This window comes from Aulonocara stuartgranti (assembly GCF_965226115.1).
Source record: "Aulonocara stuartgranti genome assembly, chromosome: 13".
Classification (NCBI taxonomy): Eukaryota; Metazoa; Chordata; class Actinopteri; order Cichliformes; family Cichlidae; genus Aulonocara; species Aulonocara stuartgranti.
This window is the reverse complement of record NC_138949.1, coordinates 4,797,980-5,086,337: the sequence shown is the minus strand read 5'-3', so window position 1 is coordinate 5,086,337 and position 288,358 is coordinate 4,797,980. Positions and strand designations below refer to the sequence as shown.

General features: G+C 40.9%; 5 protein-coding genes and 1 long non-coding RNA gene across 10 annotated transcripts in view; 5 read left to right on the top strand and 1 right to left on the bottom strand.

Annotated features, from left to right (window-relative positions):
* The window catches only part of soul2 (heme-binding protein soul2), a 20,454-nt gene extending 17,828 nt beyond the window's left edge, over positions 1-2,626 (top strand). Inside the window, exons 1-4 of one of the 2 annotated variants that reach the window (XM_082558154.1) lie at positions 567-719; positions 806-932; positions 1,352-1,520; positions 1,859-2,626. In XM_082558154.1, coding sequence (XP_082414280.1) covers positions 609-719; positions 806-932; positions 1,352-1,520; positions 1,859-2,030 — 579 coding nt within the window. In that variant the 5' untranslated portion in view covers positions 567-608 and the 3' untranslated portion in view covers positions 2,031-2,626. Of the gene's footprint in view, positions 1-566; positions 720-805; positions 933-1,351; positions 1,521-1,858 lie in introns of those variants that run through there. The other variant, XM_082558155.1, reaches the window with a different exon arrangement.
* Positions 2,627-66,507: 63,881 nt separating this feature from the next.
* slc24a3 (solute carrier family 24 member 3) lies at positions 66,508-191,979 on the top strand. Of its 3 annotated transcripts, none has more exons than XM_082558126.1 (18): positions 66,774-66,863; positions 66,956-67,002; positions 114,947-115,066; positions 170,172-170,248; positions 172,543-172,617; positions 172,725-172,809; positions 175,943-176,046; positions 176,431-176,505; positions 176,691-176,716; positions 176,808-176,861; positions 177,540-177,667; positions 177,819-177,979; positions 180,793-181,033; positions 182,052-182,218; positions 184,354-184,468; positions 185,020-185,132; positions 188,295-188,360; positions 188,444-191,979. In XM_082558126.1, exons 3-18 carry the CDS (start codon positions 114,967-114,969, stop codon positions 188,591-188,593), a joined length of 1,737 nt encoding a protein of 578 aa, XP_082414252.1. In that variant the 5' UTR covers positions 66,774-66,863; positions 66,956-67,002; positions 114,947-114,966; the 3' UTR covers positions 188,594-191,979. The 3 variants fall into 3 exon arrangements, with proteins under 3 accessions (XP_082414251.1, XP_082414252.1, XP_082414253.1); XM_082558127.1 differs by having other exon boundaries at positions 66,778-66,863; positions 66,953-67,002; XM_082558125.1 differs by lacking the exon at positions 66,956-67,002 and having other exon boundaries at positions 66,508-66,863.
* Positions 191,980-194,121: 2,142 nt separating this feature from the next.
* On the bottom strand, positions 194,122-237,993 carry LOC309720330 (ras and Rab interactor 2-like). 2 transcript variants are annotated; one of them, XM_082557159.1, is made up of 12 exons: positions 237,735-237,993; positions 226,696-226,798; positions 220,510-220,610; positions 217,797-218,007; positions 217,037-217,148; positions 214,779-214,851; positions 213,013-213,104; positions 203,499-205,085; positions 197,716-198,024; positions 197,503-197,634; positions 197,242-197,405; positions 194,122-196,966 (listed from the first exon to the last, which is right to left on the bottom strand). In XM_082557159.1, the coding sequence occupies exons 2-12, from the start codon at positions 226,753-226,755 to the stop codon at positions 196,508-196,510; spliced, it is 3,300 nt and encodes a 1,099-aa protein (XP_082413285.1). In that variant the 5' UTR covers positions 226,756-226,798; positions 237,735-237,993; the 3' UTR covers positions 194,122-196,507. The 2 variants fall into 2 exon arrangements, with proteins under 2 accessions (XP_082413285.1, XP_082413286.1); XM_082557160.1 differs by lacking the exons at positions 213,013-213,104; positions 214,779-214,851; positions 217,037-217,148; ... (2 more) ...; positions 226,696-226,798; positions 237,735-237,993 and adding exons at positions 205,952-206,032; positions 206,487-208,610.
* A 4,242-nt stretch (positions 237,994-242,235) lies between these two features.
* Positions 242,236-243,900, top strand: LOC309720868. The gene is made up of 2 exons (XR_014280584.1): positions 242,236-242,532; positions 243,194-243,900. It is a non-coding gene; the product is annotated as an uncharacterized lncRNA (long non-coding RNA).
* Positions 243,901-250,683: 6,783 nt separating this feature from the next.
* Positions 250,684-257,523, top strand: fam98a (family with sequence similarity 98 member A). The gene is made up of 8 exons (XM_082556233.1): positions 250,684-250,875; positions 251,579-251,727; positions 251,969-252,103; positions 253,200-253,381; positions 254,831-254,911; positions 254,997-255,113; positions 255,936-256,103; positions 256,343-257,523. The coding sequence occupies exons 1-8, from the start codon at positions 250,838-250,840 to the stop codon at positions 256,940-256,942; spliced, it is 1,470 nt and encodes a 489-aa protein (XP_082412359.1). The 5' UTR covers positions 250,684-250,837; the 3' UTR covers positions 256,943-257,523.
* Positions 257,524-259,752: 2,229 nt separating this feature from the next.
* LOC309720892 (uncharacterized protein) lies at positions 259,753-281,514 on the top strand. The gene is made up of 8 exons (XM_082558118.1): positions 259,753-260,081; positions 267,968-268,113; positions 268,219-268,801; positions 269,707-270,271; positions 275,017-275,075; positions 275,169-275,265; positions 275,358-275,473; positions 279,964-281,514. The coding sequence occupies exons 1-8, from the start codon at positions 259,878-259,880 to the stop codon at positions 280,516-280,518; spliced, it is 2,325 nt and encodes a 774-aa protein (XP_082414244.1). The 5' UTR covers positions 259,753-259,877; the 3' UTR covers positions 280,519-281,514.
* The last annotated feature ends 6,844 nt before the right edge of the window (positions 281,515-288,358 follow it).

The following is a 288,358-nucleotide window of genomic DNA, read 5'->3' as shown; positions in this document are numbered from 1 at the left end:
TAATAAAATATAAAGCAACATATAACTGAGCATTTGCTTTAACTTGCTGAATGTTTGTCTGCTGGCAACAGAATGCTTACACAAACAAACCCAGGATAGTAAGTGCAGCAATGTTACTTTGACAATAGCAAATCATAGCTAATACATATATAGAGAGAATAATGTGCATAATGTGCATAAAGTCAATACTTCTGGACAAGTGCTCATCCACTTGTCACAGGTGGCCAGTGCCATCCTCTATTCTGTTGCATGTTGCATGCTGGGGCAGCAGGTTGAGGGTCGCAGATCCAACAGATTCAATATACTGATCTGCATGGCCAGTAATGGTGTGGGGATTGAGCTGGACTGGCTTAAGGTGGTGTTAGTGAGACGGATGTTGTCCAAGATAAGGACAATCACTCCCACACACACCATGACATGCTGGGCAGTCAGAGGAGCACTGTAATGCATGTAAAAAGACAAACTGGCCTGCCTTGCAGGTTGAATGTTATGCAGCACACCCACATAGTTCATGTGGGTGTGCTGCATAACATTAGACGTTACACTGTGATTATCTTATTAAACAGGAGGACTTAGTCCAGAGCTCAGTTCATCAGGAGTCTGTGATCATGGCACAGGTAATGTTTGCACTCTTCGCACTTTTTCTGGTTTCAGTCTGCACAGGACAGGACTTTTGTGTGGGAAAGTGTCCCCACTACAAAGTACTCGAGGCCTACCCGGTAAGTTTTTGGAACAATTCAGATACAGAATTTGTGTCATCTTCATTATAATGGTTCTTTAACATTTGTGCTTCTTTTGCATGCAGGACTTTGAGGTGCGCTTATATGACACTTCCACCTGGATTACTACCAAGATTGACAGCTCCCAGTCCAGTGATGTCCTCGCTGCAAATTCACGGCTGAAGGATTATGCCAAGAAGCAAACTGAAGCAGGTATACGAGGAACTGAAAGTGCAAGTGTGTGATGTAGTTTGTTTTGTAATGTTGATGTTTCTTTTCAAACACAGTAATCCAAGAGATTAGTTGTTTCAAACTAGTTCTTCATAAGAAGAGTTGTTTGATTTTTATTCAAAACTGAAAGAAAGAAGAAAAAGGGGAGCTCAAATCTAAAATTTGTAACTTAAACACATTTGTACTGTTTTATTGTCCATATTAAAGAAATACTTGATATAGCATGGAGTCATTTTTCTTATTAAAAAATGTATTGAATTTAAAAAAAATATTTAAAGACTATAAAATTTCATAAATCACTGACTTATTTCAGAGATGTTTTAGCTCTGAATTTCTGCAGCCCCACACATTTTCAGTAAAATGCACCTTCAAGCATGTTTTTCTTTCTTTTTCTCTTTCAGGTTTTGAGATCTCTAGTGACACTTGGCCTGCACTGGTCAAGGTCACAGATGGTAAAGGTGATCCTGAATTTGCCTTGTCCTGGTTTATTCCTCCTGGTACCACAACACCTGAAAATTCTGATCCCTTGGTCCAACTGGAAAGTAAACCTGAAGCCACTGTGTATGTCAGGTGAGAAACAAGTCCATTTATCTAGTTTTTCCCCAGAAAACCAAGAAAGACTTTAATTCAGCAGTTATTTTGTAAATCTGTAAACATGTTACCACCTAACAAATACTGAAAAGGGAGGAACATTAATTTTGGACTAAGCTTCACCAGATTCCAATTTGGGGGTCAGAAAGAGAATTAACTATGAAGTTTCACATACATAATATGCAAAATTACTTACAGAGTAAACTTCAATGATAGCAAGTTTTTAAAAGCATTAAAAGGAGGGCAAAGCCTAAATCTCTTTAGTCTTTGGCCAACCTGAAAGATATCTAGAATTCTGCTTTGTTGTCTGCTCTAAGGGTTTTCGGTGGCGCTCCAAGCATCCAGAGTGGCCAAGAAAATGCAAAGAAGCTTCGTGAGGCCTTGATTACAGCTGGGAAAACCTTTGATCATGACACTTACAATGGAGCTGGATATGAATCATTTTTCTCTCTTACTCACCACAATGAAATTTGGATCTACGCTGCCTGACAACAGCAGACATCGTGAGCTGAACAAAATCTTTTCATCATGTAATCAAAGTGGGTTTTTCCATAGACATCATTTACTGTTTCACTTGCAGTAAAAAATCATGCACTGTATTTTTTGGGGGGCATCCGTAGATTTTTTGTTCTACACATCTCCACAGGGGTTTACTTTTTTAAGTGTGTGTTTTGTGTCTTTTTCTATTTCTTTACTGTTTGCAAAAGCCCTTGTTTTTAATTTCATGCATTGGTAGAATGTTCCTTACATGAGTCAGCCCTGGAGGAACTTTCCTGCAGGTCTCCAATTACACAGAAATGCATTTAGACTTGTTTGTGCAAAAGCTGAACATACCTCCAGGGTTATTGTTTCTGGGCTACGTCCTGACATACTGGTTTATCTGCATGTAAATAAAGATTGCTCGCAAATGATAACACTTGACTACCTTAAGAAACTAAAAGATCCTCCCATTCCAAAAACATTACCCTTTCTGTTTGTTTGGATGCATAATTACATGAAACTGCTACAGTCACAGAAACATGGCTAACTACAACTGAAATAAAAAAGCCATCTACTTTGTAATAAAAAGAATTTGTAGGATCTGAGCCTGTTTGTTTGTCCTTGTTTTATATTTTGAAAAACAAAAATAAATTATATATTTTTTAAAAAGCCATCTACATAGCTACACCTGAAGATTGCTAACATCTACCTTCAAAGAAGAATAGCTAACAACGCATAATCCACAGAAAGACAGCGCAGTAGGCTAGAGCAGATTTTCCAGTGAGCAACATGGGCATATGCCCATGCCCACAGTTCATTACATTTTTAACTAGCTCCCACAGTAATATATTAAATACCAGGCAAAGTAAATCCCACAGATATGGAGACCAACTCTCTCTTCAGGGTGTTTTGTTGCTTTAATTAATTTATTATTAACAACAATATAAAATTATGCACAAAAGGAATTACTAAAAAAAAAAAAAAGTGGCTTTATTTATATATGTTTATATATAAATATATACGGTTGCCCCTAGAGACAAAGCATGTACAAACTCCAAAAAGCACGTACAAATTCCAAAGCATGTACAAACTCCAAAACACATTTCTAGCATTAATTGGACTTCCAAAACAGAGCTACCCTAGATCACTTAAATTACACAATTGAAAGCATATGTGTATTGTTTGTGTATTTACACACAAGCACTCATAGATATATTCAAATAATTAAAAAAAAAAAAAAAGTTCATTTACCCGTCACTACCACACACCAAATCCGGTCGTTGGTACTTCCTGGCTTGTGTAGCCACTAGGTAACAAAAAGCTCAACACTGCCCCTTTTTTGTACGTGTTTTGGAGTTTTTAAGTGCTTCGGGGTTTGTACGTGTTTTGGAGTTCGTGCATGTTTCGTCTCTAGGGGCCACCGTAAGTATACTTTTATTTATTCACTCCACATAAAATGTAATAAATAAATCATATAATACAAAAAAAACCCCAACCATTTACATTTCAACTTTTAACTATTTAAATTTTCAGCTTTTTCCTTCTAAACAAATTTAAAGTGAAACAACACAATTAAATATAAACGTGAAAAAATATGAAAACAAAAAGAAGATGCACATTCTCTGTCATATGGGCCTGCATGAATAAACTTTCTGAATCCTTTATCATCCGCAACTGAAAATAGTTGTGGATCATTGTCAGGGACCAAGCAGTAAAGCATAAAGGACACAGGTGGTTTCAATTTTTAAAAAAGGGGGGGGGTTTTATTGACCCAAAAATATGAAAATATATTTAACAAAGCCAAAACTTAAACAGGCAGACCAATAAAAGAGGTCAACTCAATAGACTAAACTCAAGATAATAATTAACAAAACCTCAAACAAACATATTGTAATGACCTGGCTGGGGTTGTTAGCCAGATGCATTCTGGGTATTGTGTTGTCTGTGTTTTCTATCGTTCTGCTAGTTCCTATGTGTTTGATTCGCATGTTGTGTTAGTGTTATGTTAATGTAAGCCACAGTGAAGTTGATGTGTGTTCTGTGGAGTGGGTTGAATTGGCATGGTTGGCTGACACCGCGACTCTATGTGGTGGGAGCGGGATAGGGGTTCGGTGTCAGCAGCGTTACGTTGTTGTAGAAAAAGATGGTAAATAAATGACTGGTGTGAACCACTACTGCCTCCTGCTGGATCATTTGGGGATTATCAGTCTGCTGCTGAGACGCTTGGGGTCGTGCGGTGTATGAGGCACGAGCGCTCTCCATCCGTTGTGAAGTTTAGCGATAGCCGCTAGCGCCCCGCTAGCCGTTTAGCTAGTGAGCAGTTTAGCCAGTTTAGCTCCACTAACCCACGGTCGTTACAATATGATAAACTGACCTCCTGAAATGACACACAGGGGAACTTAAATACTGGTTTAGCTAAACCAAATGACACACATGGGGGAAACAAGATGGCTGCCATATAACCAACTAATACAAAACAATTAAACAAACATGAAACACCCCCCGGGCAATGAAGCATGTGGTGCAATCCAATTAGGCTGTCAGTGGTACTTCAGGTCTCCCAGCCCTTTGCCACACAGGAGGAGAAGCCAACCCCCAGGTAACTCAAACAAAGATAGATGTATTAATATAACATAAAACAGAACTTTGACCTTGCAAGGTTAATATGTGTGCACGCCATATAAACATTGGAAGGTATGATGGAAAAATAAATACATTTAATAAAGAAACAATATTGAACAATAAGTAGAATATTTAGAAGTAGTGACTGTAAATTAAACTAAAGTGAATCAGCGGGTGGTGAGGTGTGGAGCTTACCATGTTTGGCATGCCATCACAGTGACAATTAAACATTAATGAATCAATGGTATGGAAGTGGAGGAAGCAAGAAGATGATCTGCGATGTTGAGAGTTATTGTGAATGAGTTAAATAAAGTTTGACTTATCTGGCTGTTTTGTTTTGCTTAATGCACCTTATAATCCGATGCGCCTTATGTATGAAAATAGACCTGTTCATTGATATTGCGCCTGATAATCCGGTGCGCCTCATACTCTGAAAAATACAGTAATTGTGTGCAATAGCTACATATATAATCAGATCAAGTTCTGCTGGCTTTTTTGGTGTTATTTTCTCAGTTTCATTTAATAAAGAAACAATATTGAACAATATGTAGAATACTTTAAAGTAGTGACTGTAAATTAAACTAAAGTGAATCAACGGGTGGTGAGGTGTGGAGCTTACCATGTGTGGCATGCCATCACAGTGACAATTAAACATTAATGAATCAATGGTATGGAAGTGGAGGAAGCAAGAAGATGATCTGCGATGTTGAGAGTTATTGTGAATGAGTTAAATAAAGTTTGACTTATCTGGCTGTTTTGTTTTGCTTAATGCACCTTATAATCCGATGCGCCTTATGTATGAAAATAGACCTGTTCATTGATATTGCGCCTGATAATCCGGTGCGCCTCATACTCTGAAAAATACAGTAATTGTGTGCAATAGCTACATATATAATCAGATCAAGTTCTGCTGGCTTTTTTGGTGTTATTTTCTCAGTTTCATTTAATAAAGAAACAATATTGAACAATATGTAGAATACTTTAAAGTAGTGACTGTAAATTAAACTAAAGTGAATCAACGGGTGGTGAGGTGTGGAGCTTACCATGTGTGGCATGCCATCATAATCATTACTATACTTTTCTAATGTGACGTTGTTTCCCTGGCTCTCTTTCTCTCTCTTTCCCTCCTACTCTCTTGCTGTGCTACTGCGAGTGTAACTACCGCCCCTCCGGCCTCTTCCCAGCGCAAGCACAGGGCTCGCGTGCGGAGTGAAGCGGAAAAAAAGTGCAAGAGAGAGAGGGTGAGAGAAAGAAAAAAAAAAAAACCACGGCTCCCAATAAGGAGTCGGCTCGCGTAGTTCACTTCAAAGAGTCGGCTCTAAGAGCCGTTTCGTTCACGACCGACACATCACTACTATGTAGAGCCTGCATAAGCAGAGGTGGCAAAAGCACAGACATTCTGTACTTAAACAGAAGTACAGATACTAGTGTTAAAAAATGCTCCATTAAAAGTTGAAGTACTGATTCAACTTTCTGCAGTGTACTTTCCAGTTTTCATAAATTTCCAGTTTATCAAACACCACTGAACAGTCTAACCTCTCTTCTTCCTCTCCTGTCCTTATCTTCATCTCTGATTGAAGCTGGACCTTTAGCTAGCAACTAACCGTGAAAAACACAGCACATAAACAGTTTGTGTGTTTGCTGATGCTTGTTGAGCTGATTGAAATGTTAGATTTTAAATTGCCACTTATAAAAATATTACTCCCTTTATGCTCGCTCCTCTTCTGTAGGATTAGCTGGATGTTAAAGTTGCAACTTATAGACAGCTGCAGATGACAGATGCAAAAACCTTTGGCACAAAGGTTTTTGCATCTGTCATCTGTTTTTATGTCACATCTCCTGGTGATAAATACACAAACAGGACTTCATGTGTTACTGTTTGGGCCCAAATGAGTTGAAGGCTCGCAGTGGTGCAAATAACTCCCCTCAAATGCATTAAACCAAACGTAATGGGCCCATTTTGAAAATGTAAGGAATAGAAAGTACATGTATTTGTTTAAAAATGTAAAGAATAAAAGTAAAAAGTAGTCAGAAAGAAAACTACTCAAGTAAAGTACAGGTACCTGAAAATCATGCTTAAGTAGAGTAACAAAGTATTTGTACTTTGTTGCTTCCCACTTCTGTGCATAAGTAGCCAAATTTGTTGCCAACATTTATGCTTGTGGGTGGTTAGATATATATATGTTAATTACTGTGTGTGTCCCGATGTGCTGGCCCTTAGGATAAGATTTTTTTCCTTCTGAGTTCACACTCTTTGTTGTGGTAAATTCTGTTTGTTTGTTTGTTTGTTTGTTTGTTTGTTTGTTTTTCAGAGCGAAACATATTTGTCCTGAGACTTTTCTACTTCTTCGTTCATGCCCTAACATCCATTTCATTAGTCTCAACAATCTCATGACATTTGGGGGTTCTTATATTTATGCTGTTATTTTATTTATTTACTTTTTAAACTGAGATAATTATTGCTATTCTTAAAAAAAATGCAGAGATAAAGTAGCAATCAATGCGCTGGAATTGGCCAGTGCAGGCTGTGTCTAACTGACGTGTAGTTACATTTCTTGGATGGTGCATTAAGGTTATGGGGTAGGGGTTTACAGTTACATTGTTAGTTATGTTGTACATTTTTTTCACACGTGTCTAAATCAGGCATAACTTAACAGCTTCTCATCTGACAGGTGCAGCTAATGCCAGTTAATGAGCTGAGCTCATTAACTGGTTTCAATTTTCTCTTTCTCTCTCTGTGATAACAGCAATAGTCAAGTGTCAACACTATGCTAATGCTGCTGCTGTGATTTAGCAGTACATTTTTCCCCAAAAAGAAAACTCTCACTTTTTCAAAAGTATTTCAGGGCTTAAGTTACTGTGGAAAAGTCTTTGGGACACCAAAGCAGGGTTAACTGCTCTGGCTAGGCCTGTTAGCAGCTAATGCTAAATCAAGATGAAGGGTTAATGCTGTCTTGATGCATGCTCGTTTTCAGTAGAAGAAACGTTTTGTCACACAAGTGACTTCTTCAGTGTGCAGACTTCTACTAAAGATGCTAAATCCAGATGAACAGGATCAACTTTTTGAGAAAGGTTAATGCGGTTTCCTTCACTTTTTAGATTGGTGAAGAACTATTGCTAAGTAGGCCATAGATCTTAAACCTCTCTCCCTCAGTGTTAGTAAATAGGTTTTGCGTATAATTAGAATGATAAAATTCTCCTCAGATAAAGCTGCTTTCTGCCATTATTAGTAGTTCTTATCACACTTGATGCTGTTAAACTGGGTTGCAACATCTTGACAACAGCTTCGACTAGCTGCTGCAGACATGAATAAACTTGCATATCACTGTTCAGGAATTGCAAATAGAGTAGAGATGCTGAGAGCAGGTCCAGTGTTTACACTCCAAAACCATGAGTGACTGTTTTCAAACTGACAGCATGAGGTGCTAGACAGCAACTGGACTGACAGGAGGACCTGATGCATCATGGGAATTTTTCATTAAGTTAAATGTGTTTGTAAGCTAATAAGTAAATAACTTCTATAGCTAGCTAGCTAAAATGAGCATTCAGCTCATGTTGATAACACAGCTGATGTCAACAAAAGAGGATTACAGCTATACAAAAAAAAAAAAAAATGTTTAATAGTTATTTGTTAAAACCAAATGGTGACAAATATCCAGGTTACAAAGCAGTCTGAATTATTCTGATTTTACAGGTTTAGGACTCTGCACAGCTAATGTGTTATTCAGTGATACCTCTATCAGTTTTTCGGTTATCCTACAGGTGACCACGATGGAGAACAACCGAACCACAACTGGAAAGCTGCTTCTTAAAACCAGCTTCTAACAGTGTGTCTGCTAATCCAGTTGATGTATTAAGAAGAAATGAACTTGAATGATTGCATGATTAGATGGTGTATAAATTATAGATGTTAAGATGTGTCCCTATTTCTGTATAGCGATGTATATTACACATCTTACTTAAGCAATTCAACCCAGTATCACAGCAAAACAGAACAGACATGCCAGTCCACCAAGGGCAGAGGCAAAGTGTGAAACCAGTTGAACTCTTTTTGATTTAAATGTCACACTTTTTTTTTTTGCCTGTCCCGTTTGGCTCTTTTGCCATCAGAATTGTTTTCTAAAGGCGAAGAAAGATGCCCAACGGATTTACTTTACCAAATTGACCATCCCAGCCTTGCCATAATGGTCCATTTGATTCACCTTTTATTGTTTATTTTATTTTCACTTGCTGAATATGGGACAGACTTGACTGGGGGAAAGAAGGGGAGAAAGAAAAAGGGAAAGAGAAACAGCTGAGAAGAGGGACGGGGGAGAAGGGCAAAAAACAAAAACCAACAGAACGGGCAGAAAAAGAAAAAAAATGCATATATCAATCACCTGGATCACCTGCTGAGAAAGAAAAAAAGAAAACAAGCAGAAGAGAACAAGAGTAATAGAATAAACAACATCACAATGATATATGGGAATATGACATTAAATACTAAATATTAAACATTATTGTGCAGCACATAAGATCAACAGAACACAGTGTGCTTTGAGGTAGGAGCCAAAAAGGGTGTAGTTTGTGGGTGTGATCACCCGTGTGTACACCTGTGAGCATGGACGCATTTGTTTTTTGTTTTTTAAAAGGTTCCTTCATGTAATGATCTGCTAGAGGGTGTGTGGGGGCCACAGCCCCGTCCTCCAGGGCATGAAGCAGGTATGGAGGAGATCAAAACTCCAGACATCCAGAGGCCCCCAGAACACAAGAGACCAAGGAAGACCAACAGAGGGGCAGCTGCGCCACTGTCCCAGAAAGAGCTGAGGAGAGTCCCAGATGAGGGCTCACTCAGCAGCCGCGGAGCAGAAGCCAGGAGGAGTTGCAGTGACGCGCCCATGAGCTCCGCCGGCAGCCAGCTGTGCCTGAGTGACCGAGCCCCAGGCCGAGAGGCCGGGGGCACCCCACCTCCGAAGTGGCCCGAGCGAGCCCCAGGCTGGACGGGCTCCTCGGGCCCTCCAGCTGTCGAGGCATGAGGCTGGACGGGCTCCTCGGGCCCTCCAGCTGTCGAGGCATGACCAGCAGGTGTAGAGACCACCGGCTGGACAGAAGGCTGAGCAGGTGATGGAGCAAATGACTGAGCTGCACAGTGGGTTAAGGGCTGGGCTAACGGAAGCACAGGAATGTAAGCTACGGACCGGGCTGCTAACAGAGCTAATGACTGAGCTAATGACTGAAAGGCATGCAGTAGCGATGGCGGTGTGGATTGCAGACCGAATTCTCCTGAGCCCTCAGTAGAGACAGGGACGGGTGCAGGAGCATGCCGGACACTAGCCACTCCCACCCGAGGAGTAGGTACGGGTGCGGAGACGGGCTGTATCCTGGCTGCCCTCACCCTGGGGACCGGAACAGGTACCGGCAACGGCTGGGCAACTGCCCTTCCCACCCGAGGAGCAGGTACGGGTGCAGAAAGGGTCAGAGCCTCAGCCGGCCTGGAAACCAGAGCGGGAGCCAACTGGGCCTCAGTCTCCCCCACCCGAGGAACAGACACGGGTGCAGAGGTACGCTGGGCCCGAGTTGCCCCGGGAGGAGAAACACGAGCAGGAACGGGAGTAGGCTCAGAAAAAAACAGTCGCAGAAACGGCAGGCTCAGGGTCAACACATACAGGGTCGACAAAAACGGATCTAAACACTTCATGTTTAGCAGTCTTAGCATTTGCAGTCCTAGTTTTAACAGCTTTCGAAATCCGTGGGTTAGTGGTAGCAAAGCGGGTTGACTCAGGGATAACTGAAACGGACCTGACAGAACCTGAACAGACGGAAGCGGAACCGAGTGTGTTTGTCCTGGTAACGTAATTAACAGTCTTTCCCTTAACCGTATGTGCAGGCTTAGGCGAGCGGGAATTGTCTTTCATCCCTCCCTGTGTAGAGGGAGTAAAACAAAACGGATCCTCCCAGTCCACGTCGTCATCCATAAGGGAAATTCCCTCGGCATTGTCCAGTTTATGGCAACGGGCGCGCCGCTTCCTTCGAGCGGAGGAAGCCGGCGGAGCGAGCGACTGAGCCCCCGGTGCACAACACGGCGACAACGAGGCTGGAGCGTGAGCGCCTGTAGCCACCCGAAAAACTCCCTGTTGCGTTCCCCCCGAAAGGGTCTAGGCATGTGAGTGAGGGGACCAGTAACAAATGAGTCCAGAACAGAATGAAAGGAAAACAGACCAGTGTTTTCAGTAAATAAAATAGTCTTTATTATAGATCATCTTAACATAAAGAGCCGGCAACGCCGTTTTACCAATAACACTTGGAAAAAGAGAAAAAGGGTTGCAACAACAAAGAACACAACAACCAAACAAAAACTCCACACCACGAGGAGGTACTTCCAGGGGCCCACAAGCTCACCCTGTCACTAACAGCAGCTGGCTTTACTGCTGCCAAGGCCCACAAGCCCACACTACTCACGCAAAGCAGCTATGCCGTTAACCACACACAACGCAGAGACACCAGAGAACACCCCACCCTGTTCACAGCTCATCCCCAGCTTATATGACCTCCGAGAGGTGATTGCTGACTGGGCCCAGGTGGTAAATGAGTCCAATGAGCAGCAGCTGTGTCCTGGGGAGAGAGAAGAGCAAGAGAGAGACGGGGGGTGGAGCAAAAGAGGAGGAGGCGGAGAAAAACACCACGCCCACACAAGGGCAGTATCAGGAGGCCCAGCTAGGGCCGTAACACCCCCTCCCATAAATACAAACCAGTGGTTTGTCATAGAACGTCCTACCCAGCTTTTAAACATATCACCTACCATCCACCATAATAACGGTTAGGCATACCCTGCCGAATCTGCCAAGACCTTTTTGATGGGTTGAAAACACTGCACGGGGTTGGCTCAAGTCCCTCAACATAGTGTCCCAAATGACAGCCAAATGTTTTTTGAGCCATCACATATGGAGAACCCATCAGGCAGCTAGAAGGCCTTACAGCAACACTTCTCTGACGCTTCTTCGCTAGGTCATGGCAAAAGGCATGCTGGTTAGCCAGAGGTGCAGGTTGAAATGGTTGTGTCACACACAATCTATCACACTGTAGGTCATCTGGACCCGAGAGACCGTCATCAGGTGGCAGATTACAATTAGTTGATCTCTGACAGTGACCAAATGACACCACTGAGCAATTATGCTCCAACTGTTGCCTAGGACTGGCAACTTTGTCGGTTTGTGAACCACAGTTCACTCTTTTGAAAACAGATCGATTTTGCTTTGAGTTTGCTTTCAAACAGTGAGCAACCAGATGGCCAGGTTTGTGGCAGAAGAAACAGAGCTTTGTTTTGGCTCTTGAAACCACGCCTGTATCGGCTTTGTTAGCTGGCACACTCCTAACTCTCAAGACTGACTGTTTCTGTTTGTAGGCTCCACAATTTGCTATTAAATGGCCAGACTTTAAACAAAAAAAACACTTTCGTTTCACACTGGAATGGGACACAAGTACCTCACCCTTTCGGTACTGTGTAGCTGGCACATCACTAACCTTCACTAGGTCATCGCGTCGGTCGTGCTTAATGACACTGGTTTTATGGATGAGGGCAAACTCATCAGCCAGTGTTGCAGCATGCTGTAATGAGGAAACCTTCTGTTCACTGATATATACCGCGATGCGCTCAGCAATGCAGTTCTTAAATTCCTCTATGAGCATTAGTTCCCAGATCGAAGCCAGGTCAGTGGCTTTGCAGGCCGCACACCACCGATCGAAAAGAACACCTTTTTCCCTGGCGAAATCAAGATAGGACTGACCCTGACCTCTTCTCAACCCCCGGAAACGCTGCCTATCAGCTTCTGGGACCAGCTCATAGGCCAGCAGGATAGCCCTTTTCAGCTTGTCATAGTCCAAGCTGTCCTCAGCTGACAACGAGGAACAAACTTCTTGAGCCTTACCCGCCAGCTTACATTGGAGCAAAATGGCCCATGAATCCCGTGGCCAGTGCAAGGCCGTGGCTATTCGTTCAAACGACTCGAAGTAGCTGTCGGCCTCAGTGTCACGGAACATCGGAACCAGACGACTGTTTTTCCCTACGTCAAACGAGGTGTCGGCCTGACGAATGGAGGCAGTCGGAGGAAGGGAAACCTGCCGGAGTTCCAGCTGTCGCAACCTCACAGCTGTCTCTGCCTCCACCTCCACCTTCATCAGCTCAACCTCCCTAGCCCTAGCCAGTTCCGCGTCCAAACGCCTAAGCTCTAGCTCCCTTTTCAGCTGGAACTCTCTCTCACGCTGCTCCTTCTCCAGCTGGAGACGAGCCAGACGGACACGGAGCTTAGCATCCAGCTTCGAGCCTTCACTTGATTCAATGGAGAGGGGTTCGAAGCGAGGCACTGTCATGGGTTTGTCCTCAGGCAGCCCCTGATCAACAGGTGTCGACACCAATGGACCTACAGCTTGAGCTGGCGCCTGCAGAACGGGCTGAGACGCTGCACCACGCTCACCCTTAAACACTGCAATATCAAAGGTAGCCATTGACTCTAAAACAAAAACTACCTGAGGCTAACAATAACAACAAAGAAGCACCACCTCCAATACACAAATGAGAAACAGGCGGGAAAAGTGTGGCCACAGGTTAACCAATAAATAAAAATACCGCCAACCCTCTCCCCAGACCTGCCTACTAAAATCTTAGCCTAGTTAGCTTCTGGAGTGTACCAGGCTCGAGGCAACTTTAAAGGCTAAGCGTCAAGTGCACAAAGCACCGACAAGCCTACCCCCGACAGGGAACTAATCCCCACCCGGGATTACTCCGAAAATAATAAAGGAAAAATAAAAAATGAGTGCCTGAAGGAGGAGCTTACGCTCAGCTAGACACTCCCCTTTGCTAACTGGAGAGAGAGCGCAGCAGATACCATACAACTAAACAAGCCACCGGCAAACAACTCACTAAAACTCAATTGCTGTTCCTTCCAGTCATATCCCGGACGAGCCCCCACTTTGTTACGTTCCCCCCGAAAGGGTCTAGGCATGTGAGTGAGGGGACCAGTAACAAATGAGTCCAGAACAGAATGAAAGGAAAACAGACCAGTGTTTTCAGTAAATAAAATAGTCTTTATTATAGATCATCTTAACATAAAGAGCCGGCAACGCCGTTTTACCAATAACACTTGGAAAAAGAGAAAAAGGGTTGCAACAACAAAGAACACAACAAACAAAAACTCCACACCACGAGGAGGTACTTCCAGGGGCCCACAAGCTCACCCTGTCACTAACAGCAGCTGGCTTTACTGCTGCCAAGGCCCACAAGCCCACACTACTCACGCAAAGCAGCTATGCTGTTTCCACAACTCCACACTGTGAGCAGGTTAACCACACACAACGCAGAGACACCAGAGAACACCCCACCCTGTTCACAGCTCATCCCCAGCTTATATGACCTCCGAGAGGTGATTGCTGACTGGGCCCAGGTGGTAAATGAGTCCAATGAGCAGCAGCTGTGTCCTGGGGAGAGAGAAGAGCAAGAGAGAGACGGGGGGTGGAGCAAAAGAGGAGGAGGCGGAGAAAAACACCACGCCCACACAAGGGCAGTATCAGGAGGCCCAGCTAGGGCCGTAACACTCCCACCTGAAGCGGACGAGGTTTGGAAACAGGCGGGGACTTACGGCAGCTCTTGGGACCTCCGAGAGCCAGCCGAGTCCCGTGAAAAATCCGCTCATAGTCGGGGGCGCGCCACGGCTTCCAGCGGAGCTCCTCCTCCAGCTGGGCGAAGGCTGCCTCCCGACGCTCGTAAAGCTCGCGGTCTGCTGAGTCCATAGTGGTCAGGTTGTACTGTCACGGTCTGGCTGGGGCAGACCGTATGTGTTGCAGAGGAGGACTCAAACGCAGACCAAAACGTAGTGTGGATAAACAAAACAAGCCATTTATTGAGGCTAGCAATGAGGGTAAAAATAATCGGGCATCGGTGAAAACTAAACAATAACCTAAACTGGGTGAACTAATAACAAAACATGAAAAAGCTTAACCATAGTGAACTGACATGGGTACCTGGGGATGAGACATGGATGAGCAGACAACCTGACAACAAATGACTGAAAGCACACGGACTAAATACACACAGGAGGATGATGAGGGAAGTGGGAACACATGGGGAAACAGCTGGCACACATGAACATAATGACGTCACAGTGGGAGAGTAAGTCTGAACACGATGAACACAGAAACACCAGACCTCTTCACAATAAAACAGGAAACATAATGAGACATAGACATGACAACCCGAACTTGACAACGTAAGACACAGACATGAAACGCATGAAGAGCAGGGGAGATTTAACATAGTTGGAAACACGAGGGGGAAATAATAAGAACTAGAAACACCTAGGCATGATAACAAATGAACTTAGGAAACCTGAAGGGCTTACATAAACTAAAACTCAAAACGCTGGGTCAACAGACCCAGGATCATGACACCAGGCCCCGATAAGCGGCCGCCAAGGAGTGAGCCGGTGTGTACCTGGACGCCCACCCCCAGACACAAAGAACCACCAACGCACCGATGTCTGAGGGAGTCCACCACTGGCAGGGGAAGTGGTGGTGGGTGGAGATAGGCCTCCAAACCTTGGAGGGCCTGAGATGTCCCCAGAGAGGTGACGTCTGACACCCAACCTGACATATAGACATACAGGCACACACAGACACAAACATCCATTCCCACCCTCATGCTCTCATATGCACTTACTCCACACTCAATCAACGTGGAGACAGACATAAAGAGACGCTGTACACACGATCACACTCCCCAAGCGTACTCTACGAACCGGGTCTAGGTACCCTTGCCCCTGGAGGGGGGAACTGCACCCAGACCCAGGTGGTGTTACCCTTTTCCTTGCGGTGGGGAGAGGCAGACCACCCCGACTCCGCAGCGGCAGGGAGGCCCCACATTCCTCCTAGCCCCCCCTCTCCAGCAGGCCGCAGAGAACGGGGGTGAGAGAAGACTCCAAACCTCCCTCCACCCGCTCATTGTAGTGTTGATGCATGTGTGTTCTAAGGTGCATTTGAATGTCACACTTCATAATCATTTGGTTTAATTAAATTGAATTGTGAATGATTTTGAATTACTTTAATCTACTGTAAGTATTGCTGTCTTCAACTATTTCTGTATACTTTGAGCTACAGAAAATTCTGGTATCAAAGCTTTCAGGGTTTTTTAACTGTTTTTAAGTTTTCAGACCTTTCTTAAAATTAGAATGATTTCCTGATGTGGACTCCAAGTGGACTTACAAAAAGTATAACTATAGATAGTTTAAAAATGGATGTAGCTAACTATGATGGCTAACTAAAGTAAAAATAATAAATAAAAATATAGCTTGGTACAACAGCTGTACCAGCCTAAGCTAAATCTCACTCACTTGAAATGTAATTCGAGAAGTACACAGAGATGGTTTTGAGTACTTGAGATTCAGGTAGAAATAAAAATATTATATCTTTACATCGACTTGTGTAGGATAATAAAATGAAAGAAATGACTGTTGTATTTCTTAACATTTTAAAATAACATGAGTTATCCCGACTGAAGTAAAAAAAAAAGAGAGAGAAAGATTATTAGAGGGAAATGTGAGTGCGATGCCTAATTTCTAACAGTAGAGGGAGATGTAGGACTGTTTAATAAATTGTTGACGTACACCTGTTAACAGTGTTGAGCAGTGTGTCTTTTATTAAAGAGAAGTGTGTCCTGTTCATCGTTTACTTACCATATTTCTTTACTTAGCCTACTCATTTGCTATTGTATATGTGTGACCCACAGTAAATATTAATGAATTTTATTAATTTTAACAACAACAGAGCTGATTAGAAAATAAAATCACAAAATAAAAGTACTAAAAACACATAAGAATTTAATGTAGTAGCTTTAGTTTTAATATACTGTCAGTTCCCACTACCAGTAACATGACTTGTTTTTAGTTTTTGAGGGTTATGTTGCTTGTAATGTCTCCTTAGAAGCTTGACTGTGAAAACACTTTAACTATGGTGTGCTATGCACTACCAGTCAAAGGTTTGGGCACACCATCTATGAATGAACACATATGGAACTATGTAGTAAACAAAAAAAGTGTAAAACACGTTTTATATTTTCGATTCTTCAAAACAGCCACCCTTTGATTACTGCTTTGCACACTCTCAGCATTCTATCGATGAACTTCATGAGGTTGTCGCCTGAAATGGTTTTCCAACAGTCTTGAAAGAGTTCCCAGAGATGCTGAACCCTTGTTGGTCCTTTTACCTTCACTCTGCAGTCCATCTCATCCCAAACCACTGTGTTTAGGTCAGGTGACTGTGGAGGCCAGGCCATGGTGCAGCACACTATCACTCTACTTCTTGGTCAAATAGCCCTTACACAGCCTAGAGGTGTGTTTTGGGATCATTGAAAAATAAATGATGGTTCAACTAAACGCAAACTGGATGGGATGGCATGTTGCTGCTGGATGCTGTGGTAGCCATGCTGGTTCAGTGTGCCTTCCATTTTGAACAAATCCCCAACAGTAACAGTATCACCAGCAAAGCACTCCCACACCATCACACCTCCTCCTCACGGTGGGAATCATGCATGCAGAGATATGTAAAAATTCACTTTTTCTGTGTTACACATAGATGCAGGCTATGGAACCAAAGATCTCAAATTTGGACTCATCAGACCAAAGCACAGATTTCCACTGCTCTAATGTCCTTTCCTTGTGTTTCTTGGCCCAAACAAATCTTTTCTGCTTGTTGCTTCTCCTTAGTCGTGGTTTCTTAGCAGCTATTTGACCATAAAGGCAGACTCCTCTGAACAGTTGATATAGAGATGTGCTACTGGAACTCTGTGGAATTTATCTGGGCTCTAATCTGAGGTGCTGTTAAACTGCGATTTCTGAGGCTGGTGACTCGGATGAATTTATCCTCAGCACCAGAGGTGACTCATTTTCTGAGGCGGCCCTAATGTGAGCTAATTTTGTTATACCACTTGATGGTTTTTGTGCCTGCACTTGGGGACACATTCAAACATTTAGCAATTTTCCGGACTGACTGACCTTCAGTTCTTAAAGTAATGATGGACTGTCGTTTCTCTTTTGTTAGCTGATTGGTTCTTGCCATAATATGAATTGTAGTAGTTGTCAAATAGGGCTATTAGCTAACTACCTGACTTCTGCACAACGCAAGAGATTCCACAAATAATAATGTACACAATAATAATAATAATAATGTATACTTTTTATTGATCCCCGTGGGGAAATTCTTCTCTGCATTTAACCCATTCACTCAGTGAAGCAGTGGGCAGCCACCAGTGCAGCGCCCGGGGAGCAGCGTGTGGGGATGGTACCTTGCTCGGGGGTACCTCAGGGTAGCCGTTCAGGGGATTCGAACCACCTACCGATCATGGGGCAACCGCTTTACCTACTGAGCTATCCCTGCCCCCCTTTTCTTTTTCTTTTTTTTTTTTAATATGAATTTTTTTAAATAAATGAACCCTGACAAGGAACACCTGTGAAGTGAAAACCATTCTAGGTGACTACATGATGAAGCTCAGTGAAAGAAGGTAAAGGGGTTGCAGCACTGTCAACAAAGCAAAGGTTGGCTACTTTGAGGAATCTAAACTATAAGATATATTTAGAGTTATTTATCTTTTTTTTTCTTTGCTACATAATTCCATGTGTCTTGTTTCATATATTTGATGTGTTCAGTTTGCATCTACAATGTAGAAAGTAGTAAAAATAAAGAAAAATCATTTAATGAGAAGGTATGTCCAAACTTTTGAACGGTACTGTACTTTATAATTCTATTCTATTGCACTGTACCATGTCATCAGAGTCTCTGCTTTTCACCAGTCATGCCTGTCACCACATGGGAGGTGTCATCTACAGTGAAACCCTTGTTCACCACACAACAAGATTTTAGCGGCTGGTTGTTGAGCCACAGAAAAAAACTGGTTGCTAGCAATTACACCAACCACATAGCAAGCAAAAGTTTGCTCGAGGTTGGATTTTGAAAAAAGGGTTGCCAACCACTCTCTAGACCTCCATGCCTGGGGCTTAAACAGTGGCAGTATATTAGCCTCTTAAATGTATCTACATTTTGAAACATTAAGTGCCAAATAGAAGGACATCGCTCTGAAGCTGAGTGACCTGATTAAAGCTTAATAATTTCTAAAGTGCCGCGTCAAGAATTTTTTAAATTTCTTCCAAGCCCATTTTGGAGTAATTTCTCCAGAGCCACAAAAAACATAACTTATTAAAGATGAATATTCACACCAAGCAATAACCTGAATTTCAAGTGCAAAACTAGAGGAGTTCCCCTTCAATCATTTCCACATTGCCGATCACAGTGCATTCAGTAGAGGCCATCTGCTAGTCTCCTTTCTCTTTAGCTGTTCCCATTAGAAGCTGACACAGCAGATCTTCTGTCTCCACCTCACCTTTGTATCCTCCTCTGTCACACAAGTCTTCTGCATGTCCTACTTAAATGCATCCATGAATCTTCTCAGTGTTCTTTGTCTTTTCCTCCTGCCTATTATAATATCCTAGCTGCATATTCACTTCCTTTGTCCTTTGCATATCCACTATCTCTTCTCTGCACATGCCCAAACCATCTCAACTTTGAGTCTGTTACATTGTTGCCAAACTGCTCAACCTGAACTGTCCTTCTGACCAACCACAATCAAACTTTTAACATCTTCAACCTTTCACCTGTGGCTCCCTACCCATCTTTTAGTTAGTGCCACTGTCTCTAAACCATACATCATAGCAGGCCTTACTGTTATATTGTAAACCTTACCTTTAATTGTCGCTGCCATCCTTCAGTCACAAATAACCCGTCACTCTTCAGTCACAAATAACACTCTTCTGCAGCCTGCCTCCAACCTGTCATCTCTTTTGTGTCTGTTGTTTTGGATGGTTGATCCCAGGAATTTAAACCCATCCTATCACTGCTCATTGGAAGTTCACCTTTACACCTTTCTGCCTCTCATTCCCATACGAATCTATAAGGCTGTGCGATATGAACAAAATCTCATATCCCGATATAAGAATTCTATCGTCCGATAATGATATAAATCACAAAAATTTAACATTTCCTCTAAATTCTGTGAATCTCGGGCAGCTTGACTTGCGGGAAGTGTTTCCAGCTGCGCGTCATGTAGCTGGAGTCGAGTGTTTTAACCGATGCATGAAACTATACATTTTTAAACATAAGTTGAAACGCCCGCTGTTTTCTTTGTGAGTATTTATTAGAGGGAAAAGCGGGGAAAAGCCTGTTCTAACGTTTGAGTCTAAGGTTTATTTTTTAGCACCTGACGGCTCTTTTTTACTTCTCATCCGTAAATAATCTGCTCTTTCATGTGATTCAGTTTATTTTGAAAAGTCTCAACAGGATCTTGAGCTTTATTGTGAAAGGTTTATATGGAACATAAACAAGCGGACACGCGATGGTGTTACCGTCGTTGTTGCTAACCACAACAAAAACAGGCGCTTGTAGACACTCCAGTGTGGTTATATTAAATATAAGAGAAAGACAGAACTTTAAGAAATGAATATAGCCACTACAGTGACCATCAAAACGATGAAAAAATATTACCGTAAACAGTTTATTTTGCGACACCACGAAACAAACGATAGCGTAAAATGAGTGATAGACGTTTTTATATCGTCATCCGATATATATCATTATATCGAACAGCCCTACAAACCTACATCAACTTCTTCATTCTCTCTTCTTCCTGCACCCCACTATCACTAAAGATCACAGTTTCGGCTGCTAACGTCATATTTAATGAGACAGATGCAAGCAGATGTAGTTGAGTTTTGCAAGTGTCATACTGCCCTGGGAACACAGAGATGTCCTGTAATAAATAAATAAATCACAAGTGTCCATAAAGCTCAGGATTTTTAGTTTTTCTTGACAATTGCAGAGTTACTGATTTAGTGTTTAATATATTTATTATTTTCCACAATGAAATACAAACATACAAAGCATCAAATAAAAGTAAAAGAGGGGAAAAATAAAAAATAAAAATCCACCCTAACAAACAACACCCCTGTTCGCTGTCAAGTAATCAAAAGTTTAAAAGGAAAAACTTACAATCAGTGCAAAATAACACCAGCCAAGGTATACAGAATAAGAAGAAAGAAAAAATAAGCAAACAAATATAATTAAAAATAGAGTAAATAAGTAAGTAAAGGTCATTCCTGAAACTGTGTAGATGGTTGGTCAAAAAATATCAAAAAGGGTTTCCAGACTTTGTTAAATTTATTTACAGAGTCTCTCAAAAAACCTAATTTTCTCTAATTTAAGATGAAATAATACATCCTTAACCAAATACGAAACTGTGGGCGGGGCTGCGTCCTTCCACTTCAAAAGTATTAGACGTCTTGCCAATAGTGTAGAGAAGGCAATAATTCGTTGACCACCTGCTGGTAGTGCCAGACCATCGGAATTGACCCCAAATAAAAATAAAAGTGGATTGAGTGACACTCTTATCCCAAATATGCATGACAAAGCCCCACAGACATCTGTCCAGAACTTTTGTATTTTGGGACAGGACCAAAACATATGGATCAAGGTCGCCTCTGCCAATTTACATCTTTCGCACGTTGGGTCAATCTGGGGATACATCTTTGCCAGTTTTGATTTGCTAAGATGAACCCTGTGCACTATTTTAAACTGCAGAAGGCAATGTCTTGCACACATGGAGGACGAGTGAATATTACTTAAAACATTGCCCCAGTCTGCTTCAGCAATACAGATTCCAAGATCCTCTTCCCAGGATCACTTGATTGCAGACATAGAACAAGAACCCAGGCGCAAAATCAGAACAAGTATTGATGATATGGCCTTTTTCTTAGCCGGTTTAAAACACATAATGTCATCCATTACATCATTAGGGGGTTTATTTGGGAACCCTGGGATAGAGCCTGAAAGAAAGTGTCGTATTTGTAGGTACCTAAAGAAATTAGAAGGGGGTAAGTTGTATTTATTAGTCAGCTGTTCAAATGAGGCAAACGTGCCATCAATGAATAGTTCTTTTAAAGATCTCAGCCCTCGCCTCTGCTAGCCCTGAAATGTGGCATCAGACATTGAAGGGGAAAAAACATAGTTGGAAGCTACTGGGCTCCCTAAACAGATCTTCAGAAGATCAAAATGTAAACTAAACTGAAAGCAAATCTGGATAGTATTATTATCTACAGGATTCTCAATTGTCAGACTTTTCGGTAACGGGATACATGCACCTACGACAGACGATAGCAAGAAAAAACCAGAAGAGAGCTTCTCCATATGTAGCCATACGGGTCCGCTGCAATCGTGCTGTTAGTGCAGCCAGTAGGTCAGACAGCGTAAATTGGAGACCCAGTAATAATAACGGAAATTCGGTAGAGCCAGGCCTCCGTCTTGCTTTGACTTTTGCAGATGTGTTTTATGCAAACGTGGTTTCTTGTTGTTCCAAAGGTATGATGTAATTACAGAGTCCAATTTCTTAAAATAAGCATTCGGAATGTATATAGGGAGGCTTTGAAACAGATAAAGATATTTGGGTAATACAGACATTTTAACTACATTCACTCTCCCAACTGACGAGAGAGGAAGCGGCGACCATTTTGACAAGTCTTGTTGCATACTGAGGTGTAACTTGCGTTGCAATCTTGAAGGGAACAGTAATGTTTGCTAATGTGGAAAGAGGCATATTTAGAGGCAGTAATTCACTCTTGTGTAGATTCAATTTATAGCCTGACACAAGCCCAAATGTATCAAAAAGTTCAAGCATGTAGGGAATTGTTACCTCAGCTTTGGACACAAACAGCAGGAGATCATCAACATAGAGAGATTTATGCTCAGTTCCATATCGCGAAATGCCTTGAATGGCATGATTACTTCTTATAGCTATTGCCAACGGCTCAATAGCTAATACGAAAAGGATTGGGCTGAGGGGGGCAGCCCTGATGGGTTCCACGATGTAAGCGGAACGGTTTAGAATAATGGTTATTAGTGAGTACCATAGCTGAAGGACAGGCATAGAGTAATTTCACCCAGGATAAAAAGGAACTTCCAAACCCAAATCTTTGTAAGGTCTCAAATAGATATTCCCATTCTACTCTATCGAAAGCCTTCTCCGCATCCATGGAGAGAAGGCATTCGGAAGCAGCTTGACTGGGGGTGTACATTATATTGAGTAGTCTACGAATACTAAAAAAGGAGTGCCTGTTTTTAATAAAACCAGTCTGATCTGAAGAGATTATGTTGGGTAAAACTTTTTCCAATCGGTTGGCCAAAATCTTCGCTAGTATTTTATAATCTAAATTCAGGAGTGAAATCGGCCTGTAGGATCCACATTCCAAAGGGTTTTTATCTTTTTTGGGAAGTAATGTTATACAAGCTTGATTTAGGCTATCAGGTAAAACACCTTTGGCAAGAGAGTCAGTATATAACGTAGCTAACACAGGGGCTAGTTTTCCAGCAAAGGCGGCATAAAACTCGTTCGGTAAGCCATCAGGGCCTGGTGATCGGCGAGACTGTAATGATTTTATTGCCGCTATGATCTCCTATGATGCTGCAGAGGTGCATCCAGGGTGGAAACCTCATCTGGGGACAATGTTGGAATCTTTAGATCTCTAAAAAATCAGAGAGGAGGTTAGAATCATTGGTATTATCGGAACTATACAACTTATAATAATAATGCTGAAAAGCATCATTTATCCCCTGTTGATCTGTAACAGTTCCACCATCTCGGGTTGCGACCCCATTAATAGTTTGCCTGGCTTTTGCACATTTCAACTGTCTTGCTAGGATCTCTCCCGCCTTATCTCCGTACTCATAGGTATCACTGCGGTTCCTTAACAATAAATATTCTATAGAATGTGAGGCAAGCGCATCATATTCTGCACCCAGTTGCAAACGTTCTTTATATAATTTTGGTGAGGGGTTCTGAGAATTCCTATTATCCAAGTCTGATATTTGCTTTTCCAAATCCTTTAGTTTAGAAGTAGAAGTGCGTTTCTTATTAGCTGTAAACGATATAACCTGGCCGTGAAGATAAGCCTTAAGATCCTCCCAGACCGACGAGATGGAAATATCTGGAGTTAAATTAAATTCCAAAAAGTAGGTAATTTGATCCGAAATAAATTCCATAAAGTTTTCATCACTTAACAAAAGAGAGTTAAATCTCCACATCCGTTTAGGAGACTCCATACCGGGTATATGCAGTGTCAATATTAAGGGCGCATGGTCAGATATTACGATAGGCTGATAATCGCATGACTTAACAAGAGAGGTTAGATTGTTATCAGTAAAAAAATAGTCAATTCTACTGTAGGTTTGATGAGCATTTGAAAAAAAAGGAATATTGTCTGTCTTGTGGGTGTAAAAAACACCAAATGTCCGAGATGCTGTAGGTTGAAAAAAAGGACTGTAAATAAGAAGCTGACTTTGTTGTATCCAGTTCTTACAGACGATCTATCCATCCCAGGGTCCAAGCAAAAATTAAAGTCCCCACCCATAATAACTAAATGGGTATTCAAACAAGGCAGGAGGCCGAGGACGAGTGAAAAAAAATTGGGGTCGTCACAGTTTGGGGCATATATATTTACTAATGTAACATTAATATTAAAAATTAATCTGGTCACTATAACTTATCGTCCGTTTGAATCTGCCAGAGTCGAAGAGGGGGTACAAGGAACCCATTTATTTACAATATCGCTACACCTCCTTCCTTCGCTGTAAAATGTGAGTGGAAGAGCTGCCCCACCCAACTACATTTTAAACAAATATTATCTGACATTTTAAGATGGGTTTCTTGAATAAAGGCTGTATCAGCACCCGTTTTTTTCAAGTGAGCGAGAACCTTCTTTCTTTTAATAGGATGGTTCAGGCCTTTAACATTCCAGGTCACTAAGTCAATAGAGGTAACCATTGAAAATATATCAAAAATTTTAGCTGGTTGCTCAGACAAGAAACATAAAGCACTTGGTTTTTAACTTGGACAGTTGAACACAGAGAACCTCCCAGAAACCCCCCGAACCCCCAGGTGACACTAGCTGTCAGAACAAACAGCACACCTACCCAATCTAACTGAAAAACTTCCATAACTATCCTACTGTGGCGGAGGCGTGCGAGCGAGCGAGCGCGTGCGTGCGCGCCGCTGCCGCCGCCTGAGGCTACTGAGCCCTGTCGACCAGGGCGAGGCGTGGCAGCGGCCCCGACCAGCCGCTCCAGAACTTGTGTCTGTCGGTCCGTCTGCTCCCGCAGCGCGGCCAGGTGGGCACGCTGGTCGGCCGCCTGATCCCGGCTCATCGCCGCCATCTCCGCCAGCATCTGCGCCAAGAATTGCAGGGGCTGGGCGGGTGGCGCGGCCTGTGGGTCGGACATTTCCCCACCGGCACTTTCCTGGGTTTCGGCACCACTTGTGGAATACACCAGGCACAAACACACGCACACGCAGGTATGTACTGCCAAATTCCACATTTATTTGTTTGTTTACACAGCTGACTCAGTCGCACAGCCTGACAGCTCACGAGCCCAGCTGATCTCTCGCCGCTCCTCCCCGTCTCACTATAAACACAGCGGAGGGAGACCATCATTAGTACATAAACACCATCAGCTGTTCTTACCGGCCTCGCAGCGCCGCCCTGTTGAGCCTTCTGCTCCACTCCTCCCCGGCAGCTGCGCCCGGGGCCACGCCTCCGCCACACCTACCTAAAGCTCCTTAAGCCCGCATAGTATAAAGGTTGGAATAAGACCCGCCAGGTGTAAACTGGTGAAGTCCACCATTCAAAATATGTGCAAATAATTGCACTGTCACGCCAAAAAATAATAAAGAAAAATAAATAAAGTTAAATGTCTGAAAATCAACATAGGAAGCATGAATATGCCGTAACAGTCGTCCAAAGCAGTCCCGTGTTCCACGGGCGCCTCAAAACAGTTCAGTCTTCCATGGAGTCTTGCACAAACTTTTCGGCCTCAGCCACAGAACCAAATGTGAGGCGTACACCATCCATATTAACAATGCGTAGTCGCGCTGGGTATAGCAGTGATGGTTTCATCTTGTACAAGCATGACATCACCGATCTGTATTCTCTCCGCTGGCTCACCACCTCAGGGCTGTAGTCTTCGTAGATCCGGAATGGTTTATCCATATACTTCAGTTCGTTCCTCCTCCTAGCCTCTCGTATTAGCAGCTCCTTGTTTTGGTAGCAGTGAAAACAGACAATGACGGGCCGCGGTCTGCCTCTGGGGGCCGGTTTGGGGGCCAAAATATGGTGTGCACGATCCAGTTCGGGAGGAGAGGGGAAAATGTCTCTCCCAAAAACGTCTTGCAACAACTGTGAGAAAAACTTAGAGGGATGTGGACCCTCAATCCCTTCCTCCAGACCGATAAGGCGGGCATTGCAGCGTCTGTTTCTCGACTCCATGTCCGATAACTTAGCCTTCAGCTTTTCATTAGCGACCCGTAGTGTCTCACAGGTAGGGTTGCCAACTCCCTGAAAAATAAATAAGGGACACCTCGTGGCCAGGGCCGGGCGACCCAGTTGTCTTCACCCTTCCCAGTGTGGTGAATTTTCTAGCTCTTTTTTTGTGTGTGAAATTATTTTTTTAACCATTTGACTTGAAGTTGATTTAAGTACATGCATATTCTATTCTTTGTGATATGAACACATGTGAAACAAATGATCATTTAGCTATTTATTTTTAGCTCAAAATGACAACATTAACACAGTAAAACAGGTCTCTTTCTTAAACAGAAGCCTGTCATGCTTAACTTTTGAGAATATAAGTAAATCTTTCTTTAAAAGAACTCTGTCCTGCTTAACTTAAAATAATAGAAAACAATAGAAAGAAAAATATCCTTGTAACAGTGCACATTTAGTGCATTTAGTACAATTGGCTTCAGTTGAGGTATTATTTCAGCTTTTCTAAAGCTAATCAGCTGCTCCTGTTTGTAAACCCGCTTGTTCCCATGATTACGCATCATAACTCATCATCATTATTCATCTATGTATTACTTTTATGTATTAGTCATCAATTTGTTGTAATCATCTATCCTTGCAGTTGTTTATTACACAAAATAAATTATATTATCACACTTCTGGCCACATAGCGCTGATATTCACTGCACATGCCCATATTAACGTTTTCCAGCCAGGTGTTTTCCTTTTCCCATTCTTCCCTTTCTCTGAGGGGAACAAACATTGCTGCTCTAATGCTGGGCTCACACTGTGCGATTTTTGGCCCATTTTGAGCCGATTTTTGAGTGATCGGACCGATTTTGGCCTTCATCGTGCATTGTGTAGTATACGTGGGGTAAAGAGAAGTGATTAACACCTCACGACCAGCTCCCGATCATCAATCGCTCGTGAGGGTGTCACCACAGGCGCTCACACTGCTCACGCGCAAACACGTAAACGTTGGTGAAAAAGACGGCGCAGCACGGCTGTGCAGCGTGTGATCTGGACACAAGCGATGGAGGCACAACTTGTAGAACTTTGGAAAGCTCATCCGAGCCTTTTCGATGTGGCATCACAAAATTATCACGACCACAACAACCGTGAAAATAGTTGGATCTACATCGCTGCTCAATCACAGCTGCCTGATCAATGTTTTTCATTAGCAATTTAGCAAAGTTGATGGTGGTGGTGTGTCTGTGTGAGTGAAAGACAGAGAGAGCGAGCGACAGATTTTCTGTTATAACCTTCATGTTATGGAGGCACAGTGTGAGCACTCAGGTCGCATCAGAGCATCGGGCGGTATAGTGTGAGAGTACATCGTGACATACGAACTTCTAACCCCTGCGAGTCAATCGTGCAGTTTGAGCAGGAGCTGAATAACGTGACTGAAAAAAATCGCACAGTGTCTGCCCAGCTTTAGGTGTACTGTCGTCCGAGACGTGCACCGCAGAGTCGGCGTTTGTTTCCCTGTTGGCCATGCTTCTTGTTGTGGTCATCTGTTGTCTTCCGGTATTTTCTCCGCAAGCGACCTTTCCTCGACCAATGAGATGAGCGGTAATCTGAATTGTCATACTCGAATTGTCATAAGTGTGCTGTCAGCTCATTGGTCACAAAGCAGGAGAGGGGCTGGGAATTATGTTTTCAAACAAAGTGTTAATTCCATAAACATTTATAGACTACTTTTGATTCTCACTGTATTACGGGACAAAGTGCGTCCCTTATTAGCTCAATACGGGACGTGTACTTTTGTTTCGAAATACGGGACGATTCCGTATTTTAAGGGACGGTTGGCAACCCTACTCACAGGTATCCTCCACTTTAGCAAGGCACTGGTCGAGCGTTTCGGCACTTTCCTCCAAAGATTCTAGGCGCTCACCATGGTTGTCCGATGCCTTCTGCAGTCCGTCCATCTTTTTATTCACGTCGTCAAAAAAGCTGGCTTTTAGTTCCGCCAGGAAAGCCGAACGATGCTCCGCTAGCAGTGCTGTTATGTTGGCTTTACTAACATTCACAGGAATGCTAGCAGCCACGCATTCTGTCGTTTTGCCAATCGACTTCACAGGTGTAGGCGACATGACAGGGCATCAAATGTTCTGACGGCTTCACCAAACCACCAAGATATTTGCCTCAAAAAAAGATAAGTTAGGCGGGCTTGCCCAAATAACTAAAAGTTGCGGGAGCTAAGGGAAAGTGTGACTAACCCATGCTCGTCAAAACCGGAAGTCCAGAGTTACTGATTTAGATAAAACTGATTAATTACAGTTATCCTATCTTCATAAACAACTAAAACCAATAAAAGATTGTGATCACATACAAACTAAGGTTAATCTAAACACAGGATAAGTCAGAATTTACATGCAGCACTGTAAGGACTTCAGTGACTGCAGCTACTTGTGACTTTTTATTCTAGCACATTTAATGTACGAGACAGGAGAGATTATCAAGTTGTATTCTTCTGCCATGTACTCTATGAGTAACTGATAGAAACTCTCAGAACTCTCTGAAACTGAGAGAAGAGAAAGGAACCTTGAACCAGAGAAGCACATCACTGTGTCTGTGTGGGACGCTCATTTACTCTGTCACCACAGCAACCGATTCTATAGTGGAAGCCGGTCCCTGTGCGTCATGTATGTAATCACACATTTATGGAACACTGAATTAAAGGTAAAAGAGTGTGATCCCCATGACTCATATTTAATAAAGATTTATTCTACTGTCTACCCTTTCACATGACAATCAACTCTCTAAGGATGGAAGGACTTCTTCAGAAATCTGATTTCATTGATTATAAAGACCTTGTAGAGAGAATCTATTTACTTTGCAGAGGTGAGCACAGTTTCATGTCAAAGCTTTCAGAAACTGAGAAAATAACACCAAAAAAGCCAGCAGAACTTGATCTGATTATATATGTAGCTATTGCACACAATTACTGTATTTTTCGGACTATGAGGCGCACCGGATTATCAGGCGCAATATCAATGAACAGGTCTATTTTCATACATAAGGCGCATTGGATTATAAGGTGCATTAAGCAAAACAAAACAGCCAGATAAGTCAAACTTCATTTAACTCATTCACAATAACTCTCAACATCACAGATCATCTTCTTGCTTCCTCCACTTCCATACCATTGATTCATTAATGTTTAATTGTCTCGCAGCTGCTTTATTCCCATGTTTTACTGCGTGACTGACAGCCTTGAGTTTGAAATCCTCTTTGTAAGCATGTCTCTTAACAGGTGCCATTTTGGGGTCCTTATACACACACAATAATTTTATGTTGAAGCACAGTACATATTACTCCGCGAGGCTCCTGACTACGGTAGCCATAATGCTCCAACAATCCATCAAGTGGTACGGCCTCGTAGCCGCACTGCTTGGTGGATTGTACGATCGCACTAAAACATTTTGACAGATTTTTGAGCGCCATGTACCACATAAAATCAGTTCGAGGCCAGTAAACACAACCATAATTAATACATAAGGAGCACCGGATTACAAGCCACACTGTCGATTGTTGAGAAAATAAAAGGATTTTAAGTGTGCCTTATAGTCCTAAAATTACGATAATAAGTTGGGTAATAGCAGCAGTAGCCCCAAAAGCAGCAAGAAGACCTATATTGTGTTCTTATTCACAATAGGAAAAACACTGAATAAATCAGTGTGAATTAGCCCATTTCAGCATCACTCACTATAGCATGAGTCTAAAAATGTTATGCTGATTCATTCACACGAACTCCGTTGTTCCACCACCTGCAACCTCCTCCCTTTCCCTTTGCAAAACTGCATTACGATTTTAAGGTGCAACTGTTTGGTGTTTATGACTGAACTGTAGCTAAGGATCACATTACAGGGTACGTTATGGATTAAAGCTAGGTTAGAGGTATGACGGGTATCTGCAATTGAATTTACATTTCTTCCCTGTCAGTCAAGCACCTCGTCAAATCTGAGCTCAAAAGGCATTATATGAAAACAAGGCACCATCTCACCTATTTAAGATAGAAAGCTCTAAAGATCAAGCTTCCTCTGGCCATGCCACCCTGCTAAGATCACTGCTGACACTTGTTATACTCATGAACAGAGGAAGATTGTAGAAGACAGTATAAGGCCATGTCATGTCTTTCCGAACAGGAGAACACAGGCTTTTGCCAGGTTTGTGGAGTAGGAAGTCAGAGGTCAGGCTCTGACTTGGCAGCATATAAATAAAATTCAGTGAAGTGAATTAAAGTAAACGTGATAAAAAATAGAAAATGAGGACCACTTACAAACTTGTATCCCAACAAAATGTGGATCTTGTTCACTTGCAAACTATTTAAAGCCTTATTTTGTGGTTCAAAGAGAAAGACAAAGATAGTTCACAGACAATATATCTAATATTGAAACGTATCCATTTTGCTGTTTGTAAGTTTTTTTTATTATACACCTATAAATTAGGCAATGGTGAAACAAAATACAGACACCTGATGAAACATCTAATACAGAACAAAGTAAGTTAGTAACATAATTTAGGATAAAATGAAGCATATACATACAGCCTTATCCTAACCCTACAATATACACAAGATTTGGAGCAGAATATGCTGCCTTCCAGACAACGTGTTTTTCAGAGAAGATCTTACTTGTCATAATAAAACAAACCACACTCAGCATCTATTATTGGTTGGCACTGTTGCCTCACACCACTAAGGTCCTGTATTTGAATCAGGGGACTTACTGACCAAGGCTTTTGTGTGTGAGAGAGAAATCTCAAATTTGGAAGCAGAACTCTAACGTTTATCATTAGCTGAGCTGATGAACTTCAAAATATAGCAGAAGACCTTCTCAGACTGTGGGACCAATGGAAAAATGTAATGAGATAAAAAGGATTTCATTTGATTAAAGAAATATGAAAGGCTATACAGGTATACCAGAGAAATAGAAGGCTAGAAATAAACAGGAAGGACGTAAGCCATAACGCCAGTGCTCAGTGGCTGATGGATCTAAGAGCACACCACAGCAACCTCCCTGAACAGAATCCAGTAAAAATCACAGTGGCAGACATCAAAGAAAGGTCTCCAGTATGAAATGTTGGACAATACCATGCCTCAAAATGGTTCACACCTACTGGCTGAAGAAGCTGACTGCACTCCATTAGCGTCTGGCAGTACAAATGAAGCAGCTGCTAGTTGATGAGGGACACCCACAATGGCTAACTGAAAGCCGGACTGTCCTGGTAACTAAGGACCCCCAGAAGGGACCTGTTCCATCCAACTACCAGCCAATAACCTGCCTCACTACCACATGGGAAGCTCCTGTCAGGCATCATAGCAGCTAAGATGAACAGGCACATGGCTCAATACATGACCGGGGCACAGAAAGGAATTGGCAAGAATACCAGAGGAGCAAAACACCAGGTACTGCTAGACAGAGCAGTCACTCCGAGGTTTTCACCCCAAGTCCACCACGTTAGAGCTGTATGCTAGGTGGAAGGAAGGAGGCCGGGGACTGGTGAGTGTTAGTACCAGAGTCCAGGATGAGACAACGAACATCCACAAGTACATCAGGAAGATGGCCCTAACTGACTGCGTGCTCAGTTAATACCTCAGACAGCAGAAACCCAAGAAAGAGGCGGAAGAGGAGAAACTTCATGGAAGGCTAGGTCCCTGCACAGTATGGCTGACATCCAGAAATCCTACCAGTGGCTGGATAAAGCTGGATTAAAAGACAACAATCATGGCAGCACAGGAAGAAGCTCTGAGCACAAGATCTACAGAGGCTGGGGTCTATCACACCAGGCAAGACCCCCAGGTGCAGGCTGTGTAAAGATGCTCCTAAGATAATCCAGTACATAACAGCAGGGTGCACGATGCTAGCAGGGAGGGCATACATGGAACATCTAGGGTGGTCAAGAATGAGTGAGCAGAGATCCTGTGGGCTAACAATCCGGACATAGTAGTGGGAGACAAGCTGAGGAAAACGGCCATAGTGATAGACGTAACGCTACCAAATGACAGCAACATCAGGAAGAAGGAACACGAGAAGTTGGAGAAGAAGAGACGAGCTCAAGAAGATGTGGAGGATGAAGGTAACGGTGGTCCCAGTGGTAACTGAAGCGCTCAGTGCAGTTACTTTCAAGCTAGGCGAGTGGCTCCAGCAGTCCCAGGAACAACATCCAAGAACTCTGTCCAGAAAACCACAGGCCTAGGAAAAGCTGAGATACTGCGCAGGACCTTCAAGCTCCCAGGCCTCTGGTAAAGGACTTGAGCTTGAAGGACAGACCACCCACAGGGGCAAGGAGGGAATGTAAACCTAAATATTTTATTGCTACAACATAGACATAATAATGAATGTGGTGATGTGAAAATGACCTTTCAATAATCTGTACCACTGTAGTCTGTTAACCAGGAAATTGGTATATGCAGGTCAGACAGCTAGCAGTCTTTTCTTTAGCAACTCAAATCAGAGGCTAACGTTAGCAGGAACATCTGGGACTAAAACTGGTATTAGTGCAACTTTTCCTGAAACCCTTTAAAGTCTAAAGTAGAGGCAACTGTAAAACATAAGTCTTATTAGAGTCCTAAAATTATTCCCTCCTGTCTATACCTTAGCAGAAACATGAAGTTTTAACTTTTCTTACTGACTTTAGCTCATTAGCTAGCTAGCAGTCACAGCTGTATGAAACCCAGAGAGAAGATGACAGCTAACTATTGTATGGCCTATATAATAGACCAAAACTGCGGTACCAGAGCAAAAAAATAATTTAGTATTCACTAAAATGGAAAACTTAAGCCATATTAAACCTAAATCATTTGATTTTCAAAATGAGTCAGCAAAATATTCCTGAATTATCTGGTTACAGCAGACACCGGTTAACAAAAAATTAACAAGTGTTTCTAAATAAAAACAATGAGTCTAATGTGTTCAAAATAAACACATTATTTTAATCAAAGCTTTAATAATTACCACAGAAATGTTAAGGCAGTTTCTCCAGCTCCAGAGTCTAAAATCCACATGAAGACTGTCAGAATTACTTTTCCCTCCTTTTGGGATTCTTGGTCCCACAATGCATTGCATTAGAAATATTAGAATAAGGAAAAACAGCTGTAGATAACTTATGGAAAGTTCCATTTGCATTTATACAGTACATGTACTGCATTTTTATTGATTTTTTTTTTTACAGTGCAAAATACATCTGCAGAAGGAATTATGCTGAAGAATATTTGACTTTCTCATTAAGGAATCGCTGTCTTTACTTTCTTTACTGAAATAGCCAATCAACAAATAATTTGAGCTGTTTTAATTACCATAAATAAACAGCATTACTGCTAGGAGAATGCAGTCCTCATACTGCATTGAGAATCATAACCCATCAGACTAGAATTCACTGCTAATCTATGAATTTGTGTTGGACAAAAAGGGGAATTTAATCTTGCAACAAAAAGAGCATCAATGATGACTTATGGAGAATGGGGTCCTAATTTTCAGAAACTGTACCACCATCAGGCATGAATAAATTGGTAAGAATCAACTGGATAACCAAGGCATAAACTCCATTTGGCAGAATTTACGCAATTATAGAAACCTCACTTGGCCGACAGCAAATGTATTCAGGATGGGGGAATTTAATCACAGAGGGCAGGTTGCCGGGGGGGGGGGGGGGGGGGGGGGGGCTTTATGTGTAAAACTGGGCTTTCTTTCTCATTTGCTCACACACACACACACACACACACACACACACACACACAAACAAACAAACAAAACTGCACAAATTGCAGATGATCTTATGTGAACCACGGGAAATTGCAAGTGACATGCTCATTTCAGAGCATCACTGAGACTGGCATCTCAGTCAAAGAGCATGAACTGTCAGAAATGCCTCTACTGACTTCACTAAATGAAATGTATGAGGAAAAAAAATCTGCACTATGGCTTGAAAAGAAGGATCTTCTGACAATCTTCCTCCTTCTTTGTCACTGTTCTTACCTAATAAGTTGTCTTTTTTCCTCTCTTACTGCCTCTGATGCACATGCAGGCCTGTTTCACCACGTGTCCATGTGTGCGGTGTGTGTATGTGTGTCCTCTCGAAAACAGTGGAGTCTGATAGGAGAAGTCAGTGTCACCCCTGAGGGGAGATGCCTGCTAATAGAGTTTGCTCGGTGGAGGAGAGTGCTCTAAGAATGCAATGTTGATGTATTCAGCTTTCTGTGTGGTTTGAGGTGGGGGTGGTAGGGCAGAAATGTGCACAGCTCCTAATGGTCCATCAAACCGGCAATCTCTTATACAGCTCTGTCTGAGGCTCTTTTTTTCCCTATCCACTACGAAACACCCACAGGTCTTTTATGTTTGCATTCTACATAAATGAGAAGGAAATTAACTCCACCACCTGTTTACCTTTTATTGGTTCACTTGATTATTTGCTTCCACTACAACAAACAGTTCAGTATAATTTACATCTTTTTAATTAATATTGTACCACTTCACAATAACAGTCATCTAAAGGTGCTTTTTTGTGAGATAGAGAGGGAGCCAGTGATGACCTATTGAACAAGCACTTAGCAAGTTTGGGGAGAAGGAACTCTATTTTTTAAATCAAGAGACACAACCAAGCTCACAGAGAGCTATCTACCACAATCAGTTGAGAGGTTAACAGAGATTACTTTCAGCTCAAACAACGTGATCAGTGTGGCTTTTCTCCCAGATGTTGTAATAATGTTTAACACACAGGCATCCACAACGAAAATAATTTAAAAGTTTACCAGAATCAAAGGTTAGCTGTAAGCTAGCTAATCATGTTCCAGCTGAAGCATTGCACGGTACTCCTATAACTTCCCCTTGTCTGACAGTCAGATCAAGAAATGTTCTTTATCCACATACACAGTACTTTAACACCACAATGTAACAACCTGTCAAGAAGTTGATTCATTTCCAAAACCTATAAAGCTACTCTGACTTATTATCGTTTGTCATTTGTTTGGAGGGGGAAGAATGCTGAGTTGCATCCTGTATTAAGGATGAATGTGGCCATTTATCGTGGGATTTTGGGCAAAAACCTCCTTCCATCACTGGCCTGATCTTCCAGCATGATAATGATTCCAAACACACCACACGGGCAACGAAGGAGTGGCTACATGAAAAGCATTTCAGCGTTGTGGAGTGGCCTAGCCAGTCTCTCCAGACCTCAATCCAATAGAGAATCTGTGGAAGGGCCACTGAAGGGAAGCCCATATAGGAGAAATATGCCCTTCTTTCTAGTCACTGTCAGTCCTCTTGCCTCATCATTTTGGGTCAAATGAAGGGTTTTCAGAGAGTTTTTAGTACATACTAATAATACCGGATTATAGTATTCCAGTCTAGAAGTAATAAATGCATGAAATACTTTTTCAGTGTCACTCGGAGACAGGATGTTTCTAATTTTAGAGATATTGAGCAAATGAAAGAAAGCAGTCCTACATCTTTGTTAAATATGTGCAATGAAGGACACATCCTGGTCAAAAAGAACTCCAAGGGAATAAGTTGTTTTTTGGGGTTGCTCTTAACATCCTAACAGCCCAAAGCAATCTGGTCATTTTCCATTGACCTCTGCTGCCCACTGCATATATCCTTTTTTGGCCGATCTGAGTAAACTCTAGAAGTGGTTGTACAGGAGAAATCCCAGTCAATCAGCAGATTCTGAAATAGTTTATTGTCTGTTCTCACTCTAATGGCACCATAATTTGCAGAATGAATTTACTTTTGTACCAAATCACAATATAAAGTAAAAAAAAAAAAAAATCCAACAAAGTCAGGAAAACTCCCTGTCTTTACAGAGAAAGGGAGGTGAGGGCTGTTTTCTATAAAACCTAAATCTTTTTGGAACCACAGGAGTCACCCCCTGCTGGTCATTAAAAAGAATGGTGTCTTAAAGCATTGCAACATTGGATCAACATTTGCACTTTAAAGCTACTGGGGAACATTGGAACCAAGGTTGAATGGCATTGCTGTAATTGTCTCCTTTAAATGCCCTGGGGCAGAAATTATTAGAGGAGATAAAACCAAATTTTTTGCAATAGCGGGCATTTTGTTTACTTGGTTTACGTTGCCATATTGAATGATGTCCCACAGTCTGCTCATGAGGAACTTGGAATACATACATTTGGACATGTATACGGTGTACATCCCTGCAATAGACTGGCGACCTGTCCAGGGTGTACCCCGCCTCTCGCCCTATGACAGCTGGGATAGGCTCCAGCATCCCCCGCGACCCTGAAAAGGATAAGCGGAAGCGAATGGATGGATGGATGGATGGATGGATGGATGGATACAGTGTACATTTTAGGACATCCTCAGGTCTCACACCAAACATGTATTAAAGTTCAAATGTCAGGAATATTTAAGTTACAAGCTGCTGATAAGAAATATAGATCTGGGGGCAATGTGATCTAAATATTTAATTCAATTCAATTTTATTTATACAGCGCCAAATCACAACAACAGTTGGCTCAAAGCACTTTATATTGTAAGGTAGACCCAACAATCAAAGGAAAGTACTGTCAGGATTGCACCTTGCCTGACAACAGTTAGACAGTCTTTGCCTAATCTGCTAATTTGTCTGACAATATTGGGTAATGCATACAACCTATTTCAGTTCACTGAGTTAGTGATGGGATTTCCGGCTCGGCTCTTCAGGTTGTTTTGTTGCTTTAATTAATTTATTATTAACAATAATATAAAATTATGCTTAGGCTGCTGCCCCCGCGACCCGGCCCCGGACAAAGCGGATGAAAATGGATGGATGGATAAAATTATGCACATAAGGAATTACTAATGTAAAAACAAAACGTGGTTTTATTTATATATGTTTATATATAAATATATACGGTGGCCCCTAGAGACAAAGCACGTACAAACTCCAAAACACATTTCTAGCGTTAACTGAACTTCCAAAACAGAGCTACCTAGATCACTTAAATTACACAATTGAAAGCATATGTGTATTGTTTGTGTATTTGTACACAAGCACTCATATACATTCAAATAATTTAAAAAAAATGTTCATTTACCTTTTACTACCACACACCAAATCCGGTCGTTGGTACTTCCTGGCTTGTGTATCCACTAGGTAAGAAAAGCTCAACACTGTGCCTAGCATCCTGGAGCACTTCTGTTGTGTTTTGGTGTTTGTACGTGCTTCAGGGTTTGTACGTGCTTTGTCTCTAGCGGCCACCATAAATATACTTTTGTTTATTCACTCCACATAAAATGTAATAAATAAATCATATAATACACAAAAACAACTATTTACATTTCAACTTTTAACTATTTAAATTTTCAGCTTTTTCCTTTTAAACAAATTTAAAGTGAAACAACACAAAACACTGCAAACCACAACACAATTAAATATAAATTAAAATATGAAAACAAAAAGAAGATGCACATTCTCTGTCATATGGGCCTGCATGAATAAACTTTCTGAATCCTTTATCATCCGCAACTGAAAATAGTTGTGGATGTTTACTATACCTTTCTAATGTGACGTTGTTGTCCCTGGCTCTCTTTCCCTCCCGCTCTGTTCCTGTGATACTGAGTGTAACTACTGCCCCTTCCCCCTCTTCCCAGCGCAAAGCACAAGGCTCGCGTGCGGAGTGAAGCGGGAAAAAAGTGCGAGAGAGAGATGGTGAGAGAAAGAAAGAAAAAACCCACGGCTTGTGTCGTTCACTTCAAAGAGTCGGCTCTAAGAGCCGTTTCATTCGCGACCGACACATCACTACACTGAGTCACGCTGTCAATTGATGTGCTTTTGAGGCATTTTTTTTCAATCCAGCTTGTTTATGAGCTGGAGGTGTATCATGGTGTTGCACAATGTGTCTCCTCTAATCTGAGAGCCTACTGTTTGATAATCTGCCGTCAACCCAATCTTCCCAAAATAACAGATTATGATTCTAAAAGTCATGGCCACAGATCAGCTCACATCTCTATTTATAGCCTTTTGCATCATCCCACCATGTCTTCTGTTCTCCAGCTATTTTTAACCACATCTCCTTCACCAGTGGGATAAAGATAATCCATTTCTCAGCGAGTATTTGTTTAAGCTTCAGGTCAACATCTTTTGCGATTTTAAAGGGAAGCAAAAATGAATAAATGAAGTCATATCTAATGCATTTTTATTCAATTAAAACAACGTATATTCAAATTTTACTTTGATGACGTAATTTAAATTCATTTTTAGTGAGAGTAGGATGACCCAAGGACAACATGAAGCCCCAACAAAAATTTGCCTTTGACCAGGCCAGTGTACTTCCAGTGCTGCTGCAAAGTCCAGGAAGGGATGTGTCAGTAAGCTCATGTGGTGTCAAATCTTTGTCAAGTCAAACATGCAGATCATCATGAATGAAATTTCCATAGAGGATCGGTCAAGAACTGGGGTAGGATTGGTGTGACAGAAAAGGAAGCACCTGCATGATGGAATTGTGAATACTGTGCATTAATATTTCTGGATTGGTTTTAGATAATAGATAATTCTCTTCATCAAAGCTTTGAGCTCAGTTTGGGCTTATAATCCTGCTGATTCAATGAGATCCTGAGCAGCAGCTGAAGGAAGAACATTTGAATAATGAATGAAAAGCTCTTATCTGTTGGAAGATGAAGTCACTTAAGACAATGCAAAATGCATCTGATAGGTAGGCTAGTTGCATAGTGTAGTGAATTTAGAAAGGTAAATAACTAGTAAAAGAAAGAATGAATATTGAATATTCATTGATTATTTATTTATTATATATTTAGTTATACAATCCAGTGTATAGATTTTAGACAACAGATAAAATCTAACTTAGCAATTGCCAACTAATATAAACCTGAATGTTGGCAGGTATGCAAAGACACTCACCTCCCAACCAATGATCTGTAATTTTTGAGTAATATGGTAAAACCTCAGCATGCATGTATACCTGTGAATTGAAAATAAAGTCTTTTTTAAATTCAGTTAGTAGCAAAATACTCCACTGATTAATGAACCAGTCTCACAATAGTGAATCAATTGTATATGTGTGTACAGTTGTGCTACAATTACATTTCTATATTGTAGTTCTTCGTATGTCAACTGAAAACATCTAGTTATACACTTGGGGTGCTTCTGCTGAAAATACATAATAGACGGAGAGAAAACTATAGTATGCATCACTGTGTTCATTTTTGATTCACCTCATACCAACTGCAGCACCCTGTCTTGTACTACATCCCAAAAGGCAGCCAAGTATTTGGACTCATTTGAACAAGACCCAATACTAATATACTTTTTCACTACTGTGGAAAAAGTATTTACCCCCTTCATTTTTCTATATATATTTGTCACACTCACAAGTTGTAGATCATCAAAAAATAAATACATTTTAGGCAAAGATAACTGAAATAAATATAAAATGGCATTTTGAAATGATAATTTCATTTATAAAGGACAAAAAGCTGTCCAAACCCACCTGATCTATGTGAAAAAGTAATCTAATCTACGATTTAAGAAAACTCAAGAACAGAAGAAAAATGTCGTGGATTAAAAAGCCATTTCTAAAGCTTTGGGACTCCAACAAACCAAGTGAGAGCTTTCTCAGAATTGCTAATCCAAATTACTGCAAGAACACATGAACGACTCATCCAGGAGGTCACAAAAGAAGCCGGACCATCATCTTAACAACTGCGAGACACAGTGAAGATCTTGATGACAATCAGTTCATGTCTTTTTCAATTCAATTCAGTTTTACTTATACAGCACCAAACCACAACTGCAGTTGCCTCGAGGCGCTTTATATTGTAAGGTAGACCCTACAATAGCACATACAGAGAAAAAAAACCAACAATCATATGACCCCCTATGTCTTGATGCATGCACAATCATCCAGGTAAGTAAATCTCCAAAAGTTGATTCTGTTCATCCGGACGTAGCGTTTTGTGGGAGAAACGTTTCTCACTCATCCAAGCAATGTTCCCTCTAAGCTGCGCACCTGCGCAATTGCGCACTGCTGGCATGGTCTCTGCGCACAGAAAAAAAATCTAACCTGAATTGAAATTAACATTAATACTTTAACAATTCTGTTTTGCAGTGTTAGTCAGTAAGTGGCTGGCTGCTATGGGATTAGAACAATCCCACCTTATCCCATAGCCCAGCCAATAATGCGATTCACATTCGTATAGACGCAGCTAATCAACGTCGTTGACAGGCTATGACAGCATCCTTATGTGCCGACACCGGTGTTTTAGCTAGCAAAGTGGCGTGGCTGATGTGGAATGAAGCCACGTTAATGACAACGTGAACAACCATTGGAGATGTGAGCAGGACAGACGGAACAATCGACGGAAAAAGTGTGGACTTTATACCAGTTTTGATTTTGTGTTGATCGGCCACGTAAAACCAGAGTTATGATAAAAATATCTGCAATGTTTGTTTTTCTTTCTGAATGCTATCGTTGTTTATATTTACTGAGGGAAGAAATGGTAAAAACTGCGTTTTATAAGGAAAACGCTTGAAAGCGCTCTCTGCCTGTGAGCAAAACCAAAACCAAAAAAACCCCACTCTTTCCTATTGCTGGAAAAATGTACCATGTCGAACAAACAAAAAATGATATGGCAACAAGGCATTTACTTGTTTAGGAAGGGGGAAGTTTTAGGAGTGACGGCGATGTTTTGAGATGTGAGAGATTTGCGACATAGCGCAAATCGTGTGTAGTCAGTGTGTAGTGTAGTCAATAGTTTTGTTGTGTGCGTCAGAGCAATGAGGCGACTGCTGAATATTACAGGTGTTACAGCAGTGATACATCTCCTGTTGTCAGGCCTGCAGGTATCAGGCTGTTGTTCTCCTTTATCTCATAGTGGCCAGAAATTACTTTTTGGAGTGGCAGAAATAATTTGTGTGGCATCAGATTTGATGCAGAACAGCTGATTGTTCTGTAAATAGTTTGAAATGTTTATTTAAAAAACCACCTTGGCTGCATTTTTAGGTAAACAGCTGCAAAAAACGTTGTTGTTTGCATAACTCAGTTACTTTTTTGAAGAAGTAACTATATAATTAATTGCCCAACATTGGTCATTATATGCTGTATTTTGCAGACAGAGTGTGACAGGACTCTCTCCCAGACCACAGACTCATAATACAAGTCAGAGCTTTATATTAAAAAAAAGAAAGTTGTGTTTTCAAAATTGGAGTTCAAGTTATTTTTACTTCCAATAGTGTTAACATACTACACAAGGTCATGAACAAGATTTTTTTTAAATTTTCATTGTAAGTGGGCTAAAGCAGTTAATTAAAAGTAGTCTAACATAAATGTAAATGCTGTCATTTGATTATTTTAATAAACCATGTAACTTGGGTGGATTCGATGCTGGCGTGACCACAGTGCACACGTTTAATGTTGCTCACAGTGGTCCAAGGGGCCGCTCAGGGAGTTTGTGTGTTTGCTCAGACACATGAAAAATTAGAGGGAACATTGCATCCAAGAGACATCAGGTCAGTCTAAGGTCAGTCTAAGCTGCAGGACTGCGGGTCCCAAGAAGTCACTTGGATGAGTGACGAAACGTTTCTCCCACAAAACACTATGTGCGGATGAACAGAATCAACTTTTGGAGACCCCCTATGAGCAAGCACTTTGGCGACAGTCGGAAGGAAAAACTTTTAACAGGAAGAAACCTCTGGTAGAACCAGGCTCAGGGAGCATGGGCCATTTCCTGGGGTGAGAGAAGGAAGACAGGATAAAAGCTGTGGAAGAGAGAGAGAGATTAATAATAAGTGTGATTCCCCACAGCACCCTATTGCAGCATAACTAAGGGAGGATTCAGGGTCACCTGGTCCAGCCCTAACTATATGCTTTAGCAAAAAGGAAAGTTTTAAGCCTAATCTTGAAAGTAGAGATAGTGTCTGTCTCCCGAATCCAAACTGGAAGCTGGTTCCACAGAAGAGGGGCCTGAAAACTGAAGGCTCTGCCTCCCATTCTACTTTTAAATATTCGAGGAACAACAACTAAGCCTGCAGCGGAGAGCGAAGTTCTCTAATGGGGTGATATGGTACTATAAGGTCAGTAAGATAAGATGGGGCCTGATTATTTAAGACCTTGTATGTGAGGAGCAGGATTTTGAATTCCATCCATCCATCTTCATCCGCTTTATCCGGGGCCGGGTCGTGGGGGCAGCAGCCTAAGCAGAGAAGCCCAGACCTCCCTCTTCCCAGCCACCTCCTCCAGCTTATCCGGGGGAAGACCAAAGCGTTCCCAGGCCAGCCGAGAGATATAATCTCTCCAGCGTGTCCTGGGTCTGCCCCGGGGCCTCCTCCCAGTGGGACATGCCCGGAACACCAACCCCAGGAGGCGCCCAGGGGGCATCCTTGTCAGAATCAGAATCAGAATCAGAATCGTGTTTATTGGCCAAGTATATGTGCAGACACATACAGGGAATTTGGTTCCGGTAGATGGTGGCTCTCAAGCACAGCAATGTAAATCACACACACACACACACACACACACACACACACACGTGTCTATATATACACATTACACATACATACACAAAGCTGTTTAAACCAACTATAAATAACGAATCTAACTTATATACATAAAATACAGAAATGCCAGATGTCAGATGCCCGAACCACCTCAGCTGGCTCCTTTCGATATGGAGGAGCAGCGGCTCTACTCTGAGCCCCTCCCGGATGGCCAAACTTCTCACCCTATCTCTAAGGGAGAGGCCACCCTTCGGAGGAAGCTCATTTCTGCCGCTTGTCTCGTTCTTTCGGTCACTACCCACAGCTCGTGGCCATAGGTGAGGGTAGGGACGTAGATCGACCCGGTAAATTGAGAGCTTCGCTTTTACACTCAGCTCCCTCTTCACCACGATGGACCGGTGCAGCGTCCGCATCACTGCAGCCGCCGCACGAATCCGTCTGTCGATCTCCGGCTCCCTTCTCCAATCACTCGCAAACAAGACCCCGAGGTACTTGAACTCCTCCACTTGGGGCAGGAACTCATCCCCGACCCGGAGTGGGCTCTCCACCCTTTTCCGGCTGAGAACCATGGCCTCAGATTTGGAGGTGCTGATCCTCATCCCCGCTGCTTCACACTCGGCTGCAAACCGTTCCAGTGCAAGCTGGAGGCCCTCACCCGATGAAGCCAACAGAACCACATCATCCGCGAAAAGCAGAGATGAGATTCTGAGGCCACCGAAGTGAAAGCCCTCCACCACTTGGCTGCGCCTAGAAATCCTGTCCATAAAAATTATTGTCTGGCCCATTGCTACGGGCCATTCGATCCCTATACAACCGTTGCAAGAGCTTGGTTTGCATTGCCAGCAACAAGTCGGACTCGTTCCCGGTGGGTGATGGGCTCCGCCAGGCTGCCCTTTGTCTCCGGTTCTGTTCATAATTTTATGGATTTTGAATTCAATTCTGGATTTAACAGGGAGCCAATGAAGGGAAGCGGCTATAGGAGACATATGTAATATGTGTAAATAAATAAAATTGAATTGAATTGAATTGAAATATGCTCTCAAAAATGTAAAGCAATTTTGGAAAGAGTGAAAGAGAGTGTATTTGAGAAAGTGTTCTACTTATAGCTTGTCCTCCTGCTGCACTTTGGCTTGTTTTGTTGCAATCGATTTTGCATACTGTCAGTGTCACGGTGTGATGTGGAGAAGATGAGGGTCATCCAGACAGATTGGCCTGACAGTAAATAAGCTCCTTTATTCAAACAAGCACCCTCATCCTCCTGCTTTTGTTTGGACTGCATCCTCTCATCCAGGTGTCCCCTCCAGATGAAAGAGCTCAGATTGCTCTCCCAGACACACACACACACACACACACACACACACACACACACACACACACACACACGCACACACACACACACAGCCCCCTCTGGAAAGTGCTCTTGCAAATATATTTTAGGTTTGTTTAATGAACTGGACAGGACAATTAGAATATCTGCATATTTAATTCTGTTTTGCCAATTTAAGAACCCATATTTAGTTACAATTTTACAACAATGATAGGAATTTGGATGTTTTTTCTAATGGCCTGCTTATAGTATGAGCCTTTTCTTTTTCTATTTTAGTTTTACTGTTTTTGCATTTACAGAGTTTATTCTGTATTTTCAGAGTTTATTCTGTTAAGTTTGAGCATGTCTGTACCTCGTTTCAGTTGGTTTTTACTTCTTTTACTTTAGTAGTTCTTTGTCTCTTGTGTTTTACCTTTAGTTTTATTTCCCTCTTGTCTGATTGTCATTACAGTTTTTTACAGATGCTAGGACACATTTCCCAATACTTAGGTCACTTTTGCAAAACTCTTCACACAATCCTCCTAACTGACCTTCAGCTTGGCAACGCAGTTCATTTCACATTCAAAATGCACTACAACTACCAAAACACTTCATTCAGGTCTCAAATAACCTCATTCTTCCAGAACACTAGCAAAGGTTGACAGCCGACAAACACACTTTGTCACCCACAAAACAATGACCTAAAAAACACTACACAGTGTTTTCTTGTGTAAAACAAGGACACATCTCTGTTTAGAATTTCAATATATGTTACTGGAATGAATCAGACATCATGCAGAATTCGTTACAGTTTTTTACAGACGCTAGGACACATTTCTCAATACTTAGGTCACTTTTGCAAAACTCTTCACACATTTCTCCTAACTGACCCTCAGCCTGGCAAAGCAGTTCATTTCACATTCAAAATGCACTACAACTACCAAAACACTTCATTCAGGTCTCAAATGAACACATTCTTCCAGAACACTAGCAAAGGTTGACAGCCGACAAACACACTTTGTCACCCACAAAACAATGACCTAAAAAACACTAACAACATGTAGCATTACACAGTGTTTTCCTGTGTAAAACAAGGACACATCTCTGTTTATAATTTCAATATATGTTACTGGAATGAATCAGACATCATGTATTTATGTTTATGTATTTTTATTTTTTTGCACTAAGTAATCCCAAAATACAAGAATTTGTATACACACCATCCACTGATACACATACAATAGTAATGCTAATCTACTCGGTCTTCTCCATTTGGCCACAGGTTCTCATCCACATCACATCTTATGTCATCTAGGGCAATACACCTAGGAAAGAATCTTCTGGCTGCCAGAATTGAAGGAGTTGAAAAATTGAAGGAGTAACACCTGTGTAGATGTTCATCTACAATGAGAATCAGCTGTGGCTGGTTAAACTGCATTTTTTCGATTTAAAATATGTTTCAATAAAATATTGCTGTTGAATTTTGCTGTCTTTTTAAGTTTTGCATTGTGTTATTGTTTTGGCCATAAGTTTAACAGTTTTGAAAACAGTATGTAAGCACATGCAAAATGTCCTGTACGTACAAAGATTTTTGGCAGTTGTTGTGTCTGAGTGAGAAGATAATTCATGAAATTTGAGAGATGTAGTCATTGAATGCATTTTGTGCCAAAACAATGATAACTGGTCCTCAGTTTAGCCCACATAGACTTCTGTTGTGCTCACTGTGTGAGGAGTTTTGCAAAAGTGACCTAAGTATTGAGAAATGTGTCCTAGCGTCTGTAAAAAAAACTGTAATTGCCATCAACAGTGTGATTAGCCTCATCTGTCTCAATGTCACCACTGATTTCACTCCCACTTCCACTCCAGTAATAAAGAATAATTTTACAAGAGCTACTATCTGTTTCTTAAATTTGAAATGTGTCTCCTTTTTCTGCACTAATATTTGTATTATATTATTATATTTGTATAGTTATACACTAATATATTCTATCTTGCTTCTTGATGCACCAAAGTTGCTTTCAAGATGGCAGCTGACTACACGTGGTCACAGACCAGGTCCCTGGATTCAAAGCGACTATTTCAATGTAATGCCAAACTGAATAAACGATTCTTAATTTTAAAGGTAACATAGTTAAATTGTTGGCTCATAATAATTTCTTGTACATAGACTCACCTGAATATTTGAAACATTTTCATTATTTAAAAAAAGAGAGAGTCGTTTTTAGCAGGTAAGCACTCCAAAAATTGTTTTTGTATTGTTTTGTTTGGTTTTTCAAATGCAATTCTGAGTCATCATATCCTTTTCTCATGAGGAGAAACACTTGTGAAAGTGACTTCTGTTGCATCTGTTTTTCTGTTTGTTCTGTGACATTCAGAATGTGAAGTTATTAATCATTAAATAAGGGGTTACGAAACAGAAAGAAACTATGTCAGCATAAAACAGGCAATATTGTGTCTTCTGGACTTGAATACTCACATTTAATATTCTGCTGTGAACAACAAAGGCTTCAGTGACCTAAAGTAATTACAAAACTACTCTTATGAAAACAAACGGGCTGTTACATAGTTTGGATTGATGACACCAGAAGAGAAAAACAGATATAGGAATATGAGGGAGCTCTCAGGTTACCTGTATTCCCATATAAAAAGAAACAAGAAATATATGAATTACAAACAGTCTGATGGTCCCCATATTCAATTCAAGGTATTCCCTTTAGGGTTTAATATTTAAAGTGTGGAATTACATTTTAATTAAACATGGCTTAACTGAATACAACATAAAAAATAAACTACTGTCTTTTTTTCATTCTGCCCTTCACCTCTCCTTCCCTTTCATCCTACTATACATGCATGCCTCTCGGTTCCTTCAACCCACTATTCTTCCCCACATCGCACACAGATTTGTTCCAAATATAGAGAAAGCAGCCTCCTATCAGTGGTAAAGTAAAAACATAGAGTAGAAACACTAGTCCTGTGGTGAATACCACAGAAGAATCTTAGCTGCAGAGTAGACACAGCAGTGACCAACACTACAACACTATTGATCTGACTGGAAGACCAAACTGCACCTCTTGAGTACACAAGCACACTGGGATGGACAGAGAGACATGAGTGTTCCTTAGCTGCTGCACTTCGAAGAAAACATTTGGGACATTGTCTCACATATACTGTCCAGTTTCTGTAACAGCTGTACAAACTGAATCTGCAAACACACGCATACAGACACAGACCTACTGTGCAAACAGACACACACACAGAGAGAGAGAGAGAGAGAGAATAGACAGAAAGTGGGATTTAGTTACAGGAAAAGTTTAAAAAATGGCAAAAACCCAGTAAACTGGCAGGCAAAAATTTGTCTAAAGAAATGGTTTTTATGCTGCAGGCTCAAAATACTGTCGTTAAAAAAAACCAAATCCAGGAAAAGCATAAAAGCAAAGGGGTTTTTTTCCCATTGTTTCTGTCCCATTCTTGAAAGGGTTGATTTTTACTCAGCCCTTTATTTTTGCCACCAGCTGACAGCATTTCATCACAAACTTTTTGTGTCTTTTCTCACAACTGTAGGAAGAAACAAGAAACTTAGATTATTACATTCAGCAGTTGCATTTTGCCTAAACGCGTTAAAAAACAACAATGCTAGCAAACATATTCTCCAAAGCGCTCTACAGAAGTGGAAAGTTTCTGTAATCTTGATGATATTGCTCCTGTTTTTATTATTTTTATTTGGAATAAAGGTGTGTTGGCCCTGCGACAGACTGGCGACCTGTCCAGGGTGTACCCCACCTCTCGCTCTATGACAACTGGGATAGGCTCCAGCATCCCCCGCAACCCTGAAAAGGATAAGCGGAAGTGGATGGATGGATGGATGGAATAAAGGTATGGGGTAATGTGTCTCTTTGCTGTTGTTTGTGTTTGTTTTGTGTGTCTTTGTGGTTCCACATCGGTCTGATATTGGGCCCCTGTGCTTATTCTTTGTCCCTTTATATCCATTTTGCATCTCTTCTTTTCTTTGCTTTGTTTGCTTTGATTGTATTTATCATGCATACTTTTTGCTGTCCTTTAGGCCTATTTCAGTTCCTAATTTACTTTAGCCGTTCTACAGTCATTTGAAAAAGAAGATTTTCACAGGACTCAATGCCAAAGAAAAAAAGCATATCTATATACCGCTTCTGCTTCTGTGGGAATTAAGAGGTTAAGTAGTAGCCATGTGCTGTTAACCAAATGCATCAACAAGTGTGACCACATGTGTAAAAGCAGGAATTTGGGACTTTGCTTGTCTGGAGGATTCAGATATCTGTGGACACAACGCCACAATCCTACCAGGAGTGGACAACCCAGCAAATTTACCCCAAAGAGAAAATGAAAAGAGCTACATATACTCTACAGATCTCAGTGTGCTAAATGATAAAGTACATGGCAGTACAATTAGAAATAGATTGAATAGGTAAGGCTTGTTTGGTAGAGTTGCCAAGAGAAAGCACAGGTTAGATTTTCATAGATGCCACAGCAGCTTATCAGCACAAACATCTCATACCAACTGTCAAACAGTGGAGAGTTGATGATTGTTTTACAGCCAAGGGACCCGGGCACCTTGCAGTCACTGAATTGACCATGAACTCCTCTGTATACCAAAGTATTCTGGAATTAAATATCAGGTCATTTGTCTGACCATTAAATCTTGACTGAAATTTGGTCATGCAAGAGGACAATGATCTGAAGCACTCAAGCAACAGAACGGCTACTAAAAAGAGGCACTCATGTCTGCCTAGTAACTTGTCCAACATGTATATGAATTTTTTATCTCTGCTTTAACGTATTAGCAAGGAAAGCCTTGATGATGAAGAGTAGACATAAAAATGTCGTGTCCAGTCTAATGAAATAGGCAAGTTGAATAGAAGCAGACAGCATCAGCATTTTCAGATCAGCATCTACAACTTTTAAATATTTTTATTGTTAATCATTTATGTCCATTTTTTTCAGTACTACAGTTCTCTGTGTAGTGAGTTTTTTGATAGCGTGTTACTTTTACTAAAGGAATGGTTCTAAAAAAAATCCTCCAGCATGTCATTGTCAGTTAATTAAACTCTGAAGGCAGATTTATGCCTTTTTGGTGGCGTGTATATCTTTGTGAGGTCCTACTGTTGTTTTTAAGCATGTGTTCTGTGCTCCTACTTCAAGGATTTGTTTTTATGATGTTTACTTTTTTGCTAAGACACATAAAGGCTCATCATTGTCTGCATCCGTCTATGTGTGCTGTGCCACTTGGCTTCTCCTCACACAACTCGGTGACACAAAAAAATCTTCCCCAGATAAGATGTGATCTAAATGTACAGGGTGGGCCATTTATATGGATACACCGTAATAACATGGGAATGGTTGGTGATATTAAAGTCCTGTTTGTGGCACATTAGTATATGTGAGGGGGCAAACTCCTCAAGATGGGTGGTGACCATGGTGGCAATTTAGAAGTTGGCCATCTTGGATACAACTTTTGTTTTTTCAATAGGAAGAGGGCCATGTGACACATCAAACTTATTGGTAATGTCACAAGAAAAACAATGGTGTGCTTGGTTTCAACGTTACTTTATTCTTTCATGAGTTATTTACAAGTTTCTGACCACACAGCAAATCCAGCATGTCCAAATTAACACTGTCGGATTTGATTTCAACACTATTAAAGTGTCTATATGGTAAATGGTAAATGGCCTGTATTTGTATAGCGCTTTTCTAGTCCCTAAGGACCCCAAAGCGCTTTACACAACCTGTCATCCACCCATTCACACACACATTCACACACTGGTGATGGCAGCTACAATGTAGCCACAGCCACCCTGGGGGGCACTGACAGAGGCGATATATGGGTCCACACCAGAGAGTGTTAATTTAACTCTTTTTGGAGAGTTGGTACGTTAACTCTGATTTAGTGTTAAACACCAAATCTGTCTGGAGTTGATAATTTAACACTTGGTGTTAATCAGAATCAGAATCAGAATCAGAATACTTTATTGATCCCTGGGGGAAATTATTTTTTGTTACAGTGCTCCATTTTAAACCAACATTAAGACAAGACAGACAATACGCTAACTAAGAATAGTACAATATATACATATATATACATACATACATACATAAGTCACTTATAAATAAATATTTGGAAAAGAAACATGTGTAGTTGTAGCAGCAAACAGTGTGTTAAGTGGATGCGTTGTACAGGGAGATGGCCACAGGCAGGAATGATTTCCTGTGTCGTTCAGTGGTGCTTTTCGGTAATCTCAGTCTCTCACTGAACGAGCTCCTGTGACTGACCAACATGTCATGGAGTGGGTGGGAGGTGTTATCCAACATTGTCTTTATCTTGGACAGCATCCGCCTCTCCGACACCACCTTGAGGGAGTCCAGCTCCATCCCCACAAGATTGCTGGCCTTACGGATCAGTTTATTAAGTCTGTTGGCATCTGCGACCCTCAGCCTGCTCCCCCAGCATGCAACAGCATAGAGGATCGCACTGGCCACAACAGACTCATAGAAAATCCTCAGCATTTTCTGGCAGATGTTGAAGGACCTCAGTCGCCTCAAAAAATAGAGACGACTCTGGCCCTTCCTGTAAAGTGCTGTGGTGTTTTTAGCCCAGTCCAGTTTATTGTCAATGTGTACTCCAAGGTATTTATAGTCCTCCACAATGTCAACACTGACCCCCTGGATTGAAACAGGGGTCAAGTGTTTCCTGGTCTTCCTGAAGTCCACGATCAGTTCCTTGGTCTTTGCCACGTTGAGCTGCAGATGATTCTGCTCACACCACGTGACAAAGGAGTCGACCACAGCCCGGTACTCTGTCTCATCATCCCTGCTGATGCATCCAACCACCGCAGAGTCATCAGAAAACTTCTGAAGATGGCAGGTCTCTGTGCAGTGGCTGAAGTCTGTGGTGTAGAGGGTGAAGAGGAAGGGGGAGAGGACAGTCCCCTGTGGTGCCCCTGTGTTGCTAATCACCTTGTCAGACACACACTGTGGGAGACGTACATATTGTGGTCTTCCTGTCAGGTAATCAACAATCCAGGACACCAGAGAAGCATCCACCTGCATCGCTGCTAACTTATCACCCAGGAGGGTCGGCCTGATGGTGTTGAAAGCACTGGAAAAGTCAAAAAACATGACCCTCACAGTGCTCGCCGGCTGGTCCAGATGGGTGTAGACACGATTGAGCAGGTAGATGATGGCGTCCTCTGTTCCGAGACGAGGCTGATAAGCGAACTGAAGGGGATCCAGATGTGGTCTTACTATGGGTCGCAGCTGGTCCAGGATGAGCCTTTCCAGGGTCTTCATGATGTGGGAGGTCAGTGCCACGGGCCTGTAATCCTGGGGGCCACTGGGACGAGGCGTCTTTGGTACAGGGACGAGGCATGATGTCTTCCACATCACCGGGACCCTCTGCAGACTCAGACTCAGCATAAACAGTTTATGAAAGACTCCACACAGCTGGGGGGCACAGGTCTTGAGGACAAGGGGACTCACTCCGTCTGGTCCAGCAGACTTGCCTGAGTGAAGTCTCCTCATTTGCATCTCAACCTGGTATTGAGTGAAGGTGATGGGTGGGGGAGGGGTGTCAGGAATCTCACAGGAGGCAACATGTGAAGAGAGAGGCTGGCACAGTGGTGTGGCTCTGGATTCCAGGCTGACTGCAGGTGAGGTTGTGGGGGTGGGAGCAGACACTGTGGTGTCGAATCTATTGAAAAACAGATTCAACTCGTCGGCTCTATTCTCACCTCCCTCAGCTCCCCTGCTGTTGGTTGGCCTGAATCCAGTGATGGTCTTCATGCCCCTCCACACCTCTCTCATGCTGTTCTGCTGGAGTTTCCACTCCAGCTTCCTCCTGTAATTGTCCTTAGCCTCTCTGATCTTGTCCTTTAGTAACACCTGGATCTTCCTCACCTCCTCTTTGTTGCCCCCTCTGAAAGCCCTCTTCTTGTTGTTGAGGAGGGCTTTGATGTCCTTAGTCACCCACGGCTTGTTATTTGGGTAACAATGAACAGTCTGAGCTGGAACAATGGAGTCGGTGCAGAAAGTTATGTAGCCTGTGATACACTCAGTAAGCCCATTGATGTCCTCGGCGTGAGGCTCACAGAGTGTTTCCCAGTCGGTCACCTCGAAACAGCCCTGTAGTTCCGCTATTGCCTCCTCAGACCACCTCCTAACAGTCCTGGTGGTCACAGGTTCCCTCCTCACAATTGGCACATAGCGGGGGGTGAGGTGAATCAGGTTATGATCTGACCTACCAAGTGGGGGGAGGGAGGAGGAGCTGTATGCATCCTTGACGTTAGCATACAGTAAGTCTAAAGTTTTCTCTCCCCTGGTGGGACAGTCCACATATTGTTTGAATGTTGGTAGTGTATTGTCCAGTGATACATGGTTGAAGTCACCCGAGATCACAATAAAGGCACTCGGGTGCTGAGTCTGTAGCCGAGCTATGGCAGAGTGGATAGTGTCACATGCAGCTGTGGGGTTAGCAGAGGGGGGAACATAAACAGCCACCAAGATGACGTGAGAGAATTCCCTGGGTAAATAATACGGCCTGAGTCCAACAGCACACAGTTCAGTGTCCGGGCAACAAATCCTTTCTTTGATTGTTATGTTGGCAGGGTTACACCACCGGTTGTTAACTAAAACAGCAAGCCCACCTCCTTTACGCTTACCGCTAGCGATGCTGTCCCTGTCCGCCCGAACAGTGTGGAAGCCTTCCACGGAAGCATTCTCATCGGGAATGACCTGGTGCAGCCATGATTCGGTGAAACACATCAGGCTACACTCTCGGTATTCCCTCTGACTCCGTACCAGTGCTGAGAGCTCGTCGATTTTAATTGCCAACGATCGCACATTTCCCATCACGATAGACGGCAGACACGGTTTAAACCTCCTCCTCGCTTCGAGCCTCCGCAGTCTCACCGTCACCTTTTTTCTTCTCTTCTGTCCTTGACCTCTGCATCCCCGATGTGTTTTCCTCCAAATTTCAGCTGGTACTTCTGCGGGCCTGGCCAGCGAGCCGGCCGGCATCAGGGCGATCAGCTGATCTCTGGAGTAAACAGTCCGTGCGTGTAGGAGATGTGCCGCGGTCCCGTTCCATGATAAAAGTAACAGTTCCACGGCCACCAGAAGAACAAAAACTCTCTCAATCCACATGATTGAGTAAGAGATAGAAAACGGAGGAAAATACAAGTCAGAAAAAAAAAGAATACATAAGAAAAAAGAGCTAAACTAAGAGAAAAGCAGGAGCGACTGTAACAGGCTGCACGCTGGTTGGCGCATGCGCACTGATAAGAGTTTATATATTAACTCTCAAAGAGTATTTTAGTTTAACTACGTAAGAGTTATCTTCTAATTCATTCTAAAAGGCGGGAATTTTACTGTTCTGAACTTCTAGAAATTTCTTTTGGAAATAAACATTTACTAAAAAGATGCAATGGTTTTTGAAAAACATTTATTCTGAACTGTGCACCACAATTTCAAAACATTTTCTGAAAGATGTAACAGTGTACATGTTCTCACTTTCATTAGAATTTTGTTTATCAAAAGGTCTGACATGGTAAATGCAAATAACAGCATTCTCATCACTTATTTCTTCAATACAATATGCATGTCCTTCATTCATCCCTTTGTGGAACTTCAACGCACTTCTGCTCTCCCCCATATTCCATCTTCACAAGCATATCCTGTGCGGAGATTGAATAAAAATTAGTTGACACTAATTAATGGCACAAATAATCCAGTAAACAATTGCAGCACAGTAAAAAAAAAAGGAATCCTCTTTGAGCCATTACTTGTGTAAAGTATTTTCCCAAAAGACAAGGACACAGGCAACAGGTAATACTGAACTAAATGTAAAACCTCAACCTTTTTAATTTTTACCTAAACCGTGTGCACAAAACTCTGGAGGGATCTAAATGCTAACGTAGAACCCAGTCAGGACGTCAGCTACTGCTGTTTGCTCGTTTTTTTTGTTTTGTTTTTTTTTTATGGGAGATCGGTTTCAGGCTTCAAGTAGCACCGTTATACCAACATTTCACATTCTAGACATTGTTTTAGGTGTATTTGACCAAAGGTTTGACTGAAAATTCACATGCAAGCTTTTTTCAAGGCTGTGGTATTTGCCTGCAAACAATACCTTTCAGCTAGCTAAAACAGAATGTTATGCTATCACCGAGCAACATGGCTAATGCCTTTCACGCAGCTTTGTCTCAACTCCAAAGAGCCACAGAAGTAAAAGCTCATAATAATAATTGAAACAATGTTTGAAAGAATGACTTACCAAGCATGGCAAACAACTCAAATATGTAGAGCAAAATGTTCTGAAACGGCTTCACTTCACTTCGATTGGAGCTGGGGGCGGAGTCTGTGAATTTACTCTGTTGGTGTCATAGCCCCTGTAGGAGTTCAGAGTTAAGAGGTCAAGAGTTAATGTTTCCATTGTAACACCTCCAGATTTGACAGAGAAACACTCATTTTTAACACTCGATTTTAACTACTATCATTTTACACCTCAGAGTTACATTAAAAGAATGTGACTCTGCTTAGAGTAAAATTAACTCTACTTTTGCAAGAAGACTATTAACACCAAAACATTTAACACTTTTGAATTTGCTGTGCACTTATAAAATGTGTTCAATGTGCTGCCCATTGTGTTGGATTGTCAATGCAACCCTCTTCTCCCACTCTTCACACTCTGATAGCAACACCGCAGGAGAAATGCCAGCACAGGCATTCAGTATCCGTAGTTTCAGGTGCTGCACATCTCGTATCTTCACACCATAGACAGTTGCCTTCAGATGACCCCAAAGATAAAAGTCTAAGGGGGTCAGATCGGGAGACCTTGGGGGCCATTCAACTGGCCCACGACGACCAATCCACTTTCCAGGAAACTGTTCATCTGGGAATGCTCGGACCTGGCACCCATAATGTGGTGGTGCACCATCTTGCTGGAAAAACTCAGGGAACGTGCCAGCTTCAGTGCATAAAGAGGGAAACACATCATCATGTAGCAATTTCAAATATCCAGTGGCCTTGAAGTTTCCATTGATGAAGAATGGACCCACTATCGTTGTACCCCATATACCACACCAAACCATCACTTTTGTTGTTCCAACAGTCTTGGAGGGATCCATCCAATGTGGGTTAGTGTCAGACCAATAGCAGTGGTTTTGTTTGTTAACTTCACCATTCACATAAAAGTTTGCCTCATCACTGAACAAAATCTTCTGCGTGAACTGAGGGTCCTGTTCCAATTTTTGTTTTGCCCATTCTGCAAATTCTGTGCGCCGATCTGGGTCATCCTCGTTGAGATGCTGCAGTAGCTGGAGTTTGTAAGGCTGCCATTTGTGAGTAGCTAATATCCGCCGAAGGGATGTTCGACTAATGCCACTCTCCAGTGACATGTGGGGAGTGCTACGCTGTGGGCTCTTGCTGACTGAAGCTAGGACAGCCACTGATGTTTCTTCATTAGATGCCATGCATCGCAAAGACCAAAGTTGCTCATATACTGTTTGATCATATTTGTGGAACTGGCCATTCACGCTGAAGTCCGTTCCTTTTAATTCCCTGCCGCGGCTTTTCACCTGTTCCTTTTGTTTGAAGTGGCCAAATTTGGCTACAATAGGACATGGTCTCCCGGCCGGCGACCTCACGGCCCCCAAGCGATGCACTTTATCGAAGGCGATGTTCTTTACGGTGTCCTCCGGCAGCTTCAGGTGGATTTTAATGAAGCTTTTCACCGTTGCCTCCGCATCCTCTCCGGCAGATTCTGGAATACCAGAAAACACAAGGTTGTCTCGCATGCTACGGGCTTGTAAATCGATAACGGACTCTTTTATTTTTTTATTTTCTATGTTTAGCTGGGTCACGTTATCGGTGAGAGATTTGACCGACTCCCGTAGCGTGGTATTTTCAGCGGCAAGCGTTTCCACCTGCTGCTGGCTGAACTCCAGGGTTTCTCTCAGAGATTTAAATTCCCGGTGTAAAATCTCCACCAGGGACAGCCTCGCATCGAAACTGGACAATCGCTTGTCGATGTCTGCAATGTCTTTGCCGGCAGGCGATGTTGTGCTGGGGGAGTCTGCCGGGCGACATCTCTTCGATGACGGTGTCTCAATTTTGGCCGGGGAAGATGCACTCTGAGCCTTCTTCATGACTAAATCTTGGAAACAGCGGTCAATGTAATCTTGGAGAGCGTCTAAACCAGGGGTGCCCAATCCCGGTCCTCGAGAGCTACCGTCCTGCAGCTTTTAGATGCATCCTTGTTCCCACACACCCGAATCAAATGAATGGCTTGTTATCAGGCCTTTGCCAAACATGATGGCATGCTGAAGAGGTAATCAAACCATTTGATTCAGCTGTGTTGGAGTAGGGATGCATCTAAAAGCTGCAGGATAGTAGCTCTCGAGGACTGGGATTGGGCAGCCCTGGTCTAAACTCTCCCCGTTGTCCTCCAGGGTGTTAGAGATGATAGGACAGATGTTGTTAGTTATATGACAATTGATTAGTATATTTGGTAATACTGAGGCTTAAAGAAACTTTGTTCAATTCTAAATTACCATTCGCTTTAATTTTTCGCCAAAATCTCCGGCATCTGACGTCAGTGACAACATGAGTCACTTCCGTCACTTACCTGTCTGAGGAACTGAGGCTGTGTCCCAGATGCAAGTAAAACACAGTAGAAAATAAATAAAATCAAAGACTCAGCTGCCCTGTTGCTCTACTTTCACCTGTGTAGCAGGAGTGGGGCAGGCGGAGGTTTGCCCTGGTGCAGGTGTGCCACAGCGGTCATGACAGTGGAAGGATCCGGCAGTTTCTCTGTGAATTTCACATTACCGTGGCAGCGTACTCTGTGCTTGCTCGGAAGTTAAGTTTTTTTTCGCTGTAAAAAGAAGTTTTCTTCCGCTAATGTTTTTGTCACTTTTTACAGAATCAAACTCAAAGTAAGGTCAGTACTTCCACGCTTTAAACACTGCACGCTCATACTATCTCTCGCACTTGTTATACCAGGGGTCGGCAACCTTTCTGATGACGAGTGCCATTTAAAATTTCCTCAGAAGTCAGTGTGCCATATGATTGCATTAGCAATAAATTTAATAACACTCTATATTAACAGTTACACACTATATAGAACCACTTTATAGAATTATATTTGTTTGCAGATGTTGGCAGCTATCAGTGAATAGTTATCAGCTATTCTGAAAAAAAAAAAGACACTTTTTATCCATAACAGCAAATGAGCTGTACAACAAAAATGCAAATGCTATTTATGGTCTCCTCACAACAATGATAAGAAAAATAAACTGGGCCAGAGACACAGGTCTCCAAGTGTCCAGCATTCAGACGGCTACCCGAGGACACTCGTGAGAGAAAATCTGCTCACACAGAGCCAAATACTGTCAACAAGGCCTCTGCAATGTTCTGAAGACAGCTAAACTCGTCAGGTAGTGATGTCCAGCATGTGAAAAGGCAGGCTCCATGAACACGAACATCTATGGATTCCAGCTGCTTCAACTGCATTAACTGGCATCAACTCCACCAGTTAATGCAAGACAAATCCAGCTGCTCATTAAAGCTTTCTGGTTTGATCAGAAAAGAAAACATTGGTCCATACACCTGAAAGTCCCAAAAATGCATTGTGAATTCTGTCTCGAGTCTACGGGTGTATCCATGTATTTCTGTGGTGCTGATGCTGCACTGAGTGGACAGCTCCTGAAGCTTTTGAAGTGTCAGAATGTGGAAAGCTAACAACATCCCTCTCATCAGTAGGCGAAGTTATTTTTAGCCAATTACAAGTTGAATCTGGTAGTTGGGGTTGTTAGCTAAGATACCATCATTAAGAAGCGGCACAACTAATGTGTCTATGCGAGCTGATTTGTGATGTGCGGCGCTGGCGTGAACATTTATTTTTTGATGCACCTGCTCAGATTAATTCACTGCGTGTCGTGCCCAGGGCTGGACTGGGACAAAAAATTGGCCCAGGCATTTTGACTAGAGACCGGCCCACCAGGTATTAAAGCCATAAAGCCTTTGAATGAAAACAAACGCTGTGGTGACAGTGATGTACAGTCTTTTTGGTATATGTATGATTTCTATACATTTTACATCAGATAAAAACTTTATGTAAGCTTCAGATAATTATTTAATAACAGCCAGACATTTTAAATGAGAATAAGAAAGTATTTCGTGTGCCCCCCTCTCCCTGTTAATGCCCTACCTGGCCCCCCTGGCAAAACTTTGCTAGACCCGCCCCTGCACAGCTACCAGCTGTCAGCTACATAAAAAAAGGATCCTGGTGTTATTTGTCTCTCAGTAACAGTTCAACTCATTCATGTCAGCTAAAAGGTAAACCTGTTTCTCCATCACCTGTTCAGCTCTGATGATTCAGTAAGGACATCTCCTGGTTTCATCTTCATGTTTCCCTCTCACCACATAACCAAACCGATGTCATGACCAGCAGCTTTACAGCTGTGGCTCCAGCAAACATCAGCTGATAAAGCTTAAACGTGCTGCTGTTGTTTAACGCTACATCCGGCAGTTTCCTCTTTCTGGCGCAAAGTGGGCGATAAACAAACAAGAAAGAAAAGCCGATCAGCTGATCATTGATCAGTTTCATGATTGAAGAAGAAACAGGCGAGAGAGGGGGGAGAATGAGAGAAGAAGAGGCAGCTGTGCAGCGTAACGACAGAATAACTCCAGCTTTGTGTTTTTCCATTCTAGCTGAAGTACGGGGCAAACTGTGTTCCTGTTCAGCTCAATACGAAACGCGTAATATTTTCTCTGAATGCGGGACGATTCCGTTTATACGGGACGGTTGGCAACTCTAATAATTAACCTTATGAACAAAATAAAGTTCAACATCAGTAACATCATAGCACCCACCCAGCTGTATAGAAACTCCGTCATGCTAGCTAGTACAAGTTATTGTAACTGACTGTAAAATGTCAGCACAATGAAAATAAACTCCACCTAAACTTGGTTCATATCTGACCCAGACAGACTGCAGGTCATAACTTCTTACCTGAAGTTCAGTTCACCTGACACTCGGACCGGCGGCCGCCTCGGGTATCTCCTCTTGCCTCCCCTTTCTCTCATCCACCTGCTGGCCTCCACCACTTGCTAATGTTACTGAATCTGTGGAAGCTACGCCATAGCCACCACTGATTTATTTTTACACACCAGCCAGCATCTGGCCAATCCACCACCTTTCATTGTTTATACCGTCACAAAAAAAAATTAAAAATCATCGGGCCACTGAGCAAATTCCCGGTATGCCCGATGGCCAGTCCAGCTATGGTCGTGCCATCAGTTAACCCTTCGCGTGCCAACTGTGGCATGCGTGCCCATGGTTGCCGACCCCTGCGTTATACTATCCATTTTTGCGTTATACTATCCACGTTCCTTGTAACGCGTTACTGCCCATCTCTGTTCACAACAGCCAACTAAGTGAACAAGACTTTCCAGGAGGTAGACGTATTGATGCCCAAGTCTGCATGAGGTGCAAGCCACTCATAAGCCTCAAGAATTAAAGGCTAGATTGGATCTAAAAAAGCCAGCAGAGTTCTGGAGAAACATTCTTTGGACAGATGTAACCAAGATCAACCTCTACCAGAATGATGGAAAGAAAAAAGTATGGAGAAGGTGTGGAACAGCTCATGATCTGAAGCATAACGCATCATCTGTATAACGAGGCAGTGTGATGCTTGGATGTGCATGGCTGCTGCCAGTGGCACTAGGACACAGTAGTGTTTATTGATGATGTGACACAGGACTGAAGCAGCCAAATGAAATCTGAGGTGTTCAGAGACATACTGTCTGCTCAAATCCAACTAAATACAGTCAAACTGATTGGGCAGTGTTTCATAATACAGATGGGCAATGACCCAAAAAACACAGCCAAAGCAACCCAGGAGTTTATTAAAGCAAAGAAGTCGAATATTCATGAATGGCTAAGTCATCCACCTGGTCTTGAATGTATTGAGCTTGCATTTCACTGGTTGAGCACTAAACTTTGGACAGAAAGGCCCGCAAACAAACAGCAACCGAAAGCTGCTGCAGTAAAAGCCTGGCAGAGCATTACAAAGAAGGACACGCAGCATCTGGTGATGTCCATGAGTTCAAGACTTCAGGCTGCCATCGCCAACAAAGGGTTTTCAATCGAATATCAAAAATTAACATTTTATTTTTAGTCATATAATTTGTCCAATTACCTCTGAGCACCTGAAATTAATTCTGTTAAAAATACTTTGGTTACATTTTTATGCAATATTTTTTTTTCTCTTCCGGATATATCACCCAGTGCACTCAGGTGTATCTTTGTATGTTTGTGCCTGTAAGGACTCTGAAGAGCCCATTTGACTTGACTGTGTATTTGTATGTGTGCATGTGAGCACATGTTCACATGTACGTGCACATCTGTGTGAATAACAAAGAAACCTGAACAAAACACTGCATAATCTGCTTACAGAGGACAGGATTATTCATCCAGAGGGTAGCAGGGATTTCTTTAACACAACCTTTCCTACATGGATGAGCCCTAACTACTGCATACACCGAGTTCAAAGACTTGAGTTTTCCTGATGTTTTTAGATTATTAAACAAGGCATTTTTAATTCATGTCCATGTTTAGAAAGTTATGATTTTGCGAGTTTAATGGTCAAAATGGTCCACATATTAGAGTACTGGAGGGGTAGCGGAGGTGGACAGCATATATGCTGCTCTGACTGTGACGAAAACAATGAAACAGCTCATGCACATCAAAGTACTTGGCCAGTTGTCAGCCATTTCTGCTGTACTTTTGCATATACAATATGTGTACTATATGGGGAAATGCATATATTGTTTTTTGAAGTTCTGAAAAGGCTATACTGTGAGTTCACAGCACAAAGTCATCTTGGCAACTTGACAAGCCTGAATATGACACCTACTGGGCTGTTAATGAAACCAAATAACTCCTAATGTAAAAGCAGAATACTAAATCTTTCATTTTCTTCTTGCAGAAATTTCTACAAATCTTACCAACCCTGTTCCACGGGCCTGGACATGACAACTCAGTGGCTGAAGCTTCATTAACAAATCCCCACTGTTCACTCATGTACTTCACTTGGACCTTACAGCCTAACCTACAGCCATGGAACTGACTGGACTTTAAATTACATTTGTTTTTGGAACTTCCTAATGAATGGATGAACATATTGCGCTATAGCGGCGTGTCTCTTTTTCAGTTTAGTGACTTTCTAAAGCCTCTGTTCCTATTCTGTGACTCAATATCTCTGCCGGTACGTGGACTCTAACATCAAAATGATGCAGCAAATGATTTTCTTTGAAAACAGATATCATCTCATGACAAATGGATGAGCAAGTGAGCGAGTTTAATGATGGCCAGACTGTGATGGCTAGTAGACAGGGTCAGAGGATTTCTCAAACTGCTGCACTTGTGGAGCGTTGCTGGTTTGCAGTGGTCAGTATCTATCAAAGGTGGAACAGGGGGGAACCATTGGGAGCAAAGCCTGTATGCTCTGATCCAACAGACGAGCTACTGTAGACAGTCTGTTAAGTTTTTTTGTTTGGGGCTGAATATTCACAGACCTGTCAGGGTGCCCGTGCTGACCCCTGTCCACTGCCAAAAGCACCAACAATGGGCACATGAGCATCATAACTGGACCACAGGGGGAGATCAATCGTGTGTGTGTGTGTGTGTGTGTGTGTGTGTGTGTGTGTGTGTGTGTGTGTGTGTGTGTGCGCATGCACCACTCACCTGGGGAACACCTGGTACCAGGCTGCACTATGGGAAGTGCTTTGGGCAATGTTATGCTGGGAAACCTTGCTACTGGAACACTCTTAGGAACTCCTAAACACTCCCGTGGGTCATTTTGGGAACTGTAATGAACTGTAAAATGGAGAAGATGTTCAACTCTGCTGAAGTAGATGTTCTTTTGAAGTTGAGGAGCTTTATATTTTGCTTTTAGGTTTCAACTAATGATGAAAATTTGTGTGGTATAAAGACTGCAGAAAACAGACTAAACCAGTGGTGTCTCAGTGAGTGAGCGTGGGCTTATAATGAATTTCAAACACATCTAATCAATCTTCTGTGAAAATAAAAATCCTTTTAACTGTTCCAATCAAATCCTCGATGATCAAAAGAGGTGAGGAGACGCTTCAGTGAAATAAACATGGAATCCTGGAATGAATTACAGGACAATACCAGGATTAACAACAAGATCAAAGGCAGGTGCACTATTACACTACAAAGGCAGTGTGTCACCATATGACTGTCAGTGTGCATGGTGTGAACAGAGGAAGAGTGGGTCTGTGTGCGAGGCAGAGTGAATGACTGTAAAATCAAGAGGCAGTTACTTTGACAGACCTTTGTTTAAAAAAATATATCTGCATGTAGGTGATACCAAATATTAAATGTCAAAGAATTTTTTCCATGTTTGTTTGTTCTCAAACAATATCTGAGTCAACCAAAAAATGCAAAAATTACCTTAAAGACTGTGACGAGCATGCTAGAGCAACAGGTGGCAACATGTAGCACTGTAAAAAAGTATTTTCCCTTTCCTGATTTCTTAGTTTATTGCATATTTGTTGCACTTAAATGTTTCACTTCAAAATAAATGAAGTAACTAAAGTAAAAGCTAAAAGTTGTTTTTAAATGATAATTTCATCTATTAAGGGGGAAAAAGCTGGACCAGTGTGAAAAACGAATTGTCCCCTAAACCAAAAAGCCACCCTTGGCATCTGTTCAACACTGCTCTGTGGAAGAATTTAAGCCCACTTGTTTTTGTAGATTTGTTCTAATTTGGCTAGCCTTTTTGAGGTCATGCCAAAGCAGCTCACTCAGATTTGACTTTGTCTAAGCCACAACAAAACCTTCATTTTGTTGTTTTGAGAAATTCAGAGCTGGATTTCCTGATGTTTTCAATCATTGCCCTGCTACATAATCCAAGTGCATTTGCCTTTGTGTTTTGGGTCAGCAGTGGTCTTCTCCTTGGAACTTTCCCATGGATGCCATTTTTCTGCAGTCTCTTTCACACTGTTGAATCATGAACACCGACCTTATCTGAGAAAAGTGAGGCCTGCAGTTCTTTAGATCATTTCGAATTTAAACGATTTTTTGATTCAAAAAGTCTGTCAGTAATCAGACCCATGTGTGGCCAGTGAAATTCAGCTTAGCTTTCTAAAGCTAGGAAAGTTCACAATCTAACAAGTGGAGGCCAATTACTTTTTCACACCAGGTAGCTTTGAAAACCATTTTTCTCTTATTAAATAAAAAAATATTTAAAACTGCATTTTCTATTTACTTGGGTTACATTTCACTAATAATAAAAATTATTTAATGATCTCACACATGTAAGTGTGACAAATATGTAAAAAAACGAGAAATTAGGAAGGGGATAAATACTGGCCAATCAAGAGACTGGAATCAGTAAGAGGTCCCACAACCAAGAAGATAGGTGGACACCTCTGACATTGCAAGAGAAATTGTCTGTTTTCCATATCAACATTTAACTGCAGAAATTGAGTTTCTGAAAATCTTCACCAGGGAAGAGCTCAGTTTTCATTGTTAAGTAAAGGCCCTACAATAAGACAGAGAAAACCCAAAAAACCAAACAACCCCCTATGAGCAAGCACTTGGGGAAGTGGGAAGGTAAAACCTTTTTCAGAGGAAGGAATCTCCAACAGAACAAGAATTCACTGTCTTCCCACAGTCCACAGGCATGCCTGTTAGCTTAACTGGTGATTCTAAATTGGCCGTATGTAGGTGTGAATGTGAGTGTGAATAGCTCTCTCTCGTTCTGTCTCTCTCTGTGCTGACACTGTGAGGGACCGGTGGCCACTGTGCACCCCACCTATCACCAGAAAGCTGAATCAATGTGCTCTGCACCACCCAAAACCCTGAATTATATAATTGTTAAATAAACATATTAAACCTCCACTGCTCTATTTTGTGAACAGCTTGGACAACTTGATTTTGAAGCTTTTTGCTGATATGAGTGAAAAGTGAAAACAGTTTCTACATTCTACATTTTAAAAGAAGGATTAGATTTCAATCTCAGTCCTCTACATGTGACCCACTGATACATAATGTACTCTTTTCTCTTTTGTCATAGTAGGTCAGGTTACAGGGTACAATTTAGTGTCGTTTCAGAAATGTTTTTTCTCACATGCATTTTGTTACTTCAGTCCTCTGTTAAAACATTCCTCCTCTAGAGATGCCAAATGGGTACAAAGTCAATACAAGCGGTTGATGTAGACCTTCAGCCTAACCCAAAAGAGCTCACCTGGTGGATGGCATGAGGTTAAAGAAACCATGTGATAGGCAGTAAAATGACTATAAAGACATAAAAACAAAAACAACATGTAGCTCTGCAGATTTTACCCAAAGGCTGGAAGGTAGAAATGTCACTGCCTCCTAATCTAGCACACTCGATATGTCATTCTCATTGTCTCAACCCAAGGCTGTCAGACGCTATTGCTCCAGATAAGGATTATACCCAATTCATCATGAAGGAAGTGTGTGCGTATGTGTGTGTGTGTGTGTGTGTAAGCATGTACCAAGGGACTCTGGGTGTAATCTGGGAGCTCATTTGCTAATGCCACACTGCCGTCTATCTCTCACACGGCATTATGGGTCTCCAGTTTCCCTTCATGCTGCAGTGACATCATAGCACACCTCAGCGCAAGAGGGGGTGGTGTGTGCCGGGGGGTGGGGGGGCAAACCTAATATTTATGTTTGTTTACTATTAATAATAACACACAATGAATTCATATACTATCCATGATTCACCAATAGTCCTAATTATCATTTAAATATTGGAATGGGTTAGAGTATGCATGCAGTCTTTTTCCTTCAGCTATTTTAATTGTGTGTTGTTGTTTTTAAATTCTCATCTCGGGTTTATATAAGTTCTCTGCCCCCATTGTCTTTTCATATTCTTTGTCCCATGTTTCAAAACACAACATTTTCTTTTTAAAAAAAGAAAAAATATGATTGATTAGTCAGTATAACTCACAAAATCCACGTGAGAGCTGATTTTTCTGTACTTTTTGTTGTCACAGATGTTTTCAAACTCTGCAAAATTTCTGCTTTTTAACATGTAGCTCTGCATAAATGTTTGTAACTACTCTAATATTGCAGTGGACAGAGCTTTCAGCCAGATATACATTTGGCTTGTCCCCCCCAGTGTGATTTCCCCCACAGCAGCAGCAGTCACTCCACTTTCACTTCTCTTCTTTTCACCTAGTGGGAACTCTTATTATGTAATGCTCTTCTCTCTCCTCCTCCTCTTTCTCTCTTTCAGATGCACACATCGACACGCCCCTTCCTCACGTTTCTCCCTGCTAAGAACATCTTCTCTCCTGAGGCAGAGGCAACGCATCCACCAGCCGTGGAACACTAGCGCTTCTCCTCGACCTGCCACGCGGAACAGCCACCACTCCTATTCGTGGTCATTTCTGTCAGGAGGTCCGCTCTCTGACCCCAACCACAGTACGCAAGGAAGCGGTCATAGGAGCAGTTACGAGCAATCTCGTCCAAAATGATGAACTATAACAGAGTTACCCAAGTAACGGAAGTAACATTTTCAAAATAAGAGCAGACAATTTCTACATCTGACGTTACATCGGTACACTGTTTCGTATTTGGCAAAAATCGATTGTGAGAAATGACTACGTGATTTTTATTCTGTTCAGAAATTTCTTTACATTTATTTGTTTATTATTAATAAGATTCAACTTCAATGAAATTATTATCTAAAATAAATAGAATTAAATCACAGTGTTATACTAGTGTTAAACCTTTGAAAATTATTTCAAAGGTATCTTCACTACATGTTGTTTTTACAACAATAAATACTAATACCAACAACAACAGTAACAATAACAAATTTCAGTTTTTATTCAAATTTTTCAACAGCCTAGAAAGACATAGACATATTTTTGCTCCTGGTGTCCTCCGGTCTGTTGTAATCCTGTGAAACTGCAAAACTGAAAATATCCAACAAATATCAGTTTTGACGTCAAAAAAGGTAAATTAGTTTAAATAATGTTAAATCCTTGAAGCTCTCCATGGTTTGGCTCCAGGTTACATCTCAGATCTTCTTAGCCTGCACTTACCCACTCGAACTCTGCGCTTCAGATGCTTTTATTAGTTCCACGCTCCCAGTTCAAATTTGGAGGTGACAAGGCTTTCTCCATTGCTGCCCCAAGAACAGTCTTCCCCCTTTTATAAAATCCTCTTCATCCTTGGAACTCTTCAAATCGAATCTGAAGACCTACCTATTTTCCAGGGCTTTCACATCTCTCTGACACCTCTTTTATTCTGTTTTAGCTATTCTGGTCTTTTATCTCATTGGATGATGTTTGCATGTGTATACTTATACATGTGTGCTTGTGTGTGAATGTGTACATTTTTGTATTTGTATGTGCATATTTGCATGTACACATATTTTTATTTTACAAAAATATATGGATGTCTCACAATGTTTTCTATAATGTTTTCATATTATCTATTTTAATTCTTTTTATTATATTATCCCTCTGTTCAGCACTTTGGCCGACACTTGATGTCTTTTAAATGTGCTATATAAATAAAGATGACTTGACTTGATCCTATCTAGGGAAATATTTTGCTACCTAACTAAAATAGAACCATAAGTTTTATTTTGAAGCTTGAAACCGGATGTGTAATTCCTTCACAGTCTGGTGAACTTTACGAAGCCATCCAAAAGCCAGTCGTATCTCCTCCCGTCGAGTAACTTCAGTACCCGTACAGTAAGCTTGTGTGCCTCTGCCTCCTCGCCTCAGGTTCTCGTACCTCTGCACCACCACCGGGGGTACCGCCGGAACGCTCGTGAGAGAAGAGCGCCATGGCCCGTGTGGTGGTTGAAGCGATGCCGGAGACAGTCGGAGGAGGAGGAATGATGCTGAACCGGCGGAGGAGCAAAGCCAGGCGAAGAAAGCGAAAGGAGTTGTTCGTCGTCCAGATGTGCTTTGCGGGGGTACTTCTGGGGGTTGTCGTTGGGCTCAAGACTGTGGCACAGAAAGCAGGTGAGGGGCACTTTAAAGCTCTGTTTCCTTCTAGTTTGAGTGCTTGTTTTTTGAGAAAAGACAACGTTCATGCGGAGTTTTTCCACAAGCAGGAACAACAGGCTGCTCGGAGGAAGAGAAACATAGAAACAGAACATTGGTACGTATTGTTTCCTTAAATGTGACAATAACCTTTAAGGACGCTACAGTGAAGCCAGTTTTGGGAACATTTAGAGTAAAAAACCCGCAAACAGGACAGTTAGAGTATATTAACATGAGATCTAATATAGCAAAATATTAAATGTCAAATCTTAAAGTAAGCACTGTAAACGTTTAGGCTGATATAATGCCTCGCGTGTGTGCGCTCAACACCAAAAATACACCGCAGAAAGCGTGAGGATGTCTGCAGACAGATCAGGCTGGATTGGGGCACTGTATCAGCTCACATGTACAGTCACGTAAATAACGAAATAACAACAGCATGCCTTCATGTTCAGCATCTGTAACTAATAATGCCCTGGAAATGGAAGCTGTGACTGTGTTGCCTGAATTGCTTTACAGAAATCCACTTTCCTCCTCCTACAGCCCTGTGGCTGCAGCTGATAGGCCGAGGTGCTGATGTACCCGGCACTCTGAACTCTGATGATACTGATGAATGATCGTTGCTGACGAGCTTGAGGCTGACGTTCTCTAATATAAATTAAACGGTACACTTCACAAGCTTATGGCAGCTGAGTGGGATGCTCATTAGACCGGCCTCTGAGGGATCTGCTGTCATAATCAGTCCTACCTTTTGAAGAGTGTCTGTATTTAGTTCTGCGCTGCCCCAGTGTCTTTTTCCCATAAGGTCTTGTTTATGTCCATGTCACCTGCCTGGCAAGTGCTGGGAGTGAGGCAGACCGGTTGGTGACATCCTGAGGATTTAAACTTAACACATCGCTCCTTGTATCTTCTTGTATAGCTCTTCAAGCGCTCCAGACTTGTTGCTTTTTAATCTTACAATGCATTGCCTTTGAGCAAAGGCTTACCAGTGGTAATTTTTCAGTAAATTGGCAACTGAAAAGTCTGATCTTTTGTGTGTGTGTCTGTGTGTGTGTGTGAGCCGAAGCTTCTATGGGGAGAATGTGAAATCATTACAGAAGCATTAGCAAAATGCCAGATGTCCAAAGTATGTAATTATGGACCGCAAGAATTCATCATCAGTGGGGATATTTTTTAAGTTATAACATTTTTTTAGTCTTGATTGTCAGTCTTAAAGTCTTAATTGATGAAGGAGTGGCTGTGTTCTTAGGTATGGTTATTTTACATCCACTGCTGAAGCCACAGAACAGTAAGCATCAGCATAAACACATATCATGAAAGTAAGTAAAATGTTGTTCTGAAAGGATCAGTCGAGAAACTGAGGAGTTCATTCAAAAGCAGTCAGTAATATGGAATTTTTAAAAAATGGTTACTGATGCTTTTCACGGGCTGTGAACTTCAAAGAGAGCATTTTTCATACTCAGCTCGCTAATTGAATAAAAGAAATCAGCATGCAGTTTACTGATCGGTGACGTTGCGGGATTCTTTCTAGTGTGGGGCTATGGATGCAGTCGTCGGACATTTGGATCAGATGTAGATCTGCACAGTTAACATCGCACAGAGGAAAATGTTCAGCTTGGAGGCATTTCAAGCTCTACAGCAAGTTTATGTGACTTAAATGTGGTGAAAGGGAAAAAACACGTATGACACTTTGACCCTCATTAGGTCAGAGAGACGGTATCTACAATAGAAGGTAGGAGAACGGTTTGGTGTGACATGCTGAGAAGCTTCTGTCATACTCATGGTAACCTCAATTCTTTGAGCTCCACATATTACACTTGGGAAGGGAGAAACAAGCAAAAAGACTATGAATGATAGTAGTTTGCAGAATTTCCGTTGTATTTATTATGGGGCCACTGACATTTAATCTTTCACTCATAAATACCAACAGTTCTGGGCTTTTATATTCTTGGATTTACTTGTTTGTTTAATTTTGTTATACAAAGGTATAAAACCTGATGTTTCCTCACGTATGGAGAACAATTTACAGTCTCTTCCTTACAGTGACGATTGCAGCTTATTAATTTAACACCAGTATTGGATCAACACTCAAGAATGGCTATGAGAAGGAGCCAGAATATGTGGAGAATACCCAGTCGGGCTGCTCCAGCCCAAAGACATGCAGTTTGTGGCATTAGGTTAACTGGCGATTCTAAATTGGCTCTAGGCGTGCATGTGAGTGTGAATACAGGGTGGGCCATTTATATGGATACGCCAAATAAAATGGGAATGGTTGGTGATATTAAAGTCCTGTTTGTGGCACATTAGTATATGTGAGGGGGCAAACTCCTCAAGATGGGTGGTGACCATGGTGGCCATTTAGAAGTCGGCCATCTTGGATGCAACTTTTGTTTTTTCAATAGGAAGAGGGCCATGTGACACATCAAACTTATTGGTAATGTCACAAGAAAAACAATGGTGTGCTTGGTTTCAACGTAACTTTATTCTTTCATGAGTTATTTACAAGTTTACCGTGTTAGCTCTGGGGCAGACTGACGACCTGTCCAGGGTGTACTCTACCTCTTGCGCTGTGGCAGCTTGGATAGGCTCCAGCGCCCCTCCAGTCCATGATAAGTGGAAGACAATGGATGGATGGATGGATGGATGGAGTCAGCATTGTCACACACCTACAGCCTAGGCAATGCTTCGGAAAAAGATGTATCATTGCTGGATCAACTTTGAGCATGGCTGGTTGAAGTACAGTAAATAGACTGGATCTTATCCACAAGTGGTACTAGAAATGTACTGTGTACACTGGCTTCCTCTGCAGACACTGTTATTTGACTTTCTTTGGTTGAAACATCTGTTTTGCTTTCTCAGTTTCGGCTTCTCTAACAGAACAAACTCACATCTTCTTCGTGACCTTAAGTTCATACGTGCTTTGTCACATGTAGAAATGATGTGTGTCCGTATGCAGATTGCAGATAGCAAGACTGATACATTGAAGTAAAATATCAGAGAGACATATCACATTATTTAGAGTTTAAAGAGCAAATAATTGCATCAATAACTTCTTGTTAACCTCCCACTCACCCAAATATAATACATTTAAAATCATTGAAGCTCCCAGTCCCAACTTTAGACTGATCAATTTTAATCATCACTTTACCTCATCAAAGAGTTTCTAACCATTTCATTTCAGTGGAACAATCATTTACTTGCTATGAACACGTGTTTGTTCATGGAAACGTTTTGGGCCTCATTGATGCATTTGGGCTCATTTTTGCCCAAAAATTCAGACTTCTGTCTTGGTGTTGGAACTAAAAGGATTGGACGAGTGCATCCATATTCATGAGTCAAACAACAGAACAGGATCTCTTGAGAAACCTGCTAGTGCTCAAAAGAATGTTCTTAGTAGGAGAAAATAGTCGAGCCCCACAGATTCTCTTAAATTGATTGAAAACTGGCATTTCAAGCATACTTGGACGGATATGCAGAGTGATTAGGTCAGCCCTGCAACTTCCTAGGACAGCTTCAGAAAAATGATGTGGTCAATGTCTGAGTTTACTTTCAGTCAGACCGATAAGTGTTTAAATGACTTGTAAAAAATAAGCTTTTATCAATGTGCAGGGAGCTTGGCAAGTCTCTCAAATGCAGGGATCCAACTTTGAATTTCAGCTTTTTGAGTCAGAGCTGCCGCAACATTGTTGAGCTGGGTGAACTTCTCCATGGTCCAATTGTCCGATTATCCTGTTGGACAACAGGATACCCTCACTGTGCCCTCATTAAGGTTTCCACCCTCCATAATGCATGCAATGTAGCTGTACACACAACAGAGCTCTCTCGCCAGTGCTGTTGCTCATGGAGAGAGACACACTGGGAGTTTCCATCGTGATGAGAAGGACGGGAGCCTGTGATAGTGGGAGAACCTCGTGTACATGCAGTGATGAATGATTGAGGCAGCTGTAATTAGAGGCCACAGATGGACAGATACGAGCTGAAAAGGCTGAAGTGGTATTAAGTCAAAACATTCACCTGGTTCTTTCATGCACACACACACAAAGATCAAAGTCAAACTTCTCTGTTAAATGCAGAGATGTTGTTATAATAAGGTAATATTGATTTAATGCAGTAATACAAGAATACAAGTTAAAAATGCATTGATTGGCAAACTGTTGACGATCACGCTGACTCCCGCCAGTCCCCATGACTATGGCTGCATGACTGCGTCCAAAATGAATGTTGCAGTTATTTTAATTCAATTCAATTTTATTCATATAGCGCCAAATCAAAACAAAAGTTGCCTCAAGGCGCTTTATATTGTACAGTATTAATATTGAGATAAAAGTTATTTGTCATGCTTCTTCATTTATTTGTGTGACAAGTAGTTTTTATTGCACTGCCATATAAACATCACACTGACACTGGTATCCAGGGGGTGGCTGTAGCTCAGGAGGCAGAGCGTGTCCCCTACTAATCGGAAGGTTGGTGGTTCCCTGGCTCCCCCAATCTGCATGCCAAATATCCTTGGGCCAGATACTAAACCCCGATGGGTTCATCTGTGAATTCTAGATAGAATCTGTGTGTGGATGGGTGAATGAGGCATGTTCGCTTTGAGTGCTTGAGTAGAAAAGTGCTATGGAGGAACCAGAACCAGCCCATTTCAGTTGCAACACTGACCTGCGTTACAGGCTGATTCCACGTCAGATGCTTCCCGTTAGCAACCACTGCTTTATTTTTCTTGGCATTCATGCAGTTGTTACACTGGTTTTCTGGCAGTTGAGTAAGTTCTGCAGCACTCTGCATATTATTGGTTGGTTAACGTCATTCGTATTTTCCAAAACCTAAGTTGATTCCCTTCAAGTGACAAGCCCTTTACATTCTGCTGTGCCAGACGTTTAGTTTCAGCGTTGTTTATTTTGTATTTATCTATTAATATAGTGTAGTCAGACTCAGTCAGACGTTTCCACTGTGTGCTAAAATGTGCTTTTGATCGTGTTTATTTAATTGTGGGATGCCAAAAGTGACTGAGATTAAAATTCAATTAATTGTGCTGCACAGTTAATTGAGATCATCATTAAATTTACGTTGTTTTGCACCTCCTCGTCTCTGCAGTGTTGGCAGAGGAGAGTGCTTCGTAAACAGACAGACACATGGTGGGCACATTAGTAGGAAAAATGGCGTGTTGAAATAAATCAAGATTAGAGTAAATCCTTTTACAGGAGTTGGTCTTACGAGGCCCAGTATCAGCTGACGACCTCTAATTCCAACATCTTTGTTTACTTGCTTCAGCATTAATGTGTCGTTACTGAGCCGAACTCTCTGTTTCACTTCCTCTCATGGAGCTATGTGCTCATTGTTCCTACATGGATTCCCACCTGGGAGACCAGGACTTGCTCTTACGTTTGTGATCATACCCCATTGGGTTTATGCACACAAACATGTGGTTAAGGTGCGTGTGTGTGTGTTCCACTGGGACATGGATGTGCACGCACCTCATCTCTGCTCGTTCTCTGCCTGTCCTTTATTTCTTTTAACCTCATCCATCCATCTGTCTGCATCGGACCCCTGAAATCACAAGGTATAGAAGCCATGCTTATCCAGGATAAAAGCACTATGGGATAACATTTACAAGTGCACACATAATGAAGCATTCATTATCTACAGGTTTAAATATATTACTTTATATCACTACCATCTCCTCATAATGTGTGACAAAGCTAAAAGATGTATCAGCCAGACAAGTGCTCATGCTATAGAGAAGCCTCTAATGGCTGCTTGCCGTATCTGGTATCCAGCATTAGTGTCTAGATGATCTCACTACATAACGTAAAGCTCGGGTTGGCGGGTCCCCTTCTTTCTGCACGATAGCTGAGGAACAGAGACGGAGCACTTTGTGCTGACATATAATGTCGGGTCTTTATCTTACAATATAAAGTGCCTTGAAGCAACTGTTGTTGTGAATTGGCGCTATATAAATAAAACTGAATTGAATTGAATTGACAAAGCCTCAGGACTCTGAGCAAAATTAGACAAAAAGGAAAAGAGACAGAAGTGGAGCGAACAGGGACGGAAGGGGGTGCGTGATTTGAACAGCGAGAGCAAGTGAGGACAGCAGTGGCATTGATGGAAGGAGGAGGAGGAGAAAGTGAGATGAAGAAGGTTGGGGGAATGGAGGCGGAAGGAGAGAAAAGATGAGGTGAGGTGACAGGAGAGAGAGGTGGGAGTAGGCTGGGGTTGTCCATGTTGAGGCGGGTGAAGTGAGGATGGGAGTAAATGTGGTCATGAGGCAGAGAGCAAGTGTGAGGATATGAAGGGAGGGGATGGAGCGAGGTCAGGATTGAAGGCAAAGCAGGCTCTCTTATTTTTCATTGTTATGTGACCACTCTTTCTCTTTGCACTCAATACGAGCAGTGTGGGGCTTTTTCTTAAAAAGTAATAATGCATTCAGCTTTTACGCATTTTAGTCAAAGCAGATTTGAGTGCAGCAGCCCAGAGAGCTTTAGCAGCGGGTCAGAGGAAGAATAATTCTGCTTTATTCTTACGTCAAGTTAACTGTTGATATCTGAAAGGACAACGATGTCGTGACAAGTCAGAAATAACAGCATGTGTTTTTACGCATGTGTGAACTGCAGTGCGTTCCATCAAAGTGTAAATATATGGGATCAGAACGATGCCATCTTGAAATGAAACTGAAAAAAATATTGTAACTGAAATAAATGTACTGAAAAATCTTGTATTGAAAGTGAAAATAAAATTGATAGTGAAAAATAATTAATTGAAACTGTAAATTTTTTTTTTTTTTGCTTACAATTTTTTTTTCCAGTTTCAATCCATTTTTTCAGTTTCACTCTGCTGGCACTGTTGTGGCGTCCAGGGGCGCTTGAGGGGCGGGGATTCCGACCCGCATGTATTTGGATATATTATAGTGCTGACCAATGACTGTAGAAAACATGGACGACGCGGCTGCGGTCACGGACAAACTTGCATGTGTCTGTTTGGGAATGGCAGATGCTGAGAGGTTTACATTACCGACTGTTTCAAAGTGACAGCCTGAGGTGTTCTTCAGTAAATTGGACTACCAGACAGGAGGACCTGAGGCCCTGCCGCAATATTTTCGGTAAGTTAAATGTGTTTGTAAGCTAATCCGTAACTAAGGTCCTTAGCTAGCTACCTAAGATGAGCACTCGACTGTCGGGGAAACTTGTTTTGTAAAGTTCGTTTAGCTAACCCGTGCAGGTGAATGAATTTACCCTGACTAAAGAAATCAAGAGAAACGCACCGGGCTGCTCAGTCACTAACCACGGTTACTGTACTTTTATTATGAGTATTATACTGTAAGAGCAACAGGCTGGACTCTGCTTCAGCTCCTGTGCAGAGCTGATTATTAAATATGTGCAAACAGCAGCATGTTTTCTGTCGCTTGCCACATGTGGAAGGACATTAAAGCCAACTTTTAAAAAGCTGGCACTTCAGTAACCCCTCATTAGTCAGTAGCTACGGATTAAATAGCAAAGCCCAATATTTATGTACTGAAACCAACTACTTACGCTTGGCAGCTTAAGTTAAAATGTTTAATTTTCTGCAGCAGCAGACTGAACCAGGACTGAAACCTGCTCCATCATCTCATCTTTGCAATGTCCATTTACAAAGTGCCAAACATTATATTGGAAAATGTGTTAGTATATAAGGCCTTTTTGTTTTTGAAATAAACTGTTCATGTGTCAGCTGTCAGCTACTGTAGGACTGAAAAAATGTAAGAGAAGAACTTCAGATCACGAATGTGTGAGGACAGAGTGGATCAGCTCTATTTCAGATTTGAGAGATAAACTTTATATTTCAGTTTGTGATGGTTCTCTTTGTGATTACAGGAGCTGTCCTCAGATTCAGACCTCAGCACCACCCAGTGACAGCAGACAGATCATCGTATATCTTCACTCTTTGTAGTAACTCCAAAATTAACTGATGAAATCAGTACAAAGGTTAAAGTACCACATGTGCTGTCAGTGAAATCTGCAGCTGTTTTATTGATAAATTTAAAGACAAAAAGTCAAAAGGATTAATCACCCCTGTAACTGTGTCACTATACATCAGCATTAACAGTACTTAAGTTTAGTGTTGCAGAAAACTGCTGATCTCAGACCTGTACGACTTCTGTTTTAAACACTGAATGTACTCAGCTACATGAAGAGCACATGATGTTTTCTCTGACACAATTAAATAAAACCTGATGAAAGGCAAAGGTTGTTACTTGTATGTTGAACTAAAAACTTGTGATCTGGAATTCTTTCACTGTTATTTTGTCAATAGTGTGTTATTTATCATACCAGAGTAACCAGAGAGCTCAATATATATTTAACTCACTGCTTTTGCTGCACTGTGGTATTAGGTTGCTGAACACTTTGTGCTAACCTGTTGACAGTGTTGGGAAGGTTACCTTTAAAAATGTTTTCCACTACACATTACAGATGTAACGTATTCTGAATACTTCACAGCTACATTAATGTACTATTGCTGTGTGATTTATTACTATTACTGAAGGCTACTCGCCATACCAAAACCAACTATATTTTAAAATCTTAATATAAATGAGTAACAGTAGGGTGGACATTAGGTAAGGCTGCACTTTTTGCCGCAATCTCGTATTCCGCGTGTATATAAAACATCTCCGCGGCTCTGAACCGTAGTAAAGGGACCTCTGGCTAATACGTCGGGTTCCGTGTCGGACTTGTAGCCGAAAGCTAGCTTTACTTTGTTGTCTGGGTCAACTTTGCTAGCGAGAGACAGAGGTACTCCACTTTCACTTTCAATACAAGACTTTTCAGTACATTTATTTCAGTTACAATATATTTTTTTCAGTTTCAATATTTTTTTCAGTTTCATTTCAAGGTGGCATTGTTCTGATCCCATACTAATAAAGCTTTGCTATGTTCTTTTGTTAAGTGAGATTTATTGAAAGTTTTTTTTTCAACTTTCTACTAGACAGCACAGTGAAGAGAGGCAGGAAGACAGGGAGCAGGGAGAGAAAGAATTGAACCCGGGTGCTGCATTCAACCTTCGGGAGTATGTCCAAAAAAATGAATAATAAAAACAAACACGTTTAAAGAATTTCCTAATGTTTGGGTCCAGGAGGAGTTGCATCTGTCATCCGTCTGTTTTGTTTTTTGGGTTTTTTTCCCAATATATTTCAATACAGCACAGTAGCTGATAATCTCTGTCAAATCCTGCTGGGTTAACAATGGTCTAGCTCCTTGTCATGTCAGAAATGTTTCGCTTTTTAAGTTTTTTAATGTTTTTTTATCGTTCCCCTTCCTGAGAAGTGGTTTAAAGATGTTCCTTACTCTCAGAGACTGCATAACCAGCTAGCCTTCCTTTCACACGACTTTTCCTCACTGCAGCGATGTACTCAGTAAATTCTCTGTCTTTGATGAAGTTGCTTTTCTGTTTCTCACGGAGTATAATTTGATGTATTGATTTCATTTCTGGAAGCAAACAGAGGACTTCTAAAACTTATTAAACTTATTGACCCACTATTTATCATGCTTTCATCATGCTTTGCCCACTTGCAAACCACTTTGACTGTCGTCCTTCTCTCACCCCAACTGGTCGCAGCAGATGGCTGCCCCTCGATGAGCCTGGTTCTGCCGGAGGTTTCTTCCTGTTAAAAGGGAGTTTTTCCTTCTCACTGTCGCCAAAGTGCTTGCTCATAGGGGGTCATGTGATTGTAGCGTTTTTCAGTGGATGTATTATTGCAGGGTCTACCTTACAATATAAAGCACCTTGAGGCAACTGTTGTTGTGATTTGGTGCTATATAAATAAAATCTTTAGTTTAGCAATGATCTCACTACTACTTAAGGAACAGATATACTTGCAAAGGTGAACAGCGGCTGTAGGTTGAGTGAGTTGAATAAGCCTTTGATGAGTGTAGGCTATAACTAAAGGAAAGCTTGCATTTTGAACAAAGGAACAGTTTGACAGCTGTCCTAGAAATCAAGGAGATTCTGAAGTATTTCTTCTTAATTTTTTACAAACCACAACTTCTGCCCAAACTGTCAAATATTTTTCTGTGTATTATGACTGCTTACTTCATTGTTTTAAAATGAATCATATTAGTTTGAAAAAAATTAATGAAAAAAAAGTAGAGTTTTGCAATTGGTTACAAAAAGCTGACTAACAAATCATCTAGTTTGAGTATTTTTTTAAACTCTGATGTCAAAAACATTGCACCTTTTGCAAATTTGGAGCAGCACTGATTCTTTTTCTCTTTCAGCATCTCAAAAATTTTGAGTGCACATTAATAATTTATATCTCATCAAACCAAATTACCCTCAGAGTACATTACTGTAAAAATGAAATGTTGCCATAACTGATATTGTTCGACTGTGACCACAAAATGCTAACAGCATACTATTTCAACATGCTAGTTCTTGAGGCAGGTTCCAAAGTTCTTCTCTGCACTTCTATGTTATTTTTTTCATTTTGTGTCTCTGGAGCCAACAGCCAAATTCTGACATTTCCCACAAATGGACTCCTGCTCCTCCCTGGGCAGTGCCTTTAATGATTGAGTGACAGGTTCACTAATTAGCTAGTTAGCCTTGAAAGAATGGTGACAGTGGCGGTAAGTGCACCCAGAGCCATTGAATGGAATAGTTGTGTCATCTCCTTTTACTCCAATGGACCTTTTTTTTTTTTTAAAGCAATGGCAGATAATCGAGCCTTGCAATAGTTAAAGACCAAAAATTGATGGTCTGTCTCCTCGAAGTTTTCCGGTAAGAACTGCTGGAATTATTTGAATTCTCCGTGTATCACATGACAACCCATGACAATTCAGAACTCCCGCTAACTTACTCTGACTATTTTTTTGTTCCACTGGAAGCTGGCTAAGATGGCTTATTGTCAACACCAGCTGAAATTTTCATCCAATCAAGTTGTCCGCCATTAATAAAGAACAGGAAGAATATTTACCACACATGCAGACGTGTGTGGTAAATACTAGGTACACAAAATTCACAGTTCGGTTCGGTTCGATACTTTGGTGTCACGGTTCGATATTTTGTCGATACAAAAAAATGTTCATGCCTTTTTAATTTGTCATTTATTAAAATTATAAATATATATTTAAACTCAAAAGTACAGTTTTTAAATTTAATGTTGCTGAAACAACAAAGTAATAAAAACAAATAAATCTATCTGATCGAGAAATCACTCATCTTTGGAAAAGAGAGTTTATTACAGAGAAATGGTTCTTTCCAAAATAAAAGCTAGTGGGGGAGGTTCAATTTGCCATGTTGCAAGGAGAGCTTAACTTCTGTCTCGCTAGCTTGCCCTGCGCTCAGTGAATCTGCGGTCGACTACTCCGCCTAGGCTGCACTGTCGAGCACAGATCCACTGAGCGCTCAACACAGACAGCATAGTCAGAAGGAAAGTTGATAAAATAAATTAAAAATTTTGTATTGTTCGATACATATGCCTACCGAACCGAAAGCACTGTATCGAACGGTTCAATATTGATACGAATATCGTTGCACCCCTAGTAAATACCCATGGGTGTGTGAAGTTAACATTTGAGGCCGTTAGTGTGAGACATATTACAACATGTGTGTTGGGCCAGTCACTGTCAATTACAGAGGTGTAAACTTCTGCTTCCCACTTTTATAGAGAAGGTGATATGTATTTCCTATAGACAATCACAATGTAGTTACATAAAAGCCGGTGTTGTGGCAGAATGTGATTTCCGGTATTTGCCAAAAACTGATTGCTTGTATTTAAACTGCTATAAATAACTTGTTGCTCTAAAATATGTGAAACATGTAAAACATGGCAAATGCATCCCTCATGAATGACATCAAGTCATCTTGAGCCACAAACAACAAGAAGGTAGAAGCCACAGTCAGGTTTTGGCAGTGACTTTTATATATCCTTTATTTATCCAGTAAAAAAAAATCTCGCTGACATTAAAAATGTCTTTTTTAAGAGTAATCTGGCCAAGAGGACAGTAGATATTGCAACAAATATAACAATAGTTCTGTAAACATATTTAAAGTAGACAAAAATGACCGGATTGGTTATAATGTAAGTACAATAACACAGAGTTATAAAGATACTTGAAACATTGGTAATTTTATATATTTTATGTATAACCGATTTGTAAACCCTGTTCACTGAAGTCTATTTACCAACATATGTAAAGATATTACATATAAAAAAAACACACGGAAACATTGGAAATCAGTTTTTGGCAGGCAATCACTCTTTAGCACAACACTGGTTCGCTTTCCTGTCCTTTCTCCATTGTATCTGTCAAATAAAGCTGAAAAAGGTAAAAAAGCTAAACAAAATTGTGTTGTTTATTGCTGTATAGCTGAATTTCTGCAAACTTCAGTTATCTGAAGCACCACTTTATTGAAGAAATTTGTCCACAATGATATGAGATGTGTATAAAATCCTACAGAATACGTTTTCTATTCAGCTTAAGGTGCTGAAGGTGGTTTTACGAGCTGCTGAATCATTTAAACACTGCTCCTGCATTTTTATTTCATTTTTGTTAAATAAGTAATGACACACTGTAATATGTCATTGTGTTTTCAAGACCGGCCAAGGACTAAATGGGGTTTTTTAAGTATGTCCTGACAAGTAAAACTTTTGTCTTTTTGCTTTGAACAAAGCAAGCTCTGGGTTAGTTTGGAAACTAAGGTCATAAGGGCAACATGTCCTGGCAGAGTTGGTTGTACTCTCTTCCCAGAACATGGTCTGTCAAGGCATTTCGGTCTAGCAGGCATTTTTACCGCACCTAACACCCAATCAACTGTTTTATGAGCATGCAAATATGAAGGCATCTATCAGAGTATAGTTTTCTCAGGAGTTCTTTGAGAACTAGATACTGCTAAAAGAGAGCGAATAAACTAATAACGCTTTCACAGACAAGCAAAACCAGGATAAAGATGGTAGATGAAGACATACAGACTGTAATGTCTAATGAAAAAGGGACAAAATTAGGTTAGAAAGAAAAATGTTGCTTGAAATATTATCAACACACAAGCAGGCTCAAGAATAAAAGCTCTGAAAATTACTATTCTGATCAGACATTTTTACTAATGTTTTTTCAGTGAGATGTGTCGCAGTTTTAATTTTCTGTGAGACATCTGCTTGGAACGCGGTATCACTCCTTCATTTTTCTCTACCTCAAGCCATTGCACCTCCACTGTTATCCGTAAACACACAGAGACCTACGCACCCACACGGGACTGTGTCTAATTCAGCTGCATCTGGGTCAGCCTGTGTGAACAGAGAGCAGCAGCACTTCCCAAATCTGAGCCAGGCACAAACAAGCTCTCTCCCTTTTCCATCCATCCATTTGTTCCTGCTGTGCCATACTCTTTCTCAATCATCCCCTCCATGTAGTGGCCACTGCGCTCTCATCTTGCCTCTTCCTCCCTCCATTTTGGTGGCACTCAGCTATCATTTTGGTATGTCCCCCAGTAGCTCTAACCCTTTTGCCCTTCCTAGCATCCCAGACGTGCAGCACCCTTACTCATGCTCTCTTTCCCTGTATTATTGTCAGTCTTCTGAAGCCTGCTCACAGACTTTACTTAAGCACAGCTCGCCTGTTTGCTGACTTATTTATTTGCTGTTCTGCCTCACCGTCCCATGTCTGCGTCATTTTCTCTCAGTGAAACAAGGTAACCAACCGTGTTTGCTCTGGCACACTTCATGCAGCCCAACCAAACTGATTTTCAATCACAGATTATCTAAATCTAAAACAGCGAAAGTGCTGGTCAAAAGAAAAAATAAAAACTAAGAAGAAGAGTAACTGAAAAGTCACTGAAACACTCGGTAGATCTAAAGGGAATGTATAGATTTATGTGATGATTCTCAGTGGGTTTCTCACTACAAGCAACACCCTTCACACAGTCTTAAACAGTCATTTGATGAACTGAAACTTGTGATTTTTCTAACAGACAGGCTTCTATCTCAAGTAAAAAATTTTGAAGTTGCCTGTATATACTGATAGAAATGTGTGCAGAAAGGCAAACGTTTCAGGTACACAAAGCTTAACCTCTCCGTTTTGCTGTTTCTGTGTTAAACATGGATGAACTGAGCTTCAGGTGCTCTTGTGCACAACCGAGTCCATGCATATCCACATTTGTAGCCTTTTTAGGGTGTTAATGTTTTTCACTTTGCAGGAAAATACACATCACTGTCTGTGCAGTAATCTGTTGTAAAATGAAGTGAGTACTTGATAGGAACGTTGTGTGTGTGTGTGTCTCAGATGAATGAAACGGTCAAAAGGCTGTTAGTGTTGATTAGAGACTACAATTTATGGATTTCTCGCTCTCTTTTTCTCATTTGCTTTTTTATTACAGATGCTTGTCTGTCTTCCTTTCTTTTTCTTTCTTCCTCACTCTGTTCTCTGATCTTTGTCTGATGGCCATAAAGCACTTCATTATAGGAGCTGCTTTTTGTGACGCTGAGTCCAGATTTGATAGATGAAGAAGGTACTGTCTGCTTCTTCCCCTATTCACAAGGTCACCACAGCGGGTAGCTCTGTATGTTTGATTTGGCGCGTTTTGGCACAGATGCTCTTCCTGACACAAACCCAATGGGATTTTGGTCTCCTCCCCACAGTAAACCAGGGATATTTTGCTTATTAGGCAAATGTGTAAACCGCTACACAACTCTTGTGTTTTTGGTAAAAATGGCCTGGTAAATGGCCTGTATTTATATAGCGCTTTACTAGTCCCTAAGGACCCCAAAGCGCTTTACACCATGACAAGGCATGATGTCCGTAAGGAGAGTCAAAGCAGCTAATTTAAATAGGTGACCAGGTGTCGCCATAAACACTTCTGTGAGAAAGCTCTTTCCTAGCTACACGTGGACTGTACACAAACAGCTGAACAGGTGTGTTCGCTGCTGTGTTGGAATGGTGGTCGCACAAGTTGGACATCTGATCTGTATTACAGTGCTGCCCTTCAAGTGCAGACCACAATTTAGTGACTATGTCAATTTAGTTTTTGTCCTCATACATTTACATTTCTTGAATATGTACCGAGGATATATAGATTTTTTTTCTTTTTTTGTTGAGTTGTTTCCCAACAATATAAGTTTAGCTTGTTTCTGTAGAAAAAACACAAAAGATTAAGTATAGAGGTATTTTTTGATTTTTATTTTATATATATTTAGCTTCTTTATTTCTTTAGAAATGATGAAAGAATTTAGTTTTCCAGTTTGCGTTCTTCTGTAACACTTGTAGCTTATACCATACAGGATTAGGATTTTAGTCTATTATACCCATGTTATGTGTTTAAAAGTTGTACAGTTGTTCAACTTCTGATAGAAAAGAAATTATACTTAAACCAAAATTGACTTTAAAGTTAAAAGGGAAACTTTAGGCTTTACAGAAGTAGTCATTTGGTTTATATTGTGATCTATATATCAATATCAACCATGAAAAAGATGAACATTAGCACTTTTTTTTCCATGTCACCCTCCCCCAGCTTAGCTGATGATGATAAAAGCCACTGTGGCTCTCTAACTGCCACCTGTTATACTAGCCTGTTAAACGTGGTAATTATCAGTGTACCACACTGGTTCACTGTTGGATTATGCAGCCAACTACCCAGGGAAGCCCCGGCTTTTCCCATTGTCCCATAACCCTATAATCGCTATTGTAAACTAGCAAACTATCACTGCAAAATTTAGGTGCACTCTAAATGATGGTTACCGTTACACTAGTTGATTAACCTAAATTTAAATCTCCATTTCATGAATTAGGATAGCAGTAACTAGGAATATCTCTACTCTTTCCTGGAGATTCTTGTGAGAGAACTCAATGATGTCACTGAACAGGGATGATGTGTAATGAAGATGGTAGTTTAAAGTAGGACTTGCTTTAGCAGCAAATTTCTAGAAGCAACCCATACCCATTCACAGCTCACTGAGCTCAGTAGAGACATCCGTCTGGTGGCATTTTTGTTGACTGCACTAAAATTAGTGACCCTGGTACCCTGGTACATTGAGATACCAGTAATACACCTAATTAGGTTAATCTGCAATGATGTTTTACAACACAGTTGTTTTCTAGTTGTATCCAGTGCTAATATTAATGGATGTGTGGAGTCACAGTTTAAAAATGACTGTCTTGGACAAACATTTACCTTTGAGCTCTGAATCAGTATCATTGTGTGCAGGTGCTTTGGATCCAAGCTTGTCAAATGGGGTCTGCAGGATTTAGAGTGTGATTGGGGGATGAATGAGATGTCAGCACTTTCTGTTTTTAATGTTGTGCTTTAACAATGTTCCTTCAGTGGAGCTGCAGGTGTGAGTCACTCAAAGCTCCTATTCTCCCATTGTATGAGTGTGTGGGTGACAGGTCCACGCTTTTGTCATTGAATACCAGAGATTAACCCAGCAGGATGCCCTCAAACACACACGCTTACACATAACTATTCGCTCACAGCTCTGTGACAGACATGGATTGTCTCTGATTGGTCTCAAAATGGGGACAATTGTTCTGCGATGTTGCTTATCTTTGCATGAATTCCACAATGTGAGTAGAAATCCTTTAGTTTGAATTGTTTGCTCCACAAAGGCAGCCAAATCTGAAGTTCTAAAATATGTGCCCACACTTTCTGTTGTATACCTATCTGACTGTTGGCAGGAAAGGGGCTGTGTTACAGAGCTGGATGCATTCCAGTGATGTGCATCCAGATCGTTATTTGTGAAAATTATTTAGAATGCAGTCAGAGTAATGCCACACTAAATTCATACAGTCCCGATCAAAAGTTTAAGACCACTTGAAAAATTGTCTTATTCTTTATGCTAAAGCATATAGTTAGAGCTGGACCAGGTGACCCTGAATCCTCCCTTAGTTATGCTGCAATAGACATAGGCTGCCGGAGGATTCCCATGATGCATTGAGTGTTTCCTTTCCAGTCACCTTTCTCACTCACTATGTGTTAATAGATCTCTCTGCATTGAATTGTACTTGTTATTAATCTCTGTCTCTCTTCCACAGCATGTCTTTATCCTGTTTTCCTTCTATCACCCCAACCGGTCGCAGCAGACGGCCCCGCCCCTCCCTGAGCCTGGTTCTGCCGGAGGTTTCTTCCTGTTAAAAGGGAGTTTTTCCTTCCCACTGTCGCTAAAGTGTTTGCTCATAGGGGGTCATATGATTGTTGGGTTTTTCTCTGTGTCTATTATTGTAGATATTTTGCATGGTTGGATCTTAACAAGAGACAAAGCATCTTTTTGAGTATGCAATTTTTTTGACAACAACACTTAAACTGAAGCAGACTGTTTTAAATAAAATCTGTGCAAATGATTCATTGTCATTTTCTGTCAGGTAGTCACACTGTCATGATGTTCTGATAGCAAAGGCAAAAAAAAGGTTTCCGTTTTGAACATGATCGGGTTGCTAAACTGCATAAGCAGAGTCTCACGCAGCACGCAATCACTGCTGAGGTGACACGCAGTAAGACAGTCATTTTGGATTTCTTAAATAATTCTGAGGGTTATGGAACAAAAAAAGTCAAGCAGAAGACCCCAAAAAATTCCACCGCCACTGAGCCGAGGATCCAATTGGTTGTCTGTAAAGACACAAATTAAGGCCGTTACTGGTGCAGACTGCACCATAACCCCATAACCATCAGACGGCATCTGAGACAGAATGGCTTAAAATACAAAAAACGTCTTCAAAGGCCTCATCTCCTTGAATGTCACAGAACTAACCGTTTGGACGTTGCAAGAGAGCTCCAAACATGGGACATTGAAAGGTGGAAGAAAGTTAAATTTTCGGATGAGAAAAAAACTTTGATGGTCCTGATGGTTTCCAAGCAGATCCCACCTGAGATGTTTTTATACGTGCCACAGTGGAGGGGGTGCCATAATGCTGCGTGATCTGCCTCACAGAAACCTGGCTATCGGACAAGGTACCGGACTCCGCAATACAACTACCGGGGTTCTCCGTGCATCGCGCGGACAGGTCACAGGATCTTACTGGGAAAAGCAGAGGCGGTGGTGTGTGTTTCATGATCAACAACAGCTGGTGTGATTATGCGAACGTGCACCCGGTCAAATCCTTCTGCTCACCGGACCTGGAGTACCTGATGATTAAGTGCCGGCCATTCTGGCTACCGAGGGAATTTACAGCAGTGATTATTACGGCTGTTTACATTCCCCCACAAGCTGACACTAACCGAGCACTCAGGGAACTGTACAGCGCGATCAGCAGCGAGGAAACCGCACACCCAGAGGCAGCGTTTATCACAGCCGGAGACTTTAATAAGGGAAACCTGAAGAAAGTCTCACCCAAACTCCACCAACACATCCACAATCAAAGCAGCCAAACGTGAGTACAGGGACAGGGTGGAGCAACAGTTTGACAACCCTCGGAGTATGTGGCAGGGACTAAACACGATCACAGACTTTAGAGGGAAAACCAGCACACCGCAGACCACGGCCTCTCTGTGTGAGGATCTAAACGTATTCTACGCTAGATTCGACACAGCGAACACCATGAGACCGGACAGTGTGCGCACCGCGGATGACGTCAGTGCGCACACTGTGTCTGAGGAGGATGTGCGGAGATGCTTCAGGAAGGTGAATGCACGCAAAGCTACTGGTCCGGACGGGATTCCCGGCCGCGTCCTGAAGTCATGCGCGGCTCAGCTGGCTGGAGTGTTCACGCACATCTTCAACCTTTCCCTCTCTCTGTCTGTAGTCCCAGCCTGCTTCAAAATGGCCACCATCGTCCCTGTACCCAAATCCTCCACCATCTCCTCATTGAACGACTGGCGACCTGTAGCCCTGACCCCCATCGTAAGCAAATGCTTCGAGAAGCTGGTCAGGGACTTCATCTGCTCTGCACTACCCGACTCACTGGACCCTCTACAGTTCGCATACCGCCACAACAGGTCCACTGATGATGCCATAGCCCTGACACTACACACTGCCCTGTCACACCTGGAGAAGAGAGACACGTATGTGAGAATGCTGTTTGTAGATTACAGCTCAGCATTCAATACCATCGTTCCCTCGAAGCTGGACAGGAAACTGCAGGATCTAGGACTGAGCAGCTCCCTCTGCAGCTGGATCCTTAGCTTCCTGTCTGACAGACGCCAAGTGGTCAGACTGGGCAGCATCACCTCATCCCCCGTCACACTGAACACTGGTGCTCCACAGGGGTGTGTACTGAGCCCTCTCCTGTACTCACTCTACACCTACGACTGCACAGCCACTAACAACTCCAACATCATTGTGAAGTTTGCGGACGACACTACAGTGGTGGGTCTTATCACCAACAGTGATGAGACAGCTTACAGGGAGGAGGTCAGCGCCCTGACCCACTGGTGTCAAGACAACCATCTCACCCTCAACGTCGCAAAGACAAAGGAGTTGATAGTGGACTTCCGGAGGTGCAGAGAAGTACACACCCCCATCACCATCAACGGCGCTGCTGTGGAGAGAGTGAGCAGCTTCCGGTTCCTTGGTGTACATCTGGCTGAGGATCTTACGTGGTCAGTACACACAAACAAAACAGTGAAGAAGGCGCAGCAGCGCCTCTTCTTTCTCAGGTGACTGAAAAGATTCGGCATGAGCCCCCGCATCCTCAGGACCTTCTATCACTGTGCCATTGAGAGCATCCTCACTGGATGCATCACCACCTGGTATGGCAACAGCACCGCCTACAACTGCAAAGCTCTCCAGCGAGTACTGCGGTGCTCTGAACGGATAATTGGAGGTGAGCTTCCCTCCCTCCAAGACATCTACAGGAAGCGGTGCCTGAGGAAAGCGGGGAGGATCATCAAGGACTCCAGTCACCCCAGCCATAAACTGTTCAGACTACTTCCATCAGGAAGGAGGTTCTGCAGCATCCGGTCCCGTACCAGCAGACTGAGAGACAGCTTCTTCCATCAGGCCATCAGACTGCTGAACACTTCATAGACACCTCAGCTTCACTACTGGAACTTTAACATTATGCACTCCATACTGTACAGTAATGCCACTGTTTTGCACATGTCTCACTCTTTATATTTTATTTTATATATTTTATTTATTGTTTACTCTATTTAATTTGTAAAATATGTGTACACACACACACACACACACACACACACACACACACACACGTAGAAAAATATTTAGTATACACATCCAGAAATACATATACTATTATATATTGTACATATATTTATTAGTTTCAGATGTAGCCATTCTTGTATTTTGCTTGTTTACATTATTGTATTTGCACAACTCTGTTGCTTGTGAAGCTCGCACACAAGAATTTCACTCACATGTGCTGTACCAATGTACCTGCACATGTGATGTGACAATAAAAGTGATTTGATTTGATTTGATTTGATTTGATAATGGTCTGCGGTCCTTTCTCCTTCAGTGGAACAATGGAGATTCAGGAGGTGCAGGGGCGTCAAACCTGTCCAGATGTTGCAGAGAGCATCTCTCATGACTGAGGGCCCTCGTCTGTGTGGTAACGACTAGGTTTTTCAACAGGACAACTCTACAGTACACAATGCCCGCAGGATTAGGGACTTCTTCCAGGAGAATAACATCACTATTTTGGAACATCCTGCGTGTTCCCCTGACCTAAATCCAATTGAGAACCTTTGTGGATGGATGGCAGGGGAAGTTTGCAAAAATGCATGACACTTCCAGACAGTCTTCACCACTTGGAGAAATGTTACCACTCACCTTATGGAAACTCGAATTTTTGAAGTGATCAACAACAACGGTGGAGCTACTCATTACTGAGTTCATGTTTGGAACTTGGATTTCTGTTTTGGGGGAGATTCCAGATTTTTTGGAGGTGTGGTCCTAAACTTTTAATCAGCTGTAAAACAATTTCAGTTTAAGCGTTTGTTGTTGTTTTTTTTTCTTCAATAAATTTCATGCTCAAAAAATGTTTTGTCTCACTCCCATTTCTTCTTGTTGCATGTTGAAGCTTTGCTTGGAACATTATTAAGATTCAACCATGCAAAATATGATTTTTTTTTGCCATTTTTCTAGTGGTCTTAACGTTTTGATCTGGGGCCTGTTCTTCGTACGTCGCTTACTACATCCAAGATCAAATGACACATCCAAGACCAAACCATCGCGCTAACCGTGAGCTCGCTAATCCGGTTCCCCGAACACACCTGCTGTTGACGATCAGTACAGCTGGACGCAGGAATGTGACATCACTCGGTGTCGTAAAAGGGGCTACGCATCGATAGTAGAAACATTGATCGGCAACCCGCTGATTGGTCGGCGAAAATGTCGAAGGGGCGTGCTCGGTATTTTCCGGCAGCAGAGCAAGAACTCATGAGTGAGGGATTTCAGGAGTTTCAGAGTTTAATTACAGTTTTTCTCAAATGCTAAAACACATTTCACAAACGTTACCACCAGGTCCCCCAATGTCCAAACACAACACCCTTCTCTAAAGCTACATAAACACAACCACACCTTCCCACTGCAAAACTCAAACTCCCACACCAAGAGAGCAGCTCGAAGCTGTCAAAACTGTAAACACTATACACAGCATTACACACTACAGCAAAACAATTGAAAACACAATGCTCAATTTGTGAGAAGGTTCTTTGTTTCATAACTGCCAATGCATATTTTAGAAACTATACAGTAACGGTTCGTCGTAGATCTCTGCAGAGGATTAGGCATTTAGATTTGTGAGTTTCATATGAGTAGTATAAATCTATAGAAAATCCTGCATGTACGTACACTACTGTAACACAACTCAATGCAAAAACAGAATCTAATGCACACAACAGTAATCTTGAAAACATGAACAGGGTGTGAAGTTTTTTTATTTACGTTATTCACACCACACACACACCACAATCACTGTGCGGCATCATGTCGCTGAGCTGTTGCTCGCATCTCGTCCGTAATGATGGTGCGAGGTTGTCTTGCTCTCCCTCCTGGACCTTCTCCTCTCCCATGTTGGCCTTCTCCTCTTCCTCGTTGGTCGCTCCTCTTCCTCCTCTCATTTGAACTCCTCTTCCTCATTGGCCTGCTCCTCTTCTTCCAGGGCCAGCTCTTCTCCCTCCTCTGCATCAAATTCCTCTTCCCCTGACTCTGCCTTCATCCATTGTGTTTGTTTGGAATCTTCAGCATACTGTGCACTCTGAACTTGCTTTTACATGTGGGTACAGCATTAGCAACAAGTGTCTTCAATTTTGAGTCATTGTGTGTAGTGAATGACGCCAGGTGTGTTCCCTGTGTTCAAAGATTGGTGACTGTGGCAAGCATTTTGCATCACATGGGCTTTCATTTGAGGATATGAGCAGAGTTGTTTTGCAACATGTGTTTTAGCAAGGAAAAATGTGTTTAGATTTATGAGTACAGAGGGTTGTGTTTTGTGAATTGTGTCTTCATGTGACATGTGTTTATGGTACTGGAATATGGTGGCTACATTTAGTAAATGTGTTTAGACTACTGGTCATTTGGGTTACAGGATTGGCTTTTGTGTTTTAACATTTGAGAAAAACTGTAAAACGCAAGAGAACACTGCAAAGGCTGCAAAAGCAAGGAGAGAGGGCTGGCAGAAAGTTGCTGACAAATCAAACTCGTAGGTAATTTAATAATAATAATAATAATGGATTGGATTTATATAGCGCTTTCCAAGGCACCCAAAGCGCTTTACGATACCACTATTCATTCACTCCCACATTCACACACTGGTGGAGGCAGCTACGGTTGTAGCCAGGCTGCCATATCGCGCCATCGGCCCCTCTGGCCAACACCAGTAGGCGGTAGGGTAGATCTATCATATGACACTATATTGTCCAATATCATATGGCATTATATTATATTATAATATGTTATATTATATCCCCTTTCACATTAGAGCCACAACAGGACCCACAAGAACATGGGAACAAGTAAAAGTGGAATACAGGAGTATTCTACAGAATGGTAATATTTATCTCTTAGATTGCTTTGCGTCTCTTGGCAAGGTAATACTGGCCTGTAATACTCTGTTAGTTTGTTCATAACAGCAACCAAGAAAAGGGCAGAGGAAAAAAAGACAGGTGGTGGTCCTGCACCCCCTCGTCAACAAGTTGGTTAAGTAAATAATACCCTCACGGGAATATCGATATCTCTCTATGAGCACACTGTCGCGCTGAGCTAAAGGATCCTGTCTATCCCGCAATATACGCTGAATTCTGAGGACTCTCCTTATCAATCTTGCACCTTCCGCAATGGGTTGGTCGCGTATACGGACAGGACATGGCTGCGACAGGCTTCCCAAATCCACCTTCGCTTTTATAGCCGTGGTCTCTCATCTTGATTACACAAAGTAATTTACAATTGCTACTCTGAAATATGAATTACATCTGTAATAATCACATACATGTAATAGAATGTTAATAGTTCATTTCCCTTTTTTAGGAAATGACCTGTATGTATCTGTGTGACATCAATAAAAGGATCATGTGCTGCATTATCTTTAGTTACATTGATGTTATTTATTTATGGTGAAACAGTGGTGGAATATCGCTGTTGCTTTCGTATAAATGAAGCGGACATACCTGCGTGGCCGCGATCTAATCCTGTTTACATAAAGTAAACCTGCTCCCGAGCAGGTTTACGCTTACGGCTCTGTTGCTATGACAGCAAGTCCCGGATGAGCTTCGGGGAACCGAACGATCCAGGATCACGCGAAATCGTCAACAATCTAATCCAGCTAACTTACTTAGCGAGGTACGAAGAACAGGCCCCTGGACTGTATGTAAATATGACTCTGAGAGGAAGACTCACACTCACCAGAAATACTGAGTGTTCACACGCTGGCACTTAATGGAAAACACTTTGCTGTTGAGCTGATAATTAAGTGGCCACTTGGCTCATAGCAGTCAAACTTCACTGTGTTATTAGGCTGTGATCAAACCCAAATGAATGTAAACTAAATATAGAATTGTAGATGCTATAATGGATGGTCATGGTTGGATTAGCAGCATGAATTGCATTTGCAAATTTGCAAAGTTGTGTAAGAGTAAAGAGCACCATCACTTACTTACTTTCATTCAATAAATAATTTGTTGTTTGTACAATTGTATTGTACAAATGTTGAGTACGGCAACTGGTGTAGTGCAATATAGCCATATATGGTATTGTAAGTTTAATATGCTGTAGTGTCAGTGGAAAACGTGGGGGCAATCCTTAAAAGTAAGGATTTACAAATAATGCAAAGCCTATATTTAACTGAAAAAGTATGAAATGTCTCACTTTTTTTTTTAAATTGTAAAATTGAGACATTTTAGTATTTTTTGTCTTTAAAAATGTATCTTTTTTTCATATATATCAATGAACCACTCCAAGGTTTTTGAGATATTTAGAATCCTTCTGTATCATCTTTTTCTATATAAGTAGATGTTTTAGTTCTATTGTAGTTAGATTATAGTTCTAAGGCTTTTTTGTCAATTTTCAACCAAAAACAATAAGAAGTTGACCTTATAGACCTTGGTGGTCGTAAGCAAAATTTTAATGGATTATAAATATCACTTCACTTGTGATACAAAGTTTTGTCAGATTCATCAAAACGTTTCGACCTGTCGTATTTACAGACAAATGATGCAAACAATACAAAAACATAACCTCCTCAGTGGGAGTAAAAAATTTGTTACAAGGACAACTAAAAGGACTGGAAAATTGTCTAAGAAATAAAAACAACCATTGTTGTAAAGTATAAGATATTATATAATACTATACTCATTCAAGTACTGGGTCTACTTTGAGCTGCTCCCTTAGGGGGTTACAACAGCAAGTAGCTCCACAATTTTAATTTTAGAAAACGTAATTAATTTTGTTGGGTTCCCTTCCTGACACAAGGTGCCTCCTTCTGTCTTTTTCTGGGGATATTTTGCTTTATCAAATGTGTATTCCTCTGAACTATGGAGCTACCTAATGACAATAGAGTATAGTTTAATATGTTGCTAGTTCTAGTTTACCAAAATTCAAAGACACTGAGTTTTCAGTAGCAATAAAATGAGCAAATCCTCTTGTTTACATCCAGACTTTTACACAAAAACACATTCAAGAGTCCACTTATGATGGATGAACAAATCTAACCAAGGGCCACTGAGTCTGTCAGTAGGCCATGTAAGCGATTAGATCTAGCTGTGATTAAACATTAGGAGCTATTTTCTATCTCTCACTTTTGTTGCTCTCTCTCTAATCTTCCTCTCGCTCATCAATGCTCTCTTGCTCCCCAAATACGCCCTGGCTAATTCATCACCCGGCTCAAAGCCTATTTTAGCACTCGCCATGTGTATTCTGGGATCCTCGCTTGGCTCAGAGAGACAGATGAAAGAGGAAGAGTTAAGGAGAGGGGTCCATCCCTGAGGAGGAGTGTGACCATTGTAAAATATTCTCTACATCTGTTCTCATCTCCGTTCTTCCACTTTCTTTATTGTTCCATGTTTCCTTACTTACTTCCTTTTTCTGTACCCTTTCTCTTCTGTATTGTCTTGTTCCTCCTATTAGGCTCATTGTCAGACAGTGTGCTCACAATTACTGTTGACATGCAGCTTAGTTCAAGTCCATTGCTGAGATTTCCTGTAGTTTTGGGAGACTGGATTTGCTGCTCCGAAACACTGTCTATGCAAAGCATTAAAAGCAGTTAAGAATTATTTCAAAGGATATTTACTCTGCCATATTCTCAAGATAACTTATGATTCATTGCTGTTTTTGAGATGGCAAAATTCACTGTATTTAGGGTTAGATGAGATGAGAGTTAAAATATCTTCACAGACCAAAAGGTGCCTTTATTAAAAATGTATAAAACTATCATGACCTGGATGACTGAGAACTTACACAGACATGCCTAACACTTGTCACAGTTGGACAAATTTTCATACAGTACCTCCAGCACCTCAAATATTTAACATTGGAATAGAAGTATTATCACATTCTCATAAATACTGACTTACTATAGTATTGGTTCTTTTGACTGTATCCATAACAAGCTGTATACATTTACCCACTTAGTTCAAGCATGTCACATTTTAGCCAAATTATGTAACACACCTTGGAGAGTGATAGGATGTTCAAGGAATGGAGTAAATGTATTTGTACCAATTTTCAAGAACAAGGGTAATGTACCAAGCTGCAGTAACTACAGCATAATAAAGTTGATGAGCCATACCATGAAGATATGGGAAAGTTGATACAGCTGATAAGAAGAGGGTCCAGGCAAGGTGGAGTGGATGAACATGGATGTCAGGGGTGATTTGTGACAGAAAGATGGCATCAAAGTGAAAGGGAAGATTTATAAGATGAGAGTGAGACCTGCCATGATCTATAGTTGGAGATGGTGACACTGACAGACAGGAGGCAGATATGAAGATTTTAAGATTTTCATTGGGAGTGATGAAGATGGACAAGATTAGAAATGAGTTCCTGATTACAACTCGCATTAGAAATGAGGTTATAAATAACATACTACTTCAGAGGGACTTTTCAGGTTCAGCAGTTAGGAGGCAAAGTTGTCATGCTTTTTACAACTACATGAATGTACTATTGCTGTGTGATTTATTACTTTTAGGCTACTCACCACCGAGCTAACATTGTTAGCTGGTGTTAGCTGAGGTCAGTTCATATACCGCAGACTGTTAGAGTTGATGAATAGCATTAACGGCTGCTAGCTGCAAATAATCATGTGCAGTTCTAAAACCAATACCAACTAGATTTTTAAATCTTAATATAAAATGAGTAACAGTAGGGTGGACATAAGGTAAGGCTGCACTTTTTGCTGTGATCTCGTATAGAAAACTATTTCTGTAATCATCAGTAATATGTTTTCTTTCTGTCTGCCTTCAGAACTGCACATGATTATTTGCAGCTTGCAGATTGTTAATGCTATCCATGAAGTCATGGATTCCGTTACTCCCCAACACTGCTCACAATGATGTAGAACAGGCAGAAATTATGAAACCTAACAGCCTAAATGTGACACAATAAGGTTTCACTGTTTCCGGTTAGGCCCTTAGGTTTTTGGATAAGGACTTTTTTGTTGTTGTAATTTTACCTCTGTACACCACCACAGTGGATTGTAAATTATGTGAGCCATTTTTGTACATAAGTCCTTATTTTAATTTTCAGAGACTCAGAAGTAATTGGACAAACTAATATAACTTAAACAAGGTTTATTTGCAGTCTAGAAGCCATAGACATCACCAAATACTATTTCCAGGTATTTACCCCCAACTAGGGCTGCGCGATACGACCAGAATCTTGTATCCCGATATAAGACATTTATCGTCCCGACAACGCACAGAAAAGTTTTACATTTACTTTCTGTAAATTCTGTGAATCTCGGGCAACTCGACTTGAGTCAAGTGTTTTCAGCTGGGCTTCATGTACCTGGAGTCTATTGTTTTAACTGATGTTTAGACATAAGTTGTAACAGCATTTTCTTTGTGAGAATTTATTACACAGCGTGCTGCTGGGAAAAGCCTGTTTTAACGTTGAAGTCTAAGGTTTATTTTGAGCACCTGACGGCTCTTCTCATCTGTAAACTCTGTCCATACTCTTTCACGTGATCCTTCCGTAGGTGGTAGAAGAGGTTTGCCGTGTTTCAGTCTGAGGTGGGGACCGGTGCATAATTTGCACAGTACAGTTTTCTGGTCTGTGTCAGACTTTTCATAACCAAATCATTTTCATGCTATGTTTTGACTGGTCCTTCTGTTTGTCATCATTTCAGTTTATTTTGAAAAATCTCAACAGGATCTTCCGCTTTATTGTGAAAGGTTTATGTGGAAAATAAACAAGCGGATGGCAGAGCCGCACACTGGGCTTACCGTTGTTGTTGCTAATAACAACATGTAAAAACAGTCACTTGTCCATCTGTAGTGTGGTTATTTTAAATATAAGAGAAAGAGAACTTTAAGAAATTAATATAGCCACTACAGCGACCATTAAATCGATGAAAAAATATTGCCATAAACAATTTCTTTTGTGATACCATGAAACAAATGATAGCGTAATATGAAGCAATAGACATTTTCATATTTTCATCCGATATATATTGTTATATCTAACAGCCCTACCCCCAACCCCCAACACTTTTGTAATTGGAATAATTTTGTTAATGCAATATTTCTGTTTTGCAGTGCACTTTAAAATTCATCCTGCTACTTCTGTCAGCAGGCACATCACCTGGCAGCCATATACAGTATGACAATGCCTTAACACTGCCTCAACCATTTCTGACATATAATGTAATATGTTTTGGATCACGAGTCGTTTTTTTTCTAGAACTAAGCAGAGGTTTGTTTGTTTTTAATGTCTGTTTTATGTTGAAGGAGATTCACTGTTGCAGAAATTGATGATGATATGATGATGAAGAGGTTTTTCTTAAGCAATGATTACCTGATTTGATAGTCGTACTCTTTCAGTTTCTTCTGTGGTCTTTTGGGACTGCTGAGCTGCCCAGGGCATTCATTCAGTTGTTTTCAGCCATACCAAATGTTTGTTTCAGCATGTTTAATATCTCTTCGATTGGTGATGAGGGAACGGGCCATATTCAGCCATGAAATTGCTTTTTTGTTAATTATCCAATTACTTTTGAGCCACTGAATATGTAGGACTATGTATAAAAATGGCTGTAATTCTTAAAGAGTTAATGCAATATTTTTGTTAAAACGAAACAATTAAAGCTGAGAGTCTGCACCACAGTCATACCTTGATTGCTTGATGAAAAAATGTCATGTTGAAACAATTAGGGAACTAACTCTATTGGATGCTAGTAAAATTATTTGGCTGTGCAAACAAAATACTTGGTCACAAATCCAAATTTATAATAAGGATATAATTCTCCCTAAAAAAGAAAGAAAATTTATTTTATTATTTATTCCCTTCTTGGATACTCAAAACCTGCTATCCTCCTACCAGCTCAAACCTGTGATCTTCTCAGAATTCCCTAAGTAGCTCCTGTTAGCTGGTGATGACAGAGTTGGATGTGTGATTGAGCTCTCCAGCAGCGATTAGCCTGCAGAGCCCTTTTGTTCTCCTGAACAATCCAAACACAATCACAGCACCATTCACCTGCACTTAGCACGGCCAGATGAACCCACTGCGCTTTTAATTACTCCGATCAGATTAATTATACTCTCAGATGACTCCCAGTGAAATTTTGCAATTTCTGTGTATCTGTGTTTGTATTTGTGTGTGTGTGTGTGTGTGTGTGTGTGTGTGTGTGTGTGTGTGTGTGTGTGTGTGTGTGTGTGTGTGTGTGTGTGTGTGTGTGTGTGTCTGGCCTCAACTGGAGAGCAGCTTATTACAGTAGAGATTAAAAAATCTTTTCCCATTGAAAAGACAACTATGCTGAGGAAACTACCTCCTTACCAGCAGCCTGCTCTTCATTGAGAGAGAACCCAGGGTTTAATAGGCAGTCTGGCTGCCAGAAGCTATTCTGTAAAAAGTTTCTAATTTTAAATTTGTTTCCAGATGGAACATATATTTGGGAAACTTTGGGATATATGGAAATTGAGGCTTGGGAGTTTAACAAATTCTCTTGATCATCTAAGTAGTTGTAGAAAAGTCTTAGTGACACAGATTGGATGTCAGCAGCTAAAAGGTCTGTGTGTTTTGGTCATCTCCACGTCTCTCTGCTCTGCTTTCTCCGTGCCTTTTCCGTGTGTCCTCCGGTGTCCTTATGTTTTCAGATTTGTTTATTAGTTCTCCCAGTTTAGGTTTGTTCAGTTCTGCCCTCACGTTGTTTTTTGAGCACTGTAAATAAACGTCACTCGCATCTCCACCGCTGTCTGCATCTTGGGTCCTCATTCATTCCACCACACGACTGCTGCCCCAGCCGTGACAGGTTAGGATTACCTTAACGTCTGAACTTCTAGATTTTCTAGTTTATGAAACTATGCATTTAGCTTCAGGGACCAAGCAATAAGACACAAAGACAAATTTGTTTAAAAAAAATAGAATTCATCTTTTATTGAATGTAAAATTGATGTGTCCATAAAATCCACAGTTATTTAAGGAAAAGAAAGAAAAAAGAAAAATAGGTCTTAAACAAGGCCAAATTCACAATGAAGCAGAGTAAACAAAAGCATAACTAAGTCTAAAATAAGCGGCCTAACAATTCTCCTTCTTGTTATTTTATTTGCAGTTGGCAAACAAAAAATGATACATTGCCACTAGTATAGAGTATAGACTGAAATAAGGCTGTATAGACGCAGACTAGCAGACACATAAAAGGAGAAACGCCTGATAAACACAACAGATAAACCTCAAAAACTCTAAGATAATAAGTCAACAAATCATTTTACTACCCAGTAATTAACATGTCATATCATATATGGCACGGTGGTTAGCACTGTTGCCTCACAACAAGAATGTCCTGGGTTAATCAACCATCTGGCCAGGGCATTTCTATGTGGAGTTCCCCTTGTGTTTGCATAGCCTCTGTCCTAGTTAGGATGCCATCCTGTCTTCATGTACATTTTTAGACTGGGAAGTCAAATGGGAATCTTTCCCATTTAGCTTGGGCGTAAATGTTGGTGTATTGATCAATAAAATACAATAAAGTGCAGCAGAAACACACTTGGTGGACAGTGTATGATGTATACATGTGAATGCACCGAGTGGCTGACGTTATGGTGGCTGCATCAATCTTAACAGTTTATGTCAGTAATAAATTCTTCTATAATTTTCACATTTTATACACAGGTCACCGATTGCTGCGGTCTTTACTCATAGATACACACACACTATTCATCTCAAGCCTCCTGTGATATGATGCACACTTCCTCCGGTCCATTTTTGGAGAATTTAGGCAAATGCACCCTGATTACATAACTACCTTGTCTGAAGTAGTTTCTGCACTGAAGAGGCAATTTGTGCTGAAATGTGTGTACAAGCTTGTGTGTTTTGTCAGGACTCTCTACACACTCTACATAAAACATTTCCATAGTGATAATCTTTGGATCTGTCACACATCCTTAGTTTATGCTTCTCTGAAGCTCATGAATTATTTCTAATGCAATGTTTTTGTGTTGTGGTTTTATTGTAGAGGACTCTTTAGGTTTGAATGTGGGTGTTTTTAGCATCACGTGTGTTTGATTGAAATGACAACCTGATGCTTATGTAATACATTCACACACTGACATTACATTGACATCATGTTGGTTATTGTATGTGACAAGTATACTGGATGAGCTGCACATCCGGAGAGACAAGAATCTGCTCTGGGCCAAAAAGAAAGAGCAGATTTAGTTCATTTGTCTGCGGGAAAGGTCAGAGAAGTCAAATTAAAATAGAAAGTGGTTCACAGAGAAGATGATTTGATGCTCATGTGTTCTCTTATTTTAGGGATTCATCTTGGCTCAACTGACATTTTGCCACAATTTTCTCTTTCCAAAATCTGGTACAAAAGAAGATGCAAAAGAGTTGTATTTGTTGTTCCTGATGTGAGGGCATGGTGGTTAGCACCTCTACCTCACGGCAAGAAGATCCTGATTTTTACTCCACCATCTGGGTTTGGATGTTTTCCCCATGTTTGCATTGGTTCTCTCTGGTTAATCCAATTTCATGCCGCAGTCCAAAGACATGCACTTAGTGGGGTTAGGTTAACTGGTGAATCTAAATTCCCCATAACTGTGAATGTGAGCGCGAAAGATTGTCTGTCTCTCTCTGTCAGCCTGCAACAGACTCAATAATCTCAAGTACAGTAATGTCAAGTAAACATGCAACCTAAACTAAGGCATATAAGCCTTAACTCAGTCTTGTTGGAGGGCTTCACTATATTAGTAGGAGGCAACAAGAGTTCTGACAGTATTGTATCTCCTGGATGAGATAGACTTGGTGTTTGTTCATGTGTGTGCGATTTGTGCACGTGTATCTTTGTGATTACAGAAAACAGATGTTGTAAATGTTCAGGTGATCCTGCTGTCAGGAGCATCAGGACAGGAGAGCTGCTGTCAACCTTCAGCTGCCTAATTTAAACATTATGTCAGACTAAGTTGTAGCTGTAATTTGCCTATTTTCGTTGTAGCTTTCTCAGTGTAAGACAAACAGTGCTGGATGGGAGCAGCTACAAAGTTGTGTTTGTAGCCTGACTCCAGTAAGGTTTTAATGGTGATTCCATTAAACTGCTGCTCCTCGGTCACTTCACCTGAGCTGACCATCGCAGTTGCAACCCCAGCATATTTCTTTTTAACCTGACAGCCACATGACCTCTCTCAATCTCCTTCCCCTCCACATGAGCCACATCTTCAGACAGAAAGAGAGATGAGAGTGGGAGGCCATGGAAATAGTCTGAGATGACAGCACTCGCACACACTCACAGCAGTAGTGGCGTCTGACAGTGTCAGCTAATGAGACCATTAAAGCGCTGTCTCATTCATTAAGCAGCAATTAAAGAAATGGTCTGAAAGGCTTTGCGTCTGGTCATAATTTATCGAGACGTATGTTACACAATGGCACGTAAAAGTAGATGTATAACACAGTATTCCTTCCCTCTGGAATATGTTTGTGACATCTTCTACAGATACAGTATTTCTTTCAAACACAAGTGGCCATGTAACCACTCACAGTCTTATCGATTTATTGATGGGCAATCACACAGAGAGGCTTAGTGAGTGGATGAGTGGATGCGTGTCTGAGAGTGAGTGAGGTGTGTTACACACTGTTTCTCAGTGGTGCTGACAGAGGTTCACTCTGATCTTGCTCTGAGATATTGAGTGGATGTAGCTGAGCGCTTGCAAAGAGGAGTGTTTGTGTATTTCGCTTGGCAGCATGACAGCAAGGATTTGCAACAGTGCATTGACTGCTTGACTGCCTGGAAGAGTAAATTCTGTGTGGAATGCTGCTGCACCCACTTAAGGTGCCATCTTATTTCACTTTTTGACAATGTGCTGATTTTTTTATAGCTTAAGCTGAAAGTGTCTGAATTAATGACAGTCTGTGTAGCATAGGTGAAATGTAGTTTATATCCAGAAGGTGAAAAGCACCACAGATTTTTACCTCCTGGTTCGCAAACATTCGGCTGAGCTGCACTCCCGTGGTTGTAATGTTTTAAAAGTGTGGGCTCAGAATTTTTCCAAGCTGGCTTCAAACGATATCAGTGGTCCCTTGTCAATGTGGGGATGCACAGCTCCTGAAGCAGGTGAAAAGCAACACCCTGCATTGTTGATTTCGTGTCTCTTGACACCAAAGCAAATGATGGCATAAGCTAAGAGTCTGGGCTTTAGTCCAGTTGTTGCACGTGTACAAGAGAATACATGTGACTGAAAGTTTCCCTCCAAACTAGGCACATTTATCATCGCTTAAAGATGAGGCTGAATTTCAAGAATCTTAAAGTGTGGTGATTGCAGTACCTGTTCTGTTAGCAAAATTTAGAAAATAGCCAAGGCTAGCCCATAAAATAGACTCTTAACCAGACCCCAGGAGACTACAACTACAAGTTCACAGATTTTACTGGCACAAAAGGAACTTTAACCGTGCTGGACACGAGAAGGAGTCTCTGGAAACTAAAGATAGCAACCTGGGAGAGAGGAGATTAGGGTTAGACAAAGCACAAGTGTGCAGAATGGCTGGCTCAGGTTTGAATTGTGAGTTCTTACTTGGGAGTCCGAGTCTGAGGGTGAGTCTGATCTGTAGGTGGGGGAGCAGGCAGGTGAGGATTTGATCAAGTTTTCCCAGAGAAGGTGGAGCAGCTGGAACAGGTGAGTAAAACTGGAAATGTATCCACTCTTAAGCCACACAGGAATCACTGGAGAGCAGAAGCACAAGGAAGTTGGTGCAGGAGATACTCGTGTTAATCTTATGAAAGATTAATAGAATAATGAGGTGTGCCGGCCGGAGAGTAGGCTGTGGGAGCCCTGCCCCATCTGTGTGGAGCCTAGATGGACTGCGCTGATCCTCCTTGGAACAGAAAATGTTAGTATTGCAGAAAAATAGGTTGACCAGCCCAGTATTCTGTTTCCAAAAGGTCAAGGGCAAATAAGACCCCGCCGTGTTAATTTAAAGGGATCTGACATTAAATGAAAAAGAAGACCAAACTAAGTATGTGCGGTATGTTTAATAGAAACTGAGTGTAAGATATATGCTGGAAATTGCATTGTATTATAAAACATGCATATGAAAATCAGAAAAAGTCCATCTTACTGTATGTATATGTGGTGTGGGGGAGGGAATGGCCAGAAGTAGACTGCAAACATGGTTAAAATTGCTGGTCCACACAGGTAATGTTAAAATCACCACACCACCTCCAGAGAAATGCCATCGAATGGAGCTCTTGACTTATACTGAGCGGTATCACCTGCTCTGTCCAGCTCTACCACTCACCATGACTGTGAAACTGTTCACACACAGCTGCTCAGAGTGGCAGCTCTAATAAACACAGCACATAATCTTGTTCCAGCCTATTTCTCAAAAGTGAACTGTCACAGTAAAGTGACTGCTGCTGGGTTTTGGAGTGTTATTTGGACAAACAAAGACATCTGCAGATGTCACTGAGCTTTGGCTGGCTATTTTATTGATGAAAATTATCATCGTAGCCCTAATAAGTTTAAAGAATTGATAACATTTAAAAAATTAGTATAGATATTTACGAACTATTAACATCAACGGTTTAATGTTAATTCTAATGCAGAGCTACTGCATTCTGCTGTATACAGTAGAATTCTACTGTAGTGCTTCCCACAGATGGACTTGACTTGAGGTTCCAGCTAGCCTTTGCACTTTGGTTTTGTGTTTCTCCCGCCAGCTTGGTCAACCAGATTGTTTGTTTTTTTTATGCAGTCACTTTTACAAAAAGTCCCATCTTCCAGCAGGGCACACCATCACGGACTGCAGGTGGCAGAGACACCCCGACTAGAACCTGTCCAATATTTTGGTCCAATTTATGCCATAGCATTAGCACGTGGTGATACTGCAGATGAGTACACTGTATCTGCACTACAGTATATGTAACACTTTACATAGAGAAAAAATAATACATAGAAAACAGTAGCACACATATTGTTTCCTGTGATGATAAGACAAAATATATAAATACATCCCAAGAAGTATGGTATAGGAGAGTATAGTATGAGTCATGTACTCATGGCCTGATTATTTTCTCTCTAGGGACAAGGTTGTACCTAGCATGGAGGCACATGTGTAAGCATATATCCACACATGACATGTCATGTAGTGATGCTACAGTCATGCTATAACTAGAAACATGGATTTTGTATGCATGTATGCACACACATAAGCCTGCCAGGGGACACTAATGAAGATAAAGTACCTAATTAAGCATGACAGTGAGGAGGGATGGGCAGCCATATTAAATAATGTAATGTTAGGTGGGCTTGAACCTATAGGCAGTGTGCTTTAACCAATATAGGACACTTTGTAAATATGTGACAGGAGAATGGACGGATGTTGCTAAGAGAGCAAACTCTGCCTATCTGTATACTCTGCTCACAAAAATAAAGCAACACTTGGAATGCAAGTGTCCACCAAACAACTGTGCCTGTTGATGAATGGCAGCGTTGGCCATCAAGTCATTAAATACACTGCTCCGTACAATAAAGGAACACTTTGAAAACACCTCTGATTTTACAGGGGGGGAAATAAAATCTACTGATATGGACCGGCTAATGTTTTAGGAATGAAAGGATGCCACACAATTTGATGGACATGAAAAGGATCAGGAACTGAGGATCCCCTCCTCGAACTGGACCTTCTTTTACAAGAATGACATCAAGCTTTATGCCAAGCGAGACTTAAGACGTTGACTCGCTGATCCACCTCACTAGGATCTTTATCAAACTCAAACTCAATTACACAGGGGGCCAAAACTCAAAGCACACTTTAGGTCGAAGGCCGGACAGGATAAACATTTATTGAAAACAATTGTTGTTGTTTTTTTGTCAGAGCTGGATGCTTGGCATCTTTTTTTTGGCAACGAGTTTGTTTAGGTTTGGTGTGAGGTTGTGTGTTGTGGAGAATCTCAGGATTACACAGCAGCTCAATCAGCTCCGTCTGAATCTGTACAGGTGCAGTTTCCACGTCCATGGAAATGGGTTGTGAAGCAGCTTGAAATTCTTTTTTGAGCTTCAAAGTCACCAAAGCGCAATTGCACAATGTGCTCAGTTTATCAGCAAAGTGCGCATTTGGGAAGACTGTTGTGCCAGCTTGGTTCAACATTACTTGGCAACAGGGAAAGTGAGGCAAGTTGAAATGCCTTCACTGTATCACACATGTCAGCCATCATGTAGTCACGTCCCTGGAGCTGAAGGTTTAAGACGTTGAGATGAGCTGTTACGTCAGCCAGAAATGCCAATTCCACTTTTCATTTGCTGATGGTTTAAACCTTCAGCTCGGATAAAGTTTACAGTTTGTGTTACAGTGTTCATTACATGCTCTAGTTTTAGGACTTTATTACACAGCGTTTCCTGGTGTATCGTGCGATGATATGCTGTTAACTCACCTTTACAGTTCTCCTCCAGCATCTTTACTTGCATCCTTCCCACTAGTCTATATTCACAGTGCTCCATCTGTTATAAGTCCAACAAGTTTGTCCCAGGGCAGTTTCATGTCGGTTACATTTTGACGTTTTCAAAACTTGGTAACTAAACTTGGTAAATGGCTGGGCTGATACAGCTATCTCCTCTGGTACAATAAAACTTCACAGCAGCTTCACTGTGTTATTTTGCTCTGGTGAAAAGCATCTGCTGAAATGTTAGATTCTTCTTTAACTCTTCTACTTTCTTTATCTTCTGCTCTGCATTTAGGTTTTTCAGTTTATCCTGATGTTTTGTCTTGTAGTGCTGCCTTGGATTAAATTCCTTAATTACTGCCACATTAGCTCCACAAATAAGACACATGGGTTAACTGAAAATGTCAGTAAACAAACTCACCCTCCCATCGGTTTTGAAAGGCTCTGTTTTCAGAATCATCTTTCCTCTTCGCCATTGGAATGTGGTAATGTTCCCAGGTAGCAAGGCAGCTGAAGCGCTGCATTATGGGATCTGTAGTTTGTGCATTATCAGCACTTCATATCGCCAGGTCATTAATAACAATAATAATAGATCTAAATAAAATGATCTTGCAGGCTGGATACAAATGCATGGTGGGCCAGATGAGTTTGACACATATGATCTACAGTGAGGACAAGGCTAAGTGTAGATGAATGGTTGCAAAGACAGTGGAGGTGAGCTGCACTGAAAAGATGGAAGTACTAGAAGGCAGAATAGCAGATATACAGGATAGCTACAAATGCCTGGGTATCTCACAGATGAGCGAGAACCATGATGCATGGAGGTCAGCCACAGCCAAATACCTCCAGAATGTAAAACTGGCTGTGAGAAACCACCTGAACTGTAGAAATAAGATCCAAGCCACCAATGAATACAGTAAATACTATGGGTCACGAGATAGCCGGAATAATAAGCTGGCTACAGGAGGAGATAGATGCCACTGATGTCAAGACACGATAACTCCACCTGAAGTCTAGCACCCTGAAGCTCCTCTCAGATGAGCTGCTCCAAGAATACCTCTGGCAGTTAAAGACAGAAAGTGGTGAGGAATAAGAGGAGCTGTCATGGATGACCAAGCCCCTGCATGGGACGCGCCACTGACAGATAAAAACCCCACCAGTGGTTAGAAAAGACCAACCTAATTGATAGCACAGAGGCTCGGATCATGGCGGCACAAGAGCAGGCCCTAACCAACAGGCTCCAGCAGAACGTCTTAACATGCACCTGGTGTCCATCAGCTCGTTTAGGGTTAGGTACCCCTCTGTAAGTAATTTTATCTGGCATACCTGAGTCTTATAATAGGGACCACTAATATACAAAGAAAATTTGAGTAAAATCAGTTTTCAAATTTTGGACTAAAACCCTTTACCGCTGCATGTTTTACCCTAGCATTGACACTAAACAAAAGTTCCAAAAGGCGACTATAGACACTAAATTGAAACCAGCAAACCCACTCAGGAAAAATTACTCAAATGAAATTGAACTGAAAATAAAATGTATTAAAACGAAACGGAATGTGAAATATAATGTACCTTTAATAATACTGCTAGTACAGCTAGGGGGGTGATTTGGTATAGTTTAATAAGAGCTATTTACCAGTTGGAACCTTAAATGTAAGCTGTAATCTTAAAGATGATATATTTATATACGTAATACTCCAGTGGGAGAGGACCATATACGGCAATGAATTTTTCAGTTTTATTATTGGACATAAATGGATGTATATTAGTCGGAAATATATTAACTGTGTGTTTTTCTTTGTTCTTTTTCTAAATCTTTGATTTGAAAATGGTAAGATGTCTTGCTGAAATTTGATGAAGTATACTGTACTTGTACTTTATTCCTGTGCTTGAGGTGTGTACATCAGTTAAACATGACAGCTTTCATGTCAGCTGTAGTTTTTATCCATCATTTTTTTTTGTTCACTTCGTCCAGCTTTACTAAAAAAAAAGAACTGAAGATGAGAACTTTTTCCTATTTAAAATGAAATGTGCATTTTTAGTTCATATGATCTCGATTGACATAGCTCACGTTCCTTTCCCCTCATCTGGAAGCCCTGCAGTGAACACCCCACGACGACTGCTGACTATGGTTACCTGTGTGAGTGACAGCGGAGCGCGTCTGATGGCATGTGCTTGTACTTTGGTTAGTCATAGTTGTATGTCTGTCTGTGCGTATGCAGCACTTACTCGGTATTATGTCATGAACCTACCCGACACCACCGTGCGTCTACTTAGTTCCATCATGTCGCCATAGTAACCTCGTAGAGCAGGTAGCTCAGAAGATAGAGCAGGTCGTCTACTGAGCAGAAGGTTGATGGTTCGATCCTTGGCTCTCAGAGTCCACATGCCAAATATCTTTGGGCAAGATACTAGTTCATCTCCGATGCATCCATCGAAGTATGAATGTGTGTGAATGTTAGAAAGCACTTGAAAGCATAGAAGAATGTGTTGTGTGAATGGGTGAAGGTGGCATGTTGTTTGAAGCACTGAGTGTTCTGGGTAGAAAAGCGCTATATAAGAAACAGTCCTCAGTCCATTTACCTGAAACTATTTCATAGTGGCATCCAGTTTCACTGGTCAGCCAGACTTAGGAATGCAAACATTCAAGCTATTAGGTAGTGACAAATGTGGATGTTAAGAAATACATTGCTTACACATACACATGTTATTGTCTAGCCCAATCTCATAGCAAAATGTAAAATACTCATGAAATTTGTTTTTGTTCTGGTACTTGAATTGTGAAACATTTTAGTGATAGTGACCACAAATCTTTAAGTAATGTGTTTCAGTAGGAAATGTATTTCCTGTCAGCAACACGTATCTTGTCTCATATTCGGCAGCAGCAACCTGGCTATCAAGAAAACAGCTTTTAAATAAATAATAGCCACTTTATTTTAAGTTGGTGATGTTTTTGTAAACCTGATCTATTAATTTTATTTCTCATTGAATTATGAACATATTAAATATTACAAATGTGTTAAAAGAAGGCAAAAGATAAAAGAAAATTCTGCTACAGCTCACTCTCGAATATTTTTCGAGCACTCACAGAGCTGGACTTCTTTAGTATTTGGAAATTCTTTGGTGTAACATTGTACAATGTGTTTCATTGAAAAAAGCAAGCACCACAGTCCAAGTTACATCTCTATTACTAAACTCTCTCTAACTGAAATGAAATAATGAAAAGGAGAAAGCAGACGAACAGTATAGGGAAAGACTGTACAGGTATGCACTCAGCAGGCAAGCTACAAGCACTCTCCTGGGATGTATTATCATGTCTTCTGCTTCACTGTACAATGGCAGCATTTCCTCTGAGGTTTGGTTGCAGTTTCCCTGTGGAATATCCTCTTAAGTCTGCACCAATCTCACTATATCCAACATTCATTCTCTCGTCTGCTACCACATGCCACACAGCCTATCCTTTCATATTCTGTAAATGCGCATATGAGCTAAAAAAGCCAAACGCTTCATCCCCAATACAGGTGGTCACCGGGAGAAAATGGTAATGTAGCACCACAGAGCAGGACACAAGGCAGACACACAATAAGTACCATGCTGTCACTCTAGCCTTTTCCTTTTCATCCCTTTTTATTTCCGTTACTTTCCTTGTAACATTTACTTTATCATTAAATTGTATTCAAATTGATATTGTGACACAAAGCAGCAAGCATTGGCATTGAAACATAAATATATTACAGACTGTTGTTTCTACCTTCATAATGAAGCAGGTGATTTTTTATTTTTTATTTTTTTAAATAATATAACTCCTTGGATGCTTAAATTTTTGAGTGACAGGTTTGCAGACACAGGGAGCAGTAGCTGCTCAGTACAGTATCTGCATCCCTTGCAGTAATTCAAACTGAACCATACCTGTCAACAGTACCCTGTCTTGGTGTCTTTTCAGGCATGTTTAATGCGTGGTCATGGATGGATGGTTATGATGAATTATATGGCTGTGTGGTACACAGAAGAGTAGGGGAGGGTGTGTGCGCACACTGCCATGTTGCTACTGTGTATATAAGAACATGTGACCACAGTGGGACATGGTTTAGTCTGACTGACAAAAGTCCCCTGAAATGTACTTTTATCTACACGTATTGCTGTTGTTGTTGCGAGGAAAGCCTTTTCCTACTCTCTGGGAGGCGTGTTTATGAAGGCTGAAGGCAGCTGATGCAATTTAATTGTGACGTAATTTAACTTGGTGAATTTGAGAAAACTATTAACTTCATTAAACAGCCCTACACTGTCTGAGTCAGAGCGTGTGAGCTAATCCACAGCAAGTCCAAATGTAAAAGATCTCGCGTGAAGTACACTTTTATATAACTTTGCTCAGTCAACTAGAAGTACTGCAAATACTTCATTAATATGTGTATATGTGTGTGTGTGTGTGTGTGTGTGTGTGTGTGTGTGTGTGTGTGTGTGTGTGTGTGTGTGTGTCATTAATAACCTTTCTGTGTGGAACTTCAGGAAGCAGTTGCTTGTAAATGTGAGCTGGACATCACATTTCTGACTTTTGGAGTAGCATTGAATCCTGGTACCTCATGAACCCCTTTGCCGTCCTATCTATGTTCCTAACACACATACACCAACACAAATGTTGGTGTTGGTGCTTAACCACACACATTACGTAAACTTACCCCGAACTGACCCCTGACCTCCTAACTGCACCTCAAAACTGTTCCACTTTTCCTCACTGTCCTTATCATCAAGTTGACTGCCGACAGTAGGGCACGGTGTTCACAGGGATAAGGAACATGCAAATATGTGCATGCTTATATTATGACACAACATTCTGATCTGACATGCCATTCTGTAGTCAGCTGACCTGTCAAATGTATAAATATGATTTTGGAATTTCTATAAAATATTTTTATATGTGATTTAGATATTTAATTTTCTTTATGCAAAGTTTCATCAAGATCGGTCTTGTCATCTAGGAGGATATAAGGAACACACATAAAATCTTTATATTATGACAATTACAATTAGAAAAGTGGTCCAAAGGTATAATGTTTCATGATGATATTTCAGTTTGAACATGGATTAAAAAGGATATTAATCTCATGCAGATTTGATTGTTGAACTAGCGCAATGATACTGGAGAACACTAGCTGCTGGACTCCATGTATACATGTGTTGTTACACCAGCAGAAGGACAATGATCTCAAAAATAAAACTAGGTCTGATTTCAATTTATTAAGCACACTTCCTGTATGCTTTGTGTGCATATCAGAGTTAGCTAATCAGCCAACATCATTTAGGATTATATACATAATAAATAGTAAATAAAATGAAAATAGATCTGTTCAAAATGCCAGATATACACTAGATGAAAAGCTCTCTTTTCCAAGTACTTGCAATAATTGTACTAAATAGACAATAAGCCTTGGTTGCTAATTAACCAAATACTTATATACCTGAATTAATTTAGCATAGTGTTAGTACATTATTTATTCCAGAGATCATGAAAACTGATCAAACTGATAAAAGATAGAACATTTAAATGCAATCCAATCTAGTGCTTCCAGAGGGACAAAATCCTTGGTGAAAAATCTGAAAGTTATTTGAAACAAATATGTGGCTGAATCAGACAAATGCATTCAAAATCTTCTGAAGTCTGTGTTCCCCTGTGTGTTGACGCAGACTGTCTCACTGCTAGTTATCAATTTAGTTTTTATATTGTTGTTTTTTCCCCTCATTAAATACCATGAAAATAGTCAAAGGAGCTTGCAAAGAAAAGCGTCTGGACTTCTTTAAGTTGCTTGAAGACGTTTCACCTCTCATCCGAGAAGCTTCTTCAGTTCTAAGGTCAAATGGTGGAGAGTCCCAGATATAAACCTAGTGGGAGTGACCCCCCACAGAGGGACAAAAGGACCCCCTGATGATCCTCTAATCGCCTAAGCCAAGGTGGGAAACTGGGCGTGGGTCCCAATCAGCCAGAGTTTCGGGTGAGCTCATTGTGAAACCTGGCCCCACCTTATCATGCGATTTCCTGAGGTCAGATGGCCCAGGATGTGAGTGGGCGTTATGGCGTCTGGGAAGGGATCTCAAAACTGGATTATAGATGGCAGAGAGTTGGTGTCGTAAACCCCCGCCTCTGTTCAAAGATGGTCGCTCACAGTGGACATAGATGGCTTCTTTCACTCCTCTTTCAAACCATCTGTCCTCTCTGTCCAAAATGTGAACATTGGCATCCTCGAAAGAGTGTCCTTTAACCTTAAGATGCAGATGGACTGCTGAGTCTTGTCCTGTGGAGGTGGCTCTTCTGTGTTGTGCCATGCGCTTGTGAAGTGGCTGTTTGGTCTCTCCAATGTAGAGGTCTGAGCATTCCTCGCTGCACTGTACAGCATACACCACACCTCTTAGAAGAGGTTTACAAGTTTGTGGACAAGGCTCAGCGGGCCCAACACTCTAAAGGAAAAGAAAGACAACGCAGGAAATTTCACACCTTGCTTTCAAAAACACACACTCCTCATCCTGAACCTACACAACCCAGAGAAGAAAACACACCTGATGCCAGTCAGGAGAAATGGGTGAAGAACTTTTCAGACAGGATTCTCACTGAACCTGAAAAGAGAGTATTAGCCAAAGGACTCAATTTTGCCATTTCTCCACAACAGTTGCCCATAGTGGACCTCATCACAGCCACAGAATCTGCCATACGGATTAATAAATTATCACAGACAGAAGCAGAGCAAATCAGGATGAAAGTCTCAGCCACGCTCTCCAGTGCCAAAGTCCCTCCATCCAACCTCACAATACAAGAAAAGAAGGCCGTCGCTTCCCTGAGCAAAGACCACAACATCACTGTTTTACCAGCTGATAAGGGAAGATGTACCGTGGTCCTAAACACTACAGATTACCATACACAGATCACTACTCTCCTCAGTGACAACAATACCTACGAAGCCCTAAAGCGAGACCCCACAAGCAGCTACAAAAAGAAAGTTATAGCTTGCCTTCAAGACTTTGAAAAGGACAAAATCATTGACCGCCTTACATATCACCGCCTTTACCCAGGGGATGCCATACCCTGCATCTATGGACTTCCTAAGATCCACAAGGAAGCTGTCCCACTCAGACCCATAGTCAGTAGCATAAACTCAGCCACTTACAACATTGCTAAACACCTTGCTACCATCCTTGCACCTCTCGTGGGGAACACCCCACACCACCACATCAAGAACTCCACCGACTTCACCGACAAGGTCCTGAAACTTACCCTGGATCCAGATGAAACCATGGTGTCCTTTGATGTAGTCTCTCTCTTCACCTGCATACCCACCACGGAGGCCGTGGAGACTGTCAGAAAACAACTACAAGAAGACAGCTCCTTGGAGGACAGGACCAACTTCACACCCGATCAGATCTGCACACTGTTAGACCTCTGCCTCACCACTACATATTTCAAGTACAACGAAGGCTTTTACAGACAAAAACATGGCTGTGCCATGGGCTCCCCCGTGTCACCTATTGTAGCCAACCTTTACATGGAGGAAGTGGAAAGGAAGGCTCTTGGCTCTTTCAAAGGAAGAGTACCCAGCCACTGGTACAGATATGTGGACGACACCTGGGTCAAAATCAAGACACAAGAAGTGGAATCCTTCACTGCGCACATTAACGCTGTGGATAAGAACATCAAGTTCACCAGGGAAGACACAAAGGGCGACTGTTTGCCTTTCCTGGACTGCGCTGTGCACACTGAAGAGAACGGCAAACTCAACATCGAAGTTTACCGGAAGCCCACACACACGGACCAGTACCTCCTCTTTGACTCCCATCACCCTTTGGAACACAAACTTGGAGTAATTAGGACCCTACACCACCGGGCAGAACATGTTCCCTCTAAGCCTGAAGGAAAAAGAAGGAACACACACATGTAAAGGAAGCACTCAAAATGTGCGGCTATCCTAAATGGGCGTTCTTAAAGTCAGCAAAGAGGCACAGAAAAGAAGATCAGACACCAGCGAGGGAGGACAGACGCAACAACATTGTCATCCCCTATGTAGCCGGCGTATCAGAGAAACTCAGGAGAGTTTTCTCCAAGCATGACATCCCAGTGTATTTCAGACCCAGCAACACGCTCAGACAGAAACTGGTTCACCCGAAAGACAAAACACCAAAACACAAACTTAACAATGTGGTGTATGCTGTACAGTGCAGCGAGGAATGCTCAGACCTCTACATTGGAGAGACCAAACAGCCACTTCACAAGCGCATGGCACAACACAGAAGAGCCACCTCCACAGGACAAGACTCAGCAGTCCATCTGCATCTTAAGGATAAAGGACACTCTTTCGAGGATGCCAATGTTCACATTTTGGACAGAGAGGACAGATGGTTTGAAAGAGGAGTGAAAGAAGCCATCTATGTCCACTGTGAGCGACCATCTTTGAACAGAGGCGGGGGTTTACGACACCAACTCTCTGCCATCTATAATCCAGTTTTGAGATCCCTTCCCAGACGCCTTAACGCCCACTCACATCCTGGGCCATCTGACCTCAGGAATTCGCATGATAAGGTGGGGCCAGGTTTCACAATGAGCTCACCCGAAACTCTGGCTGATTGGGACCCACGCCCAGTTTCCCACCTTGGCTCAGGCGATTAGAGGATCATCAGGGGGTCCTTTTGTCCCTCTGTGGGGGGTTACTCCCACTGTGTTTAAATCTGGGACTCTCCACCATTTGACCTTAGAACTGAAGAAGCTTCTCGGATGAGAGGTGAAACGTCTTCAAGCAACTTAAAGAAGTCCAGACGCTTTGCTTTGCAAGCTCCTTTGACTACGATGACCTGGATGACTGAGAACCTTCACAGACATACCATGAAAATAGCGTTATCATAAATGACAATAGTGTTGCCATTTTTGTTATTTGTGTGTTACAATTTTCATGAAAAAACTAAAAGAAAACACGTTTTAATCTTTTGAGCTGGGGTGCTGTGGACACCCGAGTTTGTGAAAGCAATAACTCAAGAACAAGGCAAGATTGAATTTTCAAATCAATACCATGGTTGCATCTCCTGAAAATCTCTGTTAAGTTTAAATCTTAGTGACCTTGAGTTCAAGGTCAGAGGTCAACTTTCTGAAAACCAGAGGATTTTCACATTTATAACATAGGTATGTCTACTAGGAGGCTGAAGGGTAGCACTATATTTATATATTTATAAAGAATTACAAACAACAATTAGTTGATGCTTTAAGCAGGTTTATTTAATTAATATCCAATTTATTTCCAATTAATTTCAAATTCATCTTTAACATTTGTTGTAGGTCTGATTGAAGGACTGATGTGATGCTAAGTTTTCCACTGCTCCGCTTTGAATATTGAGAGATTAGTTAATGAACTTTAAGCCAATTGTGCCCAAGTTTAAGACCATATTCATTGGTTGTTTTTGTTATTTTTGGGGGGGCTTTTTTCACAAGAATTGCTAGCTTCCCTAGAGTTTTGGCCACCCCAACAATCAGACGATTGCTAAGAAAGCACAAGGTTTTGTCCCCCTGTGATATTCATGTCAGTGCAGGGGGAACTCTTAGAGAGGCAAGGGACGAAAAAGGGATGCTTCAGAACCTCTGAGGGTGTTATGCGCTGATTTGCATCCAAGGCCAACATCTGTTTGGTGAGCCTGATAAATAATGGTTGGCATTTTCAGGTCCTCGCCTAACCTTCATTAGTTTTACGAGATCATTGAGACGCTTAAGTTTTATAAATCGAGTTTCCTTGGATTGATAATCTGTCTCGTATTGAAATTGTTCTTTGGTCTTAAATGTTGTTGTAGTTGTCTTCGATGAAATAGTCATCAGTGTACAAGCCAGAATCCTGAGGATGATCTGGTAGCTGACCCTGAGTTTCAATTATGAATTTCAAAACATCATAATCGTCTTCCCCAGGATAGAGAGGCACCCCTGTAGAAAGCTCCACAGCTACCAGCCCCAGAGACCACATGTCAATTGCTTCATCATATGGAGTGCCAAGCATAACCTCAGGTGCACAATAACGTCCCCACACGGTCACCAGGAATCACTGCAGAGCGGGACATGCGAGTTTGACTTTGACTGGAGACTCATGGCGATTCACAACCAGAACCCAGGTGGAACAGAGCATTTTCGTTCATCCTGTAAACTTCGTAGCAGTAGCAGTAATGCAAGTTACTTCCCTCAAGTGAAAGCTTTAAATGTGTTTTTGTATATGAATATTTCATACTTTAAGGCTGCCTGTTTATCTAAGGGAGATGAACAATACATTATAATTGTACATAATAATATCACAGATAGATTAAATAAATAGATTTTAGATAGATGTGATGCGAAATATGCATTTTTTTTTTTTTGGTAATATGCTGGAAAAGCTTGAAAATGGACCTTGAAAGTGCTTAAAAAGCTTGAATTTGACCTTGAAAAAGGTATATGAACCCTGGAGATTGTCTTATCTCTACTTCTCTGGTGGATTCATGGTGATTTATGTTTACATAATATTTACCTCCAAGGTAGATATTATATGAAACATTAAAACACAAAATACCTTCATGTTATTGATCTGTTACCAGTGAACCTAGTAAGTTAAAATGTTTCATTTTAGTGCCTCTTGCTTTTCCAGCCTTTTGTTTCCCTGTCCCAACTTTTTTTCAAATGTTTCTGCACTCAAATTCGAAATGAGTTAATATTTTTCATGAAATATGAACGTCTCAGCTTACACGTTTGATATGTTTTCTATGTAAAATTTGGGTTCAAGAGATTAGAAAAATCATTGCGTTCTGTTGTTATGTCAGTTTTACATAATTTCACAAAATCTACGTATTGCTTTTGATTTTGTAGGAATTCAGGTGACGCTGGCTTTGCTGAATAGAGAACTACATTTTTGGTTAGCTAAACATATTCTTAAGGGCCCAGATCCACCAAAGAACTGCCATTTTACTTCAGCTGTAAAGCCTGCTATTCCATATCATTGCCTTTCTCTGCTTCATCCTTTCCTGCAACACGGCTGCAAAACATTTGGTTTTTTTGCATTTTGATAAATATAGTTGAACACAGTGCTATTTATAGAAACCCAGTGTGCTGTGCACCTAAGTTGTTTCTGTTGCATGGTGGGAGGGGAGATGGGTCAGAGGTGGAGTGCTTGAGGTTACTGTAACCCAGATGACAGAGCTGGAATGATTGGCCTTGCGGCACTCAGTGTGCCGCCACGCTTAATGCTCCCGCAGGAACATGGTTACACAAGATGCATGTCTCATCTGCCTTTTGTTCTGTGGGGAGAGGGAAGTTATTCAGAAATGTCAATTGACTGTGGAACTAAGAGCTTGTGCATTACAGCCATTATTCTGTTTGTGTATGGGCTGGTTATTTTTTAATATATATATTTTTTAAAAGCAGACAAAATATAGAGAAAGTATGTCTGAAAATGTTTTGTTATATAAAACCACTTTTGCAGAATGCATAATCATGCATTCACTTATTTCACTTAACTTTGTCCCTTGGGTTGGAAGTGCCACTAATGATTGGCCTGATAGGTTTGTAGTGAGTCTGTTTTTCATGAAACCTTCCTTAACATTCCAATATCTGTTTGTCTCCTTTCGGTCTTTTTTTCTTTCACTTAGGATATCATGTTTCCAGCTCCATGGTTGTGGAGGAGGCAAGATGGGAAAGTCGTCACCTTCTACAGGAAGACAACCACTCCAAGCTGTACTCTGAGCCTGAGAAGAACTGCACCGAACCAGGTGAGAGTAATTTAAATGTGTCTCATATGCAAGTGTCAGTGTGGGAGGTTTCTGAAAAGCTTTTATTAGAGCAAGCGGATGTTAAGTGGTGCGTACTTCTATAGTACCCAAGCCTAGTGTGCATCAACTGTGATGGGCTAGAGACTAAGGAACTCAGGTTTTGGGCATTACTGCCTTTTTGTGTTCAGGGACAGTTGAGAGAGAGGCAAGAAATGTGGAAGAGTGAGTAGGCGAATGTCATGCAACATTGTCCTAGAGATCCACTCCTCTGGCAATATATGCTATGCCCTATCCACTTGGCTGCAGGTTCACCCCATCAGATTCTTTCTTGGTTCTGCTGACCAGGGGTTAAAGGTAGTTATGCTACAACATTTTAGGACATTTACACACAGTTGATAAGTTTGTAAAATCTTTCCTGTCATTTGTGTTTTTTTTCATCCAATAATTGGCCCGACAGTAGGGTCTCACCTGTCATTTAGCTGGTCATCCAGCTGACTAGGCATATCTTACTTGTGAATGTCGTAACTAGAAAAATCATGTCTGGATGGAAATGTTAGCTAACATGGTCCATCATACTAACTTAGATGCCTAACAGACCTCATTTTATGTAACACAGCAAGCAGATAGCCAGAAATCTGCCATTTATATCAGCTGCGCAACATGTATCTGGCATTAGTAGCTTTATCACATCAAGTTCAGCTTCGTTGTCATTATATTGATTTGTTGTACAACATATACATACAGTACATACAGTACTGCAGCACAATGTCACAGTCGCTACAGGAAAAGCAGCAGTTGATACGACCAAAATTATTGTAACGTGTTGCCTTTGAAACTATTATTGTGAAAACGGGAACCAGATCAGAGGAAATTAGAGCAATGGCATCTTCATTTTGGTTAGTCATGAAGACCATAAAACAGCAGTAAGATGGGGTCAGACAGTTCGTGATAATATGACAACATATACTACATATATAGACATTCACATTGAACAGTCATTGTCATTAACTGCATACACTGAGAGAATAGGCAAAACATTTTAGATTTTAAACAGTTAAACAAGTTAACTAGAATGCAACCTGTTGGAAAACAGTTGTGTCATGTCCCTTATTGCAAAAAAACATGTTGCAGATGAGTTGTGTTCATCATCCCAGATTGACTCACATTGATATCAATATCTTGGCTGCCTGTTTGCGTTTACACTACAGATGGGATTTATTTGCTGTCAGTCTCTCTCAGGCAGTCTGTGTGAGGGTGATTGAGCATTTCTTTGGAGACAGGTTACCTCCCACCAGATGACCCAGGCGGTCACCTTACGATCAAAAGTTGAGGTTGTTGCACTCTCGACCTCTTGGTCATGTGGTCACCTCAACTACTTGCAGTTGGTCATTAAATGCAATAAATACATGCAATGTAAATACAAAGCAACTAAGGATTTATTTTCAGTTTGCAATGTGGTTGCTATCCTGTTTTTGCAATGACTGAGCAGAGCTCAACTCAGCTGACACATAGAGTGCAGTTTTTGTTTTTTTTAGAGCACTGGTTTATGAAATTGCTGCACATATCTTTTTTCTGAGCTGAACCTAATGGGGTTCCATCATAATGAAAATAACTGCTAGTTTTAGGACTGTTATTTTCAATTATATCTCAATTGTTGTTATTGGCTCTCTTTGTCTTCCACTATGCTTTGCCCTTTTAATACCTGAGAAAAAAACCCACACCGCCTACATCCTTCCTTTTACCTTTCGACACACACAAGCACGCAAAGAACACAAACCTCTTCCAGGTAGAAATCCTCTCTGCTCTCCTTCAGAGCGAATGCTGCCAGCATCCGTATATATTTGTGTGTGAGTCTCTTCCTCAGTGTGCACCAAACTCTCTCATGCCTTATGTTTATTTTCTCTGTGGGCTTGTCAGTGTGTGTGTGTGTGTGTGTGTGTGTGTGTGTGTGTGTGTGTGTGTGTGTGTGTGTGTGTGTCTGTGTGTGCGTGTGTGGGTGGGTGGGTGGAGAGATGGAGCAGGACATCCAAACATTTGTGTGTTTTCCCTGTGGCGTGGAGTGTGTGAGTGTTTTTCATGTGGAATCCTGTGGCTTTACAAGGCTAACGTCCTGCCAAGCATTCTCTTGATCTCATTGTAAACACACAGCCCTCGTCTAATGCACACATGTAAATGCACTCCGTCCTGCATTTTGGATATGCAAAGACCCTCCTCGGTCATATTGGATTCATACGGACCTTCTATATATAGGCACTACATATTTTCTAGCCTGTTTCTGTTTAATTACACTTTGTCTCCTAAAACTCTAATTACCTTAATAGGGATTATTCCTGCTTTTTTGCGCTAATAGGGGCATTCACAATGCACTCCTTATGCTTCACTTCCCCACTTCTGTCTCTCTGTCGTGCCTTTATCATCTGTGTAGTTCTCTGTCGTCCCCCCGGAGCGCTCGCTGTCTCCTGCTTCTTCTTTGTTTTTCTTTTCTCTCTGTGCTTTTTCCCTCCTCCTTCACAGATGCAATCATCAGTTCAATTGCGAGGGGTTGAGTGAAGTCGTCACGCGCTGCAGAAACGCGGCACAGAGACACACACTCGCTGAGACGACACGTGCACGTGCATCTCTGTGCATGCAGCTGATGTGGCAACACGTGCATGCACATATCCATCTAGAGGAACGTTTTCTCTCATGTGGAGCAACTGCACATTATTCTTCTCAAACCCAGTGGCACATCTTTGCAAGGAGCTTAATTAGATTTGTTAAACTTTATACAAGATTAGATTCAAAACGAAACAGCATCTTGAATTTAAGAAGATTAGCTCTTGTTGTTTAATATTGCCAGAAGCAGTGGATTCATTAAGTTGAGATGAGCTATTTTGTCAGTGAGCACTGGCGATGCACTGTATGTGAGTATGTGCTGTAATGAGTTCCGCTTTGCACATAGAAACAAACAAAACCAAGAACTGCCAGGCTTCAAATTCAAATATTAGCCACACTGATGCTAATATTGAACAAGTCTGACACGTCTCCTGAGCAATTCCAGTCCATTCTGCTTTAGCTAGTCTTTTAACATCTTCCTGGTTAAATAGTCTTCTGACCTGAGCTTTGGTCTTCAGTTCACTCCACAGATTTTTGAGTCAGGGCTTCAATAACCTTCACTTTCATCTGGACGTAGTTTTTCACCAAGATCAACATATGTTTTATTACTCGTACCACCGTGTTTCACTGTGGAGACAGTTTTCTTTGGGTTGTTTGCCTCTCCCGGCTTTCTCGCGCACTTCATGCGTAATCTTACTCCAGGTTGTCCTTACCATACTTCAGTCTGGTTTAAAGGTGTCTCTTCTGCAGAAGTGGAACTTTTCTTGCTTTGCTAGACACATCTCTCACTAGTTCTTTTCAGAGTATTTGAAATTTGTCGTATTCTGTACTGTCTTTGAATTTCTTGATGGTACTTCTCACTCCAGTTCTTGACACTTGAAACACTGTGATAGCTTTGTATATCCATCTCCTGCTTTGTGAACATCAACGATTCTTTATCTCAAGCATCTGATTTCCTTTGTTTTTGGCAGGATAGCTCAAATCCTTGTTGAACATTTTATACTGACAGTAAAGTTGAAGAACCCTTAGTTGTAAATTGATTTCATAACAATTCATTACAGTTTCTTATAATCCCTTTCTACGTAAAAAAAAAAAAAAAAGCACTTGGAATTTTTAATAAGCAAAAGCCAGTCTATCAACATTCTCCTCTTCAGGCACAATGTGTGACAGGTTACCAGCTCCCCTACTTTTAGATTGGGAGGTGGACTAAACCTAAAGATGTATATTTTGCTAGGTGGCTCAGAGTTGGAAAGATATGTTTCTTCTACCATTTGAGAGGATCTGTCTGAATTTCTACAATCACGAACTGTAAGTAGCTTGAAAGTTAATTTCCCATTGCCTCTCTTTGTGTCAGTTGAGGTTACCGTGCTCTCCTTTGTTGAAGCTTAGTTCTTAGTTGTTGGTTCTTGGCCTTGGGTAGATGGGCCCAGATGAGTGAGTGTTGTTTCTGTATTTCAATTTTTTTTTTTTTTCCACTGGAAAGTATTTGAATCTAAACCAGAAATGACATAATTTCCAACAAGTCGCTAGCTGACTAAGCAGCATACATTGCAGTAATTTAAAGTAAAGGTTTCAAAAACTGTCAATGTGCCGTTATGGGTGCATGTCTGATGCAGGGGCGTTAACACCTTTCTTATATCACCACTCTGAAGACCGATGAGCGTTGTCTACAGGTTTACTGACATTCAAAAGGGTAAAACTAAAATCAAGACAAAAAATACAGTCATGACATGCATATGTGCAGCATAATATGCATTTATATACCACCCTGCTACTACATAGCATATGTCTAATTGTCTAATTAATGTCTAATTGATGAGATGAGATAGCCCTTATTTGTCAGTTGCAGGTCTTTTGCCCACAACCGAGATGTGTTATGCGAAGTTGTACTATCGATGCTATCCCAGACGACCTCCAAAATCGCGGGTAACTAGTAGGGGTGCAACGATACTCGTATCGATATTGAACCGTTCGATACAGTGCTTTCGGTTCGGTACGCATATGTATAGAACAATACAAAAATGTTAATTTATTTTATCAACTTTTCTTCTGACAATGCTGTCTGTGTTGAGAGCTCAGTGGATCTGCGTTTGACTACTCCGCCTAGGCTTCACTGCAGATCCACTGAGCGCAGCACAAGCCAGCAAGACAGAAGCTAAGCTCGTTGCAACATGGCAAATTGAACCTCCCCCACCCTCATTCAGATCTGGCCTTTGGAACTATTTTGGTCTTCATGTGACGTATGACCCTGAAGGTAAGCGCGTCATGGACTAAAGTAAAACAGTATGTTGGATGTGCCACGCAATGCTCAATTACATGGGTGGGAACTAGTGCGTTAGCACAGTAAGCTCGTTAACGTGTTGGCCATCCAGCCCCACGCACGGGGCGATCCGCAGTAGCTCGTTAACGGAAATTTGCCGTGTTGTGGCGTTAACGTCATTTCAGATTAACGCTGACAGCACTAGTGGGAACACAACGAATATGACTGCACATGTACTTCGACATCATCCTAGTGCAAAGACAAGTGGAAGCAGACAAAAACAACAAGCATGCATGCTACAAACTTTACCCGAGTCATTTAGACAGCCGTTAGCACATGATTCTCCTTATGGGGACCTGATATGTTTAATATGCTGCTGAGAATATAGCCCAGAAGAAGCGTATAGTATAGCTTTTATTTTGGAAAGAAACATTTCTCTGTAATAAACTCTCTTTTCCAAAGATGAGGGATTTCTCGATCAGATAGATTTTTTTTTTTTATTACTTTGTTGTTTCAGCAACATTAAATTTAAAAACTGTACTTTTGAGTTAAAATATATATTTATAATTTTAATAAATGACAAATTAAAAAAGCATGAACATTTTTTGTATCGAAAAAATATCAAACCATGACACCAAAGTATCGAACTGAACCAAACCGTGAATTTTGTGTATTGTTTTGTTCTTGGCTCCCTCCAAGACCTCCATCTTAATCCATATAGGGACAGAACCTCTGCGACTGCTCCCTCCTGCTCCAGCAAGCTCTTGATCGTTTTTTTGCCTTGATCCCCAGCATGTGTCTGATGAGGTGGCAAAAACAAGTCTAAAATCTGGACTTAAGCCAGCTCTCTTCTTTTCCTCCAGCTTTAGCAAAAGATGATGACATTTTTCTTACATGGAGGAAGTCCTGGTGATGCTCTCGTCATCTGTGCCATGTTTTGTCACAATCAGAAAAACATGGTCAAGTGACATTTGTTACTCAGATGTATGGAAACAAAACAGGAGTTAGACAGAGTTGCTCAGTAAACTGTAACCCGTACAAAGGAAATGTGTCATCTATAACCAGTATAGTAAATGGCCTGCATTTGTATAGCGCTTCACTCAGTCCCTAAGGACCCCAAAGCGCTTTACACTACATTCAGTCATTCATACACTGGCAATGGTAGGTACATTGTAGCCACAGCTCCCCTGGGGCGCACTGACAGAGGCGAGGCTGCCGGACACTGGTGCCACCGGGCCCTCTGACCACCTCCAGTAGGCAAACATGGGGTTAGTATCTTGGCCAAGGATATTTGGCATGCAGCCAGGAGGCAGCCTGGGATCGAACCACCGACCTTCTGATTAGTGGCTGACCTGCTCTGCCACCTGAGCTACAGCCACCCTCTAATATGTAGCAGTTGTGCATGTATTTGTTGTTGTGCATTTAAATTTGACATCTGATTTAACAAACAGCAGTGTTAATATGTGAGAAAATATGTGTTTCTCTGTCTGGCTGTGTATTAAATATAAAGTATATTTAAATTAAAATAATAATTTTTCTTTGTTTTAAATCCGTTTTTATTTAATACAGATGTTTAGGTGTGATTGCATGCTTTTCCATGCAGTAAGACTAGAGAAACAAGTGAGAGACTCATAAAGTCATTTATAAAACCATTGCCTCTAGTTACTGCAGCTAAAGGTGGTTCTACCATCCGTTGAGTCATGGGGTGTATTTAGTTTTTAGCACACTCCTTTTGCATTTTTGGCTTAGATAAATAATGACACGCTGTATGTTATGTGTTGCTGTACATCTGTGGTTGTTATCTGTGATTAAATGTTTTTAAACCCAGTAAAGACCAGATCATTTTTATTGTGTCCTAGCACATAAACCTTAGAAATGTTAGTGTGTGGAGTTGAATGGTTTCTCTCTGTGCTCCCAGCAGTACACTGAGACACGAAAAAACTCCCATCTAAGCTGACAGCAGAAATGTTTCTATGCATTCCTACGGCAGCAAGCCTCTCTCCCGAGCTCCGTTTGTGCTGTAATTGCTCAGATCAATGGCAATTACGCCCTCCTCCTCCTCTCATCCCACTTCACACAAACATCCATACTCATACTAACAGAGTAGCAAGTGTACACAGTCAGGCTCTGGCAGACACTGGGGGAAGCATGCAAAATGACACAAACGCTCGCACAAACACACATATATATGAAGCAAACAATGGTGCAGATAATGATTTTCTTGTCGTCTCTTTGTGTGTGACATGGTTTCAGTTTTGTAATTTTCCATCAAATTAAAGAAAAACTAAAAGTCCTTGGGAGAAGCACACACACACACACACACACACACACACACAGATATGATTACAGAGTGGAGTGCATTGCATTAGAGATAATCATGTTTACAGTTGTAAACTTTCTCCTCTTTGCTCATGCACCGCAAACAATAACCTCTACCTCATTAGACTGTGTGTATTTGTGTGTTGTTTATTTGCCTGTGTGAATCAGTGTGCACAACATGGTAGCATTAACCTCTGTCTGTCATTTTCCTCTGTGACTCATATCTATTCTCATCTAATTCAATCTGACTCCATGATAAGCTGTGTGTGTGTGTGTGTGGAGTGTGGTCTATCCATCGTCTTATCTGCCTTATCAGTTTCACTTTAGCCTGTTTTTCTCTCTATCAACTCTTAATTTACCATAGAAATCACTTGTTATAGTCTTAATCACACTTCAGTTAAACATTTAAAGGGTTGTGCTCTTTTGCTCTCTTTCCCTCTTCTCTGTGTTGATTAATCAGAGTAAGATTGCCATTGATGTTAACTCAGGTGTAGGGCTTGATTTGGACTGTGGCACATTGATTCACATCTTGGACTTGTATGCTTGTCATTAAACCTATTTAATTCTGGGTTCTCTACTTCCACAGATCCTCTTCATAGCTGCTATCATTTTCTTCTTACTAATTCTCTACGCTTTCACTAACTTTGCTCAATCCATCCTCATCGTTCTCTTTCATTTTCTTCAGGTCCTGAAAGTGCTCCTTCCATCTTCTCAATAAACTTGAGTCACTCGTTAGCACATTTCCATCTCTGTCCTTTATCGCTCTGACCTGCTGCACATCCTTTCCAGCTTGATCTTTCTGCATAGCCAATCGGTAAAAGTCCTTTCATCCTTGGTAACTGTCCAGGCTCACATACAACTTTTTCTTCTTTGGGTTTTCCACCTTTCTCTTTGTCTTGTCTCTAGCTTCCCAGTACGATTTTCTAGTTAGACCAAGGTTATTATCAGGTCTGCTGAAAAACTGATACTGTACCTGCAGAATGTGCAGCATTTTACTTTCTCACCTGAGAAAAAGTCACTTTCTGATTTTGACTTTCCATGACTCTTTCCTTTGGGTCACCATTTGTCAAAAGGCTTTTAGGCTATAAGAAGATCTCTCATGGACTGTAATAAGCATATTTATGCTATTGGAAGTATATTCTCCCCTTGGCATGGCACCACCAACAAGCAAAATCCACACATCTGTAGAGTTACAGTATGTGAGTTATGAACTAGTGTTGTGCTGGCCTGAGAGAGTCTGGACCTTTATTGTGTCAGTGCTGTGTGTTCTTCGACTGATTTGCCTCATCTCCCGAGTCTCAAATGCTTTTGCAGATCCGTTTAAAAACACATTGTTGCCCCTCCCATGTCTCAGTAAACCATGATAAATAGCATGTGTACTGCAGGTTTTCCTAACATGAAGCTAATTATCTACTTAATGGGACTATTTTCTCTTTTTCCATTACTGCACGCTGAGGCAAAATGAACCTTCAAGTGTGAGAGCTTATTTGGAGGCAGTTCTGTCAAAATGGAGGGAGCTAAAAACAGCTTTTCTGAAAGCATTCAGAACCATGGAGTTCAGAAGCTATGAGAGGAACAGGAAACATGGGAATACTGGGGTTGGCACTGTTAGATCTCTCACACCTGTTTCACATGCTACCAGCCTTTGAAATTGCCATCATTAGTTGATATCAATTCCGTTGATATTGCCAGTTAGGTGGCCTCTTCCACCAGTAATAATAGCATTATTGTGTTTAGTTAGTGTTTCCTCATAGACTATAAATCAAAGACACTGTCCAGGTATAAAAATAATGCCATTTATTTGTTAGAGCAGTAGACAGGAAGGTGTTGGAAAAGTCACACTCACAAAATGATCCAGTGCTGACTTGAACCCAGGATGCTGCAGTAAAGACTTTGATTTGATTTGGTCACATGCTCAGCTAAGATATAGAACTCCACGGATGTTAATTCTAAAGTCTTGTCCACATATAAAGTTATTTACTTCTCATGCATCACTTGAAGCTCACAATTGATCACTGGTAGATTTTCCAAGTTCTAGTCTACTTCACTATATGGCTTTTAACTGCATTGTCATTTATTGCCACATCACTGCTAGTTTCTTCCTGATTTCCTTACCTTAAATAAAAAAAAATCCATTTCCATGTACACCTCATTAGAATTTGATACATAATCACCAGTTATAATAATTTGGTTTGCCAGAATGATTTTGCAATAATCTCCTGAGAGATCTAGAGAATACAGACTGGAGCTGATGGCATTTATATATGGTTTTACAGATGTGTTCTTTAGGAAAACATCTATCGACTTCTTCAAAAAGTATACAGTCATGGTAAAAAGAACATCCACCCCCTCTCAGTTTTATATATCATGATATAATAAAAAATATGGTCCTTATTAAAGGTCACACCATTTTAGTGGTTTAAACTGAGGTAAATAATAATGACTGATCATCTTCAAATATTATGTATTACATATGTCAAGGTTCACCAACAGAAAGCTTCTTTCCTCAAAAGAACATGGCAGCACAACCTAGGTTTGCAAAGTTGCATTTGAACAAACAGCAAGTCTTTTTGAACAGTTGTCCTTTGGACAGATGACACCGAAGTGGAGATATTTGTTGTGTTTTGCTGTGTTTGGGTTTCAGTGAACATAATGCTGTGTATTATAATCAAACACCACATTAAAACTGGTTAGCACAGCAGTGGAAATGTGATCATTTAAGTTTGCTTTTTTTATAGTCATAGCACCTGAGCTCGTTGGAGTCACTGAGTGGACCATGAACTCCTCTTTATACCAAAGTATTCTGGAGTCCAGTATGTTGCCCAACAGGACATGATCCCAAGCACTCCAGCAAATCTCCAACAGAATTGATGCAAAAGAAAAGCATCCAGGGGTTGCAACAGCCCTGTTGGACTGAATTGCTGTGGTAGCAACGTAAGAGAGTTGTGTATAAATGAATGCCCGCAAAGCACAATGAACTGAAGCAACATTAAGAAACAGGGCCAAACTTCTTCCACAGTGATGTGAGAGACTAACAAACCCATACAGAAACGAATAACTTTATATTACTGTTGTACAAAGATTGTTTCACAAGCATCAACGGATGAGTTTTCTACATACTGCTATTCATTTTAGCTTAACTTTTTGTTTAACTGTAACTGTGGCTCATCCAGGTTAGTTTTTGCTGTGGTGTGGTCTGCTGTGCTTTTATAGTACAAAAGAAGGAACAGGTTGTGAAAGGCAGGTTGTTCATATGTCCTTTCATATGCAGAGCCTGGGGTTTGAGTGTAAGGGTGTAGGCACATGCTAGCGTCATGGAGACGCAGAGGCTTGTGTGGTGCGCTGATGAGGAGACGATTACGTCAAATTTGTAATGTAATCAATTACCTTTGTTTGTTTGGCCCCCAACACTCAACAAAAATTGAATGGCAATGAGGGGATGGCTCTTATAATCACACAGAAACACTCAGCAGTACAAAACACAAAGTCCATCTGTCACAAGAAAGCTCGCTAAGCATTTCAAAGTGTGCAGGCCTGCTGGGAGGAGTGTCCATATGTGTGCTTATGTGCATGCTTGTTTGTGTTGGTTGGAGGATGTTGGAGGAGGAGAGTGGGTGGGATGATCTGTGTCACTTTGTATTACATCATATCCTGCAAAGGAATCGCACTGGCACAAAATAATCCAGACAGGAAAGGAGGGATCCATGATTATGGAGAAAAAATGGACTAATTTGATGTTATGTAATGGGAGCACTTTCCTAACATGACTGCTATCCTGACATTTCTGATTCATAAACCTTACCTTCAACATTGGCTATACTGTTTTTTGTCAACACAAACCTAATATCACTAACTGAACAATGGCACCCAACACTATGATGACAGACAGCAGGCTTTAACAAGGGAATGTAACTTTTTCTGAAATTCCACTAAACACAGTTTGTCAGATATCACCCCATAGCTTTTGCTTAAAAATAGCATCAGCCTGTTCGTTTGTTTTCTCTGCTGCTTCACTTGAGTGACAGGCGGGTTAGGCAAGCAGCCTTAGTTTTGTCCTCCATAGCACTGATTGCTTAAAACTTCTCTGGAGTTTTTACCAAAGGTCTCCACTAGGTCTACTTACCAAAAGGACTAATTAAGCGACACTACTGACAGGCCAATCAGTGGCATGCAGTCTGGTGACGTCACATCTTCAGATCGACAAAGCTCACTCGAAACTCCAGCCAAGCAGGTACTAAAAAAGTACCAGGTACAGGTACAATAGAAAACCCTAAAAACCAAGAAAAGCTAAGTCAAGTCGAGCTAGTAGGTACTAGTTTAAAAGAAGCTGTAGTGACAGTTTAACAGGACTTGCTGGTTTAATTTATTTCATAGCAATAAGGAACAGGAATAGTAAGTGGAAATGGCAGTCACCAAACTGTATCTCTATAAACCAGATACAGACCAAACACTGAATAACCATTAGGTGACCGTCTTTTCTCTACATTTAGTCTTGGTTGAAATATAGTTCTGAACTTTGCTCAAATGTTTGATTACTAAGCTTTCATTCTCTCGTCTGGCATTTTTATCAAAATGGAGCTTTTATCGTGTATATAAGGCATAATTTCAAAATGTGTTTTATTTGAGAACTCGAAACTTAATGTTTTAGTTCTTTTATGTTTGAAAAAGAAGATTAGCAAAGCTTGGAGTTTCATCCACAATGAGGTGTGTCAAGTTCTGGAGTTCACAGCAGTTACAATAAATTCCTACAGTGACAGGACTCTGGAAAAAGTGTCAAATCATTCAAACAGACTTCCCAAGCTGCTCCAGCAGCATTACTTCATTCAGCGCTGTCACAGAATGTTCAACTGGAGATTCAATGACTGCTCGTGAGCAACAGAATGAGTTAGTGAACTGCAGTATCCTGTTACCAAAATACATTACTTCTGGTGGTTCTTGTGAGCTTTGGGAAGAATGAAAGCCCAATATGAAAGCAGGATTTATCCCTGTTTTGATTGCCTGGAACATTGTCAACATACCCAGCATGCAGTGGGTGGGTAGATGGAAGAACAAACATTTTGCCTGCTGGGATCTTAAAGCATTGATGCTCAGAGCCAGACTCTTTCCTAAAAATCTAAAAGGGGTGTGGTATCATTTTGAACAACTGTGGCAGGTTGTTGCTTCATCAGTGTCCACTCTGTCCGCTCTGTATTCAGCAGGAACTAAAGCAACATTGTACATGATGGTTTAGTATTAAGCATGGTCTGTCACTGCTCTAACGTTTCGTCTTCATAGCGGCATGCACGCACATACACAACCTCAGACACATGTGGGGATTAAGAATTAAATGTCACATTACTCAGCAAGGCCGGCTATATAAAAGTTGTTGGATTTAATCAGCGTCTGAAACATGTCTGTGAATGCATTATGATCCTGGATTATCATTTTAGCAGAACCTTTATTTGAGCTTCGCTGTCTGCTTCACCTTTTGCTAAAAGACCATACAGTAAAAGATGCTAAATGTTTCAGGTAAACATGTAGTCAGTGTGTATGCAAAGCTTTAAACATAAATGCAGATAAACTGCCGTTGGCTCTGCTTTCACTGCTTCAACATCAGTTACCATCTGCACTTTGTGTGGAAACAGAGCTAGCATTAGCAAGTAAACGTGTACTTATTATCTTAGCAGATGAATTTTCTTTGCTAAACAAACTCAGCTTCAAACATCTGCAGAAATAATATTAATATTAATATATTAATATAATAAATATATAAAAACTGCTTTTGCTCATTTTTGCTTTTTTTTCTATAAACTCTTTAATAGCATCTGAGTAATCTTTACCTGCAAAAAATAAGTACGCTATCACATTTCAGTGATGACATCCCTCTAAATCCTAATCTGCTAAAGTTGTTTTCTTATTTCTAATTCACATTGTTCAACATGTTTAATAAATTTGAGTTATACAACACCAGACTTTAGTTACATGATATCCACCTTTTTTTTTCGGAAACACTATTCAGACACTCAAATTAGTTTCATATTAAAAGCCTTTGAAGCAGCTGAAAGCACATTATCCCCCCTTTACCTGGAAGGTATTTAATGTAAGAATCTACCAGAAGTGATGTGGGTAATACATAAATAAACAAACAACACTTTCAGGGACTTTTACAAAAGTTTATCTTCACCTCAGACAAACCCATCTGAAGACTTTCTAAAGGCATGCCAAATAATAAGGCTCCAGGCCCAGATCGATTTGCAGCAGAATTCTATAACGAATTCTGGACAATTTTGTCACCAACGGTCCACAGAATGTTGCAGGAATTCAAAGAAAATGGCAGACTACCACCAAAGTATGCCAACATTAGTCTCCCACTAAAACCAGGCAAAGCTCTGTATTTGCTACCAGTTATTCTCCAATATCCCTAATTAACGTTGACCTTAAAATAATCTGCAAAGCTCTCTCGAAGACTAGGGAAGATGACACCCTTCATAATGCATCGTGAACAAATGGTTTTATTAAACGGGCTTTAAAAGGACTTTTGTAACTTAAACAAATTTGGTTTTAGAAACTTTTTCATAAACTCATTAAAAATATACAGTTTCCCAACAACATGTGCTCGGACAAATGACCAAACATCTTCAAGCTTCTGTCTCTAGAGGGAAACAAGGCAGGGATGCCCACTCTCCCTCTCAGTGTTTGCAATTTTTAACAAACCACTAGCAGCAGCAATTAGACAGGCTATACTGATTAAGGGTGTAAAATACAAGAATGTAGGACATAAAATCAGTATTTATGCTAATGTATTACTTTTTCTCCAGCATTTCCAAACAAATATCTCTGAGGTAATTACATTGATAAACTCTTTAAGAGTTGCAGATTATTAAAAAATCTGCAGTTATTCCGATTAGTTGCTCCATCTATAATTATTCTTCTACCCCATTGCAATCTGTAAATATTAATTATTTAGGTATCAGTGTTTCTCCTAGGCTTGCAGATTTAACAAAACTAAACCACATCCCACTTTTAAAGAAAGACAATCTGGCTCACTACTTTCCTTAGCCAACAGGTTAGAATACATCTCAAGATGGTTAAAACATAGCCTCTTGCATGATCCCTGGCACTTTGCAATAATGTAAAGATTTCGGACCCACCATTCATTAGCTCAAACATTAGATGATATGTATGCTTTAAAAGCATTAATATTAGCTAATCTCTGACAGTATTGGGAGTTGACGAAGTCTTCACTGAACCCATGCAAACATACACCCATCTGAAACAATCCTAACATCTTACAAAACAATAATATGATACATTTTTCAGGCTGGAGTTGTAAAGGACTTTAATACTTGGAACATATATTTGAAGGAATAGAATTTATCCGTTTGACACAAGAATAGTGTTGCAGGGTGTGGTTTGTGGCTCAGCTGCAGGGGAGGGATGGAGAAATGGGTTCAGGGTTACTTAGATTCTCATGATGTGTACATATGGACTTGGGTATGGATATAATGGACGATGTCCAGAGGGGGAGCTGTTCATTCAGCCTCACCTCTGGTGCTGGTGCGGGGCTGTGGCTCCTCACCCCACAGGTGTTCACACAGGTGTACACACAGGTACCCACAGACACATGCTATCTTGGGCTGCTGCCTCAAAAATATCTTGTGTTATTAGTGCTCTGTGATGTTCAGTAACATTGTCATTGTTTTTTATGTATATGTTGGTTGTTGCTGTGGTTACTTTGCTTCTTTTCTTTTGTTGGCGTTCAAGCAGATTCTCAGTGGGGGGTTTTTCTCTCTCTATCCCTTTTATTCTCCTCTATTTTTTCTCCCTCTCCCTCCATTGATTTTTTCCCCCCAAATTCACTGTGTCTTTTTTTTTCCTTTTCCACCCCCTGATCTTGTCCATTGTGGTTGCAATAATCCAAAATAAAGAATTCCAACCACGTTCTAATAAAATATGACTATCAAGTGGATCATTATAGCAAATGCCATAATAGTCCACTTGTGAAAGTAAATCTACAGGGAGTGCAGAATTATTAGGCAAGTTGTATTTTGAGGAATAATGTTATTATTGAACAACAACCATGTTCTCAACGAACCCAAAAAACTCATTAACATCAAAGCTGAATGTTTGTGGAAGTAGTTTTTAGTTTGTTTTTAGTTTTAGCTATTTTAGGGGGATATCTGTGTGTGCAGGTGACTATTACTGTGCATAATTATTAGGCAACTTAACAAAAAACAAATATATACCCATTTCAATTATTTATTTTTACCAGTGAAACCAATATAGCATCTCCACATTCACAAATATACATTTCTGACATTCAAATACAAAACAAAAACAAATCAGCGACCAATATAGCCACCTTTCTTTGCAAGGACACTCAAAAGCCTGCCATCCATGGATTCTGTCAGTGTTTTGATCTGTTCACCATCAACATTGCGTGCAGCAGCAACCACAGCCTCCCAGACACTGTTCAGAGAGGTGTACTGTTTTCCCTCCTTGTAAATCTCACATTTAATGATGGACCACAGGTTCTCAATGGGGTTCAGATCAGGTGAACAAGGAGGCCATGTCATTAGTTTTTCTTCTTTTATACCCTTTCTTGCAGCCACGCTGTGGAGTACTTGGACGCGTGTGATGGAGCATTGTCCTGCATGAAAATCATGTTTTTCTTGAAGGATGCAGACTTCTTCCTGTACCACTGCTTGAAGAAGGTGTCTTCCAGAAACTGGCAGTAGGACTGGGAGTTGAGCTTGACTCCATCCTCGACCCGAAAAGGCCCCACAAGCTCATCTTTGATGATACCAGCCCAAACCAGTACTCCACCTCCACCTTGCTGGCATCTGAGTCGGACTGGAGCTCTCTGCCCTTTACCAATCCAGCCACGGGCCCATCCATCTGGCCCATCAAGACTCACTCTCATTTCATCAGTCCATAAAACCTTAGAAAAAACAGTCTTGAGATATTTCTTGGCCCAGTCTTGACGTTTCAGCTTGTGTGTCTTGTTCAGTGGTGGTCGTCTTTCAGCCTTTCTTACCTTGGCCATGTCTCTGAGTATTGCACACCTTGTGCTTTTGGGCACTCCAGTGATGTTGCAGCTCTGAAATATGGCCAAACTGGTGGCAAGTGGCATCTTGGCAGCTGCACGCTTGACTTTTCTCAGTTCATGGGCAGTTATTTTGCGCCTTGGTTTTTCCACACGCTTCTTGCGACCCTGTTGACTATTTTGAATGAAACGCTTGATTGTTCGATGATCACGCTTCAGAAGCTTTGCAATTTTGAGACTGCTGCATCCCTCTGCAAGATATCTCACTATTTTTGACTTTTCTGAGCCTGTCAAGTCCTTCTTTTGACCCATTTTGCCAAAGGAAAGGACGTTGCCTAATAATTATGCACACCTGATATAGGGTGTTGATGTCATTAGACCACACCCCTTCTCATTACAGAGATGCACATCACCTAATATGCTTAATTGGTAGTAGGCTTTCAAGCCTATACAGCTTGGAGTAAGACAACATGCATGAAGAGGATGATGTGGACAAAATACTCATTTGCCTAATAATTCTGCACTCCCTGTATTTGTCTTGTTTTGGCATTCAGAAAACAATTCTGATTGCTAAACTGCCGAACAGGACGGCGGGGAAAGAAGTGATCTAGGTAATCTAGATTAACATAAACCTGTAGCAACCAGAAATATTACCTGAAGGCCAGGAAGAATGCCCAACAGATTCATCAATTTGATCATTACATCTTTTGCCATACTGATCCACTTGATTGTTCAATCTTTATTATTTATTAATTTGTTACTTTTAAGTCATTACAATCGAAACGGACAGGACCGGGGGTTAGGAAAGAGCAAAAAAACTTTTTTTAAATGTGTGGAAATAATATATAAAGGAAAAGTAACTCTAAATATATTGAAAATATTAACTTCATACAGTAGACCAGTAGCTATTGGGCCTAAGTAATGCATGCCAAAGATTTTAGCTTGATGTTTTCTATAGCAAAAAACATATAGCTTCACAAAACATTTTGAAATAATTTACAGCATTTCTTTATTGATCATTAACATAATGACTAATTAACTGCATAAAATATTTACACAGAGCTTGGGATCATTTCAAGTGGAGGTGTATGAGGATCCACGCTCAGTATGTTACCTGCAGTAGATGCAGTAGGCCACAGCTCAGGCTGCACTGTGGACATGGTCAGCAGCAACACAGATTTAACCTGAAAAACCTCCATATAAGTTTAAATGTGTAACTCTAATATGACATTTTTTGGTTAGGTTCACACATTCTCCTTGAGAAATGTTATAACAGATTAATTATAAAGCCAAAGTCTGTGTGTATCAGAGTTGATTTGAAAGGTACTATCATCTATTTTCTGAAACTTTATTTCCTTAGCATCTAGCTATAATCCAACTTAACCATAACCGTAGCCAGGGATGTTATGTTAATATGTACCTTCAAACTTCAACTTATCTGTCTAACCTGCAGGGAAGCCTCATTGCAGAAAACCTCTATGTGTTTTTTGGTCTTCACGGCCATTGTTTCAATGTTTTTCTGCAGAGAAGCAATGGTGTTAAGTTTGGTGTTCTCAGCAAATTTTTTGCATAACTTCATCTAGTATCAAACTGAGAGGAGGTCCAATTAGCTGGAATAATGCAAGGCTGGGATGCACACCACTGTAATTATCCCAAATTATTTATAGTAGGCTGTAAAACAGAGATTCAGGAATTCCCCTTTTAACAACAGGACTGCATTACCAGTGTGACAGATGCCCTTATAGCCCCAACAGATCTGCAGCCTGCACAAACACACGTGTGTGTGTGTGTGTGTGTGTGTGTGTGTGTGTGTGTGTGTGTGTGTGTGTGTGTGTGTGTGTGTGTGTGTGTGTGTTTGTAATGAAGGTAAACTCTTCTTTAGGACCTTTCTGCCTTCTCACGCAAATCAGCAAATTTTTGCTGGTGGGAATAGACCCTCCTCCCATCCTGCTGCTATGGCAACCAGTGAACTGTGTTACATACCAGTAGGTTTAGTGTGTCTGTGTGTGTATATGTGTTTGTGCATTGGTGTGTACAAAAAGGATGGAGCAGCTGGAAAGGGACGCATACACAATGTCTGATGCATATTTGAGTCCTGCTGCACCCACATCTATGTGCACGTTGGCTTCATACCTGGACACACCTGTCTCTCCCTCACACTACATCTTTGGATCTAAACTGAGAGCTTAGTGCATGAAAGTACTCACTGCCAGCTGTTTGCATACCAGAGGCTTTGCAGCAGTACTTGGCTGCCTCTCGTGCCTCGGTGTGCAGCTCTGCATTCTTCAGCTCTGCAGGGGATGTTTACATTTCCAAACTCTCCTGGTGGAAAGAAACGACCCAAAGCTGACAGACCCGAGTCAGAGGGTTCAGGAGCATGGAGACATGGACATGTGTATTTGCTAATTCATAGTTTTTGCATCTGTGTCTGCGGGTTCTTGCCCCATGTCTGCCAGAGGACTGTCTGTACAGAAACCGTTCCGACAAAAACAGTAAACTGGGCGCTTTTTTTTCACACTTCATGTAACGATTACTTCTGATCAGTTACATAACTGACACACACTACCTCCTCTTTTCCACTTCTTGTTAATGCTGCTGGCATGGATCAGTTACAGTGGGGCAAAAAAGTATTTAGTCAGCCACCGATTGTGCAAGTTCCCCCACTTAAAATGATGACAGAGGTCAGTAATTTGCACCAGAGGTACACTTCAACTGTGAGAGACAGAATGTGAAAAAAAAATCCATGAATTCACATGGTAGGATTTGTAAAGAATTTATTCGTAAATTAGGGTGGAAAATAAGTATTTGGTCACCTCAAACAAGGAAAATCTCTGGCTCTCACAGACCTGTAACGTCTTCTGTAAGAAGCTTTTCTGTCCCCCACTCGTTACCTGTATGAATGGCACCTGTTTGAACTCATCATCTGTATAAAAGACACCTGTCCACAGCCGCAAACAGTCAGACTCCAAACGCCGCCATGGCCAAGACCAAAGAGCTTTCGAAGGACACCAGGAAAAGTATTGTAGACCTGCACCAGACTGGGAAGAGTGAATCTACAATAGGCAAGCAGCTTGGTGTGAAAAATTCAACTGTGGGAGCAATCATCAGAAAATGGAAGACATACAAGACCACTGATAATCTCCCTCGATCTGGGGCTCCACGCAAGATCTCATCCCGTGGGGTCAAAATGATCATGAGAACGGTGAGCGAAGATCCCAGAACCACACGGGGGGACCTGGTGAATGACCTGCAGAGAGCTGGGACTAAAGTAACAAAGGTCACCATCAGTAACACACTACAACGGCAGGGAATCAAATCCCGCAGTGCCAGACGTGTTCCGCTGCTGAAGCCAGTGCATGTCCAGGCCCGTCTGAAGTTTGCCAGAGAGCACATGGATGATACAGCAGAGGATTGGGAGAATGTCATGTGGTCAGATGAAACCAAAGTAGAACTTTTTGGTATAAACTCAACTCGTCGTGTTTGGAGGAAGAAGAATACTGAGTTGCATCCCAAGAACACCATACCTACTGTGAAGCATGGGGGTGGAAACATCATGCTATGGGGCTGTTTTTCTGCCAAGGGGACAGGACGACTGATCCGTGTTAAGGACAGAATGAATGGGGCCATGTATTGTGAGATTTTGAGCCAAAACCTCCTTCCATCAGTGAGAACTTTGAAGATGAAACGAGGCTGGGTCTTCCAACATGGCAATGATCCAACACACACCACCCGGGCAACAAAGGAGTGGCTCCGTAAGAAGCATTTGAAAGTCCTGAAGTGGCCTAGCCAGTCTCCAGACCTCAACCCCATAGAAAATCTGTGGCGGGAGTTGAAAGTCCGTGTTGCTCGGCGACAGCCCCAAAACATCACTGCTCTCGAGAAGATCTGCATGGAGGAATGGGCCAAAATACCAGCTACTGTGTGTGCAAACCTGGTAAAGACCTATAGTAAACGTTTGACCTCTGTTATTGCCAACAAAGGTTATGTTACAAAGTATTGAGTTGTATTTTTGTTATTGACCAAATACTTATTTTCCACCCTGATTTACCAATAAATTCTTTACAAATCCTACCATGTGGATTCATGGATTTTTTTTTTCACATTATGTCTCTCACAGTTGAAGTGTACCTCTGGTGCAAATTACTGACCTCTGTCATCATTTTAGGTGGGGGAACTTGCACAATCGGTGGCTGACTAAATACTTTTTTGCCCCACTGTATACATAAATTGTTCTATGCTTGCAGCGCATTACACAGTGGACGATGGTAATTGGGAGATGGGTCTGTCACTCTCAGGAGGTTTACTGTAAAGGGCCACACTTTAACACAAACCACAATCACGTTTAGGGCCCAAACTTAACCAATGAGCAAAAATCACAATAAAAGCAAAAAAAGATGGATGGCTGGATTATGAAGTTCAAACTAACGTTGTTTGCATACAGCAAACTAGCTCAGTAGCTCATTGTAGTCTTTCTGTCTCTGTGCTGAGAGAGCACAGTACAAGAGCCCCTGTGTACCAGGTGACATCATCACACAGCAACTTTTATTATGTTGGCCGTTACCTGCTGCAGTCTCTTGAACGATAGGTGTCGCTATTCCAAAACCTCCTGCAGAAATGGCAGCTAGCAACAGTAAATGTGACAATCTGACACCAGCTTTGTAGTACGGTGTCTAGTGAGGTCTTTAAACTTGCCATTCCCAACCTGTAAAATGCTCCTGTGAGACACTACATGGATGGTTCATCTCCTGGTTTTTCAATGGGTACCCCCACCCTAAGCACTGCTGGTTTAAATGATCTGGAGGGACTATGGCGACATTGCCTGCGGCGTGCAAAGGAACCAATGCCGCGGGTATACTGGGGCCCTCGGGCATCAGTTTGCACAAATATATTTGTGCAAACTGATATATTTGTGCAAAACTGTGACTTTTCAGCTTTTAGCCCAAATGCAACATGTTAGAATGACTCTCAGCTACTCTGCATACAGTAGATTTTAGTGCGTAGGTACACAGGGACACACATCATAAACAGTTTCCTACAGGGGGAAAAAAGCAGGTTTACAATGATGAACATATGATCCCTGAAAGCTGGAATACATTTTTTTAACGTTTTAACATTAAAGTGTTGATTGCTGAAGTCATGGGACCTTGCATCTACAATTTTAGCCACAGGTAAAGAGGTTGAAATGATCTTGAAATAATATACTTGCAAAACTTCTTGGTTTGCTTATGTTTCCAGGGTTTTCTTTTTTCCCCTTTTCGTGTGCCTCCTTTGTTGTCCTGTCAGCATCTTGTTTAAGTTTATTCTTGGACTCTCTCTTTTTTTTTTTTTTTTTTCTCTTTTTTCTTTCTGTGATCGTGGCTCAAGAGTTGGGAGCTCGCCTTGTAATCGGAAGGTTGCCGGTTCGAGCCCCGGCTTGGACAGTCTCGGTCGTTGTGTCCTTGGGCAAGACACTTCACCCGTTGCCTACTGGTGGTGGTCAGAGGGCCCGGTGGCGCCAGTGTCCGGCAGCCTCGCCTCTGTCAGTGCGCCCCAGGGTGGCTGTGGCTACAATGTAGCTGCCATCACCAGTGTGTGAATGTGTGTGTGAATGGGTGGATGACTGGTTGTGTAAAGCGCTTTGGGGTCCTTAGGGACTAGTAAAGCGCTATACAAATACAGGCCATTTACCATTTACCATTTACTTTGAAGGTTAATTCCTCATGTGGTTTTCTGTTTTTTTTTTGTTCTTGACTGAGTTCACGTGTGCACTTTTATCCTACTGTGTGTATTCACTCTGGATTTGCTTCCCCGGTCTTTGACACGTCATAGTTGTTTCAAGTGCCAGTTCCTTCTGTTGTCTCTCTGTGTTTTGAATGAACTTTTGGTTTCTGCCAGCGTTTTTTGGTATAAATTATGCCATGAGTCTGCATTTAGTTCCAGCCTTCCTAGCTCAAAGGATATCTTGACTGATATAGATCTCATAGACAGAGCTACAAATGTAAATTTAGGTTCGAATAAATGATGCAGTAGTTCTTAAAAGCCAGCGAGTCTTTTAACATAAACTGATTTAAGTTTACCTTAACCACTTTGTGTAAGGGAATCCATCTTATTCATCTAGTTGACTGTGGAGCAGTGATACGTCGTTCCATGTTTGTTATCAGACGAAATCGTTCACAGAAAACAAGTCGGATTTTTTGTTGCCTTGTTTTCTCCTCCTCCTGAACATTCTGAAACCCTGATTAGCGCCTCCCATTGCTCAACTTTGATCTGTCACTTAAAATCCCTGTGACAGCGCGCTCCTCCTCTGCAGCAGGGAAAAGGCACATCACTGGCAACATTTATGAAGAGTGTGTCGAGAGAAATTACAAAAGAGCTCCTCTCTCCTCTCCAACTGGGTTTATTTTCAGTGCATGTTTTTCATGCTCTGAATCAGTAAGCTGCAATAACATTTCTATCATGACGCTGTTGCTGTCACAGCAGTGTAGATATCATCAGCAGGGGCCAGACATTGAGGATTACACCATGATATAACTCCCGGTTACACACACACGTGCACATACACAGTTATGCCTGTAGATTTGTACTTGCTCCACTCGATGAGATGACAGTCTTGTCATCTTTTAGCACCTTGCCCTTACTTTAACCCTCCTAGCCAACAGACTTCACTGAATACATGTATTTCACCTTGATTCTGTGTTTGCACATGTCAAAGGTATCCCACAGCAAAAGGTCTGTTTACTGCAGGGTTTTCATGAAGCAACAAGCTCAGAAAAGAATCCAGCAAAGGGAAAAGCATCGAGTTGCTCATTACAAAAGTACAGTCAGACATTAAGCAGACATGTAAATATCCAAAGTTAGATAGTGATGCCATGATTTTCAACAGAGTGAATGCAAAGTAGGATCATGATAGGTTAGAGCCTGCCCTGAGCTATGTACTACAATACTACAAAGCTAGTTCAACATCTGCATGTTTCCATTTCCTTATCTGCCTTTACTTACACAATCTGCAATCAGTCTAAGCTTTCACAGGTGCTTATCCACTTGATAAGTCAATAGAGAGTTTCCCAATCTAGTTGTGAGCACGTACGTGTGTGTGTGTGTGTGTGTGTGTGTGTGTGTGTGTGTGTGTGTGTGTGTGTGTGTGTGTGTGTGAGAGAGAGAGAGAGAGAGAGGACAGATAAATAACAGGAATGTTGTAAAGAGGATAATGTAGTCTGTATTACAAGGGACTGTGCTGAGAAGAAGCCACACGTCTTCCTGTTGGTTAGAATGATGACTGTGCTTCTGTAGAGCCAGCAGCAGGATGTTAAAACTGCATTGTCAGAAGTACAGTAATAATGTATAATCGCATTTGTTTAGTCTCAAGCTTTAAAAGATACAGCAGCAAACTGCTGCTACTTGTAGGTGGATGGTGATTTAAAGTAAGCACAGCCAATATAAAGTGTTACAGAGTGTTTTGGATGACCACGTGTCACCATGTACCTCCAATAGGGAAATACAGGGTGGGCCATTTATATGGATACACCGTAATAAAATGGCAATGGTTGGTGATATTAAAGTCCTGTTTGTGGCACATTAGTATATGTGAGGGGGCAAACTCCTCAAGATGAGAGGCACCAAACAAGGATGCCCACTCTCCCCTTCACTTTTTGCAATTTTTATCGAACCACTAGCAGCAGCATTTAGACAGGCTACAACAATTGTAAGAACGTAGAACATAAAATCAGTCTCTATGCGGATGATGTGTTGCTTTTTCTTCAAAACTCACAAACCAACCTTTCTGAGGTAATTACTCTAATAAACTGGTTTTCAAGAGTTTCAGATTATTCAATTAACTGGTCAAAATCTACAGTTCTTCCAATTAACTGCTCCTTCCATAATTCTTTTTCTGCCCCACTACAATCTGGAAATATTAAATATTTAGGTATTAATGTGTCTCCTAAGCTTTCAGACTTAACTAAATTAAACCACATCCCACTTCTAAAGAAAGTAGAAGGCGATCTGACTAGATGGAAATCTTTACCCATATCACTCATGGGAAGGGTCGCCACTATAAAAATGATGATCTTGCCAAACATAAATTACTTATTTTTAATGATCCCGAACAAACCATCACAAGATTGGTTCAGATCTCTGGATTCATATATTTCTAAATTCCTTTGGAAAGATAAACCCCCGCGTATCAGCTTAAAAACGCTTCAAAGAACCAAGGATAGAGGAGGATTAGATCTGCCTAATTTTCAACAATATTTCTTAGCCAACAGGCTTCAGTACATCTCAGGATGGTTAAAACGTACCTTCTTAGATGAGCCCTGGCTAGATGTTGAACAGGCAATAATCTAGAGATTTCAGACCTACCATTTATCAGCTCAAACATCCAACAACATGAATGCTTTAAAAGCATCAACATCAGCTCTTCTCTGACAGCATGGTGGGAGTTTCTAAAAATAATGAAGTCTTCATTAATCCCATGCAGACGTACACCTATCTGGAATAACCCTGACATATTACAAAACAATAATATGATTAATTTCCCAGAATGGAGTTCCATCTGACAGACATATACAATATGGGATCAACAAGAAAAGATTTTTAGAATATCAACAAATTAAATCCATAGTAAAAAAGAAATTTAACCTCAGTCAAGTTAAATTGCAAACACCACCATTTTCTTACTCTTAAATCTCCTAAATTATTGTCTAAAATATACAGAACACTTTCTAAAATAGATGAATCAATATCTCTTCCTAGTTCCAGAAAAACAGGGCTAGCCAAACAAAGGTTGCTAATGTTAAGACAAAGAGTTTTTCAAGTGGAACTCCTTATGAGAAAACGTCGAAGCGCTACAAAGAAATAACAGAGGCCATTACACATTTTTTGACAAAAACATGATGCCTTTAAATACAGTTAGCAGAGAGGGCTTCACCAGTCTGATACATGAAGTGGACCGGAGATACAGTGGGGCAAAAAAGTATTTAGTCAGCCACCGATTGTGCAAGTTCCCCCACCTAAAATGATGACAGAGGTCAGTAATTTGCACCAGAGGTACACTTCAACTGTGAGAGACATAATGTGAAAAAAAAAATCCATGAATCCACATGGTAGGATTTGTAAAGAATTTATTGGTAAATCAGGGTGGAAAATAAGTATTTGGTCAATAACAAAAATACAACTCAATACTTTGTAACATAACCTTTGTTGGCAATAACAGAGGTCAAACGTTTACTATAGGTCTTTACCAGGTTTGCACACACAGTAGCTGGTATTTTGGCCCATTCCTCCATGCAGATCTTCTCGAGAGCAGTGATGTTTTGGGGCTGTCGCCGAGCAACACGGACTTTCAACTCCCGCCACAGATTTTCTATGGGGTTGAGGTCTGGAGACTGGCTAGGCCACTCCAGGACTTTCAAATGCTTCTTACGGAGCCACTCCTTTGTTGCCCGGGCGGTGTGTTTTGGATCATTGTCATGTTGGAAGACCCAGCCTCGTTTCATCTTCAAAGTTCTCACTGATGGAAGGAGGTTTTGGCTCAAAATCTCACAATACATGGCCCCATTCATTCTGTCCTTAACACGGATCAGTCGTCCTGTCCCCTTGGCAGAAAAACAGCCCCATAGCATGATGTTTCCACCCCCATGCTTCACAGCAGGTATGGTGTTCTTGGGATGCAACTCAGTATTCTTCTTCCTCCAAACACGACGAGTTGAGTTTATACCAAAAAGTTCTACTTTGGTTTCATCTGACCACATGACATTCTCCCAGTCCTCTGCTGTATCATCCATGTGCTCTCTGGCAAACTTCAGACGGGCCTGGACATGCACTGGCTCTACAGTAAAGTTTCCTCTCTGTCATGGTCCTGGGCCATGTTGGCCCAGTATTCTTAGTTTTGGTGTGTTTTGTATTTTGTTCTTTATTTATGCCTTGGTTCCTAGGTTGTACTTCCCAGTTCAGTTTCATATTATTTTGTATCGCCGTTATCTTTTGTCAACAATAAAGCTGTATTTTGAGTTCAGTCCTGTTTTCCCGTGAGTTTGCGTTTGGGTCCTCATCCTGCCTGCACACAGCCTGATCATGACACTCTCCAGTTTTGAATTACATCATAACTACTTGGTGAGTGGTAAAATGATGAACAGCTGCACTGAGATAATTTGCAGTATAATTTAAGTTATGTTTATTTAAAACTAATTCTAGAGACCGGGAAGGATGTCTTTCAGAATTCAGAATTCTCCATTAAAATGAAAATATGATTAAAAAATTAAAGACTGTTCAGTTCTTTGTGAGTGAGCAAAGCTACAAATTCAGCAGGCAATAAAATAACTGTCGTGATGGAAATTGGATTGATGAATATTACAATACACGTCTGGGTGCAAGGAGTGAGATCAAAAGGTTCTGAGAATCCTCCTATTTCTTATTAAAATATGAAAACTTTTCCGGAATTTAAATTCTTCCTTTCAAAGTCGTCATCTCTTGTGCGTCTGGACCATTTTCTTGACTGCAGCTGCTTTTAAATTTCGCAGTGGAAGTTCTGTTGCTGTCATTTTAAAAGAAAGATTTCAGAGGAATCTATACACTGCTGTGAAAAACACTCCACAATTGCCTTCATGATAGCTTTAAAAGCTATCTCTGGCAGGGATAACTTGAAGTGAATGATTTCTGTACAACTTCAGCCTCTGTCACTGCTTTGGAGGAATTTTGGCCCACTCTTCTTTCCATGCTTTTGCTGTTTGGGGTTTGCAGCTCTCTTTAGTTTCCGCTGTTTTAGTCTGGTTGAAATCTGGACTGTGTAATTGCATCTTGATACTTTTCACCCAGTGTCTTGTTTCTGTGCTTAGGATCATCGTCCTGTTGCTTGAATCAGTTTCAGTCAAGGTTTAGCTGTCGGACAGATAGCCTCACATTTGACTAGACTCATTTATTATACAGAGGGTCTAGACAGGGTCCTGTAGCTGCAAAAGCCCAAGTCATCACTCCTCCATCACCGTGCTTGACAGCTATGAAGTATTTGTTTGATGTTTGGCACTTTGTGTGATTTTTGCCAAATGCAGTTCTGTGTATTACGGCCAAATATCTCTCTTTTGGTGTCTTCTGTTAAAAGGACATAAAATGATACATAAAAGCATAGAACAGAGAGTCTAACTGTTTCAGGCGTCAATAAATCTGTTCATTTAGGAGCCACGTGCTGTTCGCTAGCAGGACCTTGCTAACCTTTTTCCTGCTCTGGGACTGCAGAGCAGCATAGGTTTGTTACCTACGTAGGAACAGCTAGTGAACAGATATGTTCACACGTGTTCTGTGTTACTAAACAATAAAACACTGAAAGACCATTGTGTAGTGTGCATCAGCTGTAAATCAACTGTAAATGAAATAAATGGTCCGAACAGTCTTCAGAGTTTGTCGTCACATTCTTTGTATCTCTTCTTCCTCCCTCTCCCCCTCTTTTTATCGCTCCCAGTCGACTATTTTTTTTTTAAAGTCACACATGCATGGATACATTCACTGTCCCATCTCCTGTGCCGTGTGCATTATCAGAGAGAGGCAGGGCTCAGGTGTAGATCACTGCTGAAATTGAGTGTCATGGCAGCAGTTCATTAACACTGGGAATTATTAACAGCAAAAGAGTGACAGAGCAGCACCTCTGTGGCTCAAACCTACCTACATATATCATGATGTGTGTTTCCTTGAGTTTTAATGTCACAGCTGTTAATGCCCAGAAAACAAAAAAGCCACTACACTTAAGCCAACAATCATCGCTCATTATCAACCTCAGTGACAGAATGAGATGAAAATATATTTAAAAGGTTTTAATCCGTTTTTTTTTTTTCATATCAGCTTACAAAGCTAAATTAGAACGATCCCAGTACTGCTCAGATTACTGCACCATGCTATGTACACAGCCTCACTATTTGGAATTATCTGGCTCTAAGGATTAGCACTAACAGAGAGGAAGTTTGTAAGAAAATTCGCTCACTGGTCTGTGACAAGTCTGTGACAGTCAGAAGGATAGCCAAAATGTAAATAAGTCTAAATACTTGAATACTATGAATGCACCTAATATTGAAGATTGTAAAATGTGAAACTTTCCATGCTCGTGTCTTAAAAATAAAACACATTTTAATTGTCTACGTGTCCTTTCTCGATAAATGAGTAGTTCGGGTCAGTCCACAACCTGAGGTATTCCTGTTTAGCACAGTACAGCTGATACATTGTATAAAAGATGGACATATCCACTGTGTACTTGGACTGAAGTTATCAGCTAAGACTCGCAGGCTTGGTTAGCATACTGCATCCATGAACTGTACAGGTGCAATGCCAGGATAGCCATAATCCTAAAAGAGACTTAAACACTTATACAGGCCTAGAGACTGGTTGGCGAGCGCCTGATAACCTCTGGGCGCTAGGGGAAAATATATACTCTGGTGTAGGTGTTTGACTGCAAGAGGTTGCTGGATGTTGCTGGGTGAGACTGTTCACAAACCTCCTTATGATGGCTTTGAGCAGTAGCAGTTTACTGTCCATAGTTTGCATGGAAAAAAACATTTGTCTGCAGACACTGGCTACCTGATCACTAAGCGCAAACTGGAAATGGAGAATGCTCACATTAAAAAAAAAAAAAAGTTGTGTTTTACTGCTGAAACCAACACATTTCAATAAGTGCAACTGTTACTTTGAAGGTGAACGATGATTGTTTCTGAAGTTTCCGTTTGAAGCCTGCTTAGTGAGTAGTTGGTGAGAGTTTACAGACAGGGATCTTCCATGCAAATCTCCTGCAACCACTTGCCAACCTGAGGTATAGACTGGCTGGCAGTTGCAGATCACCATACTTTGGCAGATTGCTGTGTCAGTAACTAAAAAATATGATTCACTCACATTTTTGGTTGATGCCATAGGGAAAGGGAAGCAGCTATGTATATTGACATTAACACCAAACTTGACCATCAGCTTAAGTTTATGAAAGTTATCGTGTAGCCACATCATTTTCCTCTTACAATCTTCTGTTTGCATTCTCTGTCACCTTTTATCTGTTTGTAGTTGCTTAAGCATATGCAGGAGGAAGAAATGATTGAAGTTTTTTCCTTAAATGATACAGTAAGTTTTCTTGGGTATAAATTGACAGATTCATTCAGCACCAAAAAGGAAAAACATTAAAAACTGAGCGTCTTTATTCACTCTGTCTTCTTCCGCTCTTTGTTTTCTGCATCGAAACCTTTACTTTTACAAGCATTCCACCTCAGTAAATGTGTTTGTTATTAAGCAGCAGGCTTACAGTCACATGCTGTCAGAGCACCCAGTTACACCGGTCTAAAGTAAAATGAGAACATTTCAGTGCGACAACAGCTCGTCTCATTGTAGCCTACAGATAATCCTCAGCTTCAAATCTGGGCTGCTGCATGGAGGAATTTTATTCATACATTTACAGTTTCTGGTGTGGCAGTGGGGTGTTTCTCATAAAGGAAGAATTAGGGAGTTTAATTTGTTATTCATCTCTACTTTTAAATTAACATCTAGTTATCCTAGAATGCCAATGTTTCTATTAACTATTCAATAGACATTATGCTCAAGATTTACTTCGGAAGGCCAACTGGTGATAGTGATGTATTGTTGGCAATTTGAAGTTCTGCCATTGATGTAACAGCATGAAGATTTTTGCACACAGCCAAAAGTAATGCAAATTAGCAACAAGACTTAATGAGGAAACAAGCAATCAACTACAGGCCCCTTCATTCATAGGAAGTGGCACGTGCTGCGCAAGCAAAGCACAGCGCAAGCACACAGGGAAGGAGTACCGATGCACAGCGCGCTGTGACGTACATTCACACAGCCAACAGAGGCGGAGCCTACAGCTGCGCTGTTTAATCAAAAACACGGAAGAAAACTCGATTCTGTGAGTATGTTCATACGTTTAAGTGCGTATACGGGAGGAAGGAAGGAAACCAGTCTTGTGGAAACATATTTGCACTGAATTGGCGTGAAACAGTGAAACACCTTATTAAATTTCGGAAAGCATATGTATAGTTTAGGTTTATATACTCAAGGTATTAAGCTTAATTTTATACTTTGGTTGTACCTTCTCTTCATTAGTAGAAATAGTGCCAGAGCTCTCTTCTTTATGAATGAGAGATGCATGTTTTGATATAACATGCGCATTTAGTACACGTACAGGCATTGCAAAAAAGTGACATGCAGGCAAAGCGCAACACAGATTTTAGGCTATTGCCTCCAGCTAGCAGTCAGTGCAGTGCATGCTGCTTCCTATGTAAAAGGGCCTTAACTGTTTTCTTCCATTATAACTGGTTACCTAGATTGTTCACTGTAGACAAAAGATGCTAGCAGATGCGTCAGTAGACAGAAAACCTCTCTGTATTTAAAACTTTTGCATCTGGTCAGTGGAAGTACTGGATAACATTTCCCAAAAAGCCACATCTCTACCAGTAATGTGTGGATACACTCCACAGAGGAAAGCAAATTTCTATGACTTTGACACTTTGCGCATAGATGTTTTTACCGAATATATGGTAAATGGTAAATGGCCTGCATTTGTATAGCGCTTTTCTAGTCCATAGGACCCCAAAGCGCTTTACACTACATTCAGTCATCCACCCATTCACACACACATTCACACACTGGCGATAGCAAGCTACATTGTAGCCACAGCTGCCCTGGGGCGCACTGACAGAGGCGAGGCTGCCGGACACAGGCGCCACCGGGCCCTCTGACCACCACCAGTAGGCAAACACGGGGTTAGTATCTTGCCCAAGGATATTTGGCATGCAGCCAGGATGCAGCCTGGGATCGAACCACCGACCTTCTGATTAGTGGCTGACCTGCTCTGCAACCTGAGCTACAGCCATGAGTCAATGTCTGCGGTGAAGACAAAATGAGAAGGAAACAGCAGAAAACAAGACACTGAAGACACAAGAGGAAATAATCAGACTATGAAAAACAAAACACGGAGCAGCCCAGGTCGATCTGCCCTCTCCTCTGCTCCTCTATAAACTCTTCCTCTTAGTGTCTGCTTCCTCAGGCCACAATTAACATAAGAGGTGACTCACTGAGGGGGCTGGTGCCCAGTACATACTAGCCCACCCTTGTGGAACATAAGCGGGGAGACTAACCCCTGTTCTGCCCTGCTTGTTATCTTGTTAATCACTCACAGCAGCAAAACCACAGAATGAATGTAGGTAAAATGTGGCGTTAGTGTAAAGCGATCAGACTTACTGGTTAAGAAAATAAAACAGAATTTTGTTACACTGGCTCCCATCTATTCTCTTCGGCTTATCCTATCCCATACTGCTACCTATCCAGCAGGCCGCTGTCTCCCGCAGGGCTCAACACTGTCTGTATTAGACAAAATACAAACAGTCAGTTCTGGAAGTGTGTTAAAATGTGTTGAAAAGGCAAAGTCAGCACTATAAACATCAGGCCAGCTTTGATGAGAATCAAGCTATGATCGCTCTCTAAAAACACCTCTAAAACGTCTTGTGATATTCGGGATGTGCTGGGTTAGTTTGACAACAACTAATAAACTGGCAAAAGGGTCGCGAGTACCCAAAACCCATTCACAAGTGCAGGAAGTGAGGTCTGTTTTCAGAGTTTGAGTTGATGTGACCTCCAAATTTCTCAATTCAGTCAAGCACCATTAAGACATGTTGTGGAAAAACAAGTCAGATGAAAGGTCTGCTGCTAACATCTTGGAGCCTGATACTGCAGAACACATTAAGAGAGCTTGTGAAAGCCTTGACTCGCCATGTCAGAGCTGTTTTGACAGCATAAGCGGGACCTGGACTGGGCAGGTGGTTTTAATGTTGATCAAAGTGTATTAGTCACATGTCACACACCCAGTCCTCCATAGAGGAGACAGTGAAGGAGTGTATTGAGCTTTCTATCTCATATCATTTGAATCCCAGGTCAGCACAGGTCATGCTCTGATTTCTCACTGTCCACATTTGCTGCCACACTGATTAAATGCCAGTATTACCATCTAACCTTTAGCATGGATGTAGCACACGCACACACACAAGCACTCACGCCGCTGTTTAGTGTGTACTTGTTTTTTCCAAATGCAACACAAAGTCTGCTGTCATTCATCTCCCAGACGTCCTACATCCCTGCCTCCGTACCATCTATCCATTTTCCTTTTTCAGTATCAGTTTTGTTTTCCTTCTACCCATACACTGTGATTCAAACCTCACACCTCCCAACTTGCAAATAGACACATTTCCATGAATATGATGTCTCTGTAGAGGATTATAAAAACAAACTCCTTGGAAACAAGGACGCAGAACATGGAGAGACACAGAGAGAGAGGATTCCCAGCCAAAGCTTATTAAAAGCCTGCGTGACTGTGTTTGATCTGGAATGTGTTTCATCAGGTGTTCTCCACCAGCTCCTAAAAAGAGCATCTTACTCTTTAGCTCTTAATATGTTCAACATATTTCAACTTTCTCTGTTTCACACCATCTGTCTCTGAAAGCACAAAGGCCTGCTTTAGTTGTTGATGGAGCAGAAAGAGTGGCTAAAAATAGGAAAGTTACAGGCCACAAAATCAAGAAACATGAAAGCAGTTATGCTAAATCCATCCAGCATGGGGCCTTAAGAATTATGTGATAGTTCCACAGATGGCACTGCGATGGTAAGGGACTGTCTACCTTTGATTGCTTTTTAGAAAAAGGTCAGAATTTGCCTTTCAATTGGTAAATATTAGATGTCCTTTCTTGTGTATTTACAACAATAAAAGACTCACAGTATATCTGTGTGAGCATCATGGAGCTGGAGAGATTAGAAGTGAATCTCCAACACTAAAAGTTGAACATTAGGCTGAGGGTTTCTGTCAACCAGGTCAGTTTCCACTCAGGGAAAGATTTCAGCTCTATAAAGATAACACCTGCCTGCTGAATTATAATTATTATGGCCACAAGTGCGAGTTTAAACATACACCATTCAACACAGTTGGTAAACCATCCAGCTGGATAACATATTGGAGCACGATGAATTCAGTTCAGTTTTATTTACGTAGCGTCAAATCACATAAACAGTCACCACAACGTGCCTAAAATGGTTGTTGTTGCCTGACACTATCACCGAAGGTCAGATGAATCCCTGGGTGGTTGCTCAGCAGAGTATACAAGAACTGTATACCCAAAGTCTCAATTATTCTCTGTAGATTCATCATTTTTGTCATATTACATTTTTTAAAAATTACTTGCTAAAGGTTTTTCCAGACTTTTGAAAAGGCTCCTTTAAAGTTTTTATGGATTCTCTGCCAGCAGCACCTTTTCTGCAAATCTGAATTCATATCTTAGATCTTTCTCAGATCTTTGTGTCCTGTGAGGTTTAAAGGTGATAAACTGCAGCTGAGCCTTAAGTCTTAAAGTCTTATATCAGATTTACCTCTGACTCTGCTTCTAATCTAAAACGTGGCACACTATTATAGTATCTGTCATATTAAAATAACAATTAAAGAGCTACAAGAAGGAGCAGAAGCAGTTTTTTTGTTGTTGTTGTTGTTTTGTTTTTTTCCCCACACTGACAACCCAGGGAATACAGAGGTCACTTGCCCAGCTACTGTAGCTCAAGGGTGGGCTAGCGTGAACCTGACGCCCCCTTCACTATGCCACCTATGGTGCTAATTGTGGCCCAGGGCTGCAGACACTCGGAGGGATAGTTTATGGAGAAGCGAAGCGGAGCAGAGGGCAGCTCAACCGTTCACTCAGTCTTCCTGCTCTGCTCTCCTGCTGTCTTTTCTTTTGTTTTTCCGTTGGACGTGTTTCTTTTTGCAGTTATCTGCATTATTTTTTTTGCCTTTTCCTTCAGATCTTAAAAGCCATCACAAAGACTTGTTTATTTGTATTTATCTAACATGATGTTAGTGGGCGGTTTACAGGAAAATGCAGTAAATAGAATTGACCTCTCTGTTCGCCCCCCTCTCTTTCTCTAATTTCTACACTTTTCTTTCCTGCTGACGAATGTCCGACGTGTTAGGTAATACCACCCACTCACTTGTAAGCACTTGTGGCAGAAAATAAATGCAACCACATGCTGCAGTTTGTGTATATGTGTGTACTTGCATGCTTTCTTCTGCAGTAACGTGTTAACGATTAGCAAGCTTAAGGCCACGGGCTTGAACATTTTCAATTTACATCATATTTCTGCTGCTGCTTACATGCACATGTCGTGCAGACCCTGTCTGTCTGAAGCTGCTGAGTTCAGCATAGAAAGTAAGAAACTAAACAAGTGGTGCTACCAGACTTAAACTTACACATTCTTCTTAATGCATTAAAATGCATTTGCAGGATTAGGACGGCTACACGACTGATTTGCTCTGGGTGTGTGTGTGAGTGCATGCACTTATAGCTGTAGTTTACAAACGTGCATTTTTCAATGCAAGTGCAAGTACAAGTTTTACCTTTTGAAACATGTTGGCTAATACTTTTTAGACTAACATCATCTGTTGCCGGTTTGGGTCACACTTTTTAATGGTTCACTGCTACATTTATTACCCATATCCTAATCCCTGAATTAGATTCTCATTTGCAACAGTATCTATACCAAGAGTGCCATCTTCTCTTCTTCTGGGACACCACTTCACACAGACGTATAGATAGCAAGACAGTGATGAAGAAATAGTACTTTAAATTTATGTTACTGTATTTTTTGCCAGACAAATTAAGAACAGTATTGTTATTGATGTTATTTGCATTTTTTTTATCTATTTTTAAAAATATGTGACCCTTAATTTTTTGTCATTTTGATGTGTTTGGGATCAAGTTTGAAAGTCTAGTATTGTGCCAATCCCAGATGATTAGAGAGACCTACTTGGCCCACACAAATGATGGGATCAGGTGGCTCGGTTTTTCCTGTGTGGAGCAAACATACTGAAATGGTTTGTGCTTCTTTCAAGGGGACATGTGGAATAAAGTTATTCAGAGTAATCACTTTCATACTTTGATGAAGCACTTTCTTTCTCTTCAAAGATGAAAATGCCTATGACTACTCTAAGAATGAATGCTTCACTCATTCAAGCGTTCACTGGATGGTTTGAGTTTGAAATAATGTGAATGCCATGCTGTGGCCTTCAGTGTCACCAGATGTCAGTCCAACTAAATGACTATGGGAGATTTCATGGTACTGTGCTAAACTCCACCACGATCATAAAAACACAAAATGAGGAGACATCTTTTCTTTGCTAGTTTCAGAGAATTTTAGGATCAATGCATACGTAGTTGTTGTTGTTTTCTTTTAAAGTGATGTCATTTTTTTTAATGAGAGTAGGGCTGCTGTTTGCTTCTTACAGTGCTCTCCTTATACACACTGCAGCATACATATATGTGCATCTGTCTAACACAGCAGGTGCTACAGCATGCTTTGTCATAGATGTAGGAAAAACCATCTGTCATCTGCATAAAGCAGCATCTTTTCTGCAGTTCTTCAAACACCGCAGCCTCCTTAGATCCCTTTAATGATGCATCAGCTTTGCCTCTTCTTTCTCTCCTTTCTGTGTGGCTCTGTCTCTGCTGGAGCCACAGGGCTCTTATGTAATGCTTGTGATATTACGTAAGCGTTGGGGGTGGGAGCATTGTGGGTTAACTGTTTCTCTGCCGCTGAGTCTTATGTCTCCACTGAGGTCAATCCACATTGGTCTTACACAGCTCTACAAAGCTCTACAATATTACAGATAGACTTGTGTGTGTGTAAAGCTAACGCGTATCTCAAATTTATGGCATTTTCTGAAGCATAGCATCTGTGACTTAATGTTTTGGCCCTTATATGAAATGAACCCATTGGTTTTGTTTTGTTTTACTTGTTTATTTTTATGATAAAATACTGTGTGGTGATTGGAAACATGTTAACAGTTTTCAAAACCTGAAAATATGACCAAGTAATAGTAATAGACATATTTACTCGTACCAAGGGATTCTCTTTGGACTCTAGTACTTTCTTCATTCTACTGCTTGGGACATTAATACATATCTAGATATCTATTATGTATAAGACACTCCACTTTTATGCAGTTCAAGCATTTACTCAGGATCTGAGTCTGGCTGCTTTGACTAAGCAAAATGTGACCCACATACTTGTAATGTATGTGAAGCAAGGCTTGTGACTTTTAGCCACATGCAGCCTACACTACACCCATATTGACTTTTGGCACACACATTTTCTAATGCCAGTCAAGATTGGCAAAATTAGATAACCCTAAAATGTTAAGTATAACAATGGCCATTTATAACTCAATTTCAAAGTAATATATATTATTATTACTAATAATAATATTATTAGTAATAATAATCACAGGGTGTAAATCACAGACACCCTTGTGTTACAGCTCAGTGTAAAACTGCCTTTGAAGTAAGACTGTCTGCACTGTTTTAGTGAGCACAAAATTCAATACACACATTTATGAGGCTGGAACCGTGTAGTACAATGTTGGCTAATTCTTAATTAGCTAGGTATTAATTAGCGACCCTGAAAAGGATAAGTGGAAGAGAATGGATGGATGGATAGTTCATTTTTTGGAGATAACACAAACTAAGAACGACTAATGCTTTGACACACACCAGTCAAAGGTTAGTGAAGGATAGAGATTTCTAGGGAAATGGGGATCAAAGATACACACACACACACACACACACACACACACACACACACACACACACACACACACACACACACACTTACACACACACACAAAGCATGTACTGTATGCAGTGTGACTGAATGCATTCTTCATTCACACATCTGGTTAAATGTTTTTAAGCTTTCACACATCCTTGCAGCACTGAGGTATTTAACTACCTGTGATCTCAGTTAAGAAAAAGCTCAATGATCCAGGAAGCTCAGATCTGGCTTGTTTCACTGTGTGTGATAAGAAAAGTTCTTAATGTGAGAGGCTTTCTAAATTAGCTTCCCCTGCTCTGTGTGGATTTTGCTTTTTAGCATCTTTCTGCAAAATTTTCCGCCTGTTTCTCTTTCATGTGCACTATTTTGTGCAGTAAGAGCAGACAGCTTTCTTAGGCGAAATGCTCTGATAAACACACATCTAATATATTTATGAGCTTTATGAGGTGTTAATTTGTGAGTGTTGTGTTTATAGCTTTCTGTTTCTCAATGGCAGAAAAAAACATTTTAGGTGTTTTTTGGCAAATAATTTGTACAAAAACTTTAATTTACCACATTGTGTCTGTGTATGTGTGTTTATTGCTTGGTTCTTCATTCTCTTTCCAGTTTTTCCTTGTTTCTTTCTTTTATGCCTTGACTCTAAATAAGCCTCATTTCATTCAAGTTGAAGCCTTTGCCACAATTTAAAATTTGTGACCACATTCTACCATTTCTTTGTGAGGACATAAATGCAGATAGGTTGACCACTTGGATACAAGCCTCCAAGTGGAGGTAACAATAATGCTTCCAATTATAAAAAAGTAGATCTACACTGTAATCACCTGACCTGTGCTGAGATTTGCATGTTTTGTGGATATAACCATCTGCATCACAGCATTTAAGTGGATGCTGCATGATCTGTCACAAGGGACAACCTCCGCTCAGGGCCAATGTGAAGATGGCAAAAACTAGTTTCTCTAGGTGAACTTCAGGACGGCTTCTAAAGCAAGTCGCTCACTATAGTCTCTCATTTTGAAACAGCTAAGTTTACTCGTTAATAGAAAATAATTGAGGCCTATGTGGATAACACAAAATATCTTAGTGAGGTCTTATACCTTATCCACCTTGATACTGAAGTTAGCTATGCTAACTTCAGTATCAAGTATCAAGTTAGCATTATTTAGAAAGTCACAAATCAGACTAGACCATTCAATAAGTTTGTGTTTTAGTTTTAGTAAATTCAAATCTTTTTTTTTCTTTTTTTTCGTTTATTACTTAACATTAACATGCTGTGACACTACGGTGTAGTGGTTTACACACACAGTGAAAGATCCACCATTCAATCTCAGAAGGAGATGGTTAAAAAATCTGTCAGTCAGGCTTTCTGTTGTGGTGACCCCCTGTGAATGAGTGAGCAGCTGACGTAGCATTAACCTCCTAAGACTCAAACTCTTTCATGGCATGCATTTTTAATATCCATTTGCTATTTGGGCTGATTGGGACCTAAAAACAAAGAATTACCTTTTTTTTGGGGGGGGGGAGTTTACCTGATTTTTGTTTCTGAGAAAAATGAGATCCACATATGAGGACAATGGCTTTAAATTTCGAGAGAACAGTGCCAGTATAATGTCCTCATATGTGGATATCAGGCCCTTGTAGAGCAAAATTTTGTATTTTGGTCTAGACAACCCAAAATGTGATGTCCACAAATGTGGACGCCAGGTCCTAGGAGGTTAATTAGCTGAAATATGTGTCTATGCATTGCACCCATAGTTTTTGAAAGCAACTTGCTAACCAAAGTTGCTAGCATTGACTGGTAATTTAGGACTTCATTGTTTAAGCCCATCTCTTCAGCCAACTCTCTAGGACCAAAGTCTTTGTGCAGTCATACCTATCACCATCCGTGCCCTTTAGACAGAATGGAGGTTTAAGGCATTTCTGCACTGGCTGCACTGACAAGTGGTATTGTGTGAGTATTCTTAAATAGCATCGTCAGTATAATCTATTTATTGTAAAGAGACATAAACACGAAGTGGATAAATGACAGTTAATCTGTCTGTAGTGAATGGTGTCGAAAAACAACATGTTATGAGTCATATTTGAGAAGTAGCACAGTGCATGTGGAGTATGCACTTTGATCATTTAATACCCTGCAGTGTGTTATCCCCACATGTTCATTGACTTAAAAGCTGTTCCTTTGGCTGATTGCTTTACTTTATTTAAGCTTTACTTAAGTCCTTCAGCTTGATGGTTTCATCCAGCCTAAAACCAACCAAACCTAAATAGGTCATTTTTTATTCTCCTCTTTCATTTTGGTGTTATATGAAAACTGTATGTGGGGCAGGGCACTCCTCACCCTACTCTGCACATGTACCTCTATAATGCTATCAGTAATCACTTGTGGAAGTTGGAAAATGCAGCAGGCAGAAGCTGACATCAGTACAGACCGCAGGCCAGTCCAACAGTCGGCCGCATGTATCTGTTCAATCCTAAACCAAGACGCATATTCATAAAGGACTATTTTCAACATTTAAGCACTTACAGTAACAGAACCCTTCGTCCCCAGTGTCAGAGGATGACTACGGAAGCACAAAACCTGTGTTGCAGCCAGGTTACAGCTGGGGGATCTACCGCAATATGCTTATCTGTCAAATTCCACCAAATCTTATCAAGATAGACAAAAAAATTTGTGCATGTTTCTCTGCCACCGATAAAACGATAAAAGCTGTCTTCAGAACTGGCTTTTGCCAGCTATGGGTTCGTGCAAAGTTTAAACTGCTCCTCTCTGTCGTGATAAATGACATTATATAACTGCATTTTAAATAAGATAAGAGATAAGATAAGATAGAACTTTATTAATCCCTCGGGTGGGTTCCTCTGGGAAATTCGATTTCCAAAAAAGCACAGCACCGACAGAAGTTAGAGTTATACACACACACATATATATAAATACAGAGACAATATAAATAAAATATACGAAGGGGATAAATAGAATAAATAGGAATAAAAATAAAAATACAAGTGAATTGCACATTTCAAGTATTGAGTCTATTGCACCGTTGACTATTTACAAAAGTATTGCACAAAAGGTATTGTACAGTGAGGTGAAGAGGCACTACAGCTTAGTTGTTCCCTCCTTTGTCCTCCTGTTTCCCCTCCCTCTCCCCTCCAGAGAGGAGTTAAACAGTCTGATGGCATGTGGGACAAAGGAGTTTTTAAGTCTGAGAAATAAATAACATAGACACATAATACAATAAACCAGTCAGAAGCTTAAAGTTTTAAAGTGTTTTCTTTATAAATATTGTATCTCCAAAAAGTATAATGTACTCTGTATTTCGCTTCTTTTAAATTTCTGGGAAACAGTCTCTTAAATACATAGACAAAAAACAAAAATAGGCATTCTGGATATAATCAGGAAACTTTCAAATGTAAATGAAGGAAAACAGAAACAAAACTGCTTATTATCAAGGCAAAACAAAAGTTCTGAATGAAAAAGGCACAAGAGGTACTGTACTAACTCAGTAAAGTGGGCAGTGAGCCTTATATAGATATGGAACCACAAATCCAGTGTTGATGTGAAGTTGTTCAATTGTCACTATCCTCCATAAGTAGCTGGAAAAGCGCCATCTGAGAAAAATGTTTTTGCATGGCTCAGTTATTTTAACAGTGCCTTCATTTTTTGAGTCTTTATGGGGCGTCTTTTTCGGTCAAGTTTTGTTAACATGGTGTCATTTTGTCGTATATCTCACCGCAAGGGCATCATTAAACCCACCGTCCTTTACAAGAAGGTTATGTTAAATTGACATCACATCGATGCTGTCACAATCTGTTGTTTCTGCCAGTCGTGCACTTCAGAACATGAAAATACCATGCAGTAATATTAGTGGTATGTGGTTGTGTTTCGGTCTTGCCAGTATATTTGTAGTGGACTGTGGAAGCATGTGCAAGACGCCTGCACAAATCCCAGTTAAACCCATGGCTTCACAGTGTATCAAAGTCAAATTACAGTCTAACAACAGTGGAATTATAGTGATACTAAAAGTTTAAATGTCCAGGTTTCAAAGCTCTTTCCAAGATTTTGATATGAACAGAATTAAAAAAGTTGAATTTACTTCTTTTTGTCCACCAGCACTGCACACTCCTGCACGTGCATTCAGTCTGTTAGAACAGTAGTTATTTCGTGGTATGTTGCCTGTTCGTCCATCTGGAAGTCTCATTATAAGTGCCAGGCTTGAAGGGAAAGGAGAGAGAAGAGACAGCTTCGTGACAACGGCCCGTCAAACACACACAAACACGCAGCTCTGGTAGGAATAGAGTTGGCCTGTGTCTGTGCCTGCATTGGCTGGCCGGGTTGAGTGAGCCTCTAATCTGTGAATTGAAAACACAACGATTCCTGGAAAGAAGAAGTCATGCCAGCAGGCTGAGACTGTTATTGTCTTTGTTATTCTGGGGCTGTGTGGAATTGGCAAAAGCAGCATCTCATCAGCATCTATATGAGCCCGCGGATGTTGCGATTTGTGTGTTTTTGTAATGTGTGCGTGAGAATCTGCATACAATCTGTGTCAGATGTGCGACAGTACAGACACCGAACTTAATTGTTCTGTTCTCGGCATGTTCTCAGGATGATGTGGCCTGCTATTTTTATCTGTGTGCACAACTGTCCTGGCTGGGAGCGTTCAGTGTGAAGCAGATTTTGCTGATGGAACCGGCCAATAAAGCGAAAGCTGTTTTCTGACAGATTTGTTTCCCACAGAGTTGATAAGTACCTTTCACTTGCTGACTGACTTTCTGTTTAACATCTGAGGTTCTGCTGATGCGCTTATTAAATTACTTGGAGAAAGAGACACATTTAAACCAGCCTAAAAATTTCAACGATGGCAGTGTTGTTTGATTTGCAACCTGCTCTGTTGTTTTCTCACTGCTGTTTGTCAGTCTCTCAGTCTGTTAGTAGGTGGGAGCAGAAACAATCAAGCCAAATTTCCTGAAACTTGGTGGAGAATAGGACTGGGTGATATGACCCAAAATTCATATCTTGATATTCTTTAGCTGGATGGCGATATACGATATATATCTTGATATTTTTTAAAGCCATAAAGTAAGAACAAAAAGAGAGTTCTTAGTCAAAGCGGTGTCCCAGATCTCACACAGGCACTTTTATTAACATACAGCATAGATGTACATGAAAAAATTACTCAGAAATAAATTATCAGCATTTATTAAATAATAATGCTCCATAAATAAAATAAAGCAATGTTGTTTTTGTGCATAAGAAAAAGCTCACAATTGTAAACTAAAAGACGCTGAGCATAATAACAAAGACAGGCAGATTTCACAGCTGCTCTGGTCCCAAGTTCTACTGCGTAACTGAAAGCCTCTTTGTAACCATGTCTCTTACAGGCGCCATTTGTGGTCCTTATACACACACAATACGGTAATATTACGTTGAAGACAATCCATCAAGCGGTGCGGCTTTGTAGCTTACCAAAGTCATAGTGAAACATTTTTTGACAGATTGCTGAGCGCCGTGTACCACATAAAATCGGTTCATGTTCAGTAAGCACAACCAGAATTCATACATTAGGCGCACTGTCGATTTTTCAGAAAATGAAAGGATTTTAGGCATCAACGTGTTAGCGGTTACCTCGAGAGGCAAACTTGTGGCTCCACAAGTATAATTATAACGTAACATAGACTATATCGATATAAACGATATTGTCACATCTCATATCTTGTATAAAAATATATCGATATATTTAAAAACTCGATATATCGCCCAGTCCTAGTGGAGAAGACATTAACTTCTGGTGCAGATCTGAATTGGTTAATATTTGATAAAACCATATATTTTTTGATGAATGTCGTTGTGAATTTACATATGATGCAAAAGTTGCGATAGGCCCCCCAAGTGCAGTTCAGTTTATTGTTATTTGAATTTGAATGAATTATCATTCTAATCTAAGTAGTTTTATGTAGCTATAATGTATTTACCTTTTTCCAAGCATCGATTCAGTATCATAAACTGTTTTGGCTGTCAACACATAGATTCTAAATTTGGTTAAGTAATCAAATATATAAACAAGGGAAAATTTGATTGTAGAAACTAATAATCACTTGTGGAAAAAAGCCTCCCCTCTAGTATCACTCTGTCAGCGGACTGGCACAGAGGCTGGATATTCATCAGAAAGGCTGTTAGCCACAGCGTTGCTAAGGAGTTCATTAAAGGAGCGCTGTCCATACACAACACCGCAAACAGTATGAGCTTGTGCAATGTAAATTCTAATGGGCTAACCTCACTAAGAAAAAGTTTGCAAACCAATTGCCTTAAAAACGCAAGTGGAATAGAAAATTTATGTTGTAACAAAAGAAACTACAGACTACTTCATAATTTAAGTCAGATGTACTCTTGTGTTAGTAAATACTAGTTGTTTAGAACAGTAATTCTGAGTAATGTGAAAGTACCTGCAACAGATGATTTCTTAGTTGTATTTGCTTGAACAAGCGTCTCATTTATTTTTTAAAACTATGCAAACTGATTGTTTTAGAAAGAGCTCATGTTGTCAAGGGCTTCAGAAATCCATAGAAATAAATAAAAACAGCTCCATTCTCCTAAAAGAGTCGCATATATAAAATAGAGTGGCGGTATAAATGTGACATTTTTTAGTTTTGTAACATCATTTGTAGATGAGGTGCAGAGAACAGGTTTAGTTGGTACTTTTTACATATAAAAAGTCACAAACTATAATTTAATATAATTAATGTGGGACTTAAAACCATTTCATTAGACTGTACAGACATTTATATAGTTAAATTCTTGAGAGCATCCAATTAAATACCTTCTTAAAAAATTATGGCAGTCGCCCCTGAACCAAGGTGGTGAGCATCTGGGAGTCGACACTCTCAATAGACCTCAGGCCTCGTCACTCTCAAAGCCTGTCTAAAAGCTAACAAAAGCAACAGCTGATCAGTTATTAGAAAACTGCTCACAGTACCCATTTATACATTTAAAAAAAATCCAATGTTTTAACTATTTAAACTAAAGATAAAAACAAAAAGGGGTCATTTGTATATGAATGAAGTCAACTGTGATTTGCTACATTCTGTTTTGGAGAAATTGTCCCTCCCTGTTTTACAAAAAGAAAAATCAATCAATGACAAAACAAGAGAGGAGTAAAAGTTAGGAGGCCTCCAAATCTGTGTGATCAGCATCAACCTTTTCATTTAACGCCTGATAAAACCTACAATTCAATAGGAAACTTCCCCACAGCTTCTTTAATATGTAAAGTTAAAAACTTAGCAGTGCTGCAGACATCAGGAAGGTCATCATCACGTAGAACATTGTGACTTTGCAGCACTTCCTGTCACATCTCTCTTATAGAACAAATAGAGAACAAAATTAAGAACCATTCAAACTTGCAAAGACAATAAAAGGCCATCATGTGACTGTATAGCAGAGGTGTGGACTCGAGTCACATGACTTGGACTCGAGTCAGACTCGAGTCATTAATTTTATGACTTTAGACTTGACTTGAAAAAATGTTCTAAGACTTGTGACTTGACTTGGACTTTTACACCAATGACTTGGGACTTGAATTGGACTTGAACCGGTTTACTTGAAAAGACTTGATATTTTACCCCAAATATAAAATTTAACATGCATATTATATAGAGATTGAAAATGTGACGTCATTCACGGGTAGAACCGCAAAGGATTCTGGGAACTCGTGGCAAGAGGTACTAGCGCACGCAGGCTTTCAATTGAAATCACAGCGATAAAAAGAAACACAAAAATGTCAAGAAGCCGTTGTATTATTAACTGCAATAGCCGGTCGCATGACAGCCACGGGAAGCCGACGAGTAAAGAGATCGGTTGTTATCGGATTACGTCGTTGAAGAGAAATTGTTCATGTTTCCGAAGTAACAAAGATGCGACGGATGGCCTGGATTGCAGCCATTCAAAGATCAAATATAACGTCCCAGAACACTCCAGCTCACAGGTTAGTCTGCTCCAAGCATTTACACGAAGGTCAGTGTTTTTTAGTAGTTAATACGTCATTTTTCATAACATAATTGGTGATATAGGTTACAAGCAAGTCTGGCACTGAACAGAAATTGTCGCGCTATGCTCCTTTATTTATTGTGCATAAATAGTGAATTGTCCTGACACAATATTGCGTTTCGCTTCTGTTATTATGGTACACTGACAAAAACATATACTTTTATTCACAGGATAAAACAGTTTTTTGTATCACCAATTGTCCAGTACGATTACAGCATACAATATTATTGTCACTGCTACATTTCTGTAATGCTACCAGAAATTATTTCCACTACTAATTAATTACCGTTGAGCTCAAAGGTCCTATTAATAAACGGTTAATGAATGTGTATTTATGATGACGATTTGTGAGACTGGTAAACTTATGATACGTACGATGGTCTTTACTTTCTACACGGTGCATTTCAAGGTCCTGCACCCATCCGGCGGTAAACTGTACCTGGGCTTGTTGCAGTGACCGGAAGTTACTAAACTTCATGAGTGTATGCACTCACTCCAAGAACCGTATGATTATAAATATGCATATAAATATGCTAAGATGAGATAGCTGACTTCATCTAACTAGCAAATGTTGTCCAGGCTACGTTGGTGATACAGTTTTTTTTTAATGTGTATTTTGTCATGCGATTTTAAAGCTGGTCCTACAACCGCATCCAAGAATAACATGCAGCGTATCTCAGAACTGTCGGTGAAAATTATTCTTGGAGCTAAGTTTAATTGAGCTGCATTTTAAAGAGGTGCAATTTCACAATTTGTGTATATTTTCTAAGTTCACTATTTTGTCATGTGTTGAGAAAAACACAGATTTTAAAATTACATGGTCTAATATTTACATTTAGCATAACTGCAACATTATTTTTTCGTTGTTTTTTTTTTTTTAAAGACTCGAAAGGACTTGAAATTCAAAATTTCAGACTTGTGACTTGACTCGGACTTTTACACCAGTGACTTGAGACTCGACTCTGACTTGCCTGACATTACTTGAGACTTGACTTGAGACTTGAGGATAAAGACTTGAGACTTACTTGAGACTTGCAAAACAATGACTTGGTCCCACCTCTGCTGTATAGTTGCTGACTGAAGGAGGGAAATCTACAGGTTTATCATTATTAACAGCAGTGAAGAATACTGTACCAGCTTATAAACTGTTGCAGACTTATAACTTAGGCTGTGTGCGTATATACACTTCCCCCTTCTTCATTTCTGAGTTGTTGGGTTTTTGTTTTTACATATTTGTCATATTCAAATGTTTTGGATCAAATGACTTTAATATTAGTGAAAGGAAACAAAATCAAATAAAAAGTGCAGCTTTTAAAATAATGATTTCATTCATTAAGGGAAAAACAATGTCTGAACTTACCCGGCCCTGTGTCAGAAGGTAACCAGAACAACTGGTTGTGCCAGTCTTGGCATCCTGCACATTCACATTCACACCATCAGTCTCTGAAGCAAACACTCTAATACAGACAGTCTTTCTTATTCTTGGATCTGTGAGAGCAGAAGTCTTACTTGGTCATCTCAGGCACACACTCTCACTGTCAGCACAGCAGCTTCATCCAACTGCTGATCAGACTTTGATCTTATGAGGGGCAGCCTTGTGTGCAAAAGTCCAAGAATAAAAATATCAATCTGGAAATGAATAATAAGGTAACCTTTATATTTTTGTCTTATCAGTATTACTGTGATGTAGGATAAAACCCAGATAACACCCATGCAGAGCGCTATCCACCTGAGAAAAGCTAAAAAATAAAAATCAAAAAATTCAATGTGTATTGAATGGAACATTAAAGCAGATTTCCCAGTTCTGGGTATTTTGTTCATATTATTAGGCGATTATTATCCACCCACTGGCTGACTTTACTGCAGCTCCTTTTTTGTTCCAATATATGTTTGCTATTTTACATATTTTAGCCAATACACTGAACTGAAATGCAAGCAAAAGATGGTAACTAAGCTACAACATAATGTTGTTAAGTGATTAACGACAGTCTGCTGACTGGATTACTGGAAAATACAGATGGTGCTTTAAACCTTGTTGTGATGTTTTATGATAATCAGCTGACCACTAAAGACCAATAGAAGACATCAAATGACAGACCCGTGTCATTCACAGCTCTAATCTTCTCCTTTTTCCCCTGGCTGTTCCACATCATTTTAGATTCCAATTAAAAACTTATTTTTTCTCTTTCCCATCTGCCTCGCTCGTGTCTTCCCCTTTTACCTCTCTCTTCCTCTTCATGCTGCTGTCAGTTCCTGTAAGCAGACAGGCCTGTGTTGTCTTTGGGCCACGCAGGGCAAAAGCCGCCTGACTCACGAGCTCTCGGCTGTTGAGAGGGAGAATGTCACTGCACATTGGGTTGCCTTCACGTTACACAAGCGCACACACGCAACAAACAAACATACGGGGGGGGGGGGGGGGGGGGGGGAGTGCACGTGCATACTCACAGAACACAGATAGTACTCACACAGAGCAAGCCAAGCAAATCCCACATCACACATGCACACGGTCACGCTGGGCCGTGGCTATTTTTAGCCTGGCTGCTTGTACGCAGAGTCATATTCAACAGGAAATCCACAGGATGGCTGTGTATGAAGACGCGGCATATTTTGGCGTGTTGTGATTGACCACTGCTGTTGGACAGAGATTGATTCATGCTGTCACCTCTGACAGGTCGAGGATGGAGGGACAAAGCGGTGTCAAAGTGATATCTTCACTCAATGCGGTGTCAAATGTGTCAAGTGTTGGAGTCAACCTCTGTCCCTCTTTTTTTTCTTTTTTCTTTTTTCTTTTTTTTGAGTGACCCCAGTCGATCAAATCTGTACACATAAAAATGCAGATTTAAGTGTCTCATTACAATAAAGATATTCAGACACAGTGAAGTTCTGGACAGACAGAGGTCCAGAACAGATTAGGTACCCTAAGCCTTTAAGTGATAGTAACTGAAGCGTTATTTAAAAAGGCTTTACTTGTGCCAACTCTTTTAACCTAACCTTTAATTTCAAAAATTCTTAAAAGTGTATCTGTATCATCTTCAGCTTCAGTTTATGAAAGTTTCATTTTTTAGTAATTCTTCAGTAAAAATGTACTGTAATGATGTAATGTAACAATCTAACTTTTTGGATAAAAACTCTGCTTTAATGTTCCCAGCAGATGAGCCCCAGATTGAGTTTTACTCCATTTACTTCCTTGTTCTTCCCGTTTGGATCCATTTTGAATCGTTCATAGTTGCTTATTTTGTCCAGATACAATCTGTAATTGGAACAAAATGCAGTTTCTTACAATTCCTTATTTGAAATGTTTCATCCTGCAAAACTTCTGCTCTTCATTTACCCATTGCCAAGATGAGTCCTGATCTTGTAGCTCTATTCTTTCTCTATTATTACACCTACTTGACTCAGGGTGAATGTGCTCAGAGCTGACTGAAGTAATTCTGTCAGCTCTCTCTGTTCCTTTCTGCAACCAAAAATACTGAGCTCTTATTAAAGCTCTTATTAAACTCAGAGTTTATCTTTAAACTCAGAGTTTGTCGAACATGCTGTCTGGAATTGGCCCCAGGTTATGTTCCAGATTAGAAACCAGTGCATATGGTATCACTTCATCACCACGTTTGTGGATCCTTTTGTGTGTGTAGAGTCTACAGGGTCTATGTCTGTGTTTTTTTTAATAGCATCTAAAGTCTCTATGATGAACAGATTTCAGATTCTTCTTGATTATTGTTTTTATCCATCCATCCATTTTCTTCCGCTTATCCGGGTCTGGGTCGCGGGAGCACCCCCCACAGGACACCCCAAGGGACACGTTCGAATGCCTTCTCCAAGTTCACAAAACACAGAATCTTTTCGAGGCAGTCCGAAAGTCCTCTCCGAACTCCGCCCACACCCGAGTTTTTGCTTCCGCCACCGCCCGCGCCGCATTCCGCTTGACCTGTCAGTACCTATCAGCTGCCTCCGGAGTCCCACAGGCTAACCAAGCCTGGTAGGACTCCTTCTTCAGCTTGGTGGTTCCCCTTACCTCTGGTGTCCACCATTGGTTCGAGGATCTGGTGATACGATTACGAAATCGATCATCGACCTGTGGCCTAGAGTGTCCTGGTGCCACATGCACTTATGGACACTCCCATGTTCGAACATGGTGTTCATTATGGCCAAACTGTGGTTTGCACAGAAGTCCAATAACAAAACACCGCTCGGGTTCAGATCCGGGAGGCCGTTCCTCCCAATCACGCCCTTCCAGGTCTCGCTGTCATTGCCCACAGAAGCACTGACGTCTCCCAGTAGGACAACAGAGTCCCGCTCGGCGCATAAGCACAAACAACGGTCAGGACCCGTTCCCTGTCCTGAAGGCGAAGGGAACGTTTTTATTGTTTTTACCACAAACAATTTTGAAACAGCAGTATAATGCTAAAAATTCAACCTATTTTTACTTACTGACTGTAGACCAAAACATACCATGTTTTAATTCAGTTTTTACATTTATACTTTTAAACTGTTAAAAGTTTAGACTACCAAGACAATAGCTGAGAAAATAAAAACTAAAACTGTCTTTTAAAATTTAATCTAATTATTCTTAGCAACAGAGCAGCTTTTTGAAGACATTTATTAGTAATTGTTCAGATGCTACCAATGCAACCCCATTCATATGAATGCACAGGCGAAACCCTGAGTTAGCTTAGCGAATTGCTAATCAGCTGGGGTTTTTTTGTTTGTTTGTTTCTTTTTTCTGCATTTGGCTCTTTTGCCATCAGAATTATTGTCTAAAGGCGAAGAAAGATGCCCAACGGATTTACTTTACCAAATTGACCATCCCAGCCTTGCTGTAATGGTCCATTTGATTCACCTTTTATTGTTTATTTTATTTTCACTTGCTGAATACGGGACAGACTTGACTGGGGGAAAGAAGGGGAGAAAGAAAGAGGGAAAGAGAAACAGCTGAGAAGAGGGACGGGGGAGAAGGGCAAAAAACAAAAACCAACAGAACGGGCAGAAATAAGAAATGCATATATCGATCACCTGGGTCACCTGCTGAGAAAGAAAAAAGAAAACAAGCAGAAGAGAACAAGAGTAATAGAATAAACAGCATCACAATGATATATGGGAATATGACAGTAAATACTAAATATCAAGCATTATTGTGCAGCACATAAGATCAACAGAACACAGTGTGCTTTGAGGTAGGAGCCAAAAAGGGTGTAGTTTGTGGGTGTGATCACCCGTGTTTACACCTGTGAGCATGGACGCGCTTATATTTAAAAGGTTCCTACATGTAATAATCTGCTAGAGGGTGTGGGGGGGCAACTGCCCCGTCCTCCAGGGCATGAAGCAGGTATGGAGGAGATCAAAACTCCAGACATGCAGAGGCTCCCAGAACACAAGAGACCAAGGAAGACCAACAGAGGGGCAGCCGCGCCACTGTCCCAGTAAGAGCTGAGGAGAGTCCCAGATGAGAGCTCACTCAGCAGCCGCGGAGCAGAAGCCAGGGGGAGTTGCAGTGACGCGCCCGTGAGCTCCGCCGGCAGCCAGCTGTGCCTGAGTGACCGAGCCCCAGGCCGAGAGGCCGGGGGCACCCCACCCCCGAAGTGGCCCGAGCGAGCCCCAGGCTCCAGGCCCCGATAAGCGGCCGCCAAGGAGTGAGCAGGTGTGTACCCGGACGCCCATCCCCAGACACAAAGAACCACCAACGCACCGACACCTGAGGAAGTCCGCCACTGGCAGGGGAAGTGGTGGTGGGGGGAGATAGGCCTCCAAACCTTGGAGGGCCTGAGATGTCCCCAGAGAGGTGGCGTCTGATACCCAACCTGACATATAGACACAGAAATACAGGCACACACAGACACAAACATCCATTCCCACCCTCATGCTCTCATATGCACTTACTCCACACTCAACCAACGTGGAGACAGACATAAAGAGACGCTGTACACACGATCACACTCCCCAAGCGTACTCTACGAACCGGGTCTAGGTACCCTTGCCCCTGGAGGGGGAAACTGCACCCAGACCCAGGTGGTGTTACCCTTTTCCCTGCGGTGGGGGGGGGGGGCAGACCGCCCCGACTCCGCAGCAGCAGGGCGGCCCCACATTCCAGAATTGCTAACAATGTTCCCAATGTTAGAGTAAGTGAATCCAGACAATGGAACGATGCCCAATCTATGTTAAACTCACTAGAACAGGTCTCTGCCAATCACTTCTTGATATCAGATACCATCCCACAAAACTTGGATAAAATGTAATGTGGGTGATCAAACCTCCAGCCTCGCAACCATTCAGGGCATCTGTCTCAGCTTACATGAGATTATTTGCAGAAGTAGGGGACTAGTGATTGTATTCAAATCCTGTTTCCAGTGTCAGCAGTCGCAGTCTGATTCTCTCTTTTGAGGCATAGACATTTGTCAAAAGCTTCAACAGTCTTGTTCTGTGTGCTGATTTATTGTCAACCAAGAATATGTACAAGACTTTGGTGAGTTCAGATTGTCATGTGGTTTAAATTTATGTTTTGCTGAGATTTGTGACATGCATATTTTCTACATTTTTGCTGTTTAACATGTTCCCAAGTTAAACTGTAAAACGTATGTCACCAACTGTGACAATTAATCCTTTAGCAGCGTTGTCATCAGCTTTTAATGAGTCTGTGCTTCACAATCAGCATTAGGACTGTAATCTGAGTCCCTCTGAATTTGTGCTTCTTTGATTTCTACTTGTACTGATCTGCTGGATGTGGTGGCTTCTTTTAGGATAAAAGCTTTAAGCCAGTGATGGATCCATGCAAGAAGATGGCAAAGGGATCATGAAGTGTGCTTCTATATTTTAAGAAACTTCTTACTTGTAATACCAGAGAGCTATTAGACCTCTTAAAGAAAAGATTTCTACTATCAGCACTTTTTTCTCTGGTCTTCGATCATGCTGCTTCTCCTGTATGTCCATTGTCTTTGAGAATTTCCTCCCCTTTAACTGAAATAGATCAGCATCCCACCCCATGTTCAAAGATGTTTTTAATACCCTTGGGCCATGTATTGTTGACCTGATTTACTCCTCCCTGATATCTGGCTGTGTCCTGGCTGCTTTTAGACATGCTGTAGTACAACCTTGAAACCCAAGTAACTTGGATTCTTCCTTCCTCTTTAATTCCATGCCCATTTCTGAATCCCCTTTTCTACCAAAGGACTTTAAAAAGGTAGTTTTTAACCAACTACAACCATGCCTGGATTTATTTGAAATTTCTAAGAAGTTCCAGTCTGGTTTCATATTATGACATGGAAACAGACCTTTTAAGAGTTTTTAGTGTCCTGCTTTTAACTGTTGATTCTTGTGTTCTTGGATCTGACTGCTGCATTTGACACCATAGAGCGTAGCATTCTAGCATTTGATCAACAGATTAGCTCTGTTGTTAAGACAAACTTTTTTCAATTAAGCCTTCTCAGTAAGGTGAAGTACTGCTTCCCTCCATGTTACTCTGAGACAGTAAAAGGCACCTTCATTACTTCTCAGTTAGACTATTGTAATTCTTTGGATGTCAGCCCTGATAAGTCGCTACTTCTTGCCTGGAGGCTATACAAAATGCAGCAGCTCAACTTAAAGGAAAGACCAGCCTTCCGGGCTTCCTGCATTGGCTTCCAGTCCCTTCATGATCCAGTTTTTCTTCTTACTTTCAAGACAAGTGCTGCCAGACACGTGGCAGCACTTCTGCTATCATTTTGTTTGTAGTTAACAAAAAAAATGCAGACATAAGTGTACACATTAGTTTTTGACTCCTAGTGAAAATTGTTTTCTTTACAAATGACTCTCTTACTGAACTAACACTTTAACATGTTTGTGCTTGCTGCTTATATTACTTTCATATTAAATAATTTGCACTCAACAATAAACAAATACACCCTAACAAAAAAATTCAAGGGCCAAATTGCATTATCTTTCTTCACGTCAATATACAGGCCGCAAGTAGGGGCGATGTTGGCCGCAAGTGGTCCCCAGACCGTGGGTTTGAGACCTGTGGTTTAAAGAAATTACAAGAAAGCTTGCCTAAGAGAGTTTGTGCTGTCTTAACAAACAAATGTGTACTTTCAAGCTCTTTAGAATTGTCACTGCACCTATTTCCTGTTTTCCTAGCAAATTATAAAGAAACTCTGTGGATATACATTTCATAGGAACAAATGCATATCCACACATTACTGATTTAGTGTTTAGTGCTTTATTGTGATTCTATAAGTACGTAGACCTGGGCCCAGAACAGAGCCCTGTGGGATACTGGGACAAACTGGTAGTGGAGAGCAATGTCAAATTTAACAAAGTTAAAAAAGAAAGTTTTGTTAAGTTTTGTTAATGGTGTTAAATGGCTTCCGTATATCCACTTATAAATGCAATCCATTATTACTCAAGTACATGCAAATTGAGCACTGGAGGAAAAATCTTGGGCTGCTCTACCACCCTTTAATTTACAGGCTGAAGTTTTGATTTTAGTCTTTTTTAACTTGTTGCAGTTAGGGCTGGGCCATATCATACCGTTCACGGTAATACTGGTATAATTTTGGGCAACGATAGAAAAATGAAATATCACAATAGAATATGGGTAAAACGCGCATGGGCAGTGCCTTTGTTTTCATACGTACATGTCGGAAAAAGCATGGCGGCGAAAGCAAATCGTTGAATGAAACGGATGAACCAGAATTGGTTTGTAAAAATGCTGCAACTTCAGTGTGGAACTGGTTTAGCTTTCGTCCGTCAGATACACAACAAAGCACTATTTTTGGTAGAGCATGCTAGCGGGCCGTCGTTATTATTTTTTGGAAAATACGGCACACTTAAAATCAATCCTTTGATTTTTCTGAAAATCGACAGAGCCCCTTATAATCCCGTGTGCCTTATGTATGAGTTCTGGTTGTGTTTACTGACCTCGAAACGATTTTATGTACACGGCGCTCGAAAATCTGTCAAATGTTTTAGTACAACTTTGCTAAGCTACGAAGCCGCACCGCTTGATGGATTGTCGGAGCATTACCGCTATCGTAGTCAGGAGCCTGGCGGAGTGATACGTACTGTGCTTTAACATAATATTACCGTATTGTGTGTATAACTTCTTTTAATTTTTGTGGATATTATACATGGTTATGCTGAGGATATGTCGGCCAGTTTCCACTGGAAATGCCTTTTGGTTAAACTGTCAGCGAGGAATTTGCATTTGCACTGTTAAATTTTTATATAACTTTAATACACATAAAAAACAGCTGCTTGTTTAATTAAGTGAAAATACATTGATGTTTTTTTTCACTAATAAAGTTGTGGAGTTGTAAAGTATTTTGTCTAGTGTCAATTGTGTGTGTGAATGTGTGTGTGAATGGGTGGATGACTGGATATGTAAAGCACTTTGGGGTCCTTAGGGACTAGTAAAGCGCTATATAAATACAGGCCATTTACCAATTTCATTTGTCAATTATATTGTCAGTTACATCGTTATCGCAAATTTTCAAATGTTTATCGTGATAAATATTTTTGGTCATATCGCCCTGCTCTAGTTGCAGTGTGTTTCTGTTTCCAGTGTTTTCATTTTAAAAAGAAGATCATAAACCTATGAAGCAAACATCTTTCATTAGAAAGAAAGAGAAAGAGCTTGTACTGAATTTTTAGGTTTGAAGTGTTTACCTGTACTAAACATATTGTGGCACTAGTTATTAGGAATTTTCAACATTCAAGTATAATGACTGGTTTTCTCAATTCACATTTCCATGAATGATTTTAATTATGACCACAGTCTTAAACCAAGAGGAAACGGTTAAAGTGAGTTACTTTAAAATGAAAAACAGACTACCGCTCTGCGTGCTGTTATAATTTTTTTGTGTGCTTTAAAAATTTCTTTGTCGTTTTCCTTCCTGTGGGTATATTTATTCATAATTGCCATTTGAGATTCTTCTCTGACTTTAATTGCAAATCGCTAACAGACAAAAGCTAGACTTAAAAACGATGGAACCGATCATGGGAAATGAGTGTTCAATTCCCTTGTGTTTATCTTTGGATTTCAACAGTTGCCTTTGTTTGAAGTCACTGTAGTGCAACTTCTTTTTCTTAATTTCTCTCCCTATTGGATATTAAATTCAGTCATCCTTTGGACCTGTATCTGTGTTTGATTGTATTTATATGTTTATTTGTCTTTGTTTGGCTGATGAGCTATTTCATGAGGCCCTCAGGGTATCTTCCTTGAGCTACAGTCAGTATTTAATTGCTCAGATTTTGCCTCCTTTCACTGTTTCAGCATGTGTAAGTGATTTTTCCCCCTCTCTCGCTGCAGCAATCCATGAGTTCCCCAGGGATTACTTCACCAACAAGCAGCGCGTGGAAGGAGCAGTGGGTCTGCACGTGCTTTGCGTGAGTGTCACCTGCAGCACACTACATGGACACTTGAATGTTTTGGAGTTAAAGTTGTTGCATATCCAAAGTAGTTCTAGCTTTCTTCTTTTCAGTGGCTTTAAATGCTTTAAAATAGATTGTCTTCCATTTGAATGGGTCTTAATTTTTTTTGTCACATCTCTGAAACTTTCAAACTCACAAACTGAGTGTTTACCCCTGCTATGTATTTGCATCATGCAATTCAACAGGACCATTAACCTTCCTGCCTTCTTGGGACCTTTTTGTGCCACTGCTATGTGTTAAATGGCTGCCATTTCCACTGTGTTCAGTGGAATATAACCAAACTTGCCACAGGATAGTTTTTACCTGTCAATGTTAATATTCCAGTGTGAATTCCTTAAATCAGCCTAAAATGGCTGAGCAGCAGAAATCCCCACACCCATCACCCTGGGGACCATTTTCTGCCCATTGACTTCCATTATAAACGCTATTTTTCATCCCCAAATTATCATTATATGATTTTATTTTTTCTTCTTTTCTTGGATGTCAATGAAGACTCAGGGCCTTGAAGTTTTAATTTTTAAATTGCAAAAAAAATGCAAAAAAATAATGGCAGGTCAAAATGTATGTTGGTGCCAATCTTTGGTCCATCTAAAGGCCTACTTATAATGACAATCACATATTACTTCAACTGGTTTTTTGTGGAAATATTTAGTTTCGTTTTTTGTTTTTTGGGGCTTATAACACAGGGCGCTCATGTAATAACACTGGGATTTGAAGGGTTAAAACAACGAAAATATAATTAAAACTTTACATGAATATTTCAGGGAGAAGTAGTTTTACAAGGTTGGCTAATTTAAAGTGGAATAAAATATGGATATATGGTCTTTTTATGGCGTTTTTGGGCGTGGCTGAGAATGGTCCCTAGGGTAATGGGTGTGAGTTTTTTAAAGGATGGCAGGAGGGTTAAGGTTGTGGGGGTTTTTCAGGCAGGTTTGTTTCTGATCCACATGGAGATAAGAAAGGTAGATAATGTTGTGTAGGCAGAAGACTGAAGGATTCAGCTTAATGATTTTAGCCATGAAGATACAAAAACCTCTTTACTTAGCCTCGTGAGGAATTAGTGAGACCACACGGGCTGCCAGGATAGTACTGTACCGCTAGAAACACTGAAGTTCATTAGAAGAAGAAGGAGGACTTTGCTAGTTAGCCTTCATGTAACAGTTTATGCCTGCCATTGTTGTCTGTTGACAATGATGTCACAACTGCTGGTTTATGGTGTGCTTTGAGGTCTTTTTGCAGTAGTTTCTCATGCTCTTCCCAACTTTTGTCAGTCTGGGAACACAATTGTGTGAACTCTGTATCAGTGTACTCTTTGGTATATCAATGCATAAGCAAAGAGATTGTGAGATGGCAGAGGATTGTTGTGTATCAGGGCGGGATGAAAGGTACTGCTGAAAAAAAAACCCGCTAAAATATCTTTGGTTGTTTGTTTTTTTAATTACTTTACTTTCAGCAGCTATGAAGACCAGACCACATCTGCAACTGCTTGCAGTTAGTTGCAAGTTTCAGTATCATGGAGTCACTCTGCGTTCAATTTGCAATTGAATGTGGGTCAACTTGCCCATTCCATGCATTTACATGCAGTCTGTTTGGGATACCTGTGACATTACCTGCGATAAATTGATGAACTTGTAAATCTGTTTCCATTTACATGCTCAGAAATTTACAATGAATTTTTGAAGCTGCTGCTATATAAATTCATAACGTCTTCTGGTTAACAGTGACGTAGTTGGTCCACAACAGTGATTTAATTCCAAACTGACATAAGTGTTTAGCAGCCTAGAAACATGGCAAGGTTTAGCCTTGTTCCATAGAAATAAATTCAAGCATGTTTTACAGAAGTACAGATGTGCTAGACTGTTCTGGGAAGATTATTGCTGAACTTTTGACCAGCTGTTCCCAGCTACTTTCAGCTTTTATGCTTTACTAAGCCCCACCAATCTTTGGCTGAAGTCTGGAAGCAGAGTATTGTTAAATACGTAAGTAAGCGCATTTTCCAACAGTTCCTTGGCAAACTGATGAGTTTTAGTAATATGTCGGTGTATTATTTTATCTGCTTGTAACTCTTTGCTGGGCTTTCAGGTTTAGTCTCAGCAAACATCAAGTAAATGACAACAGAAGCTGAGATTAAACTGCAAACAAAGAAAATAGAGCACAAATGTTTTTTTGTTTTTGTTTTTTCAGCAGGGGGTCTTATCCAGTTGTAAGTGTATACTGTTCTTCACCTGTGTGTCTTTGGCCATCTGCAGGCAGTCTACATGTTCTATGCTCTGGCGTTGGTGTGCGATGACTACTTTGTCCCCTCGCTAGAGAAGATATGCGAGGTAACAAACATTGTAGACTGTAACTGCACTGCTGCTGCACTAACATCACACACTCTTACTGCCACGCTGTGATGCTTAGAATATCTTTCTCTCCCCTCGTCCACCAGCGTCTGCATCTGAGTGAGGATGTTGCAGGAGCGACCTTCATGGCAGCAGGCAGTTCAGCGCCTGAACTGTTTACCTCTGTCATTGGTGAGACAGAGACATACACACACACACATTTTAGATATAATTTAGCTGTACAGCCATTAATAGTACAGTTTGATAATAGCATACTAATAGTGAGGCAATAATTTGTTAATAAAGGGGTTAAAAGTAAATACATATTTAGAGATAATTTATAGCAACTATAATACGGTGTTTACACATTTTCACATCTGAGCTTATACTGAGTTGATATTTTACTTCAACTTAGCTTATTCTGTCGGCTTATTATCTAGCTAATATAACATTGTTGCCAGTTTTTAATCCAGATATTGGGCAGATATTACCACTGTTACAGCTCCAGCTGGAATCCTTTGCATCTGACTCCACTCTAATAGAGTATTCAATTCAAATTTATTTATACAGCGCAAAATCACAACAACAGTCACCTCAAGTTGCTTTATGTTGTAAGGTAGACCCTACAGTAATACATGCAGAGAAAAAATGACCTCCTATGAGCAGCACTTTGGTGACAGTGGGAAGGAAAAACTCCCTTTTAACAGGAAGAAACCTCGGACAGAACCGGGCTCAGGGAGGGGCGGCCATCTGCTGCAACCGGTTGGGGTGAGAGAAGAGGGTCTTTTTTGTTTTGGTTTGGTGGGTTTGAAGTACCATAGCTAACACTGGCAGCAGGGCTGTCAAAATATGCTACTCTGATACTAATTGATACTAAAAATTCCTTGGGTTAGATCTCAACTGCAACAGTGCCGTCTTCACCTCCTCCTGCTAACACAGAACTTCCTGCAGAACCACTGCAGACAGCTGAATGCACGATTTCAATTTCATTGTGAACACCTAGGAAACAGCACAACTTTGCGAGGCATTTTAAAGACTGCCACTCTGGTCTTGTTAAGAACTTCTTGAGGTCAGTAACGTGCCCATTTCAACAATGTTGAAGTATTAAACAGTTATCTTAAATGCTAACCTGTCCAACACACATATTGTCGTCATTTACATAGCCATTTAACTATTAGCAGTTACCCATCTGTTACGTTATCATTAAGGTAGCAGCTAGCAGCTATGGCTAATAATAAAATCATAATGCTAACGTGGGAGCTTGGCAGCAAGCGTCATCAGTCCTGGTGATTACTCACTCCAGTGAGCAATTTTAACGTGATAAAATCTGTCTGTGTCTAACAACTGTGACTCTCTTAAAGTCTCAGACTGAAGCTGAGAATGATCTGCCAGCAAGGCTATTGGATTTTAAATTTTGATTTTGTAATTGTTTTCCTCAGTTGTTACAACAATGGTGTTGAATACTGAGTGTTTTCCATCCATCCATCCATCCATCCATCCATCCATCTTCTTCCGCTTTATCCGGGGCAGGGTCGCGGGGGCAGCAACCTAAGCAGAGAAGCCCAGACCTCCCTCTCCCCAGCCACCTCCTCTAGCTTATTCGGGGGAACACCAAGGCGTTCCCAGGCCAGCCGAGAGATATAATCTCTCCAGCGTGTCCTGGGTCTGCCCCGGGGCCTCCTCCCGGTGGGACATGCCCGGAACACCTCGCCCAGGAGGCACCCAGGAGGCATCCTTGTCAGATGCCCGAACCACCTCAGCTGGCTCCTTTCGATGTGGAGCAGCAGCTGCTCTACTCTGAGCCCCTCCCGGATGGCTGAACTTCTCACCCTATCTCTAAGGGAGAGGCCAGCCAGCCTTCGGAGGAAGCTCATTTCTGCCGCTTGTATCCGCGATCTTGTTCTTTCGGTCACTACCCACAGCTTGTGGCCATAGGTGAGGGTAGGGACGTAGATCGACCGGTAAATTGAGAGCTTCGCTTTTACACTCAGCTCCCTCTTCACCACGATGGACCGGTGCAGCGTCCGCATCACTGCGGCCACTGCAAGAATCCATCTGTTGATCTCCGGCTCCCTTCTCCCATTACTCGCAAACAAAACCCCGAGATACTTGAACTCCTCCACTTGGGGCAGGAACTCATCCCCGACCCGGAGTGGGCTCTCCACCCTTTTCTGGCTGAGAACCATGGCCTCAGATTTGGAGGTGCTGATCCTCATCCCCGCTGCTTCACACTCGGCTGCAAACCGTTCCAGTGCGAGCTGGAGGCCCTCACCCAATGAAGCCAACAGAACCACATCATCTGCAAAAAGCAGAGATGAGATTCTGAGGCCACCGAAGTGAAAGCCATCCGCCACTTGGCTGCGCCTAGAAATCCTGTCCATAAAATTATGAACAGAATCAGTGACAAAGGGCAGCCCTGGCGGAGCCCAACACCCACCGGGAACGAGTCCGACTTATTGCGAACCAAGCTCTTGCAATGGTTGTACAGGGATCGAATGGTCTGTAGCAATGGGCCAGACACCCCATACTCCCGCAACACCTCCCACAGGACACCCTGAGGGACACGGTCGAATGCCTTCTCCAAGTCCACAAAACACATGTAGACTGGTTGGGCAAACTCCCATGCACCCTCAAGTATCCTTGAGAGGATAAAGAGCTCCTCTTTATCCTCCTCTGAATGGTAAGTGTTTTGCAGACCCTAAAGTTCTATAGTATGATGTCAATCCCTGGACTATCTGGGTAATATTTATTGCCATCAAAATGTTACTATACTGTTAGTAAAGGTTTTTAAATGTGTCTTCCCATTTTTAGCCTTTAACTCTTGTTAGTGAGAGCCAATCACTTGGCTTGGACACACAATATGGGGAACCAACTGAATGGTAATAAATTCTACCACAATAGTGACCTGGCCAGTGAGCAAGCCAGTAGAAAATACTCGAGAAAGATAGGCCTGGTCAGCAGGTTACCAGCACCCAAACTTTCAAAATAAAAGCCAGCAGTCTGCCTGAGAGTAAATCAATTCAAAACATTAATAGAAAATGTTAAAGTAAGCTGCCAAATATGCTTTTGTGCTTGGCAGTACACCTGGGCAGCCCTCACTAATAAAGTCTATGGGAGAGAAATCCTTCTATAACTCAACAACACATGCAAACAGAGGAACTTATTATGTAAATGCCATCAGTAGTTACCAGCTAGACAAAGGGTCGTGGATCAGTGAAGTACGTCAAGATTACCAAAGAATTGCACCAAGCAGGATGTCTCTGTAACCTGTGGACAGATGACTTGCCATGTGTGGTAATCAGTCATTTCCTTTCCTTCTGCACAGGAGTTTTCATCACTAAAGGTGACGTCGGGGTCGGCACCATTGTGGGATCTGCCGTCTTCAACATCCTCTGCATCATCGGAGTGTGCGGGATATTCGCTGTGCAGGTACAGAATTAACCGCTGATTTTTAGCCGGTGCAGTACACACACTCTGTGACTTGTTTGTTTAGGCCACAGTTTAGATTAAAAACCATGGATGGAAACCTTTTCTGCCTGAATCAGAAAAGGATACGTGTCCTGTTCACTGCTGTAATCCCACTAGGAAAAGAGAAACATACTTGAAAGATTTTTTTTCTTATTTAGATTACATGTTACGTAAAATGCCAAACAGATGCACACACACACACAAAGAGCTTGGCTTATGTTATTAGTGCATGGCAGTGAGAACCTTGTGGGATGTGTTACCCAGTAGAACAAAAGAAGGTGTAGCTGAGCTCCTGTAAGTTGTAGAATTGTCTCAGTCCTCTTGTCTCTCTGTCTTTTCTTCCAGACGATCCGTCTCTCCCGCTGGCCTCTGCTCAGAGACTCAGTCTACTACACCTTATCGATCTCTGCTCTTATAGTGGTAAGAAGCACCTTAAGGTTAACATAGTAACACATCAGATACTTTAAAAGCTCCATACTGGATTTCCTCTATGGAGAAATATTCTAGTTACTCTGATTGTTTCTTTTTTTTTCTTTCCATCTGAAATTATGCCTTCATGTCTTAGATATACTGGTTCTCAGATTTTCACCTCTCTCTTATTACAGTTCATATATGATGAAAAGGTAGTTTGGTAAGTTACACGTTGATTAACTTTGCACACACCTGGCACTTACACTGTACAGTGACACACATGATGAATGCATCCGAACTGTCTTTTCCAGGTGGGAAGCTCTCACGCTGATCCTGATGTATTTTGTCTACATTTTGATCATGAAGTAAGTTCAGTTCATCCACTTTGAGGCTTAAAAATGAACAATGAACTTTTGCTCTGTGCCGGAGTGTAATGTACCCCAACAGTAACAGTTACTAAAATAAGTATTGATACATGTAAGATATCCCTGGGATTAAAATGTCTATTTAAACAGATGAATAACAAACAAATAATAATAATAATAATAATAAATATCTTTTCTTTTGGCAAATTTAGCAGATATATGGATAAATATTAAGTAACACAACAACAATGTGGATATTATCTAGAAAAGAACGTCATGCTCTGTTTCAAATGGATTGTAGTATTTCATTGAAAACAGTGGAAGTTTACTGAATATCAATATTACAAGCAAAAAATACAAAATGTTTTAAATTCTTGCATATTAATGAGTTTAATATAAGACCCGTGATCGGTGTCATTTATTACGCTGCGATATGCAAACTCATCCCATGTGTAACATAATTTATCCTTATGTCTGCAGCAGTATTATATGAATGGGATATATAGAAATGATACATTTCTTTATGTGGGCTGTGCCACACAGCAGCTTATAGAACTTGACAGATCATTTTTGAATATGATCAACCTATCTCTATTGGGAGGCTATCTGCCGTAAAGAGCAATGACTTGACCCAGCTGTACCAAGCAAAGTGTGGTTTTAACCCGACTTCTGTTCCAGACTGAATTCCTACATTGTCCGTTTCCTGGGGAGGAGGAAGAAGAACTCGACCACTTTGAGAAACGGTGCAGCAAATAACACAGAACTGGACGATGGCTGTGATGCTACTGCTGTTCTTTTAAAGAAAGGTACATTTTTATTGAGACTTTGTACGTGTAATGTGGAACTTCTGATCGAGCTAATGTCTCTGCTTCCTGCTCTTTGCAGTCGTAATGCTAAGGAAAATCTTACTGGTTTATTTCAATAGTATAGCTCGTATTCCATGTATGTGCCCCACAGCAAACCACCACAGGAAGACATCTGTGTTAATGGTAGACGAGCTGCTGTCAGCGTACCCCCACCAGTTGTCCTTCTCCGAGGCCGGCATGAGGATCATGATCACCAGCCACTTCTCCCCCAGAACTCGTCTCACCATGGCCTCACGAATGCTCATCACTGAGGTAACGGCACACGCAGGTGCACCTCAGCCACACTTTTGATTGAAAAAAAGAGGGGAAAAAAGAGATTGCTGACATTTCCAATTTGAAGCAGACTGCGTTGTGTTTTTCTCCAAGGGGAAAGCGTTTCAGACAGCCTCTTTAGCAAAGTAATCTGGAGCTGTACACAGTCCCTGGCCTACAAATCAGCTCCACCATTGAGGATTCTAGGCATGGCCTGCTATGCTACATTTACAAAGGGCTGTTCAGGACGTGATGGGCAAGCTTGGAACAGAAAGAATCACATGGCATCTTATTTGCCATAGTAGTTGAAGAGTTTGTATTGTCTGTGATTTGGTTTTCATTGCAGCTCTCCGTGTGCGCATTAATCAGTCAGAATGTTTTTCTCTGTCTGCACAGAGAGTTTCATTGCCTGTCAAGCTGTTGCATTGTGAACATATTTGCATAAGGTTGTCTGGTTGTCTGTGATAATGACAGACAGACAACCATGGGGGGGTACCAGTGAGATAATTACAAAAAGACAGCTTGATTTGCAGTTGTTTTGTGTCACTTTCAGTCTGTGATATAGACTGTACATAAAAAGATGGATGCAGCTTCTAGGTCTGAAAAGTCAAGCCAGTGCAGACGTGCTGTAAACCTGCATTCTTTCAAATGGCCAACAGAGGGCAGCTCTTCGGATTGCTAAATTAGCTGTACTGTATTATGTTGAAAACAGCCATCAGCTCCTTTGCATCTATGATCTTTATAATTCAATAAACAGTTCCCTCATGACTTTAAGATCAAAGTTTTGAGACAAATTCAGTTGTTTTGTTTTCTGTTTCTTTTAAATTAAGTTCTTTTAATAGAGTCAGAAATTATGATAAAACAGGCAGTGGTTTAGAGCAGGCCTACCTCATGTTATGTCCAGTCTCACCACACAAAGATTGGGGCACAAATTGCTCCGCTTGGGCCTTCACAAGACCTCTTTAACAAAGGCATCCATCAGTATATACACTCTATGACCCGAGATGCTTAAGTGTGTGGGCCTTCTTATCATCTGTGTCCAGGGTCCCCTTCTCTTTTAAAAGCCGCTTTGAATATCAGTCTCTGTTTTTAAAACAGCCTTGTCTCTTCAGTCAAATATTTTGAATTATACGCAGTTTTTTCCACGAAATTATCAGTAGGTGTAGGTGCTGGTGAATTTATCAAATGACATGTTTGACAGTCAATACTTACCACACTGAGGATCTGTGCAAATCCTGCCTCGCATCAGACCGCTGTGACACCTGACGGCCCCCACTGTGGTGCCCCTACATCTGTTGCTTTAAGAAAAAGTAGAACCATAGCTTATAGACTGGGGTATAAACACGCAATATATGTTGTGTATTAAACTGAAAAGAGTAATGGATAGAATTAAACAATATCACCCAAAGATAGTCTTTATTCAAGAAACACACTTACTCGCGAGTGAAATTGCCCAGATAAGGAGGAGATGGTCAGGTCAGGCTTTCTTTAGCCACTTCTCAACACATGCTAGAGGAGTGGCAACACTCATTCATAAATCACTGCCCATGTGTATTAAAAAAAACCATCTTGGACCCTGCAGGGTGATTCATTATCCTACAATGCTGAACCAAGACTTAATATTAGTTAATTTATATGGCCCCAATATCGACGACTCCAGCTTTTATAACAATCTATTCCTCTCTATTGCAGCCCTCCACGGTGAGATAATTGTTGGGGGGACTTTAATTGTACCCTAGAGCCTAAGCTTGATAGATCATCAGGTTTAGACTCTTCCCATCCAAAATCTAGACAAGCCATACAACACTTTATGTCTGAATTGAATCTTAAAGATATATGGAGATTAAAAAATCCAACAGGGAGAGAATACTCTTGCTATTCAGCCAGTCATAATAGTCGCAGTCGCATAGATTATTTTATTATTTCAAACTCTCTTATCTCCAGGATTAACAGCTTTTCATATAAAAGTGTGCTTATATCTGATCACTCATTAACCACGCTTAACTTCTCAGGTACAACAGCTTTTAAACGTAATCCTATTTGGCGTTTAAAACCACACTGGCTGCACAATCAAAAATTCTTGGAATACGTAGGCAAAAATATTGATGACTATTTTTACTTTAATAAATCCGAAACTACAGCCTCAGTAAGATGGGAAGCCTTTAAGGTTTTTATTCGTGGGCAGATGATAAGCTACACTAAAAACAAAGCAGATAATAATTATTCTGAGATGTTGGACCTTGAAGGTCAAATAAAAGAAGTGGAACTTGAGATAAACCTAAATGACTCTAAAGAAAAACAACGAATATAATATTTTCTGTGGAATCTTAAAGTAGGTGAATGTTAACAACTACAGTACAGTCTTAAGCTCTCTAGTAGAGGAGTCTGGCCCTCACAATATTATACTGCTGCAGGAAAGACTGAGATTTGTTTTGTGCAAATGCACAGGAGCTCATGTTCACTCACAATGTGATTATCTTCTCAGGGCTGCAGTTTATATAACAAATTATTGTTTTACTTTTACTTTTGTCAGCAAAAGAACAAAACAGGCCCAGAGAGGCTGCAAGCAAGAAAGTCAGAGACAGAGCAGGAGAACCGTGAACATCAGCTTAACCTCCCCGCTGTCAAGTGTCAACACCACTTAGACATCCACTGTTGTTTTCACATTCATTCTGATACGAGTTAAAATAAAGTACATTTATATAGGATGAGTTCACAACAGTCATTTAACCTTGCATCAGATCTGACCAGTCTCCCTTCTGTGTTTGTGTGTTTGTGAATGTGCTTCTTGTGTTTGCGGCGGCGACGTATAGAGGCAGCGTCTAATCAACACGCGGACTTTGACTAACGGTGACTCTGAGGTTCCCGTGAAGGGAGGGAGCAGGTGGGGCATAGAAAATGGGCTGTCTGGAGCCGAAAGGGGCGTCGGCGTTCGGCGCGATGACAGAGAGGCCGGCAATGAGACGGATAACGAGGACAACGAGAACAATGAGAATGATGAAGAGGAAGAAGAGGAGGAAGGAGAGGGACCTTACGTACCATTCCAATGCCCAGGTAAACCTTTAGATGACTCTTGTTTTTAAGAGTGATGTATTTTTCAATCAAACCACAGCGAGCGGTCGCAGACTTGGTCCCCATCTTTGAAGAAACCATTTCAAACTCAACAAGGATGCAACTTTATTGCACCCAGTTTCAATCATTTTGGTCGTCCCGCGGTCCCTAACCACTGTTTTCTCTAACACGACTAGAAGCATGGATCAGCAGACCTCTTTGCAAATGTTTAGTTTTATTTCTTGAGAATTGTTAATTACTTTCAGAGAAAACAGGTTTTGGTGCAGGGACAATTGAAAGAAACCTGCTATAATATTTATGCTAAGCTAGGCTAAGTTTCATACTTTCATACTAAAACACTTTTTCTCATAATCTGTTTACTTGTTGTTAAAATAAAAAGTCATGCAAAAAGTTGTATCCCAGTTAACTTCTAATTTTATTTAAGTTGACTTAAGTTTCCACCTCCAGGCTTGATTTATTTAAAACGATGAACAAAAAGAGTGAAGCACAAAAGCGTAATCATGAAAAGTAGACCAACGTAAGAAGTGACGGGATAATTTTACTGACAAACTCAATCATGTTCAGAGAGGGATGCGATTCATTTGATTAAAATAACGTTATCCCATTTAAACAAAAGAGGAGAACAGAAAAAACATCACTCTGCTTGTTAATTATCGTTCAGCGTCCTTCCTCTGTAAGAATCTGTTGTTAATCAGGTGCCAACGAGTAGTCTAAATCAAGTTAAAATTTATGAATTCATTCTGATTTTAAATTTCACACACAGGTGAACTTATGCCTTCATTCTTGTGTGCTTTCATATTGGACTATAATCAGATCTTTAGCCAGTGATAGATCGGAGTTTAAAAACATGCGTTCGTTGGACAGTAAATTATTCCTCCTGCTAGAAAGCAATGTCGGTTTTAAACACTTGTCTTTTCTGTCTTTTCTATCATTCTTCTCTCTGCTCGTGTGTCAGTCTCGACCCAGTCTAAATGCTGTATCTCGCTCTGTGTGTCTGCAGCGGGTGGGTTTAATAAACTGAAGTGGCTGCTGGCTTGGCCTCTGGCCCTGCTGCTATTCTTCACCATCCCCAACTCCTCCACACCTCGCTGGGAGAACTGGTTCATGCTGTCTTTTGTTGCCTCCACACTTTGGATCGCCGGCTTCTCCTACATCATGGTCTGGATGGTAAGTGACGATGGGGGAAAAGCAGACTTGTACTGAAAAGCAACATGAAGCTGAAAACAAAAATGCAATGCAATTAATAATGGTTCAGTGGCATATAATAACGATAATGTATACTTCATTGATCCCCGTGGGGAAATCCCTCTCTCCATTTAACCCATTCACTCAGTGAAGCAGTGGGCAGCCATTGGGCACCTGGGGAGCAGTGTGTAGGGACAGTACCTTGCTCGGGGGTACCTCAGGGTAGCTGTTCAGTGGATTCGAACCCCCAATCTTCTGATCATGGGGCCACCACTCTACCTACGGAGCTGTCCATGATGCTGTTCTTTGTGAGGCATTTGTTGCTTCTGTATATGAAGCTCCTGCTACAGTATAAAAATCAACCAAGCAGATTGGTTGTTGAAGCATTTCAGCTTAAGCATAGAAAAAGGCGCTTGTATACAACATGTGCTATATGAGAACCAATCCATTTACCTTGGCCTACAGCAACACTGTGACGAATTTTGGAGTGATTTTTGACCAGAATTATTAAACAAATATGATTAAACCAATATGTAGGACTGCTTTGCATTTGGGTAATATCTCTACAATTAGAGACATTCTGTCTCCGAGTAATGCTAAAAACCAGTTGCATGAATTTATTACTTCTACGCTGGACTATTGTAATTCATTGATGATCCAGAAGGTTCACCTACAAAGTCTTTAATGATCAGACCCAGTATACCGTTGGGTCTTAGACTGGAGGCTTACTGCCCTTTTTCTGTGGAACCATCTCCCAGTTTGTATTTTGGCCACAGACACTCACTCTGTACTGATTCAGTTGAGTTAAATTTATTTTTTATGGAACCAAATCACAACAGCAGTCACCCCAAGGTGCTTTATATTCTGAGGTAAAGGGCCCACAATAATCCAGAAAAAACACCCAAAAACCAGAAGTCTTTGTGAATGTGCTAAAAATAGCAGACTATGAAAAGCCATGGCAGCGAATAAGCTAAAGTGAATATCCATTCATCCGCAGGACTTAAAGTAAAGATAAATTACGTTTTCTATCAAATGTATAAGGACTTATAATTCCAAGAAGCAGAATAAATACGTTTTAATCTTTAGGCAGTTTATGAATTGTGTTTTTTTAATCAGTGGAAGGTGACATGACTGGAGTATATGCATGTAATGTGAAACTGTGCCCTTTTAAAACATGTTGGCTCATTATGCTGCTGACAGCTATTGTTGTAAATAGATACTTTATAATTGTATAAATAAAAATGAAAGGTGGTCAGAAACATGAAAATCAAATATATAAATAAATGAATGGATGAATAATTCCCTGTGAATCCACTGAATAGTACAGAGAATAATTTAACACTATAGTGAATCGAACATGTTCCCTATTTTGACCTAACTACTAACTGCAAGAATGCATTTAGCAGAACATTAGCTTGAAATCTTTTAGCTTTACAGTTGTTTTGGGGGTTTTCGAGCTATGTGAAATATTGATATGCTAAACATGATTCAGCAATTTTAGTCTGACATTCAACTTAAAAAAGCTGTTATTAGATTAACCAACTGTGGTAAAGTATTGAATTCGTTAGCAGCTAGTTAGCTCGTTGTTTTGTTTTTGTTAGGTTTTTATTCTGTCTAGATGCTAGGACGCTCCGTTTACACAGGATTTATTTGTTTTGGGGAAGTGAGGTGATTTCAATATGATCCACTCCCAGTTTAACTGAGTTAAGAGTGTAAAAGTCATTTTCTGTGCAGAGCTACGCCAATCGAGCTCATTAATGTGCTCAGTTGTCAGCCACAGGTAGTTATTGCAGTCTACTTTCCAAGTTTAAAAAGTCTGTCTGGAACAATTAGATAAATTCTGGAAACACGGGGTTAATCTAATCCTAATGGGGTTTGAAAAGCTCTTTAGAGCTACAGAATCACGTAATAAGTGTGAGAGCTCTTCAAAAAATTCTTCATTATTCATGTAAGAAAATTGGTAAGTGCATGTGTCATTCCTGGTTTATCTTTAAGTTAAAAAAGAACATTTTAACATTTTGGTTTTGGGTTCTAGTCTTTCTTTCCATTTTTCTGTCAGCACTCTTGATTGTTAAAAATACAACCAGTGATAGTGTGTCTTTGTCTTTGTGTGTCAGGTAACAGTGATAGGCTTCACACTCGGTATTCCAGACGTCATCATGGGTATCACATTCTTGGCAGCTGGCACCAGCGTCCCCGACTGCATGGCCAGTCTTATAGTGGCACGACAAGGTAATCAAACACAAACACGCAAAATGACAGGTTACCAAGCTGTCATTTAAAATGCACACACAGAGCAAACAGCAGAATCAAAGTGAAGCCGCTATCAAAGAGCTGGAGAGGGGACTAGATGACAGAGATGGAGAGGGGAGGTAAAGATCCTGGCCTGTCATCTTTTTCCCTGTGATGACAAGAGAGCGGGAAGACAGGCCGCCAGATCCTTTCCTCTGTCCTTTCATCTGTGTTTATTCTTGCTCCTGTCATCAAATATTTAAACAGCTCTGTCTGTGTGTATGTAGGGGGCTCACCAGGAGAGACACTCGCCACCGTTTAGTCGTCCATCCTCCACTGTGTAGCTGCTGTCGCCTTCATCGCTTTGACATTTTTTTGGAAAGTCATTTGGACAGATAGCTGTACTGAATGCCGCCCGTGTCCACCTACGTCAGACCAACCTGCTTCCTGTCTGCTCTTTTCCCACTCTCTTTACCTTTCACGCTGTCTGCCTGATCTCTTTGATTTCTGTTTTTGCTGATTCACAACTCCGTCTACGTCTGTGTGTTCAGGAATGGGTGACATGGCGGTGTCCAACTCCATTGGCAGTAACGTGTTCGACATCCTGGTAGGGCTCGGTCTTCCCTGGGCTCTAAAGACCTTGGCTATCAACTATGGCTCTGATGTAAGTAGCACAAAGCTCATCGACCCTTTAATTATGGTCGTGCACAGAGCTTTGCAGACTTTCATCAGAAAGTTGTCGTTTTTTTACTTTCAACTGAGCATTTCATCAACAATATGTGGAACAAACAGCCTGTGTGCTGCTCATTTTGTACTGTTGTTGGTCCTTGAGAGAGTCAAAATGAATCTTTATAATGAAGTGAATTTGTCTCTCCTTCTCGTGCTGCTTATTTGATCTTTTGGGGAGTTTGCATGTTTCTCCTCAATGCTGTAAACTTTGTTGTTCTGGACCAATCAGAATACTACCTGTGCATGGTAGTGGCGTTTAATGTAATGTACTGGCATAATGAGTGAAAAAAGGGAAGTGGAGCATAACTGATGTTTCTGATTCAGCCCTAAGTATAAACTTTATCCAAAAGGAAAGTTGAAGCCTAGTTTCAAAAGTAGAGTGTCTTTCTCTAATCCAAAATGGATGATAGGTCTGGGTGAATGCATCTGAAATTGAAACCTTCATGCAGGATTTCAAGTCACTGAAGAGAGCGTCAACATGAACCAGTAGCAGCACCTCTCTCTCAGAGACAAGGATAGATGCCGCAGAAGAAGACAGCTGTAATATGACAAAAGGTTTTCTGTTATGGTGGACTCCCACATAATGAGTGGCATTTTTCCAACAAGTTTATTGCTACTGCTAACATCTCTGCTACATTCCCAGTAGTGCAGTGGAGGGAAATTATGTTTCAGTAGGATTCAAAACTGAAACTGAAAATCTTACCTATTTGCTGCAAAGGAAGATATGCCGTGCAGTAGCTTGTGTCCATCAGATAGTAAAACTCAGCTGATGTATAAATATCAGCTAAGACATGATAGAACAACACATGCAAACATGATCTACAACAATTTGAAAGACAGCATATGCAATAGCTTGGAAAAATCATTTATAAAGCACATTTACAGGTATTGATGGTCTTTAAGTGATGACCTGATGTTTCATCACTGCTTCCGGGTCGAAACTAGTCTGTGTTTATTAAGCCTGTTGTGTTTTTGACATGCTTTGTATCTTGTTCTATTTAATCTGAACAAGCCTCTAAAAAAGTCAGTGATCACTGTCGACCTCTCCCTGTTTGTGTTACCACTGTTCATTATATAGCTCAGTTTTTAAAACCTTATGATGTAACTACAGCCCAAGCAGCAGTATATTAATGACTAACCAAAAACAGAATTATAGGTCTGTGTACAAATTTGATATGAGGTGAGCAAGTACATTGTAGTTGTCTTATGTATTATTACTGCTTATTTTATTAATGATGCCAAAAAACAAACCTGGGATTAATAAAGTGAATCAAATGATAAAGCTACTTCTAAGAACCTATGTTTATCACTGCTGCTGGAAATCAGAGACATTAAACATTGCTTAAAATCTTTCGACCCTCCTGATCCCCATGCAGAGGTCTACAGAGTAGAGAAAACCTGGGGTTAACCCTGAAGTGACTTGGATAAGTCCTTCTTAGTACAGGCAACCAGTTCATGGTACACGGCTAAAACAGACTCTGGCTCAGACTGATGGATCTATGGTAAATGTTAAGTAGATCTGCTCTAACTGAGCAGTCGGAGTGCTTTGTACTACAAGCCTCATTCACCCGATTACACACACGTTCAAACAAAGCACTTTTTTTCATGCCTAAATGCTTCTGATCAGTAGATGAGGTTCTACCCCCTGAGCCACCTCACAGTCAGAGAGAGAGCTTTATCGTTTTGTGTTATTGTATCGAGTTCGTTCCTGAGATTTTTGTGGAAGACAAAACTGTGTGAACGGGTGGATGACTGGATGTGTAAAGCGCTAAACAAATACAGGCCATTTACCATTACAACCTTAAATAGAAAGTTAATGCTGTAAACTAGCATCTTATTAACCTGCACTACTGTTACTGTTACACATAAGAGCTGATACAGACTACAGGAAAATGTAAATCCTTAAAGCACATTTTCTTATTTATCTCATATCTGCGTCCATATGTCTGCTACTTAATCACAACAGGCTTCAGTAATTAAGTGCAGCGTAGAACCCAACAGTGAGGCTATTTAAATAAAAAGCCCATTTAGATTCTGATTATAATTTTGATTATGAGCCATAATGTTTACCAGACTCATTATAAGCTATGGCACTGTGAGACCAGGTCACACTGATATCAGCCTTGTTTCAACAGAAACATATTTTATTCACAGTGTTGCAGAGAAATACTACTTTACCCACAATCCTAAACTGAAACAGCAACATCACTGATTGGTGGAGGCTGGAACGAAGCCCTGTACGATTGTGATAATTAGACTAAACTTTAATACAGATCCATAACGCAAACTACTACAATGGTGCCTTTTTGTTTTCCTTCATTTTTTGAACCAGAACAAATCTTGATTCAGCTCATAGCTACGTGACTTATTTGAATCCTTAAAATGCTTTCTATAGGACATTCACTTCTAGAACTGTAGCCCTTAGGTTTTAGGATCTGTTGCTAAAGTCTAGAGTCCAAGTCCCCTCATAGTGACCAACAATGTGTTTAAGGATCTCCACACAGGAGGGGACTAGCAGTGACGTGCAGAGATCACAGAAAGTCAGGGAGAAGGTTCCAACTTGAACTTTACTTTTAAGGACATGCTGTATTTGCTGGACACACTTTATATGGACAAAGCTGCACCTAATCTTTAATAGCCTGTGGTCTACAAAAGTGATATAACCATGCAGTCTGCCTTTCCAAACATTTGTGAAACAATGTCTCTAAAGAGTTCACTGAATATGATTTGAATCAGTTTGTAAAATTATTCAATGTGGGAGACCAGGTAACTTCACAGATACATAGTGTGCAAAAGTCAGTGCTCTGTTGTCTTAACAATTCCAGAAATCTCCTCTGGCATCAACATCACATAAAACCTGTGCACCAGGAGCTTCATGCCTGAGCAGGTCCTGTAGGTGTGATGTGTAGGTAGTCCAGTACATGATGGTTGACAGGATTATCAACACATTAAAGGGTCCCTGGGCATCCAGGACCTGGAATGGCTGCTATTAACCAGCCTTTAGCTACAAAACTGTGATTACCAAACTGCTTCCTGTGTGGACTCCCTTTAGGTTGATGATCGTTGCATTAATAATGTCTCACCTGTTCTCTTGCAGATCAAATTAAACAGCAAAGGACTCATCTTCTCTGTGGGGCTCCTGCTGGCATCTGTGTTTATGACAGTGAGTTTTTGAATGGACAGTTTCTGTTTCTTTCTTTCTCATAGCACAGTTTTCATGAGCTTTCCTCCTCTCCTCTGCTGTAGGTCCTGGGAGTTCACCTAAACAACTGGACGCTGAACAAACGTCTGGGTTTCATGTGTCTCATCCTCTACTCCATCTTCGTGTGTTTCTCCTGCCTCATCGAGTACAACATCTTCACCTTTGTCAACCTGCCGACCTGCCGGGATGACTGAGACACGCACGCATACACAACACACTCACTGTGCACACACTTACACAAACAAGTGGTGTTTGCAAGGAATTCAAAAAGAAATATTAAATAGATAGCTGGTGGCAACAAGTGGAAGATCTTATTGGAGACCAAAGAATTAATTGCAAATACTATTTGGCACAGGTCTGACTCACACTGATTTTTCTGTGGCTTGTTTTTTTGCCATATGGAGCTGCTCTGGTGTTTAGCCCACACCAGACCAGAGAGTGGGACTGATTCCAGGAGTAGAGATGGAAGCAACCAACGGACAGCACAGAGGATGATAACCTCGCACGCGCACACACACACACACACACACACACACACACACACAGAAATTATTCTACTACTGCTCACTCCTGACATGAGGACCTTTTATTTTGAAACTCCCTGTGTTAGGTGTGATGTTTCCTAGCTGCTAACCTTTCCTGAGAGGAAAGGCGGGTCTTTTAGATCTACTAGTTGAAAGTAATAAGTAATAAAAAAAAAAGCAATGATGTAAAGCGATGGGAAGTTTAGACAGAGTTAGGGCCACGAGTCTTCATTATTCGTTACAGTGTTTACTTGGGACTTTTTGTTATTTCCATCTTACGCTCGCATTTACAGTTTTTCTTTTAAGACATGCACCTACAAGTCTCCACTTCAGCAGGAACAGGGCATTATCCCGTCACCTTTTTATAAATTAACTCACGGCCGTAGCTGTCACGTTTCATATTGATTTCCTTTCTATAAATAGCTCACCTCTGTAAATAACCCCCAGATGTCCTATTTATTATTTATTCCTGTCATACGCACAGTTCTTCTCTGGAGGTCACAAGAGCACCTGGGCAGGTTTTTGTTTGTGCAGCCGGGGATCCAGGTCGATGATCACAATCACAAGCACAATTTTTGTGAGGGCATTTTGCAAAATTCCGTTTGATCTGGATGAGTAGTTCTACGTGTGGACGGGACATGCGGAGCTCAAACTTGCACTGAAGAGCGGGAGAGCAAGGTGTTTACCCGCTGAAGCACGCTGATTATGAGGAGAGGATCCTTGTAAAATGAAGCAGGTTTGTGTGGAGTGGGTTCGAGAAGCAGATGTATTTATGTCTTTCGTGAGTGGGGAGCTGCTGCTTGTTCTCCTCTCAGAGACACTGACCAAATAGACTCAAAACAGTGGTGGCATTATTCAAAACCACACCTGGACCAGGTGTTTGCTCTGTGCTGGAAGGATGGATGGATGTCCTGCTTTACTTCTCTGAGGGTGAGCAATGTAACTGGTAGTAAAGTAGGACTTTTTACCCCAACTCTTTAAGGTTGGGAGGAGTTTCCACTATATTTTTCTCCAGGAGTTCTTTGTATTTTGTAATGCCTAATGTCTAGATTTGTCCAGATTTGGTAGGTTTGTGGCACATAAATATTCCTACTAGTTTTTAGAGCATGTACAGTGTGGTTTGTGAAACCCTCCGGGGAATTTTTTATTCCACTAAGGGGCCAGTAAAGTTTAATTATTCTTGAAAGACTTCCACCAACACTGAAGTGAACGCTTGTCAGTCAGGGTTGATTCTTCTCACACAGTTTTCATCAAAATGTCAGCTTTTCCTCAGACAGGTGCATTTCAAATGTCAAGTGCTCCATGCTCTTTTTTTCTCACTGAGGGAAGAGTATTGCTAAAAGAAAAAGATCTATTGTTTCAGGTACTTTGTTAATTTATTGATCAGAAATATCAAATATCTAAAATAGGAAATGCTGTCTTTCGAATGTATAAATATTTCATATATCACAGATATTTATTTATGTCATAGAAACAGACAGTACAGCGCAACCATAACCGGAAAACAGGGTCTAAATCTTATGTAATGCAATAACTTTGAGATTACCGATATGTAAATATGGCGCTTTGCTGATAAAACATGACTTTATAGTTGAGTTTAAAAAGGCGCATTCAAATCATAAATGTCTGTTAATATTGTTGTTAGACTGCTCAAACTATCCAAACACAACACAAGTTCAAATCATGAAGAGGAACTGTGAGAATGTCTGCCTGACGGGAGACCTAAACACAGTCTGAGGTGATCATTATTATACATATATCAGGGTATAACTGTTAATCCACCTCAAACTTTTCCTCCAGAGTTTCCCTGAAAGAGCTCAATGAGGTGCTAATTACAAACCAAATAACTGGATGACTTTTGTTGTGTCAATAACAGCTCCTGAGGAATGTCTACAAAGCCCACTTCTTCCCGAAAAAAAGCTAAACGTTTAAATTTTATTTGTCACGTGCACAGAAATGCTTGTGTCCAAGCTGCAGACTGGCTGCACTATTCCTGGGCTTGGTTTTAGCATCGTGGGGGTCTAGGCAGGACCCTTAACTGGATATTGAGTGGGAATCAAACTTGTGACTCCTGCACCAAAGGTGTGTAGCTTTACCACTACACTATCCAGCTGCTGGGATGAACAAATAGACAAATTATCTAGGCATAAAAAATGAGAAAGAAAAATTAGTTGTTTTTTTTTTAAATATCCAAATCTCAAGCGTCTGATTACTGTGGAGGTTAAACACATCAGTATGAGCTAAATCAAGAAATGGATCGAAATGTCTCGTAGCATTCCCCTCTCTGAGGTACACGTGGTTTTCCTCTGTGTCATCCTGTCCGTTACCAACACCTTTCTAATCCAAGGCATCAGTTTTGGCCATCTTATTTATTTCAAAATATATTGTGCACTTTACTATCAAACAATTTATGCTACAGATTATTTGGTTCAAACGTCATGTGCTGCTATTAACTGCATGTATCTACAGTGTAAAACATGAGGTACTTTGAAACTAACCAAAACGCGCTCTCATTATAAAACGACACATCTTGTAGAGGAGATTTCTAAATAATTTGTGATATTCACATGAGTGATATATTGCTGATGTACATATGTATATAAATAGGTGTAAATGTATTTATATATTTTTTGTCTCAATCTGTATATCTGTTGAATATATTTTCATAGTTCCTAGGTCTCCTCTGTAATCCCCTTTGTTTTGACGTGTTTCTTGTCCTTTGTTTACTCGCATGGAGATACTTCGATATAATAAATTATTTATGGTAAATCTTAATGTACTTTGGGATCAGAGTCTAAAGCATTTTTAGATGGCACTGGAGTTAGTTTGTACTGGAAATCCTAGATGACTGCATGCTGTGGCTAGCACAGGATGTAAGAGATAGTGAGTGAGAGTGTATGCAGATGATATCTTTCTGTGCATATCTAAGCTTTACCTCTTCCTACGCAGAAACTTTTCAAAAGAAATTGTTTACTTTGTGTTTAGATGTCTCAAATGTAATTTTAGAGATCATTTTGCTACCTGAGCATTAATAAAGTTGTCATTGCTTAAGGTGACACGATCGCTTGTGCTCTACTTTTGACTGGTCTGCAGTATTATTCTATAGAAAATCTATACATTCAAACAAGTTATTTCTGATAATTCGGTATGTTGTATGCATTTACCGCATTGAATATAGGTGCACAGTCAGTGTGGTTTTTCACTTGAAGCTGAAAAAGAAATAATGCAACTAGAAACATAAACCAGCCTTTTAGCAACAACCAACCAATCCAGTGACATCACCTTCTGTTTCGGCACAAGATGGCAGAACTTTAACACTCTCTAATGCTAAATGTAGGAAATAAGTATTTAAATTGTGTCTTTATTACTGTGCTCACAGAAAAGGAGTCGCAGAGTGCTTTATAGAAGTCTGAAGCCTAGGTCACCCATGGAACGCTATCTGGGTCTGGTTCTATACAGACTCAGACCTACTGTTAGATTTTGACAGACAGTTATTTTATTTACACCGTGACCTCTGACACAAAGGCCATTTTTCTTTCATATTTACGGTGGTCCCTATGTGCACACTGGAAACACAGACCAGTCACATGCATCATAACCCCTCCCAATGATGCTAGCCAGCCAATCAAGTCATTACTTCAGAATGATGTTGAAAATGTGTATGTGTGCCAAGTCTGCCAGAAGAAACATGATCATCCTTCACCTTGAAGCGCCTTCAGGGGTCTTGTAGAAAAGGCTGGCAGTGATGATCATCTATATGAAGGTGGGTTATTTTGAGCCTTTTAACTGGGATCCTCAGAGGCTTGGATAGCTGCTCCTGTGGCTCTATGATGCAAGTTGAAGAGAGAGAGAAGTTTTTGAGTGTACCTCATGGTGTCACATCCATACCATCTAAGGAGGTGGGGGCTGTGTAGGAGGACTCAGCATTTTTTAAATGCTTCTGCTGAACTGGCAGATAGCTGTCAGGATGAAGAATGCCATTTAAAGTTCAGCCTCCAGCTACTGAATGGTGCATGATAGACCTCAACAGATCAAGAGTTGGAAATCTGATGTCTGAAAATTGAGTTTCTGTAAATTAAAAAAAGAGTCAAACAGGACTTTGCACTGAGCTGTGTGGGGGGGAGGCTGGTCGTAACCTTTAGAATCTTTAAAAGTATTTTATTTAATTTTGAAAACATTTACCACCAGAGGGCGTGTTTTCACATGTGTGCTGCTGTGCGTTTTAATTCTTCTTTACCCTGACCCCATTTCCCAAAGCGTTTTCCCATCAGCCGTTGTGCGTTGCCTGGTTAAGTAAAGGTTTCATAGACTTATTGCATCATCTTGTGGTACAAATGTTTTACATTAAAATATAGCCCAGTTCTAGTTTGGTTCAGCTGATGACATTTATCCGTAACCCTGAATTGAATAATTGGAAGAGAATGGATGGCTCATAAACACAATAACAGTTAGAAGATGAAGTAGAGGGACTAGAAAGAGAGAGCAGATTCCTCCTATACTGGCTTCTCTTCATTGGTTCCTGTTAAATCCAAAATTAAACTGAAAATCCTGCTCCTCACATGCAAGTTCTTGAATATTCAGGACCCATCTTATCTTAATGACCTTATAGTATATCACCAAATTAAAGTGCTTCACTCTCACACTACAGGCTGACTTGTGGTTCCCAGAGTATTTAAAAGTGGAATGGGAGGCAGTGCCTTCAGCTTTCTTTGGAACCAGCATCCAGTTTGGGTTCAGGAGACAGACACATCTCTACTGTTAAGATTAGGCCTAAAACTTTCCTTTTTGCGTATAATTAAGGCTGGATGAGTGGACCTGGAATTCTCCCCATAGTTACAGTGCAATAGGTGTAGTCACCATTCCAAGGCAGTAACATAGTAAAAAAAAATTAAACGGTCAAATAGTCCAGGATTTTATCATTTCATCTGAAGGAGGGCTTGTTAAACTATTAGAAAAATGTATTGGTCAAACACAGGATATTATTCTATAACAATTTAGTCTAAATTCTACAAACATGATAGGTGCCACATGTTCTGCCTGTTACGTGTATTTTCTGTGGTTATACATCCTGTTTGTGTGAGGTCATTTTCATCTTCAAGTCTTCATGCAGCATCAATGAGGCACAAGCCCCCTCTGGCGGCAGGAAACTGGTATGACGGGACTCAACAGCAGAGCATTGATCAAACAAATGCACAGACAGTATTTCCATTTCCACCATTTATTGAGTGCAAAAAGAATATTTCTGACATGGATGATAAGCAGGATGTCTCCTGGATACTAAAGATATTTTGACACCATGAAGAACATTTTTAACATTGAAAAGCCATCTGTGAAAAATTCCCGCACAGAGACATATAAATACTCAAAGAATGTTAGAGGAACATGGCAGTAGGTATAAATTCAGACGCTGAAGACTTGGCCCACAGAGGTCTGCACGACAGGCTCTGTACAAGATTAATGCTACTCAGCAACACTTTCACTTCCCTGTTTCAGCTGTTACACTTCATCCTGCGTAAAACAGGACTGAACAGAGCACTGCACTTCAGTTCATTCACTGCATGAGCATCTTTTTCAGCTTTTCCAATTGTTCAAACTCAAGATGTGCTGATTGTGAAATTTTGGGCTGACGCTGATGTTTATAATTATTTGGCCTATAGCTGATTTCATATTTTCATTCCTTCATTCATTTTATTTTTACTGCTCTTTTTCTATTTTGTGCCAAGGGAAACAATAAAATCTGGAACTTAAAATGACTGTTTCAGAGTCTTTCAGCACTTCAGGCAGATAAACAATGGACACTGACACTGGTAAATGTGTATATATTTATATGCCGATTACCTGAAATCTTATAATTTAAGCATTTGGATCAACAGCACCAAAATCAACGCTACGCTGTACTGCAGGTCCTTCTCAGTACTTTCCCCTCCATCATCACGGTACCCTCTACACCTTCCTTTCAACGTGTGTGACTGTGGGACCTCAGACCAGCTTAGATGTCCACACAGTGTCTTCATACATGTTCTTACCACCCGGGTTAAAGGCCTTTGTCAGTAGTACAGAGACGGGGCAGCCGGCCGCAGGATCTGTCACATATCACTCTCATAGGAGTGGAACAATTCAGAAACTGTAACACAAACACCCACAGTGTCACGCCATGGTCGTGTCTCCCTGGACCGTGATATGAAGCTGTCAATGCCTGGTTACTATTTACAGACCATTCAGGTAACGAGTGAATCCGTTTTGTTCATAATGAGGTCGGGGTCAAGTAAAATCTTTTTCTTCTCCTCTAACGAAAACCGAGGTATGAAGGGAAACCACGGCTTTGGAGAACTGTTCCACCCCTACGGTCTGAAACGATAACCAGCAACATCTCTCAGGTCTGAAAGAGCCTCGTTCATATCACCAGGATACTGTCAGTAAATACACAAACACTGGCAACACCTGCCTTTTCTAACATTAAACACAAACTACATGCATGAGCTAAATTTTACAAAGTTAATCCTTCAGATGATCTGATCACGCTGACACATCTCATTCTACGTCAGCATCAACAATTCCCTTTAAATCCAGCAGATGGTGGGGACAACTATGGAACAAAAAAAATGACAAAACACCGTCATCAACAAAAAAAAACAGCGTCTCTTAAATTTCTGCATTCTGTTAAAGGGGAATCCCACCAATTTTTGTATCTTTTAAATCCAAGTTTGTTTAGATGTAGTGTGAAGTCATTTGAGTGAGAAAGGTGGAGGTCTGCTCACACCTCTGTAGCTGCTGCACCTAAACAATGGTGGCTAGCCAGGTCAGGTAACAGTTTGGTCCAAATGATTGGGACATCAGCTCTGTTTATATTTTATTACATTCAATTTTTTTTCATATGCTTCTTAAGAATGAGTGAATCATTGCAAACCTATATAACCTTATACCTATTATATATATTTTGTTAGTAATAATCATTATTAACAATAGCACATTTACCATGAAACCACTAGAATCTTTTCTCTTTTTTAATAAAGAAATCAGACTGTCCAGCGCATTGCATGCTGGGTTTTTAGTATTATTATTATTAATAACATTGTTTTGTTTGTTGTTGTATTAGAAGTGGCTTCATTCTCTCTTTTTTAAATGGCTTTGTGCATCAGTCACCACCAGGTGCCGCTAAATCCACACAAATCAACAATCTGAAGGATTATCTTTTTAAAATTCAAACAATAAAGTTACAGTTTACCAGCAACTGTGAGACGTAAACTTAAATGACATATATAACCTACATCTATTTGTATACTTAAAGGAACTGTCCCATGTGTCTGAGCTCAGATTCCCTCCATCAGGAGGTGGAAACAGCAACTGACAGAGCTGTTTACCACAAAGTTACCCTGATAAGAAATCCAGAGCAGGAAGACAAATAACTGGCCTGTCAGACAGAACCTTCCCCAGACTAAGAAAGGAGAAGTCCGGCTTTGCAAAGACTGGCACGCCACAGCGCTGAGCCCAGCTCATGTGTCTCCACATGTTTTTGTTTACTGGAGTTATGGGTGACACTGCGGCAGACAAAGAGCTTGTTCAGGCTTCTGCTCGCTGCTACAGTCACACAGAGATGGAGCTGCTGAGGTGGCTCGGTGGCAGGCTCAGGCCTAAGCTGACTCTGGGTTTGGGGGAGTCAGTCGACAGGTCCGTGCTGAGGTCGTTCAGGTTGGCCTTTGTGTCAGAGGTCACGGTGAGGTCGTTGAGGTTGGGCGCCACATGAAGGGGAGCAGATAGCTGGGCGGTGCTGCTACTGGCCACGCGACGGAAGACGAAGTAGAAGGGACCGGCTTGCGGGCGGCTGTGCAGCTCAGCCTTTATCTTTTGAGGGTGGGTGTCTGGGGCCAGCTGCTGGCTGTTGCCCTCCATCAACAGGAACAGGCCGTAGTTTTCGGGGTCAGACACTTTGAACTTGCGGGCGCACAGCTGGCACACCTCCTCCACGGTGGCATAAGGTTGCACCTGCAGGGTCTTGGCTGTGCAGCCGCTGTCCAGCTCCTGCAAAGCAACCCGCAGGTAGTTCTGAGGGACAGTCAGAGGAGACGGTCAGTGTTCAGAGAGCAAACATACGAAGCCTGAAGACTCAGATGTTTTTGATTGCAGTTAAACACCGAAAATCCTCCTTGCCATGTTTTCGAAGCTGAGAGGCTGTACTGGGTGGTGTTGCTTTTGAAAATACTGGTGTATAAAAATATCAAAATCAACTCTGAAGCTAAAAGACAACCTCTAAAGCAGTGCTAATCTGCCAGCGTCACAGAAACCTTTTGCACTGAGTGAACTTATTTGTGTGTTCTCACCTGGAAGTCATCGATGGATGGTGCAGAGCGCTGGGTGGTGCGGCGGCGGTGCCACTGGTGGAGTGTGTTTCTGGTCTCAGAGCTCAGCACTCTGGCTGCTTGCTCCTCCTGGAAGTTCTTGATCAGAGACATGGCTCCATACGCACTGGTCAGGTAGTAGCCACCTGCACATCAACACGCACACACAGCGGCACACTGTTAATTATGTGGGGGGTGGAGGATGGGGTAGATTGTGCTGGTTTCCATGGAAAAGTGCCACACCTTCTCCATGCAGCAGTGAGGGGTCCAGCAGCTCCATCATGTAGAGTATCTCATTGTCCAGCTGAGGCATGTCACACTGGGCCAACACATAGGTCAGCATGGGCAGGAAGTCATCAGCACCATACAGACGACCTGTCAAACACACAGCAGGTTCACTCATCATTCCTGCCATGCGACACTGACTGTGGGTGTGGGTGTGGTTTTCATCTGTACCTGAGTTGTCCTCCATGATGGTGTAGATCAGTTTGCAGACTCTGAGCAGCATGCTGACCTTCTTCTCTGGAGAGTACAGTTTACACATGGTGTGGAACTTGTGTTTGATCTTTTCTATGGCCACTGTGTCCGGGGGCTGCGCGTCGGCCACGCCCATTTCCTGTGGCTGCCTGGCCTTGGCCTGGGACAGGTTCTCCTTCAGCTCCTGCCACTCCCCACTGCGTATCTGGAATTCCTGCAGGGCGCTGCTCACTACGGCCTTGAGGGGCTTCAGGACACACTTATGCATTGCTTTCTCCAGGACTTGGTCTGTGGACGAGCGCAAAGAGAATCTTTCAGTGTTTCGCACAAATAAACCGTTAGTGAGCTGAGGAAAGTTCAGCATAGCTGCTAGCAAATCAAAACACATAATACAAACATCACAAACGCCAGGCAGCTGCTGGTGCAGTCTGTCTGGCTCTAAATGAAGGACACCGCTAATCACTACAGTGACTTTGCTCCCAGAGGTACATGAGCTAAGTTACTAAAAGGCAAGCAAGCCTGGATCATGCTAACTGCTAAAAGACCCATTAGCATGCCCTCCAAGTAGCTGATTATTGTTTCTGTGAAGCAGGAAAATTACCCCCACCTGCATCAGCCACACCCACCATCAAGTGCGTAAGTAATGTGTACGTGTGAGTCGCATATTAGAAAACAAATGTCAGTGGAGTCTAAATTAAAAAAAACAAGTAAAGATTCCACAAGAGGAAAGCACATCAGTGAATATGAGTCAGTGCAATAGTGGTGTGTTTTTAGATACCATCTCTCTTGAAGGAAGTGCTCTCCCACTTACTGTTTTCTATCTGAACACCTACACAGTGATAAAATACAACCTGTGATATGAGATCAAGAGGGTCCACAGATCACTGAGTGAGACATGTTTTAGCTGTGACATTAATAATTTTACCCATGTTTACTGCATACCAAATTCATTGTGTACCGTGAGCCATGATTTAAGAGCTACAAGCTGTTAGAAGGGTGTCGCGATCAGATCAGTTCTACTTGTCATCATCATGTGTGTAAATCAAGTTCCTATTGACGACCATGTGTGCAGCTCAAAGTTCAGCTAGGAGGAGTCAAACCATCATGAGCTTCTTCGGCTTGTGCAGTCTGACTAACACACGAGCAGGAGGCCAAACCACAGCCCTGCTGAATAAGGAATGTGTGAGAGATGCTGACTGTTCTCTAGGAATATGGAGTCAGCAGTTTCTCTGGCTGAGCAAATCCACACACACACACACACACACACACACACACACACACACACACACACACACACCTTTCCGCCACATGAACCCATCTCCATCAGCTTCCTCCCGATGAAGTATCAAAGTCCGAGTCTGCTTCACGCATGTCTGTGAGATTCCTCCACTCCTCCAGATGTACGCCTACTGGAGCTGCATCAGAGAACCAAGCTGGCAACTCTCCAGCAGCACATTCTCACTTCCTCATTCCATCACTGTGTACCAACTGCCAGTAAACGAGGTGCTCTGCATGATTCTGTTATCACTGCTTGCTGCCACGGATTAAGAATGAGGAGTGAGCAGATTTCGCCAGTGCTTAAACTCTCTGTGTCAACAAACACTGATAATCCAGGGTGTGACTGTGGCTTATCTCCATGACAAGATCTTTCACTCACTGGAAACCACCTACCTGCCACTACATGTCACCACTGACGTTCCTTACCGTAACGCTCTGCAGCTTGGCAAAGATGGAAGTCACACCAAACTGAACTGTTCAAGTATTTCCAAAGAAAAGCTTGAAAAAATGATATTACGACACCACTGTCTGAAACGACCGCTTCCTTTTTTCCTCATTTCATGTAATTTTGAAACATTTGATCAATCAAAAAGGGGGAACCCATTTCTGTCAAATATATTAAATACTATTATGTAGTTCATATTATTATTATTAAAGTTGGCCAAAGTTTCAAACAATGACCACTCGGGTTCACACAGTTTTGTGTGATGTCACTCGGGGGAATATCCCTCACTCCACCTCCTGTTCAATCTCTTTGTTTACAAAGTGCAGGAATTTTGCTTCAACAGCTTCACAAAGGAGCTGCGCAAATAAACAAGGTCTATTTTCAACTGTCGGTAATGAAGAACTGGAGTCTAAGAATAACAACATGGCTGTTTGTTCCTGTTCAAAGGGAGTTTTTCCTTCCCACTCTTTCTGGCTGCTGATAGAGACTCATCTGAATGCTGACGCTCTGTCTGCATGATTGTAGGAGCTTTACCTTACAATATAAAGTGTCTCGAGGCAGCTGTTGTTGTGATCTGGTCTTTTCCCCTAAACGTCTCATCGGTCTGCGTTTTTTTTTTTTAAATTACTTTTAACCATTTTTTAAATGGCTTCTAAAGTTTTACCAACAGTCTAAAATACTCGCCGCCCTGCCTCCTTTTCCCAAAGCTAGAAATCTGAGAGAAGCAGCAATTGCTGCTATTGCAGAACTTGGAACCAGTGGAGTTTGGTCCCATTTGCTTGAAAAATAGCTTCTGATGTCAGCTTTCGGTAGTGAACAGTAAATTTGATATCTAACCGTTAAAACCTAACTTGTGAGCATTTTGGTTAACAACTAGAAGGACAAAACTCATAGCTGTGGGCTTTTTAAATTGGGAGAGTTTTCTTTCCTGCAGTCTCCACTGCTCTGCCTAAGTAATTAAAAACAGTGCCAACATTCCTCACTGTGGACATTAGTTAAGAGCTGTGTCCAAGTCACCCTAAAGAGGGACATGTCCAGATTTACAGACACACTAATGAGACTCCTCAGACTAAGTTTTCCGCACGTTGACTCTGTGCTTCTTTAGATTGCATGCATGCATCCACCTTAAAATAATGTGAGAGCAGGGTTAAGGAAATGTCACAGTGTCCTGTGTCCTGGATCACAGATGGACTGCAGACATCACAGTGGCACCCATTTTCCTGGGGACAACTTATCAGCCAAGGCCAGGGAAAGCTAGCAATCACACACAAACTTACACACTTCTTGTGTCTTCCCCTCTGAATATAAACATCCTCTCACCAAGCATCCTCCACGCAGCCTTTAACCAATCACCTTGTCTGCTGCAGCTGGGCGGTCTCACATAATACTGTCTACGGGGAACAGCTGAACCTTTTATCCACCATCCATTTGGTGAAGATAAAATAACAGTGAGACCACATCAAATACCATTATACACTCACACACACAATATGTGTGTGTGTGTGTGTGTGTGTGTGTGTGTGTGTGTGTGTGTACACAAAGTGACTGTCTCCTTGAACTATAAATAGCCTGCTGAAATCAGGAACAGTAGTGAGTATCTGTTCTGTCACTGAAGCCAGAAGCTACACAGATTGTTGACTTCCTGCTTATAATCTGAACCATAAAAATAGCATTTTGATTCGTCCTCGTCATACCAGCAGCATGTTTAAGACATCTACAGAACAGCAGACCTCATCTACTTTGACCTTTGATCCCATAAACTCCTCTTGAATGTGTTCACTAAAGTCACTTGGTCATTAGCAGGATAAAGCAAGACCAATGTGAATAACGCAAAAAACCCACAAACAAACAAACAAAAAAGTTTACGTTTTCAGCTCCAACACTTGCTCATCACTTCCAGTTTCAAAACAGCAAGACGACGACTGCAGTGTGGTCTTTTATATATATATATGAATATCTAGTGTGGATCTGTCTGAAGGAAATAAAATCCACCTTCCAGCATCAATAAACATGTTAATTAGCATGTTATGTGTCATTTGTCTGTACAAGAAGTGAATTTCTGAGTTGATATGTGACCTAAAAGCAACAGCGGAATAAAAGTATCATCAGAGCTATAAGTAAAAGCCAGAGTCCCAAGGTGTGCATATGATAACATCATCAATAAGTTAGACCTGCTTGATGTTGATCTGGCTCAGGCTGTCTGCTGGAGGACAGCCTCTCTGTGTGGGATGACTTCAACACAACAGACTCTATTTTCCCCTGCCCCCTACTCCCCCTCCCCATCCTGAACACATACACAGCTGGGGTGATGGAGGAGCACAACAAGCACAGAGGTGGCCTCCATATTTGAAATCGACCTACTCCCAAAAACCATACATCATCTACAACACAGATGGCCTGATGGTACATCTTGTTTTAGGTCACCTCTCGGTTTCATCTAATTCACATTATGTCATTTTCTCACACCACCTACTGGCAGTGTCAAGTGCGAGAGGGAGAGATTGAAGAACCACAGATTAAAAACAAAGAGTGAAGGGCAGGGAGAGGCACAGTGTGATGGGGGCTTGCGTCTAATCCTCTCCTCTGATTGGAGAGCTGGAGTTGGACCGAGACCGGTTGCATGACTTGGCAGACGGCCATCCAGAGGCATCTGGGCCAGCCGGCCTTTGAGCTCAACAGAAAACACTCTCTGAAGCTGCCACAACTAAATGTTGTGTAAGTGTTCCAAGAAGTAAAAGCCGCAGCAGTTCCCAGTGTGTCATCCCTGAGAAAAACAAGCCATTCAGAGAGTGGGCACGAGAGGGGGCCACAACACGCAACAATGGAAACACAAAGCTGCTCTTTCAATTTTAGTTTTCCCTTCAGACACCACACCGATTGTAGCTGTCAATCAAATTATTTATCAAGGGGAAAATGGAACATAATGAAAATGTTTCTGGCTTTAAAGGTGTGTTAAGCAACGTTTTCCATTTTCTAGCGGCTGAACAGCCTGTGGAGTTTTTCACACGTCCAAATCCAAAAGGATGCTTCCCAGAATGCTTCCTTAGCATTCCAAACTATTTATAATGAAATGAGCAGAGATGGAGATACCCTGTTCTGCTCCGGGTCGAGCTTTGAAAAAAAATGGATCCTTCAATCCTGATACACAAACAAACTTTCTTACAGGTGAAAAAACATTACAAAGTCAACTGTCAGCACTTCTCCACCCAATTCATGACTTCATAGTTGCAGCCCTTTGTTCAACTTTCTGAACGAGGCCAGTAAAAACAGGTTGGTGAAGTGGGCTCCTTCCTCCACAGATAAAACCCTCTTTGTGCTCTGTGTTTACATGTTTCTGTCCAAGGTCTAATGTGGCCACTGAATCTTGGCCTAAATGATTCAGACTCTTCCGGCAGGTGTGTGTGTGTGTGTGTCAGTGAGACATTGTATGTGCGTGTGTGTGGTTGTGTAGTTGTCTCTGGCTGTCCTCCTCCAAAGTGCTTTAAAGACATTGTAAGATAGGAAAAAAAGGATAAAAATAGTAAAAGGGCAGTAACAGAGAAATGCAAACACAATTATTGCTTCAATAGAGATTTGCATTCTGCTTCTAAAGTAGACACACAAAGCGTTTTCCAGTGTTCACTGCTAAAATACTGAAGTGAAACTGCTACATGTGCATTAATTGGAGTTAATGTGACTGTGATTTTCCACAATGATTAAGATTTCTGAATGTGTCACTCATTCACACTTCCTAGAAATAGTCACATTTATCTGCAGTCATGCAGGGAGCTGACTACCTGCTGAGAAACGATGAGATCAGAAGCTTAAAAAAGGTAGAAATGTTGCAACTGTGCAGAGCGGCTACTTCAGCAGTGATCTGAGAGGAGTGGTGCAAACTGTCTTTGGTGTAGATGCTGTCATTAAAGCAACAAGCTGACATTGTCCTCTATGATGTTAGTATTGGAGGGTCAGTGCAATGTCTGGGAAAACACAGGTGAGAAAATAAAGCTCTGTGCTAAAGTAAAATGATGGAGGACCACACTCTGCACTGCAAACTCACCGATCTGGTCTTCTGGGATCAGGCTCTCGATGGGCGGCTCCATCTCGGAGCTCTGTCGAAGGTAGCTCTTCATCTGTGTGATAAACTGCCGGAGAGTCTGCAGCAGGTCCAGTCCGGAGTCGTATCCCTGCCATGCCTGGGTGCCCGCACCCTCGCCCATGTAGCTCAGATAGTCCTGCACCAAGGAGCCGAAGTACGAGCTCTTATCTCTGGACAGCTCTACCACTTTACGGATCGCCCTCTTCTCAGGTGTGAGCAGCGAGTTGAAAACGCCACTCACTTTGCGAAAATGGCCTCGCAGGGCCTTCTGGAGGACCAGGGCACTGGCACTGGGGCGACGCTTTGTGCGGTGTCCAGGTGGCACCATGGTCAGGTCCTGGTCTTGGTCCTGATCGCTCTCCAGGCTGACGCCATAGTCAGGTTCCTCTTCGTCATCTTCATCCTCATCGTCGTCATCGTCCTCCATACTGCAGAAACCTAGGTGGGACGGTGGGATGGAGAGGGGGAGGTGGGTGTTGAAGTCAGCCTCAGTGGGGGGGCTGGGGTCATGCATAGGAGGCATAAAGAAAGCTGAGGACTGAGAGAAATCCAGCGAGTCTGACGAGTCTGTGGAGAGGCTCATGTCACTGAGCCGCTGGCTGCCCCCGCTGCATTCGTCAACTCTTTCTTCCTCTCCTCCGCCCACCTCTCCATGCTCGACTGCTGTCACCACGGTGGAGTCTGGGGGACTGCAGGAGTTCTGGGAGCAGGGTAGAGCCTTTTGCCGGGATAGTTTGGCTCTGATTAGGGCCTTCTCAATGGTGTCGTCCTCCAGAGCTCGGTGACACTGAGCGTCCTCTAGACTGGATGTTGGTGAGGCTTTGGTTCGACGTGGAGATGAGGACAGAGATGGCAGAGAGAGGGGCAGTGATGGCCGGGGGATGGATATAGGTGAGCTGATGCTAAGTCTCTTAGGCGGAGAGGATGAGGGGCTGATACTTAGCGAGGAGCCAAGGCGAGAAAGGAGGCTGCTGCCTCGCTCCCTCTCCTCCACCTTCTCCTTGATCCAGGAGATCTTTTCGGGCATGCTGCGCTGCCGAACAGGAGGGGCTGTTTGCTGTGCTGTAAAGCGAGGTGGAGGTGGCCGAGGTGGTGGAAATCGTGTCACGCTTTCTGGCCCGCTGAGTTTGTGACTTGTGCTGGTGTGTAGCTCTGTGTTTCTGTCAGGGTTCTGCAGGTTTTCTTGCTGTGACTGGCTGCTGTGGCTGTGATCTGAGCTGCAAACCTGAGCTTCCTTACTGCTGCCTTTTCTTTTGTCAGCTTCCTCTCTCAGGTCCTGCTTTCCTGTGTCGGGGATGTTGGGAGTGAAGCTCTGATTATCATCTGGCTGGTGGACCTTTAGGAAGAGCGGGTTGATGAAGCACAGCGCTCCATTGGCTTGGCAACACTCAAGCTCAGATGGGGTGCGAGTTTGAAGCCGAGGGCGTCCTGAGGTAGCTGTTGAGGACACTGGTCTGTGGGCAGGTGGGGGTGGTCTGTCAGGGGCTGCTGTCCCCGTCAACGACACTGGGCTCTTCCTCCTGCTGCACAATGGAACATCCCAGAAGCCTAAAAAGAAACAGCAAATGAAAGATCTTGTGTTCATATTGTTTTCTATTGTTTTTTTAACAGTAACCATGAAATGTCTAAATTAAATATCAACATTGTGTAAACAATACTTGTATAATACCCTAAATAAATGTTTTGTAAGCTTTTACAGACTTCCATACAACTTCATTACCTCAGATTATTTTGACCATGACCATAATCATAAAGTGATAGTGTGTTACTGTGATTGACCTGATCTGCTAAAACGAATCCCCAAGGCCATGAGCCCTATAACCTATAAACAAATTTATCAGAGTTGCCTTTTCACAGCTTTCAGATAAAAACAGGACTGATTAGATTTCAAGTTCAGCCACAATTTGGCTTTCATAAATGATGAAAGTAAGAAAAATCAAGGGAAAAAATGGGAAACATTTCCTATAAATCCTTTGTGTTTGCTTTTAATTCGAATCAGACTTTATGTCCAAGGAAATCCCCTGTAAAAAGAAATCAATAAATACTTGACTTATCAAGTTAATGAATAACCTTGTTAATTAACGGAGATTTTAATCACTGACTAAGAATAATAACTGCGTTTTTTGTCATAATCTAACAGCCAAAAGACAAGAAACATATGGCAAGATGAGGGAGACTCATGAATTCAAATATTACAGTCTAGTATCATGTAACAATATTTTTCTGTAAGTAAGAAATTTGAACTGTTTCACCCTCAAAAGCTTTGGAGGCATGAGTGCCACGAATATTGACTAATAAGGGCCAAAATAATTCTGTTTAGATTTCATTGCAATATTAGAGCACCATTTAACAAAGAAAGCATCACCATTGCTCACAATTATCTCAAACTGCATCTGCTGAACAGTCCAACTTGCCTGTGATGTCCCTCAGCGAGGCTGTGTAAAACACAATCAAGTAAAAGATCCTTCTGCCCACTGCAGTCAAACAGCTTCTCACTGCAGAATCAAGTTGGAGTGAAGTAGAAGAGCTATTTATTGGGTGGTTTGCTTTCAAAAGCAAAAAATGTGCCAAGAAAATAAACAGAGTCAGCTATCTTTTTTTTTCCACGGTTTTACTGGGAGCCGACACGTTTATAGATCCAACAGTTCAGCGAAGAGCAGGAAAATGCTCAGCAGTGCTCCCATCAACTCCCAGTAAAAGCCCCACTAAATAAAACAAATGCCAAAAACCTCTAAATGCTCCTTCATGCTGTTAGGAGCTTTTCTCAACAGAGGAAAGAAAGAGAGAAATGGCACTAAACAATTTTAACACAACTCTTTGTTGAGCACTTGGAGTCTGAGCCGTACCAGACAAACACACAGCAGAGGAAACAACGGCATATGAGAAATATTAGTGCCAGACACAGTGCAGCTCCTTCACACACAGCAGAGAGGAAACAACAGTACTTACTGTGACCCAAAGCTGAATGGCACAGGCGAACTGCTGATGTCAGTCTAACTTTGTGTTTAGAGGACACTGCGTCTCTGCAGGCTGAAACTCTGCTGGTTTCTGTGGCTCACTCGCACTCCCTCTTTGTTATGACTCACTTGTGTTAATAAGGGTGTGGGCGGGCTGTTGGCACACTCAACCCACCTCTCCTCTCCCCTTTCACATGAAGCTGCGTGGCAAACCAAAACAAGTCCATCCCCCCATTTCCGTCTTGCGCTGCTGATGTTTATTCTCTCTATAAGTAACCTTTACTTCTCAGACTTGCTGAAAAACTTCTTTGTACATTCGTTACAGTTGTGCTAAAAGTTTACACATACTGATGATGGGAATGTCAGGGTTGGGATTTTAATGATTTCTTTGAACTGCTCTTTTTCCAGGGTGGAATGATTATACAGCATACATCTTTAATGATGTCAAATAAAATAAAATAAAAAAACCCTACAAAAACTGGCCATACAAGTTTGAATTTATTTTGGATCAAAATCATACATACATCCCGAGAATATTCGGTTAAATTTCCCATAGCAAGTTGCACCTTAATCATGCACCTTCAGTAGCCACCAAAAAGCTTTCGGCATAGTTCTGGTTAGATATAACCACTCTTCTTGGCAGACTACATTGGTGGATTCCCTGGTGCAGACTAGAGATGGCACGATACCACTTTTTTATGTCCGATACCGATATCATAAATTTGGATATCTGCCGATACCGATATGAATCCAATATAGTGTTTTTTAATCAACAAAACTGTTTTTTAAATATCTTGCTGCATTTTGCAAGTCTGCAAGTTCATACTCAAGTTTAAAACAACAACTACACTAAAGCTATTCTGTTATACCTGTATACAAAAAAAAATATTTCATAGTTCAGCAATACTGATCAATCTAATAAACTTAAACCTACACCATCCTCCCTATTCTGGTATTTTAAAGAGTACTTAGCGTAAATATTAAGCAACCTAACTAATAGGGTTCCAACTCCCAGCAACAACAAAAATAAATAAATAAAAAATAGGGAACCACCCCTCACGCTCCACCTCATGATGCTTAATCGACGTAATCAACCTTAATTTGATGCAGTGTGAAAAAAAAATGCACAGAAATCAATTATTTTTCAAGAAATATTAAATAGATTCAACATCTTTCTTCAACAAAATTGCAGACTGCACAGATGGTACCTTCCCAAAGGAAAAAGTACTATAGCTTACTAGGGTATATATATTAGACTTAATAGTTACTATATACAGTAATGGACTTCTATTCATTTTACATCAAATTAAAACTTTGGGTGTCAGATAATTATTTATTAAAAGCTCGACATTTTAAATGAGAATAAGAAAGAAAAGTATGTCTTTGTGCCCCCTTTTCCCAGTTAATGCCCTATCGGCCCCCCTGGCTAAACTTTGCTAGATCCGCCCCTGCACAGTTACCAGCGTCAGCTACGTAGAAAAAGATCCTCGAGTAGAAAGTAATATTAAATAAATTCTAACAACAGCTGATCAAGCTTAAACGTGCTGCTGTTGTTCAGCCGCTGGTTTGCTCTTTCTGGCGCAAAGTGGACCAAAAACAAACAAGAGAGACTCACGACAGAAAAGCCGATCAGCTGATCATTAGCAGTTTCACGATTGAAGTAGCAGCCGGAGAGCGAGAGGCAGTCGCTCGTTAAGCTTAACGTGGGAATGCTTTACCAAACATTCAGAGATGGACTTACACACTTGCTTTACTTCTCTCGGGGATAACTTTGTCGGAGATGAAATGCCAGGTTGCTAGCGAAGCTCCAAATGCTATCCAGACCACCGACAGGTCCGGCATGCCACAGCCGCTCTATCACGTGATGCATACTGCTCCGACTGCTAACGTTCTGAGGTGAGTTACAGCGTGTTGCAAGTTTTGTGAGGTGCTTTCGTGATATTTAATGGATCGGATTACATTTTTTATTTTTCTCTGATATCCGATCCAGTAATTTAGGTCAGTATCGGACCGATACCGATACGTAATATCGGATCGGTCCATCTCTAGTGCAGACCCAGCTTTTAATCATGGACTGCAATTTTTTTTCAATAGGGGTTGAAGAAGTCCCAGACTGTCATCTTCAGAGTAGAGAACACCAGTTAGCATGTTCAGGAATAACCCAGGAACCAACAAGACTCCCACGAACTGGAAACTTCTGGAACACAAGTGTCCTGCACAGTGCGCACATACAGAGCCCAAGACAGGAATGTGTTTTGCTGTGGTTTTGTGTAAGAACTGGGAAATTGTGTGACATCATTCAGAGCTACGGCTGCCAAACTGGAGCCAGGAAAAAAAAGTCAGAGGGAGGAAGTGGTGGCTCTCTCAGTGCTGAGACTACTTCAACTTAACCAAGTGGCAGATGAAACAAACTGTTCCATCAATGAACATGCCGCTTTCCATAGGAGTAGATCTGATTATCAGGCAGCACACCAGGATGTTGCCAGACTCTACAGTGTATTAGCAACATGCTGAGCTGATCCTAAGGATTATCATCAAGATCAGTGTTATTACTAACAGATCAGTAACAACCAATCAAAACCCAACAGATCTCTTAATGAGCCTGGAAATGACGCTTTACAGCTCTGCTTTGACAGCCTGCAGTAAATATACAGGTACAAAATAGAAAGTGTGAATCTCAGGTCAAATACTGAGCATAAGAATCAGGAAAGCTCGGGCATTGATTAATAAGTTATCACTCCCAATGTTAACATTCAGACAGAAGCTACTCGCTCTCAGGAGGTGCTAACCTTCCTTTTCACTTGTTAAATTAACTAAGACACTTGCAAGTAACATAATAGTAACACACTCTGGTGAGTCTGGTGTTGCCTGCCTTGCTAGTGTCTTGCCAATATCTACATAGAGCAGTTCATGAAAAAACAACAACAACAAAACACGTGTTTCAGCTGCACACCTGAGCAACAAATAGTTCATAACTGGATCTGATACTGACGGAGGAACAATATTAAAGAATATGGAGTCAGGGCCAAATAAACACGACGGAATATGACTGATCAAAGGCTGAGAACCTGATGACATCTACAAAAGAAAGGCAAATATTTAGTGATACAAGATTAGAAATGTTTTATTTATCTTTTATTTCTATACTAAGGAAATTATTTGTAAAGATTAAATAACAATTCAATGATGTTGTTTAAAGCGATGGTTTCCAAAGGTTTTTGCAATGGGAACAATATTAAACAGATTAGAAGTTCGGGGGGAGTATTGATGTGTCGTTCAAAACACCCAAAAAACAATTTATGTTATTGAATTACTTACAGTGTTTAGAAAAATTCAGCTTTACTAATATTAACATAAATTAGGGGTTAAATAATAATGTTAATGACCCACTTGGTCTGAGAAGCTTTATATTAAACAAGTACTCACGGAGGCAAAAACATCCATTCATCTACTTAGCTCTAAGCCCTTGCCAAGAACTCTGAATTGGCTAAGGGCTAACACATATGGATAGCAACCGTACACACCCATGGCCAGTTTAGAACAATTTCACTTACATCATGCGTGTCTTTGGAGTCCATGTATGTTTTCATTTTCTACGTTAGAAGCCATACAGTCATGGGGAGAACATGCAAAATTTCAACCAATGCAAACGTGCTCCCATGCAGTCCCCTGACAACCCAACAGTACATTGCTCAACTGGTCAAATGCTGATTGGTTGACAAGCTAAGCAGAGCAGGAACACGACAGTGGAGTTCGTTGCCAACAGAGAAGAGCGAAAAAAAGATCAAGGATAGACTTCTATGAAGATCAGACCTCCCAAACAAAAGAAGTTGTCCCCTTTTGGCTGTTAAAAAGATCCGAGGTCTGCACTGAGACTAATGACTAGCTAATGTGAGAATCCATTAAAATATTCACGCCAACATTACATTTATGTCATTTATGCTCTTAGTTCTTTAAGCACATTTTTAAAGATAAAGTTATTATGGTGCAAACTTGCAAACTTTAAAAATAAATTATAGGGAAAACCAGAAGCAAAACATCAAAACTTAATCAATTCAAGACTAAATACAAAAACATATCATTGATCTTAAAAGTTCCCCTCCTAATTTGTCAGCCAAATAGAAAATCTGTACACATGAAGTGTCTAATGGGCAACTTTTGGACCCGGCTGCCAAGCTAAACTTTAAGAACATTACAAAAAGTCAGTTACCTTACTAAAAAAAACCTTCCCTACAACAGTGTTATCACAGGTGGAGCGCCACACAACATAGGTAACATGACACTGACAACGTCACACTCAACAGTGATCTTTTCTCCTCTGAGTCAGTGGTGAAAGTAATACCCACAGAGTCTCACAAGCATACTTGTTCATATCAACGTCAGAAACGTCTCCTAGATCAACTATTCACTGTAGCTCAATTACCTTTAGCAACACAAAGGCCACTATTGTGTCACTTCACCAAAAAGGCGCCCTTTTTTATGAATGAAAGACTGTTTGTGGGGGGAGGGGTTGTTAAGACAACAAGTCTGCACGCACTTCAATAAAAGGCAAGAAAGTCATCAAATCATCGTGTCACACGGAATTCTTTAAGAAGAAGTCAAGTCTACCTTTGAGCACCCCTTAATGCCTCAAGCTGAATCATAGTGGTAGAGTCTGAGTGGATAAAAAAGTTGCTCTGAGAAGGATGTACAAAAAGAGTGCTGTGGAACATAAATCACAGGGAGTTTCTGAGCCCTTTGCTGCATGTCATCACCCACTCTCTCTCCCTGCTTTCCTGTCTACTCTCCACTATCAAACTGCCTAACAAAGGCTCAAAAAATAATCTTAAATGCTTGAATGTCATCGGAACTATTGCCTTTACGATGAATTTACAGAAAACTAAATGTTGTAAGTGGTAACCTACCAGGGTGAGATTTATCCCTGCATACTTTACATGTTTAAAAAACAAAACAACTTAAAAAAGGGAAAATGTTTTTGATTTGTGTCACAATGATTATTTCCTTGTCCCTGGTTTGCTGACTTGGCCAAAAATCATCCCATGATAGTAAAAGGGAGGGTGTCACCACGACTAAAACGACTATCGCAGTTATTTGTCAAGATTATTCATTGAGTTTAGTGATAATAATGTTTGTCTTAGAGTCATGCTTTCACTTTTTCACAGGTCTGTGTCCCTAAGAGGAAAAATGTGAAAAAGTTGTAATTGTCTGAGTTGATATTAAACAAGTCACAGCACCGTGGCCTTCATGATTAGATGTAGTGCAGTTTGAGGTGAATTTTTAGGTGGTTGATTAAGTTAGTTGTGTGTCTTGTGGTGACGATAACTCTACAGCACTGTTATAGGATGTGATGATTAATTATATGATGGTGGTTATTTATGGTGGTCCAGGGAACAGCTGTGATTGGTACATGCAGACAGGTCATTTAGGGAGCGCTTGATTTGCTCTTGTTTTGTGTTCCACTGGCAGACCACCACTTTCAATATCATTTGATCGTCTTCATTAAATTGCGTTAAACTAAAATCGTGATCAAGATTAAAATTGAAATAATTGTGCATCCCTAGTACTGGGTAAGGGATTGAGGCTGGTTGTTGGTGGTGATGACGTTGACCTCACACCATTAAGTCATGAACATGAATAAAATCTCTTCCACAAACACAGGCGGTCTTGCCTGATTTAAACAAAGCTCAGTCGCACTGATCTGGGTGTGGAAGAGGTTTTTGTCCCTAAGACTGATTCATTCAGCACCAGCATGCCAGTTAACTCCTCAAATACCATGGAATGTGGTTGGGATGGGCCACAGGAGGAAAAAAGTTTCTGCGGGTTTTACACCCGATAAATGTGGGAAAAGAGAAAGTACCGTCTGCTGACGGAAGTCCACAAATCAGTTTGAACAAAAAAAACTGAAACTGAGCAATCATTAATTACTTCCAAATGACTGAATGGAGAAGAATAGTAACTGGCTATCAACAGCGCTCAGCAGTAATTTACTTCCATACTTGCAGCATATACTGCATTCCTTAGACTTTCATAAGATAAGAGAGATAAGATAAAACTTTATTAATCCCTCGGGTGGGTTCCTCTGGGAAATTCGGTTTCCAAAAGCACAGCACCGACAAAAGTTACAGAGTTACAGAATATTACACACACACACACACACACACACACACACACACACACACACACACACACAATATACGAAGGGGATAAATAGAATAAATAGGAATAAAAATACAAATACAAGTGAATTGCACATTTCAAGTATTTTTATTTTTATTCCTAATCATAGAATACATAGCTCTATAAGCTTCCAAAGTAGCTCTATAAGCTACTTTGGAAATAAACAACCAACTATCACTGAGAGTTACACTGAACACAGATGTTACACAAACATTATTCTCAAAATGGCTTCAACATTTAAAGTTTATATGTAGCCAATTACGTCATATTTATTTGTCTCTGCAGTTTGAGTTCCCCAGCTTGACCATTAACACACACTACATATAAATAAGTGAACAAACCTGCACCAAGCTTAGCAACTTCCTCAAGATCAGAAAAAGTTCTGGCTGAAGCGATGGCCTCTGGGAGTTTCAGAGTAAACGGCAACACATCCCTGAGAAAGAGAGAAAAGGATCAATGAAAGTTAGAACACGGAGGAAAAGCGGTTTGATTTAAAAAGCTACTCTCAAACTTGTGTTAGTCACCGTGTTGAAAAAGCTGTGGCTCAGCTTTGTGTGCGATGGTGGCTAAGGTGTGGGTTCAACCACAGAACTGTGGAGGATAAAATGTGCATGCTGCTGTGCTACCTCTGGGACTTTACCAAAACATTTCAAAGATTTTAGTTTCGGTCATGCAAGCTTGCGTGAACAACAGTGAACCTAATTTTATGATAGTGATGTCACAGTGAAGCCTGGACACACTGGGGCAGTGGAGGATATACATTTTGATCCCCTGTTGAATTCCTCATTTTAACAACTTACAAAGAAATAGGCAGTCTATAAAAATTAATTAATTAATTAATTAATTAATGTGCGTTCTAGTGAGGAAATAAGTATTTGATCCCCCCTGAGAATTTGTCCAGTACACTATCCAACAGATAGTTGTGTGGCAGCTACCAAAGGACTAACTGTTATCAAACCACCGTTCACAGTTCCACATGACAACAGAATTGACCGCTAATAATTTTTGAACCCAAAGGTCATTTCCAAAGAGCTTCCAAACATGGCAGATTTCAAAAAGGATGAAATGAGAACATTGGAAAAGGGAAGGGCCAAAAGGAAGCCTAAAAAATATCTACTGCAGAAGAAGAGGATCTGAAAATTATATCCTTTGGAGGAAAAAAAACATAAAATCCCCCAAAAGACCTGACCCAGGTCAAGATACATCTGACTCTTCCATTGATCTACTGTTCATCATAGTCTCATCAGAAATCGACTTGAGGCTGTCAGAAAGCTATTCTTAATCCGCTCCTTTGCTCTGGTGCAATTACTCAAGAACTGGACAGAAAATCAGTGGCAACAGGTCTTATAGAGTGTGGAATCCAAATTTGAATTATGGTTCACATTCAAAAGTCTGAAATTTGGGTATTATCGGTTATATATGAAATTCTGAGGATTCTGAACAAAAAGATTACGTAAATTTGTTCATGGGACTGAATGAACATGATTTTGTCTGAGAAACAAACATTATGCAAATAATCCAGTAATAATGAAGCAATTCCAGACACCAGGAGTGTTTTCGGACTTCAATGTCCAGGATGTCCTGTGAGGAATGCTTCAGCAGAACATTTGTTGTGCGACCCCCGTGCAGAGCAGGCAATAGATAGGTCAATACATATCTGAACAATCAACAGTGCATAAGCATTTTACCCATATTATGAACTGCTAGCAGATTGTGAATACAGGCTGTGGAACTTTTGAGCTTCCTCGTCAGATGCAGAGTTAGGAGCTCAGTGTTTCAAGGCGGGCTCAGACTGCAGCTGCTGCTTCTCCATATCAAAAGAAGCCAGCAGAGGTGGTTTGGGAGTCTGACAAAGATGCCACCTAGATGAGGTGTTTCAGACATATCCAGCCACAAGGAGACCACGGGGAAGCCAGAGGACAAACTGGAGCGATTGTGTGTTTTGGTTGACTCGGGACTGTAACTGGGTCAGTAGTTCTTCTTTCTTGAGTTTTGTGATGATGGTTTTTAAATAACAGAAACAGAAGCAGTAGATATGTGCTTTAAAGCTAACAGCTGAAATATGAATGTCTAACAGTTTGCAATAATGATGGTATGGTGACTTTACCTGCTGATGCAGCAGAAGGCCATGAGGCGGAAAAGGTCTGCAAAGCTCAGTCCTGATCCCTCTAGAGAGAAAGCTGTAGGAAAACAGAAGCACATGATCAGTCCAGCGAAGGAAACCATCAGAGGGCAAAAAGCATTAGAAAAAGACAGCTCAGTCTTTTTAAAACGGTTTGCAGCAACAAAGGCCAATGAGGCAAAGCAAAACATTCACATGTTTTAAGTCAGTGCATGCAAAGTGTGGTTCAATTCTGCTTTATAGTCCCTTAATTCAAAGGAATCCCCACAAGGTTACAAACTATATACAAACAACAGCAACGAGAATGACAGTGTGTGAGCACTTTTCCTCGACTTACTGACTCATTAGTTTGTAAAAGAACACCATGCTGGAAAACAAAGAAGGAAATCCTTAGCACGCATGTTGTCGGTAATACACGAATCAAGAAGGCTGTTTGCTCACAACTTGGCACACAGTCAACGCTCCGGGCACTGAACTAAACATGACCAAGATCTTCGAATGGTGAACGCGTTAAACTCTGAGTAGAATGCAGTAAGACAAAGACATCATATACAGTCTCTGGAAAGAAGGAAAGTGGGTTAAAACCAAACCTGCCGACATGTACACGTCTCTTTTTTCTGGGACTTCAAATCTTCCTTCAGTCATTTCACTTTTACTTGTTGAAATATTGACTTTAACACATGAAAAGAGCCCTTATTATTACCTGTCATTACAGCAATGACAGCAGGCCTGGTAGCACATTCCCACACCACTCATCACAGGATACCTGCCCAAATACCTTTATCAAAGTCCATTAATCCCAATTCTCTGTTAAAGAGCACGGGTTTAAACAGGCCACAGAACAGACTCGTTACAGAGCAAATGATTCATATGGAAGAATTCCCTCCCAGGTAGAACGCTCCTGTTAATGTTTTAAACTGTTATTGCAACACCTGCAGCTTTGCTTGCCAAATGTTTATCACAGCTCAATCAAGGGCCAGCTCTTCATGCAGTGGACAATGTGGCTAGTGTGAGCTTAGTGGTATTTTCCATCTGGTGTGACTCTAACGGTTACTTAAAAAAAAAAAACAGTTCCAGACAGCAGTGCAGGGGTAAAGTGGAAAAACTCCATAACAGCGCAAGTTTTGGAGGTATGCAACTGCTGCTCAGGGGGTGAATCCAGCCCTCTTTCTGTTTGCATTTCTGTTTGTCCTCCAGATTATTGCAGAATGTCTCGATGCATGTCAGCTTAAGAAAAGTCACTTTAGAGGAACAGGAAAGTGGTCTTTAAACCTCAGGTGTTAAAAAAACAGTAACTCATTATTACTGCTGCAAATCACTGAGATCACAGAGAGTATTACAGTCGATGGAAATGCTCAGTAGAAGACGTTCTGTCTCACTGTGCTCATTGTTTTCTCTGCAGGTGCAAAGAGAAACGTCACTGTCTCTTTAGTTTAGCAGGGCTGAGATTCACACTCAGCACATTCTGTTGCCGGGTAAGCATTTGGAAATTCCAGTTCAGTGCAGACAGAAACTGATGGCAACAGACAGGTACAAGAAGTAGACTGTATGCATTCTGGAAGTCTGGGAAATCCCACTTTTTATGTGGCTGAAAATGCAACACTAACACACTTATTCAGAGTGACAGGGAAGGAAGAAGTGAGCACAGAAATAAAGCGAAACAAACAATATATGAAAGCCTGTGACATATTTTGAAGACATAAGTATTAGGGTTTTACTACAGGCTTGTCTGCTATTTGCCGAGCTCATCTCTGATGACGGCCCTGCTGTGAGTGCTGTGGTCCTGCGTGGGAACTTGGCAGCTGGAAGGTGCTCTTGTGTTCATCTTCGACCTGAGTCTCTGTGGTTTATAGTGTCGTTTAGGCCTGGGATTCTTTTTTTCAATTTTAGATTTAGGCCTTCAGCCTTCAGAAATGCTGATACTGCCTGTCTACTCAAATAGCTGGTTATGAGACAGGTGTGAGTCATGAGGAATGTTGTCACCAAAAACATCTAAACAAGTTGGGTTTCTGTTCAGTAATGGACAGTAAATGACTTTTTCAGAGTCCTCAAAATAATTAAACCATTCTATTCAAAGAGTTCTGGTACTGCCTAAAAGTATCCAGTAGAGGAATTACCCCTGTAAATTCTTTGTTCCTCTCCTTGCATCATTCCACTATTAACAGCTCTGCCTGTTGCTGCTGGTGACTGACAGCTTTGTGTATCTCAGTGGCTAAAAATAGCAGAGAAAAACAAACACTTACTGTACTGGCTCTCCTTTACGGGGAAATCTTTGACAGGAACGCTCGAGTCTTTATCCATGCGTAGAGATATGACTTTTTTCTGCAGGCTGGCTGATTTCCTCACCACAAATGTCTATGGGTAAGGAAAGAGAACACATCCAGTTAATGTTTGCACAAAAACTGGGTCATTCTTCATGTTCTGCTGACTCAGCTGTGCTTTGTAGAGAGCTGGAAATACTGTAAGGAATGTCCTAACATCCAGACGCTTCCTATATTTACAAAACGTATACACAACAATGGACGTGTAGTGCTGTATATTTACTGTTATCAGAGGCTAAAAATATCCTATCCTATTTTAAAAAACACAGATTTGGATGGAATCTTGCAGAGAGGTGGGGTATCGGCAATATCATTTCATTTTGGTCCCAATTATCCAAAATATTTTCTTTAAAAACAGACAAACACCGACCATGGCAGAGATACTTTTACTGTTTTTTTAAAACGTTTTTTGCAAAATGAGTTCTTTAAGACTCAAAAAAGTGACTCCCATCATGTTGTTGAGTGAGTGATCTTGTTGTAATGCATATAAGCTGACTGCGGTCAAACAATACACTACTACAATTGTGACTGGTTTTATTGAGGAAAAGAAAAAGTTTGCCGTGTTAGTTGTGATTTCATGCCTCTGTTGTATTAAACATTAACTATTAATCCAAAGTGAGAGCCTCCAGGTAAGTTAGCAGTGTTGGAAAGAAGGAAGCCGCAGTGGCAGCTGTTGCCTCACCCCAGCTTGCTCGTTCTGCAGTATGTGCATGGCTTCCTCGTGGCTAAGGCCCAGCTGTAGCCACACAGTATGGGTATGCACCAGTCTGTCCAGGACGCTGACGCGTCGGTGAAGCGAGTCGTAGCCAGAGTCTCTGGCACCGGCCAGCCCTCCACCAATGCCAGCACAAGGTGAGGCCTGCAGGAAGAGGCCTCCCACTTCTTCCCCCAGTCTGGAAAAACAAACACATAAAATCAAGCATCAGTGGCCGGCTACACAAACCACAAAAAAACACGCAGAATTTTTATTTTAACGTGTAACATTTGAACATATTTCAGAATTGAAGGCATGTTCAGAGACATTCTCACATGGTTCTATATCAAAGGGCGATCGTGGCTCAAAGAGTTGGCAGTTCGTCTTGTAATCGGAAGGTTACCGGTTCGAGCCCCGACTCGGACAGTCTTGGTCGTTGTGTCCTTGGGCAAGACACGTCACCTACTGGTGATGGCCAGAGGGGCCGATGGCGCGATATGGCAGCGCTGCTTCTGTCAGTCTGCAGGGCAGCTGTGGCTACAACTGCAGCTGCCTCCAACAGTGTGTGAATGAATAGTGGAATTGTAAAGCGTTTTGAGGGTCTCGAAAAGCGCTATATAAATGCAATCCATCATTATTATTATTATATCCACAACAAAACTGGTATTTATTAAAAATAGTTTTTTATTGACATAGTTAAAAAGTAGTAAAATGTTGTAGATGAGCTGCTCCTTGGCAATAAACTCAAATAAAGAACGATACAAAGGTGGACTGATTAGATCAAACGCGCCCACGCAGACAAAAATCCCCAAAGTGTGGCTAAAATGACGCCTCGACTTCCTTTTTCACAGTTCCCTTTAATGAAATTTACTAGAAACTTTCTAGCAGTAAAAGTAAACCTAAGAAAACAAAACAAAAAACTTATTTTTACTCAATGATCATCTCTCATATGGACTATTGTTTGACGTCCTGGTCACTTGCTTGTCCAACAACACTTAAAACTATTGAAAACATTTATAAAAGAAGTTTAAAACTACTCGACAAAAAACCGACTTCCCACCACCACTGTCATGTGTTAAAAAAACATAAATTACTGAACTTCAATAACTTAGTGAAACTTAAAAGAGTGAGTTTAATATATAAAGTCTTACACTCTCTTGCTCCACCACCACTAAAGCAGTTCATTAGGCATAAAGAAAGCTCAGACAGGACCACTCGAGCTACAATCCGAGGAGACGTGTTTATACCCCACAGACGGACAGCATTTGGGCAGAACGTCCTTTCTGTCCAGGGTGGCCATCTGTGGAACAGTCTTCCTCAACCCATTAGAGAATGCTCGACATTCAATTTGTTTAAGGCAAAGGTTAAAAACTGGTTATGGACAAATCAAGTGTGTGATCATGTATGAGTTGTATAGTTTTAATGTTTTATTTGGGAACAGAATGGTGTGTATGTGTAAGTTTGGTGATGGAGTTTTTATTATGAATGAATGATGAATTTTTATGAATTATTATGTCTATTTTTATGCTTAAGGACAACAGATGGAAATTAGCCCTTGGCTATAATCTGGTATGTTTACATTCATGTAATTTTTTTTTTTTACATTTATGTTCATTAACATGCACTGTCCTAAATAAATAAATAAATAGAAAAAAGAAATTAGGAAGGGGGGCAAATACTTTACAGCACTGTAGACTTTATGCTCAGAAAGCTGATGCAACCGTTTCCAACTCATCAAGAGAAAGCCTTTATTTCTAAACTCTTGTTGTGAAGCATCAGTAGGCTATCCAGTGTTGTGATGGTTCCCTCCCTGTAGGAACATTTATGGTTTGAGTCTTTGTTGGTTTCCTCCTGCAGTCCAAAGACATGCATGCTAGGTTAACTGGTATTTTAGCTGTGAATGTAAGGTTTAAACTGTAGAGGAGAAACAAGTTGTGGAAGAATACTTGGGCTTGTAAGCTAAAGCACTCAGTGCCACCCAGCCTTTAGTTTGCTTGCACAACATTCAAGACATCTTTTAACTTTGTATTTCTGAAAACAGTCAACAGAAGCTCACATATTTACTTATGTTATTTATTAATGCAGTAAAGCCCCCTACTGAGATTACACACAGTTCTTCCAGCTCTCACTATATGCTAAGATGCCCACGCACACTTTTAATGCTCAAAGTGTTCATAGTGTTTAAAAAAAGGCTATGAGTAATTCAGTAAATTTAGTTTCAATTATTCCAACACAGACAGTGTGCCTCGCAGGGCCTATCAACCTCCTTCTCGGTTCCTCAATAACTAACCGGTACTTTCTGAATTCTACAGAAACCGTCTCTCAGAGGAATTAATCACTGAAGTCCACACTGGACCTTCCAGCTAAGGTATGAAACTTTACACTAGATCCACAGGTGAGTGCTGCATGTTCACAAGCAAATCAGGTGTTTGTTCAGAGACGTTTTTTTCAGAGTTGAGAGACGAGTGAGAAACACGCACTGCAAAGCAGCTCCTGTTTGTCAAGCTGACTCCTGACATTGCTCAGTGGCATCTTTGTGCCGATATCACCACATTTCACACATCAAGACCTAAAGGTTTGCTAGGAGCGCTCTCTGCTGGCAGCCATGGAGAAATACACCAGAAGAAATCTAAAGATATACAAGCACAAGCAGACACACAATTTAGGAACTGTCTTTAATACAGACACAGCATGAGCTCACCCCACAAGTGTTTCTGTCTTCTGATCTCCTCCCACAGGCTCCGTGTTTTTCCCCATCACCTTCTTCAGAGTGCCGATCTCCCAGGCAAATGAGTCGATGAGCTGCACAGACACAGAGACAAAGACTCGATGATCAAAGTGCTTCTGCTGCGTTTCCTGTGGTGCAAACTCTTTGTGAGGATCAATCCGACCTTTGGCTCTTGGGAGTGAGGACATCCTGACTTTCAAAGGATGTTTTAGAACTGGGAAAGAACTTTATGGTTCAGCTTAGAGTCAGCTTTAGTTTATGTTTATTTTATTAGGATGTGTTTAAGAAGCGAAGGATGGCATTCGTCCATGCAAATCCTCTTCAGGAGAAGTAGAAGTACGTGTTTGTGGTTGCAAGACAGTCTACTCCCATTTAACCACTTCCCATTAACTAACCAAAGTTGCTACAGAGGAAACAATTTGTGTCTGTGTTCATGTTGGAACATCTTCATGTCCATACAGGTTCCACAGAGATCTGTATTGTTCACCATTCAAATCTTCTTAACCACAACACAGTATCAATATAACGTGGTTTGAATCGTAGTAACTTGAAAACAAACACATTTTGCATGTTGTCTGAATGGCCACATTGTAATTATTTGATGCTTATGCATGTGATGTTTGATTTAAACCAGCAGTTTAGTCCTCAACATTGCCCAACTGTTTAACTAAAAGTATAAGTATTTTATTTTGCTGGGCTCCACTTTGGCAACAAGTGAAGTGTAAAACGCCCAGTCTGGTTGCTGAAAAGAGATTTAACCCAGAGCAAGAGAGAACAAGCAAGAATCCAACTTCCATCTAGTCGAGTTAGAAGTTATGTGGATGCCTGATCACAAACATTTCACAACCAAAAAGGTCGATCAAATGTACTAAAAAAAAGACCCACACATCAGCTTTTTAAATGCCAGTTGCGACAGCACTCATGTGATCACACACATACATATTTGATTTTTCTGTATTTCCTGTCAGCTGTTTTTCCACTTCTAGACAAATCGTACTGAGAAAGAAAATGTACAGACACACAAGAGCAGAGAGCCACATTCTTTTGACCAACTATCTTGTTTTCATAATAGCTATGAGCTAGCTCACTGATTTAACACACTGCATCTTGAATCGTTAAACATGAACTGTATTAGCTATCAAACCATAAAATACGCATAAAATATGTGAATAAGACTTTAAATTGTGTCTGTGCTGAACTTTCTTTTGTTTCTTTGTTGCGCAACTGACTTTATTCTGCAGGTTAACTATGGCCTCAGTAACAGCTAATTATAACTTATTGCACATTTTTAAAGCCACTGGCTCTAAAGCAAGAACAATGCCTCGTTAATTTTAGGAAAAAATAAACCATTTTAACAAACTAAAGGCTTTTATGAATATTTTTAATCCATAAAAGATTTCTATATACGATCATAAGCATCTTTTAGGGCTTCATGAGCACTGTATGCCCATCAAATAATGCTTTTTATAAGGCCTTGACAATAAGTATTAAGAACAGAAAGGAAACATTCAGATCAGACAGAAACTACCCTTAACGGGTAAACTGGCAGCAGACACTTAAGGCCAGGAACACATCCAATCAAAAGAGCCTATTTATAAAATTACAACACCCCCCCCCCCCCCCCCATTTGTCTTTCCATATAAATTGTTTGACAATTTATTAGATTTTGAAATGTGTCAAATGAGAATTTGACACAAATTCTACCTTCTTTTTTCTTTGTGTCAGTCTGGCCTTGACCCTCGTCAGAGTGTCACTGATGTCATTGGTTTCACTTCCCAGTCCAGCTTCTGTTGGGCAACCTCACATCAGCAGCTTCAGCAGGGTGAGGAAACCTTTAGTTCAGCCGTTTCAGAGGAAATCAAATATCTGACTCCTTCATTTTTTAAGGGGAACATTTAAGGTTCACAACCTCAACGTTTAGAAAGACAACACTTTCTCAATGAAGCCACAGATGTTCCCCTGCCCTCCCCCCCCAATCAAAGTACCAATTTAATATCATTTATTATGGTAATAATAAGATGTAGTAGCTTTAAATCAGTTTGAAAAAATGACCATTTACAAATAGAATAGAATAGAATAGAATTCAACTTTATTGTCATTGCACATGCACAGGTACAGGGCAACGAAATGCAGTTTGCATCCATCCAGAAGTGCTTTAGTGATATAGATATATTACAATATATATTAGCAATAATATAGATATGTAAGTATATTACAGAAATGGGTCTATTATGTTATAATGTACACGGTATGAAGTATGTTGTGAATATTCTATAACTATAAGTATGTACAGGCTGTAGTGAGTACAAGCTATGTACAGGATATGGACAGGATATAAATATGAAAAACTATACAGAATATGAAATAAATAACTTTACAGAATCTGAGATATACAGCTATACAGAAATGGGAACTATGCAAGTTGTAAACAGTTGTAGGGTTAAAAATTATCGTATGTACAGAATGATTGTTTACACAGAGCTATACAGTAGTGCAGTTAAGATAAGTGAGGGTGTGGATAATTTCTACAGAGGCTATATAAAGTGCTAGTGGTTGTGAGTGGTGGTTCACTCCATGTTATTATTGTGTGTTTGAGGGTACAGTTGTCCATTGTGTGTGTGTGTGTATGTTCAGTCCATGAGTTAACGTGGGTCAGATGTCAGGAGGCAGAGTTCAGGAGTCTGACAGCTGTGGGGAAGAAGCTGTTCCGGTACCTGGTGGTCTTAGTCCGGAGGCTCCTGTAGCGCCTCCCAGAGGGCAGGAGGGTGAAGAGTCCATGTGATGGGTGACTGGGGTCTCTGATGATTTTCCCAGCCCTTTTCAGACACCGCTTCCTGTAGATGTCTTTTATGGCAGGAAGTGGTGCTCCGGCGATGCGCTGGGCAGTTTTCACGACCCTCTGCAACGCCTTCCGGTCCGAGGCAGAGCAGTTCCCGTACCAGACTGTTATACAGTTGGTCAGGATGCTCTCGATGGTGCAGCGATAGAAGTTCACCAGGATGTCTGAGGACAGGTGGTTCTTCCTCAGAGTCCTCAAGAAGAAGAGGCGCTGGTGAGCCTTCTTGACCAGCTTGGAGCAGTTGGTCGTCCAGGTGAGATCCTCGGAGATGTGGACTCCCAGGAACTTGAAGCTGCTCACACGCTCCACAGCCGTCCCCTTAATGTGGATGGGTGGATGTGGGTCAGCATTCCTCCTGTAGTCCACGATGAGCTCCTTGGTCTTCTCGGTGTTAAGCAGCAGGTTGTTTCTGTCGCACCACTCAGCCAGACGATCCACCTCCTCCCTGTAGGCGGCCTCATCGTTGTCACTGATGAGGCCAATCACCGTGGTGTCATCTGCAAACTTAATGATGGTGTTGGAACCATCAGCAGGTCTGCAGTCGTGGGTGAAGAGGGAGTAGAGGAAAGGGCTCATCACACAGCCTTGTGGTACACCGGTGTTCATTGTGATGGTAAATTATAAATGCTAAACAAAGAAATAAATTTCCTAAACCAGATGAATAAAATAAACAGCTGCTGCAGCGCCACAAGCAATAAAAGCAGCTTTAACTACCAAATTTAAGGGGGCAGAATGCATATTAAGAGAAAGCCAGGCCACACTGGCTCAGACAACAGCCTAGAATATTCTAGCACTTCTCTTTGAGCTACAGACATAAAAATGTAGACATTTCAACTGTATTTCAGCAGGATCACAATGGGTTTTTGATTTTTGCTATAAATCATAACTGATTTGTCTCTCTATAATATGACTGGCATCAAAGTATAAGAAAAGCTTTTTGTCCTATGTTTTAGAATATATCAAAATATTATTGTATTAATATCCAACTAATGTTTGTAGGTAGATACAGTAGTGTGCAAAAGTCTTGAACCAGTTCTTATTTCTTTGAATGTATTTTCCATGGAAGCAGAATTTCTTGCAATAATTCAAACAAAGGTGCCAGCACCAGTGTCGTGTTTGCATATAACAAAGTTGTCAAGGAACCAGTTTTAAAATGTATCTTTAGGTAGTTTGTTATTAGCACCCTGTCTGCCTGTCTCGTTTCTGTAATTAGCTACACAGTGTGACAAACATGCACCAACAAGAGTATTACCAAAGAGCTATTAGCTAGAAAGTTGGTGTGAAGTGTGTCTTTAAAAGAAGAAACTGGATACGTGGAGAACAAAATCAGGATAAGAAAATACACAAAGACCTGACACCTGGCGAGATATTCATCTGGCCTTGGCGATCTTTTTTCAGTTTTGAGATCCAAATACTGGCAAACCTGATTTTACAGGATTTACTCTTAAATGTTTTGAGGCGACTGCTGCTGTGACTTGGCACTGAATAAATAAAACTGAAATGCATCTCACTTTCCAGTGACAAAGTGTTTTAGTTTTCAATATCACTATTTTTATTAAACCCCTGTGAAAAAGCATGTGAAATGTGATACTATTTTGGTATTACATTTAGACCAATGACTGCATTGGTTTAGACCCAATCAGACACCCTTGATCAACAGAGGCTCGCTGAGCACCAGCTGACACTCAGTGATGTTTCTCAGAAACGTCTGAACAGGACGAGCCACTCTTCTACGCTCTACTGAAAATAAACTTTGCACTATTTCACCTCTAGTTTCAAACACTGACAAGCTGATATTTTCTAAGTGTTAACCATCAGTGCCAGTTATCACAACATGCTAACACCTGCAGCAGCTTAGCTGTAGTCCTGCCTTAAACACACACTCACACACACGGCCTTGTATTACAACTTTGACTCACATCAAAGCAGTAATGACTTCAAAGCTTGGCACTAACAAAAAACCTCAACTACAGCAAGTGACACACTCTGCATGCAATTGTGCAGGGCTGCTATTAACAAAGGAGAACCTACCACACACCCACACACATGCATGTGTGCTGAAGTCACCGTTTCACCCTCACCGCATGGACACCTGTCCTAACAGACTCCATACACTTGCATGCCGTGCAAACGCCGAGACAGTGATTTCCGCTCTACATCAGTACGATTTATTAAAGGTGTAATTAAAAGGCCTGAAAGTCCCAGACAACATAACACTTTTAACGAGTGTTAAAAACAGCGTTGTCTGTGAGAAGCAGTGGAGTGGATTCAGCACCACAGCGACTCTCTTCAGACCTCACAAAGCTTCGAATACAAAGAGTAGCTCCTAGTAACATTTTCAAAGCATGTCCTATTAAATTTAGGATGAAATATTGATTTAATAGTAAAAATAATTTATCTACAAATAATAATACAATGTTGAACACTGTGGGAAACTGTTGGGAGTGGTGAGGAGGACTCACAGAGCACAGTTCTGCAGGAGCGCACCAGAACAAAGTTCGGCCACAAGTTGGGAAAAACTAAATATGCACTTCATAGATTTCAGTTAATTCATCTTTTTAAAGGTCTAATCGAGCCAAAAGGACCAAACTGTGTGTTTCTGAATTAAAATCTGACTCACAGCAGTGCAATTTTTTTCTTCTACGGTCTTCAGTAACTGAGATGAGCATTTAAACAAATAACCTTATGAACTATTCGTGCACTCAGGTCAGATGTAGAGTACTCCTGTTGTTGCGCTGCACAGGCAGAGACACTGCTTTATGTTCCAGCGTTATCACATCTTTTTTATTTGTGTAATGAAATTGTCAATTTAGGGTCATAATGACACCATTTAACAACTCTGCTCACCCCACAAGTCTTGTCTCAGGGGTTACTGAGACAAGACTGTTCCCTTTTTTCCAAATACATCCAATTAAATTTTACTTTACTGTACTTTATCTGACAACTATCACATCTCGTCAGTGCCAGAGTTACTGTGCCACTCTGTTGCTCTAAGTGTAAGACGAAATAAGGAAATTAAGGGTGGATTTTCTCACAAAGTTGATTTCAGTCTTAATGAAATTCCCCTAATAAATAAATGTCTATGAAAAAGAAAAGTGATTGCTTTTCTTCATTTCTTCGTCAGTCAGAATTTCTTTAGTAGGAAATGTAGGAAATTTTGACAATAGCCTGATTTCTCGTGGTCTGATGAACGTGATGCTGACTGCAACTTCTTCCTCAAAAACTTCAGGTAGAGACAGTGAGGGACCGTCTCTACCTGAAGCGTGCTGAGCGCAGCTCTGTTTGTAAGGATGTTTCTGACTGCTCAGAGTGGCACACACCTTGAAGAAACTGCCCTTGCTGTCCCGCTTGGAGGGCAGACTGATGTTACTTGTAGACATGTTGCCTCTGTGGTCGTCTCTGTGCGCCTGTCTGCTGAGCCGTCTATGCAGGAAGGGAAAAAACACACACAAACATTAGAGACAAACAAAGGAGATTCAGTCGTTCAGAAACACCATTTCCCCACCACACTTTTTCTCATTGTCTTCCTCTAAACCATTTGAAATAAATTAAGGCTGCTTGTGTGTGGAAGGAAACAACCCCAGCTCAGAAAACAGCCCGAAAAATTAAGGATTCACTTTCCTTCACTTGCTAGCACAAATACATACTAGAGCACATGTTCTCTTGGGATATAAAGGTACTATGTACATATGTACTGTGATTTAAATATGGGACAAAGCTGATATCTCTTTCTAGTTTCTGTACTCTTGCTGCAGAAAGTTTTACAGTGTTGTGAAAAATTATTTGTCTCCTTCCTGATTTCTTAGTTTGCTGCATATTTAATCAAACTATTTTTACTTTTTTCAAAAAAACTAACTGATGAATGATGGTGTGATTTATTGAGGGCTATCCAACTGGTATTGCTCTACCTCACTCCTCATTAATCATGGTTTTAAAATAATTTCTATCTTAAGCAACATGCATATTTTAGGTCTTATACTCTGAAAAACATTTCACTCAAAACAAATTCCAAAGCAGATTTGTGTTTCCTACAATACTGTTTGTGTTTTTAAACAGACTGAACGCACGAGCATACGCAGAGGCACGCTTCTCACAGATGTTGTGGCGGATCCTTTTACAGCAGCTGATATGAGCCAGCTGTGAGTGGCATGCAAACACATTGCAGTCCTTCCCTTTAAAGAAACACATGAGTAAGAGGAAAACACCAGCAACCACTAGCTGACCCAAAATCCTTTCCTCTTCAGAGTGCTTGAACAGAGGCTGTTATGAAAGCATAAATCTTGAGTCTGCGGCTGGACTCAAGATTATGTGGAACAAGCGGACACGCGGTGGTTTTACCGTCGTTGTTGCTAACGACAACGCATAAAAACAAACGCTTGTCTGTCTGTAGTGTGGTTATATTAAATATAAGAGAAAGAGAGAACTTTAACTAATTAACATAGCCACTACAGTGACCATCAAAACCATGAAAAAAATATTGCCGTAAACAGTTTATTTTGCGACACGACGAAACAAACAATAGCGTAAAATGAAACGATGGACGTTTTCATATCGTCATCCGATATATATCGTTATATCGAACAGCCCTACTCGAGCTAGAGGTCAAACGTCTAACTGTTGATGCCCTCAGACATATATGACATGAGGGAATGCAATGTATAGAAAACTATTATATGTAATCTATACATGTAATCCTGAGGCAACAAGAACTTCTGTCCATAACAATCCTGGTAACAGAGCTGTGATGACACAGAGCTACTCTAAGTTTAAGGACATGGAACTTTGCCAAGAGAGTGAGGTTGGGCGTCCACTACCCCACTAGTGGTAGTGTTTAAGATATCTGAAGCTCCATCATGGTAAGCATGGACAGAGCCTAAGGCTGGTTTTCCCCACTGAGGTGTTTTTACCCTTTAAGCCTTGAAAAACAATTTGAGTCAAGCAGATACCATCTCTTGGGCTCAGGGTTCCAACATCTGAAAAGAACAATGATCTGGTCATTTTTAACAAAAAGGAATCACTTGGCGAACATCTGATTTGAGGGACTCTTGGACAGTTTATGAACGTAAAACTATGCAGACCGTCTTAAACAATGACGCATGCACTCTAGAGCAGCCCAACAGTGACATGGACAAAGAAGTCACATATAAGCTAATCCACGAGGAGCTTCTCTGTAACACTGATCATTTAGTGATAGAACAGCCTGGACCCACCTTCACTAATTCAAGCCATGACATGTAGTGCACCATGTCAGGTTGGTGTTGCCTGACATGTTTCCTCATGTCCATTCTGCTAGGACAACACAGTCTCACCATTTTTAAAAACCAGATCCTTTAGATTCACTGCTAGAAACTAAATGGTGCTGGCAGTGAATGGAGCTGACCAAACCACAGGGATAAAATAAACAAGGACAGGATGCACTGATGAGACATCTAGATGTTGAACCAAGGGGAGAAGTCTTTTTTTTTTGGAAAAACAACAACACCAGAGCATCAGATTTCCCTTTTATTACTATTAATTTTCTTTTTTCTTTTTTTTTTGGCTTGAGAAAATTGGCAAACATTGATTGAGAAACCTTGAGAAAAACAGGTTTCTTTCCTGGAAAGCAAGCACAGCTAAAGATTCACAGAAGGCATGCGACCTCACTGTTTTTTGTTGTTTTGGTTTTTCCCAGCATGCCTCGTTTCTCCTCTCCTCCTCACAAATCTATCGGGGCTCTGTTGGGTCAAGTCCTCATGTGAAAACAAAGCAGCAGGTGGGGTTATAGTAAGATGTGTTTGTGATTGTGTGTGCAAGCTGCAAGTGTGTGATTCACACACAGTCCAAACCCAGTAAACAGGAAGGCTGGTTGTCAGTCCATGAAAAATAAACAGACTGCCAGTTCCCCAGAATAATAAATAGCAGAAGGAATGCATAAATTACACAAAGTGAGAAACAAACAGTGGTGCAATATGTTAACGCCAGATGATTAAGTAATAAAAAGAATGAGGAATAAGGAAACGAGCTGTTTGATCACCTGCTGAAGTCTGCATTGGAACTAATGTAAGTTCTGTATCTTTTGAACACACACGGAGTATTTCATTGCAGTTTTTTTCCTTTTGAAAACAGTACTTTATGGTTTATGGAAAATCCATAAATTATGGCCACAAATCATAACCCTGATTTGAGAATGGGCTTTGCAATAGATCGTCAACATTTCAGTGTCAAGAGTTCCAAAATCTCCGTCTTAATGAAATGACATTGATGACAAGCAAGGAATCATCTGTCATTTTCCTCCAGTTACTATATTTGGTGTTCTTCTTTACCAGTCCGTACATACACTCTGTGACAGTAAGTCACATGCTGCACGGTTCCCAGGAAAATGGGGCTTAACAAAGTCGGCGAATAAACTACTACAACAGAACATGTGGAAATGAAAACGTGAATCATACGTGTGTGTCACTGTGTCATGTTTACAGTAAAGCAGCCATCAGCTGCAGAGCTGCAACACATACAAACCATGTGACATACCTGTAGACACCTTAGATTTTTTTTTTCCATTTGTTCAAAGAGACACATCAGAGTTTAGATGTGATGTAAACGTCCACATTAATCTTTAGAAAAAATGAAACACACTCAAGAAGCCAACAAACGTAAGTGCAGCAAACACCAGCTCAGCAATGCTGGAATCCACAACTATGGCTGAAAGAGGGAAACAAACTGAGATGAGTCATATCCTTTAACAAAAGCCTGGCTTTTGTTATGAAAACTACACCTCTATCACATGTTTTGCGTTCAGGGTCCTGGTATTAGCATAGCTGCTACTACATAATACTTGTACCAGCCTTTTTAACACAGCGTGTTAGACCACTATGGTAAGAGTGACTAAATGTGTTCACTGACTGCAGAAGCGTTTAGAAGCCCAGCGTGTACCACTACAGGACCAGGCCTGACTTTAAACAGTGCTGCCTGAGGTCTCAAAAATCTCAGACATTCATTGTTTTCCTTTCCTCCTCCAGATTATCTTAACCTTTGAAGAAATGTTATGGTCATATTTCTGTGTGTCTGAGTTCAAGTGAAAAATGCGTATGCTGTCCCAAGAGACCTTGAGAAGAGTAAATTACATTCATGTGTTCACATAACTGATCAATCGGTTCAATACAGAGCCTCACAGTGAATACATTACATGGAGTTAATACTGCTTTTTGTAGCTGATCTACCATCTTTTGCAGTATTTTTAAGCACCAAGTGCACGAACCCTATTAGTGTTCTACCTCAGAGCAGTCTGAGGTCCCTGTATGTCTGAGCATGTGTGCTGAGACATAAAGGAACTGAGTGGACTACTGAAGCTTACTGTTCACACTTAAAACCACAAGAAGCTCCCACCCTCCCAGCCTAACATATAGCTGTACAACACTCATTTTCATAGGTGTCTTTTTAGCAGTGCCACATGACTCACCATTATGTGTTCGGTTACTATTTCCCAACAAGTCACAATTCTCTGGTGCTCAGAGACACTCAAAAACAAACACTACTCAGGTTGGTGTCTGTTTCCTTTCCGTTTCCCCTCATTATCATCCTGTTGATAATGGGGGGAAAAAAATCCCACACACAGTCCCAGACCTTGACCCTAGGTGGGGGGTTCCGCTGAGGTAGCGCCATCAAAATATCACCTGGCTTCACATACAAAACTCCTTCAACATTTTTCACCAACTTACTGTGTATGACAGTGGTATCCAGCATCATTACCTACCAACCTACAGCAACTGAGCAGTGGGAGGCAATATTTGGAAAAGTCAGGGAAATCATAAATCAGTGGTGCATCACTGGCATGCAGTGTTTTCCACACACAGACTGAACAGCCCACTCAAACGCACTAACAGCTGCAAAGGATATCTGGTGACTCGTTTTAGCATCTTATTTTCAAAGCTTAATAGCTGCCAACAACCTAAGCCAACACCTTCCAGTCTCTTTATCCCTGACAGACATAAGCTTAGCATCTCCACAGCTTCCACTTCCGAATGACTATTGGGCAACTCCAGAAGTATGTTTACTCATTCACAAAAATATTCAGGTTTTTTCCCAATTTGTTATGAAGAAGACAATTCCACTCATTCCTTGTAATCACTGGCTATTTTATGAAAAGGAAGGAAACTTGTGCACAGAATGGCTCTCAGTACTTTAAGTAGTAGACCAAGTTGGCCAAAAAAGAAAAAAAAATGTCCACATGCCATTCCTGAGCACTTCTCCTCCATCTGATGGGATTTCCTGTAGGTCATGGGCTACGCTGGCAGCCATGTAGTTACTTCCACTTAGAAAGGCTAAGTTTAGCTTTTAAAAGTGTGCGAGTGCACTCCTCTTTACATTAGCAGGGTGTGTCCCCTCACCACAGGGCACAGATTTATTCCATGGAAACCTGTCCCACAGCACAGAGATCACCAACTTGCACAAACACACATTTGAACTGAGAAGAGAGCTCTCTGCAGCCAGACTGTGTAAACACACACACACAAACACACCACAGTCTGCTGTCAAAGTGTTTGCACTGCACCACTCACACCCAGTATGCTTAACCAAATTCAACAGCACCTCAATAAAAGTGCTGATGGCGCAACACCTGACTTAAATCACAGCTCAGGCTCAACGTATCCTCTACCCGGTTAGCTCCAGATGTGAACTTTGTGTGCTTTCAGTTCTGATGGAGAACAAGTCCATGAGTCACTCACCTGTCTAAATAAGAACAGGATTCGTTTGTGTTGTGGATACAGTGCTGCTGTGTACCCAAAAAAGTAGAGTGGTTCAGTTGGCTCCATTGCATGTTACAACTGTAGGATAGTGAGTGTGTGAAATTTCACAGGTAACAGACTTTCTGCAGCCCATAAGTCTGTCTTTTTATTGTTGAGCCAACAGCTGATCAAAGTAGCTGCTAGCCAAATGGTGACATTCACATCTCACTGAAATTCTCTGAAAGTGTATGTTGCAGATTTCTTCTATGTTCCTACTGGCTGACCCATCAGTGCACACACAGAGCCCCGCTGTGCTGTCTGACGCACAACACGCTGATAAATGCTTGTTAAGACATAAACTGTTTTCAGCTTTCAGTTTTATTTGTCATATGCAAGTTAGCACAGGGTCAACATTCTGTTAAGTCCAGAATTGAATTCAAAATCCTGCTCCTCACATACAAGGTCTTAAATAATCAGGCCCCATCTTATCTTAATGACCTTGTAGTACCATATCACCCTATTAGAGCACTTCGCTCTCGCTCTGCAGGCCTACTTGTTGTTCCTAGAGTATTTAAAAGTAGAATGAAACAAGGTTAATGAACAGTGTACTCTCGCAGTATTTTTTTTCTGCAGGAAGCAAGCTGTCTTTGTAAGTAGTTGGGAAATATTTTGTCATTACTGGGTAATTCCCAGAGCTACAACCATTTCTGTGATGTAAAAGAAATGGTACACTGTTAGATCACATAATTGTGAGGGCTTATTAGCACAGAGGAGCATAGCTGATGCTTTAGCAGTGCGGCGGAAAATAGTTGGGCATTTTAAACATTCCACCTTAGTCTACTCCCGCCTCGAGGACATTCAGGGACAGCTCAACCAGCCAATAAAGAGACCGCAGCAGGACGTATTACATGCTCCAGTCCCTCATAGAGCAAAAGCGAGTGCTGGGCGTGTATGTGTCCGAGCACGAACTCCCTGACTATCTCGCCGCTCACCAATGGGCTCTTATGGAGACGCCTGTTGCCATCCTCGCCCCCTTTGAGGAACCAACTAAAAAAGTGAGCAGCTACGACGCACTAGCCTCTGATGTCATCCCAGCTGTGACTGTGCTAGTGAGACTTCTAAACAGACGAGGACCACAGCGTCAAGACAATGAAAGCAACCTTACAGGCAGCTGTCACGAAGCGCTTCAGTGACGTCGAGACTTCATCTCCACCATACTTGACCCAAGGTAAAGTCTGTGTGCTATAGGTATTCAATGATAAACTACAGCACTAAATGTAAGATTAATTTCCATCTGAAAATATTATATTTTTGTAACTAAAATACACAAATACAAATGTATGCAATATATATAATATGAAATATATTTCCCTTATTACTACCAGAAAGTCAAATGGCTGGCATCTGTGACAGTGGTTTAGGGGAAACTAAAATCAGTCCTATTTTTCCACATATTAATACATTCATGAATTTTGTGCAGGTATAAAGATCGCTTCTTCTCCAACAACACTGCTCCGGAGGCCAAGCTGCACCTGAAGCAGGAGCTGCAGATGATGTCCAGAGCTGAGGCAGAGGGGAGTCGGGCAGAAACTGCTGAACCTCCTGCTAAACTGTTCGTCAAGGCCCAGGCCAGCACTAGCAGCAGTCTGGACACTGTATTTGACGAAATCGCTAAGGAGCAGCCCCAGGCAGCACAGCCGCTGGCACCAGGTGCTGCCATTGAGCTCGACACGTACCTCGGAGAGGCCCCGAGCCCTCGTGAAGACAGTCCTCTGAAGTACTGGGGTGTCAACAAAATCAGGTTCCCCACTTTGGCTAAAATGGCCCATAAATACCTCTCAGCCCCATGTAGCAGTGTGGAAAGTGACAGGCTTTTTAGCTCAGTGTCACACATTATAGATGAAAACAGAAACAGGCTGGCTGCTGATCATGCAGAAAAGCTACTTTTCTTAAAAAAAACCTGCCACTCACTTTTTCTAAATAGGCTCCATTAAGCGAGTCGTCTTAGACTTGATGTTAATACCTACCTCAGTTGCACTGACTGCCACAGTTCTATGTTGGTGGATGTTGTTAGTTTATTCAAATATTGTGCACTAAATAGCAAAGACGTTTATTAATGCCCCTTTTGTTGTCCAAAATAATAATCAACAGCAGCTGGTTTAGCTTGATAAGCTGTTGTTAGAATGTATTTAATATTACTTTCTACACCAGGATCTTTTCTACGTAGCTGACAGCTGGTAACTGTGCAGGGGCGCGTCTAGCAAAGTTTTGCCAGGGGGCCAGGTAGGGCATTAACAGGGAGAGGGGGGCACAAAGAAATACTTTTATTTATTATTCTCATGTCTAGTTAAAAAAAAAAATCTGAATCTTACAACCAAAGTTTTCATCTGATGCAAAATGTATAGAAATCCATTATTGTATATAGTAACTATGAGTCTAATATATACCCTAGTAGGTACCCTAGAACCTACAGTACTTTTTCCTTTGGGAAGGTACCATCCGTGCAGTCTGCAATTCTGTTGAAGAAAGATGTTGAATTTATGTAATTATTGTAGAAATATAATTGATTTCTGTGCATTTGTTTTACACGTGCATTAAAGTCGATTACGTTGATGAAGCATCATGAGGTGGGGGGTGGTTCAAAATTTTTTTGCTTGACATTGGCAACCCTATTAATTAAGTTGTTTAATATTTCCACTACGTACTTTTTAGAATACCAGAATAGGGAGGATGGTGCAGGTTCAAGTTTATTAGATTGATCAGTTTTGCTGAACTATGAAATATTTTGGGTGCAGTGTGTTTTTGCATACAGGTATAACAGAATAGCTTTAGTGTTTTGTTTTTTAAAACCTGAGTATGAACTTATACAAAATGCAGCAAGATAAAAAACAAACCGTTTTATTGACTATAAAATACACTATATCGGATTAATATCGGTATCGGCAGATATCCAAATTTATGATATCGGTATCAGTATCGGTAGCGTGCCATCTAGTAAAAAGTTCTCTGAAACCTGAGGAGATATATGAAAGTACAATTTACCTTTCATATGTACGCCCGCTGATATGCAAAAATATAATCATTTTGCACATCAGCTTTTTAGGTTACCATGTGACGAGTAAACAGTTTAGGTTCAACAATACAGGTTCTGTCCCCATTATTTTCAACCAACACACCTTCTCTTATGTATAAGAGTATACATAAGTACACTATGTATATTTTCTATACACTAAACATACCTGACCACTAATTATGCAGCATCTGACATAGTACTGCAGACATCTACAGGTTCCCTGCTGTCCCCTACTGATTGGAAGGTCCGATCCCAGGCTTCACCAGTCTACATGTCAAGTATCCTTGGGCAAGATACTAACCCCAAGTTTCTGTGAATGTGTATGAATGAAGTTAGGAAGCACTAAGCATAGAAAGAAAGTGCTTGTGTGATTGGGTGAATGTGGCATGTTGTATAGAGTGCTTTGAGTAGTCCGGGAGAGTAAAAGGCGCTATATAAGAATCAGTCCATTTACCTTTTAGCTAAGCACTGGTAAAAATGCAAATTTAAATATTTGGAAGTCCAAGAATTGTTTGAAGGCAGAGCCATTCTGTACAGGTTTCAAAAGCACTGCCACTTGCCTGCCTTGTTTAAAGACCTAAGTTAGCAAAGAACACTGAAACAGAATCTCGTCTGTTAATGTGACTGCAGACTTGTGCCTTCTTGGAAGTTGAAGGTAAATGCTTGCAGATGAGGCCTAATGTCATCACAGCTTAAATCTGGAAACGGACTGGCATTTATTTAGCTCTTTTTTAGTGACCACTAAAAGTGCTTTGGAGTGCTATGAGAAAAAATATTCAAAGATATATTCATATGCTACTTTATTCTGTTCACTTCATCTATCGCACATTAACGGATAATTTAGCATTAACCTAACTTGCAGGTCTTTGGACTGTGACAGGAAGCCAGAGAGAACGCACGCAGGACAAGGAAGAACACTCAAAGTCTGCATGGCCTCTGCCCTGGTGTCCCGGTTAAAGAAAGAGTTGCTAGTACAACCTTTGCTTAACAGCAGTAACTTGTATTTACCTGGGCTTTTGTTCAGTATGGAAGACATGGGGATGAGGGTCGAGGACAACACTGATAATGGGTAATGTGGATTGTAATAATGACAGAAATAGTTCAGATTTTTTTGCCATAATTAAGCAGTCCTATTTCTGGCAGTAAGTACTCTGTTATAACCAGGTTTTAGCTTCAGTATGACAAGAGTGGGACCAGCAGGACCTATATGAAATGTCAAGTTACCTGTCAACAATATCTAAATTAAGTCAGAATGACAGTAACACACTGATTGGCGTCTTGTTCTTTATTATGTCACACTCTGGTATGAAAGCACTTCTGAAAGAACTGGTTTCATTCCTCAAAGAGAAACTCCCTTTTCTTGCTTTTCCAGCCTCTGATGAGAAATACTTACCTATATTTACCTAAGTGGAAGGAGAGTGGTTTTCTGTGATGGTGACGCTTCATCAAAGACCACAATCATACCTCTCTCTGCATATTTAAAGAATTAAAATACATATTTTCTATATCTCTTCTCATAACTGTGGTACTCCAACAACAAACTGAATTCCTGCCCTGTGACTCAGGTTTGAGGTACAGCAACTGCTTCGGGTCCTGAGCACTAAGCACATTAGCAGATTTCTGAGGAGATTGGAAAACCAGGATCCTGACCGGTACCAGGAAATACTCCCCCACCCCCACCCCCCCCACACACAAACCTTCTTCAAGGAAAATAAGACAGTCAGGAGAAGGATGATATGATGTTATAGGCTGAGGATGATGAGTACGGTTACACAGCTAGAACTCTTAGACAGCAGTCCAATTACCATGTAAACAATAGACAATATGCCAGCCTGTGAGCTAGAAACATTCAGCAGCCAAAGAGGGGGGGGGAGACAACTGAGCCACAAAACACACGAGTGGATCTGTGAGCCGAGCTGAAATAACACTCTGATGCTTCGGGCTACGTGAGTTTGGAGAACAAATTTACATGATCATTCAGAGCTCATTTTGCTGTACTTGTTGTAGCGAACTCCTTCCCAGTAATAACGTAGAGGGACCCATTAACTACTTTATGATAAGTAATCTTACTCGTTATATCCCTGCAACTTGAAACAACGCTGAAAACACGTTATGAACAGACATCAAAATGCATCGATAAATCTGTATTTAATTAGGAGTGCTGACCGCGGACTGAAGGGAAGCGCTGATAATGGGCTGAAGGCAGGGGCTACTGTAAATACTGCACATTTATTTATTTATTTATAAGATTGAAGACTTATCTAAATGACATAGTTTGCTCCGTGTGTTTTCACTGAACACCGTGTATTTTCTAAACATGCGTGAAATAAGTACGGAGGCTTTCTGTGGACTGGGCACAGGAAAACGCCGCGCGACAGGTGGTGTTTAAGCTATACAACACGTCCCGCAGGATTCACAGAACGCTGCTTTGTTAGAGAAACTGTGAGTTTGCCGGCTTTTCTTGGCGGAAAGAATTACATCTGAATTTCGAAGCGGAACATAATCAACAAAAAAACAAAAAGACCTTTGACTCGTGCACAGCAGCCACACAAAGAACACGCAGCTGAACTTTAAACTTACTTACCTCTTGCGGATTGTGGGTTATTTCACTTTGGCAGAAGAAACTTCCACTGCTTCGTTTACTTGTTGAATGTGTGAGAGCATTATTGCTCCGTGTCGGCGTTACTTTCGGTTGTTACACGTTGTCAGTGTTACTTTTTCTCACTGTGTCGGCTGAAGAAAAAGATTCCATCCAGCTGTAGCTTCCCCCATGGTCCAAGCTCATCTGAGGAGCAGACTTTCCGTCTGAGTGTGAAAACGATCCGCAAGAAGAAACGAGTTCCGCTTTTGTTTTCAAAATAAAATACCTAACGCTCATGTCAAGAGATCCAAAGAGCGAAATTAAGTTCAATGATCTGTGCTGTTTCCAAAAGCCTTTCTTTACATGCTATATATAAAAAAATATATTAAAGAAAACGAATGTTCCACTGAATAATAACAACTGTCGTGTTACTCAAAGTACACTTTGGAGTTTGGACAGATTAAATAAGCAATGTTTGTAAATAAACTATGTTGTTCTTTACACTTTCGTGAGCAGTTACAATCACAGTAACAGTAGAGAATTTCAAAAACAAAAATAAGTGATGATAAGCTTTAACCCTATATTGAAATAACAAAACAATAAAGTTTCATATAAAAATGAAAATATCTAGCACAGAACAAGAACAATTGAAGGACAGAAAACTTCTCTTGTGTTTGTTTCACATTCGCAACACTTATTTTTCCAAGTGTCAGTGGGAACCGGAGGTACGACCAGGGTAGGAAGTTGTTAGGGTTCCTGGGTCGGTGACCCAGTGTTTTGTGTTTTTGGTAATTTGATTTTGTTATTTCATTATATTCTAGCTTTGCTTTACGGGTTTTTCTTAGTTAAGGTCCTCTGGGTGAGGTTTGGTTAGAGTTTTAGTGTTTTGGTTTTCTGTCTTTGTTCCTTTGTTGCTGTCTTTCCTGTCTGCTGTATTTCCACGTCCAGTCAGTGTCTGTGTCTGCCCTGGTCCCACGTCTCTGTTCCCTTTGTTTTAGTGCTTGCCTGTGAGTCTGTTATGTTTCCTGTTTTACTTTGGAAGTCCATGTCTGATGTTAATGTGTCTGGTTTTGCTTCCCCTGGTCTCGTTAGGCCTGATTTGCCCCAGCTGTGTTTCCCTCCTGTTACTCATTCCCTGATTGCTCCCTCTGTGTATTTAAGCCCTGTGTTTCTCTGTATCCATGTCGTGATCTACCGTTTATTTTGCTGTGTGTTTTGCTAGTCCACTGGTGTTAGTTTATTTTGAGTTTTTCCAGTTGTGTTATGTTTGCGTTCAGCATTAAAGCTGTTTTGGTTTAAGTTTGTCTCTGGAGTCTGCATCTTGGGTCCTATCCCTGTCCGCACACAGCCGTCACCTAACAGAAGATCGCGACCAGAACGTGGACCCTGCAGACTCCTTTTCCTCGGAGTTCAACGGCGAGACGGAGCGGCTGGTAAGCCTGCTCGACCGCATTGCCCAGTCACGGGATCTACGGACTATGGCAGTCGGGCTGAATGCAGTGGATGCCATCATTCGCCATAACCCTCAGCTGTCTCAGTTTGCTAAGGACACTAAGTTGGATGACACCATTACTGCCTGGAGAGAGCAAGTCAAGGCTGGTGAGCTTGCTCTCTCACTCTCTACATCTTCCCCACCGTTACCCCAGGACAACACACACTCTCCTTCTGTCTCAACATTGCCACGGACTTCCTCTCCCTCCCCACACCAGCTGGGTTCTCGTTCACCTGCCTTTTTTCTGGCAGCTATGTGGTCAGAGGATGAGGAGGTGGTCTCTTTTTCTCCACCGGTTCCTGTTTCCTCATCCCGAAGGAAACGGCGTTCTGGCCGCCGCCACAACAGAACTATTGAGCATTCTGACTCTGGACATTCTGACATCACACCTACTTCATCTGTTCTGCAAACTGGTTCTGCAGGCCCTGTCCGCACACAGCCATCACCTAACAGAAGTATTGAAACCATGCCTTTAAAATAAAAGTACAGGTATTGTCGCATACAGGTTAGACACTAATAATAGACACTAACTGTTTTATTTTAAAGGCATGGTTTCAATACTTCCTACCCTGGCAATGATGTTGCCTCCTCCCCCCCACAACACGCAAAAGCAACAAAAACAAACTCAAAATTAATTTTCTTGTCACGTGTTCCATTTGAGAAAACCGTATTGGTCTGAAGTTTTTGGCTTTAATTCCTCTGGAGCCGACAAAAGTGTACTCTTAACACACAAACTTAAGAACATTTTAATCTAGGGCCATAATATGGACATATGTTAAAAACCCTGTTGTACCGTTCTCCCGACTTCTTCTGTACACGCTGTTAAGTCAATTTTTTTTAAATACTCTAGAACTTGGTATATACTTTTGTGTTTACATCCCTTCAGAGTGGCTTCTTGACAACCGTCCATTCTCAAGGACATGATTTTCACATACTGTTTATCTGCTGTAGATAGTTTTTAGACTTTCCACTTCTTCGCGTTGTACTTGTCGTGTTTCCTCAATTTCTTAAGGACAAACTGTACACCACACCAAAATATGCCAAGCTTTCAATCAATAGTTTTTTGGGAATGACCTTGTTGGTGCCTGCCGAATTGGTTGATTTTTTTTAAAAACAAATTTCATAAACTCAACTAAAGAAATGTGAAGAAATGATCAACGGGCTGCAAGACTGCAAATTTAAAATGCAATTTAAAATGATTTGTTGCTATTTTTTTTCTGTTATGTGTAGACACAAGACTGATTCATTCTTTCAGTTAGGTGCCTTTTTATGGTTGAATTCATTACATTCATTTCAGAGAGGCTTAACATATAGACAGCACTGAGTTTATTGTGCTAGGCCCTAAAAATATGAGAAATAAATTTGAAATGAGACTCTCACACTGACTCACATTTCTTTGGTGTCATATTTAATCATGATATGTCCTTTAACTCACACATTATAATAATAATAATAATAATAATGGATTGGATTTATATAGCGCTTTTCAAGGCACCCAAAGCGCTTTACAATGCCACTATTCATTCACTCTTGCATTCACATACTGATGGAGGCAAGCTACGGTTGTAGCCACATGACTTAATTAAACAAATATGTAGATTTTTTTTCTGCACAATATTACTAAAATTAGAAACATCCTGTCTTAGACTCATGCTGAAAAGCTAGTCCATGCACTTTGTTTTCTTTTCAGGTCTGGACTATTCTGATTACTATTTATTACCATCTTCCAAAACCTTCCTGAAAAAACTTCCAAATAGAGCTCTCACTGTGTGCAAAACACCACAGTGATACTTCTAAGAGACTAGAAAAGAGACAGTTTTCCTCCCATTTTAGCTTCTCATCATTGTTTTCTTGTTGAATGTAGAATTTTATTTAAAATCTTTCTGCTTACATATAACGTCCTGAATCAGACCTCGCAGTTTTATATTATTCCTACAGAGCACTCTCAGACTCTCAGTTTTTAAAAGCAGAATGGGAGATAGAGCCTTCAGGCCCCTCTTCTCTGAACCCATCTGTCAGTTTAGCTTCACAAGCCATACACCCTGTATACTTTCATAATTAGCCTTAAAATGTTCATTTTTGAATTTGCTAATTTTGTTGAATCAGGTGAATATGAACCCTCACGTACTTATGCTGTGACACACTCAGACTTCTGGGGGACCACGATGCACTAAGCGTTTCTTCTCCAGTCACCTCTTTTCGGTCCTGATCTGTTTGTAGTTGTATCATCTTTCCTTTTACCTCCTTATAGTTGTAAAACACTGCAAATGTATGTTTTCCCATAGATCAGCACAGATCATTTAAAACTGCTTAATATTCTGTTTGTTTGTTGTTGTTGAAAGAGGAACCAAAGGTGGCAAACCACCAGTGCCGTTTAGAAGCTGCAGAGCTAAACAAAATTCCCATTTGCTGTACTTTTCCCATGAGAGGACAGAGATGACTATCGGGAATATTGTGCATGTGTCACTCTCAGCTCCGAAGTATCATTATCAGAGAATTATGGGCAGATCGCCAAAGAGACTCGGTTCTGCATTTGCTGAAGATTAAATAAGTTGTTTTGACAGAGATATGCCAGTTGTCATGAGCCACGACCGTGTTACAGTAAATCAGTGACAGTAACTTGAGGAAACTTTGAAACCAGACCAGCATGCATTCATTGCATTATTTAGACCTGAGCCTTCCTTACCGTCACAAATGTTAAAACGTCTTCTGGGGAAAAGGCCTGTCATACCAGCACAAAGGTGGTATGATGGGGTATGACTTTTTCCTGGTTGAAATATTGGATAGTGTCATCCTGACCATTGCTCTGTAAGGTTGCGAAGTTTGGGGTCTACTCAGACAGAATTTCTACATGCAGAACTGTGCAGAAACATTTTACACATGCATGGAAAATCACCAACAAAGAACTGTCGAGCCTCCTCTCAAACACTCTGGCTGGTCTGTCAACAACACTGCTTTCCAAACACCAAACAGTAAAACAAATTACAACACAATGAAAAGATACGAGCTTTTGTTACCTAGTAACTACACAAGCCAGGAAGTACCAATGACCGGATTTGGGGTTTGCAGCCTTAAAGGCCGCATTTTAAGGCCGATTACGTCACAGCGACAAGAGAAGGCTTTCCCAATTCAAAGGCTGCTCGAAATGCGGCCCTCAAATGCGTCCATAATTTCCCTGAATTTTAAGGATGGGTCGGTGTAGCCTTCATGGCCCAACATATCCCAGACTTCATAGTGCGGTGGTGGTGTGGATAATTTTGCCGAAAAAAAACGGTGGAAGCGGAGCGGAGGAAGTGTAAACTTTCAGAAGTAAGTACTGAATATTATGTCACTTATTTATGCGCAAATATTTTTTTAATGAAGAACATTAAACCATTATTGTTGGCCACATGTCGGGAAAGTTATGTGACATTAGTCATGTCTGTACTTTCAGAATTAACTTGGTTTTAAAGCCTTTACTTTAAAAAATATATATATAGTCGACCTTAATCTTACAGAGATTGTGATGATTTTGTGGATAATTAAAGTCAGTCATATATCCACAAACACAACAAGCTGAAAGTCAGTGATGCTGCTCGGTTTGCAGTCCTGAATATCACGGCACAAGCAGGATTCACTGCACTGTTAATGTTAGCTGTGTTATATTGCTGCCTCTGTTCGGTGGTGTCGAGCCAAACGGACTTTAACGTGTGTTTGAACGAGCTGACGGTTCACTCGTTAAGCTGAAAGAAAGATGCTTTAATCACAGGAGTCACACATGTGTGTCCACTGTACCATCTGGGAACTCCTCTTGTTTCGTAATAACACAAACACTAAATCCTCCTTCTTTTGTGCTGTTTTGTAGCAGTGTATACACCTGAGACTGTCACCTGTCTGTCTGTCCTGCACTCTCTCTGTTTCTTTCTCTCTGATTGTGTAATAAAAATATGAACATGTGTTTATAAGTCACACTTGTGTTTGAATCCTGCAGCTTATCACACATTTGATTTCCATGTGTGACGACTGCAAGTGTCCAGAGTGAGGACAGACTGAGGGACCCACTGCTGCACATCATCTGTGAGGCTTTGCACCCCTGATGATCCACCAGGACAAACTCAACAGTGTGTGAGGAAGAGGAGGAGGAAGAGCCAGCAGCAGCTGACAGATGGAGAGAATAGACAGACTGTTCCCTGTTTGTGAAGGACTGCTAGGAAAGTTTAAAATAACTAACTGTCTGTCCTGAATCAGTCTTATTAGGTAATGTTCAAATAATTTTATCATTCCAGTGTTTCCAGTGTGGGAGAAAGTACTCAGGGCCTTCAAGTTACACACTATGAAAGGCAGCAACAAGTTTAATGTTCAGAAACCTAAAGTATGTATCAGCAGCAGAATGGAGCTAAAAATAAATGTTTGTTTCAGTTCTATGAAGCTTTGAGTATTTTGGATCAGTAGCACTGCTGTGTTTGTTGCATCATATTGCTGTAATTGTTTATATGCTTTATATATTCTGAGCTAAGTTGATCTATAGTGTTACATCATATTCTGTAAGGATGTTATGTGTTTGTTTACTTTCTGCCCAGTTTGACCCATTTAGCAGAAGCCAGCCTGTTTAAGGCTCTGATATCTATTCTGTATGACTTAAAGCAGTTATGACATGGTCTGATTTTCTCACCCAATAAAGGAATATTTCATATATCAGCCTACTCTTCATTTTATCAGAAACAGTTATCACAGCTTGTACATTTTCTTTTTATAAATATATGTAAGCAATGAGCCAAATTTAGTAATGCCAGCATGAAGGAACAACATTTGTCTCTTATATATGATACACCTATATATGCACTGTCAAAGATACTTGTCTTTGAGTGAAGATTTAAGGTGATAAGACATATAAATAACTGCAACTTGAATCTGTACTGAAGCTCAGTATTTGACACAGAGTTCATGTTCACTGCTGTAATAGCTAATAATGATTAATATAATAACTAGAATATTGGCCATATTATATTTACATTACCAAAGTGATATGACTTTAGTCTCATGAACAACATCAGCTAATTCTTATTTACTAATTAATCTTGAAATGACTGTTCAGTACAGAAATGAAGCCCAAAAATCATGTTTTACTGTCCTGTGGTCTCAGCCTCAGATACTTATCAAATCACACAAAGCTCTTGTAGAAACAAACAAACAAATGAACAAAATATGTTCTCCCTCATTTCTGCGTACTGGACCTGCGTACTGAATCTGTTTACTGTATCTGCGTACTGTACCTGTGTACTGTACCTGTGTACTGTACCTGTGTACTGAATCTGCTTACTGTACCTGTGTACTGTACCTATGTACTGAATCTGCTTACTGTACCTGTGTACTGTACCTGTGTACTGAATCTGTTTACTGTACCTGTGTACTGTACCTGTGTACTGAATCTGTTTACTGAATCTGCTTACTGGACCTGTGTACTGTATCTGTGTACTGTACCTGTGTACTGTACCTGCGTACTGTACCTGTATACTGAATCTGCGTACTGTACCTGTGTACTGTACCTGTGTACTGAATCTGTTTACTGAATCTGCTTACTGGACCTGTGTACTGTATCTGTGTACTGTACATGTGTACTGTATCTGTGTACTGTACCTGCGTACTGTACCTGTATACTGAATCTGCGTACTGTACCTGTGTACTGTACCTGTGTACTGAATCTGTTTACTGAATCTGCTTACTGGACCTGTGTACTGTATCTGTGTACTGTACATGTGTACTGAATCTGTGTACTGTACCTGTGTACTGTACCTGTGTACTGAATCTGTTTACTGTACATGTGTACTGAATCTGCGTACTGTACCTGTGTACTGTACCTGTGTACTGAATCTGTTTACTGAATCTGCTTACTGGACCTGTGTACTGTATCTGTGTACTGTACATGTGTACTGAATCTGTGTACTGTACCTGTGTACTGTACCTGTGTACTGTACCTGCGTACTGTACCTGTATACTGAATCTGCGTACTGTACCTGTGTACTGTACCTGTGTACTATACCTATGTACTGAATCTGCGTACTGTACCTGCGTACTGAATCTGCTTACTGTACCTGTGTACTGAACCTGTGTACTGAATCTGTTTACTGTACCTGTGTACTGTACCTGTGTACTGAATCTGTTTACTGTACCTGTGTACTGTACCTGTGTACTGTACCTGCGTACTGTACCTGTATACTGAATCTGCGTACTGTACCTGTGTACTGTACCTGTGTACTATACCTATGTACTGAATCTGTTTACTGTATCTGCGTACTGTACCTGCGTACTGAATCTGCTTACTGTACCTGTGTACTGTACCTATGTACTGAATCTGTTTACTGTATCTGCATACTGTACCTGCGTACTGAATCTGCTTACTGTACCTGTGTACTGTACCTGCGTACTGAATCTGCTTACTGTACCTGTGTACTGTACCTGTGTACTGAATCTGCTTACTGGACCTGTGTACTGTATCTGCGTACTGGACCTGTGTACTGTATCTGTGTACTGTACCTGTGTAATGGACCTGCGTACTGTATCTGCGTACTGTACCTGTGTACTGTATATGTGTACTGTACCTGTGTACTGTACCTGTGTACTGTACCTGCGTACTGTACCTGTATACTGAATCTGCATACTGTACCTGTGTAATGTACCTGCGTACTGTACCTGTATACTGTATCTGCGTACTGTACCTGTGTACTATACCTATGTACTGAATCTTCTTTCTGTTCCTGTGTACTGTACCTGTGTACTGAATCTGTGTACTGTACCTGTGTACTGTACCTGTGTACTGTACCTGCGTACTGTACCTGTATACTGAATCTGCGTACTGGACCTGTGTACTCTACCTGCGTACTGTACCTGTGTACTGAATCTGCGTACTGTACCTGTGTACTGTACCTGTGTACTGAATCTGTTTACTGAATCTGCTTACTGGACCTGTGTACTGTATCTGTGTACTGTACATGTGTACTGAATCTGTGTACTGTACCTGTGTACTGTACCTGTGTACTGAATCTGTTTACTGTACATGTGTACTGAATCTGCGTACTGTACCTGTGTACTGTACCTGTGTACTGAATCTGTTTACTGAATCTGCTTACTGGACCTGTGTACTGTATCTGTGTACTGTACATGTGTACTGAATCTGTGTACTGTACCTGTGTACTGGACCTGTGTACTGTATCTGTGTACTGTACATGTGTACTGAATCTGTGTACTGTACCTGTGTACTGTACCTGCGTACTGTACCTGTGTACTGTACCTGTGTACTATACCTATGTACTGAATCTGTTTACTGTATCTGCGTACTGAATCTGTTTACTGTACCTGTGTACTGAATCTGTTTACTGTACCTGTGTACTGTACCTGTGTACTGAATCTGTTTACTGTATCTGCGTACTGTACCTGCGTACTGTACCTGTGTACTGTACCTGTGTACTGTACCTGTGTACTGAATCTGCTTACTGGACCTGTGTACTGTATCTGCGTACTGGACCTGTGTACTGTATCTGTGTACTGTACCTGTGTAATGGACCTGCGTACTGTATCTGCGTACTGTACCTGTGTACTGTATATGTGTACTGTACCTGTGTAATGGACATGTGCACTGGACCTGTGTACTGTACCTGCGTACTGTATCTGCGTACTGTACCTGTGTACTGTACCTGCGTACTGTACCTGTATACTGAATCTGCGTACTGTACCTGTGTACTATACCTATGTACTGAATCTTCTTTCTGTTCCTGTGTACTGTACCTGTGTACTGAATCTGTGTACTGGACCTGTGTACTCTACCTGCGTACTGTACCTGTGTACTGTATCTGTGTACTGTACCTGCGTACTGGACCTTCGTACTCTACCTGTGTACTGTACCTGTGTACTGAATCTGCTTACTGTACCTGTGTACTGTACCTATGTACTGAATCTGTTTACTGTCCCTGTGTACTGTACCTGCGTACTGAATCTTCTTTCTGTACCTATGTACTGAATCTTCTTACTGTACCTGCGTATTGTTCCTGTGTACTGTACCTGTGTACTGGACCTGTGTACTGTACCTATGTACTGAATCTGTTTACTCTACCTGCGTACTGTATCTGTGTACTGTATCTGTGTACTGAATCTGCTTACTGTACCTGTGTACTGTACCTATGTACTGAATCTGTTTACTGTATCTGTGTACTGTATCTGTGTACTGAATCTGCTTACTGTACCTGTGTACTGTACCTGCGTACTGAATCTGTTTAAAGTACCTGTGTACTGTACCTGCGTACTGAATCTGTTTACTGTACCTGTGTACTGTACCTGCGTACTGTATCTGTTTACTGTACCTGTGTACTGTACCTGCGTACTGAATCTGTTTACTGTACCTGCGTACTGTATCTGTGTACTGGACCTGTGCACTGGACCTGCGTACTGTACCTGTGTAATGTACCTGCGTACTGTACCTGTGTACTGTACCTGCGTACTGTATCTGTTTACTGTACCTGTGTACTGTACCTGCGTACTGTATCTGTTTACTGTACCTGTGTACTGTACCTGCGTACTGAATCTGTTTACTGTACCTGCGTACTGTATCTGTGTACTGGACCTGTGCACTGGACCTGCGTACTGTACCTGTGTAATGTACCTGCGTACTGTACCTGTGTACTGTACCTGCGTACTGAATCTGTTTACTGTACCTGCGTACTGTATCTGTGTACTGGACCTGTGCACTGGACCTGCGTACTGTACCTGTGTAATGTACCTGTGTACTATACCTATGTACTGAATCTTCTTTCTGTTCCTGTGTACTGTACCTGTGTACTGTATCTGTGTACTGTACCTGCGTACTGGACCTTCGTACTCTACCTGTGTACTGTACCTGTGTACTGAATCTGCTTACTGTATCTGTGTACTGTATCTGTTTACTGTATCTGTTTACTGTATCTGCGTACTGTATCTGTGTACTGTATCTGTTTACTGTATCTGTGTACTGGACCTGTGTACTGTATCTGCTTACTGTATCTGTGTACTGTATCTGTTTACTGTATCTGTGTACTTTACCTGTGTACTGTATCTGTGTACTGGACCTGTGTACTGTATCTGCTTACTGTATCTGTGTACTGTATCTGCTTACTGTATCTGCGTATTGTACCTGTGTACAGTATCTGTGTACTGTATCTGTTTACTGTATCTGCATACTGGACCTGCTTACTGTATCTGCGTATTGTACCTGTGTACTGTATCTGTGTACTGTATCTGTTTACTGTATCTGTGTACTGGACCTGTGTACTGTATCTGCTTACTGTACCTGTGTACTGTATCTGTGGATAAAGCAGTGGCTCTGGAGGTGTGGGCGGAGGAGGGCGACAGCTCCATGCCGAAGCCGTCACTAAAATGTTGACAGAACATTGGGGATGGAAAAAGAACTACATTTCCCAAAAGGCAGGTATGGGGAAGAGTCCTGCACCGTGTGGAAAAAGCAAAATCGTGGGCCAGGCTGGATCAATCTGCAATTTATATTTTTTATATTTATACTTTTTTATACTGGATGGATTAAGCCTCATTTTTACTTAGTGAATCCCACCACACTATGTCAACAAGCTTTAATTGTATTATCTGGTGTTTGTGCTTCATTGGACTTCCTCAGTATCCTGTAGTAGTTTATGTGTTGCTTTAAATGATGAGCATGCAGTATACCTGCTGTCCATAGTTGGAAACAGTGATAACGCACACAAACCAAGATGTGTTGGCCCGACTGTTTCAAACTTCATTTTCATCAAATACAACATGTGGATTGAGAACCGAACCAAGAGACCTGCAGTCCAGTTTTGTTCATGTACAGTGTGGTTGACACAAAAGCCCTCAGTCTAACAATGGAAAATGAAGAGCAAACACCAACGTTAACCAACATCATAAAGTATTAAAAGTACACTGCCATACGCCCAATTCAAAGCAGCCTGTTCACAAATCTAAAAACTGCTCATTTGGAGCATTTGATTGAATACAATAAATCCATAAATATCTGGACAGAGCTGCATTGCGCTTTGTAATTTTGATTTTTCTTGTTGTTGATCTGAACATTGAGTCTCATTTTAAAGTGACTAATATGGATAACAGAATGATAGTCACGGGGACAAAGAACAAAATCAGATGGTGTACTTGTTGGCTAAACAAGCTCTGAAAAAGGACAACATTATGAAGGTACAGATGGGTGACAAATTTAGGGAAATATTATGACTTGCACATTCATCACGTCAGCCCATCCGAACACCTACTGGAAATTTTAATGATGTTAGGCTGCTCTCTTCATCGCCATCACCAAAGGACTTGGGGAATGCTAAGGTGCACTGAAGCTGTTAGCCAGCGCAACACAGTCTGCTTGAGTATTGTTTCTGATCGTGTTAATCCCTTTATGAACATTTGGACCAGCCCTCTAATGGCTGCTTCCAGCAGGATAACGCACCATATCACAAAGCTCAAATAATCTAAAAGGTTTTTTTTAACAGAGTTCAACACTCAAATGGACTCAACAGTCACCAGATCTTAATCCGGTAGCACCTTTGAAATGTACTGAAACAAGAGATTGGCATGATGGATGTGCAGTCTACAAATCTGCAGAAACTGCATAATGAAACAATGTCAATGTGGACCAAAATCTCTGAGCACCACCTTGCTGAATCTATAATAATGAAAGCAATTCTAAAGGTGAACGAGGGTCCAATGTGGTACTAATGATATCTAATAAACTGGGCAGTGAGTATGTAAAACAAAGCAAAAGGTGTGAAAAATGAAAACAACAGAAAAAAAAACTTTAGAGTGCAAACAAATCAGTTCGGTACAGATGTATTTACCTAAGATCGACACTTTCATATCGTACAGTAAAGACTCTACAGTTGTTAGAGCGGGAACGTTGGGGCAGTTGGTAAAAGTGGGAAGGAAGAACTAACTTTTAACAGGAATACATCTCCAGTACAACCAGTTTCGTGGAGGGGAAGCTGGAGCCGGGGTCCTGAGAAGAAAGGAGCAAAAATTAAACAGTCCAAAGCAAACAAAAGTACTCACCTTTGAGACTTTGCTTAGGGTCAGTTAAAACAATGCCAATATGTGCTTTAAGGGTAGAATCAGGTGAAATGCCACTATATATTAGAAGAAAACTGTTAATAGTTAATTATTAGATACATTTGAAAGGTCATAATAAAAGTCATCCTGTTAAGAAAGTGTTAGAAAATTGTTGGGAAAGAGGAAAGGATTTTTCAGGTACAAGTACAGTGACTATTTGCAGATTTATACAGATGGATCGAAAAATCCAAAAATTAAACAAGTGCGGCAGTTGTCATTCCAGAAGAAATTCCTAAGGAAATTGAAGTGTCGCAGTATAACCCAAGAGATGGCAGTAGTTCAACACTGATAGACTGCAAGCTGCCGTAAAAAAGCGAAGAAAAAAACACGAACGCAGTCACCGATCGCGCTCCAGTCCAGCAGGTGGCGGAAAAAAGCTCGATCCAAGTTGGGGTCACAGCCGCCAATGAATCCAACGAAGAAGGAGAAGAAGTTAAACGTGTATGCTGAGCTGGCTGATGTGGAATCTGTATTTCGTGATTTTAGTAGATAACTCGGGAACAGTAGGATGGAGAATGACATTCTTGTCTCTCTGGAAGATTTAGGGTAAGTGAAAATACGGTTATGTATCCCGCTGTGGAAACACTGTGTGCCTAGCCACGCTCCAGGGAGCAGACCTGCCCATTCTTTTCTATTTTAGCCAGCGCAATACAAATATAGCTTGAGCTAAACGGCTAAATTGGTGTGGTAGCTAGCGTTCGGGCGGTGTTGTGTATTTATTTATTTATTTATTTAAATTTAAAATCGCTGCTTATGAGTGTCATATAGATGTGTGTACATAGTCATGCAAATCGAGCCTACACAGTGATTTGACATGATAAGCTACAGGCTTCGTCAGCAGCAGCTGCTGCTGCCATGAAAATGCATACGAGGATAGCTCCAACACATTATTTTGCATTAACCAGTTCAGACCAGTTTTCTAAACAAGATAGAGAAGATGGTTCCAGATTAATCTCTTATACGCTGAAATTTCCAGTAGGTTCTCCCAAGTCACTGGGGCTCTCGTGCCACTTTCGTTGCCTCATGTAAGCCTGACAGTAAGAAGAGAGTCCTTAAATAACCACATTTTAAAATGTGCTTTGGTTCTGTTTGGAGACGCTCTGGCTCTCTTAGCAGGCTTCATTTCTACTCGTCATCAAGAGTGAGAGAGGTTTTATGTGTTTTTTTTATTTTTGTTGTTGTTGTTGTTTTTTAATATGAGCTCTATTTGTGTGCGCGTGTGTGTGATGGATGGATTGATTGAGTGCAGGTACCAAGGCCCTCTGTTGGAAGAAGGAGCTCTGGAATCTGCTGTGAGCGGAGGAGCAGCTTCACCCGAGTTTACCAAGCTCTGTGCTTGGATCGTCTCAGAACTCAGACTCTACTGCAAGCTGGAGGAAAATGTCCATGCTACCAACTGTAAGCGCTGCTCATTCACTAGGACATGAAGCTCTTCCTGATGCTAACAAATGTAAAATATAATTGTTGAATAGTTGTACAGCAGATTATTAATGAACATCTATTCCAGTGTTTGTTATTTTCTGGCCTCCAATTTCAGTCCATGATTGTGGGTATCATACATGAGTTAATGAAATGAGATCTAACCAACTTGTTTATCTAAAAGCCAACATTTAGAAAGTGCTTTTTGTTCTTGTTCCAGGCCCGAGTGAGGCAGAGGGCTTCCAGCTGGAGATGAGCGGCCTGCTGTCAGAGCTCACCTGTCCATACTCTGTCCTCACCAGTGGAGACATTACCCAGAGGTTCCTGAACAGGACAGACTGCCTGCTGCTTATAAGTACGAAAAACACTCTTAATAACCACGCCTGTCTTTAAAGAGCAACTTAAACCTGACACTTTCTATGAACTGCTTAGACACACACAGGCTGTGATAAAGGCCCACCTAATGTCAACATGTCTTCTGTATTTAAATGTCTAATGTGGATGAAAGCAAAAAAAAGTGAGAGGAGAGGAAAGATGTGAGTCTTGTGCACTATGCTCTCACTGCAGGCAAAACAAGTGAAACATTCACTGTGGGTGTGCCACTGGTGTTTGAGTTTTAAGGACTCATACATTCAGCAGGTGTCCAGTTTTACCTGTTGGTTGGAGAAGGTGTGGCAGCTTTACTAGTAATATGCTGCATTTAGAAATGAAGTGTCTTTATTCTGGTAGGTGCCTTCATCTAGTTTTACTTCTTTCACTGTGGATTACTCTCATACACGATCCATAAATCTGCAAATCTGTCTGTGCAGTCGCTGGTGTTCATGCAGCATTACTGTAGTCACCCATGTTGTCATCCTCTGAATTTCCTGACTTCATCAGCGCATAAACGGAGTAATTATACTATAAACACTGAGGTCCACTGGCTTCATGTTTTTGCTGTAGTTCAGGTCAGAATCAGGTCAGGAAAACATAATGACAAATTACAAAAATCTGTTCATCCTTCCATCTTCTTAACTGCTTCTCACACCTGTGATAAGGTGAAAGGTGCTGTACAGTGGACATTTCACCATTCTGTGGCAGGGCTGGAGTCAAACATGAGCAATAAATCTAAACTGAGCTTGAACAACTACGAACATAGTTTGATGATGGCAGGAAAATCAGCAGCGGATACTGGATCTGACCTGTCTGGACAGAACGCAGCCATGGCTGTCGCCACAGTTTTCACCCTGACACTCTGTGTGTCTTTTAACTTGGGCAGTTCCCAGTCGGTTTTTCAGAGGGAAGTAAATGAAGGTGGAGTATTGCTTCACTGTCTTGGCCTCAAAACACAGATTAGTGCCGACTTGTAAATCTCAAGTGGAGCTGATTTGTTTGAAATGTGACTTTCAGAAACCTGATCTCACTGTCAAAGCAATAAGAATTTACTCAAATTCATTTTTGGGGGGTTTCAGCTTTTCTGGTTTCTGAGTTGGAGGCGTCGAGGATGATCCTGGTTAACAAGCCTCAGAAGAAAGCCCAGGAGTCTGGAAGCCCTGCGTTCCAAGAACTGAAGGGCATCTGCATGGCACTGGGCATGTCCAAGCCTCCAGCCAACATCACCATGTTCCAGTTCTTCAGTGGCATAGAGAAGAAGGTCAGTTAGACACAGAGGTGGTGTCCACTATAAAGTAGGGTCTCTAAAAAAGAGCGACACCATATTACATCGTGTTGTGATAACTCGCACTGGGTGAGAGTTAAAAACGACGAGTGAAGGAGCAGCAGCTGTAAAGGTCACCTCTGACCTTTGAAACAAGCAAAAACATCTGGGACAAAAGGGTGCAGCAGCTCATACGGATAAATGGGGCAGAACCTTTAAGAGACATGAAGACAAATAAAAGGATTTTGAATTCATAAACGAGCAGCCACTGAAGTTATGCTAAACTTGAAGTGATGTGCTCTCACTTGCACCAGAAAAAAATCGAGCAGCGTGTTTTGCACCAGCCGTAAGCGAGCAATGGAAGCCTGGCTGATCTCTATGAGAAGTGCATTGCAGTAATTGAGATGAGAGGTTATAAATGTTTATGATGATTATTTAATATTTTATTATCTGATAACATCTCATCTGTGTCAGCACTCTAGGCAGACTTTAACATTTGCCTGCCCCAACCCAAAGATTTCCCACTGCTGCTAATTTATTCGTTTTCACATATATGAGATAAATGATTAAAATATAACTGTTTTGCAGTGAATAAACATAAAATGGCTAAAGTTTCAGGGCCGAGGCAGAATTTCATAATGAATTTTGCACGTTACCGTTACAGAGAAATACAAAGCCTTCTTGTTATTGGGGTTTTTTTTGTTGACCTCTGCAAAATGTACCCAAACTATTACTACCAAGGGGCAGTGTTTTACCAGAATATTTCGTGTAGTTGCCCACCCTCTAACATGAAGAAAATAAAATGTATGGTTTGCTCTTAGATTCCACAGCAAAGTAAGTCTAATTGAGGTAATCACATGCAGGGCATTTAGTCTAAAATGACAAACAAGAAGAAGTCCATTTGGGAAACATTAGCACTTTATTAATATAGCCATTGCTTTGTGGCTTCCAATCAACATCATCACTCATTGTTTTCATCTCCAAAGCTGTAGAAAGCTGCTGTCATGTGGACTTTTTATCATTTGGAATAGATACTTGTCATGTCCCCGTGCTCCTCCTCTTCAGGTTGAATTATGAGTGGATGCTGCACCATCTTGTGGTAGAAACTGATATTACATGAAAGCACTGCTCAGCACTGTTTTCACTCTTTTTGACATTTAGTGTAAAACAGGTGTATAAGCATGGTACTCGTGTTCATTTTAGAAAGTGTGTAAACTTACAATGAGTGAACGAGTTTTAAAATGTAGGCTTAAAAGCAAAGGAAGGATGTGAGTTGCCTGCCAGCAACACTGAGAGAAATGAATGTTTTGCAACAACCAACCATGAGGCTGACAATCTGAAGTCAGGGAAAGGATTCCTGCCCTCCTAAAGTGTTTTTTCTTTGAAAGCAGATACTTTTACAATTCAACTTGCACACATCTGCACATGCTCTCTTTTTCCTTTCAGCTGAAAGAAGCCCTTAGTCGAGTTCCACCAAACCATGTAGGGGAGCCGTTGTTAAAGAAGCCCCTTGGACCTGTGCACATGGTAAGTAAAAATGGTGGAGAAATGCAGAACAGTCAGTGAATAGTATGTGAAGACTCTTTCTTCTCTCTTAATCTTTTTACCTTAGGAAAAAATTGAGGCTATAAACCAAGCGCTAGTGAATGAGTATGAGGTGAGAAGGAAGATGCTGTTGAAACGTCTTGACGTGACGGTGCAGTCCTTCGGTTGGTCCGATAGAGCAAAGGTACGTAGCAACGTGGCATCCTCCTAACCAAGTATGAAGCACGTGTCTAGCTTTTTAAACAGGAGCACTGTGGGTTACAGAGGTACTGCTCTTTGCTCTCTTTCATAGCAAATGTTCTTAATTGGGTTAGCTACAAAATCTTCTGCTCTCTTAAATGTTGTTCTTCTCACTATAAAAATGTTGGGCCAAAACCAAAATAGTCCTTATTTATCTTTTGCCGGTGTTTGTGCTGCCGTCAGTTTGTCCTGCATCTGAAAATAGCTATTTTGGCTCTTCTCCTGTAAGGTCACCATTCATTTGGTGGGTGTGGCTGCTTTGCTGACAAACAGAACTGCGTGCGACATTACGGCCACATGCTCTCGCTGACATCATATAGAGCCAGGAGTAGGAGTTTGCGCCTGAGCTTTTGGCTCACATGTACATACGCTGGACTCATCATTTAAACTTTGGTTATGTTTAATATGAGTATCTGAACAGGAGATATGACAGAAAATATGAAAAGGCAGAATAGGTGGACTTGAAGTAATAACTTCATCCGGACCACAACTTTTCATAAGTAATTATTATTTGAAAATAATATAAAACGGTGAGAAATTCCTGCCTCTAGAGGCTTCCTGAAGAGATACAGCCTGAAATCCAGAGGAATATAAGCTGCTATAAAATGATGAAAAGAGTAATCATCTTTTCAAATAATTCTGCCAGTTGATTGTTGATTCTGAGTCTCGTGTTTAGTCATATACTTTGAAAAATACTGTTTAATACAATAGATGTGTTACTGTCCTGTTGTGGATTATGGGCTTTATTGTGCTCATCTCTCTTCAGACACATGCTGATAAGTTGAGTAAAGTTTACCCTCCACTGCGTTCAGCTCTTGCCAACAAAAGTAAAGTCTCTGTTGCTCATCTTCTTGCCGCTCGCCAAGACTTCTCCAAGATCCTCCGCACAAGCAGCGGCAAGATAAGAGAGAAGACGGCCTGTGCCATCAATAAGGTGGGCTCATCAGTGCAGTGACACCTGTCCTTCTTCCTTTTCATGTCTTTTACTCTGTTTTTATTTCAGTGTAAAATGCGTTGATTTAATACTGACTGTTTGGTGGTAATAAACATATAAAGCTCAGCACAGTAACTTTAGTTTGAAATGTTTCTCCTGGTCATCCACGCGTCACGTCTAGTGGCGCTGTGGTCAAGCGTCCCACAACTGTTTGATTTCAGCACATTTCCTCTCCTCAGGTTCTGATGGGCCGAGTACCAGACAGGGGAGGTCGGCCGTGTGAGATTGAGCCTCCGCCTCCAGAGATGCCCACCTGGCAGAAGCGTCAAGATGCTCCCCAAATCGGAGGACACTATGGCGGCGGTGGGCACGGAGGTGGCAGGGGAGGATACGATCACGGCTCTCAAGGTGGCCGTGGGGGCTATGAGAGGGGAGCCGGGGGAGGAGGACACGGGGAGAGAGGAAGTAGAGGAGGAGGTGGAAGAGGGAGAGGCAGTTACAACCAGGGCTACTATCAGGATGCAGGAGGTCATCACGGGGGAGGAGGAAGAGGAGGTTATGGAGGAAACCACCAAGGAGGCTTCCAGGATCCCAACTACCATGGAGGAGGAGGCGGCGGATACCATGATGGCGGTCATTACCAAGACAGAGGTGGTGGTCGAGGAGGTCGGGGGGGTAGAGGAAGAGGAGGAAGGGGAGGAGGAGGACAAGGAGGGGGCTGGGGAGGAAGAGGGGGGCAGAATTTTAACCAAGGAGGACAGTTTGAACAGTTCTTCCAGCATGGTGGGCAGCATTATAGCCAGGCTGGCTTTAGTCAAGGCAGACATTATACTAGCTGAAGGCAGGGCAGCACAGCAGAGTCCACGTCGACTGCTTCTCGTTCATGAACTCATCTAAAATGCCTTATCAGCTGATCTTCAACTATTATAATGGTTACAAGCTGACGTTATAGAAACACAGGTAGTATTTTTCACCAGACTGTTATGGTCTCTATTCAGGGCAGTTCTAAAGTGGCCCTTTGTTTTCAGTTGTTTTCATATAGATCTGCTATAAGTGGTTAGTCGACAAGTTGGACTCTGCTTAATTAGCCTTATTGTGGACATTTTTTTCGAAAACTAAAGGTCCCTAAAATTTCAGTGTGTGTGCATTTGCTGTATCTGAAATTAGAGGTGCACACTGATATTACAGGATTCTTGAAATTCTTCTAGTTTTGGTGAATATGAGAATGACTTGAAGGGAAAAAAGCATCATTTTCCAGTCTTAGTTTTGTTTCGGTTAATCTGACTAGAGTCCTTTGTTACTTATTTAAAAAAACAAAATGATGCTATCTTGTACTCCTAATGGAAGCTTGTGTGCATACAGGTATGGATGTTGAAAGGTTTGCATGGATGAGTGAATGAGAAATAAAAGCTGAAACGAGTGTCACAGGTTCAATGGTCTTGATTATCTACATCAGATGGGGACATTCCCTCATTGCCAATTATTTACATCAGAGTTATAAACTCACTGGGCATTTTATTAGGCACACTTTGATGAAATGATTAATTCTAATATAGCAATCTGTCTCGTGCGACACATACAGTTAAATTTGTTGTCTCTCTTGAACAGTTGAAAATGGCATAGCAGTCCTATGTATGCAATATGCTTAAGAGAAATGCTATTATAATTTTAATTGTTTTAAGACGATACAGACTACCATAAAAACTGACCTGAATGCTTTAAAGACAAGGCACAATTTAAAGGGAATTGTGCCAAGTGCATCTCATGACTTGCTTGAAGGATGCCAAAATGAGAACCAAGTGCAGTTATGGCTGTTCAATAGAACCTGTTCCTGAATCTGGAAGTGCAGGTCTTTTGAGCCCTATGCTGTCTTCCAAATGGCAGCAAAGAGGATGGCTGATAAAATGGATTGGTAACGTCCTTTACAATGTTGCTGTAATGCTGGGCTGACAGTGTGGATACCTAACTTTGTGCAAGAACCCTAAAATGAGGAGCAGTAGGAGTTTCAAGTTGATACCATAGAGGTATCTACTAGGAGGCTGAGGGGTGGTTGCCAGCGGTTTGACAGCAGCTGTGTAGTTTCCCTACCAAGCTGTTGTACAGTATGATAGAATGCTTTATATTGAGCAGTGGTAAAAAGACTAGCGGTTTTGCAGAGAGCTGGAGCAGAGTTAACAGTCAGCTTAAGGTCCTCACCAGTGTTGATCAAGTTACTTGAAAAAAGTAATCAGTAACTAATTACTGATTACTTCCCCCAAAAAGTAATCCCGTTACTTTACTGATTACTTATTTTCAAAAGTAATTAATTACTTAGTTACTTTTTAAAAACACGATTTACAGCCTGAATAGGTGATAAAGCGCTAGATCTTTCAGCCCAATTCTACTTTTTCTGCATAATCCATCATACAAAATGTAATCAAATGGAAAAGTCTCTTTTTTTAACTTGTTTTATTAGTTTTAATCTTTTAACTTTATGCATCAAGCAAAAATTTAACTGTATGCACCATTCTCTGACTGGAAGAAATTTGTTTAACGTTTAAACCTATTTTCTGCACATTCCAGCACACAAAATAAAATTTGTTTTCGTGTTTACACTCACTCTTTCGAATAGATGCAAGTAAAACACAGCAGAAAATAAATAAAATCAAAGACTAGCGGTCCTGTTGCTCTATTTTCACCTGTAAAGCAGGAGTGGGGCAGGCGGAGGTTTACCCTGGTGTAGGTGAGCTGCAGCGGTCAGTTGAAGAATCGGCGAGTTTCTCTGAATTTCCCATTACGTCATAGCGCACTCCCAGTGCTTGCTTGGAAGTTTAGGGGTTTTTTCCGCTGTAAAAAGAAGTTTTCTTCCCACGCACAACGGACACTAATGTTTTTGTCACTCTTTATGGAATCAAACTCAAAGTAAGGTCAGTACTTCCACGCTTTAAACGCTGCACGCTCACACTCTCTCCCGCACTCGATATATGATCCACTGTTGATCTGCACACAGCTGTTGTCACGAACGTCGCACTCGCTTACATCACTGTCATGAGGCATTCTCGCAAAAAAAATCACGGTTTTAGTAACGCAGTAACGCAGCGTTCCTACGGCAAAGTAACGGTAATCTAATTACCGTTTTTGCAATAGTAATCCCTTACTCTACTCGTTACTTGAAAAGAGTAATCCACTTCCTCTCCTGATGGTTTTTAAAAATGACGTCATAAAATTGTGCACTGACCTGCTTCTGAAGCCAGCTTCAAGGAGCTGTTTTGAGGTTCCTACTTGAAATACATACTCTCACTAACCCCCCGACCGACACCAATTCACAATTATATAGCCTAGTAAATACTTGTCACGTCAAGACAAGTTCACAGCAGTAAGTACACTAAATAAATTACTAACAAAGCGGTTCACACATTCATAGTATGTCCATAACAGTACAAAATAATTACTTGCATCATGACATTGATTTAATGCAAGACAACACTTGCATTAAATTAAGGAGTTGTATATTGTCAAGGATTTTTGTGTTTATATACAGGGTATATAATTTAAATATCCCTATGGTGAAAACTGGGAAATGACGTTATAGTCTGAAACATTTAGTGAATGTCTAAGCTCTGACCAAAACAAAAAATAGTGGACTGTATTTTGAAAAGATTACTCCGGAAGTGTACTTGTTGTCTTTCCGGCGGAAGCTGCAGACGGCGAGAATTGCAGCGGCAAACCCTAAACACACACTGGGTTGAAAAGAGCTTCTCTTATTCAGCGTTACGTGTCCTCTTGAACACAGACATGTATCGCCCGGGTGAACCTGTTCGCCAGGTGCCTCCACCGCTGCCGTTCGGACCTCCACCGCCTCACGGCCCTCCTTTTAGACCCACAGGGCCCTGCTCTGTTCCTCCTCCTGGACACTTACCCCCCAGGCCCTGTGGACCATATCCGGTCGCGGCACGAGATTATCTCCACAACAGACCGCCGAGTGGGCATTTCGTTCGTGTACGTACCCAAGACTAGGTAGTACTAGCTTAGTGGTGAAGTAACATGATTGGGAAAAGGGAGTTGGCAACCATAACGCTAGCGTACGAATTCATAGACCACTGTGAGATACAGCTCTGACACTCCTGTATGTGCGGGAGGCCTCAGTGCACAGCATGCACCTCTCATTGTGAAAGAAGTGGTTGGTTTCTGTATCCTAACTCAGTTTTTTGTGGGTAAATGCGAGTCACGTGACTGACACGAGCACGCTTCATAACGTTGTACTGCAAATATGTGTAGCCGTTTCTTATTAGGTCTACCATATTTAGAAATAAATTTAATATATGTATATGATCGATGCATAAAGCAATTTTGAGAATTCATAAAGTCATATGTAGTTCAGAAAAAAACAAAAACATTTTATTTAAATTAAAAAAAAACACACATTGTTGGGAGGGAAACAAAGAGAAACTGGCTTCTTTTTCCACTCTAACCGTGTTTACAGGCCGTTATCTGTTTTACACACTCAATCAAATAACAAATACAAAATAAAACAAAAAGCAAGTTAAGAATCATAATGTCTCTTTCAGTGGACATAAAAAAAGTCTTCGGCGTAATGTTAAGTCTTTTGTGCTATTTGGTGCATCTCAAATATATAAAAGAAATAATCCTAAAAGTAGCTATATTAATACTGAAACAAACAAGAACAGAAAGTAAAATATTCCCTCCAAACAAAACGTATAAATACGAAACATGCAATTCAGTCCATGCTCCGCCCATCTAGTTATAAAGCACCAAATCACAACAACTGTCCTGCAAGGCATGGCCAGCGACACTCCCTTTTCTGTCAATGTAAAGAACTTTAAAAACACATTAAATCCCTTAGATATGTTAATAAAAGACAAATAAGTGCAATTTTAACTGTATGTATCAGTTTTTGTACATGATAAAAGAAATCCGTCAGCGTGGGCAAGAAATAAGTGTGTAAACATGCAGAAAACATTCTGGTAGCTCACTGGCCAGACTGTCTTTTAATTATAAAACGCAAGACTTCTTTTAATCAAAGCCATTTTTTCCCCTACCACCCTAAGGCACATAGTGGAAAAAAACAGGAAAATTTCTGTCATTTAATTGTTTCTGTTACTTAATTACTTTTATCCGGTAAGTTGTAAAGGTTAAGGACATACAGTTAAAGGTCTAGCATCTACGCTGTCCAAAGACACACTGGGCTGGATTGGAGTCTTTGTCGAGCCAATTCTGTTCCCTGGTCCTTATGTTTGACAACCATGATGTAGACAGATACAGTATATAGCCTACAAATTTCTGCTAGACTAAACATCATTTTAGACAAAAGAGTGAATGAAATTAAAAAAAATGTAGTTTTTGAAATGGTAAAGAAAATCAAAATGTCTTCTTAAGAAAAAAATGTTTAAACATTAACGTCTTGTGTTTCAATTTTGAAAAGTAGTCACATTCCTTATACATTTTTAATAATGTAAGCTGGCTGCAAATAACTACTAACATTCCATTTGTTACCTGCTGTCTAAAAATGACCCTCTTAAATTTATAGAGGTTGCTGGTAGAAAGACATACGAGAAAGGAAAGAAATTTTAGAAAAGGTATAAGAAATACACTGTTATCAACCCTAAAACAGCCGTAATAACTCGGAATGCTTGCAAACTTGCAGACATAATTAATCTTCTTTAATTATGTCTTGCATTGGTTAAAGGTTTTTAACCCCCGGATAAAGTACAGAAATGCTAGTTCACCTGTTTGTTTCTTTCTAAGATATGGTTGAAATGGTGCTGCTGTCTTCTGCTGATCCATTTTTTTCTGTAAAAGTAATTAGTACTTGCTAGCTTCCTATCTAATCAGCAACTGTTTATGTTTATATGTATGTATATATTAACATGGTACTTAGCTAGAGAGGGCTACTTTTGGGTCAATTCATACGCAACGTTTTCTGTCTGCTGTGGAGTACTGACAAGCGGCTGGCTTTGTGGTTAATTTGTCAGTTCCGTATGGATCAGTATTTGCTCTAACTGCTTCACATCAACAAGGGTAAGTTGGCACTTTTTTTTCTGATGAAAGACAGTCTAGATCATTTGTGAGTTGTAGTGTTTTATAGTGTCTCTGTATGTTAATTGCTAATGCTAATGACAATAACTGAGCCGTATCATGAAGTGTATCTCCAGGGAGTCTCTTGTTGCTATAAGTCAGTGTTTGGACTTCACTTTGATTAGTCTGTTCTGTTGAAATAACAAAGTCTGAGTTGACGTAGAAAAATGTTGGTGATCTCAGGAAAAGAAGTATTTAGATAGCATGACCCAACCAATAAGGTCAGCAGTGTAAGCTACTGTTGAATGAGCTTGCTGCTGTTAGATATTATTAGATCAAATGTGGAATTATGCCAAACATCATATCCTACTTAGATCATCTGACTTTAAGGAATAAAATTAATAAACCATTCTAATGCTGGGACATTCATCCCCTTTTAGATAGCAGAAACCATCTTAACAAAATGCAGCCACTACAGATCCCTTTGTGGATGTGTTAGTAAGAGCATCTAGCGTAAAAACCCAAGTAGCTCTTTATCTTCAGTAGTTTGTGTGAGATTCTTCACCGGGAGTGTGATTCTCCCTCTGTGAAGAGTTCAGCTGAGCCAGTGAACCTGGACTGCATCTGTACTGTTTTAAATGTCATGTAATAAGGTTAAACTGTTATGTAACCTGAAAACTTGTAATGGAGAAGTTAGTTATCCCCTTCTTAGGATTGTACCATTAGTTTATGTCTCTGTTTTGTGTTACCAGTGAAACATTTTTATGAACATAATATATTTTCTGATAGTGTTTATTTACTCTACATTGTTTCCCGTATTTTGCAGGATAACATTTTAAAATGAAATCGAATTGGATTTTTAAATCCTGAAGATGCACTGAAGAATTGATGGGATTTGAATTGTCCCTTATTTGCTTTTAGGAATGGGCAAATACAAGTAAATATGTTGTTGTACTGATTCATGACTTTTTTCTTAAGAAACATATAACGTGTCATTTTTAGCCTTCATGTAGAGATTTGTCTTCCTTTGTACAGCAGGAAAAAAACAGTACTATCTGTGGCTGCTACTCAGTTTGACTTGGTGGAAGTTGTATGTTTGTGTGCCTACATTTATCAGAGGAAACTATTGTGTATTTTAGTTTGTTTAGTTTTACAATAGCCAAAAGTCTTGCTAAAGAAACATTTTGGAAGTTGCATGTTTTATAGTCACATGCGGTAATTGTACAAGCCAGAGTTCAAGAAGCCTTGGAAGCATTTAAACACCATTCTGATTACCATTGTGAGCACACACGATTATGGCCATGGCTGATTTTTATAGCATTTTGATATATTTATTGTATGTGGCACATGTTACATTAGGTAATTAAGGAGCTCTGTTTTTTTAACCTGTCACAGTGTCTTCATTTGCTTGGTTATGTTGTGACAAAATAACAAATGTATGTGTACAAAAACCTTTCAAAAAGTAAAGAAAACCTGTGTCCTGTGCTGTTGTTTTTTTTTTTTTTTTTTAAAACAATTTCATTTTTACTTTAGAAACATCAGCTAGTGTTACTAGAGTAGAGCTGGCTTTTTATGCTTTTATTGAGACTCAGCTACTCCATTTGCATCCCTTCAAAGTCACTGACTGTAGGTTGTCATTCACACAGTGGTTCAGTCACTTTTTACAGCATGTACTCTGTTCAGAATGACCTGAAAGGTGATGTTGATGCTTAGCACTGTTTACTTTATTAAAATTCCTGAGAAAATAGTTGCCACCAGTGTTGGTCAAGTTACTTGAAAAAAGTAATCAGTAACTGATTACCGATTACTTCCCCAAAAAAGTAATCCCGTTACTTTACTGATTACTTATTTTCAAAAGTAATTGTTACTTAGTTACTTTTTAAAAACACGATTTACAATCTGAAGAGGTGATAAAGCGATAGATCTTTCAGCCCAATTCTACTTTTTCTGCATAATCCATCATACAAAATGTAATCAAATGGAAAAGTCTATTTTTAAAACTTGTTTTATTAGTTTTAATCTTTTAATTTTATGCATCAAGCAAAAATTTTATTATATGCAACATTCTCTGACTGGAAGAAATTAGTTTAACATTTAAACCTATTTTCTGCACATTCCAGCACATAAAATAAAATTTGCTTTTGTGTTTACACTCACTCGTTCGAATAGATGCAAGTAAAACACAGCAGAAAATAAATAAAATCAAAGACTCAGCGGTCCTGTTGCTCTATTTTCACCTGTAAAGCAGGAGTGGGGCAGGCGGAGGTTTACCCTGGTGCAGGTGTGCCGCGGTCAGTTGAAGAATCCGCGAGTTTCTCTGTGAGTTTCCCATTACGTCGTAGCTACTCGGTGCTTGTTTGGAAGTTTAGGGGTTTTTTTGCTGTAAAAAGAAGTTTTCTTCCCACGCACAGCGGACACTAATGTTTTTGTCACTTTTTATGGAATCAAACTCAAAGTAAGGTCAGTACTTCCACGCTTTAAACGCTGCACGCTCATACTCTCTCTGCACTCGATATGTGATCCATTGTTGATCTGCACACAGCTGTTGTCACGAACGGCGCACTCGCTTACGTCACTGTCGTGAGACATTCTCGCAAAAAAAATCATGGTTTTAGTAACGCAGTAACGCAGCGTTCCTACGGGAAAGTAACGGTAATCTAATTACCGTTTTTGCAATAGTAATCCCTTACATTACTTGTTAGCTGAAAAAAGTAATCAGATTACAGTAACGCATTACAAGTAACGCGTTACTGCCCATCTCTGGTTGCCACACAACCCCACTCACATTTAACTAATAATAATCTGTATGAACAGTTCCAGTCTGGTTTTCACCCCTCCCATAGCACTGAAACAGCACTTATAAAAATAACCAATGATCTTCTTATGGCAGCTGACTCCGGTTTACTTTCCATTCTTATTCTCCTCGATCTGAGTGCTGCTTTCGACACTATTTCTCACTCTATACTTCTCAGTAGGCTAGCCTCTATCGGTCTCTCCCATACTCCACTAGCCTGGTTTAAATCATACCTGTCTGATCGCACTCAGTTCATTCAACTCAAATCCTGTACTTCTCAGCCCTTTCCTCTGACCACTGGTGTGCCCCAGGGATCTGTCCTGGGGCCCCTTCTTTTCATTATCTACCTTCTACCGCTTGGACATATTTTCCGTGAATACAATATCCATTTTCACTGTTATGCCGATGACACCCAGCTTTATCTGTCCACTAAACCTGATTCTGCTCTTCCCCCATCCTCCCTTACCCTCTGTTTAGCTGAACTAAATTCATGGTTCTCTTCTAATTTTCTCAAACTCAATAGTAATAAATCCGAGCTCCTCTTGGTGGGCACTAAATTAACATTATCCAGAACCAACAGTTTCTCTATTACTATCGATAACTCACCGGTCTTCATTTCTTCCTCTGTGAAAAGTTTGGGTGTCATCCTCGACTTTATCTTTCAATTCACACATTAATAATGTTACTCGGTCTGCATATTTTCAATTGCGCAACATTAATCGTCTCCATCCTTTTCTCACCCCACATGCTAATGCCATTCTTGTCCATAGCCTTGTTACTTCCCGGATTGATTATTGTAATTCACTTCTTTTTGGTCTTACTCAAAAATCCATCCACAAGCTCCAACGCGTCCAGAACTCTGCTGCCCGTATCATCACCAGGACCCCTTCTGTCCACCACATCACTCCTGCCTTGCAGCAGCTTCATTGGCTCCCGGTCAAATATCGCATCAATTTCAAAATACTCTTGTACACATTTAAGGCTATTCATCATCTCTCTCCTCCATATCTCTCTGATCTGGTTAAGATCACCGCCCCATCTCGTTGTCTCAGATCTTCTTCTTCCCTTTCACTCTCCGTCCCTTCCCCCCATCTTGCAACCATGGGCAGCAGGACTTTCAGCTGCTCTGCTCCACGACTCTGGAATTCCCTAAATCCTGATTTAAGAAATATCTCTTCCTTCTCACTCTTTAAGTCCAAACTCAAAACCCACTTGTACAAAATAGCTTATCCCACATAACCTCTCCACTCTGCTATTTTATTTGTTTATGTCTTATCCTTTTATGTTGCTTTTATTCTACCGTGTACAGTGACCTTGAGTGTTTTGAAAGGCGCTTTCAAATAAAATTTATTATTATTATTATTATTATTATTATTAGTCTGGTGAGATTATTTTTCTCTGCAATTCATGAATAGGCATGTTACTGAACTTGCATTTGAACAAGAAGATGTGATACAGAGTTTCCTCCATGAAGAATTTTCCTCATCTTAAAATGAAACATGAACCTTTTAAAGTAGAACAAAAGTTTCACATTTCCATGGTGGTTAGCTAGGGCCTTGTATCTTAATTGCAAAATCCTAACTCTGATATGCTGAGACAGGCAGGATTCACATGGATGAATTTCTGGCTTCAACACTCTTATTTGCCTTGAATTGGGTAACATCATGCATCGCTGATCTAAATTACAGATCAATTGCTTTGCTTTGTCTGTACTATAAGTGGAGAGACATTCAAGATCTGAAGCACCAGTGCAGACATTCAACAGTCATGATTATTCACTTGTGATTTGTGCAGTTTGGCATCTAAATGTAAGAAATAAGTTATTCATTGCAGTGAATAATCACCCTGTCGTATTTGAACAAAATTACTCCGAGGAAGGCACCTCGGCTGATGTTAAAGGCTAATCAAAGCTTGGCTAGCTTGCCTTGTGATGATTGGTTACTATTGCTATGACATTTGTGCCAGCAAAGTTACCCCCAAACATCAGGAAAGCTTATGTCAAACGTTGGAAGCAATGCATTGATGTGAATCCTGCCTTGACTTACACAGGTGATAATACTGCAAGGGTTGACTCAGCTAAACAAACTTTAACTGACTATAACTATAACTGATTCTTCTTCACAAAAAGAAGAACCTCACTGCTTAGTACTCATCTATGTAAAGCTCCAAAAGGAGCCACTCACTGCATTCAGATCTGCTGTAAAAGCTTTGCTATTCTAACATTAAGATAAGTAAAAGACTATATAAGCAAAGACACAGTTGTTATGGAACAAATGCAGACTAACTGAAACGTAAAATTAAAGTTTTATATTGTCAAGAATAAACAGTGAATAGTTTAGAGCAAATACTCTCAAAAGTTGGAACATTATTTTACCCTGGCAGCTTAAGTTGCCGTCACACTGGAAACGATTCCCTCATTGCATATTTACTTTGAAGCTGACGACTGGTCACTTAGTAGAATGCCGGGAAGTTGAGAGATGTTTCTTGGGTCCTGCTCGCTTTGAGTCACCAGCTGTTATTTTCCCCGTACTTGCTCGACGCGACTTTCTATGGTCTCTGGTTGTTACATCAGTGTAAATTGTTTCCAGTATGGATGCAGCTTCAGTCTACAAAAAAAAAGACAGGCTTGACACTTGACGCAAGTAGTAAAAGCATTAATCCACTCTGTAGCAATAGTGACAGTTATACTCTGTGCTCTACATAGAATAAAAACTGTCAAAATTACTATGGGTTGCAAGATGAGGCAGGTCAAACATAGGCTGTTGTAAGATTTTGTAAAAAAATTCTAAAATAAGCTAATAATTACCTGTTGTGACCAGACCACTTAAATGGCTAATCTTTTGTTTTTAAATGGAAAACCTTCTAAGTGCAATCATTTAGTGTGATAAACCAAAACTGCATGGGCTTGACCATTTTTAGATAAATACTATCATTTGGGAAATGTCTATTTAAAATCTCTTTAGAAGTTATTCCATACAAAATAAAAAATGCCATAGATAATCTTCTGCAGTTATAACCTGTACAGCACTATAACATGAAATCTTAATGCTCTCAGCCCCACTGTAGCAGCTTCTCCATAGACCGTAGTACACCAATTGCTTTGGGAGGAAGCCAGCAGATTGTTACTCCTGCTGAACCATCAACACATCCGGTACCACAGTGGAATCCCCCTCCAGTGGAACGTCATTCTCTAGATAATAGGTCTGTGTGTGTGTTTGTGTGTGTTTCTGTCATTGAAATAGTGTGTATAAGTCAAAGTTTCAGCATTAAAATATTCTTTTGTTTGTAACACATGTTTGTTTCCAGTGACCGTGCTGGTGAGGAATTCCTGAGATGCATTGCAGCCAACAAACCTCTCCCAAACTATCTGAAAGGCAACATGGCATACAACCTGGCTGACGCATTTAAGTCAGCTAGTATCTTGAAAGAAGCAGTCAAATCAGACCGTGAATTCCAGAAGCATGTGCCTAGAAGCAAGAGCCGTAGTCGAAGCAGAAGCCGAGGCAGGTCTCGAGCCAAGAGTCGCGGTCGAAGCAAAAGCAGAGTACGCAGCCGAAGCAGGGGAAGAAGCAAAACTCAAGCCTGTGGGAAGAGTCGAGCTAGAAGCAAAAGTAGGGCTCGCAGTAGGAGTCGGAGCAACAGTCGAAGTGAGAAAAAAAGTCATGTACGGAGCAAGAGTCGAGCAAGGCGATCCAAGTCACGAAGTAGCAGTAGTGAAAAGAGCCGAGGCAAAGGCAAAAAGAAAAACAGGAGCCCCGGACTCATCACTGTCAACAGCAGTAATAATCTGCCAGGAAATAGTCTATTAGAAGGATTGAAGCTGGTTATGAGCAGCCAAGATTTGGAAGATCACCTGCCATCTCTCAAAGATATCATCCTCACTATTAAGGTAGAGCTTATTACTTATTCCACAAGTTATGCTAAGATCATTGTTTTGCTGGACCAAATTGAAACCAGCTGCATTGTAATAAAAAAATCAACATTAAGAGTTCACAACAACAAACCCTAACATTATAGTAATGTTTGCCAAGTACTAGTATGATTTAGCATTTGTAAGTCATTAATTAGTGTATTTTTTTGTTTGTTTTTAAATTAAGACAATCTTGCAGTGCAAAACAGAATTCTCTGACATGCTTTATGTAACTTGATCTAAAAATGACATTGTGTATGGAAGTAACTAGTAATTGATAGAGATTTCAGCAGCATTATTTATATATATATATGTATTTATAATATAAAGAAATTATCAAATTCTATGTAAAATGTCTTTAAGTAGAAGTGCATATGTCAAGTCAAGTAAAATTCTTGTAATTGCAGAAGCTGTTTTTAGGAAAATAAGACTTTTCAGTGAAACCTGTACAAATTATGTGCTGTATCTACCCTGCATGTTACATTGGGACAATACTATTACAAATTGCTATTATATTTAAATAATAGCAGCTTAAATTAATAGGAGCTTAAATTGAAATTTCTTAACACAGCACATAGACGTCTCGGACATTGGCAGTTGTAAATGTTAAAAGCTATAGTTTATAATGGCGAGGTTTCAATATAGGCCATATGATCCAGGAAAGAATGTTAGTCTTAAGTTAAAGCATGTAACAGTGCACTGGAGCTTGAGGTTTTTAGTTGGTGTTTATGCTGAACTTATTTATGCTGAAATGAGAATTACATTGACCTACAAAGGCTCGTGGGTGAACAATTGATTGCTTTAGCCCTGAACCTTTAAACTGAGCAGTATAATTGTGAGCAGCCACAAATTCAGTGTATCTAATTGTGATTTCTTCTACACAGGCTCCAGATGAGGGCAAAAAAGTTGAGTGTGTATCTAATGAGCCTACACACATGGAACATGACAGTCAAGACAGTTTATCAATGCTGGAAAAGGAAAGCATGCTGCTTCCGCATGAAAGAGTTGGTGGTGATTTCTCATGGCTTCAAGGACAAAGTCAAGAAGATGCTGCATACCAGAAAGCTAATGAACTTGAAGATGAAGAGTCTTTCTTGTATGGGAATGAACCAGCTTCCCAGATTAATGAAAAGGCCAAACTACAGAAAGAGAGTAGTTCCCTTTCCACTCGTTGTGGACATCTTCTTGATCCAAATCAGTCCCTGCAGTTGGCTTCTTCAACTTTAGTCCACTCCAATCTGGACAACATGGAATATGAGAAAATCAAGACCATATTAAAAAGCCTGGGTTCATCAAGTGAGATCAAGGTGAAGACGCAGGGTCAGAATGAGCAGGAGTCATCTCCTACACTTGTCAATTCAGACAAAGCAGCAGCAACTTTAGCATTGCCAGCACTCAATAACCCAAATGTACGTCAGGCTCTGGAGTCTCTGCAATCTCTGATCAAAGGTGAGAGATTTCTATTAAATGAAAGATTCAGCATAGTTTACTCATGCTACTGAGTTCTATTTTTTTCAGTATTTTGTGTTATTAACGATAACAGTTGTTTGATTTACTTCATTATGGCAGATTATGAGTTACACATAACATACTTTTAAATTTTAAACCTGAAATTGTATGTTATTTGACTTGTCTGTGAATACAAACCATATGCAGTGTATTTAAAATAAACATAGATAATTTCAAAAGATGCACTAGTTAATGGACTACTGTTTTCAGGACTTGAGTTTGGCATTTAGCTAACTTCGTCTTTTGTTTTTGAACCAGAAGGGATTTGGATTTTATATTGGAGGAAGAGTGGAGATGCCCAGAATCCATGTTTTTTTGAAGTCCAGTATCCACAGTTACTGATAATTTGTGGTGCCGCTTCATCTTCCAGTGTTTGTAGTGATTGATCCACTGTGTTTTATCAACTCCATTTTCAGTACAGAAGATTGTACAGCACTATCTCACAAGTGTTATGGAGATGCTGGTTTCTTTTACCAACAGGACCTCTATCTAACGACAGTCCCAAAATTACTAAAATGATTTTCTGATCTGTTTATAAAGTAAACAGTAATAACATACTGTTACTTTATTTAACAGCATGTTATTGGTCAGCTAACTCATCTGACGCTAACCCCATAGAGCAGCGGTGCCCAACCTTTTTTGCGCCACGGACTGGTTTAATATCAGACAATATTTTCACGGACCGGCCTTTAAGGTGTCGCGGATAAATACAACAAAATAAAATGAAAAGGCCAAGACAAAACTGTGGTATTTTGTAAATATAGTAATAAACACTAATTCACTGTGTAATTGTGTAACTTTATTAGCAGCGTCCTCCTGAAATGCTCCAACAAATTTGAGAGTAACATAGTCCTCTGTGCCACTTGCTCTCGCGTAAATATTTCTTTTAAAATAAGACACACAACTACAACATGGGAAAAGACCCAGGGAAACAGAGTTAACGATAAAAACCCTGAAAACCATACATTTCACAACCAAACCTCAAATCTTGCGGCCCGGTACCAAACGACTCATGGACTTGTACCGGTCCGAGGCCCAGGGGTTGGGGACCGCTGCCATTGTTATATTTATATAACATACAGACGAGGTAAAGGGTGCTCAGGCTCCTAAACACGTGCTTAACTTTTGGTGAAAGAGTCTTGGTTTTCTTTTTTTCTGTTTTCTTTGAACTCTTCTTTTTCCAGGGTGGAATGATTGTACAGCATACATTTTTAATTACTTTAAAAAACAAGAATTGGGTGCACAAGTTTAAATTTATTTTGAATTTTCTTTAAACCACACTGTGTTAACATTGTACATACAGGCTCAAATATATACAGTGGGGCAAAAAAGTATTTAGTCAGCCACCGATTATGCAAGTTCCCCCACCTAAAATGATGACAGAGGTCAGTAATTTGCACCAGAGGTACACTTCAACTGTGAGAGACAGAATGTGAAAAAAAAAATCCATGAATCCACATGGTAGGATTTGTAAAGAATTTATTCGTAAATCAGGGTGGAAAATAAGTATTTGGTCAATAACAAAAATACAACTCAATACTTTGTAACATAACCTTTGTTGGCAATAACAGAGGTCAAACGTTTACTATAGGTCTTTACCAGGTTTGCACACACAGTAGCTGGTATTTTGGCCCATTCCTCCATGCAGATCTTCTCGAGAGCAGTGATGTTTTGGGGCTGTCGCCGAGCAACACGGACTTTCAACTCCCGCCACAGATTTTCTATGGGGTTGAGGTCTGGAGACTGGCTAGGCCACTCCAGGACTTTCAAATGCTTCTTACGGAGCCACTCCTTTGTTGCCCGGGCGGTGTGTTTTAGATCATTGTCATGTTGGAAGACCCAGCCTCGTTTCATCTTCAAAGTTCTCACTGATGGAAGGAGGTTTTGGCTCAAAATCTCACGATACATGGCCCCATTCATTCTGTCCTTAACACGGATCAGTCGTCCTGTCCCCTTGGCAGAAAAACAGCCCCATAGCATGATGTTTCCACCCCCATGCTTCACAGTAGGTATGGTGTTCTTGGGATGCAACTCAGTATTCTTCTTCCTCCAAACACGACGAGTTGAGTTTATACCAAAAAGTTCTACTTTGGTTTCATCTGACCACATGACATTCTCCCAATCCTCTGCTGTATCATCCATGTGCTCTCTGGCAAACTTCAGACGGGCCTGGACATGCACTGGCTTCAGCAGCGGAACACGTCTGGCACTGCGGGATTTGATTCCCTGCCGCTGTAGTGTGTTACTGATGGTGACCTTTGTTACTTCGGTCCCAGCTCTCTGCAGGTCATTCACCAGGTCCCCCCGTGTGGTTCTGGGATCTTTGCTCACCGTTCTCATGATCATTTTGACCCCACGGGATGAGATCTTGCATGGAGCCCCAGATCGAGGGAGATTATCAGTGGTCTTGTATGTCTTCCATTTTCTGATGATTGCTCCCACAGTTCATTTTTTCACACCAAGCTGCTTGCCTATTGTAGATTCACTCTTCCCAGTCTGGTGCAGGTCTACAATACTTTTCCTGGTGTCCTTCGAAAGCTCTTTGGTCTTGGCCATGGCGGAGTTTGGAGTCTGACTGTTTGAGGCTGTGGACAGGTGTCTTTTATACAGATGATGAGTTCAAACAGGTGCCATTCATACAGGTAACGAGTGGGGGACAGAAAAGCTTCTTACAGAAGACGTTACAGGTCTGTGAGAGCCAGAGATTTTCCTTGTTTGAGGTGACCAAATACTTATTTTCCACCCTGATTTACGAATAAATTCTTTACAAATCCTACCATGTGCATTCATGGATTTTTTTTTTCACATTCTGTCTCTCACAGTTGAAGTGTACCTCTGGTGCAAATTACTGACCTCTGTCATCATTTTAAGTGGGGGAACTTGCACAATCGGTGGCTGACTAAATACTTTTTTGCCCCACTGTACGTCCCCACTAATATTTGGTTAACCGTCCCTTAGCAAATTGCACCTTGACCTGATGCTTTTAGTACCCATTAACAAGCTTCTGGCGTAATCCTGGCTAGATATTTGACTAGTCTTCTTCTAGCTGCTGATCTGAGGAAATGTAAAAGAGGAAAGATTTTGGAGGTTGTAGTCCTCCTTCATTATTCCAGCCACTTTGTGCAATGTACCAGTACAACTGTTTCATGTGAGTGGGACAGTTTGCGTGTTCTTTTTATTCTTGGCTGTGCTGACATATCCAAATAACTTGTACTTATTTATAATTGTTTGAATTGATGATTCTGGAATGTGTAGTTGTTTAGAAATGTCTCCGTGAAACATCCCCTGCATGTGTAAATCTACAATTATCCATCATAGATCTTCACAGAGTTCCTTAGACTTTTCCAGTGTTCTAGACATCGGTCAATACCATGACTGCTGGCAACCAACTTTTTATGCTGGAAAAGAGAAACTACCAATTGTAGTCAACTGGTAGTTTTGACAAGTCAATAGGTAAAAGCCTTGTCAAGTTAAGATTCTGTAGAACCCTCAGCACCACTTATTAAAACATAGTGAAGTGAATGTATAGATTCAAGCATACATATAGTTTTTGCACTTTGTAGATTAGAGACAATCCATCAATTTAAACTTAGGAACCAAATTCTTGTTTTAAGTAATATAAGGTGTTGTACAATCAGTCCACATTGGAAAAGGGTTAGGGTTAAGACTCAAGTGACTACTGTGACTACAACTGTAAATGTGCATACTTTTCAGATGTTAGACATTTCTGTATTGTAAATGCTTTTTGATTGATATGAGGAAATATTCTATAAGTCTGAGGTACTGGATTTCTGATTTTCACATGCTGTTAGCCATAGTCATTGATATTAAAACAAAATAAGCTATTTCACTTTGTTTAATGAATAGGAATGAAATAGGAAATATATATGTAAATTTATCCCCTTTAAATCAAGTAAAAACAAGAATATTTTTACCAAATTATCAGTTTTTTAAAATAGACTCATAAAGGGTAACTTTTGCAGTGGACATGAAAGGGGAAAATGGGAGAAAATTATAAAGATCAGACCTTTTTCTTGTAGCAGTCTGTAATGAGTTTTATTTAAGCAGTGAAGTTGGGCATTTTGATATGGGAGTCTGTGGAGATTGAGTTGCTTTTGGAGGCATCCATGAAACTGCATTTTCTGGCTCCCTGAAATTTGCTTCCTTTTTAAAAAAAATCCTGAAAGGGAATTGGGAAAGACCAAAAAAAATAATGGTTTAAGTAAACCATTGTTTTTTGTATATATTTAAGCATATATACGCATGCTTAAATATATACTTCACTCTCTTTTAATCCAGTTTCTGGGTAACTAAACTATAATGATTTGCTAATTATCACACGTTTTGCATTAGATTTTTACCGAGGTAAAATTCTTTCACTGTGTTGCTGGTGTGGTTGTGATTTTTTTTTCTTTTTCTTTTTTAATGAAAGAGGTCATAAAACATTTTAAATTTCATTAGGTCAGCCATGAAGAAACTTATAGAACGCCCAGCATTATTGTTGCCTGAGGGATGGCAACAAGCACAAAAGTCTGCTTGTGTGAAACGAAGAGACTTGTATGACAGCTATTTACCCAGCTGATGTCACCTGGTCTGATGTCTTAGACCTCTGTTATTATTCTTTTATACTTTTATTAGTGAAAGCATAGTTATACATTAATTACCGTTAATCTTTGATCCTTCAGCTACAAAGGAGAAACGAACAAAAAGTGACTGCGCATCTCAAGCATCTGATAAACATAAGGTGAATTTTCAAACATCATTTGTGTAATGAAGTGAGATACAGGAAAAAATGCTAAAGCACCCGCTTATTTTGAAATTCGAATGTGTTTCACAGGAGGGTGACAGTGAGGAAAGGAAGAGAGAGAAACAAGAGAAAGTAAATAAAATGGAGTCTTTGGCCAAAGAACTGGATGAACTGTTAAAACAAGATGGTAATGTAGTGTTCTTTGTTTATTTCCATTTTGTTGTCTCCCACAGTCTAAAATATTCCTTACACTTAAATACTTTTCTTCTCCATTTGCAGGACTGGGTTTTATAACTCCAGTTACTGGCTTTTACTGCCAGAACTGTGAGGAGTTCATTGGAGATTTGAAGTCTGCTGAAAACCATGCAGCTATCCGCCATCATAGTAACTCTATTGTGAGTACCCATTGTACATAACTCATTATGGATGAGGCACATGATACTCTACATTCTTTTGAAAAACATAAAAGGATAAGTATGTAACCGATTTCAACTTGGCTGACATCTTTTTCACATAGTCAACGTGCTCCTTGCATATACAGAAAAAAAATGTTCAATGATTTTCAGTTATATTTGATTTAAATAGGATCATAACCCTTCAACTTCATGACTACATATTTAAAGGTTTTAATGCCACTTGTGCTTATGTTTCATGTTACTCACCAAAACACACTGTGTGTATCTTTGCATGTTGCTGGAGCTATTAATTCTATGAAAAAAACCCCAGATGGAGTAGCCCTGCACCAACATTTTTGCCAGTGCAATTCACCAGTTGCGATTTTCTTTCTTTCAAATTTCCTTCTAAGGAAATCAAACAGCTCAGAACAGTTGCGTCATTACATACACTCATCATGACCATGTCTTGATAATTTTGGATTTTTTGGTGATTTCTTTGAGCTGTTCTTTTTCCAGGTTAGACTGATTCTGCAACATATATCTTGAGTGATTTTAAAAAACAAGAATTGGATACACGAGTTTGAATTTATTTAGGATTTTCTATCATCCACACAGGGTCAAAAGTATACATATAGGCTCAAATATATGCATATACTCAAAAATTTTAATGAGTGGCGTCAAAAGTTCTACAGTATATTAGTTAGTAATAAAAGTATATATTAACTTAGTAATAAAAAAAGAAGTGTATGTGTATTGCACACTGTTATTATTGCACATTAATTATAATGCACCTTGTTATAAATATAAATATTATTATTGTTAGTTTTTTTTACCATTGTTACCTCCCTCCCAAAAAAGTCCAGGGAGGTAGCCAATCAGGTCAGCTATTTGCATTGATCAGGGCTATTGCCCTGTTGTAAAAGCTGTCCTTGAGTCTATTTGTTTGGGACCTCAGCAGCCTGAACCTCCTGCCGGACGGCAGCAGCTTAAACACCCGGTGTCCTGGGTGTGTGCAGTCCTGTAGGATGCTGTGTGCCCTCTGGAGACAGCTCCTCCTTCAGGTCCATTTTTTCTAAGGATTCTCAGAAAGTGGAGATGCTGTTGGGCCTTCTTTAAAACCACAGAGGTGTTAGGTGTGTCTATGTGCACACCCAGAAACTTGAAACTGGAGACCCTTTCCACACACTCCCCGTTGATGCTGACAGGCTGCAGCTCAGACTTCCTCCTTCCAGGTGAGAGATGGTGGTGTGGAGCGTTGTAGCAATGGCATCTTCAGTTTATCTGTTAGCTCTGTATGTGAAATGGAGCAGGTCGAGTGTGGGTGGCAGGCAGGACATGATGTGACGTCGGACCAGTTTCTCGAAGCACTTCATTATAACAGGTGTTAGAGCAACTGGTCAGTTGTCGTTGAGGCTGCTAATGTTAGTACGCTTTGGCAGTGGGACAATTGTAGCTGACTTTAGGCACGGCGGGATGCAGGACTGGGACAGTGAACTGTTGAAGATCTTAGTGAAGACCCCAGCCAGCTGGTCTGCACACTCTTTTAGGACCCTTGTGGTTACCCCATCTGGTCCGGCGGCCTTCCTGGGGTTCACTGCCCTCAGTGTGCGCCTCACCTCATATTCCTGCACTATGAGGCTTGGGCTGCTACTGCTGTCCGATGTTTCTACTGCTTCTGCCTCTGGTCCCTTCACTTAAAGCGTGCGAAGAAGTGGTTCAGCTCCTCTGCAAGCACCGCGTTACCCTCAGTCAATGTGGTATTGCAGGGGCTTGTAGTGCTGAACTCCCTGCCATACCTGTCGTGAGTTGTTGTTGCTGAAGTGGTCTTCGATCCTTCTCTTGTACGCTGCCTTGGCCTCTCTGATGCCTCTTTTCAACTCAGATCTGGCTGCACTGTAATGCATACCATCGCCGGATCTAATCTAGTCTATTGACTTCTCATTACTGTTCATGATTGACTACGACTGATAGCCTCTCTTTGCTACCATAAAAACAATTAGTTTTACAACAGTCATTATACTGATCAATACTCAGAACCAATGTTCCCCCTAAGTTGCGTGCGTGCGCAGTTGCGCACTGCTGGCACGGTCTCTGCACACAGAAAATCTGCATTGCGCAAAAAGAAATCTAACCTGAATTGAAATGAAAATAAATACGTTAACAATTCTGTTTTGCAGTGTTAGTGTTAGTAAATGACTGGCTGCTCCAGTATGGCAGCCACCTTATCCCATAGTCGAGCCAATGATGCGATTCACATTCATATACTGTATACGCAGCTAGTCAACGTCGTTGACAGGCTATGACAGCATCCTTATGTGCCGACACCGGTGTTTTAGCTAGCAAAGCGGCGTGGCTGATGTGGAGTGAAGCCACGTTAATGACAACGTGAACAACCATTGGAGATGTGAGCAGGACAGACGGAACAATCGACGGAAAAAGTGTGGACTTTATACCAGTTTTTAAACTGTGTTGAAAACACGTAAAACCAGAGTTATGATAAAAATATGCAATGTTTGTTTTTTTCTTGAATCCTATCGTTGTTTATATTTACTGGAAAAAGAAACAGTAATAACGGTGTTTTATAAGGAAAGCGCTCGAAAGCACTCTCCCCCTGTGAGCAAAAACAAAACACAAAACCACCCCCGCGCCCCTCGCCTTTCCTATTGGTGGAAACATGTACGATGTGGACCAATCAAAAAATGATATGGCAACAAGGCATTTAGTTGTTTAGGAAGGGAGGAAGTTTTAGGAGTGACGGCGGTGTTTTGAGATGTGAGAGATTTGCGACGTTTAGCGCAAATCTTGTGTAGTCAGTGTGTAGTGTAGTCAATAGTTTTGTTGTGTGTGTCAGAACAATGAAGCGACTGCTGAATGTTACAGGTGTTACAGCAGTGATACATCTCCTGTTGTTAGGCCTGCAGGTATCAGGCTGTTGTTCTCCTTTATCTCATAGTGGACAGAAATTATTTTTTGGAGTGGCAGAAATAATTTGTGTGGCATCAGATTTGATGCAGAACAGCTGATTGTTCTGTAAATAGTTTGAAATGTTTATTTTAAAAACCACCTTGGCTGCATTTTTAGGTAAACCGCTGCAAAAAACTTTGTTTTTTGAAAAACTCAGTTACTTTTTTGAAGAAGTAACTATATAATTAATTGCACAACATTGGCCATTATATACTGTATTTTGCAGACAGAGTGACAGGACTCTCTCCCAGAGCACAGACTCATACTCATAATACAAGTCAGAGCTTTATAAAAACAAAATAAAACAAAGTTGTAAAACTTTGGTTTTGTTTTGTTGTTTCCAATAGTGTTAACATACTACACAGGTCATGAACAAGATTTTTTTTTAATTTTCACTGTAAGTGGGCTAAAGCACTTAGAATAGAATAGAATAGAATAGAATAGAATAGCCTTTATTGTCATTGTACAGAGTACAACGAAATTGGAGTGCCACTCCCTTGGTGCAAGATAAATAATAAATATAAATGTAAAATATAAAAAGTACAATAAAATAATCGCAAGTACTCAAACAATAGTAAGTACGATATATACAGGATAGCAGCATTAATATAATGACAGTATGAATAGCAGCATAATATAATGGCAGTGACGGTATGGTATAGCTAAGCAGGTTCAATTGATTTTGTGCTTAATGCTGTAATTTGATTATTTTGATAAACCACGTGACTTGGATGGATTTGATGCTGGCGTGACCACAGTGCACACGTCTGCTGTTGCTCACAGTGGTCCAACGGGCCTCTCAGGGAGTTTGTGTGTTCGCTCAGACACAGAAAGAATTAGAGGGAACATTGCTCAGAACAAGGGTTAAAGTTCAAGCAGCCAAGTGAAAATCTAAGACAGATAATTAGAAATGTCCAACTTGGAACATGTCTTGGAGTAATTTTTAAACAAGTACAGATTCCAAGGTCATTGATCCAAATTGTTTTTTGCAAGTACCCAGATGTGTCACTACTTTGAAAGGGGCTAGAAGCACACCCAAACCATCACCCTCAGATAAAATCTGGACACAACTCTGTGTTCCAACAGGATAAGGATCCTGAAAATTTGTGGACTGTGCTTAAAATGTAGGTCGAACCCAATCTGCAAAGAAGAGTGGTCAGATATCCAGTTATTATGCGCTAAACTAGTTGATGGTTGCCAAAAGTCAGTTGTAACTTGCTACGGGGCATTTAATCAAAACTTAGTAGGGGTGTGTATAATTTTGACCCTGTTTGGAATAAAGAAAAAAATCCAGTTGTGGACCCAGTTCTTGTTGTTTAAATGAATCAAAGTTGGAAAAGGAGCAGTTCTAAGAAATTATTAAAAGCCTAAAATATACTATGATGAATGTATATAAACCTCTGACTACAGTTATATAACTAACCGCATATACAAGCTTGAATCTAAAAATTTTGTTTTCACAATGAAAAAAACTTTACACTTATCCCAAAACTGTTTATGTTCAATCCCCCCTCGTGTATTTGTAGGCAAAAGAACAGACGGACAGGCACTCTAAAGACATCAAAGGACACCCACATCATTACAGTCCCTCCAGTAATCGACACCCTGACCCCCCAGACAGGAGAGATCACAGGGGTTATGGTTACCGCGGGGATTCAGGAAACCACCGGAATAGCACAGACCATCTACGGAATTGGAAGGATGGCAAAGATTTCAGAAGCCGATACCATGATGATGACCACAAAAGTCACAAGGATAGAGATAAAAACATCTTCTTGAAAGAGGAAATGAAAAAGGAGCGAATGTTTATAACAGTCTCCGATGGACTGACACCTTCAACTTCTAACATCAGGGTCAAGGAGGAGGTGGACAAGGAGAAGGCCACTGGAAGCCATGGTAAAGTTAAAGCGAAAGACCTAGAATCATCCAAGGAAAAGAAAGGCAGCATTGAAAATGATCAATACAGTGATAGCACTGATGATGACGGAAAATCACCTAAAACAAAAAAGAATAAAAAGAAAAAGAAGAAGAAGGAGAAGGAGAAAAAGAATAAGAATAAGAAACAGAAGGAGAAGTCTTAGGTGTTATTTTGTCCTTGTCATATAACTCTGGGATGATGGTAGCAGCTTATTTCTGGACTGATTTTCTAACATAGTTTTCTCACTTTCTTTTCCTCCACCCAATTGTTTTTTGTTACTGTCATTAGAAGAGGAAGGTAGACCTCAGAGTGATTCATCATGTATGAAGGAATAGACTGATATGTTAGGAAGCACGTTTGTTGGTGGTCTTTCTCTAAAAGAAGATTAGTATTACTTTTGTCTTTGTGTATCTAGTACAGTGGTCTTTACCTCACTTAGAACTAAGATTGAATTTTCTCAGTTAATTCAGGTATTTTTCCCCCACTTCAGACAGCGTGTTTGCTCGGTCAAATTAATTCTCATGTGGAATGAAATGTTCTCATGTGTTCCTCAGTAAACAGGCAAACAAAAACCTTTTCCAAGACGTCTGTTCCTTTTACACATTCTGCACAGTTTTCAGCACTGTATTAAAGTCTGCCACGTTTCAGGTATGGCATCACATCTTGGTTCTATTTTTTAATTAAATGTTCAATAAAATAAGCAGTAAGAAAATAAGCAGTAAGAAATTTTTTTCATTTCATTGGACCAACAGCATTGTAGTTTTAGAAAAGGTATACATGTATCTGACATCTTGTATTCATTTTGATCTCAAATAAAGACGTAAAATAAACAAATGTGTACTATTCCTTAGTTTTGGGGGTTTTCTTTCTTGATTTTATGTTTGATATTATGTTTGAGTGGCTCCCATCAGGAAGTACATGTAGACTATGCTTCCAGGATGTAGGACACAAAAAAAAGGGTCACTAATGTCCCTACAGCATTTCAACATCTGAACTGTAAGCCTTTCCCACCCCAGTATTGCATCCTTTTCTTGCTTCCTTCCCCACACATTCAGTTCCTTGGTAATTGAACTGATCATTGAATCTGAACTATGATTGGTCATTTTATACTGATGCTTTTATGTTCTATGTCTTATGTGGTGGTCTCTGTGCCTTTTTAATTGCCCCTTGGGGATAAATAAAGGGAATTTGAATTGTATCAATACATTTGAAGTGATCATATGCGTGTTTGATTTAATTTTAAATTTACCACAATTTGTTTTTAATATCTGAAATGTTCAAATTTATTCAGGTAAATGGCAAAGAACCTGCATCTAAAGAGTAGTTTAGAATTCTAGTACAAATTGGAAATAGTGAAACTACAAGTAACTCAAAGTTACTTTACTAAGTTCGTAAGCTAAGTTATTTTTGCTTGACGTCTGTGGAGAAAAAAAGGTCTGACTGGTTTGACTGTTTTTACATACTAAGGCTTTTGCCTGTGTCTAATGTAATGCAGTCGAAGCTCATCTATCAGAGATGAATATGCCATCCAAAAATGGAGGAACACACTCCATATTTTGTTGTAAATTATTATAGGTATATCATATGTATCTTTTTTCTATTGTATTTACCAACATCAAGAAGTCACAAGAAAAGAAAGACCACACCATGGTACATGTTTAAATACGGAAAGTTTATTGATCTAATTTATTTATTAAACAAAAAGACAACATTTTTTTCACACACAAGGGTGGGCCAATATCAGACAGAAATGTGAACTCCACTCTGTACAGTAGGCAGTAAACTGTGATATGTAGATTCAAGCTGTTCATATTTTTGGCCACCAGATATGACCGTGTTGCAAAGCTTTGAGTAATGTTAAGTGGAGTGATTCTTATATAGCGCTTTTCTACCCTCCCAGGGTACTGAAAGCTCTCTATTCAACATGCCACATTCACCCCATTCGCACCAGCACCGTCTTGTATCAGCTCACTAACTACTAGTGATGGGTAGATGAGGCCTCGTGAAACATTTCAGCACATTCCCCAAACCTTAAATATAATTGCGGACAACTTACTTGAGACTCACAACAGACTGATTCAATGACCTGGGGCCCGTTCTTCGTACGTCGCTTACTACATCCAAGATCAAATGACACATCCAAGACCAAACCATCGCGCTAACCGTGAGCTCGCTAATCCGGTTCCCCGAACACACCTGCTGTTGACGATCAGTACAGCTGGATGAAGTAATGTGACATCACTGGGTGTCGTAAAAGGGGCTACGCATCGATAGTAGAAACATTGATCGGCAACCCTCTGATTGGTCGGCGAAAATGTCGAAGGAGAGCGCTCGGTATTTTTCGGCAGCAGAGCAAGAACTCTTGAGTGAGGGATTTCGGGAGTTTCAGAGTTTAATCAGAACGCAAGGGAACACTGCAAAGGCTGCAAAAGGAAGGAGAGAGGGCTGGCAGAAAGTTGCTGACAAATTAAACTCGTAAGTAATTTAATAATAACAATAATAATGGAGTGGATTGATATAGCGCTTTACAATGCCACTATTCAGTCACTCTCACATTCACACACTGGTGGAGGCAGCTACAGTTGTAGCCACAGCTGCCCTGGGGCAGACTGACAGAAGCCAGGCTGCCATATCGCGCCATTGGCCCCTCTGGCCAACACCAGTAGGCGGTAGGGTAAATTTATTATATTACACTATATTATCCAATATTATATTACATTATATTATATTATGTTATATTATATCCCCTTACACATTAGAGCCACAACAGGACCCACTAGAACATGGGAACAAGTAAAAGGGAAATATAAGAATATTCTACAGAATGGTAATATTTATCACTTATATTGCTTTTCGTCTCTTGGAAAGAGACCCTGGAATAATCTGTTTGTTTATAACAGCAACCAAGAAAAGGGCAGAGCAAAAAAAAGACAGGTGGTGGTCCTGCACCCCCTCGTCAACAAGTTGGTTAAGTAAATAATACCCTCACGGGAATATCGACATCTCTCTATGAGCACACTGTCGCGCTGAGCTAAAGGATCCTGTCTGTCCCGCAATATACGCTGAATTCTGGAAACTCTCCTTATCAATCTTGCACCTTCCGCAATGGGCTGCTCGCGTATACGGACAGGACATGGCTGCGACAGACTTCCCAAATCCACCTTCGCTTTTATAGCCGTGGTCTCCCATCTTGATTACACGAAGTAATTTCCAATTACTACTCTGAAATATGAATTACATCTGTAATAATCACATACATGTAATAGAATGTTAATAGTTCATTTCCCTTTTTTAGGAAATGACCTGTATGTATCTGTGTGAAATCAATAAATGGATCAGGTGCTGCATTATCTTTAGTTACATTGATGTTATTTATTTATGGTGAAACAGTGGTGGAATATCGCTGTTGCTTTCGTATAAATGAAGCGGACATACCTGCGTGGCCGCGATCTGATCCTGTTTACATAAAGTGAACCTGCTCCCGAGCAGGTTTACGCTTACGGCTCTGTTGCTATGGCAGCAAGTCCCGGATGAGCTTCGGGGAACCGAACGATCCAAGATCACGCGAAATCGTCAACAATCAAATCCAGCTAACCTACTTAGCGAGGTATGAAGAACAGGCCCCTGGTCATACTTGTACACTGTAAGGTATTGTATTTTCCATGGAATCATTTTGTATCTTTTACATTTCAAATATTGTAGAAATCTTTAAAATATATTGTGAATGGCATTAAGTGAAAATTAAAATGAAAGTATTGTGAATGTAATATTACTCATTTAAATGTAACTGACACAGAGTTTATTATAAATTTCTATTCAGAAAAATAAGTTTATCCAATGTTTTTCCAGCTTTGGAAAACTCACAGGCATAGATGAAGCTGGGGTACACAAAAACTGTAAAGCCAGGTGGAAAAGGTTCAGATTAGATGCCTTCCTATTCCCCCAGTACGTTAAAGGATCCTCTGATCTTGGAATGTTTCTCTCCGACACTCTCCACAATACTAAGGGGTTGGCAGTCCTTTATAATAAAATTCAGGACTGCCTTGTCCAGAACAGTCTTCCTAGATGCTTGATTTCAAAATAATAAAACACATATTAATAAAAAAAAATGATGATAAAGCTGTTCAGTGTCAATATAGGCCGACCTGTGTTCATTCTCGGTATGTTTGTGTCCTCATTTTCATGTTTGGCTCTGTAATGCCTAAACACTGATGAGGTGCTTTTTTGTGTAAGAAATGCAGAACAGATGCGACATTTAACCTGCATAAAATGAAATAAATAATTTACACTGCAAGTCACATTGCTGTTTTTCCTATTCTGATAGATTACACTGAAACAAAGACAACGAACTATTACCTTATTTGCAGTTAAAAGATCACACAGCAGAAACATTTCTTTTTCTTAATGATATTACTCATTACCCGGACCTAAATTTGCAGCTGTTGTACTTATATTTGTGTCTCAGCGGCAGGTGGGTCACATACTGTAAGGGCAGAACCATGAAATAATTTCCAGAGCATTTTCATTTTTTTTAAACTGGGGTGTCCATATATGTTAAACTCAGTATCGGGACAATATACATGATTTGTGGCAAGATTAGTCCAGGAGGGGGGTACAAGTTTCTGATCTGCCCTGCAGCATCCTCAAGTGGTGGAAAACTAAAACATCATTTTGAAATGAGAGGGGGCAGGGATAGCTCAGTAGGTAGAGTGGTGGCCCCATGACCAGAAGGTTGGGGCTCAAATCCACTGAATGGCTACCCTGAGGTACCCCTGAGCAAGGTACCGTTCCTACACACTGCTCCCTGGGCGCCCAATGGCTGCCCACTGCTTCACTGAGTGAATGGGTTAAATGCAAAGATGAATTTCCCCACGGGGATCAATAAAGTATAAGTATGAAAGAGCCACACGAAGCAGAATATGCTTGTGTTTTTCTACTGATATCAATTTAACTAAACACAACTTTTAGAAGTGTGCACCACAGGAGGCCAAGATTATAAACTAAACTTAAAAAACATCAACAAAAAGCACAGCCATGTTAATAAATTCTGAGCTTTTCTAAATCTCTAAAAGACAAAGGATCCAGCAGGTTGATGCCCTGGGATCAGCAATGACACACCTCACACAAAGCTGAGACCCCACAAATAAAGTAACTCAGATCTGACTAAGAAAGAGTCCAAAATGAGCACACATCATCTGGTCTCTCTTTTTTAAGATTATTTTAAAAAGGATTAAAACCTTTATTGGATAGTGTAGCAGTGAATATAGACAGAAAGCTGGTGAGAAAGAGAGGGAGATGATGCAGCAACGGACCGCAGGTCAGACTCAAACCCAATCCCCTACACATGCTATATGGCATGTGGTCGCCTGCTCAACACTGAGCATGCAGTGTCTGATGCCCAGATGCTGGTGGTTTTGAGGCTGTTTCATAACAGTTTCATATGATTTTTTTAGTGCTTCTTAGTAAACAACTGTGGCTAAAGTCTGAATTTCAGTGTGTGTGTATGGGTGAGAAATACACGGGGAGTGAGAGACACATTATCAGGAAGAGGAAGAGACTGAAATCTTCTGAATGTGGATGGCTGAGCTCGGACTCAGATCATTGCTGTCTATATAGGTCTATATTTCGAATTCTTCTAATTATTATTGGTTACAATCATATATGTGCAGGGAATATTAAAAAAAGAGCATTTACACAGATGGAGACTGCTTGGCTCGCACTTTTTGGCACTTTAGTCATCGCTTCTGAGGTGAGACTTCCTTCTTTGGTTATGATTTGGCAGTCTATATTCACTCATTTCTCTTACTGCCCATTCTGTTTAAAGTTACGTAAAATAAATGAATTTTGTTACTTGTTTCACTGAATTTGACAGCACCATTTCTTTTTAAAAGCCGAGTAAACAATCTGTCAAATTTGGCTCACATCTACCAAGGCCTTGAAGGTTAACTTATTGAAAAATTTGTTGAAAATTGACTGAAAACTTTATAACGTAGACACTAGGATTCTTACAAGTGTGGTGTCTGTTGTCACCATAAAGAAAGTATCGCAAGAAGATTTCAAATATCATGTCTGACTTCTCACCTCTCCTTTAAAGTCATTAGATTAATCTGAATGTCAAAGTAATAATAATGCATTATAGAGCTATTTTTTTAAACTGTTTTTTTTACTGCCATTTTTTGTAATGACAACATGTTGAGATTTAGGGAATGATGTGATGATTCCAAACAGCATGTTATTTAGGACCTCTGAACTAATACACTACATGTCAAAGGTTTGGACACACCTTTTCATTTAATGTTTTTTTTTTTAATTTTCATAACTCCCCAAAATTTGATTCTGTTCATCTGGACGTAACGTTTTTAGTGGGAGAAACATTTTGTCACTCATCCAAGTCTTCAGACTTCTTCAGTCTCAGTTGACTGCAGGTTTCCCCAACCTTATAAACAGTAGATTTGCACATTGACTGAAATGTGTTAGTGTAACCATTTAAATACATACCAATTTGAATAAAATAAATGTTAATATGTATAAAAAATGAAAAAATCAAAACCCAACTTTACCCATACGGAAAAGAAATAGAAAAAAACTTATTAAAGGCTTGCATAAGATTTGCTTACTTCAATATAGTGAATCATATAAGGCTTATATGATTTACTCATGAAAGTGGCCACTTTCTCATTACTTTCATATATTGTTTTAGTAAGTATCCAAAACATACAAGTTTCATTTATATAATTTTTCAAGGGATCTTATATCTGTTTTCACTCTTGTATGCTTTTCATACAAGTTTCATGCAAGACAGATACAAACTCTATAAGGTTTATATATATCTTTTCCATATGGGTAGCCATTCTGTATAGACTAGCTGCTGAGCACACACTAATTAAAAAAAACAATCATATTGCAAAATTGGAGCTACATGTGGAAAAATGTTGTTAATTTCAGCATGTTTCAGTTTACAAACCACGTCCCATATTCCTAACGGTGTGTTCACACCGACCGCGATAGACGCGAACACAGCGTCAGGTTTACATGTAAAGTCAATGGAAAAGCGAGATGACCCGCGATTGCGGCTCCCGCGAAAATTCGGAAGCAGATTTGCGTCGCTATATGGCAAGCCATTAGTGCCAAAAATCGCCACTTTTCTAACCCGTTTGGTTAAGAAATGGCGTAAAAAATGCAGTTGAATTGTTTAAAACGCCGAATAAAACGGCGCTCTGTTCCGACAAACACCGTTTTTTCCGACTCTCACATGGCGCCCTGAACACACCATCCGAGTGACATAAAAAGCGGCATTCAAAGACAGACGGAAACGCTGTTTTTTCCGCCACTCGGCAGAAAACAGTGTTCAAAGATGTACCGTTCCTACACACTGCTCCCTGGGCGCCCAATGGCTGCCCACTGCTTCACTGAGTGAATGGGTTAAATGCAAAGATGAATTGCCAAAAATCGCCACTTTTCTAACCCGTTTGGTTAAGAAATGGCGTAAAAAATGCAGTTTAATTGTTTAAAACGCCGAATAAAACGGCGCTCTGTTCTGACAAACACCGTTTTTTCCGACTCTCACATGGCGCCCTGAACACACCATCCGAGTGACATAAAAAGCGGCATTCAAAGACAGACGGAAACGCTGTTTTTTCCGCCACTCGGCAGAAAACAGTGTTCAAAGATGTACCGTTCCTACACACTGCTCCCTGGGCGCCCAATGGCTGCCCACTGCTTCACTGAGTGAATGGGTTAAATGCAAAGATGAATTTCCCCACGGGGATCAATAAAGTATAAGTATGAAAGAGCCACACGAAGCAGAATATGCTTGTGTTTTTCTACTGATATCAATTTAACTAAACACAACTTTTAGAAGTGTGCACCACAGGAGGCCAAGATTATAAACTAAACTTAAAAAACATCAACAAAAAGCACAGCCATGTTAATAAATTCTGAGCTTTTCTAAATCTCTAAAAGACAAAGGATCCAGCAGGTTGATGCCCTGGGATCAGCAATGA

Coding starts and splice junctions, on each gene's coding strand:
- slc24a3 (XM_082558125.1), top strand. CDS start 66,683: ATGGCCCGTGTGGTGGTTGAAGCGATGCCGGAGACAGTCGGAGGAGGA. Junction 172,810..175,942: donor ACTGTTTACCTCTGTCATTG/GTGAGACAGAGA, acceptor CCTTCTGCACAG/GAGTTTTCATCACTAAAGGT. Junction 184,469..185,019: donor TCTTATAGTGGCACGACAAG/GTAATCAAACAC, acceptor CTGTGTGTTCAG/GAATGGGTGACATGGCGGTG.
- LOC309720330 (XM_082557159.1), bottom strand. CDS start 226,755: ATGTCTACAAGTAACATCAGTCTGCCCTCCAAGCGGGACAGCAAGGGC. Junction 217,149..217,796: donor TGCAGAACGAGCAAGCTGGG/GTGAGGCAACAG, acceptor CCTTACCCATAG/ACATTTGTGGTGAGGAAATC. Junction 197,635..197,715: donor CATCATGGAGGACAACTCAG/GTACAGATGAAA, acceptor TGTGTTTGACAG/GTCGTCTGTATGGTGCTGAT.
- fam98a (XM_082556233.1), top strand. CDS start 250,838: ATGGAGAATGACATTCTTGTCTCTCTGGAAGATTTAGG. Junction 250,876..251,578: donor GTCTCTCTGGAAGATTTAGG/GTAAGTGAAAAT, acceptor GATTGAGTGCAG/GTACCAAGGCCCTCTGTTGG. Junction 256,104..256,342: donor CGGCCTGTGCCATCAATAAG/GTGGGCTCATCA, acceptor TCCTCTCCTCAG/GTTCTGATGGGCCGAGTACC.
- LOC309720892 (XM_082558118.1), top strand. CDS start 259,878: ATGTATCGCCCGGGTGAACCTGTTCGCCAGGTGCCTCCACCGCTGCCG. Junction 260,082..267,967: donor CGAGTGGGCATTTCGTTCGT/GTACGTACCCAA, acceptor TAATGCTCTCAG/CCCCACTGTAGCAGCTTCTC. Junction 275,266..275,357: donor TGAACTGTTAAAACAAGATG/GTAATGTAGTGT, acceptor CTCCATTTGCAG/GACTGGGTTTTATAACTCCA.